Source organism: Caretta caretta, chromosome 3 (genome assembly GCF_965140235.1).
Source record: "Caretta caretta isolate rCarCar2 chromosome 3, rCarCar1.hap1, whole genome shotgun sequence".
Lineage (NCBI taxonomy): Eukaryota > Metazoa > Chordata > Testudines > Cheloniidae > Caretta > Caretta caretta.
In genome coordinates this window covers 195603639-195883672 of record NC_134208.1, presented here as the reverse complement: position 1 = coordinate 195883672, position 280034 = coordinate 195603639, and the positions used below count along the sequence as shown (strand labels likewise).

The window sequence follows — 280034 nt, the reverse complement described above, 5'->3', positions numbered from 1 at the left end:
CTATTCTAAACAGAATTTGTATATTAAGAAATCCCAGCAATCCATGTGAAGGGGGAACTGGCAAATAGTCTTGGGGCACAAATTAGCATTTGTTTAAAAAGAAATAAGTTTCTCTCAGATATGGTGGCCTGAAATTTGTACTGCACTGAATTATTCTACAGCTGGGGCCCAAAGCCAATGGGAATCTCTCCCTTGACTGGTGGGCTTTGGATCTGGCCTTATATGCTAAGGGGTACGTTGTGGATCAAGTGCACTTCCTGAGTAAATTAGCTGTGTGCTGGCAGTGGAGGGAAAGTAGCCCTTTCAAAGTGCGGAGCAACAGCAGACTGTAGACTCAGGGTTTCATTAGCCCCTGAGGCTGCTGCACCCTTATGTGTGAGACTGGGAGTGGGTGGCAGGGTTGGCTGGTAGATCTGCATAGGTATGGGTTCATCTTTCCTTTCCCCAGACCTGTCAAGACACAGAGAGCCCCTGCAGATCGCTAGTTCATAGATCTCATGAGCCCTCTCCCTATATCCACCGTCCTCGCACCAGTGCAGTGGAACTATAGTAGCTCTGCATTAAGGGCCCTCAGCACTTGAAGAGAGGGGAGCAAGAATTTCACTAGATGAAATCTGGCCATTTTATATCCATCTTGTGTGAGTGTAAACCACAGTGGTCTTCAGCATCTGTCACAAATGCTGTCCCTGAGAGCTGGATTTTGCATTTAGCTCTCTGATTTAACTGAAAGGTATATACAATTATATGTAGCCAGCCAGTTCCTGTGCATTGATTATTCCAGCAAAAGTACAGAATAAATTACACTTAAAGTTGTTCCTGATCAGTTTGTATTCTACAGCTGGGTGGAGTCTTGATGTTAAACCTCCCACTTTCAATCAATCCACACCCCATTTTTGTTCTCTTCAGGCACAGACGTGTTAGAAATGTGTATCTGTCTTAGCACACTGTTTGGAGAATGCCAATATCTTGGCACAGCAAAAACGTTGTACGAAGGCTGCCATCAGCACCCAACCGATACCACAGCACTGACTGTGATATAAGTGGCCGGAGGGGGAGGTTTTCAAAAAGTAGGAATGGGAATTCGACGTCTAACTTCCAATGATTCTCAATGATAGTTGGGTGTCTAACTCCCACTTCAGCCGTGGAAGATCTAGAGCAGTGGCTCTCAACCTTTCCAGACTACTGTACCCCTTTCAGGAGTCTGATCTGTGTTGCATACCCCAAGTTTCACCTCACTTAAAAATTCGGGCTCGGCTTTAGTCACATGTGGCAGGGCTCAGACTTCGGCTTTCTGCCCTGGGCCCCAGCAAGCCTAACGCTGGCCCTGGCGAACCCTATTAAAACAAACTCACCCACAGTTTGAGAACTACTGATCTAGTATATAGAGCAGTATAAACAAGTCTTTGTATGAAATTTTAGTTTTTACTGACTTCACTAGTGCTTTTCATGTCACCTGTCATAAAACTAGGCAAATATGTAGATGAGTGATGTATCCACTGGAAGATCTCTGCATACTCCCAGGGGTACATGTACCCCTGGTTGAGAACCACTGATCTAGAGAATTGATTATGTTATGCCACGTTTTGGTGGAGTGTATCTGAAGCCCATTCATGTGGAGGGATTTACACGCAGAAATACCATTAATGCAGCTACTTACTGCAAATACAGCGGCAGGTATTTTTTAAAGTATGAAATCTGTTCACTGCTCATCTAAGTCTGGCTCTGAAATTTCATGTATACATCTTCTGAAGGGTTATAAATTCTTTTCTTATGCAGGGATTTAGGTAAGAGGCAGTTCAATTCCCAGACAGGGCTTGTTGGCACAGGCAGGGAATGCTGCCACCCCAGACTCTGACGTGGAGGGTGTACCTCAATAAATGCCCCTGCAGCCACCTAAAGAGCTTGAGGAGGAGGTGCGTTGCAGCAACAATCCTTCTGGCCAGTTAAAGACCTGTGTTGATGTGACAAAAAGAATCCCCGTCCTTTCCCTGGGCTGACCAATGGTAATTTTGAAATATTTGACAGGTTTCAGAGGAACAGCCGTGTTAGTCTGTATTCGCAAAAAGAAAAGGAGTACTTGTGGCACCTTAGAGACTAACCAATTTATTTGAGCATGAGCTTTCGTGAGCTACAGCTCACTTCATCAGATGTTTACCGTGGAAACTGCAGCAGACTTTATATACACACAGAGAATATGAAACAATACCTCCTCCCACCCCACTGTCCTGCTGGTAATAGCTTATCTAAAGTGATCAACAGGTGGGCCATTTCCAGCACAAATCCAGGTTTTCTCACCCTCCACCCCCCACACAAATTCACTCTCCTGCTGGTGCTAGCCCATCACTTTGGATGGGCTAGCACCAGCAGGAGAGTGAATTTGTGTGGGGGGTGGAGGGTGAGAAAACCTGGATTTGTGCTGGAAATGGCCCACCTGTTGATCACTTTAGATAAGCTATTACCAGCAGGACAGTGGGGTGGGAGGAGGTATTGTTTCATATTCTCTGTGTGTATATAAAGTCTGCTGCAGTTTCCACGGTAAACATCTGATGAAGTGAGCTGTAGCTCACGAAAGCTCATGCTCAAATAAATTGGTTAGTCTCTAAGGTGCCACAAGTACTCCTTTAATTTTGAAATAGAGATTCAAGAGTGGAGCAGCAGTAAAGGTTTGGGACTTCTCAGGATTTTCAAAGTGGCATGAAGGAATTGGCTTGCCCAGGTAGAATGAAGGTTGGGTTAGTGAGAGAAAACTTTCCGTGAGGCTGAATAGTATCTCTTTTTGGTTGCAGCAATTCAAGTGGAGCAGAGAGGCCTTCAGTACTAGATTATAATGTCTCAGTGACATAGGTCCGTACCCTGCTTGGTTCCCTCCTCTTGTGCACAGTATCCAAAAGGCAGTGCAACAGAAGTGGTTCTGCTATACTGAAAGTGGGTGTGTGGGCCAAGATAGCCCCTGCTGGGTGATCCACACCCCCTGCATACCAGGGAAGGAATGTTTTGCAGGGTCCTGATCAGAGTTATTGTACAGGAGATTTCAGAGACATGCCCAGCAGCACTGTGACTGCACAGATCCATTGGCCAAAAGCCACTATGTATGGGGCACAACCAGTGCCCATAATATTAAAATCCATGAGGAGTTTAGTAGCAGCTGCAAAGCTACTGCATGGCTGACTTGTAGCCTGGGATAGTGGATTCTCTCTCTCTCTCTCCCCCTCCCCCTGAGAAACTTCCAATTTACTCAGCCTTTATGCATCATGAACCCTATTCAAAGCCCACAGATTGGAGCCCAGGAGGGTATTTGGCCCATAGTAAAAAAGGAGTTTTTTTAAAAAGCGAATAGGTCCAGTACTTACTAGAGATGAAAACAAGATCTTTGAATTAAAGAAACACAAAGATAGCATAGAGGATGATGCAGACGGGCCTCCTTTTACCTCCCAGCTCACGGAGTAAAAGTCACATGGGGCTGCACAGAGCAAACAATAGCCCAGCTATACGGATTTGGGTTTGCAGGGCTCATGCTGCGGTGCTAATAATAGCAATGCAGATATTCCCATTTGGACTGGAGCCTGGGCCTTAAGACCTACCCCCCTCACCAGATTTCAGAGCCAGAGTGGGAATGTCTATACTGCTATTATTAGCACCATAGTGCAAGCCCTGCGAGCCTAAGTCTGTAGACCTAGGCTCTGAGACTCACTGCTGTGTTGGGGGCGAGGGGGGGTTGATTTTTAGTAGTGTACACAAATGCACAGTCAGAGAAAGCCAACCCAGGAGTGACTATGTATTATTGTACTGAAAGGATCAACAGAAATGTGAGACTTTTCTTCATTCATCACCACTCAACTTCACATACTTTTCTTAGTGGTGACAGATAATCTGCACCAGAGATAAACCTGGATGAAAAATCCTGGCTCCAAAGAAGTTCAGTTCTGGATCTGGATCCTAACTTGGAGACACAGACCCATCTCTTTTCTACGCACATCATCTGAGGCACTTACTACTTCATTCAGACCTGAATATGTATATAATAGTGTTCACTTACATAGCACCTCTTACAGAAGAATCTCAAAACACTTTACAAACCCTTAATAAGATTCACAAAATATCATTTAATTTTTATTGTGTCATTTTACAGTCCGGAGAACTTAGGAATTAGGTTATATGTGGCTTTCACAGACATCAGTGACAGAGCTGGGAATAGATCTATCTAGCTACATTTTAGCACACCCATCACTATGATACCTGAGTGAACCTCTGAGTGCAGGCTCCAATCACCAGACAACACTGTTCATTATAATGATAACTATTTAGGGCCAGGTTCTTCCACCCTTATTCCTACTGAGTAGTAATATACTCTGCAAGTACTTCAGTTAAAATGAAAGAGACCATTTGTGGAGTAAAGCACTGCTCACAAGAAGAACAGAAGTGGCAGAAGTTGGCCCTCGGACAGTGTGGTCTCTATAGACTCAGTCTTAAAGTTCCGTAGTATTGAAATGCATATTTTATTATTAGAATTGTGCAAAAATCCTGGTATTTGGTGCAAACATTTTATCCTTTAATTCTGGACCATTTGGTGACCCCCAAAATTTTGTTTCTTGTCATGAAATTTCATGAAATGGCCTTTTCGCACATCAAAAGCATTTGAACAAAATTCAATTAGAATAAAAATATGTGGAACATTAAAAGAAAATATCACTTCAAAATTATGAAATATTTGTGTATTTCATACCTAAATTGAGCCAACTGGAACCTTATTTTTCATTCAAAAACGGCCCACAATGAAAAAAAATCCACAGAATTTCAAAGGCACTTTTTCTCCCTCCCCCCAGAATCCGACTGTTTTAGAAAAAAGAAATACACAATGATCAAACCTTGCAAACAGAAGGTTTGGCATTATGTTAAAAAGTGTTTGCATACCACTACTGAAGCACGTTTTAAAATGCAATATAAATAATACAGAATGAAAGGAAATCAGGCCCAAGAACAAGCAGTAGTTTGCTGCACCTGCCTTTCAGAAGATGTTGTGGCCAACACAGACACACATTCCCGTAGACAAAATGATTGGCTAGATCCTCAGCTGGTGCAAACTGGCATAGCTCCATTGATTTCAATGGAGGGACACCGATTTATACCAGTTGATGATCTGGTCTAATATGAGTTTGCTTAGGGACTCACAATAAAACTAATTACTTTATGCTGTTCACAAATGCTCTCAGGCAAAAAAGACTAACAGGAGTCTAATCAGCATATGCAAAGGGAAGCGTGTGAGAATTTTAATTCATTGTGCGAGTGAGGGTGTGATACTGCAGGATAAATGACAATGGGTTTCTTTAAGGCTGAAGCAAAAGGAAAATCAGCTACAATTACTATTGCTTTTTATGTTAACAGCTGTATTGATTAGTTTCATCCTGTATGTCACTGGTAACTAAGGAACATGACACATTATCTTTGGCTATTGTTAGAGGGTAGCAGAGACTGCAATATTTTTAGAAACAGATTCCCACAATGTAATTGTAGCAACTGGATGATCATGTACTCGCATATCAAAACATCAGTGGAAGAATTCCTGGGCAACACCACCAACAGTTCTCCTATTCGGAGGGGCACAGGATAGCTAAGAAGCTTGACAATTGGTGAGGACAGAGCTGTTACCTCTAAGTCTCCAGTTTGAAACTGCACCGATCCTGCACTGGCCAGTATGGAAGAGAAGTGGGAGCCAATGCGCCTTACTTGCCACAGTGAAGAGATGACCCATATGCAGTCTTGCCAGTCTGCTCTCACCGTTCCTCAGTTTGCACCGTAACACATTAGAAAGTACATCATGATGTTGGTGGAGAATATTGGCGGCCATGTGTTAGACTCCTTACACAGCTGGCCATCAAACTCTGGAAAGTTATAGTTATTAAGAGCAAACATAGATACTTGGGTACACTTGCAGGAGTAACAAGAGATACACGCTTGAGGCAACCAGCAGTCTATAGAGTGAGGAGTCAGACTGTCACTTGTATATCTTCCATTTCTACATCCTGGCATCTCCTTCAGCCACTGCATGGTCTTGCCACAGGTCAGTAGACTCAGCAGAAAACCATTACTCTCTGAAGTAAAGGAGATGATTATCTCCATCCATTTTAGGAACCTAGGATTTGCTATGTTGGATCCAATCAGTGGTCCAACTAATCGAATATCATTTCTGGCAGTGGCCACTACCAGCTGCTTCAGAGGATGGGGTAGATAGTGCTGAGACAGTTATGGGATAACCCGCCCCCAGGGAAAGTTTTCTCCTAATCCCCATTAATTAGAGGTTAGTTTCTGCCCTGAAGCATGCGGGTTTGTATCCTATTTAGAACTCCTGAGTTTTATATATTTACTGTTATAACTCTGGATATTCTTGTTTCATATAAAAGTCTAATTCACTTTGGAATCCTGCTTCACTTTCGGCACGATGATATCTTGTGGCAATGAAACTAATTTGCACTGTGTGAAAAAGTATTTTATTTTATCAGTTTTGAATTTGACCCCTTTCAGTTTTGCCGAATGCTTCTTTATACTTTATTAGAGGATAGGGTAAGTAGAAGATTAGAGGACAGGGTAAATAGAAGATCCCAATCTACTTTCTTTATACCAGTCTACATTTTGCATACCTTTATCACATGCTCTCTTATTCATCTCCTCTCTAAGGTAAACCATCCCAATCTTTTTGATCTCTCTTCATCTGAGATTTTCCATGCCCCCCAGCAGCACCCTTTTCCACACTTAGCAAAGGACAGGATGGACATGGTACTGAATGACTGCCTGCTATCCTAGTCAGCAGTCCTTCCAGGTCACAGCTGAGACACTATCCTGTTGATGTCCCCCTCAAACACTTACTGACTCTATTAGTATTATTATTTGCATTACTACCATAGTCCCAAGGAGCCCTAGTCATGGACAAGGCTCCCACTGTGCTACGCATTGTACAAACACAGAACAAAAAGATGGGCCTGCCAAAAAAGAGCTTCCAATCGAAAACGTCAGTGAATTTCATTCAGGCCCTGAATGCAATCTCATTCCTGTTCCGTTTTCACTTTTTTTCTTTAATGTGGTGGCTTTACTGGTTCTTTCTGCCTCTTACATCTTCCTCAGTCATTAAGGTTCTGCAGTCAGAACTTGGCTGACAATTCTATTTGAGTGAGGCAGAACAGATTCCAGCTCAGTCTTCCACACCTGTACTGGCTCTGTTATGCTAACAGTTTTGTCAGATAAGCAAGCAGCCGTGACCCAAACACACACAGGAAGCATGTATGCGGAGTCAGAAATTGCCATTTTTATACAGTCGCCTTTCTGCCACAATCACACTTCAGCTCCTTGCAAGGGAACCACACTTCACTAATCCACAAACCACAACACTCCCCGCAAAAATCAGTTTGATCTCATTTCCCAGCAAAGACTTAACGGCAGATTCATATTACTAGGACTCATCACTTGCACATAATATCTTAAAGCCAATTTACCAGGGGATATTATCATAAATAAGTTCAGCTACATTCAGTAAAATAAGTGAACAAAATACATTGTGTTTTTATGCCTATGTTCTCGTACTAATTTGAAAAATTCAGTCATTTGCAGTGGGTCTCCCATTCTTTACTGTGAGCTAGCAATAGCCTGAGATCCTTTGTAAAGTACTCTGAGACACATTGAGTATGGAAGCTCTTAACATAGACTCCTCTTCTATTTTGTTCTATTCCTGATGACCTATACACAGATATTGACTATCGTGTTATCACCGGAGTTATTTGAGAATCTATAGAAGGATGTGTGTGACATGAGACGCATATCCATCACAGCAAACATTTTTTAAAAAAGTTAAATAGTGTCGATGCAAACCACACAATGAGAGTTAACTGGCAGAAGAACAAAAAGTGTCTCTCAGACCAAGAAAGGTACATTTCAAGAGATTAAACATTGTCTAACACCGATCTGAGATATGAAAATGTAAGATGAAGACCCACCTATTGAGCCAAATCCTGATCACTTGCATAAAGCCCAAGGAAACTAACTGGGCCCAGGAAGTGTTTGGCCCCAATTTAGGACAATTTAAACAATGGTAGGCATGAGCTTAAGAGCTTTTCTGAATCAGGGCCTTTGTGGGAAAACAGGGAATGAAATCTCCACAGTTACTACTGCAGCCAATGGATTTTACTAGTGACTCCTGTGCTTGCCTTCTATGTACATGAGGGATTTTAAACAGTGGACCCTTGTAGTCATGGTACTGGATTCTACTGTCCTGCGTCTCCTCAGCTAGCTTTGACCTACCTCCACTCCTACTGTGTGAACTCTCCAAAGCCTGCTCCCCCATGTACAGTAAACCATTGTTACTTCCTCTCTACTGAGGCCAGATTTTTAGCCCACAATGCTGGAGTGGAGTGGCAAGATTTGGCCAATGGTTTTATTACTATTTTTTAAGTGGGGTTTGACTGACAGAGTATAGCACACAAAGTTCATTCCATTCCTGGGAGTGTTTGAAACTAAGACATATAATTCATGACTTTCATGAGAATGTGAAGCAGAGCGAAGTGAGCGCTGACAGCTCCTCACCTAGAGATTGCAACAGATGTTGAACACACGTCACATATGTTTACCTTTACCTGAGCTATTCATCCTATTCCTCAAGCATGTCCGAAGGGAAACTCTGGATACCTTCACAGGTGAGTTTCCATTTATGGTCATGGAGCCACTGGCTGTGATGTTTGGCAAATGGATATAAACAATGTGCCAACACTTCCTTCAGTGAGCAGGAACATATAACTAATGCATATAAACAAAATTATATGTGCATTTATTGGAAAAAGATAGCACAGTGACTCAAACATGTGTCAACAGCTTCCCAGGGTGAAGGCTTCAAAGAGCAACTCTGACTATTTAGTGCAGTAAAATCTGATGCTTAATCCACAAATGATCTGCTTCAGATTATACCAAGTGGATGCCTAAATTAGGGAGCAAAGTTGAGAATCTTGTTTTGAGTGACTCCTACTAGCCAAAACTTTGTGTCCAAGATTCACAAAAGAATAAAGCCAAGCATGCCATAACTAGTGGTGAATGTATGACTCTGAGATGCATCTCCTTAAATACCTAAGTAAAAAAGGAAAAGTGAAAATACACCACACTAAGGTAAGCAATAGAATCAGCTTTTGGCTGCCAAAGGCAAATGAGAATACATCACTCACATAATAAACAGACACTAATTATTTTGCTTCCACAGGGGACCACCTGTTCTGACAATACGGTGGCTCTGAATGGAAAAAAGCCCTGGAATTAACAGACGGACAACCTACCTGTGACAATATATACATAAAGTACCTCCTTTTCAATCTGACAGAGAGATGCAAAGACGTTTTACTAGAGTTACCATATTTCAAGTTCCCAAAGAGAAGACACTGCCAGTGGCAGCAGGAAGGGTAATTGGGAGTGGGGTAAAGTTGGGAGGTGCTGGAGGGAGTATTTGGGGGGCACTTGAGGGATGTGTGGGTACTGGGAGGGAGTATTGGGGGTGCTGAAGGGGTGTGTGTGTACTGGGAGGGGGTATTTGAGGGGTGCCAGGGGTGTATTGGAAAGGGATATTTGAGGGGTACTGGAAGGGCATATTGGGGATGCTGGAGGGGTGTGTGTGTACTGGGAGGCAGTATTTGGAGGTGCTGGTGTGTGTGTGTGTACTGGGAGGAGGTATTGGGGGTGCTGGAGGGGTGTACTAGGAGGTGATATTGGGGGGCTGGATGAGTGTGTGTACTGGGAGGTAGTATGTGGGGGGTGCTGGAGGGGTGTATGTGTACTGGGAGGGAGTATTGGGGAGTGCTGGAGAGGTGTATTGGAGGGGGCATTGGGGGTGCTGGAGGGGTGTGTGTTTACTGGGAGTGGGTATGTGGAGGTGCTGGAGTGGTGCGTGTGTTGTGGGAAGGGGTATTTGGCAGTGCTGGAGGGGACATTTGAGGGGTGCTGAAGGGGGTACATGAGGCCTCCAGTCACACTCAAGGTGGGGGGCAGTGTCACAGTGGCAGGGAGGCTGTTGCAGGCCAGGGACGCAGCACCAGCCCATCAGTCAGCACCTCTCTGCAGTCCTCTCCCACTTCCCAAGCTAGGAACCTAGGGCTTGGCCCTGTCACCCCTCCCGACTGGGCTCTGAGGCAGTGCAGGTGACCTGGCCAAGAGGCACTTGGCAGCTCCACTTACCTGGCGGGCCGAATTCAGCAGCTGCGGACGCAGGGGAGGGGCCAGTCGGGGTGTGGAGACTGCTCTTCCTGAGCTGCAATGTCTGCTCTGCAACAAAAAATCCTGGACATTTCCTCTTATTTCAGAAATCTGCCCAGACAGAGAGGCCATGTCGGGGGAAAACCCAGATGTATGGTAACCCTACCTTTTACACGTAAGGAATACAACCAACTCTATTAACTAGAATCTCCATATGATGTGGAAAGAACTTCAAGCATGTAGGGTTTATTTAAGAACTTCTGTTTTGTTGCTTTTTGGAGCAGAGGTCCCTAAGGAACTGATCCAACACCCATTGAAGTTAATGGGAATCTTTCCATTGACTTCAATGGGTGCTGAATCAGGTCTAAATTATTAAAAAGAGGTAGACCTCAGAAGGGTAAAGGGGAAATTTTCACCCCCAAATGTCTGGCTCATCTTTGTAAAGAAAGATAAAGCAGAATTGTATCTACAGAGACCAGGTATCTCACTTCAGACTGAGCTCAGACTGGAGAATTTTATAACCATACCTATTTCTAACTGACCACCATCTTTCTCCTGTCTCTGAAAGGAGGAAGAGAAAAACAGATCTCGGAATGCTAGATATTCTGGAAAGTGGGGAGAGTTGGTCCATGGCACCACTTGCAAGAACAGTAGATTGCATCCGATGAAGTGAGCTGTAGCTCACAAAAGCTTATGCTCAAATAAATTGGTTAGTCTCTAAGGTGCCACAAGTACTCCTTTTCTTTTTGCAAGAACAGTAGAGTTATCTCCTGGATGTCCCAGCTAAATTCCAATTGGGTAACTGAATTACAATCCTCTGTGCTAAATTCCCCGGCAGGTTAAATGTAATAAGACAAAGTCAAATACATCCCTCGCATAACTCCATTGATGTTGGTGGGTTTACTCTGGGGATGAATTTTGCCCACAGTCTTTCTTTTTTGTCCTTTGTTTCAGGTGCAGCATTTGTGGGTGCCGTTTAAAGCCTGCCACCTTTTCACTCAGAAGTGGCTTAACATCAGTGATGGGTGAAGTGATCACTGTATACAAATCTGTTTGTCTAACTCTTGGGAATATTTGGCTAAAAGTATAAATGTCAGTTACTGTTATTAGATGGACACCTCATGGGTGAATGTATGTGACAAACAACGTGCAGGTCACATTCTCATAATAATCAACCAGCAACAACCCAGACTGGCTCTGCCAGGAAGTGTGCAGATGATTCTCTTCTTACATAATACTGCAAAGTATTGGCAAGTTACTCAAAACACAACAGCCTCTCTACTAAAAACAAAAAGCAAAAAATCCACAGTGCCTCTGAAAAATAGAGGGAAAAGGAACATGGTTTCAGTGAAGAGTAACAGCTACTCCAACTGCTTACTCAGCCTTTAGTCTGAATGCATTACACTGAGTATATTTGCCACCACCCAGGGAAAAGCATTACTCAGCAGATCAGGACTGAAGGGGGGGGAGGAAGATAGCTCAGTGGTTTGAGCATTGGCCAGCTAAAGCTAGGGTTGTGAGCTCAATCCTTGAGGGGGCTATTTAGGGATCTGGGCCAAAAATTGCGGATTGGTCCTCCTTTGAGCAGGGGGTTGGACTAGATAACCTTCCAACCCTGATATTCTATGACTGCAGGCTTTTCATTTTCTTACAGCTGTGTTCTTTATATAGACACGTTAAGCCAAATCCAGGAAGTTCTGTTGTGTTCTTACTCAAGCAAATCTCCCACAGACTTCAATGAGAGCTTTGCTCAAGTAAACACTGAGCAAAGACTTCAGGTTAAAGGCTGTGAGAGTCACAAACACCAGTGAATACAGGTGTAATGATCAGCTAATAGGACTTGTTAAATTAAGGAACTTCAGATAGACACTACTTCCTGGTTCTATTCTTTCCAGGGCATATGCTGCCACGGTGATGATGGAGGGCAGGACAGAGCTTAGAAATTCAGTGCCTGATTCTCCCCCCCACTTCAACCCATTTCATACCACTGTAACTCCATCACTGCCAACAGAACTATTTTTGATTTATACTCGTATCTGTGAAAGAAAAATCAAGCCCGCAAATTCCTGGTTAGATTAGGTTTGGATTACACCTTCTAAAGGCACAAAAGTGCAGATGGTTGTTTTGACAGACAGTTTTATTCATACCAGGAGTGCATTTTAAAGAGAAAGCCCCCACTTTTAGGATGGATCAGGGAAGGGCTTGGTGTTGCCCCTTCTGAGTTGGAGAGATACATGGTCCCCTTTGGAGTAAAGTTATAAAGAAATTTTATATAAAAACAGCCAGTTAATTTTAAACCCTGTCACACAACAATCTGAACAACAGCTTGGAGATAGTATTTTCATACAGACAAAATTAGTCACAAAGTATGCTACACACTCCATATTTGGCTAAATGTATACACATATATCAGCATGTTTTGTGTGGGTGTGTACACACCCACACATCTCTGACATTTGAAATGTTTTGACTTTTAATTAATATGACAAGAGTGTATGTGAGGTGAGTTAGATGTTGTAACATAAGCATGATGGGTTGCTGAGTTCTTTGATCATGGAACAATATTTTGGTAATGGTCTCATTGGAGGCCTCTCTTCTGGCAGTCATCTCCTGGTTAAAAGAGTCACCTTCTCTGGTAGTCAAATGATAACAGGCAGTGATAAATGCACACTGCACCTGTGTGTGCTGGTGGTGATGTTCACTTCATAGGAACTGAAATGGTCACATTCAAGAACAATTTATCAGCCCAAAGAAACAGAAGTGCAGGAGTAAAACAGGATGCAAAAGCTCACACAAATGCAGTGCATTTTCTGTGGGTAGTGCTAGGCTGTCAGGACTACAGAGACTATCTGCTCCTTTCCAGATTACATACTCACTCTCCAACAGCATCACTATACGTGAGCTTCCCCAGCAACCTGCTACAAATTTCCATAGCACTTTGTAGAGCCCCATCTGTGCTAGGAGTGAGCTCTGGGTCTAACAGGTGGAACCTGCTTCCATCTAACTCTTCATATCAATCCTAAGAAAAGGGCAGAGCAGGCAGGAACCACACCAGCAAACTAGGCAGCTGCTAGAACTGGGAGGCCATAGGGGCTAGCAGCCCTGCAATGGAAATATTCTGGGGGTTGATCTATGTTTCCACCCTCCAATATTTTCTCTCTGCCCAGGATGGGTGTGAGATGAGAGAGCCTAGGTTCTGCTTCTCCTCCGGCCTGAGAGCCTGGAGGGAGGGGATGGGCAGGGAAGGGGCAGCTGGGTGGAGCGGCATCATTTGGGGCATGAAGAGAGGGTTTTCCCCCCTCCAGTGCAGGAGGAGCTGCCAGTTGCACAAAAGCAGCAGTGGGGGCAGGGAGTTGGGTGGGCAGCTGCTGTGGGTGCAGAAGTGGGGACACTATGCTGCCGCTGCCATCCTGACCAGGCCACTTCCTGAGCCTGCTGCATGTCTCCAAGACCAACTTGAGTGCCCGCCCTGCCACCTGCCGCCATCGCCCTGGGTGCTGCCTGAACTCCCTCAGTGCCACACCCCCAGCCCCAAACCTCAGCCCCCCCCCCCATTCAAGGTGAGCTTCTGCCACCTCTGGGGGAAAGCGTTTGGTTTTTTATTTTATTTTGAATGCTCCGCCTGTGAAACTGGCGGGGACGAAATGACAGCTTTACAATTCAATCACCCACTGTCAACCAGCCTGCCGCTCTCACTAATACCCAAAGAATAAACTCCTACTTGAGCTGGCTAACGGTGGCTAAGCAAAGTAGGCTGGGGCTCACTTGCAACAGCTTAGCATCCGTTAGCAAATTTAGCACTGAAGTTTGCCTAGGGTGGCAGATTGTCTTGAGCAGCATCTCAGAGCTGACCACCTCTCCCCAGTTAGGGATGTGACAGGCCTAGGTATGCCACAGCAATAAGGGCGTGAGCCTTCCTGCAGTTGAAACTTTCCCATAGATAAATATAAGCCTGGAGAATCTCTTCAGATTAGTTTATAGCCTGGTGATGGCTACCTCCAAGCAGTACAAAACAGAAAACACCCCACAAACACCTCAGAACCAGGGCGTTCTAATCCATGACCAGATGCTATGCAAAATAATTAAATAAAAACAATAGAAACTTTCCTGGTCCATCAAAGCTGAATTAAAAGTGCAATGGCAGCTGCCCGAAAAGAAAATACAGCTCCAAAACGAAGCACAAAGTGACTCTCTGGGTACGTCTATACTGCAGTTTGGGAACATGCTTCCCAGCTGGGGAAGACAGAGGTGCTAGTTCTACTCCAGCTGGTGCTCTAAAAATAGCTGTGTAGCCAGGTGTAGCTCCCTGCTTGCCTAGAAACCTGCCCCCACCCCCTGGGATCGGACTTGGGCAGCTAGCCTAAGCCCCTGCCTGTGCTACCCCAAGCTGCGCTGCGATTTTTAGCTTTCTAGCTTGAACAGACTTAGCACCTATTTGCCTACCGAATCAGGGAAGCCTGCTCCCAGCTGCAACGTAGACATACCCATTTGTAGCCTTTATTTTAAATTGAATTGGTAGTTTTGTGTTAAATGAGTGTGCCTAATGAGGGACTCCGGCTCCTGTGTTGCTACAGTTTTAAGATCAACGCGGTGAAAGATACCCCTAGCGATTCTCTTCGGTTAGAAGGCTTTGGGAACACATGAAGAACAAAGTAAGACAGTGACCACAAACATAGTCTGTATTATAAGTTTCACTAAAGCTAAGCAGATGATTAAGGCTACAATCACAAATCCCCAAGAGAGCCAATGCAATAGCCAATGCTGTAGTAGTATTCACATACCCAAAGATACCCTGGCATAGAGTCTGCTGGAACTCTCAACAGGTGGTCATCGATAGAGGGGTGATTCCTTCCTCACCCTATCCATACCAGGGAACCCTTTTTATCCTGTCTCATGACCCTATCATATGCATGAGGGTTCCAATCTGTATTTCCAGAACTCCATAAACTTTCAGATGGGCCCTGCTTCTTATAGGTTGTTCTCTTAATTCCCCTTATTCTCATTAGTATCTTATTAGTATTTACGTAAACATGTTCCCATGATAACCTGCAGTGAAAGCAGAAATGTCCATGATGCTACCATCAGGTGTCTTGCGGTCTCTACGGGTACACTCCGGCATATTTTCCCGAACATCACCTATTGGCACATTCTTTACAGTAATCTTGTAACTTTGCGGGTACAGGGTTATTCCTGGGTCACCTATGTATGTCAAGCCTCCTTAGGCCTGAGGCCTAGTATGGCTAAGCTGAAATTTTACAGGCCTTAGCCTGTAGACCTTGCATTACAGCCTTACTTTATTTACATATCTGATACACACTCATCACTTCTAAATACTTGTCAACCTTATACTCGTCCTCCCATGCTTATATCTACAACTTAACTCTATGCATCACACATTAATTACATATGAAATAATGTATGAGTTAACCACAACAATAGATAGCACAATTAAATGATAAAATGAACTAATTGGCTACACATTGTTGGTAGGTGACACTCTGCTTTCCAGTTACAGCAAAAGTGCAGCTTTGTCTGCCTTAATATGTATTGATCTGAGAGGATGAGCTCCCAAGGGGATTGCCGTGCTGTAAGCAAGCACTGCAGTGTGAACATTCAGCCGAGCCAGGAGATGTGTAAATGATGCAGGTGTCTCTGGCGTTCATCATATAAGGAATTTTATCCACATCTTAATGGTGAAATAACCACAAAATGGAAAAAAATCTCTTTAACATGCCTTTCTGGAGTGCTGCCTCTGAAGATGCTGATATGGAAAAAGACAAAAAGAGTTCACCCCTCTTTCAGCCATGGAGAGGATACAAGTATATTCCAAGTTGCCTGAGTGTAGGGACAATGGGTTAGAACAGGTCTGTGGTGCTTTTTCCTGAAGTGGTACAATACAGGGATCTCTAAAGGATTGATAACAAAAATATAATTTTATTTCAGTTCTAATTCAGGCCCCATCATCTCCTCTGCTAGGCAGTGCATATGGAATCAAATGAGTGTAATTTCTGCCAGACGTACCCCAAAAGGGCAGCTATTGAGGCATTATCTCCCTAGTCCTCAAGCCTCCAGAACCCCCCACCCACCCTGATGAACAGCTCTCAGTAGGAGTTCCTTCTAGTTTAGGGGGCATGTCTGCTTGGAGGGGTCATTATCCCCTGGGAAATCCATGCTATTTCCATCTGATTTCTTATCAGTGCTATTCTGAGAAGCATTCTTACCATGCAGGTAGCCCACAAATAACAACATGGTTCCTAAGTGAGCTGTGCTGTCAGGATAGGTTTTACCTGTGAATCTTGGGGATAACTGTGTGGGTGGAGGGCGAAGCATCTTGATTTTTCTGCAGGGGAACAAACTCCATTTGAAAGGATGAAGCACCGTGAACTTCACAAATTTTCACGAGTACATTCCCTCCTCCATGGGACTTTCTATGGGAAAAGACAATAGGGCCCTTCACTTTTAAATGGTTTTATGGATACAGTCATTCCAGCACTCCGAATATAAAATTGCAAATTGCACAATTATGCAAATAGCACCAATACAATTTACATATAAATTGCTCATCAGTAGCAATTAGTACTTCATTAAAGGCACAGAACTGTTGATTTGGACATTGACCAAGCAAACAATAAAGTCCATATTGCCAAAATATATAGTAGTTGTAAATAATTCCTTAAACACATATGAAGAAATAAATACAAAGCTACTCCTTGAAAAATGTATGTGTAACAAAATATGCAATACATAAGTGTATATTCTTCAGGGCTTTTGTCACCATGCCTGTGCCTTCATCGCATCTAAGAAATGTGCATATTGACAGATGAACCAATAGTGTGTTATTGTAATTATCAAACAGTACTGATTTTTTAAAATTAAATGGTTAATATAAATAAAACAAATTCTGGTCTCATGTAAATCCATTGACTTCAATAGAATTACACCAGGGATGGTGTCATGGAGCGGGGCTGCTCCCTAGCAACCCCTACTGGTCAAATGAGGCACTACAGGTGTTCCCTGCTTGAGTTTCATTGCCCAAGGTGGATCTCCTTGGTTCTCCACACATGCCAGTCTGTGCTGGAGATGTGGCTTAGCCCTCTAGCCAAGTCACAAACAAAACTTAACCTCCTCTAGGGTAGGAAAAGTCCAGCTAAAAGTCCTAACAAACAAAAAAGGTTATTCTTCCCTTTGAGGGCTTCTCTTCAGCTGTACCTCTGGGCCCTATTCCCAGGCCTTTTCTGTGGTACCTTTAAGAGTCTATATTTTGGGAATAGAGCACTCAGCCTCCAGGCTAGTTCTCCTGGAGTATTGTTCTCAGCCTCTGCTGGGCTCTGTTCCTTGCATCCTTCCCTGCTCCAGCACAGAGCACACAGTTCACAAGCTCAGGGCCTTCCACAGGAGCCTGCCTACTCCCTGTGGTGCCACTGGGGAAACTGATCTCTCTCAGCCCTTTCATAAAGCCCATCTGTCCGTTAAACTATCAACTGACCCTCCTTAGTCTCCTGCCCTCCTCAGAATGGGAAGCAGCTAATTAATTATGGCATGAGTGCAGCTGACTCTATTTCCCATTAAAGGGGTCAGTCACCCTGTGACAGCTGGATTTGGCTCATCGTTTTTGTGATGCATATGTTTCTAAAAAAAGTAGTCCCTTTTTAAGTTGTACGGGCTCTATTTTGGCTCTGTTATGGATCCAGAGCTTTGCTAGGAATGCTCAGCACTGCCTGAGTGGGGGTCCCTGGAGACTGGGGGCCAAATGAACAGCCTCATATAAGTCAAAAGAATGGCTCTGTGATGTGGCGGCTGCCCCTCACTGATATATAAGGGGTTAAAGCAATCCTTGAGAGGCTGTGCAGGAGGCAGCCAATAAGGAAAAGACTTGAAGTGCCAGCCAATTAGGGGAAGGCTTATTGGAGGAGCCAATCAGGTCCAGGATGGCCCATATAAGAGAGGTTGCTGAGCAAAACAGAGGCAGTCACTCCCTAGAGTTTGAGGGAGGAGGACTGGTTGCTTAGAGGGCTGGAGCACCATGGACAAAGCAGTGCTAGGCAGGGTCAGCAGAATATGAGGAAGCTCCAGACTGATGACTGCCAAACTAAGGCCCTGATACAAGAGCAGAGGAGGTGCAGGGGCTGTGGGGAAATAGCCTAGGGAAGGAGACAGTAGAGTTGAAGGAGGGGCAGTGTGTGGCTCCTGGCTATAGGGTTCCTGGGTTGGGGCCTGGAGTAGTGGATAGGCATGTGCTCCCCCTCTGCCTCCACTGGCCACTGAGGGAAGTGACCAGTGCATAGACTAGTCTGCTACTGAGATGAGTGTCTAGAACCTGGACTGCAGATTGCCACTGAGCCAAGTGGCTGGACTGAGGACTGTCAGTCCCCTGGAAGTGGGGAAAGAACCACATGGGGCACAGCTGGAGGGCTGTGGCCATAAGAGTATAATGTAGTCAAGGAAACAATGCAGATCCTGGATGCGGAGACAGGAGTGATGATGGGCAAGACACCACCTGAGGAGGGTGCACTGACAACCCTGAACTAATTCCCAGGACAGTCAGCAGGTGGTGCTGTGGTGGTGAGTCAAACACCCCCATTACACCCGGTGGAGAATGCGGGCAGACGGTCACCCCTGATAAAAGGGGAAGATAGAAGACTGTGGGGACTATTGCCTATTTGAGAGACTAAGGGATACCTAAGGTGGAGAATATATTGCGATATACCAAGGCCTTCTTTGCAGAGGATTCTGGGCCTTCCCAAACTGGACTCTGAAGGCGGTGCCCCTGTGGGAAGAGGTCGACAGGTCGCAAGGGCAGCTTCAGACTCTGCTACAGCAGGTGCTCACCACCCAGCAGAGACAGTGGGAGGTACAGCAGCACCTGCAAGCCTATATGGTGGGGTTAGCAAAACAGCAGCTGTGCCTGTTTAAGTTTCTGAGAAGGAGAGTCTGTGATAGTCACAGGGAGTGAGAGGAGAAGCCAAGCACCAGGACCAGGAGGCCAAGATAATGTTTTACCTGTGGGTGGCTAGCACACATTAAGAGGGAGTGCCCCGACCAGGATGGGGCATGGAGGCCCCACACGGAGAACAGGAAAATAAAAGAGCCCAAGAGAAACCCCCTTGTGAGGAGAACGGGGAGGCACTGGGTATGTTGGACCTGTGGGCACCAGGGACATGTGTGGAGGCAGTGCCCTCTGGATTGTAGGGGTAAGCCTAGCCCAGGGGAAGGGGCCAAGCAAAAGGAGAAGGACCATGAGAGGGCCATGGTCAAGGGGAAACAAGGGATGTGCATCCAGTGCCATGAGAAGGCCATATAAAAAGGCATTGCCCTCAGAAGAGAAGGGGGTGGATGTCTGAGTGCCAGGCTCAGTCAGAAAATGCTCAGAGTGAGGGGGCAATGAGGCCCAAGGCCCTGATAGATAGCCATCTCTCACACCCAGCAGGGGGAGGTAGGAAGTTGATGGGTAACATGAGTCAGGCAGAGAGGACCCAGAGAAACAGGAGAAGCCACATGGGAGTAGGGCAAGCTACAGTAGGGACCCAGACAGGAGAACCCACAAAGGAGCGGGACAGGCTATGCTGGTGACCCAGACCCTGGAAGGGGGAGACAGGGTGCTCTTCTTTGTGGAGAGCCTGAGGCAGGAGACAGATACCCTACAGGCCCAGCTGCAAGGGAAGCTAGGAAGACAGAAACTCCTTCTTACACCCCCCCAGGGGTGTGGTCTTTAACGGGGAGGGTGTGCGACGGGGCGACTGCCCCTCACTGGTATATAAAGGGTTAAAGCAACCCTGGGAAGGCTGCATAGGAGGCAGCCAATAAGGAAAAAGCTTGTAGTGCCAGCCAATTAGGGGAAGGCTTATTGGAGGAGCCAGTCAGGACCAGGCTGACCCATATAAGAAGGGGATGCTGAGCAACTCAGAGGCAGTCACTCCCTGGAGTTTGAGGAAGGAGGACTGGCTGCTTAGAGGGCTGGAGCACCATGGACAGAGCAGTGCTGAGCTGGGTCAGCAGAGTATGAGGAAGCTCCAGGCTGATGACTGCCAAACTAAGGCCCTCATACAAGGGCAGAGGAGGTGCAGGGGCTACTGGGAAGTGCTCCAGGGAAGGAGATGAGAGAGTTGGAGGAGGGGCAGTATGTGGCTCCTGGCTATAGGGTTCCTGGGTCAGGGCCTGGAGTAGTGGACAGGCGTGTGCTCCCCCTCTCCCTCCACTGGCCACTGAGGGAAGTGACCAGTGCATAGACTGCAGTCTGCCACTGAGACAAGTGGCTAGAACCTGGACTGCAGATTGCCAGAGGCAAGTGGCTGGACTGAGGACTGTCAGTCCCCTGGAAGTGGGGAAAGAAACAAGTGGGGCACAACTGGAGGGCTGTGCCCAGAAGAGGATGATGCAGTCTGGAGAGCGACGCAGGTCCTGGATGCAGAGACAGGAGTGATGACGGGTGACACACCACCTGAGAGCACATTGGCAACCCCAAGCTAATTCCCAGGATGGTCAGCAGGAGGTGCCATGGTAGTGAGTTGAATGCCCTGTCACAGGCTCCCAATTACAATGGTTGAGGATCTGGCCCATTGTGCCTCTCTAGAGAAGAGAGCAGGCGTAATGTTGCAGGGGTGCTGAGGTGAGCATGCTTAGCAGTGGTAGTTGCTACGTCAGTTCTACAGATATAGCCTGTGCTGGCCTTTAGTGCTGCTCTGCAGCTGCGAGTGAGTGTGCAAGGAGAGCGAGGGTTGTGCTCATACCCTAAAATTTCTCTCTAGGCTCTGGAACACTGCCATAGTCACTGGCTGACTTTTTGTTCCTCCCACCAAGCACGAGCAGCCAAGCCTCATGCAGCAACATGTGCTTTCACTTCCCTCTAGTACCCAGATAGAGTCCTACAACTTAATGCAATGTTTTTTTATGTTCACATACTGATTAGTTAAAACAGAATTTGCAAATGTTTGGAATGCTTGCTTCAGCTGTTTCTAGTCTTTTCTAGTTGCCCCAGCAGCAACTGATTCTGCCACTCCATGGGAATCTTTGTTTGATCCTGTACATTAAGTGTGGGAGAAGCTTTCAACTCCGGACTTCCCCCCACTGCTTCATCAGTCTCCGCCCCAGAACCTCTGTTCCAGTGTCCCTTTGATTGTCCTGCTGTTGTTCCTTGCTCCATCCTCTCCATTCAATCCTCTCCTCCTCCCACTGCTGCTCCATTCAACTCATTTCTTCCCAAGTCCTTCCTCTAACATTTGGGCCGTTCAAGCCCAATTCAGAACATGCTTCTTGAGGGTCTGATCTTGCTCCCATTTACTTGACCTAACTCAATATGTTCCCGTTACTGCCATTTCTAGGTTAGTATGCAGTGTTGTAGCTGTGTTGGTCCCAGGATATTAGCGAGAGAGAAGGAGTGAGGTAATATCTTTTCTTGGACCAACTCCTGTAGAGAGAGAGAAGCTTTGGAGCTTACACAGAGCTCTTCTTCAGGTCCAGGAAATGTATTCAGGTTTCTAAGTCAGGGCAGTGGCCTTTGCTAGGGATGTGACTCCCAAACAGCTGGAGTAGATGGCGTATTCCCAGATGATTTGTATTGATATTTACAAGGCTAAGTTACACAATGCTAACTGATGTATGGAGGGAATGTCCAGAAGCTCCTACATCAATATTAATATTGTGAATCAACATCAAAGCAGAGCATTTTAGGCTCCAAAGGCAGATTAGTGGTGTATACATTTTCAGAGCATAAAGTTCAGAAAATGAATGGAGGATGGTTCCAATGTTACTGTGTATTGTTGAAATTCAAATAAGCTTCTAAATAATTGAAATATCTGCATCTTAGACATTCACTTTTAGCCATTTCAGCTCTTCCATGTCTTCAGAATGCTCACAGCACATACAATTTTGACATCATTCCATACAGGGATGTGAAGACTGCTGACACTTTTCTCCATTGCCACAAAACTCTGGCAGAAGTCTCCTTCTGTGACAGGAGAATGCTCCTGAACTAAGGAAAATGTACATTTTCTAGATTTACTCAATGTAATGGTTGATCCCCTATTTCTGGGCATCCTGATGCCTTTATCTGATTGCTTGACACAGATAAACTAAAAGATCACTACAAAGCCCAGATGTATACACACTCCCCTCCATTTTTCACTGTGGAGAACAGCAATTTGAAGTAAATGACTCCACCAATAGGTAGGCATCCCACTGGACAAGGGAGTTTTCTCTAAGCATCTTGCTGTCATTAGGAGTTCTCCTGACAGCAGAAGAGGATGCCTGATTAGAACTGGGGCCAACCCTCTGTTTATACATATGCTATAACTTAGTATCTGTGTGTGTAATGGTTAGAAACTTATTACAAGTTATTGCTGCACATTGGCCTCTGTGCCATGAATCAGGTGTCTGGATAGGTTCATGTGGTGCCCAATCAGAAAAGGAATATGTGTCCCTCTTGTCAGTCTGAGACTGTGGATGGCTCATCATTGAGGGATGTAAGGGGTGACACAGCTCCTATAATTCCTCCACGTTTAGTTGCTCTGTCCTACATATCTACTATAAGCCCTAGTGCCAGGATAGATTGCTTCCAATAGGCTTTTTAGCAGTGATCTTTCTTCTCTGCATTTGGGTGTTGTACCATGCCATGTTGCTTCCTCATCGTCTGCTGATCTGTCTGTTCAGCAAGGAGGTATCTCTACCCTATTGACCATGTTTGTATTGGGAGACCTGATGGGATTACAACACAAGGTAATATGGCTGCTGACTAATTGTTTTATGTTTAAAAGAAAAATAAACCAGTTCAAAAACTCAGTATTAAATGGTTGCTGCACCTATGCAGAAAGGCTTCTTCACCTCCTAGAAATTAGACTATTAAAATGTTAATGAAGGTTAACAGGGTTTATATTACTATTCAAAACAGCTCAATTTGAAGGAGACCATTATAATACTTATCACTTAAACATGTTTAGTACTTTACATGTTTAGAGTTCCATACAAACCTTAACTGTGAGGTATTTAGGTATTATCCCCATTTTACAGATAAAGAAACCAGGGCATAAAGAAGGAGAATGACGTTGACATTTTTTGTTTTGTTTAATAAAAATAAGAAAAGTAAAACAGAACAACTGTCTTCCTACATTTTGAGTATTGCCAACCCCAAGTGTTCAAAAATCATCAGGGTTCTGAGCCTTTAGAGTATACTCAGTTAAATCTTCAAGCTTTTCTCTCCAATCCTGAGGGCTAGAAACATGCTTTTGTTTTCTTAATGAAAGCTGAGATTTCCACATAATCCCATCTCTCTAGGAGTTGGGACTTTAAGAAAAACAGCAAATTATGGTGAGACTAGGAGAAAATAGCAAGAGTTAGCAATATTGCGACAGGTTTAATTGTACATTTCTTGATAAACTGAACATCTAGTAATATGCATTTTGCATGTGATGCTTAATAGATTAAGTATGCACTGGGGCAAAATTTATCCATAGTGTAACTCCTCTGAAATCAACAACTACGACCACTTTTGTATGTGGAAAGGGAGAATGGGTCTCTTACTTTTTTGATCCTTTTGTGTTGGCTCCAAGATGGTTATTCCACTGGGCTGCTCCCTTGTGGCCAGCTTGAACTGATAGTTCAGTAGAGGCTCTGACAGATGATTACTATCAGAGGGGTAGCCGTGTTAGTCTGTATCCACAAAAACAAGGAGTCCAGTGGCACCTTAAAGACTAACAGATTTATTTGGGGATAAGCTTTCGTGAGTGTAAAAACTCCACTTCTTCAGATGTATGGAGTCCAGTGGATTTTTTTACCCACGAAAGCTTATGCCCAAATAAATCTGTTTGTCTTTAAGGTGCCATCGAACTCGTCATTGTTTTTGACAGCTGATTGGTATTCAGAAAGAAGCTCACAGAAACATTAATGCAACTATTTTCAGTTAACTTTCCCCCATCCTAGCAAAATCAATCTGAGCCAAAATAAGGAAGCCACAGGCCTCACAGCCCCCAATAATTTCTGGGATCCATATAAAATAATGTCAAGAACATAAATATCACTGGATATTTATGGGAAATGATTGTGACAGACTTTCAACTTGAGCAGCTGGTTTACATTTTGAAGGTTCTTTGTAATTAAAACTACTAGATTTACTTGCTTTCTAAGTGCCTGCTGAAATTAGCTGTGACATTTTTAAAGGATCCCCAAAACAAGGAGAACAAGGCTGGGTGACTCTGCAGACCCAAAGGGTCAGGTTGTCTGATTGGAGGCTGTGGTGTTGCAGAAAAAAACATTTTGACATTAGTGAAATGAAACAATTCAACATTACTGAAGCAAAACAATTAGATGGTTCTGAACAGAATTTTTTTGGAACTTTCATTCTGAGGAAAGTTTCAGCTTTTTGTTCCAATTCAGAACAAAATTTCCCACAGAACAAAAATTCTGGTTTTTGACCAGCCCTATTGGCAGCCTTAACAGAGAGGCCAATGAAGGGAGATAAAGAATGATCTATCCTTCAATTAGAGGTGGTTTCTTCAAGTCAGGGTTGGGACACATAGGTGGGGAGGTGAGGGGATGCTGTGCTGTATCTATTCTATAATAATGGAAGAGAGGACTTCAGTATCCAGGGCTGTCGAGCCATCATCTTTCATGAACACTAAATTCACACCAGAGGCTCCAAAGTGGGCATCAATTAAACTGCAGGATCTTTATAGAAAATTGCCATTTTATTAAGACTGACAAATGGTTGGGTTTTATGACAGATAGGCAGGTGAATCATGACAGTTTGTCCTTGCCATTTCCAGTTCCACTTTCACAGGCAGTGTCTGATAGGCAGATTTTATAGTTTCAGAGTTATTGGGGACAAACTTTCTAGGCCTCCAGATATCCAAATAACAACAGCTGCAAAAGATACCTTTGATTATGACTGGTAAAGAGATTAAAATCTCTCCTATCAGATTAGGATTTAAATACAATGATCCATGAATTCAAGACCTCCAGACTTCATTATTGTGTTTCTCTGCACCTAGGTATGAAAACACATACTTTAAAAAAGCTATAAACCTTTAACAACACAGCAATACATGTGCTTAACAATCCAGGTCACTGGCTGCATGTTACCATAGTCCTCCGCTGTCTTTCCTGGCTCTCCATGACATATCATGTCAAAAATCAAGCTTCCAATCCTCATCTTCAAAGCTTTGATGGGATTAGGCTAAATTACATGAGGAACCAGCTCACCCTCCATGCTCATGTGCTTCCACAATAGCTATATTCTACTGGAACAACTGAATTATTAGCCACCAAGCATTGTTCTCCTTGTTTTGGGGATCCTTTAAAAATGTCACAGCTAATTTCAGTTGGCACTTAGAAAGCAAGTAAATCTAGTAGTTTTAATTGCAAAGATAACCTCCAAAATGTAAACCAACTGCTAGAGTTGAAAGTCTGTCACAATCATTTCCCATAAATATCACTGGATAGTTATAATTATTATCCTCAAGAACAAAACTTGCATGTACAGGAATCAGAGCTTTCTCAGCAATGAGCCCACAAAATCTGGAATTCCACCCCAGAAGATATCAGGATGACCACAAAGTTCTGAAACTTTAGAGCAAACTGCACACTTTGTCTAGGTATCCTTCTAACACAAGGACCACACAACAAACAAACAAAAGTAAACAAAGTCCAGTCCCTGCTGGTCAGAGAGAAGAAAGACAGAGCAATATATCTTTATATATATATATGCTTTATAATTCTGGGAGGCACAGAGGTTCTGTCGGTGCCATAATATTTTCGCATTGCCAGAGCTGTGGCAAGCCCCTAGCAAGTCTCTAACATACTTTGAGTCCATTCACAACAGTGCTTACAACAGCATACAATAGATCAACCAGCTGTTGTGACTGTACGGGCTCTGAGTCAGGCTAAGCAATGTTGTATCCATCATCATGTCACTCTGACCTGTTACAAGGAGAGCGCAGACAGCCTGTGCTAGTGCAGCAGCTGCAATGGTGCAATGAGTCCTCCTAGTGCAATCCCACAATGCTCCTGTCCAGCTTTCAGTGACAGTTATGAGAGCACAGAGCACTAGTTTCATTACTCGTGAAGGTTCCCCCCCCACCGCTACATGCAGCGCCAAGAAGAGCGGAGGTGGTCTTTGGCTGGGCCTGATTCTGTCCTCTCCGCCCCTGCAGGGCACATCTAAACAGCCAATTACATTTTTATTTTCGAAATGGAAAAATGGTGTTCCCATTATTTTCTTTTCAAAAAATAAATCTTTATTGATGGAATCTCCCATTGAGTTTGAAGGATGAGCTACAGTCACTTCTTGTGCATCCTGAGCTGAGACCAAAGACCAATTTCATACCTACAGCCCTATCTGTGAGTGCCACAGGTGAAGACTATTTAGTAGGTGAACGTATACTGCTTTTAGCTTCATGCCTTACTTGTCTATCCTTGATTTGCAGCAATCTGCGAGCTTTCAAAATCTCTGTCCCAGGTGGCAGAGCTGCCTCCATCAGATCTTGTCATGGGATAAGAGCTCCCAGGTGTTGAGGTCAACAGTGAAAGATTAGAGGTTGAGATGGAGAGTGTCTTTGTAATGCTTTCTTGGTCTGTGGCTAAATGAGTTCCAGGCTGCAATTCTCCATAAAAGACAGTCTTAGGTATTCTACTGTCAGACATACAGATCACATGACCACACCATCTCAGCTGCGGTCTCACGATAAAAGCTTCAATACCTATGATGTTGCAGCACTCAAGGACCTCGACGTTTGGAACCAAATCTTGCCATTTAATTTTGATTATCCACCATTGTTACGAATTATACCTGTGAGGACACGCACACAACTAATGTGAATTATACCTGGTAGGACACACACACAAATGCTACGAATTACACCTGGTAGGACACGCACACAAATGCTGCGAATTATACCTGATAGGACACGCACAGTTCGAATCTAGGCTGAGGCACATAAACAAAGTCCACAACTGCAGAGTTCCCAAAAAACATTAAGTTTATTATGCTTGAGCGTGGTGCCCCCCTGCTAGCCAGGAGGGGACCCCAAATACAGATTATACAAAGGTTATATACTTTTTAGCAAAGCATGTTGCCCTCGTGCATCGGAAAGCTTAGCCAATAAACAAACCCTTTTCTTATCTACCACCTATCCCTGCTTGGTGCATTCCTCTTGCTAAACCAGTATGTTAATTACACAGCATGGTCCTAAAGCCATGCATCAGTAACTTTTATTGTCAGGATGGGAGGCCTCACATCAAAGGCCAGGAGATAGGGAGTTAGGGACTGACAAAAAAACAGATACTGGGAGTCAAGGCAGGCTGGAGACAAGGAGGAGGATTTTCACAGGAATGCAGTATCTAAGGAACACACCTCCTGGTGCATGATGTGCTTGTTTTTAGACAATGGTGGGCCCCAAACCAAAATGGAGTCACATGTGCTAACTTTTCCTTAACACCACAGACACTGTAGGTGGAATTGGATCAAGTGTTTTATGTGGCACTGATAAGTAGTCCAGGTATTGCAGTCATAGAGGAATGTGAAACAAATATATTCATAACTACTTTACACAACAGACTTTGCATTTTTTAAGAAAATATTTTTAACAGTATAACCCATTCTCCTTTTCTTTTAACCTTGGTATCAAAAAAGAAAGGAAAATAAAAGGTTAGAAAACAGTACAACACTCTAGGCCTGAATTTGAAAGTGAAGCACATGTGAAATAAATGTCTGTCCCTTACAATGGGCTTAATCGGGCAGCAGATGCACAAGCATCTCCTGGATACTGGAGACCCAAGACAGACAATACAAAAGGAACAATTAGGAAAACAACAATAAATATATGGGGGTTGCTGGTTGTGATCTTGCTGGAGTTAAACTGGTTTAAAATTAATATTAGAGAGAGAGGCACAGAATCACTAGTTGAACTTCCCAACCCACCCTCAAGACATCTTTAACTTAACAGCAGGTGGCTCTCTATTGACCATGCATTTCCTCTGTCCCCCTCCTCCTGCTGCACAGAATAGCCCCCCAATGAGAGCACTGCCATAGATGTGGCAGGGGAATTGGGGCAGCTGAGTTCTGGGTAAAGGAGTCTCCCAGAAGGACTTGCCCAGCTTCCATGTTCCCCTTTGGGACTCTTGTCTCTAGATTCTAAGGAGCTCACATGAGAGAAAGAAGCCATTATAGTATGAAAACAACAACGCTTTCACACACAACCACTAACTGTGTGGAAAAGTAAGGAACTATTTCCTTGCTTGGTTGAGCACCACATGCAGCAGTGCTCTTCAGAATACCTTTGTGCGCACCAGTGGGAGGGGGAACAGCCTGGGCAGCTATCCACCATCTCACCATGAAGAGTGGTGTCAGCAGGTAGACCCTGGGATGCATGCACATTTCCTCAACCAGGACAGAACCGGCTGCAAACAATCATCGGACTAAACCATTGGGACTAGCCACCAAACACCAAAGAATCAGAAGCAACATTATTTGTAGTAATTGTTACAATATAATTATAGTAAGTTGCATGTTATATTGCAATAACTAACAAGTTATAATACTTTAAATTCGTTTTAAATATCTCATATGGAATATATCATAAGCACTAGTTACAGTGCTGCCACTTATGCACTGAATGGTATTTTTTGCAGGTTGTTCTACTAAAATAGTGGGATAGGAACTGTGTTGGGGAACTTCAGAACAGGGAGTCCTGTGTGTGGATTCATGGCAGTAGTGCACCCAAAATAAGATGGCTAGCGTGAATACACTGCTTCATTACAATTTACACCTTTGACACTGTGACGGAATACATTCCTACTCACTATTGTAATGATCTTTGTACAAGGTATGCCTTGTAAGGTATCATTTGAAAACTCATAATTTGCTGGTCAGTGGAAACACGTTTTTGTGAAGTTACAAGATTCCCCTGTATGATGTTAAGAGTGCATGTTCAAAACTCACATAGCACCAAACTGGCCAAACGGGCCTGTCTTGAACAAAGGAATGTATGTTTGCCTTAATTTGCATTTAAGTTGTAAACACACTCAAGAAGACAAAGGAAAACAGCTGTTGGACTTTGCAGGAGGGGTCCTGACCTGAAGAGTTTGGTCAGTAACCTTGCTGAAAGCATGTGGTGAGAAATTTTGCTTGAATCAAATATAGTTTAAGTTAAGCACTAGAAAGCATTTTTTTTTATTTTTCTTGTAGCCATTTCTGACTTTTATGCCTCATTACTTGTACTCACTTAAAATCTCTCTTTGTAATCAATAAACTTGTTTCACTGTTTTACCTAATCCGGAATGTTTAAGTTAAAGTGTCTGAATAACTCTATTTAAGATAATTAGCTGGTATATTATTCCCTTAAAGGAATAATGGACTTAATATATTTGTACTGTCTAGGAGAGGGCAATACAGAACATACATTTCTGGGTGGAAATCTGGGACCAAGGTGGGTTGGAGTCACAATGCAGTATAACCAAGGCTGGTGATAGCCAGGGCCTAAATGGCAGGCTGCAGTTACACACAGATACTTAGAGTGTGGTTTTTATGGTAGAAGGCTGTTTGTGAGCAGTCCACATTGGAGCCTACAGCAGCAGGGCAGGGGTGACACAGGCTCCTCCCCACACTGGTTTGAATGGTATCCCGGTATGTCACAGTCATCCACCAGCTTCAAGCTGCAACAGTTCAGTTCTCTAGTCCAGAGAAGACTTAAAGTGTGAAATTCAGACTGTGTCTTTGCCACAAAAAATGTGTGTTTTTATATCAAGATAGTTATTGCGATGTAAGCTCCTAGTGAAAACAAGGCACAGATTGCGTTTACCTTGATGTAGGTAGTTGAGGTCAACCTTATACCCTCCACTTGGCCCTGGTCTACACTAGGACTTTAGGTCGAATTTAGCAGCGTTAAATCGATGTAAACCTGCACCTGTCCACACGATGAAGCCCTTTATTTCGACTTAAAGGGCTCTTAAAATCGATTTCCTTACTCCACCCCTGACAAGTGGATTAGCGCTTAAATCGGCCTTGCCGGGTCGAATTTGGGGTACTGTGGACACAATTCGACGGTATTGGCCTCTGGGAGCTATCCCAGAGTGCTCCATTGTGACTGCTCTGGACAGCACTCTCAACTCAGATGCACAATTGTCTGCCGTTACTCTGACGCAGGGAGGGGCGACTGACAACATGGCTTACAGGGTTGGCTTACAGGGAGTTAAAATCAATAAAGGGGGTGGCTTTACATCAAGGAGTATTTCAGGCAGGACTTCACGGAGGGTTCCAATAAGAAATGGTGCACTTAAGTTATTGTTCTTATTGGAACAAGCAGGTTGGTCTGGCCTCTGATTGATACATGGCTAGATTTACCTCGCTGCACCTTCTCTGTGAGTGACTGCAGTGTGACCTAGAGGAATGAGTCCCCTAGATGGGGGGCGGGGCAGGGGGTTGCAAATGAGTACAAAACAAATCTGGTCTATTTCTTGTTTTGATCCACTCCATCTATCTTTTACATCTTTGGCTGGCAGCAGACGGTGCAGAAGGACTGCATGCCATCCACAGCTCATCGCTGCTCGGCAGAAGATGGTACAAGAGGACTGCTAGCAATCCGTATCGCCTGCCTGCTCACCGTAAGATGGTTCAATAGGACTGACTGCAGGACTAAAGAGAATGACCTGATCAAGTCACTCCAAATTTAGTCCCTGCACCCATGTCTGCCCAGGCGCTCCTGATCGACCTCGCAGAGGTGACCAGGAGCACCTCGGACATGACGATGGCGGCTACCAGTCCTACTGTACCGTCTGCTGCCATAAGGCAATGGGTTGCTGCTGCTGTGTAGCAATGCAGTACCACATCTGCCAGCACCCAGGAGACATACGGTGATGGTGAGCTGAGCGGGCTCCATGCTTGCCGTGGTATGGCATCTGCACGGGTAACCCAGGAAAAAAGGCGCAAAACGGTTGTTTGCCCTTTCTTTCATGGAGGGAGGGAGGGAAGGGGGGCCTGACGACATGTACCCAGAACCACCCACAACAATGTTTTAGCCCCATCAGGCATTGGGATCTCAATCCAGAATTCCAATGGGCAGCGGAAACTGCGGGAACTGTGGGATAGCTACCCACAGTGCAACATTCCGGAAGTCGATGCTTGCCTCGGTACTGTGGAAGCAGTCTGCCGAGTTAATGCACTTAAATGCACTTAGAGCATTTTCTGTGGGGACACACACACTCGAATATATAAAACCGATTTCTAAAAAACCGACTTCTATAAATTCAACCTAATTTTGTAGTGTAGACATACCCTTGGATACCCCTGCTTGGAGTTTGTCAGGACTAGTTACCTCAAGGTAAAAATTACAGTGTTTTGTTTCCACTAGGATTTACATCAAGCTAGCTAACTTGAGAGAACTAGTTTCTACACCCAGCTACTGAGAGATTAAATGTCTTGAAAGTATAAGTGAAAAAACAACTTTTAAGAAAAAGATCTTTAAATCAAGATTAATGGAACAATGTTTTCATGACCCTCTTATGACTTACAATGCTCACCAGTAATACACTTTTTATAAAGGAAACTTTAGATGGTGAAAAGGCTTTCTATTGAAATTAGTGCTGTAACGTGTGGGTTCAGACTCTAGAAAGCTGGGCTCTCACAGAACAAATCTATAGTAGTTATCGCTGTCATAGAGTGAATCTCTTCATAGTGGAAAAAATTTGACCTCTTTCAGTCACAGAAGATATAAAAATACACATCTCACCACACATTCCCAGCTACCCATACATATTGTACATGAATACTGAGCTTCATCTTCACTTTCCGGGTTGAATGCTTATTTCTCATGTCTGATACTGCATTCCATTTTGATTGTTGTAAAGTGAATTTCCATACAAAACAACCAATCAATGCTGATTCATGGTTCTGATCATGTGAGCCGTGAAACACTACCAACTCCCATTGACTTGGAGACCCTCAGCACCTCATAGGCTCAGGCCCATATCTATGGAAGTCACAGTCATGGCATATTATTGATACACATAGTTCCTACAGTAAATTTAAAAGATTATTGGATTTTTTTTTTAGATTAGCACCTGTAGTTATACTAGCTAGAATAAGTTTCAGAGTAGCAGCCGTGTTAGTCTGCATTTGCAAAAAGAAAAGGAGGACTTGTGGCACCTTAGAGACTAACACATTTATTTGAGCATAAGCTTTCGTGAGCTACAGCTCACTTCATCGGATGCATTCATGAAGTGAGCTGTAGCTCACGAAAGCTCATGCTCAAATAAATGTGTTAGTCTCTAAGGTGCCACAAGTACTCCTTTTCTTTTTACTAGCTAGAATGAAATTATTATAAGAGCTATCAACACTTATGGCTGAGACCATAAACTGATCACAGCTGGAGTCAGAACTGAACCCTTCATGGTACACTGCTGGGCAGCTAGGTACATTATCGGGCCTTTAAGACTTTAATAGCCATTGCTAGATATGGGAAGAGATGGGCTGCTTGTCTGTTCACTTACAACCATTTGTATTTTCCTGTTCTTAAAAAGATTATTTACTTCCTTGTTTCCAAACCGAATAATCTAAGATATTTTACCCTGACCTTTTGTGGTGCGTTAAATTATCCTGCTTCCTGTTCTCCTCCTTCCCCCATTTCATTTTTTGCTTCCTTTCAGATCAACAGACGCTTTATACATGATTTTAGACAGCTATCTGAAAAAACTAAAATAACCACCAGGGGGCAAAATATAATAGCAATAAAACAGCAAATGAATCACATATTATTGGCTCCAGCGGCAATAATAACATTCCTAACCTAACTGAAACTGAGAATATAATTTATCATATTTTTACAATGATTTTATATTATTTATTAAATTTAGTAGATTAATTAGAATTACTTTTAAATTCATTTGATCATTTTTTATTCCACATATGGGCCCCAAACCTACAAAAAACGTATGCATATGCTTATTTTTAAGCATGTGAGTTCAATGGGATTATTTGCATACTTGAAGTTAACCACATGCTTAGGTCTTTCCAAGATCAGGGCCGTAATAGTCCAAATTCATCTTTTTTTATTATTATATTGCACAGCACCTACCACAGGAAAACTGTGGTAGGTGCTGTACAATATATAGTTAGTTCACTGAAGTCAGAAGAGTCACAGCAGGAAAGAACTGGGCTCCCATTATACATTACTTAGATTCAAGCTATGCATTTGAAATAACTTTCAGTACTTTAAACTTGGAGAATATTTACTAATACTATGTACAGATTTGCAATTTTAAAAAATCTGAATATATTAATTTTATTGCAATTTACATAGTGTAAATACTTACTGTTTTTTCATCAGTATTCTTTCATGTATTACCTCTTTGACTCATTTTCCAAGGGTTGTTCTCTCTCCATCTCTCTCTCTCAATAGAAGAAAATGGAAGATTTTAAAATAAAATAGCCTAGAATCCTCTGTCCCTGACTCTTTACCCTCCACAAAACACACTTCTCCACAGAAGTTTCAGTATTCCTTCTGAACAACAAATAAATAACATTGTAAAACTGAAACTCTGAACAAGAGTGGATTGCTCAACTAAACTACAGCGTGATCTACAGCATGATTACTGTAGTCACTCTTGTACTCCCAGCTGGGTGTTTGTACCCTTTCTCTTCTTCTTCTTAACCTCTGGACAGATCCTGAAAACCCTTGTGCATATTTTGTAATTTCACACTTCAATCTTCTCTCCTCTTCATCCAAATAGCACATTTGCACCCATTTATTCTTTGACACTGGCAGCTCCAGCAGATTCTGCTGCTTGTGAAGTGTGTGGTCCTAAATCCTGGTGTGAGCGCTATGTGCATAGACCTATGGGGATCCACCTGGACTGAGCTCTTTGCTCTAAGTATTGTGCCCTAAAGTCACAAAGGGTCAAAGTGGAAAGTGGAGTCCGAACTGCTGGATTCTTTCCTTGAATAGATTTAGAAACACAGGAATATAAGAACTGACATACCGGACCAGACCTGTAGCCAATCTAATCCAGGAACCTGTCTCTGACATTGGCCAAAATACTTTTCCCTGCATCTCCTAATTCTTGCACACTCCACCTGTGGTCTCACAAATTTATGGAATCTCCTCATGAACCTCCTCTTGGTGCTGGCCAAGATGGCCATGCATCACTCTCAGAGGAAGCTGGACAGGGGTTGTGGCTCTGGTAGATCAGGCGCCCGCTCATATCAAGGGCCCAGACCTCACTGAACACTTACAAATATATAACTGGAAACCAGTCCTGTTTACCTGTGTGTTAGCATTATCAAAATCAATATTAGATGTTAAGTCGATAAGAATGTGTTTTTATAAAATGCTTGTAGGATGCTGCATATATTTTTCTCACTCAACTATACACCATATTATAATGTCACAGCAGACATTTGCATTGTATATACTCCTGTCACTATGACCCATCTAACAATAAAAAAGCCTTGTGTAATGCAAATGATGGTCTCTTACAAGAAGATGTTAAATCCTGTTCATTAAACACACATGGGCCATCCTGTGAGATCAAGGACCAAAGACTTTAAGTGCATTCCTCCTCTCCCCCAGCCACTCCATGAAGAAGGGACCTGCATGGGACCTGTTGCTGTCCGCTTGGGTTCTGAGAGAAGCTATAAGTACAGACACAAGGAAGAATTCTTTATCTCTGGACTGTTTGGGTTCTAACATGTGTGACAGGGTCGGGCCAGATGGCTATAGGAGAGTAATTTTTTTTTTTTGCCTCTTTTCATTTGCTTTAATGCACCAATTCAGGCTGAGTTTCCACAAAAGGAAGCACCCCACTAACATAATATGCGATTCTACGAGAGAGAAGGGCAATGACGATGATCAGGAGTAGCACTCTCCAGAAGCCCAGATCCTCCACAAACTCTTGCCATGTTGTGCGGAAGCTGGAAAGAACCCCTGCACCTTGCTGCAGGTTCGGATTAAGGAGGGAATGGCTTTCCATTGCACTTTCACTTTCTGCAGTCTGCCTGGTTTCCATCTTAGAGTGAGCTCCTCTGTTAAATCCTTTCACCTCCTGCTCCTCCAAAGACTCCAGCAATCGAATTACATCCTTATTTACTCCTCTTCGTTTTGCCAGAACAAGTGGTGTTGTACCTTGGTGATTGCAAATATCAATTTGGAGTCCATTAGAGACTAGGAGCTGGATGGTATCCACATGCCCACACAGGTGAAGGGCTGTGTTACCTTGGTAATCAGTGGCCAGTAGATCAGCATCAAATTTGTGCAACAGCTGACAGATGTCTACATTTTCTCTGGCTGCAGCAAGGTTGAGACCAGTTCGGCCACGACTGTCACGAATGTTTGGGTCAAAACCACTCTCCAGCAGCCGCTTGGAATAGTTAAAATAGAAGGCAGATATATTAGCCCCTGGCTAAGTAGGTCCCTTTTCCCTGGGCAAGGTAACAGGGAAGATTCCAGAACAATCAGGAACCTTCTGGAGACAATTAAGACAGGCTGATTAGAAGACCTGCAGCCAATCAAGAAGCTGCTAGAATCAATTAAGGCAGGCTAATCAGGGCACCTGAGTTTTAAAAAGGAGTTCACTTCAGTTTGTGGTGTGTGTGTGAGGAGTTGGGAGCAAGAGGCAATAGGAGCTGAGAGTGAGAGCGTGGACTGTTGGAGGACTGAGGAGTATAAGCATTATCAGACACCAGGAGGAAGGTCCTATGGTGAGGATAAAGAAGGTGTTGGGAGGAGGCCATGGGGAAGTAGCCCAGGGAGTTGTAGGTGTCGCACAGCTGTTCCAGGAGGCACTCTAGACAGCTGCATTCCACAGGGCCCTGGGCTGGAACCCAGAGTAGAGGGCAGGCCCGGGTTCCCCCCAAATCCTCCCAACTCCTGGTCAGACACAGGAGGAGTCGAGCTGGACTGTGAATTCAGAAAAACGGCCAAGCTGAGGGCTGTTGTGAAGCTCCAAGGCAAGCAAATCCGCCAATAAGCGCAAGACCCACCAAGGTAGAGCAGGAACTTTGTCACACATGGTAAAATAACCAAACAAGACAGAGATTCCCCCAAGTTATTCTGGGTAGCCCTAAAAGACTTTTGGGAAACTGGCAGATTAATCTCTAGTACCTTTTGAACATATATCTGTAACTCACCTGTACATATATTTTTATCTGGTTTGACCTCTCAATAACTCTCATTCCTTTTTCTTAGTTAATGAACCTTTAGTTAGTTTACTATAAAATTGGCTTCCAGCATTGTCTTTTGTGAGACCTAAGATGGATATCAACCTGGTGAGTGACTGGTCTCTTGGGACTGGGTGCAATGTGAATATTTTGTGATTTTCAGTGTAAGTGACCATTTATTACATAGTCCATCCAGCTTGCCTGGGTGGCAAGATATACTGGCATGTCTAAAGGGACTGTCTGTGATTCCATTATAAGACTATTGTAGTACTTTGGGTGTTCACATTTGATTCTGAGTTGGTGAAATCTAACTATAGAACATACCACCAGTTTGGGGTGACTGTCCTGCTTTCAACAGTCTGTCCTGAGGTAGGCACTCACGGTCGTTAGCCACTGCAGACAGTGTGACAGGGGGTTACTTCTGTGAGTGTAGGGCCTATATAATTCTGGATGTTCTTGTTACTTGTATTCACGTCCAGTCCTTTTGTGACTCATGATAAGCTTTTGACCTCAATGGTATTTTGGGGCAATGAGTTCCACAGGCTAATCATGAGTTGTGTAAACATGTACTGTATCTTCTTTTATCAGTTTTGAATTTGCCACCTTCCAGTTTCATTGAGTGTCTCCCCTTGTCCTTGCGTTAGGAGACAAGTAGAACAGAAGATTCCAATCTACCTTCTCCATGCAATTTTTTATTTTGTATACTTTTATCGTGTATCCTCTTTTTCACCTCCTCTCTAAGGTAAGCAATCTCCATCTTTTCAGACTCTTTATAAGAGTCTTTCCATGTTCCTACTCAATCTTGTTGGTCCCATCTCTGAACCCTCTCCATTACAACTACATATAATTTTTTCGCAGGCGGCAGCATGGATCTGGGGAAAGAGAACCATAGTACAAACTTCTCCCCCATAACACACCTGGCCTTAAATATCACAATAGCAAGCCCATACCACAAGGTGTTAATTTTCTTTCATTTTTAATTCCTTGGGAGACCACACTTTCCTATTACTATGGCGGAGGCTGATAAGTGCCTAGAAAGGCAGAACAAGGGGCTGAGATTTGCTCTGTCTTTGCATGAGCTTGGGCAAGCCACCTGCTCTCTGTACCTCACTCCTGCCCCAGTGGGTGTGTTACAGCACGGGCGCTTAGAGTCACATGATTACCTGGGAATCTCAGATTTTATTTTTTTTAAAGATACAATGTCCCGTCCTCAGGGCTGGTGTCGACAAAAACTTGAAAAGGGGAACATAAAGGCTCAGCCACCCCAAAGCAAATAAAAATGTGTGTTTGTAAAAGCCTGGTGATTTTTAAGCTGATCTCCTGATTCCTTGAGGCCTGACTGGTGATTTTTTGAATGCATGGGGCTGCCAACAGAGGCGTGAGCCTCCTGCTCTGCGACAGGCCTAAGGGCAGGGCGATGGGCAGGGAGTGTGGAGTCAGTCACCGGCTGTGCTGGTCCCAAGGCTGTGCAGGGAAGGGGGCTGAGTGAGGGGCAATCCCCCCCTCCCCAGCTTCACTCCTCCCAGCTGCAGGCGCAGCCAGACTCCCCTAGGGTGGGGCTCTCCCTCTCTAGGACCCAGCCTGACGCGCGAGTTCCCTGTTGCCCGCTCAGGGAAAGGGCAAGGTGCCCTACTTCAGCATGGCCGCTCGGGCTTCCATATCGCTTCATAAAGCCCCGTCAAAGGCAAACGGGGCCGCTCGGCCCTAATCTAAGATGGCTCCTACCGCTACCATACGGAAAAAGGCCAGTTTGCCCGGGTCCAAGATGGCCGCTGAATCCCTACCCTTACCATAAGGCGACGTGAGATTTGCCCGGGTTTAAGATGGCCGCAGGGCGTCAGGCATCTCCCTGGAAGCCGCTAGGCTACAGGCTGGGGCTTCCGGGCGGCTCCAGCAAGCGGCCGGAAGTGGCGTGTCCGCGGTTGTTGGTCGCGTTGCATGCTGGGAGGAATGGACTAAGTGGGCGGTGGGGGCTGGGTCGGACCGAGGCGGGTTCTGTTGCTGCGGGCTTTGACATGGAGTCCCCCTGAGGGCGGCCGCCCCGGGAGGCCCCAGATAACACCCGCCTGGTCCCTGTGCGGAGCTACTCTGCGCCCGGCCATGCCAGGCCCAGCCGCCCCTGCCGGAGGCCGGAGGTAAGAGACGGGGCCGGGCCGCTGCGCTCGGGTGACAGCGGGGAGGCGGCCGGGTCAGGGCTGGAAGGTGAGACCCTGGCCTCCCCCGCCCCTGAGGAGAGCGTCCCGAGGGCAGGCGTTGACTCCGGAGACACGCGCCCCGCTCCCCCACTGTGCCCTCGCCCCACCCCACCCACAGACTGGGGGGCCCAGGCACTGCTGTGAGGCGACAGCCTGGGGGTGGGGGAAGAAACCCCCCATCTGGGATCGCTGGAGGGCCCCCCCCCCACCCACACACACACACACACACACACACACACACCGCCCTTGGAGGGCCCAGAGGCTGCTCCTGTGGCCCTGTGTCGTGTGTGGGTCGGGTTTCTCCTGGGACCCGTGCCAGGCTCTTACCTTCTGACCCAGCGGCTGGTGTGTGAGTGAGTCTGACCAGGGCCTGTAGGTTCCTCAATCGTTTCTTTCCCCACTTCTGTGCCTGGCTGTTAGTGGTGAAGATGGGGAAGGCGGTTTGAAGGGCTGTTTTTTATTTTAGATTTCTGTGCCCACCAAAAGGGTGAGGGGAACCTTCTGAATTTCACTCTGCTCCCACAGATGAGTTAAGGTTGCTGCAACACTGGGGTAGTGTAGTGGTAAGTGCTGTAGAAAATCTTAAGTGAATAAATTTGTTAGTCTCTAAGGTGCCACAAGTACTCCTTTTCTTAAGTGAAACAGATTCCCTCCCTTGACGGCTGTCCTTTGGGTCAGTAGATCGCCTTTATTAGAGACAACTGTCACATGGACACCTGATTTCTGTTTAGTTCTCACTGTACTCTAGTAAAGCCATACATCAACAAAACTCACTTGTTTGTCGGAGGTGTGTCTCTAACTAAAGGTCAGATAAAACTCTTCCACCTATCTTGGAAGATATTCCAAAGTGATTGCTTAAAATAGGGGTTTCCTGTTAGAAATGGGATTTTAGTGCATGTTCTGCTGTATTTAATTCCATTAAGAACTATGGTTGGAGGGTTGGTAGTGTTGTATATGATATGCTATTGGACATTTAAATTGTGCCATGTTGTTCACTGCCCAAACTTTTTTTTTGTCTTTGTATGACGAGGAGTGCTTGACACATTGTTTTAATAATAGTCCACAAACAAATTAAGTAGTACTAAAAGTAATGTTATGCTGTTGTTTTTCAAGCAGAGGAAGTCTGAAGTGTGCCAAAACAAAATTGTCAAAATGCTAGAATGGTTCTGCTTATTATTACATTTCAGCATATACCTGTTTTCAGGATCATACGTGGCTATCCAACGCACAAACAAAAATTGTTTTTTTATTAGAGATGGTGTCTAAAGAGTAAACACAGTAATGCTGTAGTTACTTCAAAGTGGTCACTGAGGACAAGTGATTGGCTGCTTGTTAATGGTGGCCCTGCCGGAATGTTTCACTCTAGGCAGTTTCAGTTTAATTCAGTGTATTGCAATATGCAGTTCCTGTTACAGTGAACTTCTGCTCATAAGTCATTCTGTAGGAAAAAAAAATCTTTAAAAGAGGGTCCCACTGTATTTACTAAGTAATTTGTTTCTCCTATGGTTTTAAATAGAGAACTATATTTCATTTGAGGTACTTTTTAGAAGTTGAGCTCATTGTAAAGTGGTCTTATTGAGTTCTGATTAAAAAATGCTATTGGACTTGTTCTGAGAGTTAATTATTTCCTTTTCATTTATTCAATAGCCATACTATTATGAAGTAGACTTTTGGAAAACTCAGCCTACTTAAGCATAGGAAAAAATGCTGGGTTATATGCTATGTGAGCGTATGTAGATGCACACAAACTTGCATTTAGGATGAATTGTTTTAAAAAGTCTTCTGTTTTAATTCCTCAGTATAACAACTCCTGTACTGGATACCAGAGATATAACTTAAAGAATACAGTATTAACAATTTTTGGGTGGGAAATGGGGAAGTCACGTTGCTTTTTGTTTTAAGCAGACCTCTTCCTCGTGTGGTTGAAAGTAAATAAAATTTAAATCACGTTAACTTTCATCCGCAGAAAAACATTAACTTAAGTAACTAAGCAAGGATACGCCCAAAACAACACATGTAAATTTCTTTGACTAACATTTAAAAAAAAAAATCCGTTTTTCTCTTTATGTTCAACCCACTCAAACTACACTGCTCAGCTGCTTCTGTAAATGAGGAGGTGCTTGAACAGTGTCTTGTTTTGAAGTGAACTTTTGTTTATAGTAGAGTTTCTTCTAGAAATATTTTTTTTCTCTAAATTAAAGGTTTGGGTTGGTGCTACAGGGAACAATTATGTATTGGCAAAGATATTTGCAAGGTGACCAAATAGGTCTTTCATTTCTATGATTCTAATATTTATTAAATGATTTGAATAATTTGTTTAAAACCTAAGAACCCTTTTCTGAATGAACAGAAGGAAGGTAATTGACTCCATTCACATTAGTGTTTTAGGAAGCAGGTAGCTGGGGAAGGAAATGTGAAACCTGAAGTTCATGTTTTCATTAGAAGACAATGGAAAACAGAGTGTGTTGTTTCAAGTCCTGGACTTACGCAAGTACTACGTTGTTCTTAATATACCAACTATATAGATAACATCATCTGATAAATGATGATTGATGTAAGTCTACTGTTGCTAAGCCAGTACAGCACAATACAGCCTGATGGGTTTTTTTTCTTCTTATCCGTTGAATACATGTTTTTGTCTGTTGAAGGAAATGTTTATTTGCTTTAAAGCTGGTGAGCTGTAGCAACAATAAAGCAGAGGCAGCAGTGACTCTTTTGCCTATTAGAGCAGTACTCCACCTACCAAACTTGGAGTGAACCTTACAAATGAGAGGTTTCAGAGTAGCAGCCGTGTTAGTCTGTATTCGCAGAAAGAAAAGGAGTACTTGTGGTACCTTATGGCACCATAGAGACTAACAAATTTATTTGAGCATAAGCTTTCATGAGCTACAGCTCACTTCATCGGATGCATCCGGTGAAGTGAGCTGTAGCTCACGAAAGCTTATGCTCAAATAAATTTGTTAGTCTCTAAGGTGCCACAAGTACTCCCTTTCTTTTTACAAATGAGAATTCACCTCTGGGCTGTTGTCATCTGCTTCTTGCTTTAGTGCATATTAAGCTTGAAGGGTTTGTTATATGTAGTTCAGAGGATATTGTTCTGAAATATATCTGTAAGAACAATTGTCCATGTAGAATCGGTCAATGTTACGCCTGACTCAGGAGACAGCTAATGGTGTCTGACATCATCAGGTGGTCCAGAGACACATACACAGAGCACATCAGGGGACATCGTCAGTACCAAGTCGAGTAATAGAGAAACGCCGGTCAGGGGAATAACCCACTTCCTTCCTTCGAACCAAGGAACGCACCCCACCCGTGTACTTACTCACTACACCAATACTGACTTGGACTCTAAATACATTCTATGGGTGGCATAATCGAGATCACTTATCCACTGACGTCTTAAAATCTCCCACACCCCAGTCTGGGTCTATGCTGGTTATGTACTATGTATATATCTTAAGAACTCCCCAGAGTTCAGTACCTTCCTTCTTAACTTGTGTAAATTTGATTTTAAACATTAACTTTAATAAAATTTTTATATCTGTAACAGTTGACCCATGGTAACATAGTTCTAATGGTGTGTAATCAGGTACCTAAAATTTATACTTAAATACTGAGTTTCATGCTGAAAAATATTGCTGACTTAGTTGAAAACTGTTCTAAAGTGAAACTTCAGAAGCAGTTAATGCTAAAATTTGTGAGTCATCTTGTAATATTTATGTATATTATGGATTAGTAGTTTGCTCTGTATGCAACAATACAGTGTGTATTTCTGCATATCTAGACCTTAAATTGATTCACAGTCAATGGCTGTAGATGGCTATATGAATGATAGAAATACTCATTCTCTGGTAGTGAAGTTTTAGAAGATACAGCAACTGAAACTTGGTTATAGATTATTAAGGAAAAGTATTGAATCTGATTTTGTTAAGGGGACACTGTCAATTCACATTGGGCCAAAAATTTACATTGTATATTTAAAAGTTTCCAAAATCTGCTAGGACTAGAAACATTAATTTAAGTGAAAATATTTTATTGTTTTAAGAAATTCCTCAGCCCAAACATAATGCTACTTCCTAAAAACTGTAAAATAAAATTTTAGTCCTATTTCATTGCCCAATATGAGTGAAATACAAAAAGTAAAATGGCAAAAATTAAATGTATTAACCATGAAACAATTTAAAATCTAATCTGATATTATTAGTAACCCAGGAAAGGACTTTTTTCTAACGTTTAAACAACTGAGTCTCTTGAGTTTCATTTTTATTTTCTTTTTACAACCTAGCACTTGCTAATGGAAGGCTTTGCAGAATATTTTAGAGCTTACTGAGACCACAGACAATTGATGTAAAATGTTTATAAAGGGATTCAAGAGAAAATGGTATTGATTATTTAAAAATGTTGTGTACATTATGTTTTGTAAATACAAGCAGAGATGAATACAGGTCATATTTTTAGACAAAATTAACATACTAGATCTAGAAAACAGCTATTCTCCTCAACTGTTCAGTGTGTCCCAGCACTTACGGTGTTCTGGAACTCCTGCTGCAGAAATCTTACTGTTGTGACAGGGATAGAATCGAAAACATTGATTTATTTTTCAGGGCTGTCAAAGGTAAAATCTTCTTGTGGATTTTACTGGTAAAATCCACAACACAGAAAAGAAAATTAGGCTTAGTAATTAAATTTAGAAACAAAATTAAGTTATTCCAGTTTGATCAGTAACACTCTTCCTAGGATGGGTTTTTTGGTAAGTAGGAGTGTTGGGAATAAGATGGTGATTTTCTCTCACTGTCCACTCCAATCACTTTAAACGAGGAGTGGGTTTATATACTGCATCTCTGATTTTTTTCATCATTTTTTCTTTCATTATTAGCACATCACCAGTGCATTGTCTAATGTTCTGAAATTATTTAGAGGATTAGAAGTAAATACTCAAGGCCATGGCTCTCCTCTCTATTCGTATTCTCAAATGCATCACTTTGGTAATGTTTGCTCTGCTATTGACCCAGGTGCAGTTGATCATTGCATGAATTGAAATTAGTGCTGGTTCAAGGCTATTTTAAGGGTCATGGGGGAAAAAATGGGGATTTAGCTTGATAGGCCAGTAATGAGAAGAGTTATAAGAGAGGAAGATGTCTTTCAGTAGAAAACAACACTTCGATGTCCTGAGGATCACAAATGTCATTGAGGTAGTTTTTGTTCCCATTTAAAAAAAAACAAACCCTGCAAAGGCAGGAATAAAATGCTGTTGAGGAAGGGGAGATAACAGAAGTTAGTGACTGAGTCCATTTCACTGCTGATGCTGGTTTTTTCACCTAAAGCACTTAAATATTTTAGTGATTGGTGCTAAAGAAATCTCTAACAGCACATTTTTAGATCTTTTATTTTCCAATCTACTTTCAGGTGTCTCAAATGATAGGCTTCCTTCACTTCCTCCGGGGAGAATCAAATATGTTACAATATTTTATTGTTGGAATGTCTTGCTAATCAGCTTCAATTTTTCACTTAACTTCTTCCAACTACTTTTAATTATACTTTTTTACCATCTTAAATAGTAATCTCCCTCCTTAATGTTTACACCTTTAAATATGTCTCCCCTTTAGCTCTTTTCTTTCCTTATTAGTCAATTCCTGGCATGCTATTTTTGTAGCTCTTCTACAGCCTACCTCTGAAATTGGATGCTCAGAACTGGGCACACTATTTTGAGTACAGTATTGTCTTAAGAGCTACATAGAAAAAGGAGGTACACCCTTGCTGCCTCTGTGTACATTTCCCAAAATTACATGGGTGTTTTTTCCTGCCATATCACATTATAAACTAGCTGTAGCTGTGTAGTTGACAAAGTCGGGCTGTCACAGGGCAGAGCCCGTTGCCCCTCTGGGCTCCCCATTCCCAGCCATGCTGCGTCCGCCCCACTCAAAGTCTAGCTGGTCCTTGGCTCCCAGTCCAGCTGCTGCCTGGGCTCCCCGCTCTGAGCTGGGCTGCACCTGCCTGGTTCCCCACAGGTGCTGCCTGGTGCCTTGGTACTGCTCTTGGTCCTGCCTGGAAGCTCCTGCTCCCCACTGCAGCTGGGCTTCCTTTAGGGAGCTGGGAGCTTTAGGGTAGTTGCTGAGCTCCCCACTGGCTACCTGGAGGCTGATGGCTCCCCACAGGGAGTCTAGTGGCTTCACAGAGGCTCCCAGGAGCCACCCGGATTTTAGGCACGGAGCTCGCAGCTGGGAGCCCAACTGTGGCAGGGAGCCAAGAGCCCCAGGAAGCAGTTGGGTTTCCGGCGGTGGGAAGCAGCATGTGGCGCTGAGAGCCCAGACTCTCAGCCCCACATACTGCCCCTCTTAAGTTGGTGGAAGAGCTCCTGGTGAGACATGCACCACCAACAAAAGGAGGGTAAAGTACAGCGTTCCCTCTAATTTTTTATGTCCATGTGCGGAATGAATTTTGTTATGTGCACCACTCTGGAGGTGATGTGTGACACATCACCTTCATATTGGTGCACATAACAAAATTCATGTGGTGGGAGTGAGGCCTAGAGGTTCGGAGTGTGGGAGGGAGCTCAGGGCTGGGGAAGAGGGTTGGGGTGCAGGGGGTGTGTGGGCTCTGGGGTGGGGCCAGGGATGAGGGGTTTGGGGTGCAGGCTGCCCTGGGGCTGCAGTGGGGAGAGAGGACCCCCCGGCCCCCTCTCACTGCAGCAGCTCGGGGCTGGGGGATAGGCTCTTTTCCCTGGCTGCGGCAGCTCCAGCAGGGCTGCGCTGGGCTGAGGGAGGGGCTCTTCTCCCAGGCAGTTGTGGCAGACCTGGGCCGGGCTGAGGAAGGGGCTCCTCTCCCACAGCTGCAGCAAGTACAGGACTGGTCCGTGCTGGGGCTTGGGGCTCAGGGCTGCAGTGGGGAGAGATGCCTCTCCCCGCTGCGACAGGTCAGTGCTAGGGGAGAGGCATCTCTCCCCACTGCAGCCCTGAGCCCCTGCGTGGGGCTTAATAGGCAACTGCACGGCCACACATCTTAAAGGGAACAGAGGGCTTGGCTACACTTGCGAATTACAGCGCAGTAAAGGAGCCCCGGGTGCACTAGCTCACTACCTGTCCACACTGGCAAGGCACATAGAGTGCTCTGACTCTGCGGCTACAGCGCTGCTGGTTCTCAACCTCAGCAAGTGGAATAACATTTGCTGCGCCCCCGCTGGAGCGCCGTAGTGCCAGTGTGAACTGTACTGCGCTCTGATCAGCTTTACTGATTGCTTTACTGCGCTCTGATCAGCCTCCGGAAATGTCCCATAATCCCCTTAAGTCAGTAGTTCTCAAACTAGGGCCGTCGCTTGTTCAGGAAAAGCCCCTGGTGGGCCGGGCCGGTTTGTTTACCTGCCGCATCTGCAGGTTTGGCCAGTCACAGTTCTCATTGGCCACTGTTCACTGCTCCAGGCCAATGGGGGCTGCAGGAAGATCGGCCAGCACATCCCTCGGCCCACGCTGCTTTTCCCAGCCCCCATTGGCTTGGAGCAGTAAACCGTGGCCAGTGGGAGCTGCGATCGGCTGAACCTGCGGACACGGCAGGTAAACAAACCAGCACGCCCTGCCAGGGGCTTTTCCTGAACAAGCGACAGCCCTAGTTTGAGAACCACTGCCTTAAGTCAAGTGGCCACTCTTGTCATTGTTTGGAATCCGCTGTAGGAATGCGGAAATGCCTGTTGAAAGCACCGTTTCTGACAGCCGGCTGCTTATCTCCTCCGAGACAAAGCAACCATTACTGTGGAATGCTGTGTGTGTGTGTGTGTGTGTGTGTGTGAGAGAGAGAGAGAAGAGGGGAAGGGTGGGGGAGGGGGGCCTGCTGCTGTCTGAACTTACAAGACAGCATGCTGACATGCTCTCAGCCCCCCAAAAGCCCACCTTCTCTCCCCCCACATACACACAACGCACTCCCTGTCACACTGCACCCCACCCCCCAATTTGAAAAGCACGGTGCAGCCACTTGCATGCTAGGATAGCTGCCTATAATGCACCGTTCCCAATGCCGCTGCGAGTGCTGCAAATATGGCCACGCCAGCACGCTTGAAGCTGTCAGTGTGGACAGACTGCAGCGCTTTCCCTACTGTGCTCTATGAATGCTGGTTTAACTCAAAACGCTCTACATCTGCAAGTCTAGCCATGCCCTTAGGTAGAGTGGACCTGAACCACCGCAGTAATTACTAACATTACTTAAAGTTGACCTAACATAGGTCAACTTAGTTTCTAGTATAGACATGCCCTTAGAAGTAGGTCTGTGGAAATTGAAGCTGATGTAACTTTGTTTTCCAGCCTGCCCAATGTGTATACTACGCCCACTTGCCTCCTACACATTGCCTATGAATTTGGCCCACGGTTTAAATATAAAGGAGCCTAAATTGGGGTAACTCTCAAACCAAGGAACAAGAAGTAACTAAGGGAACAGTATATGAATGTGTAAATTTAAAGCCGGGGGTGGTCTACTTTAATTTACACTTTCTTCGTTTCCAAGTAGTTGGTAGAACATGTAAATTAGATAAACTCCCACTCCCTTTATGCTCTCACAGTGTTAAGTGCTTCTAGAGTTGTTGGAGGTATCTAAGGATGTCTGACTTATACCATCTTAAAAACCACCTCTGAATTCAGCTCTTAGAGTTTGTGATTTATCTGAGGTTATGTCTACACTACACTCTGTCCACAAAATTTGTGTCACTCGGGTGTGAATATTCTACTCCCCGAGAGACAGAGTCGCTGGTAGAACTGAATTTGGAAATGGGACTTCCCAAATCCATGATTAGGGCTGGTCCCCACCACGGAAGATTGGAAGATCGACGCTGCTGCAATCAATGTAGTAGGGATCGATTTAGTGGGTCTAGTGAAGACCCGCTAAATTGATGGCAGAGCGCTCTCCGGTTGACCCTTGTACTCCAGCTCTCTGAGAAGAGTAAGGGAAGTCGACTGGAGAGCATCTGCTGTCGACTCAGTGCAGTGAAGACACCAGGGTTAGTTGACCTAAGCTACGTCGACTCCAGCTACATTATTCACGTAGCTGGAGTAGCGTAATTTAGGTTGACTTTACCCCGGTAGTGAAGACAAGCCCTTAGTCCACTGGACCACTCAAACCTGTCATCTGTCACTCTCTGGCCTCTTTCAGCATTATTGCTTTCCAGTTTTCACTCTTCCATTGAATATTTTTATTTCAGATTAAATTTCTTGAGATGTATATACTTTCGTAATTTTTATTTAGAAACTGATGAAACTAAGAGCTGGTATAACATAACTCACCTTGATCAAAATTAAATATTCAGAATTATTGCTCTAGTTTGCCTTTAAAATAAAATACAAATGTTCATTTGCATAGTGTTGTCAGTGGATCCTTTCAATAGCAGTAAGTTTGTCAGTAGTTCCAATGCCCTTATAATTGATAGTCATGGAAATATAAAGTTACAAGTTGAAAACTTGAAACCAGTTTGCAACAAGTCATGTAACAAGAAAGTAAGCTTGGCATAAAAATTCTTTTGAATGGTAGGTGAAAGACTGTAATGGACCTGCCTAAGAGATACGTTTGCAGGTTTTAATGGTCCTCATGGAAAATGAGCTCTTTGTACAGGTTCTCCAAACATATATTCTTGCACTTTATGCAGCAATAGTGGAGAACATGTATCTGTATAACATATATAGAGAAAGATAAATGAAGCAAAACATTATAGACTATACTGAATATGGCCCAAACCAATTTTATTTATAAAACTTAGAGGTGTGTTCAGCTCTGGGAGAAGCTATGTGACTTTCATCACTCAACACTGACCTCTGTGGATCAAAATAAGCTTTATGTAATTCAAATGGAAATACAGTCTTCTTTTAACACAACAGAAGCCATTGTGGGATCTCAAGTTGTTGAGAAGAGAGAACTAGGACTCCTCATCATAGTACACACAGTCTGGTCCTCTAAGGCTATGGCTACACTACAGAGCATACAGCGGCGTGGCTGTACCGATGCAGCTGTGCCACTGTAGCGCTCTTAGTGCAAATGCTGTAAGCAGATGGGAGAGAGCTCTCCTGTCGACTTAGTTCCTCCAGCCCCTGCTAGCAGCCTTAGCTATGTCAGTGGGAAAAGCTCTGTCTACACTGATGCTTAGGTCAATGTAATTTACGTCACTCATGGGGCTGCCTTGTTCACACATAACTTATACCAACACAAGCTATAGTGTGTACATAGGGAAGTCAGTTGCCTCTTTGTGTTGGAGACTGAGATAAGACTTAGAACAAAAGTGTATGCATGACGCTTGTGATCATAGAATATTATCAGGGTTGGAAGGGACCTCAGGAGGTCATCTAGTCCAAACCCCTGCTCAAAGCAGGACCAATCCCCAGTTTTTGCCCCAGATCCCTAAATGGCCCCCTCAAGGATTGAACTCACAACTGTGGGTTTAGCAGGCCAATGCTCAAACCACTGAGCTATCCTTGCCCCCTATATAATATAACCACTGCTTTTTATAACCATACAGATATGGAAAGGTCATGAATGATAGTTAATGTTTTTTTTTCAGTATGTGTCTGAACAGGCATTGGAAGTTAAAATTCACACTCTATAGGGGAGGATAGGAGTGTGACTGTTCAATCCAGTTTACTTACGGTAGCAATATTGGGCATGATCTTCCAATTTTTCTGCCTTTGAGTACAAAAAGAGAATTGGAGCTGCTCAGAAGGAGGATAACTATTGTTGAAGGTGCATTTTGTATTGAGAAGAAACTGATCCCTCTGATATATCTAAGTATCATTCTAAAAGTGAGTTTGTGAAAGTGTCCAAACAAACCGTTTAGAGGTGAACAGTCAAGGACACATTCCTTTACCTCACATTTAAAAAAAAAAAAATTAGCTCTACTGCCAGGTTAGTACAAACTTCAAACCATGGAAATAAATGCCTTCCTGACATCCTCTCACACACAGTGGCACTTTCTCCAAAAAAAAAAAACAAACAAACCATCCTTATTTTAAACCAATTGCAGATAAAGCTCTGTTCATAAATTCATGTTTCCAGAATTTTCAAATGATTGGATCTTGGAATAAGCTCTTCTAAACTTCTATTTCAGAGCCATCTTCTCTAAAGGGTAGGGTGGGATAATTTTATATATTTCTCTGAAGGAGTTAACCAAGGCGTGTGTGTGTGTGTGTGTGTGTCTAAATGGCTCTAATTGGATGGGCACAAACCCCACAGAAAGAAGGAAAACCTGTTTTGCCAGATTGTATAGGCAGTGGTTCTCAACCAGAGGTATGCGTACCCCTGGGGGTACACACAGAGGTCTTCCAGGCAGGACATCAACTCATCTAGATATTTGCCTAGTTTTACAACAGGCTACATAAAAAGCACTAGAGAAGTCAGTACAAGCTAAAATTGCATACAGACAATGATTTGTTTATACTGCTTTATATATTAAACTTTGAAATGTAAGTACAATATTTGTTCCAGTTGACTTATTTTATAATTATATGGTAAAAATGCTTGCTTTCTTTTTTAAAAAGTGTGCTGTGGTACTTTTGTATTTGTATGTCTGATTTTTGTAAGCAATTAGCTTTTAAGTGAGGTGAAACTTGAGAGTACCCAACACAGATCAGACCCCTGAAAGGGGTGCAGTAGTCTGGAAAGGTTGAGAGCCACTGGCCTAGAGTGTGACTCAGAAGATGTTTAAACTGAGAAAAGAATTCTCTGTCACAAAAGATAAACCCACAATTCTAGCTCTTAGACTCCATTTGAGATGTCAGACAAAAGCAGGGATTAACAACTAACGGAATTAATGAAGAAAGCTGTCATGCTGAAAAGCCACAGATTTTACAGAATGTTAATGTCTGAGTGCATGACAGTGGATTCACTTCAATAGTTTGTCTTGGGAGGGGGAAGCTCTCACAGTAAATCCTCCTCCCTTTTTTTTTTTTTTTTTTTTTAAAGATTCTGAATTTTTAAAAAAGAAATTTAGCCTGTGAGCTGAAAATTCTAATGCTTGTTTCCATTTCATAGTGAGAGTTGATAGAATTGCCATCTCTTAAACTGAAAAGTGTAATCAAATTCAATTTTTGCCATTTGAGTTAGCCAATCTTAGGAAAAAATGGCATGATTTTTTTCCACTGAATTTTTAACTTAATATACTTTGTCTTCAAATTCTTGAAAAAACTGATTTTATCCTTTTATGTACTGTGATGCACCTTTCCTATGCCCCTGTGAATTAGTATATATAGTGTGTGTGTGTGTGTGTATATATGCAGGTACCTCCGCCAGCTCCCCCAACTGTTCTCTTCTCCCCCTCCCTCCCCCCCACAGTATCCCCTTTTTGGGAATGTGAAATATGGTAACCCTAAGAAGAGCTCCATACATACATGGAGCTCTTCTTAGGGTTACCATATTTCACATTCCCAAAAAGAGGATACTGTGGGGGGGAGGGTGGGGGAGAAGTAGAGGAGGTACCTGCATCAAGGGTACTTACTGGAAGGTGGGGGGTAGTTTCACTCCCTGTCACTGTTGCAGGGTGGCTGGCATAAGCCCAAGATGCAGTGACAGCCATCCCTCAGTGCCTCCCTGCAAGACCCTCCCAAGGGCTGGGAGCTGGGGCCTGGGTAGGCAGGATCCGGCAGCTGTGGCTGCAGAGAATGGACCAATCAGAAAGTGGACCAGTCAGGGCTCTTTCTGAGCTCCAGAGTCCGCTCTGAAAAAATCTCAGACATTGCCTGTTTGAAAAATCCACCCAAACAGAAGCTCAATAAAGAGACAATATCCAGGAAAAACCAGACGTATGGTAATCCTAGCTCTTCTGTATTTGTTACAATTGAAACACATATGTGTGATTTTAACACATCAGAGCTTCCAAATAAGTCATATGATATACATGTATGTAGTTGAATATGCAGTTTATTTTTAAAAAGACAATTATTTTACATGGGGCTAGATTATAAAGTTAAATATACAAATGCTAAGGCGAGATGCCAACTGGCAAAGTTATGATTGCTGGGAGGCGCTGTAACTTGACATTTCACAAGTCTTGACCATTTAAAATCATTTGCAGGTCCTGTTGCAGGATCTAGGCTTTAAACAGTTCCATTGTGTTGCTGTGTACTAATTACTAAACAGTTGATCTGTTTTATTCCATTCTAGTGGTGGATTAAGTGATCCCTGTCTCGTTTTTAAAAAGCTTTGAGATAAACGCTATATATACACACAAAATCATCTTTGGTAGGGACATTGTCTAGAAATAAGAATTACGTTTCTTTTAAATTCATTGGTGTTTGCTGTTCATTTCTCACCTGAAATCCTAATCCTTAGTGTTTGACATCAGTTTTATTAGCTGTGGAGATAAATGTGGTTTTTGAAAGGGTTGAATTCATGTGATGTATAAGCAGCAGGAACAATGAATCTGATTTCATGCAAATCCCTGAATTTAAAAAAGCAAATTCTCCACATGTGGTGATAGTGCAAAATAGATACAGGCTGAATGTTTTCTAAACAAAAAGCTTTCAAGTTTAAGCAAGGCTTCTGACTAATTTTTTGAGGATTAATTTTGGTGCATCTTTCAATTAACATAGAAAATTTGAAATAGCAGTACAAGTGTTTTCACCTTCTTTTGCTACTGAAAATGTAGCTGTCTTGAACTCAGATCGTGTATAATAAATATATATAATAAGTATAATAAAATCAACTGTTTAGTAATTAGTACACAGCAACACAATGGAACTGTACAGTCAATGTTTAGTGAAATCTGAACTTCTTAGTCAATTTGGTGACATTTAAAAAAGTTTGCAGGAAAAATGTTAGCAAGACATTGGCCCATATCTTGTATAAACTACAATATTTCTCTAATTACCTTTCTCCCCCAGTCATTTATTTTCCCTCCCTTTGTTCATATCCATGTACCCCTGATGATGCAGATGGAACCCACTTCTCAGCCCTTTGCTGCTTCTCTGCCAATCAGATGGACCACTGAATTGTATAAGGTACTGTTTTCCTGGGACCTAAAAAGTACTACCTTTTACAGCTCTTTAAAAACTTGATGGCCTCTTGAATGAGAAGAGCAAACCAGACTTTTGTTTTATTACTGAACTAACATAGCTACCTACGCTTCACAATACACCACATGTTTGTTAGGGCTATCAATATCTATTCTAATGTATTTTATTAAATTTTTAAAATGTTTTCAAATTTTGTTCCATTCTCTTCCCCCCTCCCCCCCCCATTTCTTCTGCCCCACTTCCCTTTTCAGTTAGAGCTGAACATTTCTAATGCTTTGTTCAAAGACACAGTGATTTGGTCACCGACAACATTACAGAAGGTAGCATTGCTCTGGAGGTTATGTTCTGTTAAAGGTGAAATGTAAAGAAATAAGTTAGGAGTTTGTGTGTCCTTTTATTACTTCTTTCTGATTGAGAAACATGTATTTTGTTTTTCCTTTTAAAGAAATGTTTAAAGAATTGTCTGCTTGGATTTTTTTTTTTTTTTACTTGCAGAAAAATCAGGAATATCAAATCTAGCAAAAACAGGGAAAACAAGAGGTCAGAAGCCAAAAAGTAAACTTAAGGCTACAGAGTTATTTGTTTTTTAAAAACAGATTAAACTTTCTCTACCTTTTTAAGATCATTTTAGCTGCTACTACAGATTCACAACCAGAGGTGAAAAACTGTTTGTTTTTATGGTATAAAAAGCTAGTGGCTGTTTGTTAGTGGTAGATATTATCTAAATCAGTATTTTTCAATCCGTTTTCATCTAAATGACTGGAAGACTATCTTCACTGTTTGAATTCTTAATCTTTTAAGTCTCCCTTGAGTTCGAATAATCTTAAGGTAGAACAAAATTCAGGTCTGAAATTACACTTAAGGCTTTAATTTATTGGGGAGAAGGGTTATGAAGCCAGATAGCTATTCTTAAAAACAGTGTGCAGAAAATGCCATATTTTAAAATACTCGTAATTGTATTATTTACATTACATTGACTTTAAAAGGGACAAGAACTTAATGAATATCAGTTATTCTGTTTTTAAAGAAAAGTGTGAAACATATGACATCAAATGTTCTTTTATGGCTTTTTAGAAACTTGTCTTTACTAAAAACTGAATATTTAATAGAAATATTTTTGCGCCTTTCCTTCCAGTTTGAGTCCAGTGGTTAATTGGGCCAAGAGAGGGATGGCAGCCCTCGGATCACTCAGGCTTGATCTACATTACAGAGTTAGGTCAACGTAAGGCAGCTTATGTCAACCTACTTATGTCAGTGTACACACTACAGCCTTCCTCCCACCGATGTAAGTGCCCTACTACATCAACATAATAAGTCCACCTCCACAAGAGGCGTAGGCTTGTGTCGGTGTAGTTAGGGCAACACAGTATCTGTGTAGACACTGCATGTTATTTACATGGTCTGTTGGCTGTCATTTTTGTCATTCATCCATGCCGGAGCCGCGAAATTGAAAAGAAAGTGGTCTGTCACCCCAAGGTGGGTGGGGGGCTCCGTGTGAGCCAAGTTGTGCACAGTGGGCTCCCTGCTCTGAGCTGGGAGCGCACTCCAAACTCCCAGGGGAGCTGGGGAGCCAAGAATCCAGACAGCCGCCAGGCTTCCGGCACAGAGCTGCATGTAGAACTGCCAGCCCTGGCTCTCAGGCTCCCACACTGTCCCTCTTAAGTCAGTGGAAGTGCTCCTGGTGACAGAAAGAGGGCAGTGTAGACACGAACCTGTAATTATTGTGGTGGCTAAAAGTCAACCTATATAGGATTTAAGTTTGTAGTGTAGACATGCCTTCAGCAATTGTTCTCCTGTGTATTTAAAACCTTACTTAAAACAAAAGGCTTGTCTACACTACAGATTTAGGTTGACCTGCAGCCACTGCAGTAATTCAATCAGCTGTTGATGTCCACACTACCCTCCTTCTGCCCGTGGTGCATGTCCTCACCAGGAGCACTTGCACCGACTGAAGTGGGACATTGTGGGATACTGACAGCTGGGTGTGGGACACTGACAGCTGTGTGGGGCTCACAGCTGGAGCCCTCCATCCACCCCGGTGTGACAGCCTGAGCTGTGAACCCCACCTGGGGTTCAATTTCACATCAGGAAGCCTACCAGCAGTGGAAGTTAACATTCTTGTCAATTTCACAGCTCCAGCTGAGTGAGGGGCTGCAGAGGTCAGGCAGTGACAGCTGTGAAACTGATAAGAATGACAGCCAGTATAAGTAACAGTGTCTACAGGGACAATGCATCTCCCTAACTCCACCGACATTAACTCCACCTCCATGAGAGAGACAGTGCTTATGTTGATGTAGTAGACCACTTACTTTGGCAGAAGCAGCATTCTAGTGTAGACACTGACATAATTAGGTCGGTGTAAGTTACCTTAGGTTGACCCAACTGTAGCGTAGGCCAAACCTTTGTAAGTAGCTGAAGTAAGTGGCCTGCTACAGGAACATAACTACCAGCAGTGAAATTGTCAGTTTCATGGCTCCAGCTGTGAGCAGCAGGTTGCTGGGAGCAGGGACAGTCCTGAAATTGAGAAGCCTGCTGATAAGCTCCATGCTGTGAAATTGAGCTGGCTCCAGGCTCACAGCTCAGGCTGTCACCCTGAGGTGGGTGAGGGGCTCAAGCTGTGAGCGCTGCGCAACTGTCAGTGCCCCACAAGTGCTCCTGGTGAGGATGCGCACCACCGGCAGAAGGAGAGTAGTGTGGACACCAACAGCTGATTGAATTATTGCGGTGGCTGTAGGTTGACCTAAATAGTGTCAACTTAATTTTGTAATGGAGACAAGTGCTTTGTCTCTGAGGGTATTAGGGGAATGCATCCTATAGGTTTCCCTTTGGACAGTACATTCAATGATTCTTTAACTAATCAGAGGAGGTCATATTGATGAGAGAAGCTAACCCTCTCCTATCCATCCCCTACGCTGAGCGTGCTGTTTCTGCAGACTCTGACTTCCAGTTTCTACCTATTTAGAGAGGAAAGTTTGAAAAATCTAACTTTGTTTTCCACAGCATACTGACTTTCTTAAAAAACAAAAAAAAACCCGCCACCAATTTCTGTATAATAATGGTGTTTTTCCCCCCCAGCACCAATAGACTGAAAAATATCCTGCTGAGTGAGAAGATGTGAGTTTCTTCCTTTTAAGAAAGAGCCACCCCATATTGGGACCAGATAAATCAAATCCATATTGTGGATTTTCCTACAAAATATCATAAACATCAGCACTTCAACTATCTTCTATGCTCTAGCAGTTTTATTCCTGTTTTGCTAGTTGGGATAAAAATATATGAAAGGTGGTACAGTGGTACTTACATATCTAACTCTTTCCAGTTACAGATGTTCTAGCTTGATGGACTGACTTTACTATATTGTACTGTCAAGGGATTTAGCTGCTAACTGAAAATTCAGTGAGCAGAAAGCATGCAGTGATAAAACTCTGCTGGAATGCCATTGGACTGTTCCATAAAACTTGTTTCAATGACTTTCATAATATGCTTTCTTGACCTGATGATTATGCCTTTTTAGAAATAATTTTACTACACTCTGATTACCCAGAATGGCTTCAAAGAAGTGGAGAAATAAGTAGTAAACTAGCTTTTTAAAAACAGTTGTTTACTGTACTGAAAGCCTAAAGATTACTTGGATCTCCTGGGGCTAGGGAACTTCAGTTTCAAGATAACTGAAAGCGAGAATGTCAGCACAGTTTATGCCAATCTACATTACAATACCTAATTTAAAAAAAATGTTTTGCAGAACTGTTGGGGGTATTCCTTTTAAAGCTTAACGTAAATATTTTAAGAGTATTTTTACTTCAGTAAATCCTTGGACCCTTGAAACTGATGTTGTAAATGTTCTTTGCAGTTATGTCATTTTGGTAGTCATTTTAGGTGGTTTTTCAAGAAAGCATGGCATTACAGATCTGTCTGTGGATCGCTTGGACTAGAGTGGGAAGGAGACTATACAGTACTCATGGGAAGCATTGGGTTTAGTTTGCTGTTGCTCCAGTAACTTTTGTAACAAATGTTAAACCCTGCAATAATGTGATAGAAAATTACTACTGAGGTTTGCAATGTTGTGTCACATTTTTAGGGTAATTGCACCTGTATTTTCCCCTCGAGGGGACCTACTTAAAGATTTCTGACTCCCAGCCATCACCTCTAGTGCGTGGAGGCCTGCATCTCACTCCCTTTTAATTGAGGGTTTTAAGGCTGCACTGCTCCCTGACCTATACTCCGATATCTCCAGCAAACCACTCTCCCTAAGAGGCCAATGCCTGTGCTTTGCTTTCTCTCCGAGGGCTATGGCCAGTATATTGCTGGCAGTTACAAGTTGCCACGCACATTTATTCTTGAGGTAAAACATTATAGAGAAAGCATATAAAAAATAAAATAACCTACACGCATGCTCAACAGCTCATGAGAGGTCACCCCCAGCTCCAACATAGGGTTCTAATAGGCCTCAGTCCTTCAGACCCCACAACTGGGTTTTTCCTGTGGTTACCAAGTTCACATCATTCTTAAGATTGGGAACCAGAACCAAGCCAGGTCTCCAGTCTCCCGAAACGTGTAATCACCAGTTGATCACCCTCTCCTCATGTTGTAGCTTCAGAAAGCTGTTTTGTTTCTTTGTTTTTTGCATAACCAAAGTTATGGCATTACCCATTTCCCCCAGGAAATCCATTTAACACCTATTGGTCCAAAAGTCCTTTTTGGTCTGGCACATTTCAATATAGCCATTTTTGTACAGGAAATAAATATTATGGTGTATGTACAGCTCCAATACCTACGTTGAATGATGGTCATGATTTGTGAACAGTAAATGTTACACATTCATGAGTACTCCTATTTTGTAAAGTGTAAAGACTGCTTTGAAACTTGCATTCTAAAGGAAGAGCCCTGTCTCCCACCAAATTAAATGGCATATACAGCTCACCATGTGTAAATATAAATAAACTCAGTGGGAACTTGCAGCTGATGCAATATTGAAATTTTAAAAAACCATTTAAAGGGAAAGATTGAGATTTTCTTTCAAAATAACCGTTACTAAAGTAGTTTACAGTTTAAGTTTAAATGATAAACTTTATTTCTAAGGTATTTATAAAGCACCCAATCACCATAGTTCCTAGGCACTGAAAACACTAATATGTGGAGTATAAGACTTCTAAAAAATTGGACTCCTCTCCTTTCTGCAGTTTAGTGGCTTTCAGTTGAATATTTTAAAGATAATCCTAGCTTCTGTTTTTGTGGATAAACTTTGATGAAAAGGTTACTTTTGCATTAGGCTTTGATGGTACTTACAGCAGCAGTTCTCAACTAATGGATAGTGACCTGAAAATGAGTTGGACTAGTTGCTTAGTAAGTGGTGCACTCTGGCTGAGAACTATAAAATCCTATGGGCTGTAGAATCCAACAGAAGTCTGGATTTGAGGAGAAGGAACTCCAGGCTCCTACTCACTATCCAGTCAGCTCCTCTCTCCCTTTCCCCTACCAGTCCAAAGCTAGGATCCTGTGGAGCTATCTTTGTGAGGTGAGTGCCATGCAGGAGGGGAGAATTCCCCATTTTTTTGACGCACAACCCTTAAAATGGCTTAATATTTTCCCATAGTCCTCTACACACACACAAGATTGTGGGGTGTGATACGTCAAGTGTATTTTTGGACATCTTTTGAGTCACAGGCCAAGAGAAGTTAAGAACCACTGAAGCCCATTTTGACCACCTCTGTGGAGAGTTCCTTAGCTTGTCAAAACAAATGTGTTTCATGTCTTCGGGATTCTTTTTGGTGTGGAATCTTGATGTAATCCTCCAGCAGTTAACAAGAAGTCTTAACTGTGTGGCAGTTTTTGTGACGGTATATTAAAAAAACAAAAGAACGAGAAAGTTTCACTGATGGTATTTTTTTTTGGCCCCCTTTATAAAGTCCTACTCGGTCATCAAAGGTCTACATTTTGGCCATTCCTCTCAATAATTGGTTTGTTAAAGCTACATCAGACACTTCCTGTCTAGAGCACTGAGATAAATGTGATGCAATCTCTAGCACATTTTGTGAATACTTTATCTGATGACAGAATACAACTGTTTCCCTTTTCTAATGTTGCCCATGCACTGCTTATATCATTTTTTCTTTAAATGAAATGTGAAACAAAATATTACACACTAACAATCTCACTTTTTTACAGTATAACTGTAAAACTGCATAATAAATTGCAGTTTTTTATATGTCAGAAAAGTAATGATGTCTGTTTTTCCTCTGTAGATATAAATTAACCTTCTTCTAAAAGGAATTAAACAATGGAACCAGACATAATTCGGATGTACTCTTCTTCCCCTCCACCACTTGACAATGGCGCTGATGATGATGATGATGAATTTGGGGAATTTGGTGGATTCTCTGGTGTTGGCACTTCTGGCGTAGGTTTTGCTGATTTTGATGCACCAGACTACAGTAATTCAAAGGAGGAATTTATACCTACAAACCATTTTATGCCAATTCATGATTACTCTGACAATGGAGATAGCCGTGCAACTTTTAACTCTGTTAAAAATGGTAAAGTTAAAGACTGCACTGCAGAACTTCCTAAACCCGCTAAAGAACTCTCTGATATATCAACTAATACCAGCAAAGAAAAATGTAAATCTAGAACTTCAGGTACTTCCTTTGATGTAAATCTGGAAGATGTAAAGAGAATAGGGGAACAAAAAGAGAACATTGGGAAAGCAGAGGGCTTCTCCTCTGAAAGCATTAGAACTGATATGAAAGTTACAGGCCAGGACCAGCAAATAGACACTTGTAATGGTGAGAAACTCCCATGTCTAGAGATTCTAACAAATGGTTTTGCAGCACTGGATTCTGTAAATCCTCAGGGAATAGAAGATCTGGACAGCGTCAGTGACTCAAAGGGACTAAAAACTACTAGCACTCATAGCACTGAGTTAAGTTTAGACTCTTTGCCTAGCCCAGCTGAGGATTTTGCAGATTTTGCTGCATTCTCAAACAATGAAACAATCCATTTAGAAGAACCAGGACATAAAATATGCAAAGTTTTTAATGAAAGAGAAGCACTGAATGTACAGGAAAACCATATAATAAATAGAGTGGCTCAACAAAGTATTACAAAGGAAGTGTCTTCAGATAGAAACTATGAATATGAAGGAGAGACTTACACTGAAGATGAGCAGGCTTGCATTTCAGAAACCAGTTTAGTAGATGATGAAGTCGGTAGTAATTGTGAGCAAGACCCTACAGCACTGGAACGTAATGACTTCATCATTTGTAGCACACCTCAAACAACGGAAATTTCAATAGGCACTACTGAAAATGCAGAAAACACTGGAAGGCGAAAATATTGTGACATTGGGAACAGCAAAGAACTTGATTTTTCTAGGGCTAATGATTCTTCAGAAACAGAAAGTATCAACTTCACTAAAATTCAAAACCCCACCACTGATCCTGCAGAAGAAACTGATTTGGGTGATTCTGAAGATGTAAAGAATGGTGAAAGTAGCATTGAATTTCTGTCTTGTAGTGATACAAATGAAAATGATTTTTGCACAGTCAGTGGTGCATCTCCTGCTTTTATTAGCGATACTCAAGAGTCAGTGAATGATTTAAGTTTAGAAGAATCTTCTGAACAATCTGCACACTTCAGTGAGCCAAGTGCTGAATTTGGTGATTTTAGGGATATAAGTATTGTGTTAACTGTTGACAAACAAAGGTTAGGTCACTCTGAACTAAATCAGACATTAGAATATAGAGCTACCAATATGCTTTCTGACTTGGAAGTCCCACCTCTTGCTGAGTTGGAAAATGGAGAGAATAGTGAATTTGGAGAGTTTGATTCAGTGCCAAAACCTCAAGATGAGTGCAGTGCTATTCAGGACTCTGACGACTTTGCAGACTTTAGTTCAGCTGGTTGTAACGAAGCTGCAGAATGGAATGCTTTTGAAGATGAACAGAAAGAAAGCTGTTGTTGGGCTGCTTTTGGAGATGAACAAGCTGCTGAATCTCATTATAGAAAAGAGACATGGCAGTCACATAGGACAGATCCATCTCTTAGTATTGGCAGCCCAGTGACCCATCAGACTGACGGTGTTGCGTTGGCATCTTTAGAGGGAGCTGTCAGTCGGCAAGAATCAGCACCTTCAATTCAGGTAACTTTCTGTATTTTGTCCCTTTTTTGGATTTTTTTGAAATTGCTTTATAAGGCTTACATCACCCAAGTGTCCCTTTTTTTTAAAATAATCCATTGTGCATACAATTCTTTCCCAGTGCACGTTTTTGAATATATATAAAGCAGTAGCTTTTGTGTATTTCACAAAGAATACTTGTTACGAGAATTTTTATTTGGTTTTTGGAAAATGTATTCCTTCCACAGATGTATTCCTCTGACAGATGTAGAGCTCCTTTGAAGTTTCCATTATGGAGAGGCACTTAGAGACTCACCAATGTGTCATCTTTCAGCTGTTCCATAGATGGACTTACTGTTTTGGTATATAGAAACAGCTTCAGTGGTTTTCATTATCATTTGATGTACAGATGCAAAATAATACAATGGTGTTCTTTTTAAATCAATACTCCTTTTAAAAAATTGTTTTAAAGAGAGTAATTGAAAGCTGATAGGTCTCCTAGTCCCTGAAATGTAGTCTGTTAAAATAAGTGACTGATAAACTGATCACCAATCTTAATCTTTTTTTAAAAATCTTATAACATAAAGTGTTTTCCTAAGACTTTTACTTGTCACTTAGTTCCTGTTCGTGTTGTCCCCTCTGACTTCCTTGTCATGCACAGTCAATCTGTTACAAAATTGTTCCTGGTCTAGTAGTAAAATATGAAATTCTTTCCCTAATGCTTTAAATCTTAAGGTCACACTAATTAGAAAATTAAAGGGTCAATTGTTATGAAAACTCCTATGTAAAACACTAATTTGTGGGGGGATGGAGGTTAAACATTATGGCAAAGGTATTAATATTCAAGAGTGATTTATTTTGATCACTGCTATACCTAAGCAAGAATATGGGGATAGATGACTGTTCAAAAGATGCTGGTAACATTCATTGCATTTTTGCCTTATTGCTAATTGTGTAACTAAATACTAATTTCTAACTTACTAGCTGGGCTTTTTCTTCAGTCATCTGGTTCTCTTGCACCAGGGTAGATGTTTGAATGTAGTTGTACATTCTTGACTTCAGAACAACTGTACTGAGTTTAAAGCTCCCTTTGCTGAGCATGTGCAGTGTAGTTGTAGCTGTGTAGGTCTCAGGACATTAGAGAGACAAGGTGGGTGAGGTAATTTTTTTTTTTATTGCACCAACTTCTGTGGGCAAGAGAGAGAGAAGTTTTTGAGACAGAGTTCTTCTTCAGGTCTGGGAAAGGTACTCCGAGCATCACAGCTAATTGCAAGGTGGAGCAGACTGGTTATGCTAAAGAATTTGTTCCACCTTGCATTTAACTGTGATGCTAAGTATTTCCTTATCTAATTGATAGCATTCTGTATTTGTGTGCTCACTCGATGTGATTACTGTTTTAAATGCAGAAACTATACCAGTACTGTATAGTGGCATGGTTGAGATCCTTTCATGGAAGGAAAAAATGAGTTATTTATCAGTAGCTGGAGTCTTCCAAATGTTGACTTCACCAATCGTCCTTCACTCCTGTTTCTCTCTGGAATCAGGGAACAGGTAGCGAGGTTGCTGTGTCTTCTGAATGTAGTATTAGAGCCATAAACTGCATGAATCAAGGGATGTAGCACTGATCTATGCTAACTGCTTTAATGATTCTGGGGGTCAATTTTGATGTTGGCTTAACTACAAAAGTTGGCTCAAGTGAGGACTGTATACGGAGAGGAATTATAAGTAACCTAGTTTTGCCAGTAACATATAGATTATAAATTGAGGGCGTGGGAGAGTTTAATTTAATGTTGTTAGTGGTAACCTAGAGCAATGTTTTTGTAAACATAACTAGATCACAAAGGCACAACCAGGGTGTTTGAGGACAAAATGAAAATCTCTGCTCTGAACTTATTTGGTTCTGTCAGAAATTTAATTTCTGCAATATTAAACAGATCATCAGTGTCAAGTACTTGAACATATAATTAATTGTTGTTGGAATTTTTAATCAAGGCAGCCTCCCTTTAAAATAAATTGTCTAAAATTGCAGTTTCTGAGTGGGATCTTCCACACTTCTTGTTGCAAGTAGACTAAGAAGTTGCACAACTTCATCTGTACATTGCTGAAAACTGATATTTTGACAAATCCTTTTTAATGGGACATAAAAATAGTTTCTTCCCTCAAAACCAAAGGCTGATGGACAAACATTACATAAGCTGTTTAATATTTAAAACTTTCAAAGCATCCAGTAATGTCTCATTTTGACTGTGAAGATCCAATAACAGTTGTTGCAATATAGTCTAGGCCTCCTTTTTTAAGTATAAGGTCCTATTCTGATCAATATATAGGGTTAGACGTGATACTGCACATAAGCTTCTTGGGGCAGAGGCTGCCATCTTCCATGTCATGGATGCACTGAGCACGTTGACAGTGCTTAACAGTTAATCTAATTCACTGATTGCCACTCAACAAAACCAATAAATCATTTGTTCATAGCCTGCACCATACATCTCAACACTCAGGTATGTCCTATTTCTTTTTAAATTATGCAGAAAAATCCATTACCACGATGTCATAAATATAAAGGGAAGGGTAAATCCCTTTAAAATCCCTCCTGGCCAGAGGAAAAATCCTCTCACCTGTAAGGGGTTAAGAAGCTAGGATAACCTCATTGGTCATTTTGGTCAGGTGCCAGTGAGGAGACAAGATACTTTCAAAGCTGGAGGGAGGGAGAAAACAAATCTCTCTGTCTGTCTGTCTGTGTGATGCTTTTGCTGGGGACAGAACAGGAATGGAGTCTTAAAACTTAGTAAGTAATCTAGCTAGGTATGCGTTAGATTATGGTTTCTTTAAATGGCTGAGAAATTAGACTGTGCTGAATAGAATGGATATTTCTGTCTGTGTATCTTTTTGTAACTTAAGGTTTTGCCTAGAGGGATTCTCTATGTTTTGAATCTGATTACCCTGTAAGGTATTTACCATCCTGATTTTACAGAGGTGATTCTTTTTATTGTTACTTCTTTTTTTACTGTTTCTTCTATTAAAATTCTTCTTGTAAGACCTGAATGCTTTTTTCATTGTTCTTAAGATCCAAGGGTTTGGGTCTGTGGTCACCTATGCAAATTGGTGAGGATTTTTACCAAACCTTCCCCAGGAAGTAGGGTGCAAGGGTTGGGAGGATTTTTGAGGGAAAGACGTTTCCAAACAACACTTTCCTAATAAAATAAATCCAGATAAACGTTTGGTGGTGGCAGTGGAAGTCCAAGGGCAAAGGGTAAAATAGTTTGTACCTTGGGGAAGTTTTAGCCTAAGCTGGTAAAAGTAAGCTTCGGAAGTTTTCATGCAGGTCCCCACATCTGTATCCTAGAGTTCAGAGTGGGGAAGGAACCTTGACACACGAACATTTAAGATATTTAAGAACAATCCTCCCACTTCCCAGCACCTGTGAAAAATAATGCTAATAGTTTGGTAGGTTTCTATAGACACCTCCATAGACAAGTTCCGTATCCTGAAAATACCCTCAGTCTAGGGGCCAGGTCTTTCGAGCCTGTACACGGATAATTCCTCTGACTTCAGTGAAGTTATTCAGATGAGTAATGGCTCACAGAATCAGGCACAATATAGAAAGCAGAAAAACAAATGAGGAGGGATGGAATGCAATTTATTATAGGCAGAGCTGGCAGCAACACCTATAATTAAAGTTGGCTAACACTTTGTTACAAGGCCATGTAATCAGTTGCTTGTAATTTGCCAAACTTGAAACATTTGGGGAGATGGAAGAGGTATAAAAAGGGACAAGCTGGATGTTGTGTGTTGCGGGGGAGCCGGGGTGGGTGGGTGCAGGGAATGGGACAGAAGGGTCTCTATCCACTAGAGTACACTTCTCTCCAGAAACTTCAATAGAATCCAGGATTCCAAAATCAACACCTCTTTGCTGTCTAACAATTATCTGTGAAACCCACTCGCAAAATGTTTTATTTCCTGCCCATGACTGGTCCACATAGAGATTAACAGCTTACTACTGTCACTTGTGCCTCCACTAGTTCAGACCCCTCCTACTTGTGCTGTGGATCTAAAGGTGCCAGCCCCACAGATACCCCGTGGGAGGGTCACTGTGGTTTCACAGGATGGAATTTCTGTTTTACAGTTTGCTTTTTAAAAATTTAGGCAACGACATAGAAAAGATCTTAAGGGTACAAAGTTAAGCACTTAAACCTAGGCAATGCCAGAATGCAGGTTGCCTGCGCAACATTAATTCTGCTTCCTAGTGCATATAATGCTCTTTTCCCACCTCCTACCGCCACACAGGACCCCTGCCTCGTGCAGTGTACAGGATTGGCAGTGCTTGTGGAATGAATTAGGGTTGTGTAGTGAGAAAGGGGTCTGTAGGGCCCCTTCCTCATTTATTGCAGGAATTGGAAGGCAAGGGACTGCAGGAAGAGAGAGACTGTCTTGTGGTTAATACCGTTGGATGCCACTTTGGAAAACTAGCTTCTATCCCCTTCTTTGAGTTCCTGTGTGATCTGAGCAAGTCCCTTTAACGTCAAACTTAAATTTAACTTAAACTTTTCACAGGTGTTTGCTAATTGTGTGTTCATTTTCTGGATCCCCACTCTGACACACCTGGTGCCTGATTTGAAGAAGTTTTGTTTGTCACTGTCCCTAGGTAGGCTGCCCTTTTAGATCCTCTTCCAGTCCTCCTGAGTGCACCTCTTGCAAGTGGTAGGTCCATCCCTCCATATCTCTTTGGGCTGAGATGCCACAATCTAAACATTATCTGACTGGATCTTTGGGCCCCTCCTTGGGTGCCAGCTTTGTTACCTAGCAGATCCAATTGGGCTTGGACCCTGCCAGAATTGCCTTTCAGGAGTCTATGCAGTGATACAGAAGCAGCGTGTACAAAACAAAGTAGGAATTATTTGCCCAAACAATACACAGAATGTAAAGAAGTAGATTTAAAAATCAGAGACATAAACGCCTATTGTCTTACCTACACTTGGCATCTCTCCCCCCCTCCCCTCCCCCCCAAGTCCTAGGTAGACATGACTTAGCCTTGTTGTCCCTTGTTCTGTGGGCACCAAGTTACCAGGGCTGGATTAACCTTTTGTGGGCCCTCATGGGGGCAATGGAGCATGGCATGGGGAGGCCGGTCCCTGCAGTGAGGGTCTGGCCAGGGGCAGTGGGGCATGGCATGGCAGGGGCGGCCCTGCTCCACCCAGTGCAGTGCAAGGGCACTGGTTACAAACCAGCAGTCGCCAGATGCACACTGGCCCCCCCGGCTCTGTGGTACCAGCATGCCCCTTCCCCGTGGGGGCAGGCCCATGCCGCACTGCCCAGTGCTCCACTCATAAGCCCCCCTGCCCCCCTCCCCCCCAAATGCACAGTGCCCTGCACACCACCACCTCTACCCAGTGCCTGCCTGCCCGCAGCCCCATCACAACTGTCCAGCACCCCCACACCCTAGTGCCCCAACACACACAGACCTCACCCAGCACTCTCCAACATACCCCTCACAGCCCAGCACCCCAAAACAGACTCCACAGAGACCCACTCCCCAAGCCCTGCCCCCTGGCCGCACTCACCAGCCCTGCTGAGCCAGCGCAGAGCAGGGATCTCCCCTCCCAGTACAGTGCTATGGGGCAAGACAGCTGAAGCTCAGGAGCATAGCGCAGCCCCGGGACCCCACCCAGCCCTGCCTGCCTGGCACTGGTGCTTGTGGCAGAGGAGGCATTTCCTTCCAGGGGCTGTGGGGGGGCAGCCACCGACTTCCCCAGCCCGCTGCTTCTGCAGAGTACCAGGGAGAGGTGGGCTCCAACCCCGGGGAAAGTGGAAGTGGACAGTCAATCACTGGCCTGGAGCAGTAGTGGCTGAGGGCCCCTCTCCTCTGCCAGTGATGGGGGGGGCAGAGAGGAGCCCTTGGCTGGCTGGCCACTGAGAGGAGCAAGCAGTGGGCGGGGGGGGGGGGTGGAGGGGCAAGGAATCGGGTGCAGTCGGTGGGCGGGCCCAGGGGGAATAGAGAAGCCCTGGGCCTGCTGGCCAAGAGGAGTGAGTGGGGAGGTGGAGAGGAACCAGCGGCTCAGGTTGCAGTGCGAGTGGAGCAGGCCGGGCTGGGGGCCCCATTTAAGTGTGGGCCTGGTGCCACTGGCACCATTGTAAACCAGTACTGCACGTTACAGCTTGCTTACTGCAGACTCTGGCTCTCTATGTCAGCCTTGCTGCATGCTGACTCTCTCTCTCTCTCTTTCAGCTTCCCGCTGAGCTGATACTTCCTTTCTCCCTCTCTGCCAGGGCACTTTCTTTAACCCTTGAGAGTCTTTTGATCTCAGCCCTAGCTTTGGGAAGAGAAAAATATCTTTATCTGTATGGTTCCAGCAAGGTAGTTTCTTCCCTCAACTGAGGCCCAGCCATTGTTTTAGTTTTTTTTTAAGGCAGGTACCTGAAAGACTGCCTTATCTGTCATTGTTTTGCCCTTCATGGGTTCCTTAATAACCTCCCTTTACAGCAGAGGTGGGCAAACTTTTCGGCCCTATAGCCACATCTGGGTGGGGAATTGCATGCAAGGCCATGAATGTAGGGCTGGGGCAGGGGGTTGGAGTGTGGGAGTGGGTTCAGTGTGCAGAAAGGGGCTCGGGGCAGGGGATTGGGGTACAGGAGGGGATGGGGAGTGCGGGAGGGGGCTCAGGGCTGGGGGTTGGGGTGTAGGGTGCAGGAAGGGTTTGGGGTGCAGGCTCCGTCCCGGCGCCGCTTACCTGGAGCAGCTCCGGGGTGGCAGAGGTGTGCACCAGGGCCAGGGCAGGTTCCCTGCCTGCCTGCCCTGGCCCCATGCCACTACCGGAAGGCCAGCACCACATGGTTCCCTGTTCCCGGCCAATGGGAGCTGCGGTGGGAGGTACCCACAGGCGAGGGCAGCGTGCGGAGCCCTTGCCCCCCTTTCCCCAGGGGCCACAGGGACGTGGTGCCGGCCGCTTCCAGGAGCGGCGTGAGGCCCGCGGTGCCATGGGGGTGGCAATCCTGTGGGCCGGATCCAAAGCCCTTATGGGCCAGATCCGGCCCACGGGCTGTAGTTTGCCCACCCCTGCTTTACAGCTTTCTTTGGTTTAAACCTGTGCATTCAATCAGGAAATAATATTAAACTGAACAGGGAAACCATGTGATACAAAATATTCCTGAGAAATAACTCAGATATTGTCCCAGTTTGGGTAACTGAGCACTCATAATTGCAACTGAAGTTGATTCGAGTGGTTCTGTGTAACATAAAGTGCTATAAAATTTCCTAAGTACTCAGTAAAAATCAGGCCATAGGCATATTAAGTTGGACCCCCAAAATTAGTGGACACTTGTAACAATTTTGGGTATGACCTTGTGGTTCAGTTCTCCATCTGTAAAATGAGGATAATACCACCTAATTTCACAAAGGTTAATTTATAAAGATAAATTCATTAATATTTGTGAAGCTCTCAGGTGCTTTAAGTTTCCTAAAAATAGTCTGGGGGAAATGAGTAAATCTGAACTGAGTGCTGAATTTGAATGGTGTCCAGTAAATAAAACATGGGGATACAATGAAAGAAAAGGGACTGGAAATAAGGTATACATTTTTTTAATAGTGAGGTGGATTCTCCATCACTGGCCATTTTAAAATCAAAATGATGTTTTTTCTAAAAGACATGCTCTATATCAAATAAATTATTTTGAAGGAGTTCTATGGCCTGTGTTACACAGGAGGTCAGACTAGATGATTACAGTGGTCCTTTCTGGCCTTAGAATCAATGAATCTCTGAGGATAGAAAGAAATATTGAATAGCTGTCCATTCAGTGAGCACCATCAGTTCTATGCACTGAATGAAGTGGGGGTTTTATGGAGAAATCGTATGTAATCATGTAACTGAAGGCTGTATCACAACATACATGGGGATGAATTAAGGTTGCATTGGCACAGATTTAAGTTCAGATACATTGTAAGTTTCACAAGTTAAGCTGTAACCATACATAACAAGCTGTGCCTGTTACTACTGCTTATTGTTGTCAGCAGGGGTTTCTCATTGAAGCAAAGTTCTAAAGTCTGCTAGCAGTAAGTATATCAGCAAATGAGCCATTAAATGGCTTCTCTGAATGAAGGAAACTATACTTTAAAAATGAAAGTCAAGTAAGTAATTAAAAATGTTTTACTTTATAACACACACAGTTTGACTAGGAAGGACCTGGAAAAGAAGACAAAGTTGGATTTCAGAGTAGCAGCCGTGTTAGTCTGTATCCACAAAAAGAAAAGAAGGACTTGTGGCATCTTAGAGACTGACAAATTTATTTGAGCATAAGCTTTCGTGAGCTACAGCTCACTTCATCAGATGCATTCAGTGGAAAATACAGTGGGGAGATTTATATACACAGAGAACATGAAACAATGGGTGTTATCATACACACTGTAATGAGAGCGATCAGGTAAGGTGAGCTATTACCAGCAGGAGAGCGGGGCGGGGGAGGGGGGGGACCTTTTGTAGTGATAATTAAGGTGGGCCATTTCCAGCAGTTGACAAGAACGTCTGAGGAACAGCGGGGGGGGGAATAAACATGGGAAAATAGTTTTACTTTGTGTAATGACCCATCCACTCCCAGTCTTCATTCAAGCCTAAGTTAATTGTATCCAGTTTGCAAATTAATTCCAATTCAGCAGTCTCTTCTTGGAGTCTCTTTTTGAAGTTTTTTTTTAAGAATTGCCACTTTTAGGTCTGTAATCGAGTGACCAAAGAGATTGAAGTGTTTTCCAACTGGTTTTTGAATGTTATAATTCTTGACGTCTGATTTGTGTCCACTGATTCTTTTATGTAGAGACTGTCCAGTTTGGTCAATGTACATGGCAGAGGGGCATTGCTGGCACATGATGGCATACATCACATTAGTAAATGTGCAGGTGAACGAACCTCTGATAGTGTGGCTGATGTAATTAGGCCCTATAGTGGTGTCCCCTGAATAGATATGTGGACACAGTTGGCAACGGGCTTTGTTGCAAGGATAGGTTCCTGGGTCAGTGGTTCTGTTGTGTGGTTGCTGGTGAGTATTTGCTTCAGGTTGGGGGGCTGTCTGTAAGCCAGGACTGGCCTGTCTCCCAAGATCTGTGAGAGTGATGGGTCGTCCTTCAGGATAGGTTGTAGATCCTTGTTGATGCGTTGGAGAGGTTTTAGTTGGGGGCTGAAGGTGATGGCTAGTAGCTTTCTGTTATTTTCTTTGTTGGGCCTGTCCTGTGGTAGGTAACTTCTGGGTACTCTTCTGGCTCTGTCAGTCTGTTTCTTCACTTCAGCAGGTGGGTATTGTAGATGTAAGAATGCTTGATAGAGAACTTGTAGGTGTCAGAGGGGTTGGAGCAAATGCGGTTGTATTGTAGAGCTTGGCTGTAGACAATGGATCGTGTGGTGTGGTCAGGGTGAAAGCTGGAGGCATGTAGGTAGGCATAGCGGTCAGTAGGTTTCCGGTATAGGGTGGTGTTTATGTGACCATCGCTTATTAGCACCGTAGTGTCTAGGAAGTGGATTTCTTGTGTGGACTGGTCCAGGCTGAGGTTGATGGTGGGATGAAAATTGTTGAAATCATGGTGGAATTCCTCAAGGTCTCCTTTTCCATGGGTCCAGATGATGAAGATGTCATCAGTGTAGCGCAGGTAGAGTAGGGGCATTAGGGGACGAGAGCTGAGGAAGCGTTGTTCTAAGTCAGCCATAAAAATGTTGCATACTGTGGGGCCATGCGGGTACCCATAGCAGTGCCGCTGATTTGAAGGTATATATTGTCCCCAAATGTGCAGTAGTTATCTGTGAGGACAAAGTCACAAAGTTCAGCCACCAGGTTTGCCGTGACATTATCGGGGATACTGTTCCTGACGACTTGTTGTCCATCTTTGTGTGGAATGTTGGTGTAGAGGGCTTCTACATCCATAGTGGCTAGGATGGTGTTTTCAGGAAGATCACCGATGGATTGTAGTTTCCTCAGGAAGTCAGTGGTGTCTCGAAGATAGCTGGGAGTGTAGGGCCTGTGGAGGGAGTCTACATAGCCAGACAATCCTGCTGTCAGGGTGCCAATGCCTGAGATGATGGGGTGTCCAGGATTTCCAGGTTTATGGATCTTGGGTAGCAGATAGAATACCCCTGGTCGGGGTTCCAGGGGTGTGTCTGTGCGGATTTGTTCTTGTGCTTTTTCAGGGAGTTTCTTGAGCAAATGCTGTAGTTTCTTTTGGTAACCCTCAGTGGGGTCAGAGGGTAATGGCTTGTAGAAAGTGGTGTTGGAGAGCTGCCTAGCAGCCTCTTGTTCATATTCAGACCTATTCATGATGATGACAGCACCTCCTTTGTCAGCCTTTTTGATTATGATGTCAGAGTTGTTTCTGAGGCTGTGCATGGCATTGTGTTCTGCACGGCTGAGGTTATGGGGCAAGTGATGCTGCTTTTCCACAATTTCAGCCCGTGTACGTCGGCGGAAGCACTCTATGTAGAAGTCCAGTCTGTTGTTTCAACCTTCAGGAGGAGTCCACCCAGAATTTGGGTTTGTGACCTTTATGGTATCTTGTCTAGAAGAAGACTTGGAAAAGAGTATTCAAAAAGTTAGTAAACCTTACAACTAAGTAACAATAGTTTAGTCTTAATTATCCTGTTTTTTCCTGTCTGATGGTTGAAATGGTAACGTAACTTATTGGGAGGGAAAGTAAATTTTACTCAGTGTATTTTAAGAAAAAAAATTGTTTAAAGTTTATTTTTGTTCAATTAAGTTAAAATGTACGTAACTTAAACAGATGGAAGAGAAGTTTTGTTTGCTAAAGATTCAGTACCCTCTTCTATTAAGGAATAAGAGCTTACAATAAACATGCAAACCAGGAAAACAAGGCTTGACATTCCTGATGATTTGTTTTTGTTTTTTTTAAAAAGCAGGAAAAAAGGTTATCCATCCATCCTATTCCCTTTTGTGGGTAACTTTTTACTTAATTTTCAGTTTGCTCAGTAGTAAAAGCTTTTTAGTGTCACTTTAAAAATACCACTTATTAGAAAGAGGCATGGAATATTTTTTCTAAAAATACCTTATATTATTGAAAAAATTGTATAATTTATGTTTGTGATTTATACTAGCTATTTACTTTTTCAACCTTTTTCAACTGTTTTCACTTTCTGATTTGCATGTACCAGCTTAGTGTTGTGAACAGCAAATGCTCTCTTGGAATATTTAAAACAAACAACTCTTTGCTGAATCTTTTAAAGAATTCACAAAAACACCTTACATTTAGATTTGTCTTTTAAAATGTTTAAATATGGGAACAGAAAGGGAAAACTAGTTTTCTTGCCTGTAAGTTTGGCTTCTACCTGGATGGATATGTTGCTCTGTCATAACGAATGGAAATTTGTCTCTGAAGTGCTTCTGTGAAGACTCTGCTCCTTTCAGATGGAATCCACACCGAAGAGAAAGGGGTAAATTGTTAGAAGGTGTTTGAAAGGAAGTTTGTTTCTGGGGCAAAGAATCCTTTGAGCTTTTAGATAACAGGTTGCACCAGCTTAACTAAGGTGGTGTTTAAAAAAAAAAAATTAGTTAAATGTGTGTAGCACTGTGTGTGAACTATTGCATTAAACCAACTTTATGACCCTGTTAAATTGATGCAAGAGTGTCCAAATTAGGAGAGTTGCAACAGTTTTTAAATCCATTTCTAAACCTATTTAGTTAAGTCAGTGCAAAAACTGTATAGGCCAGTTCTTGAAAAGACTGTCTCAGAAAGCTACTCGCCCCTTTGGACACAAATATACATGGTCAGTTTAGCATAAATCCCAGCACCAGGAGCTTCCAATTTTATTTAACAAGAAAACTTCTGCTTTTTGGACAGAAATATTTGTGAATTAGGTCCACTGCTCTGGACAGATGTCTAACATTGGAGATACACTTTAACGTTCTTTACTTTAATCCAAATTTTCTCTTCCTTGGCTTCAGGCCATTGCTCCTTGGTCTTCCATCTTCTGAGACCAAATAATTCTCTTTCTTCATTTAACTTGTGAACTTGAAGTTATTATAAGATCATGTCCCCACAAACCCTTTTCTCGTCTAGATTTATAAATTTAGCTGCTTTATTCTCTTCATATGCTTTTGCCTATGCATCATTTTGTTGGTTTAATCTCCATAGTCAGACCTGAACGTGTAAGTCTTTCAAAAGATTTTTGTGCAGTTAAAGCTAAAACCTTGAATTGCAGTTATCTTTAAAATCCCTCTGTTGTTTGGATCTTTTACATAGGAGGGACTCTCCCTTCCACGCCTCTCCTTCTGTTATACCATGGCAACTGGGAAGCAGTCTTACACTTGCTATATTTGTACAACATGGAGCTTGTGGCAAGGTGCTCAGTGGAGGGCCCCCCTCCCACGCTCTTTACTTTCAAAGTAACATCTGCCAATGGAGACCAAATTTGTTGCCTTTCAGGGCAAGTTGCAAGGTCTCTCCATTCATTACCCAGGCTGTGAAGGGAAACGGAGGTGTTGAGGGGGAAGGTTTTTAATTTATTATCACTGAAACTCCAAGACTGTGGTTTTGGGATTAACTAGTATTCTGTTTTCTTTGGGCCAGTGTAGATTTATTATATAAAATGTTTTATTGATAGCCTATGGATGAGGTGCATTGTAAAAAGAGAAGAAATAGTGTACACCAGGCCCTTAGTTTTTTTAAGAAGATATCGTTAAGGGCCTAATCCTGTGCTCCTTGCTCATTTGAACAAGGGTATACAATTGTGTCCTGTGTTTGGAATTTGGCTACTACCAGTTCTTGCCTTCTAATTTTAAAATAAAAATGCTAACCATAAATTCTGTGGAAATTGGAGAGATGGCAACACTCAAATATAATGAGTGGCCACCTTCAGAAGCACTTGTACAATATGAACCAAAATCCCTCTAAAGAAACATTGATACTAATGCTTATCAAATAGTAGGTAGCACTTTAATAGCCTTTCCAAACAAGAAATGTTATAGAAGTACATTAAACTAATATATAAATACTTCATAGTTTAATAGAATAAAAAATCTACCCTATTGTGCGTGCATTATTGCAGCAAAATAGCCTTCAGTAAGAGGACCTTGAAACAATTGACCACATATATACCATATGCAGTTAATAGGCACAAAAGGCCTAAGTTATAATGCCCATGACCCTTAGAATAGATATAACTGCTTTGACCCATTTGAGGGGGCACTTATTAAAATTTCTTAATCCTGGAAACTAAACAAATTAATCTTTGATTCTTTTTCATTGCCTGGAATATCATAGTTATGGCTTAACTCTCTTAATTCTACTTGTTGATTTACAGGGCCAGCTCTAGGTCTTTTTGCTGCCCCAAGCAAAAAATTTGCCGTCCCAAGCTCCGAGAGCGCAACTACCCCGGGGGGGAGGAAGGGTGGCAGAATGCCGCCCCTGGAATCGTGCCACCCCAAGCACGTGCTTGCTTTGCTGGTGCCTAGAGCTGGTCCTGTTGATTTAAGAACCCCTCTTTTCTCCTCAAATTGTAATGGTGCATGTGTGCAGAACTTTCAGGATCCATAAATACATTTAGTGCCACAAAAAAAGTGCAAACAATTTGTTCTATTCAACAGATGTCATATTAAATTTTAGAGAGACAAGGTGGGTGAGGTGATATCTTTTATTATAACTTCTGTTGGTGAGAGAGTCAAGCTTTTGAGCTACACAGAGCTCGTGAGGACAAGCTTGTCTCTCTCACCAACAGAAGTTGGTCCAATAAAAGATATTACCTCATCCACCTTGTCTCTCTAATATCCTGGGACCAACACAATTACAACACTGCATATTAAATTTTAGGAAGCATACTTGCTGCCGTGTCCAAGCATTATAGATAATGTTTCATATTGAATAATTAGATTGTGATTTTTTTCATCTTTATAGTAAGTTATTGTATAACTAGATCATCCAGGAAGACCTGGTACTTGTACACAATGTGTGTATATATATATTCCACTATTTTTTTTCTCCAGTAAAGCATTTGGGTGGGATTTATGGAGCAAAAAGGAAGTAGTTCTAAAATAGCAACAGAATTTTGCAAAGTGTTTATTTTTTGGTAACTCCCTTTCCACCCAGGAGTTGCCAACACAGTGTCATATTTCCAATTAAATGAATAAGTGTAGTTGCTCCCTTTAGAGCTATTGCCATTGTTCCCTTGATATACTTGGGTTGCATGAGTCCAGGGAGCTGGAATTCTCCCCAGTTCAGATCTCCTGATTTTCTATGGAAACCTTCCTACTTTCCACAGTACATCACCTATAAATACTTGGAGATCCTTCTAAATGTTTTTGTAAGACTTAAATAGATAAAAGCATGTGCCAAGGATGTTTTGATTAAGTAGTTACTGCAGCCTTGGCACAATATTATGTCTTCCTCTCTCAAACTTTTATATCTGAATTTTTATGTGGGTGCTGGCAATAGCCTGAGATGAAGTTCTATTATTAAGGGCTCTTTGTATTGTATTCCTTCTCTTGCTGTCATCTGCACTGCCCTAAAATCAAACCACCAACTTAGACATTGACCTGGTTTTCTGAGTGGCAGTAGGTATTCACAGTGGCAGGCACTTTCCTTTTGTAGATGGCTTGTTACTTAAGCAAACCTATTCTTAGTCATTACACCATGGGATTTGAGTATATTTCCAAATCTTGACCTTTTCCAGGGAAACTTGATGGTGTGCTACTTTACCAATATGGCTGGACACCTCTGCTGCCTTCATAGTGAGCATTGCTGTGCATTTCTGATGGATTGTAGCATATATCTTAGGAATATTAAGTAAACGTCAGTAGTCTGTAAAAGATCATTGCAACTGATGTAGTTGCACACAGAGTATAATATTTACATTTGAAATAGATTGTTTCTTGTAAAAGCACTAACAGAAAAATTCTAAAAGGAAATAATTAGTAGTGCATTACATTATTTTTAAGCCTGTCCATCAAAAAAGGTTAAGGATAAACAATATGTATGGACATGTCTGCCTTGTTTAAATATTTGTGCCACTGAGGTGCTTCAAAGGGAGTGGAAGTCATTTGCAAGTCCCCTGCTGCAGATTCACTCAACATGGGAAAATCCCCAGTTTGAAGAAAACCCAGCTCTTGTACCTCCTTGCCTCTGCCCTTGGTGCAGAGGAGTGTGTCAGAAGCAGGAGAGTGGCTGGAGTACATTGTGCTCTGGCTATCCTCAGTTGGCATATAGTCCCTTGTGGACTTTAACCTGATGGTGCAAATTAGAGCAGCCTCCAAGCTGCTCTAACCTGTCCTTGGGGGAGAGTATCAGGGAGTAATAACTGGTTCTCATCTTGCGTTTTTATGTCCACTGCTCTGTGTAACTATGTGGTGGAGGGGAGCCATCCTTAGTAGGCACTCCCTGAAGCTTGGACCATAACTCAAGCTCCTCTTCTGCTCTCCCTGGGGCTCCCACAGCCAAACAGACTATCAGAAATGGAACAGCCAAATGCTAGTCTCTTCCCTGCTGTGCAATGCAGCAGTTGGACAGACAGGGAACGGCAGAGCAGCTGCAACATGGCAAGGGCCATGTTGGAAATGTAAATGAAATGGTAATAAGGATTACAAAACCTGAAGGGATAGTATTTTTTTTAAAAAGCACCACACCTGTCCTTTAAAAATACAAAAATTTGTCGTGGTTTAACAATTTTTTCTACACAAAAAGTTGACGCTGAAAGTGGCTATACATCAAATGCATAGAGTAAATTGGAATGTGTATTCTCTGATTTTTCAGTTGCAATAATCTTAGGTGTTTGTTATAATGGTGGTAGGTCAATATTCAGAGAAATGTGGGGTTTTGTTGTGTTTTGCCCCTCAATAGGCTTTTCACTGAAGGTAAAGCTGTCAGGCTCACTCACTCCAGCACCTTTTAAAGGATGGCCTAAAAATGTCCCAGCTTCTGTAGGAAGGCAAAAGATATGTTAGAGGAGGCACTCCACTGCCTCACTAGCCCACAGAAATCATCAGAAAACCTTTTGGTCAACTGTTAATGAGAAGAGAATGGAGTTACTGGGAGAAAGGCCAAGATGTAGAGCAGTGATATAGGTTAACTTTTTATAGAAGAGCTAAAAATAGAAAATTGGGCTAATGATTATATAAAAATACACTAAATAATCGGGGGGGGGGGAATAATATAGGCAAAGTTCATATTTTGAAATGATTGTGTGGAAAAATTCACGTTGCATCCCCTTCACCCCTCCATGATATTTATCTATTTAGATTGAAGCTCTTCAGCTAAATAGGGATCTCTTATTTGTAACATGCCTAGTGCACATTTGGATGCTACTCAAATCTCTAATAATGAATACTCTTTGCAAAGCACACAGTATTTGGAAGTATTATGGAAAGAGTAAGTGTTGCATAGCAGGTGCTCATATTTATACTATTAGCCTGTTAGACTATAAACTAAGCATGTTTGCCCCAGGTCAGTACTTTGATGGAGACCTGATAAATACCTAGATGATGTAGGAAATAGATCTATTCCCTGTGAATTGGTATTGAACCAGTCCCTTTTGTCAGGGGGAACGTTGCTGTTTCCAGCTCTGTATTTTAGAGGACATTCAAAACCAACATCTTGACCACTTGTGTTCAGTAAAGATCTGACGGTACTTACCATACGAATGAGGGGCATTAACGCGCACCCTAACTAAACATCACTTGGAATACTTGCTGCATATTTTTACTACCGATATTCACCTTGCAGTTTCAGCTAGCTATTGTAATAACTTCTTGTGTCAAACCTATCGCAGTGCTGCCAGTGGTGGGTATGTCACTTACCTACCCCTCAGTTGTGATTCTTAGAGTTGTAAAGAGCTTTGTGATCCTCTAACAAAAGTTGTTATGTAAAAGTGGATTATCATTTTATTTGAATGCTACTTTGAAACCTATGTATAGTTTCTCATTTGTCACACTCATCAGATTTTTTTCTTTATTTTTGGAACAAGCAGTTAAAGAAAACTTGAAATACGTTTCTTTGGTGTTTGTTTGTTTGTTAGACAACGTTGCTAAGCCGTTTGGAGCGAATGTTTGAAGTTTGCTTTCCTTCCATACCTGTTCTTGAAACAGAAGAAGAGATAATTTCCTTGAGCCTTTTTCTGGAAGCAAGCAACAAACAGATGAGAACAGGGGAGACTTCGGCAAACAGTGGGTAAGAAACACTAATATGGCAAACTTAAAGAAAATCAAGTGAATAAAGCTGCTTTTAGTAAGCCCAGGTCTTTACGCAGATTATAACTTAAAAACATGTAGTGATGTATGTCAAATTCTAATGTTTCTGTAAGTGTTTTTAGAAATTATAGGGTAAAAGTTAATCATTGTAGTTCAGTATGTCTGTTTCAGTGACCACATGTACTGGTAGTATTTCATGTAATTGGTGGTTTCTCCTCTACTTTTAAGTGATGTCTAAATGAGATAGTTAATTAGGATGTAGCTTATTACTTACACTTGTTACAAATTGCTGTATTAATTCATGCGTTGATGAAGTCTAAGTAGGCCCTGTTCTGTCTGCTGTGGGCAACATTTTCCAATTATAAGTCTGAATAATAATTGTTCTGAGAACACTATAGCAATTTTAGTTCCCCTGAGTACTAGTGTTTGGGCACAAGTTTAATTGGAATTTATAATGTCAGTCACATTAATAATTAGAATGTGTCTAAAGCTGCTGAGTCATATGATTCTTCCTGTTGATGATTTGATTTATCATGGGCTGTTTAGGGAACTTATGGAAGTGTGGACAGAGCTGCAGGATATCCATGATTCGTATGGATTGAGATATCAGTGGGGTGGCTCCCACAGCAACAAAAAGCTTTTATGCTCCTTGGGAATCGACACAAGAAATATTGTGAGTTTATCTATAAAACTTTTAACTGTTTCTTTAGGTGAGCTGTAGTAAATTTAGTTCTGCATGCCTATGTTTCTTTCTGAATGATCACCTCTTCATAGAAGACCTACATTAAAATGAGTTTTCGTGTCAGTATACTTTAGTACTACAGCTTCAAATTTACTACAGGCAAATTTATATTTCCAGTATAAACTTGTTAAAAGAAAATGAAAACCTTGTTTGGTTATAAATTCATATGGTCTATGCTCTGATATGAATCTCATAAATATAACCCTAATCCATTGACCCATATTTTAAAAGATATTAATTTTATTTATGATTAAGACAGAATGGGAGAACTGCTTAAGTCATCCATCTTTTTTTATCAGCTCTTTACAGGCAACAAGAAGCAGCCTGTTATTGTACCCATGTATGCAGCAGGACTGGTAAGTACCATAGTATGCTTCCCACAAAAACTGTGTATATTCCATAAAAGTATAATCAAATATATAAAGTGCCATTAAGCACCAAACAAGCTGAAAGAGATTTTTGTAGTGTGCTCAAACACTTGTTGGGCATCAATAGAGTTGTTAGGGAGAGAAGCTTGCAAAACATGTAAATAACTTGCTTTATTTGTTTAGTAAATTATGCTGAATGATCCAATCTCATTTTGGTGAGAAGAAAAGATTATAATGCAATATGTTAAGGTGTGTATAGGCTGAATAATGACTTTTAGCTTAATCCCATTTTAATATTTAGTGAAAATCCATGAGATTAGAATACAGCTTTTAAAATATTCAAGAAAAAACCTCAGTAAAGAAGTTTAAACTGGCAAGGTTAAATCCTCAGTTAGGAAATGGCAATGTGAACATAGGAATTGCCAAAGTGGATCAGAGCATAGGTCCATAAAGTCCAGTGTACTGTTTCTGACTGTAACTAGTACTAGATGCTGCTGAGGTAAATTCAAGAAAACCCATTGTAGACAATTATATTACTAAGCAAAGTTTCTTCCCCTATCCCCATCAAACATTATTCTTCTTGCTCATGTAACCATTACTCTGATCCCTAGTACATAAGTCTGAGTACATGATCACATGCTGTTTCTCAAATACAATATTTTTTCAACATTCTTAGATACATGTGTATCTTCTTGTATTGCTATGCACTATTCCATGTCTGCCAGTCAATGAAAGTCCTGTATGTACAAGATCTGCAGCGATTGAGTCAAGGGCTCCTATGAATTTCTGCCTCGTTCAAGGAACACATACAAAGTGGGCATCAGGCCATGTGTCCTTATAGGATGTGCTCCACGGACATCATAGACTGCCTTTGCTCTGAAAGTTGCTTTAAAAAAATAGCAACAGTACGTGAAGGAGGTTTTTCCCTTCAGTGTCCTTTGAAATCTAAAGTAAAGTTGTGTGATGATCTTATCCATTTTCATTTAAGAATTGCAGTAATTTCTCCATGTTGTCCTGTCTGGCATCTCATACACCTGGCAATATCTGTAATAAGACAAACATTGACAGACCAAGAATCATAATTTTTCTGATCAGAGTTTTAAAAGCTTTTTCTGTTTATGGGAATTTTATTTTTTTTAAATGTTGATATGTAGTCTCCTTATAGAAGAAATTACAACTGTCTGATACATATTATGCTTACTGTTACTTACCAGGAAACATTTTAATATAAAGATTCACAACAGTTCCTTCAGACTTGGATTTGTCAAGCCTATTTGTGCACTGCTTTGTACCAGGATATGCCTACTGTAGACTATAGAGGGAGTTTTAAATCTCTTATTAATGAGCAGTGGCTTATCTTGTGTATATTTAGGAGCGGGACCATCTATTGTACCGGTAAGGTGTGTACTTGGCCAATAATATGCACAGTATTAGTCACCCATCACAGCAGCTCATGCCTCATAGTAATCTTTATGAAATTCTTGTTGAAAATAACATCATAGAAGCCACTCTCCTAAATTTTATTTATATATAATATACATGCACACGTGTGCACATAAATGAGTTAGTTGCTAAATATAAATAAGCAGTATGCAGATGGACTTTTAATGCAAAATGACTTAGTACCTCCTCCTACCCCACAGCTTCAGATGTTCCCTCCATTCTGAAACTAAATCTAGTTTCTTTGCTGATCCAGTGAGTTTGGGTCCTGAACATTAATTTCCTAGAACCACTTGACCATTGGACAAGCTAATTTTGGTGGCTAACTTACACAATTTCAACGATATGTGGAACAAAACCATGGTTTAGACATGCTTCTGTGAGAACAGAAGTCTTTTGTATGTCTGAATGCAAATTATGCCTGTGACTACACCAATTTTTCTCACTTATGTGCAAAAGAGCTTGAGAGTTCAAAGCCTACTCAGATCATTGTGCTAGGCCTTGAGCACTTGATTCAGAATGAAAAGCACTGTTTCATTGACCTCTCTGAGATTTTAAAACGGATTTACATCCTTGGCAGTAGTAATAGCAAATCACACTGAAAATAAGGTATTGGAGACAAAATCATGTTACAAAATGACTCAATTCTTATAAATAACCAATTTGTTTTGGGTGGTTAAATGGAGTAAATACTACTATATTCCTTTCTCCTGTGCCACTTGATCCTTGTGATAGTCCACTTACAGCAGGGAGGGAAAATGTCATTTGATCATGGAACAATATCTTCTAACTTGTGTAATATTACTGATAGTAATAAGACTCAGTTAAAGGGTTTGGGTCTCCATCGTTTACTGTAAAATGGTCCCTATGATCCACTAAATAGAGCCGAATGAGGTCTTAAAACATTGAATATGAAAATAATCCTAGAAACAATGTTTGGGAGCCACCTATTTCAGAATATTACTATTTAGTACCATATTTTCTGTCTTTCAATGTCTGTGTAGTTCTTGGCATGTATGTACACATGACTCTTATTTTTTTAGGGTATGTTAGAGCCTACCAAGGAACCTCTGAAACCAATATCTGCTGCAGAAAAAATAGCTTCCATAGGACAGACTACCCCTGTATCACCAGAGATGAGCACATGTACATCTGATCAGTTCCAGGTAAAAAACTGGAAAGCAGGGTGCCTGATCTAGCTTTATAATACTACAGTTCTGGGTTCCAGGGCCAAAGGAATCTGAACATATAAAGGAGTTTTCTCTGCATCACAGAAAATCCCACCCTTGGATCCACCCCATGTGTGTCTGGAAGGAGTCCCGAAGCTGTCTCTGGCTGCCATCCACTAACAGGGAGACCTGCATTTGCTAAGAGCCCTGATGACCTCTAATGCCTCTAATGATTAGCTGCTTTCTAACAACTGACTGTGAATGAGCTGCTGTTGTGATTGTGAAGTGTGCCATAGCAGCTGGCCCTCTTCTGGCTAATGTTTTTCATTCAAAGTTCTCTCTGGGTTTCTTGTACTTTCCCTATCCTTAGTGCCCTTTTCTTTTTGTTTTCATATTTTCTTTATGGAGCAACTTTTACCTGTCTGACAGAAATTTCTTAAACTTTCTAAAGCATAGTTTTAAACATGTGCTTGTTGCACTGTTTTTCCTTTCTCTCTTTCCCTTTTTTTTATCTTACAGAATACATAGGAAGCAGATTGGCCAGTAAAAGAAATACCCTGAGTGTAGTCATAAAATGTCCATTACTGGCATGTGTGACTGTCTCCAACATCTGTCAGTGGAACATTCTGGAGCATCTGAGTCAGTGGGACATACTGAGGCATCTAAATCATGAACATGTCACCTCAGTTTTGCTCAGCACAGATTCAGAGAATGAGGTTCAATCCAAACATCCCTCAGAGTTCAGATCAAGTAAATTAAACCCCTCAGCTCCTTTGATCATGCATCAGGCCCGTGACTTCTGATTGAAAAAACATCTGTAATTCTAGTTCCAGTTGTTCTGGTGCTTAGTCAAGCCACTGGATCGAGCACTTCACGTCTTATTGATCTCCATTAGCTGCTTGTTCTACCTTGTTGACTTAGGAATAACACAGAACTATCATGTCCTGCTGGTGGTGAACGTATTTTTTGCTGTTGACTCCATTCAGAACAGTCAGTACCGTGGGTGCTCCAAGTGCATCTGTGTTTATGCTTATATCTAGTTATCTCTGTCTTTCTATTCAGCACCATCAGTATCGATACTGGCCAGATTTGACTCTTGTTTCAGCAATCAGTTCATCCCCCATCTAGGTTTGTTTGCAAGTCCTATGGCAAGACTCAGCACCTCCGTTCCCCACTCTCTTCTCCTTCCCTTGACTCCCCTCTTTAAAAAAAAAAAAAGTTGTCGTCTAGGGATCTATCTACATTCCTCCCCAGTTTGATCGAGTATCTTCTACTTTGTATTATGGACATCTGTTGACTACTTTGGTGGAGTCTGAAGTTGTTATCCTCATCTCAGCATTCAGGATAACTTTGTGCTTTCTTAGTTGCTTAAAGAAATACCTGGTGAAGTATGATCTTCAAGAATAGAGACCTGCTGTGAACTAGATCTTTAGAGAGAAAATTACCAGGTATTCTTTTTTGAAGGTATTTATCACAGCAGATCCACACATACACCTCTTCCCCATTGTGTTGGAGGTAAAATGTAATGACAGAATATATTTTATGCCTTTAGCTATTAGCTGGCATTCTGCTTTGATTAAACTCAATGAGATGAGCTCTTAAAAGGTCCTGTTAATTGCATGAAGGGCCACTAGAACTGCTAGTGATGACAGATGCACGCTGCCCTGCTATTGGCCACTGGCCAAAGACAGCTATGGAACCCCCTTCAGTACATGTGAATGATCCAAGAATGAGATCTAAGAACAAGAATTACAGGTAAGAAATTTCTTTGAGTAAGCGATGGTAGGGCACTGGATAATTAAATTCCATAAAGTGTAATAAAGTAGCTCTGAAGTACTGTTCTAGAAAGGAAGGCAGTATTTGAAAAAACAAAGCAAGAACTCTTATATAGTAAATTTTTTCCAGTGAATACTTTTGTTTATGATCTGATGTATGAATTGTACACAGTTGTATAGTAAGTCTTTTCTTCCAGTTTTCCAAAAGTCTTGTTTACAGTGCTGTTTGTGGCAACATTTAAAAGTTGCCATTATATTTGTATTGCCAGCTTGTTTTGCAACTTTAAGACAGCAAGAATTCTTTCTGTTCAGACTTAATCTCTTAAGCGGGTTATTTGTATGGGGACAAATGTTTAAATCTTAAACAGTATCTTTTGAATTAAAAAAGCTCCCACACAGTGAAACAGCAATAAACTATATTTATAGTGCTCTAGAATGTAATTGAAAAACTGTTCATTTGTTAAACCAGAAAGCTAAATATTGCACAATAAAACTAGGTTTTTCAATTTCCTCTTCCTCACTTCCTTAGCAAACCTAAGGATAATTCTCTGACAATTGCACCTACTCAGTTGTATCTTTAAACCCCAACCTACAGTCCTAATCTAAGGCTGAAAAAAGCCTACCCCTATAATCAGATTTCTCATACTTTTTGTTGGCACTTCTCATTAGAGTAAAAACATACTGTTGGGGAAAATGGGGCCCCAGCACAGACCTGTCAGGGCTATGGGAGAGGCGCCTATCCCATGGCCCGAGCCCTGGAGCTGCCGCAGCAGGGAGAGGTGTCCCTCCCCCGCAGCCCAGGTGCTGCTGCAGGGGGAGAGAGCTGGGGGGAGTCCTCTCTCACCGCCGTAGCGCCAGGGCAGCCTGCACCCCAAAGCCCACCCCCCGCCCCAGCCGGAGCTCTCATCTCCTCTCCCCCCCGCACCCTAACTCTCTGCCCCAGCCCAGAACCCCCTCCCACACTCTGAACCCCTTGGCCCCACCCTCACCACATGAATTTTGACTCATCACCTCTATATGGGTGCAAATAACAAAATTCATGTGGTGAGGGTGGGAAAAATTAGAGGGAACACTGGTCCTGAATCTAAATACTTTAACAGAGACTTCCAAACTGTTTCCAGGGTGATTGTGTGACTAAATGGGGTCTGGTAGGAAACCATTAATCCATGTTTTCACTTGTGATTAAAGCCTGGATTTGAGCTCATTTCTCTCAGTGGAAGAATGAGTTTCAGTCATGAGTATTTTTAGTGAAAGTCGTGGACAGGTCATGGGGCCGTGATTTTTTTTGTTTTTTGCCTGTTATCTATCCATGACTTTTACTAAAAATACTCATGATTAAATCATAGCCTTACTCATAATATACTGGGCATGACTGTCATAACTGTACCAGCTGCAGGTTCTGCATCGGCACCATTATTTTTCTTTGCCACTAATAGGAGTATTTTCAAATGCTAGTATTTTCACTGAGAGTGAATAAAAATGAGATGTGATTAAATCCTTAGACATCAGGTTGTGAGGGACTGCTTAAAGCATACTTATCAGTACTGTAAACATTGCAAAGGCATTAGGAAGAAAAGATTTCTCCAGGTAAAGCTTTTATGATAAGTAAATACAGAACTTCCATTCACTTCCTATTTTTTGGTTTCCAGTAATATTTTTCAAGAAGCTAGAGGCTTCTTAAAATTTACCTTTATTGTATGGAGCTGGTACTGACCCTCTACTTTGTGAAATTGCACAACCTTTCAACATTAAGTTGTTCCAACTTTAGAGAGCCCCCTTCTTACTGAAATAGTCAGAATGTGTCGTAAACTTTACTTGCAGGTTCTTATAGGTTAACTCCAGTAAGACATTCCATATTGATTACCAAAAGTTACAGCTGTTCCTCCTAACTCAAGTATAATGAAACAAACAAAATACAACGTACCAAACTTGCATAGTTCAGGCAGATCCTTCCCATTGTTTCTAAAAGCTAATTTCACTGGGGAGCAGAAATGTAACAAGCAAGGGCTACCTATACCAAGTATTTGTAATGCTGCTCCTGTGGATGTCCTCAGAATACAAACCATTTACAAGTTACACTACAAGTTGCCACTAGTTACCAGGAAGCTGACTATATCCTTCCTTTCCCCCCCTTACTTGTTCATACTATGTGATCTCTGCATCTTGCTTAACTTACTTAGGTGTGCAGAAGGATTGAACAAAAGGAAATGGAAAGCTAAGGATACTCTCCCAGGAGGAGACACATTTTCTATTTTGAGTCTTGCTCCTGGATTTTGTGCGTGTGTGTAAGTTCTGGCACCCCGTCTCTTTGTCGTCAGACAGAAAGTTTGGGACTTAGCTTCGCCTTTATTGGTCAGGATAATATATCACAGGGTCGTTGTAGGCAGTCTTTCCTTTTCAGGGTGTAGTATACTCCCCGGGTGTGCTGGGGGGAACCTCTGTCTAGAAAGGAAACATGGGTTCCTTCACGGTGAGTAACTTTCATTTTTGGATATAATCATGCCAAAGCATACAGAAGTGCAGAACATTCTCTTCATATTTAAAATAAAGAGCCACCTAAGCTAAACTGTGTGTTCACAACCTTTCATGCACAAAGACTGCACTGTGTCCAGTTGGAGTAGCAATTTCTTAAATTTTAACGCTGTATTAATGTTTTTGTTTTTGTCGCCAGAATTTAGTTAATTTAAGAAAAACCTGTTGGGGCTAGGGAGAGTATCTGATCTGTTTGATTCATAATTGAACCAGACTTTGAGGTAGACTTCAGATTTTTTTATAAGTGTATTTAGAAAATTTGCAGCTCACAACATCTGAAGGTAAAAATATTTGTCTTATGTTCAATTGTCCCCTTAATATTTAGGTGCAAAAAAATATTTGTGTGAAACATTTTACATTGTTATAACCTGAACTGACTATAAAATCTGATTTCTGACTTTTCAACTCTAGGAATCTCTACCACCTGTCCAGTTTGACTGGAGTAGCAGTGGCCTTACTAACCCTTTAGATGGTACGTCTCTCCGTAGAGCCTCTAGCACCAGAGCTAGAGTTAAGAAAGCTACAAAGTTCAGACAAACATCTCTCTGCTGATTTTTTTTTCTAATATATATTATTTCTTACTCTTAACTTTGGAAATTCAGGCTTTCTTTCTGGTTAGATCTGCCACAAATAAAGCAATCTATAATCTTAAAACACTAAGAACTAGGTAATATTTTATTTTCCTGCATTTATGCTGAACACACAGTGGCAAAATATTTTCATATTATAATGAAGATCTGAATAGTTTAGGATTTTGGATTGACATGTTTTACTTCTAAACATGTATTTTTCCCAATACACAATTATCTGTTTAGACTCCCTTATGAATGGCAAAATTAAGTGAATAGTGGCTACTTCAAAGCACAATTGTTTAACCAAAAACTGTTTGCAAAAGAGATTTCTTAACCTGGAAGTTTTCAGATTACAAGTATTTTATATATTAAAATGGAAAATGTATAACTTAATGTGTAATCACTTTTGCTTAAACTCAGAATCTAAAGATGTTAAATTATTAAAGAGGTAGCTACATACTTTAACAAACATAGTCGTCTACATAGTTAAAAATTCACGTAAAAGAATTTTATATAATTTTTTTAATGGGGAAGTGAGTTGTCACACTAACTGTGTACCTTAAATGTAAGCTGGAGGAGAAGGAAAAGTAACAAGTTTAATAAACTTGTTGGGTGGCAGGTTAGAAACCTGTAAAGAACATGAGGTTTCTGCTAGCAACAATTATTTCCTAATGCACGAGTTGCTAAAAAATGAGCTAAAATAAATTACATCTGTTACTACACCAGTGCTATCTAGTAGTGTTGTTCCCAGGATCTGTGGAAAGTAACAGCGTGGATATCAGTACCATGGTGATGAAGGAAAGCCTGGATGGGCCCTTTTGCTGTTGTCCGGTGTCTTATTACTTCAGTCAAATCATCCTGCTTTCTTTTAACAAGCAATTTCTTCAAAATGTATCCTGTTTGATTTCTGCTTCAGTGTTAAAGGGGAACAGTGTAACTTACCACTTCAGAAGCTGGATGTAATCATGGCATTCATTATGATGTATTTACATTGTTTTAAGCTGATATTGACAGTTCATAACATAAAACTAGCTAATACAACTTGTCCAGTTTTCAATCCTGTGCTTTAATTGGAGGGTCAGTTACATCTTCATGCTTGAAGAATGGTTTGTTTTCTTTGACATTTAAACCATTCTCCTCCTCCAACAGATTGGCCTAAGAATTGTTTCCCTTTAATTGGGCAGATCTCTCTTGCTGGTTCTACTCCATTTCTAGACTGAAATAAATCTATCTTTCTTTCTACTTACAAAGTTACTAGTGTTGAATTATTTGCTGCATTGTACATGAGAAAATGTACATTGAATTAAGTTGTTAACCTCTTTAGAAGTTACAAACTAATATTGTAAGCCTTGTTTTATGTCCATTTTTAAATTGTGTAATGAGTACTAATTATAACTTGCATGTTCAAGTGTGTGTCTTACCCCTTTTTACACACAAACCCCTCCCTTGGCTTACCTCCTATATGGCTGCCTACCAACATGGTCACTGAATTTCAAGCTAGTGGAGGTTCCACTCTTCTGAACCTTGATTTCTTTGGGCCCGTGGATGACAGTAGCTCTAGCAGCGCGACCACAATGCCAGGTCAGCGGAGCGTCAAACCCACAAACACGGTCTGAAACAGTTTACTAAAAGCATGAGCACTTCATTTGACTTTCCTATAAACAAGGATCTTCCATACTGTATTTCTCAAAAATGTCTTTCTAGTACCTTTTTTAAAATCTGTATGCGGTTCTCTGACATTTGTATTACGTGCTAAGTATTAAAAAGGTACTGTCAGCTCTCTACTAATGCACATTTAAGGCGTGAATGGGTCTTACATTCTTAAACATCAGATATGTAAAACTTTCCCACTGTTTCAAATGACAAATTTTGAAAGCTAGCTTGTCAGAATAATTCATGTAAAGCAGTTAGAACAAAATATAAATACTGTATAGTATAAAAAGGTGAGACACCTTCCCTCTTTTCAAACAAAAGACTATTGCAATACAGTTGATTATTGAAATTAATATAGGTATGTGTATATATAGTAACTTGCTGAATGTGTGAACTATATATTTAAGTATTGAGAGATTGGGCATAGCTAACACACGTGGCTATCTAAAAATTGTAATTTTGTTCTTTGACAGTTAGTACTAATGCCATGATAAAATAAGTGTTTTTAATATTCGTAGTTGAAAACAAGCAGTTCCATGTTTCTAGGACGCTGAAAGCTCAACAAATATTAGATCATTGACTATAAAAGAAAAGCAGTTTCAGCCATGCTTTATGGTTCATTCTCTTGATAAGGGACAAAAGTACGTGTCACTTTCTACTTTGAATAAAATGGGAAAACAATTGAATTCATATTTGTATCATGGTTACATTTTGTTTAATGTGGTTTTGACATGCTTTAAATATTTTTGTGAGCTTGTGAAAACCTATGTCTAGGATTTTAAGTTTTTTATGCTTGAAATTTATATTTAAATTCCTGCAAAATGCATTTATTTCTTCATTTTGTGACCATTGCTGTATTTCACTTTAAATTAAGGAACAACTTCCCTCTATTCTGAATTTTTTGGTTTTTAACTTTACTCTTAATTGCACTCAAATTCACTCCAACCCCCACTCCAGGAGCCAAATAATATAAGCGTTGTGCAGAGGTGTTGGAATAATGTGATGATGGGTTTGCCATAGAGGTGCTGGGAGCCAAAATAGAGAAATTTAGGGCATGCTTTGTCATTTGCATAATTCCTTCAGAGAGATTTTTATAATAGCTAAATTTAAATCCATCAATTAAATCCATAAATATCACCAGTAGATATTTTAGAAGATGAATGGTAATATACATTCTCATTATCCTGCTGTTGTGGACACTTGAAGTGATTACTACAGTGATGCTTTGGTGGCATTTTATTGCTTTTTGGGTTTTGGTTGGGTTTTTTTGTTTACAAATGTATCAAGCAACTGCAGGTATTACCACCTTCCCTGGTATGCTATATCGCCATTGTCTGCAGTATTTTCCTGACTTGTTTCTGGGAAAGTCATTTGTTTCCTAGCTTACAGCTCTGTGTATGTTTTGTGTTTAACTTTGTTTAGGAGCTGTATGTAGAATTTGGTTGGCTAACGTTTCTCAAATAATCTCATTAAGGTTTTGTAGTGCTGCCCACAACCATTCTCTGATCATTTAGAAGGAATATAGAAGATGCAAGTTTTTATTTTAAAAAAATCCATTTGACTTATTTTTGAGACAAGTAGCCAATTATTTGTTTAAAAAAACAAAATTGATGTCAGCAGTCGAAGATTACTTCAGCACTTTTTGGTGATTAAATATAGCCTAGACTCCCCTCAGTGTTGTCTCATCTGTATCCAAAATAACTTTATCGATAAAGTGAATGTTAACACTAAATTAAGGGGACTACCATGTCTAATTTATACATCTGTTATGCTGTATATACAGCACTTTTCTTCATTGTGCTATGCAAACACATAATTCAGTAGGAGCTACCAAGTAGCACAATCAATTGAGCAGTAACTGCAAAAATTGTACTGTGATGCAAGTGAATGCAATAATACTTGTTTTTTAGTTGATAAATGATATAACTTGTTAGTTGCAACCTTCTATATATGTCACAGAGCTGCATACCAAAGGGCTCGCTCTGATCACATTTTTAAAAAAAAATTGTAGCTTTACTATTTACACCTTAATGGGATCTCAAAAGCTTTTGCAAGTCACTCCCCCTACTAGAAGTGGACATTCAATGGAGTTGGGTGTTTTCTGATCATTTCTGAGTTCTGTAAACATCTGATACTGTTTAAAATGCATAGTATACTGGTCTCAAACTTGGCGCATTTTCCTATGTTGTATGTAAATCTGGCTAAGACCTCACTTTATGAGAATTTGGAAAAACAAGTACATGTTGACTAGTTTCTTTCTAGTGAACAAGTATCAAAGGCAAACACTTCCCTCCACCCCCCTCTTTGGTTTAACCAAGGGATTATCAGTTTCAATTACTTTGTCATCAGTTTAATTTATTAAGCACATCTCAAGACTGTTTAGTTTATTCCAGTGATTGATATGCCAGCCACTTCCTGGCCATTAATGACCCAGCAGTGAGGAGTTTATGCAAGATGCAATTGAGGGCAGTTAATCTCATCCACTTGCACCGAGGTTATGGCTGTTAGTTACAAAATGGAATTGGAGGAGTAACAGGCATAGCTGGGTTTTAACTGGTGAGGTTTTGAAGTTTGGTGAGTGTAGAGCATTTCTAAACCATGCCCAGACATTAGCTAATATCTAACATTGCAATCAGTTTATAACGGTTAATATTTTTAGATTGTTTATAGAGTTGTCAATTAATCACAGTTAACTCATGCGATTAACAAAAAAATTTAATCTCGATTAAAAACATTAATTTCAATTAATTGCACTTATAACAATAGAATACCAATTGAAATTTATTAGATATTTTTGGATATTTTTCAACATTTTCAATATTGATTTCAGTTGCAACACAGAATACAAAGTGCACAGTGCTCACTTTATATTATTTTTTTATTACAAATATATGCGCTGTAAAAATGATAAACAAAATAAATAGTATTTTTTCAGTTCACCTCATACAAGTACTGAAGTGCAATCTCTTTATTGTGAAAGAGAAACTTACAAATGCAGATTTTTTCTGGTTAGATAACTGCACTCAAAAACAAAACAGTGTAAAACTTTAGAGCCTGCACATCCACTCAGTCCTACTTCTTGTTCTGCCAATCGCTAAGACAAACAAGTTTGTTTACATTGACCAGAGATAATGCTGCCTGCTTCTTATTTACAATGTCACCTGAAAGTGAGAACAGGCATCCGCAGGGCACTTTTGTAACCAGCAAGGTATTTACATGCCAGATATGCTAAATATTCGTATGCCCCTTCATGCTTTGGCCACCATTGCAAAGGACATGCTTCCATGCTGATGATGCTCGTTAAAAAAATAATGCATCAATTAAATTTGTGACTGTACTCCTTGGGGGAGAATTGTATGTCTCCTGCTCTGTTTTACCCGCATTCTGCATATATTTCATGTTATAGCTGTTGCAGATGACAACCCAGCACATGTTCGTTTTAAGAATACTTTCACAGCAGATTTGACAAAACGCAAAGAAGGTATCGATGTGAGATTTCTAAATATAACTACAGCACTCGACACAAGGTTTAAGAATCTGAAGTGCCGTTCAAAATCTGAGAGAGACAAGGTGGGAGCATGCTTTTAGAAGTCTTTAAAAGAGCAACACTCCAATGCGGAAACTACAGAACCCAAACAAAAAATCAACCTTCTGCTGGTGGCATCTGACTCAGATGATGAAAATGAACATGCGTCAGTCCGCGCTGCTTTGGACCGTTATCAAGCAGAACCCATCATCAGCATGGAAGCATGTCCTCTGGAATGGTGGTTGAAGCATGAAGGGACATATGAATCTTTAGCGCATCTGGCACGTAAATATCTTGCATTGCCAGCTACAACGGTGCCATGCGAACGCCTATTCTCGCTTTCAGGTGACATTGTAAACAAGAAGCAGGCAGCATTATTTCCTGCAAATTGTAACCAGCCTTGTTTGTTGAGTGATTGGCTGACCAAGAAGTAGGACTGAGTGGATTGTAGGCTCTAAAGTTTAACACTGTTTTGTTTTTGAATGCAGGGTTTTTTGTACATAATTCTACATTTGTAAGTTCAACTTTCATGATAAAGAGATTGCACTACAGTACTTGTGTGAGGTGAATTGAAAAAAAAAATTTTTTTACAGTTCAAATATTTGTAATAAAAAATAAATGTAAAGTGAACACTGTTTTTGCCCAAATCTGTGCTGGGGTTTTTTGTATTTTGTTACTGCATTTCATAGAAGGCTTGTTTGTATTTTTATTCTTTGGGATTAATGGCTTGCTATTAGAATCTAAAATTCATTCAAGGGACAATGTCAAAACAGGTATGGCTTAAGATGATAAAAGATGAAAAATTAAGACTGAAGAATCCAGTTACTTCAATAATTGGTGCGCTGTAAACATGAGAGAGAGGAGAAAATACAATGGGTCAAGGATTTAGGTATAATTATAAATCTATGCTACTTTACAATTTGTACTGTAGACGCAGTGAAGTGGAGTTAAGAATGATTGATCTTCCTCACTTCCATCAATTTTCAGCCAAGCTCTTATTACTTAATATGGTTTCATGTGTTTTAATAATGTTTGTGCAATACACTACATAATATCTTATTTGAAGCCCACTGATTTATTGTCACTATGAAACATTCATTTTTAAAACTCGATTTTGTATTTTTTCTAATTCTAAATGGTAGCTAAGATGACATGTTCCAATCAATCACTTGTTAAATTATTTTTAATAAAAACTAGTTAAGTGAAAATGAATAAATGTTAAATATTACACCTATAAAAATGTTAGCTGTGCGAGATGCACTCTAATGGGCAAACCAGATCTTAATGTTGATTACCCACAGGCTGAGACCTTGTATGCCAAATGTAAGTCCACTTGTATATACATTTTTCTAGTGCAGTTGTAAGCCACTGAAAGGGGTTAAGGAGAGGTGTGGAAACATTGACAAGTTCTGTCATGTTCTCTTACAGTATTTTGTTGACATTTTTAAATTACTCAGATGTTTACAGAAAATGAAGCCTTTAGCATCTTGGTCTGACTAATTATGACGTATTTGCATCCCACCATCACTGATTATTATTTTATACTATAAGGTGTGGATCCAGAGTTGTATGAGTTGACAACTTCAAAACTGGAAACCTCCAATGCAAGCAGCAAAGTGACCGATGCATTCGCAAGGCTCATGTCCACAGTAGAGAAGGCAAGCACATCTACAAGGTAAATCATGGTGACCAGTCAAGAACTTTGAAAATTAAGGATTGGTCAGTGGCTGAGAAATGAGTGGCCGTGCCTTTAGATTCTAAGTCCTTGAATGACTCACATTTTATGTTAGTAAATACATTAATGAAGATTAGTCCACATCACAACATCATCACAGATTTCCCCCTATTTTGATGATGATGTAATCAAATCAGGAGACTCGTTAAAAAGAGTTAGTGTGTGCATATTAATTTTCTCTATCAGAATTTAATTATTTGTAAAGATACCAAGCAAGGCCGGACCAGAAAAGGAGAATCTCTCAGGAAAATCATTGGCTGCTAAAAATGAGAGGATAAAGTGAGTCCTGACAGAAAGTTAACTATAGCGCTTACTAGTTAGGTTTCACATTGATTTAGACAAGTCGGCTCTAACAGGTCATTGTGGGAGAAGCTCATTTTTGTTGTGCTTACTCTACTTAATCCACAATGTGGAGAGTTGTACTTGCTTTCTAGCTAGGGAAGTTGTCAAGCGAGAGAAGTGGGTGCAAGGGGACAAACTGCACATTAAAAACCAGCTTTATCTGTGGAACACTCCACAGCAACTGCCAAAAGCGGTGTATTTAGGAATAAGCATGTACTTCACGGTATGCATGTGCTTCATGGACATTGCTTTTTCTTTATGCACAACCTAAATCAGAACCTTTCAATTACATATGTATCCCTGAAGACTTGTGTATCACATTAGAGCAGAACAAGCAGTCCTTATTCATAAGAACTAGTTCACATTTTCATGGCTTATTCAGTGATTGTGTATCCTAGCGCTGTCCAGAGATATCCCATTGCTATCTAAAATTCAAATTAAACCAGTGGTTCTCAAACTATGAGGGGCCTTCCCAAGGGAGGCACAGGAATGGTCAAGGGACGCGTGAGCTGTATGCGGATGTGTGGGTTTTTTTGGTTTGTTTTTTTTTTGTTTTTTTAAGAGCTCAGTCTGTCAGCCCTGGATGGCTGGGGCTTATGCAGAAGGGCCGTGCACACTCAAGAGCTGGGATAAAGGGGACAGCCAAAGCCCCATCACCCCGGCTCAGGATCTCCTCACTGCCCCCAATCCCCTCACTGGGAGGAGGCTTGGACTTTCCCTCTACCCAATCCCTCACCAGGAGACAGCTCAGTCTCTCCTCTCCCTCCCACCCCAGTCCCTCACCAAGAGGCAGCCTGGGCTCCAGGTGGCAGCCCCAGGGGGGCAGCAGCAGTGCAGAAGTAAGGGTGGCAATGGGGTGCTAAGTCTGCTGTGAAAAGTGATGACCTATAACTTTTCACATTGCCACCTTACTTCTTGCTGCTTCTGGTGTTTGCTGCCTTCAGTGCTGGGCGTCCAGCCAGCTGCTGCTGCTCCACTCTGCCTTCAGAGCTGGGTGGTAGTGGTCTATGTACTTGGGGGGAAGCGTAAACGACCACAGACACAAAGGGGGACCCAATCAAGTAAGCTTGAGAAGCACTGTGTTAAACATATTAAGTTTAAAAAGGCAGTAACACATACTAAGTAAGCAACATTCTGAATAACTTTTTCTACTAATTTATATTATTTGCAAAGAAAAGAACTTTTATTCTGTGCTTCCACTTAATATGACATTTATTGTAGAATTATGCTATGATATGAATGGTATTGCAGTTTAATACTTTATGATGATTATGTTTAGACTAGGGTTTTTTAAACACCAAATGCTAGATGTTGAAAGCACTCGCTACAGAGTGTTTTTTCTGAGTCTGTGGAATATGTTTTTATTGTTTCCCCACAGTGTGAAAATACCAGAAGCTGATGTTCAAAAAGAACTTACAGCAGTGGTAGGCAACCTGCGGCCCGTCAGGATAATCCGCTGGCAGGCTGCCAGACAGTTTGTTTACATTTGCACGGCTGCCTACAGCTCCCAATAGCCGCAGTTCGCCGTTCCCAGCCAATGGGAGCTGCGGGAAGTAGCAGAGGCTGCAGGGATGTGCTGGCCGCCACTACTCGCAGCTCCCATTGGCCGGGAATGGCGAACCACAGCCACTGGGAGCTGCAGGCAGCTGTGCAAATGTAAACAAACTGTCTCGTGGATTACCCTGACGGGCCACAGGTTGCCCACCACTGACTTATAGTGACAGTGATCAGAGTAGCAGCCGTGTTAGTCTGTATCTGCAAAAAGAAAAGGAGTACTTGTGGCACCTTAGAGACTAACAAATTTATTTGAGCATAAACTCACGAAAGCTTATGCTCAAATAAATTTTTTAGTCTCTAAGGTGCCACAAGTCCTCCTTTTCTTTTACTGACAGTGATGAAATTTCAACTGCAAACCATTAGGGGGAGCCCTAAACCTCAGAGCTGTCTTGGTTTATCTGATTTCAGCTTCACTGTTTAACAGTACTATATATAGCAGGACTGAAAATCTAGCATCTTCTTGGAAATACAGTAACTTTTTTTGAAAATTTACCTCAAAACGGTCTGAAGGCACTGAACAGAAAAGTAAAATTTTTAGTCTTCACATGTAAGAGAACAATGCTCACTTCATTATAACTGTAGAGTGGTTTTACAAATATTTTAATAAAAGCAGCTGAAAACTCACAGAAAAGCTTGCAAACTCCAAGGTACATGTAGTGCTCAGAAATGTCTTTGTTTACTCTAGTAAGTCTCTCTCTCTAGATTTGTATTTGTTTGCCTGGCAGGCTTTTAAAAATGTCAGTTCAGTTTTTACAAAGTGGTAGAAAGTCTTTTATTCAAACGAATTGTCTGTCGGCATACTACATTGTAATATTTGATTGTGGGTTTTTGGGTTCTGCATCTAAAGTATGGTTGGAACTTTGCAAGCAAACAGGTCACCCCAAGTAGTAGCCTCCTGATTTTTAAGCATAGATAGAGACTAAAAAGGGACATCAGAGTGCAAAAAAATGGAGTAGCATGGCCGTGCAGTAGCTTTAATAATACCCACTTTGCTTTAGCATTATTTTGTAGATTGTTTCAAGTTTTTGAAGGGGGGGATTGATAATGTGGGAAAAGCAAGGAAACAAAGGTGGTGGAAGTAATTTTGGAGGCAAGAAGGTGAAGACGAGGACATGGGAGGATGTATATGAAAAGGATGAGGATAAAGATGAGGAAAAGTAGAGGTATATGAAGAGGCATAGGCAGAGGGGAATGAGGTAGGCCAGCTACAGGTAAGGGGTTGTGATTTAAATGGAAGTTAGTATCAAATCCAAATATTGATTATGGTGACATGAGGAGGTTATAACTTCTGGTCTGGTGTTTGGGGTTTTTTATGGCATGCCACAGAAGCTGCATGTGCTGATCCAACCAACATACGTTGCGAGTAACTTAGGGCTGCTGGAGTTTGATGCCCCAGATTGGTATATGTGGTGGAGAGTAAGGTGTGGGTTGGCAGGCCCTCCCTTTATCCTGTTCCCTGGCTCCTGGTGCTGGTGGCTATGAGAGGAAGCTTCAGGAGCTTGTGGAGGAAAAAAAAGGGACCTTAGATTGTGGTTAATCCTGAGTTCACGGATGAAGGCTGGTTTGGAACAGGTGGGACCTGAAGTTTCCCGTCTTAATTTAATTTTGCAACTGAAATTCAACTATTAAATCTGAATTTAATAATTAGCAGAGATCAGCTGCTAGTTTTTTTTAAAAAATTAATCCCATCCCCTCTGAAAAAGAAACATTCTGAATATCCTTTTTCTTCTGAAATTTGTTTGAACCCAAGATCTGTGGGGGAACAAGTGAGATGGGTAAACTGAAGGTTTAGAAACGTGTTGTGGAAATGTCAAGTGACTTCCTCAAGGCACCCTCATTTGTGTGAAATAGCACTATTTTCATCCACAGCCCAGTTGCTCACAATTATACAGTTACTTCCTCAAAAGGGGGGTGGGGGGAATTGACAAAATAGTTCCTTACGTATTGGTATATTAAACTTGAAGATAAACAAGCTAAAATGGAGAGTCCTACAGAAAAAGGACTTGGTAAAATATTCTGGGTTATTATTGGGTGCAGCCACTAATTATGTAGCTGGATTGCATCTAGCAGGCCTCCAAGCCTCCTTTCAGATGTTCCTGGTTTGGACTGAAAGATTTCTCTGTATGTTAATAATAGTACTCCTGCTATCTTACCCGGAGGCTAAAGTTACAATTATTTCTCACATAAAGTGAACAATCCCATGATGGTGCATCGGAACTTGCAAAAAAATTTAACATCTGAGTGTTGCAAGTAGGCAGGATATAATTTGTATCCCTTTACAGAAGTGGTCTTACCTCAATCAGTGGCTCTTTCTCCAGGACTGTCAAGTAATGGATTGATGCATTTCTCTTTCTCCTCTTAACAGGAAGCCTAAAAAGGAAGAACATCTTAGTGAAGAGGCTGCCAAGGTGATTTCTAGCCTTCCTGACTTAACTTTCATGCATGCCAAGGTGTTGATGTTCCCAGCCACATTAACACCTTCAACACGCTGCCAAGAAAAGGTAGACTAAGTGATGTGAATTGGACACTTTCTATTGATTTTTTTTTTTTCCCTCTGGGTCATAAAAAGCAATGTTGCTTTAATTAAAAACTTCAAGTTCAGATGATTTGTTGGTAAGCAGCACTAGAAAGGTATACATAGTAATGTATATTTATTTACATACTGGAATCTAAATTTATATTAGAAAAAAGTGTAAATAATTGGGGGTGAATCTTTTTGAAGATTTATTCTTTTTGTTGTGCTGGGATGTATACATTTCTGTCTTTGTGAAATACACTGGTGTCCTTCTTACAAAACTTTAAAAATTAAAAAAAAAAAAATCCAATCTTCACTCTCTGTGAAATCCCCTTTCAGTGTTTTCAGATTGTATCAAGTGTCTTATTTCTTTTCTGCATACATTAAAATATTTCATTTTAACTGAAAAAGTCTAAAAGGTCACATGGTTTTTTGTTTGGGGTTTTTTTGTGGGGGTTTTTCAACCATTTCTTTAAAACAGGCAGTTCCTTCTGTTTGATCAACCTAAATTTTTTTATTTGTTTTTTTCTCTCTTCAAACTTTAATAATATGGCTAAAACACTATATAGCCTTTTGAAAGGTATATTGTCAGTACCTTTTTGTGTTAAATTATGGATCACTGTCTACATTTAATCAGTTTGATTTGGAAAAGAAGGACCAAAACTATGAATGTCTTACAATGAGATTTACCTGTTACGGTTTTTGTTTGTTGTACCACTATTCCTGCGTTTGATTTTGCACAGTGTAAAATGACATAATCACAGATTGCTATGGTTTAGGCTGTATATACAGTAAAAACTGTGGGTTGTAAATGTTGGGGAAATTCCTATGGAAAAATAAAGCTACGTAGACGAACCTCTAACAAGGCTAATGTGCATGCCCAAGGCCTTTTGACATGTAAGTGTGTAAATTTCCTTTTAGCTTACACAAAATAAAATCATTTAAAAGATGTGTATAGTCTGAGATCTTTTTATGCAGAGTTTGTCACATATGCTTGCTTGTTTTTTACAACGCTAAGGGACAATTAAATATGCTGTACTAGGAGAGCATGCAATAAAACTCCCCTCTGGGCTGTACCAGGCCCACAGCACACTTTCTTGGGACCTACACAAGGAAAAGCGAGGCATGGTTTCATTGTGTCCAGCCTCTGAATTGAGTCAGTTATTTTCTTCTGGCAGAAACTTGCTCTCTGTTAGGGCTTTGTGGCATGAAACAAATTAGTGAGTCTGATTACAACATGACCTCTTCATAGTATATTGGCAATGCTGAACAGGTAGGGGAAGCCAACTATACCAGCCAACTTCCGAACAACAATTAAAAATGCTAGTGTCGTACTTCCTTAATTTCTGTGACACACAAACGTTCAATGTCATTGTCCTGTTGTAGCTCTTACAAGAATTATATCTTCGGTGGAGAGGTGAGAGAAGGGAGGTTGTCTGTTCCAGCCCCCATTGATTTCAATGGAATTGGATAGGGCTCAGTGAGCTAGCACATCCTTCAACTGAGAGATCCACCAGGGATGTTAACTGTCCACATCTAACATGTAATCTCAGGTCTTCACTTAGCTATTTATATACCAATATTAACTACCGATTCATCAGTGAATATTCAGCTCTGAGAAATCTCCAACAAATGTGCCTCTTCTTCCTGTGCCTCATTGTCCAACTGTCTGAAATTTTGGTCATAACCGTATAAATTCATTCTGCTGTCGTTGGCCAATAGCAAAATCCTGGAATACATCTTCACAAAATTCAGCCTGTTAAATCTAAATCAGCGGTTCTCAAACTGTGGGTCAAGATCCCAAAGTGGATCGCAATCATGTTATAATTGGGTCGCCAGGGCTGGCGTTAGACTTTCTGGTGCCCGGGGCTTAAGCCGATGCCTGAGGGTGGCAGGACTCAGATTACATGCTCCCCCGCCCAGGGCTGAAGCCCTTTGGCTTTGCCCCACCACCACCACCACCACCACCAAGGGTGGCGAGGCTCAGGCTTTGGCTTGGCCCCCCTCCTCCTCACCCAGGGAGGTGGGGCTTGGGCTTTGGCCCCCAGCGACCCTCCTGGGCTCCTCCTGGGCTCCGGTAGTAACTTTTATTGTCAGAAGGGGGTCACGGTGCAATAAAGTTTGAGAATCGCTGATCTAAATGTTCCTATTTTGTAAAGTGTTCCAAAAAAATTCACCTGAGTTCTACCCCTTGTAATGTGGAAGTTCCAGTTAGTTGGTGATGGCCACTCAAGGCTTAATTATTAGCCGCACAGCTGCAGTAAAATAAGTTTGCAAAGCCTAAACTTCTCCTCTGCTCTCTGACTAGTGCTCCAGTGCATAGTATCATCAGGTAAAGCGACATCCCCGCGTAGCTGAAAGGATTGATGTGAAAGCCATCTGCTTTATTGCCTGAAAAACCTCTTTAAATTGTTTCTTCCAAATAATCTTCATTGCAGCATTGTCTTATATATACACTTCATCTCAGTACTAGATTTTGATTCATTCTGAGGTTTAAGTTGTTGTTTTTGCAACATTTACTTAATATAACATTCAGTTCTAACAGTGGACTGCTGTATTGAAAATCAGTGCATTTGTTTTTATAACTACAAATGTGTCCATTAGAGCCAGACTAGTGTGATATAGTTGGAGTAGAGAGCTAGAGCTATTGTCTGAGGAGAATATGTTTGGGAGCTGACTCATGATCCTAGGCTGAGGGCTAGTGGACTAAGCTGTTAGAGAGAGGTGGGGGTGGGAATGCCAGCTGCAAGTTGATCTTCAGTCTTCTCACAATTGCCTCCAGTGGCAGCTGCCCGTTTTGTCTTCCAAGCTCAAAGTGCAGGACTGGTGGCCCTGGCAGAAAGAGGGGGAGGGAGACAATGGGGGAAGGGAATGTCTGTTGTAACTGATGCTTTAATCCTGGACTTCATGTAAAACCTGCTTGCTAGTTGGTTTTTGCACGAAATTTTACATTGCTGAAATGTATAAAATGCCTATCTAAATTTATCGATTTAAGTGGTCAGTATCTGAGATGTTTGTTGCTTGCTTTAAAAACAAGCCACAAAAACAAAACCACATTTCCCCTTCATATTAATCCTTTCTTTCTTTCTTTGCAATTATCTTGCCTCTGGCTAGTAGAGTGGACAGTGTTCCCTGCAGCTGTCCTTTTTACTGTGTACAGGTCTATAGATTTTTCTCAGAAGATTGCTTTATGTTTTATGTAGCTACTTTCATCGAGAAGACCTGCACACAAACAGCTGTTTACCCATTTTGGGTCTACTGAGATGAACAGCATATTCTCTCTAATTGAAATCTTGCCTGTAATTTCAGTTGGATGGTGGCCACTTGTATCTTCTCAAAAACATTGTTAGGTAATGTTTCAGGGGCATGTAAATGTGGACCACGTTCACTCGAGAGCCTGCTTGGTTTTGATAGTTGAAGTGCTTGTGTGCATACCCAACTGAAACTGCAAGGATGTGTTTGTTGGAAATCCATTGTCTGAATTGGAGTTTGGCCATAAACCCAAATCTAATACACCTACTCTGAAAAGTGCCACAGGTTCTTCAGTGATACTAAAAGAGCTGAACTTTCATTTGGGTAAGACACAGGAGGACAACATGCCCTGTAGCACATTGTAGTTCAGTACTGATTCATAGGGAACAGTGCCACCTTCTGCATTCCTGACCCAGACTTCCCACAACACCTAAGGTTTTACTGAAAAAACAATTATAACTTACCTCGATCAGCTTCGAGTTCACAAAAGGAAAGTTCACAAATACCTTCAAGTGAATCTGTCAACACCTTATTTAATTATGCAGCAACTCATGTTTAGGATTTTAGGGGGTTTCAAGTGGTGCAAAGGATATTATTGGGGGTGGGCGGATGAGTGTAAAGCAGATCAAGCCAAGCCACACGTCAGATGTTGGTCTAGTTGCTCACTTGTCTTAAACAGAACCCCTTTTGCCTGATTCTGTCCCTTTTGTGTCTTTGGAGGTTGTCTCTTTTTATTTACATTGCAGAATACTGTCAAGGTACAAGATAGTTGCAAAAACAGTTCACCTCATGTAAATCACACACAACTTCCAGATACATACTGCACAGTGATAATTGTGTGGAGCCCTGAGGGTGTCTCGCCTAGAGAAGCAGAGATGCTTCTTTGGTTTCACTAATTGCTGGGGGAGCATTTCCTTTATGCAAAGATGACTACTTTTTTAAAAAGGTCTGAAGTTATATTTTGAAGCTTGTTTTTCCTCTTCCTTTCAGGAACTGCAGTTCTTGTATATGAAAATACTTCTCAACTGCTTGATAATCCAGTATCACATATTTTGTCAGTGTCCGATTCTGATCTCAGTTCTACTACAGTCCCTCGCTGAAGCGAATGGAGTTACTTGGGGCTTACACTGGTATAAATTCAATGCAGATCTGTCCCAGTGTGTTTATTAATATTGGTGTCTTAGCTTTCCTGGTTACTAATAATCAGCAATCTAAAACCTTTCACCACGGGAGTTTTGCCTGTTTGCTTGGAAATTCTGTCAAGCCTGCCAAATATTCTCAATATTTAAGTTTACAGAACAAACAAAGCCAAAAACAAATTTCTTTATCAGCTGGGGCTGACTATCTCTGGCAGATGTCAGTAAAGCTATGGAGCACCAGCAGTTATTCCATCTGCAACACAGTTAACCTGTGAGTACTGGTCTCTTCACCAGCAGCTACTGTCCATAAACCCCTCTGCATTTACAATTGCCAATATAAGTAAAAATATACACTTGTTCCATTCAGCCATCTAACACGTTTTCTGTAAGATTATGCTCTTTTTCTACTCCCCTTTTTTAGTCAAAATTAGACACGCTGTTATGTCCTTCTGTGTGAAATTCTAAGGCCTTCTCTTGGCTTTCCCACCGCCCCCCCAAATTTTCCACCAGTCCAGCTCTCGTGGTTGGATGTTGTGTAGATGGTCCTTGGTTGTGATAGGATCATTTCAACAGACACCCGCTGAACGGGGGATGGGGGGTGCATGTTCTGTAAGACCGTGTTTCTCAGCCAGGGTCCAGGGCCGCAAGCCAGTGACAAGGGATCCGCCAAGCAAGGCTAGTGTTAGACTTGCTGGGGCCCAGAGCAGAAAGCTAAAGCTCCAGCATGTGGGCTGAAGCCTGTGGCCCTGAGCCCTTCTACCTGGAGCTGAAGCCAAAGCCTGAGCAACTTAGCTTTGTGGGGCCCTGGCACTTGCCTTGCTTGCTACCCCCTTGCGCCGGCCCTGGCTTTCGTATGCAGAAAATCAGTTGTGGCAGTAATGGACCGTGGAATTTTTATAACATGTTTGTGGGAGGGAGCTCAAAGAAAAAGGGTGAGAACCCCTGCTGTAAGAAATGAGTAGTCTTAAATTAAGATTACCAACACCTGTCATCAGGTATAAACATCTTGGAACAAAAATATGGACCTCCTATGCATAAAGGCTTTGTTTCATCTTGGAAAAAACCAAACAACCTATAAAGGGAAAGTGTCAAAAAAAAAAAAAAAACAACACTTGAGCGTTCTTTCACAAACATCAATGGCAAGATCAAGCCTGTTCAAAGAATAAGATTTCCCTGCAGACTCTCATTACCCGTCTGTGCTTTACAGCTATGCTCAAACGGCAAAGTCCCTACCCAACAGTTTGATGTGCCTCAGGAATAAGTGAACCTCCTTCCCACTAGTGGGGAGTAGGCAAAGGAAGAACCGTTTTAATCCATGTACAGCTCTGAGCTGTGTGATGTGACTCTCTAACATGTTTTTAAAACACTCCAAACTTTAAAGCTATGTTGGGTCAGGGGGTTCTGAGAGCAGCAGCTCTCATGAGGGAGGAAGGGGTGATCTGCTGCTATGGTGACGAAGGCTAGATAAGTACCTGGCTAGGGGGAAACTGGTAAGTAAAAGAACCAACAGCCTCTGAAGCAGTGGTGGGGCTAGGTGTCTGACAGTCCTCTTCAGTGCTATCGGTGAGGTTTCCGTAGGTGCCTAATGAACTTCTTATATGCCCATTGATTTTAATGGGAATTGAGTGTCCAAATGAGGTAGCTTTGGAAATCGCAGTCCACAGATGTGTAGGCCATTTGGAATGCTTCCGTTACCTCTGAAGTCGTGTTCCCAGAAGACATGAAATCAAGGACAAGTTTGGCTTTTTTGGTTGGGAGTGTAGACTGAACTTCTTCTGTTGGCTTCTCTAAAAGTCTTACAAATATAAATACTCAGCTTTGGTCCAATGCCCATGTTGGAGCTGATTTGGGGTAAATGTTTAGAGTTTTCTGAGTTTCTTCAACATATGAATGCAAGGCTGGAAATGGCTAGGTAGAGATCTTTAGTGGCTACAATGTCATCAGAACCCAAGGGGAGGAATTATGGGAGTAAGCATAAAATCAAGTCTTACACATCAGTTAAGTGGATTGATAAAGAAAGCTAAACATTCAAGTAACTGAAAATAAAGTCAAGGAAAAGGCTAAGTGTGGAATGGAGATGCTGTGGGGGAGAGACCTTGTACTTGGGAAAACAAATGTGAAAAGTGGAGCAGATTAAACTGGAGGGAAACACAAAAACAAGAATAAGCAGGCACTGAATGTCCCCTAGCAGAATGTTACAAGCAAACTACGGGCAGAGCTGGCAGGCGCCACCTAAAGTTAAGGTTGCCCTACACTTTCCATTACAAGACCCTGTTTGTAGTTTGCCAACTTTAACTGTTTGGACTGAAGTTTCCTATGCTGGATGTGTCTCCGACTGAAATTTTTTGAAAAATGTAATCAAAAGTGGTTAATTGTTTCCAGGAATGAGGTTAGGGGAAAATGTTTTGCCCATGGTTTTGGGGGCTTTTTAAATGTACACCCAGGTCATTGAGATGCTCTAGGGCCTCCACTGCTTCAAAGCATGACTTGAAATTTGCCTGGGTGGGGTCACCCTGGAGTCAGGGATGTGCCTTTTTGTCATCTCAATAGAAAGCCACCACATTTGCCCAAGTTGTACGTGTTTGAAAAATCTGTCTGCATGTGCTCAGTAGAGACTTGTTAGCATTTGTCAGCTAAATTCTCTGAAGAGTCTTAGCATGCGCCAGACCGGGGCTGAGGAGGACTTTCCCTGCAATTGCTGCTCCTGGCTGGCACAGGCTGCTGTGACACTGGCAACAGGAACTCACAGCAGAGAGACTCTCTCCTGGGCTCTGTGCCTGCCTTGCTGGGCTCAGGCAGGGTCGAGGAGGGGAAAACAGCCTGCTTTGAATGCAGAGGAGTGAAAATGGGAGGGAGGAACAAGAGGCAAATAGAGGCACCGAGGGCTGCGGGAGCTAAAGGGTGGTGGGGAGCAGAGGAAGCGAGAACTCCGGAGTACAAGTAGTGGGGGTGGGAGGATCTGGATAGGAGGGCAGGGGGTAGGGGGACGGGAGCTGGATGGGAGCAGAAGGGCTAGAACCACTAGAGCACGCTCCCCTCCAGAGCCCTCCTCTCCTGTCAGTAAAGAGATGTGAAACCCACTGGAAAAGGAGTCCACACAGATAATAACCATATAAAGCCTAATACGGCTACCCGTTACTCCACTGGCTAAAGTAGCAGACGTCTGAGCTGCGAATCTAAAGGACGGAACTCCACTGATGAGCTAAGCTGGGGTTAATATGTTTCTACATGATAGAATCTTTTTGTTCCCATTTCCTTATTTGAAAATCGCATTTAAAAATGTGAAGTTTGGAAGTCAAGCAATCAGAAGCTGGAAATGCCAGAATTAAGACTGCCTGCGCAATGTTAATTTGATCCCCTTGTGCAAATGCATTATAATACAGTTTTTAATGACATGATCACATACCATTTTTTTCCTACAGGACTCCTGTCTCATTCAGTGCACAGGATGGACTGTGCTTTGGGAATGATTCAAGGTTGTGTTGCGAAGGAGACTGTAGCACACCTGCTTTGTTAGTTGCAGAAGTGTTGGAAGGTGTGTAGTGAATGTGGCAGGGGGAAGGGGGAGCAGGAAGAGAAAGGATGGTCTCCTGGTTAAGGCAGTTGAATGCTACCCTAGAGAACCGGATTCTATCCCTACCTCTACCACATCCTGTGTGATGGTGGGCTGGTCACTCGAACCAAACTCTTCACAGGTGGCCTGTGTGTTCCTTTGTTGAGTGCCCAGCATGAGACACCTGGGACAGACTTGAAGACGCGCTTAGCACTCACGGAGTCATTGGGAGCTGTGTTTATGGACTGCAAAGTACTCTTTCCACTGAATGCATCCGATAAAGTGAGCTATAGCTCACGAAAGCTTATGCTCAAATAAATTTGTTAGTCTCTAAGGTGCCACAAGTCCTCCTTTTCTTCTTGAAAATCAGAAGTTGAGCGCCCAAAATTAGTGGACACTTTCGGCCTTAATCTTGCATCTCGGTTCTCCAGCTGCAAAATGGGGGCCAACACCCCTATGAAGTAAGATGGTATTGTGAAGATGAGTTCATTCGTGTTTATGAAGCTCTAAGACAGTCTGGTGATATCACCTAAGAAATGCGTAGGAGGAAATAATTCTGTATGCAGTACAGGGTTTGGACGGCATGTGTTAAGTAAGATCTAGGACCAAATATTGAATGTGGAAGATTAAAAAATACAGAATAACAGTGCGATCATGTAATTAAATTGTATCATCATGTATACACATGAGGGGGCTGAATTATGGTTGTACAGGCAACCTTGTTTCTGGCATTTCCTAACTTGAGTGCTTGCCTTAATGTTCTTTTCAATGTAGTTTTGGGCATGTAATATAGTTTATATGATCCTGTGGTTTCAAATGAATTCTAACCCACTTTACAAAGCAAAACCGAGGAATCAAAATTTCACTGTCAATTAGCTTTCACAGTAGATATCATCTGGAGCTCTCTGTTCTGATTCTTCCCTCAACCCTGCACCTTCATCATCAGCATTATTGAATAAGGAGAATATATGTACAAACCATGTTAGCCTTGTCTGCTCAGTTACAACCAGGGTAAGGAACACATTTATGACATGGATGTGTTCTAAACATGCTATAACATAGTTTGGATTTGCCTGTGTCTTTTAACCATGCTATCGCCCTTATGGTTATAACATGGTTTGGTCTGGTCCTTCAAGCAAAATCAAAGCATATTATAGCATGGTCAAACCCACCCTCGATGAAAGTGGGTTCTCTACCATAGTTGTAATTGTAGTCTGGATGTTATCAAAGTGCTAGGATTTTTAAATCATGAAGGAGGAGTGGGAATGCAGTGTGGAAGGGCAGATTTCAGTGCAGTTTAGCAGGTATGCTGAATGGTGTGTTGTCTGTGCCTTTGTCTCAGCTTGTCCAGTGAAATGTGACCAATTCACTCTTAAATCGCTAAGGGACAAAATGCTGGCTCAGTGTTTGCTTCTCTCAGACACTGAGAACTGCAGTCAGCCCTGTTACCGAGGCCAGGTGTGGCTTTCAAGACAGCTTTAATCTTCTAAATGGCAGGATGCAAGCAGCCAGTGCTGAAACTCCCCTGAGCCGTAAGCTCTTTAGACTAGTAATTGGAAGGTATTACACAATTGGTGAAAAGCAGGCTCATTTGGTTGCACCTGACTCTTTATAACTGAGCTCCAGTTGCTCAGGTGGCTGGTACCTGGGAAGAGTTGTGTTGTATTTAAGTCCCACACATAGACAAAAGTTTCACAATGCATCAGGCACCCAAATGCTTCCATACAATCACACTGAGTGCCCTTCATTGTGGCACAAACCCAAGTGAAACAGGGAGCCTGCAATGAATGCTGGACTTTTCTTAAGCAAGGCAACCCCCTTTCTGAGCCACTGCAGGCAGAGCTATCTGCAGAAGACCTAGCCAACTAATGTTCTCTTGGCCTAATAAACAGTCCTTCCTAATCTAGGAGGACAGGAATACGAATGGGCTGGAGACTGCTTTGCCCCCCTATCTGGCTGGTGAAGCCTGCACATGTCAGTACTTCCTGCTTTTAGGGACCTCCATTTTCTTTCTCCCCTCCTAAAGATCATAAGTTATTTGCAGTCCCCACCACTACCACCCAGGGCTGGCCTCAGCACCATGGAGACCGCGGCCACAGGTCCCTCGGCCATAGCGACAGCAGACTGATTTCTGGCTGCGGGGCATAGGGTTGCTCCCATGGCTGCTCACGACACTAGTGTTGTCACAAAGCTCCCACCCAATTGACTCCTCTGTGGCCCACTCAGTGGTATGAGTAGAAGTCTGATGCTGGGCTGTCTGTGTTCTGGGTTTGTACAGTGCCTAGCACAATGGGGTCCTGGTCCATGACCGGGGCTCCTAGGTACTTCAGTAATACAAGTAATAACAGGACTGAAAGCAAGGGGCCTCATGCATTATAACTGTAGCACTGCCTTCAGCTGAGCCCCTTAATCTTCTGCCTGAGTGTCCCCCTGAGACGTGGTGCTGTGATGAAGGTTTGTAAAGCTCTAAAATTCACCAGAATGTCCCTGTACCCTGTAATGGCCCAATCTTAGTTCAGGAATCATCCCTTGTAAACGCTGGCAGCTGTGTAATGGACGCAAGCGGCTGGACTCTGCTGCTCTCATAGGAGAAGGCTGGGTTATACGCCTAACACCCACTCTTTGATATAAAGTGAGTTAGTGTGGTTAGCCACACAGAACCCTCTCCCCGAGCCCTCCCCACACCCTCGGCCCAGCCCTGTGATCATGGTTGACAGGCGTTTAGAGGAGGGAAGCTGGGGGGGACTGTTTGAGCCCCATTCAAAACTGCAAAGGCTGGTTCTGTGTATTTCCAAGGCGATCACTGGACACAGTTTGGCTCTTAGGCAGCATTGATTCTAAGTATGAACACAAACATGTGGCTGTTGTGGAACCAGAATGGAAACAAGAGTTTCTTTTCTTTAAACTCACCCAGAAAAACCTTATTTCAGATGTTTTGTCCATATCCAAGGGACTGATATGACTTGTCCCTGTTTGTGTGAGACAGTTCTATTTCCAGATAGTTTGTGAGGCTCCAATATTTTAGTATGTGAAATTATTGTGCATTACTGAGCACTAAATTCTCCTGTTGCTCAGTTAACCCTGAAGTAAGTCAAAAGTCTACACGGACCTGGTGGTCTAACTGCCAGTGCCATCACGCAGCTGTCAGGAATATTGTAAGTTAATAAACTTTCCTTGTGACTGGCTCTGACAGTGGCAAAGTGAGCAGTTGCCTAGCTGCTTTCGTGCACTTAAGTGTTCAGCTTTCCCTCCTTTTCTCTGGTTTTCTCCGTCTCCACCCATCTGGAGTCTGCTCTGGCAACCGTCCTCCTCCCTTGGCTGAGGAGGAGGGAAAGGGGTGGAGAGGGAGGACCCAAACAGCTGTTCCTTTAGGCACCAAATCAATGACGCTCCTTAGCGAGCTGGCAGTGTGAGTTCACACATTAGGAAGGCTGCCCTTTCATGCAGGGAGACTGCATGAGCCAGTTCTTCCGCAGCTCAGGGAAGAAGGGGTAGGGAGTTCAGCCTTTTCCAACATGGACCATCAGGCTGGCACAGGTTTCGTATGTTTCCATTATGGGATGATACAGACTTGAACAGTACAGTGAAGGACTATGCTGGCACTTAGGAAGAGCTCTGGTTCTATTATTTCTCTGCACACTACTGAAGTTTTGCAGTTTGCATGTTAAATTCCCTTTGTGTATTAAAGCCACTCTGCTGAGAATGGGATTATTTATGAGTATGAGATCTTGATATTCCTGTTTAGAAGAGCCAAATTCTGCTCGTTTAAGCCTGTGTAACTACAGAGTGATTCTACTCAAGCCCAACTGGGCCAGATCCTCGGCTGGTGTCAGCTGCTGATTTACCCCAGCTGAGGATCTGGCCCAATAGATTTGCGCTGGTGGAACTAAGAGCAGAATCTGGTTTTGCATTGTCAGATTTTAATCCTACAGTTTTCTCTGCTCCTTGTGAGAGCTCCAGATAGTGTGAATGATTGGTATTTATAAATGCTAGTACAGTGTAATATGTTAGTTGAACAGACATACCATGGTCATGATCCAAAAAGCAAATGCCACTGACAGAGCAATACACAAATCTAAAAGGATAAAGGAGAACATCACTCTTCCCTCCAGTACTGAAGTAGGATAATAGGGGCCTGATTTTTCAGAAGTGCTGAGCACCCAAAACCCCAGTGGAAGTCAATGAGAGCAGTGGATTCTCATCATCTGTCTAAACTGAGGCCCCAGGAGTTGGGCTTTAGTTCAGGACTGTTGCTCCAGGCATGGCACCACAAAGCTATGTTGGAGAGGTCTGTTTCCCTAAGCATTTTTGTTCAAAGTGGCAGAGACGCATCTTGAAAGCTATGGGTGGGGATTATTACAGTTGAAATCTCATTAGTAACTAACATGTCTTGTGTACAGAATTCCACATCCCCTTCACTGACTTCTTGCCCTGCAGGATTTGATTGGCAGGCCTCAGAATTGATTCTTGCCTTTTAAGTGTGAACAGAAGGTCTGTGTTGGTTTACAGGTGATACAGGCAGGAGGCCGGATTATTGCCTTACAGGGGAAAATGGGGATTTCAGCCGGAGTACTGAAGGTACAACAGCTGGAAACCTTCCTCCTCAATGAATATAGCTAATGCCCACAGCCCTGGTGAAGACCTGAAATACCGGAATGTTACCTGCTTTGCAGCCAGCCTGCTACTTAGCAGCAGAAAGGGGGGTTGCTGAAAAGCAGCGGCTGAGAAGCAGCATCTGTTTCTTCTTAAGTGGTTCAGGGGATGAATGCTCATCTGCCATCTGTTGGACTTGGACTGCTGCTATTGGGAAGTGGCCTCCCACACCAAAGCCGACCTTTGGGACCCGAGGGACCCGCCTGAAGATCAGGTACCATTACTGATAGCAGCGGCACATGGAAACAAAAGTAATAGCAGAGACTCCAGCCAGTAGGGGGCAGAAGCAGCCAGAGCAGGGAGCTCTGGACATTGAGCTCTTCCTCTGTCCTGTGCCGATGGGTGGTTGCTTCAACCCTCTCCTTCTTCCCCTGCCCCCTCCCAACCCCAAAAAAGCATGGAACTAGCATGAGAATTGCTGTCATCACATAGGACAGTCTGTGTTCTACCCCATCCCTTACGCTGTCTATCTTGCCCATTTACATGGTAAGCTCTTCGGGGCAGCAGCCATCTGCTTCTCTGTGTTTGTACAGCGCCTAGCACAGTAGGTTTGTCCCTTGGCACTACTGTAATAAACAGCATTAAGAATGGTGAAAAATAATGGAACTACTAACTACATTAGCCTATTGCCACACCAAGGTGTCAGCAATGTAATGTTTCCCTAATTGAAACATACGCCATCTAGTCTCAGTTCTGTGCAGTCACTACACTTCAGGGCAGTGACTCTCTCTTACTATGTGCCTACAGTGCCTAGCGTAATGCGCCCCTCACCCCCCAACACCAGCCTGCCTGAGGAGGCCTCTAGGTGCTACTGTAATACAACTAATTAATAATAATGCCCTTCATTCCAGCTGTGAAACCCTAAGGCTTTCATGCACTGGTGTAATTGGGAGAAAAATTATTTGCAGACCCTGAGGTTGCAGAGACATTCCAGTAGCAGAGTGTGGGGGTCTCCTGTTAACAATTTTGCAAGAGTTACACAATAACCCATTCCACGCCCCCAGGGCTGGGTTAGTTCTGCAGTGTGACATCGGTAAAACATAGGGCAAATGGCCAGTAGAGTGCACTTAAGTGAGATTCTCTTAGCCCCTGCCAGGAATATGGCTAGTACCCCTGAAATAGTAATGTTAGGACAGTGCAAAGGAGTCCAGAGAAAACTAACCTTGATTTAATGCAGCAGGAGTGGCTGCTTGGTCACTGGTCCCCGTTTTCTATCTGTGCTGCTTATTTCCTCTGAGTGCAAGACTTTACATTTATTTGTACCCAATCTCCGCTATTTGCCTGCAGCCCCTGCTACTCTAATCTCTCCAGGTCACTCTGCGGTTTGTGTGTTTGCTCCCCCTCTGTTGTTTGCTACCATCAGCACATTGGATCATGGTTGAATTTACATCCAAGAAACACTTGACAAAAAAGAGGCTTGATAATAGACTCCTGTTTCTTTGCAGCAAGCAAAACAGGCTGAGGCAGACAAGGGAGCTGTGGCAGGAATAGAGGGGAGCTGGGCTCTAGTTTCAGGCTTTCAGCTAGCTCTGCTTCCCTCCTCTGATAGGAGCAACGCTGCAGCCTGGTGCTGCTGGATACTCACCATAACTGTTTGTTAAAAGATTGAGAGAGCTGCCACTGATACAACAGGGAATCCAGGCTAGAAGGAAAATAAAGCTGGCATCATTCCTTTCCTCTGAAACCAGCAAGTGCCTAGAAAGTAGGGAGGCGCAAAAACGCCACATGCTAACCACCACTGAGGAAGAAAAAGTCTCTGCTCATGGGGGAAGAACTGCTGGTATTGTAGCACCAAAAGCACAATTTATAGCCTATCCCCCGCCCCCGCCCCCCCCCCCAGGAGAGTTGAACCAAACTTCATAGTGGCAATAAAAGAGTCTAATCCAACCAGTGAACTCTCTGCACACGTGACAAGGTGTGCGCCTCCTAATTCCCTCCACACACCTCAAAAGGTGGCTGAGAAGTGCCCCAATGGTTTCAGTAGTAAAATACCCAACATGGTGTCAGGATAGCTGCATATTTAATCATCTCCACTTCTGACAGGCATTTCAGACTGTCCTTTTTCATATCTAGGGAATTTGCTGCTGAGAACTGCTTTGTATTGTCATAGACAAAACAATAAATATTTTTGTCCGGTCAAGATTAAATGCGGTGGGGTAGAAGAAGCCCATCTGTATCAGCTCCCAGAGTTAACAAAAAGCCACCATGCCTGTCATCTGATTGTCCTCCTTAGGGCTTGAGTAGCACGTGCAAGATGGGCCAGCATTGTGCCCCTCTCTTTGCGATGCAAAGAGGGTTTTGTGCACCCATGAACCAACTCGACTCTTATTCCTCTACGGGGAAACAAAAACAAATTCCATCAGAGCCCTACGTTGGTTCTTGTAGGATTCACCCCTTGGTGTGCAGTGGAGGTTATGTCTGGAGGAATAGGAAATCCAGGGCCTTATCCATCCAAAAATATCTGCAGCCTTCTAGGCTCAGCCAGTCCTGGAAGGCTGCACAGGCTGGCTCTGTCGTGGCTCGGTCTATCCAGGGGAAAGGTTAGCTTGCTGAAGGGCGCATCGAAGCTCAGTTGACAGGAGCTGTGGAGCTGCTCCAGGGAGGAGAGCTCACGTAAATGCTCTCCACGGCTGCCTTGGTAGGGACCCTCTTCCCTTTTCCTCCACTGAAGCAACACAGCCAGCAAAGCCTCATAGCCCTGGAATAGGGCCCAGGCACAACTCAGAGAGGAACACTAGGTTCTGGGCCAGTTTATGCTCCCACTGTGAGCTCTGAGCTGTCCTGGGAGGTGGAGTGCTTTCTAACATTGAAAATACAACCCCCACACCCATCCTTCAGCCTAGAATGGCTGAATCCATGGGGCCTGATTATTTCCGCTTTCTGGATTAGGAAACAGAGGGAGGCCTGGCCTGAAATCCTAGATTTGAATCTCGTATCTCTGTAATCGGCCTAATCAAACCCCTCAAAAATCTTCAGGCACTCTGGGAATGGCAGTGGTGCCAGCATGCATCATTTTACTGTGACTTTCCTCAGATCTGGTGTTTTGCTTGAGCACCAGCTCCAGGAGTCCTGTGATTACAGGAGAAGCTCAGCCATTCATTTTTTAAGAAAAGCACATTTCTGGCCCCTGTCATTTGTACTCCAAATACGAGGGTTTAACACCTGCCTCTGAACTCCCCCATGGGCACTGTGCTCAGATTTCTCCCATCCCAGAGAGCAGTTGCTGCTCTGAACTTGGGTTTGAAACTGTATCTCTAGAGACCTGCCTGGCAGCTCCACAGCCGGTTTCCTAGGATTACCCCTGAGAAATGCTGGGGCAGAGAAGCCATGCATCTCTGGGAGGAGCTCTGTCCAGCCCTACCCACCCCTGCCAGCTGGGCTCCTTCCCACCCTGCCTGGCTGTCTGTCCTGCATTCTTGGCATGCCCTGCGCCCACTCCTGCTGCGTCCTGCCCTTCCCACTTCCCTCAGGCCAGGAAGCCGAGTGTGCGAGGGCGTCAGCGCACGCTAGCAGCAGCAGAGGCCAAGGGTGGAGAAGAGCTGGCGCAGGTCCAGCCACTTGAAGGGAGCAAGGGTGGCCTCACAAGCGAGCTGAGGAGGGAGTGTGAGGCTGTCCAGCTGCTGGGGGTGGATCTTCTGTTTCTCTCAGGGGGACAGCTAAGGGAGGGGAGGTTAGAAGAGACGAGGAGCAGGGGGAGAGAGTGGATTTGGCTGGGGGACAGAACTGGTAGCAGAGTCTCCCTGGCTCCAATCTCTCACAATAGAGCCCTCTGTTCAGTCTGTGTCCCAAGGGTGAAAAAACAGAGCTCTCCATACAGTAGCTTTGGAAATCCCGAGCCTCCCTCAGGCAGGCCAGCGCTGCACTGCATTGCCTGTGTCCTCACTGCCTCCACAGCACGGGGTACAGTCTCCCCAAGTGTCAGCAAAATGTCTCCGGCCCCTAGCCAGAGGGGAAGGCTTCGTGGGCTAAGCACTGCCTACTGGTGCCAGCTCTTGTGATTTTTTTAGTGTTTTTTCTTAAAACCTCAACAGCTGGACTCATGCTCCTGCATAAGAATCCCAGCTTTCATTTTGAAAAAGAAGTTTCTAGTCCTCATGGTTGCAGAAAAAGTGCCCCAAAAGCACCCCGAAGGTTCAGCAACCAGCAGGCACCAGGAAAAGAACCCAGCGATTTATTTTGTAAAAATCTCGTGGCTTTTTCAGCCAACTTCATGATTCGGAGGGTGGGAAAAGGGGCTCATCATTTCTGAGCATTTGAGGCTGGGAACACTGTACAGGGATTGATAAAAACTGGATTGCTTGGAAGCAGGGAGCCAAATCCTGAAATATCCTTTCTTCCCTTGGAGGTAGAGCGTTTCAGTGCCATGCTGTTTACTGTGTGGGCGAGACCACAGAAACTGAGGTCCTGTCTGTTCTGATTAGAAAGGAAAGATTCCCTGGCAGCTCAGAGCACAGGTTTCCCCTAATGTCCTTGGCCAACATTCCCTGCTGCCTGACGGTTGTAAAGCTTGCTGTGTGTGCCAATTTACCCCTCCCTGCTGCCCTTCACCCCAGAGGTGGTTGCATTTCATGATGATGCTTGTAAAGTGCTTTGGGATTAAAGGTGCTATATTATACATGTAAAATAAATATTCGTTAGCGGTGTTAAAATGAATCTATCCTCTGTTGTTAAGTGAATGGCGAGAAATCCACCGGGGCCATTGCACGTTGCTTCAGAGACTGGCCTCGAAAGACAGCGTTCACAGCAATGTATTGAGATTTAGAAAATCCCTAGCCTGTTTCTTCCATCTTCCTACTTTATTTCCACTCAAACATTACCTGCCTCAGGCTGAAGATTTGATATGGCTCCCTCTGCATCTGGTCTGTGCTATTGTCTGTATGGGGTACCAGCCTAAGACAGCAGTCTGTACACATGCTGTTACTCAGTAGCTGATTGTTTCACCCTCCCTAAGGGCAGCCCTGAGATCTGTGGGAGCCATGAGCCATCCCCCTCAACCTGCCAGCTCACGGACATCGAACTAATGCTCCTTGACTGCAGAGTCAATAAATAAATAAATCCATCTTTCACAAGTCATTTGACGGTGAACTGTAAAGTAACTTCCCCTCCCCCTATACATTGTTGCTTCCTTTTCTTGTGCGGTAGAAAGCTGGCTGGTCACTGTTTTAAAAGACTGAGGGTGGGCGCCGCAACTGCAGCTCCCATTGGCTGAGGTTCCTGGGCAATGGGAGCTACGGAGCTGGCGCTTGGGGCGGGGGAAAAAACTTCCTGGACGTGCCTGTGTATCTCTTCTCTCTCTCTGTCTTTCGCCCCCTGAATGTCTCTCCTTGTTTTCAGCTGTCCTGGGCCTTGACCTGCCTGGTCCATAGGTAAATACAATGACGGCTGAGCAATCATTTAAAAAAGGACTTGGAGATGAAATCCCCCTGCGGTATGGCAGTGAGTCCACTCAGGCCAAGGTAATTCAAGGAAATTTGGAAAATTAGAGATTAAAAATCATATTCTCTTTATGGGAGTAGTAAGACTCCTCACTAATTCTTGGTTTACATGGAAAAAAACTGAAACATTGACTCACAATAGAAGTTACTGTACCTTAATCGCCTGGTTCCTTTCTCGCCTTGCTAATAAGAAATAAGGCTAATTTAATGTTTACAAAGTCCCAAATCTGTGGCTACACAATTCAGAGGCTTAATAAGATTCTCCTGCCAAGCCAAGAAGAGCTTAGTGGTTTTCAGCTTGTTTTCTCTTTGTGTGTTCAAGACACTCTTGCAGTGACCAAGGCAATTGTGCTAGAAAAGCCTGTATTCCATCAGGCTTAGCCAGTGCCTCTGAGTAAGTGATTTTATTATATATATATGTCTCTCTCTGTATAAAAACTCAGCACTGTGCTCACATACAAACTTCAGAGCACCCCAGTGACCATGCAGATGTTGCAGCTGCTCCTACCACCACATTTATATGGTGGCAAATTGTTAATGGGGTGTCTCTCGGGGTTCTATGAGAGAGTTCATGATATCAGTAGGTGCCTGTTGTTTGTCCTCTATGTTAACACAGAGGCAACATAGATCCCTGGGGACGATGTATTTCAGGCATCCTATTCTGGAGTTATGTGACAACTATTTTGCTAGATGATACACAACTTCTGTGGCGAGGGTACATGTTAAGCCTTGGGGTTTGTCCACAGGTGGGAATGGCATCATGTTAGAATATGTGTTAACTGACATGATGTTAAACTTGATTTGTTCCCTTAGTGTGGACAAGGCTAGTTGGGTTTAAACACCTGTTAGCTGGGCATGGCGAGGTGTTTGCTGTCCATGGTTATTAGTTGACAGTCCTCACCCACAAAGTTAACCACATCCAACTACCACATTTAACCACATGACTTGTCCCTGCCTATACTGGGTGCTAAGGCATGTTTATAGCATGTTCGTTACAATATGTTGTTTGACACATTTGTCAACAGCCTGCATGTCTCTGGCATAGAAATGATCATAACAATGTGGGGGGATTTCTGAAACCAAAGGGCCAAATTCTCTTTTCACTTACAGCTGATAGTTAACACCAGATTTACCCCAGGGTAACTGAGAAGAAGAAATTGATGCAAACTGTCCACAGTCATTCCTGGGTGTGTTTTGCTTGCCTGGTACAGGTAGCAAGTTGTACATGGGCGAGAGTAAACCTAGCAAAGAGCCATGTTACTGGGGGTTGAAATCTTGTTGCTGCAACACAGAGGAAGAGACTCAGCATTGAAAGGAGTACAGCAAGTCTGAGAGCATGACTTCACCAGGCTTAACGTGCTGTGTTCCCCCTCCCGTCAGCAGCTTACCAGCCAGGCGGAGTGGAACTCTACCCTGGAACACTCAGCTAGAGCACAGAATTAAAGACGGGGTTTGTCTCAGCCCAGATGTAAGTAGCAACACCACCCCACGCACCCCGAGTCACAATGCGTGTGCAGCGCCACGCTGGGATTTGTGAAGTTAATGGGTGGGGCAAGGCAGGCGTGCTCCAAGCCAGTGTGCACTGCAATCATTTACCTCAGTAGCAGGGGCCTGATTCACACCAGTAGAGGTAGGACTCAAGCCTGGGTTAGGGGGGATTCCCTGTGCTGTGTGTATGCAGCAGCCTTCTGACCCCATTTATATTGCAGCCTGGCCTGGGTGTGATTAAAGATTAACTACACTGCGGGCTGGTGATTTTCAGCACCTTTTCCATCTCCCTGTTCGTTGTATGGGCCGATCCTGGGATCAAACTGAGTACCTCCTGCCGGGGGCTGAGTATTCTCCGCTTCCAGCAACTGAGAGCAGAGAACCCAGCATCTCACAGGCTCAGCCCTAAGTCTGTGCTGGGGTAACCCTGTCTTCTGCCTTTGTGCTCCTATTTCATCACCCCGTCCCCAACCCAAAGAAGTCTCACCTCCACGGCTCCTGTTCCCGCCCCTCTCTCTTCCCTGTACGCACCCCCCCCAGTGGGCCGCTGGCCCCATGTTCCTGCCTTCCTGCATGGAGCGGCTCTGGGTTCCATCCTGGTTCTTTTCCATCTGGTCCCCTGACACCAATTCCTGCCCTGAGGGGGTGGCTGGGAGGCAGCAGGGGGTGAGAATAGGAGTTTTGGCAGGGGAACCAGGTGGGGATTGCTGCATCCTAGAGCCCAGCCTTGGTCCCACTTCCAAGTGCTAAGCACAGCCCCCGCCCCTCCAGTGGTCACGTAACCCTTCTGGGAAGTAGTGAGGCCCTGTGTGCCTGCCCCTGGGGTGTACCACTGGAGCTGGTTGAATAATTCATAGCAAATGGTTCACTAGACAGATTTCCCCTCTTGCTCTGTCCAGAAGCTGTTTGCAATATTCATAAAGGTGTTGGTTGTCATTAGGTATTGTTTACATCCCTGTAGCACCCACAAGCCCAGGCACGGTCCACTCAGTCAAGTAGTCATTTGAATAATCATGTTAATTTCTGCAAATAATTCTTGGTCTCTTCAGTGTCCATGAGCTGTTAAATTGGGGCTATTCAATATCCCTAATCTGAGGCGGGGTGGGCAAACTTTTTGGCCTGAGGGCCACATCGGGTTTCTGAAATTTTATGGAGAGCTGGTTAGGGGAGGCAGTGCCTCCCCAAACAGCCAGGCAAGGCCCGGCCCCAGGCCTCTATCAGACCCCCCTACTTCTCACCCCAGGATGGCCCCCCCCAGGACTTCTGCCTCATCTACCCCCCCTGTTCCCTGTCCCCTGACAGCCCCCCCCCCCCCCGGGACCCCTGCCCCATCCACCCCTCCTTGTCCCCTGACCACCCCCGGGTCCCCTGCCCCTGACTGCCCCCCCTCCAGGATCCCTGCCCCATCCAACCACTCTTTCTCCCTGACTGCCCCCCGCCATCCCATCCAACCCCCACTCTCCTTCCTGACTGCCCCCCCGACCCCTGCCCCCATTTAACCCCACTGTTCCCCTCCCTCTGACCACCCCGACCCCATCCACACCCCTGCCCCCTGACCACACGCCCCCCCCGAACTCCCCTGCCCTCTATCCAACCCTCCCTGCCCCCTTACCGCGCTGCCTGGAGCACGGGTGGCTGGCGGCGCTATAGCCGTGCTGCCCAGAGCACCGGGCCAGGCCGCCACGCCGCCGCACAGCACGGAGCACCGGGTCAGGCCGCCGCACAGCACGGAGCACCGGGCCAGGCCGCCGCACAGCACGGAGCACCGGGCCAGGCCGCCACGCCACCGCACAGCACGGAGCACCGGGCCAGGCCCCCACGCCGCCGCACAGCACGGAGCACCGGGTCAGGCCCCCACGCCGCCGCACAGCACGGAGCACCGGGTCAGGCCCCCACGCCGCCGCACAGCACGGTGCACCGGGTCAGGCCCCCACGCCGCCGCACAGCACGGAGCACCGGGTCAGGCCCCCACGCCGCCGCACAGCCCGGAGCACCGGGCCAGGCCGCCGCACAGCCCAGAGCACCGGGCCAGGCCGCCGCACAGCCCGGAGCACCGGGCCAGGCCGCCGCACAGCCCGGAGCACCGGGCCAGGCCGCCGCACAGCCCAGAGCACCAGGCCAGGCCGCCACGCCGCCACACAGCACGGAGCACCGGGTCAGGCCGCCGCACAGCACGGAGCACGGGGCCAGGCCGCCGCACAGCACGGATCACCGGGCCAGGCCGCCGCACAGCACAGTGCACCGGGCCAGGCCGCCGCACAGCACAGTGCACCGGGTCAGGCCGCCGCACAGCACGGAGCGCCAGGCCGCCACGCCGCCGCACAGCACGGAGCACCGGGTCAGGCCACCACACAGCACGGAGCACCGGGCCAGGCCGCCACACAGCACGGAGCACCGGGCCAGGCCGCCACACAGCACGGAGCACCGGGCCAGGCCGCCACGCCGCCGCACAGCACGGAGCACCGGGTCAGGCCGCCGCACAGCACGGAGCACCGGGCCAGGCCGCCACACAGCACGGAGCCCCGGGCCAGGCCGCCGCACAGCACGGAGCCCCGGGCCAGGCCGCCGCACAGCACGGAGCCCCGGGCCAGGCCGCCGCACAGCACGGAGCCCCGAGCCAGACCGCCGCACAGCACGGAGCCCCGGGCCAGGCCGCCACACAGCACGGAGCCCCGGGCCAGGCCGCCACACAGCACGGAGCACCGGGCCAGGCCGCCACGCCACCGCACAGCACGGTGCACCGGGTCAGGCCGCCGCACAGCACGGAGCACGGGGCCAGGCCGCCACGCCACCGCACAGCACGGAGCACCGGGTCAGGCCACCGCACAGCACGGAGCACCGGGTCAGGCCGCCGCACAGCACGGAGCACCGGGTCAGGCCCCCACGCCGCCGCACAGCACGGAGCACCGGGTCAGGCCCCCACGCCGCCGCACAGCACGGTGCACCGGGTCAGGCCGCCGCACAGCACGGTGCACCGGGTCAGGCCGCCGCACAGCACGGAGCACCGGGCCAGGCCGCCACGCCGCCGCACAGCACGGAGCACCGGATCAGTCCGCCACACAGCACGGAGCACCGGGTCAGTCCGCCACACAGCACGGAGCCCCGGGCCAGGCCGCCGCACAGCACGGAGCCCCGGGCCAGGCCGCCGCACAGCACGGATCCCCGGGCCAGGCCGCCGCACAGCACGGATCCCCGGGCCAGGCCGCCGCACAGCACGGAGCCCCGGGCCAGGCCGCCGCACAGCACGGAGCCCCAGGCCAGGCCGCCGCACAGCACGGAGCCCCGGGCCAGGCCGCCGCACAGCACGGAGCACCGGGTCAGGCCGCCGCACAGCACGGAGCACCGGGCCAGGCCCCCACGCCGCCGCACAGCACGGAGCACCGGGTCAGGCCGCCACGCCACCGCACAGCACGGAGCACCGGGCCAGGCCCCCACGCCGCCGCACAGCACGGAGCACCGGGTCAGGCCCCCACGCCGCCGCACAGCACGGTGCACCGGGTCAGGCCCCCACGCCGCCGCACAGCACGGTGCACCGGGTCAGGCCCCCACGCCGCCGCACAGCCCGGAGCACCGGGCCAGGCCCCCACGCCGCCGCACAGCCCGGAGCACCGGGCCAGGCCGCCGCACAGCCCAGAGCACCGGGCCAGGCCGCCGCACAGCCCGGAGCACCGGGCCAGGCCGCCGCACAGCCCAGAGCACCGGGCCAGGCCGCCACGCCGCCACACAGCACGGAGCACCGGGTCAGGCCGCCGCACAGCACGGAGCACGGGGCCAGGCCGCCGCACAGCACGGATCACCGGGCCAGGCCGCCGCACAGCACGGATCACCGGGCCAGGCCGCCGCACAGCACAGTGCACCGGGCCAGGCCGCCGCACAGCACAGTGCACCGGGTCAGGCCGCCGCACAGCACGGAGCGCCAGGCCGCCACGCCGCCGCACAGCACGGAGCACCGGGTCAGGCCACCACACAGCACGGAGCACCGGGCCAGGCCGCCACACAGCACGGAGCACCGGGCCAGGCCGCCACGCCGCCGCACAGCACGGAGCACCGGGTCAGGCCGCCGCACAGCACGGAGCCCCGGGCCAGGCCGCCGCACAGCACGGAGCCCCGGGCCAGGCCGCCGCACAGCACGGAGCCCCGGGCCAGGCCGCCGCACAGCACGGAGCCCCGGGCCAGGCCGCCGCACAGCACGGAGCCCCGGGCCAGGCCGCCGCACAGCACGGAGCCCCGAGCCAGGCCGCCGCACAGCACGGAGCCCCGGGCCAGGCCGCCACACAGCACGGAGCCCCGGGCCAGGCCGCCACACAGCACGGAGCACCGGGCCAGGCCGCCACGCCACCGCACAGCACGGTGCACCGGGTCAGGCCGCCGCACAGCACGGAGCACGGGGCCAGGCCGCCACGCCACCGCACAGCACGGAGCACCGGGTCAGGCCACCGCACAGCACGGAGCACCGGGTCAGGCCGCCGCACAGCACGGAGCACCGGGTCAGGCCCCCACGCCGCCGCACAGCACGGAGCACCGGGTCAGGCCCCCACGCCGCCGCACAGCACGGTGCACCGGGTCAGGCCGCCGCACAGCACAGTGCACCGGGTCAGGCCGCCGCACAGCACGGAGCACCGGGCCAGGCCGCCACGCCGCCGCACAGCACGGAGCACCGGATCAGTCCGCCACACAGCACGGAGCACCGGGTCAGTCCGCCACACAGCACGGAGCCCCGGGCCAGGCCGCCGCACAGCACGGAGCCCCGGGCCAGGCCGCCGCACAGCACGGATCCCCGGGCCAGGCCGCCGCACAGCACGGATCCCCGGGCCAGGCCGCCGCACAGCACGGATCCCCGGGCCAGGCCGCCGCACAGCACGGAGCCCCGGGCCAGGCCGCCGCACAGCACGGAGCCCCGGGCCAGGCCGCCGCACAGCACGGAGCACCGGGTCAGGCCGCCGCACAGCACGGAGCACCGGGCCAGGCCCCCACGCCGCCGCACAGCACGGAGCACCGGGTCAGGCCCCCACGCCGCCGCACAGCACGGAGCACCGGGCCAGGCCGCCACGCCGCCGCACAGCACGGAGCACCGGGTCAGGCCGCCACACAGCACGGAGCACCGGGCCAGGCCGCCACGCCGCCGCACAGCACGGAGCACCGGGTCAGGCCCCCACGCCGCCGCACAGCACGGTGCACCGGGTCAGGCCCCCACGCCGCCGCACAGCACGGAGCACCGGGTCAGGCCCCCACGCCGCCGCACAGCACGGAGCACCGGGTCAGGCCCCCACGCCGCCGCACAGCACAGTGCACCGGGTCAGGCCGCCGCACAGCCCGGAGCACAGGGTCAGGCCGCCGCACAGCCCAGAGCACCGGGCCAGGCCGCCGCACAGCCCGGAGCACCGGGCCAGGCCGCCGCACAGCCCGGAGCACCGGGCCAGGCCGCCGCACAGCCCAGAGCACCGGGCCAGGCCGCCACGCCGCCACACAGCACGGAGCACCGGGTCAGGCCGCCGCACAGCACGGAGCACGGGGCCAGGCCGCCGCACAGCACGGATCACCGGGCCAGGCCGCCGCACAGCACAGTGCACCGGGCCAGGCCGCCGCACAGCACAGTGCACCGGGTCAGGCCGCCGCACAGCACGGAGCACCGGGCCAGGCCGCCACGCCGCCGCACAGCACGGAGCACCGGGTCAGGCCACCACACAGCACGGAGCACCGGGTCAGGCCACCACACAGCACGGAGCACCGGGCCAGGCCGCCACACAGCACGGAGCACCGGGCCAGGCCGCCACGCCGCCGCACAGCACGGAGCACCGGGTCAGGCCGCCGCACAGCACGGAGCACCGGGCCAGTCCGCCACACAGCACGGAGCCCCGGGCCAGGCCGCCACACAGCACGGAGCCCCGGGCCAGGCCGCCGCACAGCACGGAGCCCCGGGCCAGGCCGCCGCACAGCACGGAGCCCCGAGCCAGGCCGCCGCACAGCACGGAGCCCCGGGCCAGGCCGCCACACAGCACGGAGCCCCGGGCCAGGCCGCCACACAGCACGGAGCACCGGGCCAGGCCGCCACGCCACCGCACAGCACGGTGCACCGGGTCAGGCCGCCGCACAGCACGGAGCACGGGGCCAGGCCGCCACGCCACCGCACAGCACGGAGCACCGGGTCAGGCCGCCGCACAGCACGGAGCACCGGGTCAGGCCCCCACGCCACCGCACAGCACGGAGCACCGGGTCAGGCCCCCACGCCGCCGCACAGCACGGAGCACCGGATCAGTCCGCCACACAGCACGGAGCACCGGGTCAGGCCGCCGCACAGCACGGAGCCCCGGGCCAGGCCGCCGCACAGCACGGAGCCCCGGGCCAGACCGCCGCACAGCACGGATCCCCGGGCCAGGCCGCCGCACAGCACGGAGCCCCGGGCCAGGCCGCCGCACAGCACGGAGCACCGGGTCAGGCCGCCGCACAGCACGGAGCACCGGGCCAGGCCCCCACGCCGCCGCACAGCACGGAGCACCGGGTCAGGCCCCCACGCCGCCGCACAGCACGGAGCACCGGGCCAGGCCGCCACGCCGCCACACAGCACGGAGCACCGGGTCAGGCCGCCACACAGCACGGAGCACCGGGCCAGGCCGCCACGCCGCCGCACAGCACGGTGCACCGGGTCAGGCCCCCACGCCGCCGCACAGCACGGAGCACCGGGTCAGGCCCCCACGCCGCCGCACAGCACGGAGCACCGGGTCAGGCCCCCACGCCGCCGCACAGCACGGAGCACCGGGTCAGGCCCCCACGCCGCCGCACAGCACAGTGCACCGGGTCAGGCCGCCGCACAGCCCGGAGCACAGGGTCAGGCCGCCGCACAGCCCGGAGCCCCGGGCCAGGCCGCCGCACAGCACGGAGCCCCGGGCCAGGCCGCCACACAGCACGGAGCCCCGGGCCAGGCCGCCGCACAGCACGGTGCACCGGGTCAGGCCGCCGCACAGCACGGAGCACGGGGCCAGGCCGCCACGCCACCGCACAGCACGGAGCACCGGGTCAGGCCGCCGCACAGCACGGAGCACCGGGTCAGGCCCCCACGCCGCCGCACAGCACGGAGCACCGGGTCAGGCCCCCACGCCGCCGCACAGCACGGAGCACCGGATCAGTCCGCCACACAGCACGGAGCACCGGGTCAGGCCGCCGCACAGCACGGAGCCCCGGGCCAGGCCGCCGCACAGCACGGAGCCCCGGGCCAGGCCGCCGCACAGCACGGAGCCCCGGGCCAGACCGCCGCACAGCACGGATCCCCGGGCCAGGCCGCCGCACAGCACGGAGCCCCGGGCCAGGCCGCCGCACAGCACGGAGCACCGGGTCAGGCCGCCGCACAGCACGGAGCACCGGGCCAGGCCCCCACGCCGCCGCACAGCACGGAGCACCGGGTTAGGCCCCCACGCCGCCGCACAGCACGGAGCACCGGGCCAGGCCGCCACGCCGCCGCACAGCACGGTGCACCGGGTCAGGCCGCCGCACAGCACAGTGCACCGGGTCAGGCCGCCGCACAGCACGGAGCACCGGGCCAGGCCGCCACGCCGCCGCACAGCACGGAGCACCGGATCAGTCCGCCACACAGCACGGAGCACCGGGTCAGTCCGCCACACAGCACGGAGCCCCGGGCCAGGCCGCCGCACAGCACGGAGCCCCGGGCCAGGCCGCCGCACAGCACGGAGCCCCGGGCCAGGCCGCCGCACAGCACGGATCCCCGGGCCAGGCCGCCGCACAGCACGGATCCCCGGGCCAGGCCGCCGCACAGCACAGTGCACCGGGTCAGGCCGCCACGCCGCCGCACAGCACGGTGCACCGGGTCAGGCCGCCGCACAGCACAGTGCACCGGGTCAGGCCGCCGCACAGCACGGAGCACCGGGCCAGGCCGCCACGCCGCCGCACAGCACGGAGCACCGGATCAGTCCGCCACACAGCACGGAGCACCGGGTCAGTCCGCCACACAGCACGGAGCCCCGGGCCAGGCCGCCGCACAGCACGGAGCCCCGGGCCAGGCCGCCGCACAGCACGGATCCCCGGGCCAGGCCGCCGCACAGCACGGATCCCCGGGCCAGGCCGCCGCACAGCACGGATCCCCGGGCCAGGCCGCCGCACAGCACGGAGCCCCAGGCCAGGCCGCCGCACAGCACGGAGCCCCGGGCCAGGCCGCCGCACAGCACGGAGCACCGGGTCAGGCCGCCGCACAGCACGGAGCACCGGGCCAGGCCCCCACGCCGCCGCACAGCACGGAGCACCGGGTCAGGCCGCCACGCCACCGCACAGCACGGAGCACCGGGCCAGGCCCCCACGCCGCCGCACAGCACGGAGCACCGGGTCAGGCCCCCACGCCGCCGCACAGCACGGTGCACCGGGTCAGGCCCCCACGCCGCCGCACAGCACGGTGCACCGGGTCAGGCCCCCACGCCGCCGCACAGCACGGAGCACCGGGTCAGGCCCCCACGCCGCCGCACAGCCCGGAGCACCGGGCCAGGCCGCCGCACAGCCCAGAGCACCGGGCCAGGCCGCCGCACAGCCCGGAGCACCGGGCCAGGCCGCCGCACAGCCCGGAGCACCGGGCCAGGCCGCCGCACAGCCCAGAGCACCGGGCCAGGCCGCCACGCCGCCACACAGCACGGAGCACCGGGTCAGGCCGCCGCACAGCACGGAGCACGGGGCCAGGCCGCCGCACAGCACGGATCACCGGGCCAGGCCGCCGCACAGCACAGTGCACCGGGCCAGGCCGCCGCACAGCACAGTGCACCGGGTCAGGCCGCCGCACAGCACGGAGCGCCAGGCCGCCACGCCGCCGCACAGCACGGAGCACCGGGCCAGGCCACCACACAGCACGGAGCACCGGGCCAGGCCGCCACGCCGCCGCACAGCACGGAGCACCGGGTCAGGCCGCCGCACAGCACGGAGCCCCGGGCCAGGCCGCCGCACAGCACGGAGCCCCGGGCCAGGCCGCCGCACAGCACGGAGCCCCGGGCCAGGCCGCCGCACAGCACGGAGCCCCGGGCCAGGCCGCCGCACAGCACGGAGCCCCGAGCCAGGCCGCCGCACAGCACGGAGCCCCGGGCCAGGCCGCCGCACACCACGGAGCCCCGGGCCAGGCCGCCACACAGCACGGAGCACCGGGCCAGGCCGCCACGCCACCGCACAGCACGGTGCACCGGGTCAGGCCGCCGCACAGCACGGAGCACGGGGCCAGGCCGCCACGCCACCGCACAGCACGGAGCACCGGGTCAGGCCACCGCACAGCACGGAGCACCGGGTCAGGCCGCCGCACAGCACGGAGCACCGGGTCAGGCCCCCACGCCGCCGCACAGCACGGAGCACCGGGTCAGGCCCCCACGCCGCCGCACAGCACGGTGCACCGGGTCAGGCCGCCGCACAGCACAGTGCACCGGGTCAGGCCGCCGCACAGCACGGAGCACCGGGCCAGGCCGCCACGCCGCCGCACAGCACGGAGCACCGGATCAGTCCGCCACACAGCACGGAGCACCGGGTCAGTCCGCCACACAGCACGGAGCACCGGGTCAGGCCGCCGCACAGCACGGAGCCCCGGGCCAGGCCGCCGCACAGCACGTAGCCCCGGGCCAGGCCGCCGCACAGCACGGAGCCCCGGGCCAGACCGCCGCACAGCACGGATCCCCGGGCCAGGCCGCCGCACAGCACGGAGCCCCGGGCCAGGCCGCCGCACAGCACGGAACACCGGGTCAGGCCGCCGCACAGCACGGAGCACCGGGCCAGGCCCCCACGCCGCCGCACAGCACGGAGCACCGGGTTAGGCCCCCACGCCGCCGCACAGCACGGAGCACCGGGCCAGGCCGCCACGCCGCCGCACAGCACGGTGCACCGGGTCAGGCCGCCGCACAGCACAGTGCACCGGGTCAGGCCGCCGCACAGCACGGAGCACCGGGCCAGGCCGCCACGCCGCCGCACAGCACGGAGCACCGGATCAGTCCGCCACACAGCACGGAGCACCGGGTCAGTCCGCCACACAGCACGGAGCCCCGGGCCAGGCCGCCGCACAGCACGGAGCCCCGGGCCAGGCCGCCGCACAGCACGGATCCCCGGGCCAGGCCGCCGCACAGCACGGATCCCCGGGCCAGGCCGCCGCACAGCACGGATCCCCGGGCCAGGCCGCCGCACAGCACGGAGCCCCGGGCCAGGCCGCCGCACAGCACGGAGCCCCGGGCCAGGCCGCCGCACAGCACGGAGCACCGGGTCAGGCCGCCGCACAGCACGGAGCACCGGGCCAGGCCCCCACGCCGCCGCACAGCACGGAGCACCGGGTCAGGCCGCCACGCCACCGCACAGCACGGAGCACCGGGCCAGGCCCCCACGCCGCCGCACAGCACGGAGCACCGGGTCAGGCCCCCACGCCGCCGCACAGCACGGTGCACCGGGTCAGGCCCCCACGCCGCCGCACAGCACGGTGCACCGGGTCAGGCCCCCACGCCGCCGCACAGCACGGAGCACCGGGTCAGGCCCCCACGCCGCCGCACAGCCCGGAGCACCGGGCCAGGCCGCCGCACAGCCCAGAGCACCGGGCCAGGCCGCCGCACAGCCCGGAGCACCGGGCCAGGCCGCCGCACAGCCCGGAGCACCGGGCCAGGCCGCCGCACAGCCCAGAGCACCGGGCCAGGCCGCCACGCCGCCACACAGCACGGAGCACCGGGTCAGGCCGCCGCACAGCACGGAGCACGGGGCCAGGCCGCCGCACAGCACGGATCACCGGGCCAGGCCGCCGCACAGCACAGTGCACCGGGCCAGGCCGCCGCACAGCACAGTGCACCGGGTCAGGCCGCCGCACAGCACGGAGCGCCAGGCCGCCACGCCGCCGCACAGCACGGAGCACCGGGTCAGGCCACCACACAGCACGGAGCACCGGGCCAGGCCGCCACACAGCACGGAGCACCGGGCCAGGCCGCCACGCCGCCGCACAGCACGGAGCACCGGGTCAGGCCGCCGCACAGCACGGAGCACCGGGCCAGGCCGCCACACAGCACGGAGCCCCGGGCCAGGCCGCCGCACAGCACGGAGCCCCGGGCCAGGCCGCCGCACAGCACGGAGCCCCGGGCCAGGCCGCCGCACAGCACGGAGCCCCGGGCCAGGCCGCCGCACAGCACGGAGCCCCGGGCCAGGCCGCCGCACAGCACGGAGCCCCGGGCCAGGCCGCCGCACAGCACGGAGCCCCGGGCCAGGCCGCCGCACAGCACGGAGCCCCGAGCCAGGCCGCCGCACAGCACGGAGCCCCGGGCCAGGCCGCCACACAGCACGGAGCCCCGGGCCAGGCCGCCACACAGCACGGAGCACCGGGCCAGGCCGCCACGCCACCGCACAGCACGGTGCACCGGGTCAGGCCGCCGCACAGCACGGAGCACGGGGCCAGGCCGCCACGCCACCGCACAGCACGGAGCACCGGGTCAGGCCACCGCACAGCACGGAGCACCGGGTCAGGCCGCCGCACAGCACGGAGCACCGGGTCAGGCCCCCACGCCGCCGCACAGCACGGAGCACCGGGTCAGGCCCCCACGCCGCCGCACAGCACGGTGCACCGGGTCAGGCCGCCGCACAGCACAGTGCACCGGGTCAGGCCGCCGCACAGCACGGAGCACCGGGCCAGGCCGCCACGCCGCCGCACAGCACGGAGCACCGGATCAGTCCGCCACACAGCACGGAGCACCGGGTCAGTCCGCCACACAGCACGGAGCCCCGGGCCAGGCCGCCGCACAGCACGGAGCCCCGGGCCAGGCCGCCGCACAGCACGGATCCCCGGGCCAGGCCGCCGCACAGCACGGATCCCCGGGCCAGGCCGCCGCACAGCACGGATCCCCGGGCCAGGCCGCCGCACAGCACGGAGCCCCAGGCCAGGCCGCCGCACAGCACGGAGCCCCGGGCCAGGCCGCCGCAGAGCACGGAGCACCGGGTCAGGCCGCCGCACAGCACGGAGCACCGGGCCAGGCCCCCACGCCGCCGCACAGCACGGAGCACCGGGTCAGGCCCCCATGCCGCCGCACAGCACGGAGCACCGGGCCAGGCCGCCACGCCGCCGCACAGCACGGAGCACCGGGTCAGGCCGCCACACAGCACGGAGCACCGGGCCAGGCCGCCACGCCGCCGCACAGCACGGAGCACCGGGTCAGGCCCCCACGCCGCCGCACAGCACGGTGCACCGGGTCAGGCCCCCACGCCGCCGCACAGCACGGAGCACCGGGTCAGGCCCCCACGCCGCCGCACAGCACGGAGCACCGGGTCAGGCCCCCACGCCGCCGCACAGCACAGTGCACCGGGTCAGGCCGCCGCACAGCCCGGAGCACAGGGTCAGGCCGCCGCACAGCCCAGAGCACCGGGCCAGGCCGCCGCACAGCCCGGAGCACCGGGCCAGGCCGCCGCACAGCCCGGAGCACCGGGCCAGGCCGCCGCACAGCCCAGAGCACCGGGCCAGGCCGCCACGCCGCCACACAGCACGGAGCACCGGGTCAGGCCGCCGCACAGCACGGAGCACGGGGCCAGGCCGCCGCACAGCACGGATCACCGGGCCAGGCCGCCGCACAGCACAGTGCACCGGGCCAGGCCGCCGCACAGCACAGTGCACCGGGTCAGGCCGCCGCACAGCACGGAGCACCGGGCCAGGCCGCCACGCCGCCGCACAGCACGGAGCACCGGGTCAGGCCACCACACAGCACGGAGCACCGGGTCAGGCCACCACACAGCACGGAGCACCGGGCCAGGCCGCCACACAGCACGGAGCACCGGGCCAGGCCGCCACGCCGCCGCACAGCACGGAGCACCGGGTCAGGCCGCCACACAGCACGGAGCACCGGGCCAGTCCGCCACACAGCACGGAGCCCCGGGCCAGGCCGCCACACAGCACGGAGCCCCGGGCCAGGCCGCCGCACAGCACGGAGCCCCGGGCCAGGCCGCCGCACAGCACGGAGCCCCGAGCCAGGCCGCCGCACAGCACGGAGCCCCGGGCCAGGCCGCCACACAGCACGGAGCACCGGGCCAGGCCGCCACGCCACCGCACAGCACGGTGCACCGGGTCAGGCCGCCGCACAGCACGGAGCACGGGGCCAGGCCGCCACGCCACCGCACAGCACGGAGCACCGGGTCAGGCCGCCGCACAGCACGGAGCACCGGGTCAGGCCCCCACGCCGCCGCACAGCACGGAGCACCGGGTCAGGCCCCCACGCCGCCGCACAGCACGGAGCACCGGATCAGTCCGCCGCACAGCACGGAGCCCCGGGCCAGGCCGCCGCACAGCACGGAGCCCCGGGCCAGGCCGCCGCACAGCACGGAGCCCCGGGCCAGACCGCCGCACAGCACGGATCCCCGGGCCAGGCCGCCGCACAGCACGGAGCCCCGGGCCAGGCCGCCGCACAGCACGGAGCACCGGGTCAGGCCGCCGCACAGCACGGAGCACCGGGTCAGGCCCCCACGCCGCCGCACAGCACGGAGCACCGGGTCAGGCCCCCACGCCGCCGCACAGCACGGAGCACCGGGCCAGGCCGCCACGCCGCCACACAGCACGGAGCACCGGGTCAGGCCGCCACACAGCACGGAGCACCGGGCCAGGCCGCCACGCCGCCGCACAGCACGGAGCACCGGGTCAGGCCCCCACGCCGCCGCACAGCACGGTGCACCGGGTCAGGCCCCCACGCCGCCGCACAGCACGGAGCACCGGGTCAGGCCCCCACGCCGCCGCACAGCACGGAGCACCGGGTCAGGCCCCCACGCCGCCGCACAGCACGGAGCACCGGGTCAGGCCCCCACGCCGCCGCACAGCACAGTGCACCGGGTCAGGCCGCCGCACAGCCCGGAGCACAGGGTCAGGCCGCCGCACAGCCCGGAGCCCCGGGCCAGGCCGCCGCACAGCACGGAGCCCCGAGCCAGGCCGCCGCACAGCACGGAGCCCCGGGCCAGGCCGCCACACAGCACGGAGCCCCGGGCCAGGCCACCACACAGCACGGAGCACCGGGCCAGGCCGCCACGCCACCGCACAGCACGGTGCACCGGGTCAGGCCGCCGCACAGCACGGAGCACGGGGCCAGGCCGCCACGCCACCGCACAGCACGGAGCACCGGGTCAGGCCGCCGCACAGCACGGAGCACCGGGTCAGGCCCCCACGCCGCCGCACAGCACGGAGCACCGGGTCAGGCCCCCACGCCGCCGCACAGCACGGAGCACCGGATCAGTCCGCCACACAGCACGGAGCACCGGGTCAGGCCGCCGCACAGCACGGAGCCCCGGGCCAGGCCGCCGCACAGCACGGAGCCCCGGGCCAGGCCGCCGCACAGCACGGAGCCCCGGGCCAGACCGCCGCACAGCACGGATCCCCGGGCCAGGCCGCCGCACAGCACGGAGCCCCGGGCCAGGCCGCCGCACAGCACGGAGCACCGGGTCAGGCCGCCGCACAGCACGGAGCACCGGGCCAGGCCCCCACGCCGCCGCACAGCACGGAGCACCGGGTTAGGCCCCCACGCCGCCGCACAGCACGGAGCACCGGGCCAGGCCGCCACGCCGCCGCACAGCACGGAGCACCGGGTCAGGCCGCCGCACAGCACGGAGCACCGGGCCAGGCCGCCACGCCGCCGCACAGCACGGAGCACCGGGTCAGGCCCCCACGCCGCCGCACAGCACGGAGCACCGGGTCAGGCCACCACACAGCACGGAGCACCGGGCCAGGCCCCCACGCCGCCGCACAGCACGGAGCACCGGGTCAGGCCCCCACGCCGCCGGACAGCACGGAGCACCGGGTCAGGCCCCCACGCCGCCGCACAGCACAGTGCACCGGGTCAGGCCGCCGCACAGCCCGGAGCACAGGGTCAGGCCGCCGCACAGCCCGGAGCACCGGGCCAGGCCGCCACGCCGCCACACAGCACCGGGTCAGGCCGCCACGCCCCCGCACAGCACGGAGCACCGGGTCAGGCCGCCACACAGCACGGAGCACCGGGTCAGGCCGCCGCACAGCCCGGAGCACCGGGCCAGGCCGCCACGCCGCCACACAGCACCGGGTCAGGCCGCCACGCCACCGCACAGCACGGTGCACCGGGTCAGGCCGCCGCACAGCACGGAGTACCGGGCCAGGCCCCCACGCCGCCGCACAGCACGGTGCACCGGGTCAGGCCGCCGCACAGCCCGGAGCACAGGGTCAGGCCGCCGCACAGCCCGGAGCACCGGGCCAGGCCGCCACGCCGCCACACAGCACCGGGTCAGGCCGCCACGCCCCCGCACAGCACGGAGCACCGGGTCAGGCCGCCACACAGCACGGAGCACCGGGTCAGGCCGCCGCACAGCCCGGAGCACCGGGCCAGGCCGCCACGCCGCCACACAGCACCGGGTCAGGCCGCCACGCCACCGCACAGCACGGTGCACCGGGTCAGGCCGCCGCACAGCACGGAGTACCGGGCCAGGCCCCCACGCCGCCGCACAGCACGGTGCACCGGGTCAGGCCGCCGCACAGCACGGAGCACTGGGTCAGGCCCCCACGCCGCCGCACAGCACGGAGCACCGGGTCAGGCCCCCACGCCGCCGCACAGCACGGAGCACCGGATCAGTCCGCCACACAGCACGGAGCACCGGGTCAGGCCGCCGCACAGCACGGAGCCCCGGGCCAGGCCGCCGCACAGCACGGAGCCCCGGGCCAGACCGCCGCACAGCACGGATCCCCGGGCCAGGCCGCCGCACAGCACGGAGCCCCGGGCCAGGCCGCCGCACAGCACGGAGCACCGGGTCAGGCCCCCACGCCGCCGCACAGCACGGAGCACCGGGTCAGGCCCCCACGCCGCCGCACAGCACGGAGCACCGGGCCAGGCCGCCACGCCGCCACACAGCACGGAGCACCGGGTCAGGCCGCCACACAGCACGGAGCACCGGGCCAGGCCGCCACGCCGCCGCACAGCACGGAGCACCGGGTCAGGCCCCCACGCCGCCGCACAGCACGGTGCACCGGGTCAGGCCCCCACGCCGCCGCACAGCACGGAGCACCGGGTCAGGCCCCCACGCCGCCGCACAGCACGGAGCACCGGGTCAGGCCCCCACGCCGCCGCACAGCACGGAGCACCGGGTCAGGCCCCCACGCCGCCGCACAGCACAGTGCACCGGGTCAGGCCGCCGCACAGCCCGGAGCACAGGGTCAGGCCGCCGCACAGCCCGGAGCCCCGGGCCAGGCCGCCGCACAGCACGGAGCCCCGAGCCAGGCCGCCGCACAGCACGGAGCCCCGGGCCAGGCCGCCACACAGCACGGAGCCCCGGGCCAGGCCGCCACACAGCACGGAGCACCGGGCCAGGCCGCCACGCCACCGCACAGCACGGTGCACCGGGTCAGGCCGCCGCACAGCACGGAGCACGGGGCCAGGCCGCCACGCCGCCACACAGCACGGAGCACCGGGTCAGGCCGCCACACAGCACGGAGCACCGGGCCAGGCCGCCACGCCGCCGCACAGCACGGAGCACCGGGTCAGGCCCCCACGCCGCCGCACAGCACGGTGCACCGGGTCAGGCCCCCACGCCGCCGCACAGCACGGAGCACCGGGTCAGGCCCCCACGCCGCCGCACAGCACGGAGCACCGGGTCAGGCCCCCACGCCGCCGCACAGCACGGAGCACCGGGTCAGGCCCCCACGCCGCCGCACAGCACAGTGCACCGGGTCAGGCCGCCGCACAGCCCGGAGCACAGGGTCAGGCCGCCGCACAGCCCGGAGCCCCGGGCCAGGCCGCCGCACAGCACGGAGCCCCGAGCCAGGCCGCCGCACAGCACGGAGCCCCGGGCCAGGCCGCCACACAGCACGGAGCCCCGGGCCAGGCCGCCACACAGCACGGAGCACCGGGCCAGGCCGCCACGCCACCGCACAGCACGGTGCACCGGGTCAGGCCGCCGCACAGCACGGAGCACGGGGCCAGGCCGCCACGCCACCGCACAGCACGGAGCACCGGGTCAGGCCGCCGCACAGCACGGAGCACCGGGTCAGGCCCCCACGCCGCCGCACAGCACGGAGCACCGGGTCAGGCCCCCACGCCGCCGCACAGCACGGAGCACCGGATCAGTCCGCCATACAGCACGGAGCACCGGGTCAGGCCGCCGCACAGCACGGAGCCCCGGGCCAGGCCGCCGCACAGCACGGAGCCCCGGGCCAGGCCGCCGCACAGCACGGAGCCCCGGGCCAGACCGCCGCACAGCACGGATCCCCGGGCCAGGCCGCCGCACAGCACGGATCCCCGGGCCAGGCCGCCGCACAGCACGGAGCCCCGGGCCAGGCCGCCGCACAGCACGGAGCACCGGGTCAGGCCGCCGCACAGCACGGAGCACCGGGCCAGGCCCCCACGCCGCCGCACAGCACGGAGCACCGGGTTAGGCCCCCACGCCGCCGCACAGCACGGAGCACCGGGTTAGGCCCCCACGCCGCCGCACAGCACGGAGCACCGGGCCAGGCCGCCACGCCGCCGCACAGCACGGAGCACCGGGTCAGGCCGCCGCACAGCACGGAGCACCGGGCCAGGCCGCCACGCCGCCGCACAGCACGGAGCACCGGGTCAGGCCCCCACGCCGCCGCACAGCACGGAGCACCGGGTCAGGCCACCACACAGCACGGAGCACCGGGCCAGGCCCCCACGCCGCCGCACAGCACGGAGCACCGGGTCAGGCCCCCACGCCGCCGGACAGCACGGAGCACCGGGTCAGGCCCCCACGCCGCCGCACAGCACAGTGCACCGGGTCAGGCCGCCGCACAGCCCGGAGCACAGGGTCAGGCCGCCGCACAGCCCGGAGCACCGGGCCAGGCCGCCACGCCGCCACACAGCACCGGGTCAGGCCGCCACGCCCCCGCACAGTACGGAGCACCGGGTCAGGCCGCCACACAGCACGGAGCACCGGGTCAGGCCGCCGCACAGCCCGGAGCACCGGGCCAGGCCGCCACGCCGCCACACAGCACCGGGTCAGGCCGCCACGCCACCGCACAGCACGGTGCACCGGGTCAGGCCGCCGCACAGCACGGAGTACCGGGCCAGGCCCCCACGCCGCCGCACAGCACGGTGCACCGGGTCAGGCCGCCGCACAGCCCGGAGCACAGGGTCAGGCCGCCGCACAGCCCGGAGCACCGGGCCAGGCCGCCACGCCGCCACACAGCACCGGGTCAGGCCGCCACGCCCCCGCACAGCACGGAGCACCGGGTCAGGCCGCCACACAGCACGGAGCACCGGGTCAGGCCGCCGCACAGCCCGGAGCACCGGGCCAGGCCGCCACGCCGCCACACAGCACCGGGTCAGGCCGCCACGCCACCGCACAGCACGGTGCACCGGGTCAGGCCGCCGCACAGCACGGAGTACCGGGCCAGGCCCCCACGCCGCCGCACAGCACGGTGCACCGGGTCAGGCCGCCACGCCGCCGCACAGCACGGAGCACCGGGTCAGGCCGCCACGCCGCCGCACAGCACGGAGCACCGGGTCAGGCCGCCACACAGCACGGAGCACCGGGTCAGGCCGCCACACAGCACGGAGCACCGGGTCAGGCCGCCACACAGCACGGAGCACCGGGTCAGGCCGCCGCACAGCACAGTGCACCGGGTCAGGCCGCCGCACAGCACGGAGCACCGGGCCAGGCCCCCACGCCGCCGCACAGCACGGAGCACCGGGCCAGGCCCCCACACCGCCGCACAGCACGGAGCACCGGGCCAGGCCCCCACGCCGCCGCACAGCACGGAGCACCGGGCCAGGCCCCCACGCCGCCGCACAGCACGGTGCACCGGGTCAGGCCGCGGCTCTGCCCAGCAAGCGCTCGTCGCCCCGCCGCCCCAGAGCCTTGCGCCAGTGGTGCAGTGAGCTGAGGCTATGGGGGAGGGTGGACAGCAGGGGAAGGGCTGGGGGGCGAGCTTCCCGGGCCAGGAGCTCAGGGGCCAGGCAGGAGGGTCCTGCAGGCCAGATGTGGCCCGTGGGCCATAGTTTGCCCACCTTTGATCTGAGAAGTGCTGGTTACTTTTGGATCAGTCCCATGGTATTGGAGAACTGGGCTGTAGACAGCAACGTGAAATTCAACAATGACAAATGTAAGGCACTACACTTAGGGACGAAATATCTAACGCACAAATACAGAATGGGGGGGAAATGGCTTGGCAGCAGCACTGCTGAGAAGATCTGGGCGTTGTGGTGGATCACAGCCTCAGCATGAGTCAGCAATGGGGTGCTGTTGCAAAAAATACAAATGCAATGTCAGGTTGCATTAACAGAGGCATAGCATGCGAGTCATGGGAGGTGATAGCAGAGCGGTACTAGGTGCTGGTTAGGCCTCAGCTGGAGCACTGTGTCCAGTTTTGGTCACCAATATATAGAAAGGATGTAAAGAAACCGGAAAGGATCCAGAGGTGAGCGACAAAGATGATCAAAGGGATGGAATGCAAGTCATATGAGCAAAGGCTGAAGGAACTAGGTATGTTTAGTTTGGAAAAGAGGAGCTAAAGGGGGGAATGATAGCAGTCTTCGGATACTTGAAAGGCTGCCATAAAAAAAGATGGAGAAAAGTTGTTCTCTCTTGCCAAGAGGGCAGGACAAGAGGCCATAGGTTCAAACTACAGCACAGCAGATTTAGATTAAATCTCAGGAAAAACTGCCTAACTGTAAGAACAGCAGGACAATGAAACAGACACCTCGGGAGGTTGTAGGGTTGGACTAGATGACCCTTGCAGGCCCTTCTAGCCCTATGATTGTTTCTGGCCTTTGAAGGGTTGAATGTAACTCTTCAGATCAGGTTTCTGGTGCAAAGAGTCATGTTGGCGAGATCAACACAGCTTTCCAGGAATGGTCACGAACATTTGCTGACAATTCTTTGTTTCTGTGACCATTCCTGCCAATCAGCGCGATCATTTGGGTGTTAGTGAAAAGTAAAAGGGGTGCGAACACAACCGCATTGAATTCAGGTGTTGCACAGTAGCAGCTATTCCTGGGGGGTCATTTTGACACAATCACCCAGCTTTCCTTAGACCACTGTGAGGCACCTGCCTGACTTGGCAGATATACAGGCACTAGGCTCATGGATGGACTGGATTTAGCTGCCCCTCCTCATGTCAGTTTGGCTTCAAGCAGTGATCTCCCTTTCCCCTTTATCTCCCTTTCCCCATCCCATTTTTGCCTTGCATTCCCTCAATTTGTCTAGCTCACAGACTAAGGGGGAATGAACTCCCCCCCCACACACATACACACACGCCCCTCCAGCTGTGCAGGTGTAATCAGTGGAATTGCGTGCATGTATCTGAGCGCCAAACACGGCCCATAGACATTGGAAGTAGGAAGGACCTACAGTCCTGGAGTCTTAAACTTGCACCTGTCCTGCCCAGGTCACAGGACCGCAGTGTTACTGGCCATGCAGGGTGGGAATCCCTTGCAGAACAGGTGGACAGTTAAAGTTCCAGGATTAGGTCATCTAGTTTCTCTGCTGCCCAGGCAGGATTATTCCCCAGCACTCTGACAAGTTCATCTTTAAATGGTTCAGGCCATGCTGCTGGTTCCAGCTCCATAGTGCCCCATTCTGAGGGGTACAGGGCAAATTCTGCCCTCACTTTTAGCCAGTGTAATGGCACTGACTTTGTGGAGTCTGGGGGGGAGGAGGGGCCAAGAGGGCAGAATTAGGAGCAAAGAGCTGCTCATTTTTTAACCCTTGAAGTCTATGTCTATAGAAACTATAAGGCAGGGGTTCTCCTTCTTATTTCTGTTTCAGGGGGGCTGTGACTGAAGCCTCAAGCAGCGGCGCCCCCCCACCCTCCCCGCCACTGCGGGGTTAAAGCCTCCAGGGCCAGGGACTTGACTTCTGTTTTCGGGGCAGAGCCCAGAGGGACTCAGGCCAGCTCCACACAGCAGGACCTGGGGAGGAAGCGCCACCTCCACGCCCTGACTCACCTCAGCAGGCCAGCGAGACTGTCTGGGTTGTGTAGGGGTGCAACCAAAAATTATAACTCGGGGGGGAAGTGTGGCTCAAAAAGTTTGAAAACCACTCAGGGTGCAAACAAGGGGTAGCTCAGGGTGCAGGCAGGGTGGTAGCTAGGGGCTGTGTGCGGGGAAGGCCCCCACCTGCAATTGCTGCTCCCTGAGGGCTCTCTGAGCCCCAGAGCCGGATTCCCCTACCTGTGTGGCTCTTACCAGCCATGCAAGCAGTCAAAGGGAGCTGGGGAGCAGCTGCAACCTCGGGCACCAGCAGCAGGAGGAGATGGGGGGATGCTACCATTTCCCGCTTCATGGCCCCAGCCAGAGCAGTAGCAGCTGCCCAACCACTGCCCGGCTCCAACTTCTGGCCTCTGACTTGGCCTGGGGCTGGGGCCTCAGGAGAGGGAGGAGCTGGGGAAGAGAAGGAGGTGTCTGTGTTGTGGGGGAGGGGGATGGAGCTTCCCCTGGGACTGCCCCTTCTGGGTAAGGCAGTGTAGTTTGGATTGCAATGCTCCTATGCCCCCTAACTCCGCTCATGGGCTCGGGGCTTTAGTCCCATGGGAGATGGTAGGACTCAGGGTTTCATCCCCTTGGCTTCCGGCTTCAGCCCACCCAGGGGGCACCAGGGCTTCAGTCACAGGCCCTGCAGCCCCCCCCTGAAATGACTTGTGGCCAGGGGGCTGCGGACCTCCAGTTAAGAACCGTTGCTTTAAGGTGTAGGGTCACATTCAGTTTTGTACGTACACTGGTAGAAGAGATGCCTTAAATCCTGGCCTTAAAAGAGTACAGTGGTGGAATATGTTCCCTTGCACTCACAAGCAGACAAACCAAGGGTGAAAATTTAACCTGCAAGTTCTTCAGTCTCAGTTAAAATAACTGGAAATGGTCCCCAGATGCTGCGTTCAGATCTGGATGGGGACTCCCCCAAAGTCCATCAGGAATGTCTGGCTCTGGGCCTGAGGATTTGGGCCTGTAATGAAAAATAAGCTATGTTAGTTGTAGGCCAGCAGCTTCCTGAAGTTTTCCAGAACATTAGACTTCACATAAATGAACTTCAGCAGGGTTCCCTGATAAACAGAGTAGGTTGTGGAGGGGTGGGATGTGTGCGTGAGAGAGAGAGATGCAAACCGACGTGGGGTACATCTACACTGCACCGAGTCTCAGCACCCAGGTAAATTGACTTGGGCTCATGGGGCTAAAAATTGCACCATAGCCCTTTGGGGCTCAGGCTGGTTAATGTGGAAAACCACAATACAAACCAATGAGATTCCAGCTGATGAAAAGGCAGCAGTTTCCCAATTATTCCATTTTCTCCATCTCCTCATACACCAGCCCAGACAAGTGATTTATTTCCGCCTACAAGCAGGTAGAGACAGGAGAAGAACGAGATTCGGACAAAAAAGAGCTCGCTGGCTACCTCAGCTCTGCTGGAGAGTTTCCAAGCAAGGGAACTAAACTGACATCGAGCTGCCTAGGACTGTTCTTGCCTCCTCTGAGTGGGAGGCGGAGGAGAAACAAGCTCAACAGGTATGAGATTACCCTGCTCCAAAATCTTACTGTAGCCGCCTAGACAAGTAGGACGACCAAAGCAACAGCCACCTTTCGCTCCCTAGAAAGGAGACAGGCGCCTATGCCCGACAATGCACTGCAGACCCTGCAGCAGCAGCATCACCAACTCCGGCGACTTTTCGAAAGCCTCACAACATTTGGGGTCTTTCTTAAAGCCCCAGCGCGTGGAGTCAGCTGATTTCACGAGGCTTTCAGTTAAAAATAAATAAACTTGGTCACTTGCCCTCATGGTTCTGGAGAAAAGGTGATCCTAAGGACTCAGTAACCTCCCCCACCCCCCTTTATTATTTTTAACATCTACTGATTGTGAAGCCGGTCGGATGATTTCGGGAATACCTGAGGCATGATTTCGCGATAGGAAGGCAGCGTCAGAGTGAGTGGCTGTATTCAGCCAGTAGTGATGGCAGCAAGTGTGGTGACAGGCCCCACGAGCCACTCACTGCACGTACCCATCAGGACAAAGCCTTTGCTTTCTCCAGCCTGGGTGCTGTCACTGGCCTAAGCCTCTCAGGCCTCAGGGGGCCTCGCACCAAAGCAGACTAACTCGTTCCCCCTGACTCAGTCTCGGCTGTATGACCCCACTCCTTGATGTCCCCAGGCAGTGTACATGGCCTGCTTTCCTAAGGGGGTAGAGACCTCTGGGACATAACCAGAGCCCTTCTGCCATCTAGCATGGGAAGCCCCTTCTCCTTGTGCATCCCATGGCCGAGGATGCAGGAAGGTGGGGACACAGCGGGGGTCTCGCCTGGGGCAGAGAGTAAGGAACAGCGGAGGAGCCACGTATTGCAACTCACCTCTTCCCTGCCCTGTTTGCCAGCGTGTGAGTACGGCATTAACCGGTCCCACCTGCAGTCGCCCCAGGGGACGCCCTCTCAGGCTGGGGAGGCCGCTAATCAAACTCAGGGCAGAGTTAACTCCAGGCTGGAGTCTAGAAGTGGCCCCACTAGAAAAGAGAGAGAGGAATAAAATAACAAATTAAATCTAATTAAACATTGTAAAATTGAAATGAACCTATCTGGCTCCGTAGGCCTAACCCTCAGCAAGTGCCTAACTGCAGCCACGCACCGTGCCCAGCGTCCATCCCTCCCAAGCCAGTCACAGTTGGCAGCAGTAATTCCTCCGGGAACTGAAATTGGGGGGCGGGGGTTGGTGTTTGAATTTACAGGGGCTGGAGGGATGGAAAACAACTGAAGAGGCAACACTGCATGTGACTAGTTGATTACTTGGGTGGGAATGGGGGGTGTTCAAGGGGGCGGGGCGGTAGGGAAATCCCTAGTGGGTAGGCTGCCAGGGCAACCAAGCGGGCTAGGAATTCATTGGAGGAGGGGTGGTAAAAGGACGCTGTGGTAGGAAAGATGGAGGACTATTTCCCTGATAAATATTGAGGGACACGCTTCCCGCTGCTCCAGCAGGCAAACGGAAGCGATTACGGGAAAGAGACAACCCCCCCCACACACACACACGCACACCCTTTCTTGTGGGGTGAACCTAGGCTCCAGTCTGGTCTTTAACTCCAGGGATAACATGTGCGAAAGGCTTTGTCCTGACAGGTGTGTGCAGACAGCGTGTCTTGTCTACATGACTTTGGTTATAGCTACACTGGAGAAAATAAAAACAAGGCAGCGAGTCTCTGCTCTGGGTTTGTCTGCACTGCAGTTAGACACCCGGAGCTGGCCTGTGCCAGCTGACTCCGGCCTAAGGGGCTGTTTAATTGCAGGGTAGAGGTTCCATGAGTTCTGGGACCCTCACAGGGTCCTAGAGCCTGGGTGCCAGCCCGAGCCCTGACGTCTACATAGCAATTAGTCAGCAGGCCTGGGCCAGCTGGGGTTTGTGCCTGCAGGGTAGCCAGACCCTCAGAGCCCAGGTCAACTGATTTGGGCTCACCCTATGAGGCTAAAAGTAGCAGTGTAGGTGTTCCCACTTGGGAAGGAGCCCAGGCTTTGAAACCCAGCAACGTGGCTGTGTGTGTGTCGGGGGGGGGGGGGGGGGGGGGAAGGGGGCGCAGAGCCTGGGCACCAGCCTGAGCGGGCATGGCTACATTGCTATTTTTAGCCCCGTAACATGAGTCCCACAAGCCCGAATCGGTGGACCCAGGCTATAAGCCTTGTTTTTTTTCCCAGTGTAGATGGCCCCATATTGCCCCAAGCGCCACTGAACGGTAACAGTCCTTAGGCCTGGTCTACACACAGTGTAACTATTTCAGTTAGAGGGGATGTTGTTTACGGATATAGTTACACTGCTATAAGCCTCATCATGTGACTCCAGTGCCTTAAACTGGGATGGCTTAATCCCATTAAGGAAGCGGGCCTAAGCTATGCTGCTTTATGATGCCTTTATACCAACAGAACTGCAGCGTCGTACCCGTATAACTGGCCTCGTAGCGCTAAAGTGGTGCAGACGTTCGTGTGTCGCCAAGGCCTAGGGCTCCTAAGTGACTTGGGCACTTTGAAACTGTTACCCGAGCCCTTAGACCGCAGGAGCTGGGCCAGGTTGACGAACACATGCCAGCGTCACACCTTTGAAGCCTAGCCCAGCAAGGCCTTTGTGGTAGTGAGATGGGCACAGGAGCCCAGTGCTCTGATGTGAGGATGCGGGACACTGTTTTGCTGGTGCTGTTGCAATATGGGGGGTGAGAGGGAGGGTCACCGGGGGCCTTGGTGCACACACTATTCCAGTGCAGGCTCCCAGACAGAGTTTTTGGGTACAGTTTTGGAACAGACAGGAAATTGCACCTGCTCGTTGAACATTTTCTGGGGGAGCGCGTTCTCTCCCAGAACCCTCTTGTCTCTGCTGGTTCCTGCTTGCTTTTGCCTGGCTCCCAGCACAAGGAGAACAGAGGGTGAAGAAATGGCCAAAAAAAAAAAAAGTGACTGTTTTAGTTTGGGGGTGTGTGTGCAATCTACCAGGGATGATGGATTCTTTCTAAAAAGGGGGGTGGGGGCATGAGGCCCTGCCCCCTCCATGGCCCCACCCCTGCCCCTCCTCTTCCCCCCCAAGTTCCCATCCCCCAGCCAAGCCAGAAGCTGGAGCCAGGCTGCAGAGCCTGGGCTCCTCCACCTACCTAGGGTGGGGAGGGCTTGAGAGCAGATCCCAACCCATCTCGCCCCTCCCCAGGCCTCCCACCCAGGGCAGGTGGAGGGTCCATGGCTCCCCACAGCTGCTCAGGCACCCGGGCCACTCTGACCTGAGCCAGGCTCCAGCTTCTGACCTGGCTGGGGAGTGGGGCCTGAGGGGGAAGAGGCCTGGCCTCAGGTTGGGCCAATGGCGAAAAGTGGACAGACCCTAGCGCTCCTCCCACTCTTTCAGATGAGCCCACCCCTTTACCCTTCAGTCCTACATTAACATTGGAGCCACCCCGCCCACTGCCCCTTCTCTACACCAACTCGGCCTTTCAGCTTCACAGAAACTGGCTGGATCCAGTGTCTGATCAGAAGCACCGGCAGGCTCCAGCAGTAATTATGTCCGGTTGCCCCAGGCCTAGGGAGTTGTTGTGATGCCTGTACTATGCTGCTGCTGGAAGGTTAGGGGAGGGGGAAAGGAGAAATGGCGTCTCTGGTATGAACAGGGAGGACACCAGACACTCCTTGAACATAAAGTGATAGCCTGACTCATTGCCTGGATGGTTGGCAGCAGATGGCCACATGAGCAAGGGGGACACGGACTTTGGGAAGGGAAAAGGTGCACTTAGATTGTAGTTGCTCTCTTGATTTTTTTGGGGGGGCAGGGGTGTATATTTAAACTCTTGCAACTCCTCAATAGAGTGACTAATACACCTGCATGACTGCCCCATCCTTCCAGAGTGATCTAGGAGTCCAACTCAAATACCATGAGCCTGAGTCTGATCCCATCTACACTGATGTAATTCCACGGCCCTCCATGGTTCTGTACCTAATTAAACATGGAGTGAGGTCAGAATCGCCTTTGTCTGTACATATAACAGAGCACCCCTCATTTCCCTCACTTGGGATCTATAGTACTAAACAGCACAAGCATCTATTGTTTGAGCTAAAAGAAAAACTCTGTTATCTAGCAGCTGTAGTAGACCCTTCTCCTCCTACATGGACCAGCCATTAAAGGGAGACACAGATCACTCTGCCAGTATAGGGAAAAAATCAGAAAAGCCCTTATCTTATTGAATTGGAAAGATGAGCAGCTTTTAAAAAAGGGACAAATCCCATCCCCACCACCAATCTAGGCAGGCTAGGAACTGCATTCTACCAACAGCTTGAGATTTACCCAGAATCTATACCCTGTTCTGCAAAAGTAGCGAGCTATGGGAATAAATGGCCAAGATGTTTTAAAAATTAAATGTCAACCAAACTAGTAAAAACACAAAATCCCCAATCCCTTTACTAATCGTCTCCAGTTAGGTAATTAGGCTAATGATTCCTAAATATTTGATTAGGAATATTAGATTCCTTACGCACAAGAGTGAGTGTACAGTGCAGATGGGTGTGCTAGGGAGAGCGAGCACAAATTCACTCTGGTAAGATTCTGGTAAGGTATCTAAGAGTTTGGGAAGATGGTTTGCTTTATCATTGCACAGTTACATTCCACCCTTATTTAAATGGCTTCTCGTCTTAACAGAAATAGGAAAGCAAATTCCCCCCTGCTACATCATCACCAGCCTGTCCTTAAGCCTCCCACTCGTCTCATTGGCCTCAGTATTTTTTGTGCCCTGTATTCCTGCAGCCACTTGTTACTATTGCCGAGCAACAGACCTTAGCAGCAGCTGGTCTGCAGCAGGGTCGCAAGCGTTCTAAATGCAGTGCCCTGCCATTGCTGGCTGTGATTCCGATGACATGAGCCAGTTCACTGCAGTGGAGACGGTGTCTGTGGCATGTTAAGACAGGAAAGCTCACTGCTTTCCTGAAGTTTCGAATCCCCAACTCAAGCTGCATCGCCAGTGTCTGAACCTATGGCCCTGCCTGAATTTGTAAGAGACCACCACCTCTGTGAATACACGAGGCCATACGTAACCAGGATATGATATGATTCAACTCCTCTGTACCTGGCCACAGCAAAACCCAGTCCTGATGTAGATTCTGCTCAGGAAGACTCATTATTGCTTAAAACTGCTCGAGCAAAGACAAGCCCTTGCCTTCTCCACTCCTGCTATTCTGGGAAGTAAATACCACTCACCAAGAGCTGGGGTTTTCAGGACAAATTTTTTGGTGGCCTCAAGAGTGCGGCCACCAACTCTTTCCGGTGGCCGTGCTCACACTTTTTCCTAAAACACTTAATTAGCTTTAGGAAAAACAAATAAATATGCACATAGATATCATTGTAGTTCCTTTATTGCTAGCTAGTAAGTCTGTTGTGAAAAGTGATACTTTTATGTTTGTTAATATCACTTTTCACAGCAGACTTACTCAGCCCAGGCAAGCCTAGGGACAAATGAAGCCCTGGATAGGGAGGTTGGGGGAGGCAGCTGAAGCCAGGGGTGATTGGGGGGGGGGCGAAGGAGAGTGGAGGAGGCAGTGGAGCCCCGCGAACTGAGTGTTCTGCCCTGTCACCCCACAGCTGAAGCCCAAAACCTGGGCCCCACCACCCCTGGGAAAGTGCAGAACTCACCTGCTGCCTGCTCCTCTAGCGTTGTGCCCCAGGTAACTCCAGGGGGGTGCAGGGCTCAACCCCTGCTGGCAGCCCCAGCAAGCAACACCAACATCCAGGAGCAACAAGGAGGGAGAGAGGTCGCTACTCCCCCCTCACCCGCATCACAGCCCAGGAGGCTGTGGCCAACAAGAAGAGTCCCTGGTGGCCGCATTTGAGAAATGCTGACCTAAAGGGATGAGAGGGTGACATCTGAAATTCAGCAGTGGATTATATAGCAAATGGTTCCAGCTGGCTTTTAATGTCCTAACTTAAAGTGCCTTCCGTCTCTTAAAACGGGACGGATTCTGTTCTCAGCTGCACCAGCTGAAATCCAGGGAAACTCCACAGAAGGCCCCAGGGTTACTCAGGCTCGCCCCAGTGCCAGTGAGAGCAGGGTTGTTCCCTCCTCTCTGTAAACTGACAGCCCCACCAGTCAAATGCAGCTACTGATTCTACATCTAACACTTGGTGATTAATACCACAGAACATAAAGCCAGGACCACACTGCTCCCACACTAAACTCAGGGCTGGTCCACCTTGCCGACAGCCAAACCATTCGGAGGGGGCTCCGAGGGCAGAATCTTCTTGGAGGACATTCTCTTATTGTTGTCGGGGTGCAGGGTCTGCTCTCCTGGGGAATGAGCCACCCCCGCCACCCTGCACAGGCAACTAATGGGAGTCAAGATCGATCCCTGTGGAGGCCTTGTGCTCCCTCATGCCCCTCGGCCAGTGTGGCTCCAATCGAGCTATGCTACCAGCAACTGCCACTGGCCATGGTTGCTCTGAGAAGCTCTCTTACAAGGAAACTCCTACCATGGAGGGGGCTCCATAGGCAACGCAGGTCAAAGCTGTATTTACCTTTCCCGGGCAATCTCCACAGAGGAGCTAGGGGGTAGAGTGCGTGTGTCTCGCACAACTGGTCCCATTCAACCCTATGTGAGGCCACCTGTCCCCAACCCAGCTACCCCTAACTTCCATGGAGTACCCTAATGGGTCAATAAGTCCTTCCTCGGTCAATAAGTCTCCCAAGTCCTGTCTGGATTCCCATTTAACACAATGTTTTGGTCATGAAAAAAAAAAAAACGGGGACAAGAGTTTTGTATCTTTTAATTGTTTATTGTATAATATAAAACTACAAAAGTAAGACTGCTCATTTCCATGTACATTTGTCCAACTGTTTTGATTACAGCCCATACCTACATGTGAATACAGTAATCTGGTTTCAGATGTATATGTCTGTAATATTGCATAGAAAAGGCACAGCGCTAAGGTCTGTGGGGGGAAAAAAAAATACAGCCTTCTTTTTGACAATAACAAGCCCTGTTCAACCACCATGCACTGAACATGTCACACTATATACACCTTTTCCAGAATCTCTGCCTTTACAGATTCTAGCATGGATTACATTGTTAACCCTCGAAAAAGGTTTTGTTTTTTTAAAAAGGATTCCAGAATTTGCATTAGGCCTATTTTCTGAAAGGGGGGGGGGGGAGCTTAAAATGAGCTAATTTCTGAGAAACATTCAGACTCATTAATGTATGTACTGAAAGCAACTTTCACAAGAGCAGGATGCTGAAATCTGTTCAAAATTAAATAAATGTTTACACCTCTTTGGAGTGAATTAAACCATTTCTCAGGAAGGAACTATTACAATTTGCTCATTTAGTTTTTGAAGAAAGTGTCTCGATCATCTTATTTTGTAGCTTACTGCAAGGAACATGACTAAATAGATGCCTTTAATTTTTAATACTTTACTGCTCCTCAAAGTTTCTTTTAAAAGGAATCTCTCCTTGCTTTGCATACAGATATGTACAGTCCACTCAGACTCTGAGCAGGGACTGTTATTGGGGCCCAATCCTATATTGCTAGCAAAATTCCCACTAAGAACTACGCGAATTACTTATGAGCAAGGACTGCCTGATCAGGCCCAGTAAGCAATAGTAAAATCAAAACCCATGCAAAAAAACATGGTGCACTTGGAAAGTGCATTTACAACTTTTTGTCCGTGTCTTACCATTTTGCACAAATGCAGTGTCAGTTCTTTGCACTTCCTGGAGCAAGGGCACCACCCTGCAAACTCTTGCTCGCTCGTATAGCCCCACAGACTTCACAGGGACTCCTTGCATGAGTAAAGATTTAGGGCAAGTCTACGCTACAGCGCTCTATCGGCGCAGCTGCACCAATGCAGCTGTAGTGCGTCTGGTGAAGACGTGCTTTGCTGACGGAAGAGTGCTCTCCCATCGGCACCTCGGTGAGACACCAAAGCTCCGTCAGCAGGAGAGTGTCTCCCGCCGATATAGTGCTGGTGTGGACAGAGCGAAACTTGCGCTGCGGGGCGGGAAGCAGGGGCTTTTTCACACCCCTGAGTGACACAGGTTAGGTTGACTTAAGTGGTAGTGTAGACCTGCCCTTACTCATGCATTTACAAGATCACGCCCTAAAGGAACAGCGATAGTATGCTGACCTTGCTGCTGCGTCTACTCAAGACTCCATCCGACTTTAAAGGGTGCAAGAGCAAGCCCCTTTAAAGGAACTGACACATTACAAGCCCGATTTTTATGAGTAATTTTGAGTATTAAAATCTCCCTCATCCATCCTTTTTGCATATTTCAAACAACCAGACCCATACTGGAAAGGGGGCGGGGGGGATTAATGTGAACCGTGCATATCCCGAATAGAACCCAATGCATTTTCTCTGAATCAGGCTCCCATCCCCTTTTCATACAGATTTACATTCCTACAAGAGAATACATTCCTACCATACATTCTGTACATGTTACAATCCAGATGTTGTTAGCTTCACAATAAAATAAATATATTTACAATGAAAAAAAAAGGAATAAATAACTTATGAAAAAATCACTTCAAATCCAAAGCTCTTTTGTTCTGCTCCCATCTTGTCACTTCATTGCACATCATTGTCAATATCCATCACCTGGGTATTCATCTTTTATAAAGAATTCTTATCCTGACTGTTATACTCTGACCTTTGCAAGAAGGCCATGCTATAGAAAGAAAGTTACTGCCAAAGTAGAAGATTCCAACAAGCATTTCAATCTATAGAATTAAAGGTTACAGTTCAAAATAAGAATTACTGACCTTCTGCCTAATTTTATAAATCAGGTGTTTTGCTCTTTGTGTATCTCCTGCCAATTTCCTTTAAGTACTCTGTTATTAAGGATTTCCCTACTTTATTACCAAGAATACACAGATTTCTTTTGAGTGGTAAAGTAGATTTTGAGATCTTGTCTCCTGTTCTGCAAATACAAAGAGACTTCAAACAACCATTTTTAAACAGCAGTTCACTGCTCTGAAAATGGCATTTATTTGAACTGTTGCCTAACATATGGTGCTTGTCTAAAAACACAATTAACTAATCCAAAGAAAGGGCAGTTGTTAAGAACCGATTTACAATAACTTAGAACAACGATAATCAACTGCTTACCATGTTATTGTTCTGAACAATCAACATTATTGCATGGCTTTAGGGTTTTGTATACAGATTGATGCACCTTGTTGTAGCCAGGGTTTCTTGGGTGCTCCAGTTACAAAAGTTGCGGAGTCTGTGGCAGGACTGTTCTCTCACAAGGAATGGAAGCTGCTGAATGAACAGCCGCCAAACATTACTGGATGCAAAACAGAGCAACCCTTCCCTAGCTGGCCCTGCGCCAGCAATTCAAAATGGTCCCTAATTCTACAGTTGGTTGATGCCATTCTGTTTGAAGTCATAAAATACTAGTATTGTAAGCGAACTATTGCGATTATATCAACATCTTGTGTCACTTAGTAATTCTCTTTAAAATATACTAAAACTGGCTGATTAATTAGGATCTAGAAGCATTTCCTAATTGTATGATGCATTGCATTTAGAGTAGCAGTTCCTTCATTGCAAAATCTATTTGCTTTGTGTTGTGTGTGTGCATTATATATATTTACTAGTAAATATATATGGCCTGTTTAAAGTGCCAATTTATAAAGCTGCCTTTTTAAAGGCAGACAAGACCCAATTTTATCCATGACAAGAAGTGAGCAGAATTGACTGAATATTGCCAAATGACATAAAAACATAATTTAAAATTTCTTAAATAAATATAAAAGTTATTCCTAAAGAAGCCATAGGCATGTCAACAATATAGGTTGTAACCTGCACTCATCAGCTAAAGTACCATTGAAAAATTAAAATGCCATAGCAATTTCAGCAACAGGCATGATACATTGCAAACGGTTTTTTAAATTAAATGTACACCACAATGAATACAGAAATGCTACTGGTGCAGTAATGAGAAGACTTCTCAGGTGTTACAGGGGAGGGAAACATGCATAGAAAGCTGTGTCTGTATATTCATTGTAAAACAGGTCTATAAAGTGTAAAGCAGGTAACAAGAAACGAACCCTAGAGGAGATGCCAAGTGATGTAACACAACTGGCTCCAGTTTCAACAGCAATGGATACGAAGATAAGTCCATCCAGTGCAGATAAGAGATGAGCTTCACTGCAGTAATACTGAAGTTGCATTTTTCAGCACTCATTAACACAGTGAGGGAGAAAGAATGCTCCAAGAAAGGGCAAGTGGAATCTTGAACACAAATTAACTGGAACAAATACCACGTATGCCTTCTTTAAGAAAAATTACAAAGAGATGTATTGTTTGTAAATGGCGTGTATATTCCCATTAAAATCATTCGCAGTAACTTCAGCTAAGGAAATGCTGACTTGCTAAAATGGTAACACATTTCAAGTAACAAAGACAATTGGCTGTTCCAAATTTAGGGGAAAAAAACCCAAAAACTTTGCTTAAAAATAAAAAAAAAGATTATACATTTGCTTGACATACTGGCTTCAGGATCAGGTTTTCAGTAGCCTTGATCTCACAAGAGAACACTTAGAATGAAATTTCACAATTATCTCCTGCCAACTGTTTAACATAGGTCTTGGAGTAGACATGGCTCTAAGGTTTTACAAATCACAGTAGTGCACAGGTGGCTACAGCAGCGAGTAAATATTTGTGAAACTCTTGTGAAACAGCCCCAGCCCTTTCTTAAAGCACTGTTTGCATTCAGGGAGACCCAACTGCAGATTTATTTGATCCGTTTTTCTCTTTGCACCATACACATATAAAACATTACAACTCTGTATAAAAGTACAAGTGGTTCTTGTACATCAATTATGCAGGAACTATGTGAGCAAATCCTATCAAAATAGCTATTTTTTGTGTGTATAAACAGCATTTTTTTTTTTTAGAAAAAACAATATAATAAACTGCAGAATCTGTACAAAAATATAAAATAAATTTGGGCAGCAGTTTCTGAACAGCCATGTAAATGCAACACTTAAAGAAGACTAGTTAATGCCTCCAAAGGGCTGAATTGCTAAGTCAACCTATACAGGGCTAAAATGCCAAAAAGGTACTGAGATTATCTAAATAATAAATTTTTTACCTCTTGCAATAAAACTTATAGAAAAAATAGACAAATATGCACATGCAAATTTACAGCTTTCCCCAACATAATCCTTGTGCTTAGCTTTTACAATTCAATTTGTTTGTCGTAAGATCATAGTAATATTGTCTACAATATGCATTCTTTCCTATACCAGGGTATTAGGTCTTCCTTGAGGAACCACTTTAAAAAAATACATTGAAAGTGGTCATACATGGATGAAGGCACTCCAACTCTGCTTGAAGCAAAAACTAGTGTGATCCTTTTCTTTTAAAAAAGGCAAGCAAGGACGCATGCACAGTGCTGTGAATTTGGAGGGGCGGGGAGGGAGGGAAGGGTTGTGAAAATACTACCAAGTGTATATACTGGTACATAAAAAGTCGTTATACTTTAAGACCCAACAAGCACCTCCATTATGTGATCCAGTTCTGTGAGGTCCATTTTGAAAGGCTGATTTGGGGTTACTGGCTGACTGCTGTAGGGGGCGAGAGTTTTTAGGAGATCATCTGCTGAGACAGGAGCCATTTTTGAGGCAGCTCCTGTAGCGGATGTGCAAGGGTCAAAATCATACATAGATGTGTCAATGTCAGCAAACAGAATATCATCCAAGGTCAAGTCTGTAAGGAAACCTGTGGAAGTTGTTATCTCAAAATTGCCAGGTAAAGAGTCCATGAGTTTTGATTCACTTGTTCTGCTCTCTTGGACTCCCTCAGACTTTTGAACATTAGACTCACTGGAGTTATCTTTAGAGTCATCTGTTGTTGCTGCTGCTTCTGTTGCTACTACGACTGCCTCGGTAGAGGTAGGTGCTGGACAGAGCTCCTCAATTTCGTCCAAGGCCGAGGAGAAACTGTCTTTTACCGGTTGGACAGCTGGAGGTGGTAGTTTTGTAGGACCATCATGTTGGACAGTCTGGGAAGTGCAAAAAGTGTCATCCTCAAGCAGAGAGGCTGGGGTGAGGCAAGACTCCAATGGTGTAGTGATTACTAGGTCAGTGGGGTGAACTGGCTGAGAGGCAAGATGACTGAACGCAGGCTGAGCCTCTCGAAAGCTGTCACCCAGAGGGTCAGTAGGCTGTGAAGTGGTGATGAACACAGGCCTCAAGCTACCTTCTTGTTTGAGTTCCTCCTGGATTCGCCTCAGCATGTTGTTAATTAAAACTGTCTTTTGCAAGCTTGGCTCTGTTAATGGCCTGTGGTTATAAAGTTTCATAAGGGAAATGTTGAAGATAGTCTGGCGCTGTAAGGTGTAAGACACCTTAGATGGACCGTCAGTAGGAGACACCACTTTGCCTTCCAGCCCATCTTCATGCTCGTCAAACTTCCGCTTTCCTCCTTTTCCCAACATATATCTGAAAAAGAGGGGGGAAACCATTACAATAAATCATTAAAAATATTTATATCTTACAGCAAAACACTGTCTTTATGCTTCACACCAACAGCTCAGTGTCCAACAGTTTCTACCTACCCTCAGCAGATGTTCTACATATCAGTGACACAGATGGGTTTGAATCAGATCCCACTCATACTGGTTTCCCACTAGAGTAACTTCATTGACTTCAATGGAGTTACTCCTGATTTACACTGGTGCAATGGAGAGAACAGAATTAGGCACAGATAGCTTTTGCTCCGACTAGACCTACCTTAGTACAATGCTACGGCTGATAATTTAAACAAACCTAAGTCAGTAAATCCAAAGTATGGTTACAGCAGCAACTGTAACCCAGCCCTCTGCACACCTGTAGCATTTACACTGTGCACTGTACAAGGATGCAACTAATGCACGCTGTTAGGTGCATTAGTTGCATCCTTCTCATGCCAATATGGGCACACAGGGCAGAAACTAGGCTCTTCCATTCCTCTCTAGCATTTGCTGCTGCTTCCATCCACTCTGCGGCGTTGAGACTGAGTGTCCTGCCCTCCTCCCTGCTAGGTGTATGCCTTCAAATATAGCTCTACTGCGGGCATTAATCATTCCCTGAGTTTTGAATTTACATTACCAATCATAACACTGCATTTAACTTAGGGGCTTTTATACTGAATTTCCCTTTTTATTTTAAATTTAAAAAATTCCCAGAAATTATACACAGAGATCGCAGAGCCTACTCTCTGGCATTCCGGATATATGTATACCCCAACTTGCTGTTTTACTCAAATGATTAAAATGAACTCTAGACCAGGAAATGCTCGTCTCACCTCTCCAAAGCACATACATGACAAATGAGGGAAAAAATCCTTTCAAGTCATTTAGACCATCCTCCTGCCAATGCAGGATTGTTCTCTCCTGTGTATTCTCCCGTTTAACATAAAGTTAACGGCTACAGCCACAACTTTCAAAAAGTGACTAGTAATTTGGGGCACCCAAAGTTCAGAGTGCCCAAATTTAGACCCCTTAAAGGGGCCTGATGTCCAGAATGTGCTGAGCACGCACCCTGCAGAAATCTGGCACCCTATAATCAAAACACACACACAAAAAATCACTGATCCTGGTCTATTAGAGTATTTGTTTCTAGGCACTTCAATGTCCCAAACCGAGGCAGTCACAAATGCACAGCTAAGCTGGTCACCCTATTAACACTTAGCACTAAGATCATAATGGTCTGACAGCCTACCCTGCCACCACCTGCTCTTTGGCTCTCCCTGCATATTTGCAATCACTGTGGATCTTAGACCCTGACTTTTAAAGGTATTCAGCGTTTCTCTGCTCAAGGTTGCAAGGCCTAGGCCCAGATTCGCAAAGGTACTGAGGTAAAACCAGTGACAGCTAGGCACTAAATACCTTTGAGAATCCTGGCCTAAGTGGTTCACATGGCTAAGTCCCATTTTCATTTTATGCTCCTATGTGCCTAAAATCACATCTGGAACTGGGACTCAGCCATCTAAGTCACTTAAGCATTGCAACCCAGAGAAGCAATGCCTTTACAAATCTGAGAACTTTCCATTTTAATTTACTTAAGGGAAGGAGCTTCCATCATTTTGTTCGGGGCACTATTTAGGCTGAACAACAGGAAACGTTTCCTAACAGTGTTGTCAAAAGTTTCGTTTCACTCATTTTTCACCTTGTTTATTTGAAGAAACATCATCTGCCTTTTTCCAGTTAGATTTTGCACGTGGAACATCCACACGCATCTGATGCGCATATCTGGCTAATCACACTGAATCAACAGGGAAATGACACACTACTGCACATGCACAATGTGTCTTATTTTTAAATGCCTAATCAAAGCACGTTCATCACTGAGGCCTACATACATGTCAAGTTGGAAGCTTAAAAATTTCTTTTGAGGTATCAGAGGACAACATTTTTTAAAAGTGTCAGCATGCACACACTTTCCTAACGCAAAGATAAATTTAAAAAAGGACGATCAGACGTTTGTCCAACTTTCCTAGGAACATAAACTGCCTTTGAGCTAAGCAAAGCAGCATGGTGCTTTTCCAATCACAGATGTTTTATCAGAAAGTTAGAGAGCACCTGAAAAGAGAGACCTAGAAAGTGTTGCCCATATCTAACCAGAGCACCATAATTGTGACCATATTATTGTCAGCAGCATTCACTGGGTGGGAAAATATCGTATTTGAGATGCATAGTAATCAGCTCAACAAACCAATTCTACCATCATCGTAACAGGTGCACCTTATGCTACACACTTGGGTGTACAAACAGTACTCTGGGGCGGAACTCAACTACTTCTCAACCACATGGCTCTTCCAATAGTTCTGGAAGCACACAGAGGTTTTGTTTTGCTTGGGGTGTTTTCTGAATCTCAATTATTACTCAGGAAAATGGATTTCAAAGCCTGATGTAGAAATATATTTTCTGCTGCGGATGGCCTCCAGATAGTCTTTCAATGCTTGTGAGAGTTCAGTCTTGGGATTTTTCCCCCGATAATTAGGCTGCATGGAATGAATATATTGTACAAGAAGTTTTATTGGACGTAATCTAAACAGTTGAGAAGAGAGGCCATCAATACATCTCCCTTACCTGCACCACAAGCTCCATCAACCCCATCTGAGGAAAATCCTGCAGAAGGGAGAAACTCTACGCTGCTCTCACTGCATCAACCCACTGTGGGGGCTGGGGATATCGCAAGTTCACACAGGGGGTAAAGGGTATATAGGTCCCTAGCAAGCCCACATGTGCACAAAAGCCTCCCCCCTTTGCATTGTTCACTTGGCTCCCGCATGCCAGAGTGGCAATCTTCACACTCAGGAGTTATGCTACCGCTGGCTCCCTGCCCGCCCTTTCCTCTTACTGGGGCAAGGGGGTAAAGCAGAAAGCAAGGAGCAGAGAACTCGCATGCTTTTACCTGGCAACAACACAGAGATTAGTGAGAGTGCCTTGAAACAGGCCTAAGGAGTGAGAGCATGGAGTCAGGCGTGTGGCACTGCAGAGAGGCACACCTGGAATGCTGCACCTACGTTTACTGCAATGAAGAAACGAACCATAGAGCTGCTGTCCCCTCACCAGCCTGGCACCTCATTCCCCCAAGCCCATGGAACTCCCAAAGTGCAGGGTTCACCTGGAGGGCTATGCAGGGGACTGGAGGTAGGCTGGTGGGGCAGTGCTTCCTTGGTGTTGCTTCCCTTGCTCTAACGACTCTGGAGCCATTTTGACGGGCGTTTTCTCCTGTCATCCCCTCCCCATTGGACAGCAGTGGAGAGGAGGTGGCCTAGGAAGATTCTCATTTAATCAAGACCATCTCTGCTCAGGCTCACCCCTTTCTCTTTTTTATTTAGTAACATGTACGAGGGGAGGAGGATCATAGTCCCCCTGGTAAAGCACAGAGTGGCAGATGAGATCAGCTCCAGATGCAGAGGGAAATTACAACAGAAATATAAGTAGACTTGAACCCCAAGCCTGACTCTTACACAATCCTTTCTGTGTTGCCATAAAGGTCTAAAGCAGTGGCTCCCAAACTTCTCACGGTCACGCCCCCCTTACTCCTGTCCACATCTCGGGGCCAGGAGCGGGGCAGTGTGGTTGAAGCAGAGAGCTGCCTGAGTCCATACATGCGGAATCGGGTGGGACTGTTCTTGGGATTGCACTCATGCTCCAGTGGCCGCTCTATTTGTCCTGTGCTAGCTCGAGCAGAGCTAGTGTGTGTAGGTCTACACAAGCTGGGCATTTTGTCTTCCAGGTGCTATGCAGACAGACCCTACCTAGGAATAAAAAAGAACCGTGGCCTGGCTGTGGCTGGCCCAGATCAACTGACTCAGGCTCAGCTCAGGGTCCCGGGCTCAGAGCTCAGGCTCCAGCCTGAACCAGAATTTCTACACTGTAATTTTCTAGCTCCTGTGAACCCGAGTCAGCTGACCCAGGCTCTGGGACTCAGTGCCCCAGGGCTTTTATTGTAGCATAGATATATCTTAAGAGACAACTTCTGCGGTCCTTATTCAAGCAGAATTCCCAGTTCACCTGATGTGAGTTTGGCCTGAGGAAGGACTGCACCGCATGTACCCACTGGTTTAACTGTTGTGCAGCTTTCATTTGAATTGGTTTAAGATCTTTAACCTTTCTTCTCAGCCCCAAGCTTTGCTTTTAAAATTGCTCCTAAAACAAAAGCCTTTGCAGAGTGGAGGGGAAGAGGCAGGGTAAAAGAAGCATCAGGGAAATACTGACACATTCTGAAGTTTGTCTAACACTGAATCTAAAACAAGCGTGGGGAAAGTCAATCTTTATGGTTAAAAATAAATCCAAACTCCAGATCTCTTTCTGGAGTTATATGCAATTTAAAAAAAAAAAAAGGGGGGGGGGAGAACCAAACAAACCCAAGAAAAGCTGTGGAACCTGTTGGCACCAATCCAAGTTTCTTGGCTAGCTACCAAGAATCCTTAAGCCTGGAATCTCGGGTGAACGAAAACTCTGAAATGTAGCATTACCCCATGGAAGTCTGTGTTTTCTCTCATCCCTAGTGCCAATTTCACAGAATGCTCAGCCTCTTTTCTTTTTAAAAGTTCTGCACGCTTCCTTTCACTTCAAATGTGTGTGCCAAGAGCAGAATCGCGAGGCTGGCAGACATGGGATACATCAGAGTAAGTGTTCGGAGCCCAGCAGCTTTAGAAGCTTTGTGCTAGGATGAGCACTGGTAGGCTTACAAGCAGAAAAGGGCTCCATTATAAGAAGACCTAGCAACAGAATATAACGGCTGCCATACTGGGCCAGGCCAAAGGTCCATCTGGCCCAGTATCCTGTCTTCTGACAGTGGCCAATGCCAGGTGTCCCAGAGGGAATGAACAGAACAGGTAATCATCAAGTGATCCATCCCATCACCCATTCCCAGCTTGTGGCAGACAAAGGCTAGGGAGGGACGCCATCCCTGCCCATCCTGACTAATAGCCATTGATGGACCTATCCTCCATGAACTTATCTGATATTTCTTCTCCAACCTTGTATTTAAAGCAGAGCTTTTTAATGGTGTAGGGACTGCTGGAGAAGTTTTAAAGCTTGTCAGTCCCTGGAAACTAGAAAATATTCACTGTACAAAGCAAACCCTTCCTCCCTCCCATCAAGAGGAAAGCAGGCAAGGCAGTTTGGGTGGCTAACACAGCCTTCCCATGCTAAGTTTTTTAAATGAGCTGGTTTCTCCACTGGGCACCAAAGAGCGCGGTACCTGAAGTAAGCTCCTAAAGTGACACACACACACACACTCTCTCTCTCTCTCTAACTTCTCTATATTGTTTTCCAGGAAGCTTAGAAATGACTGAAGTCTTCCTGTACACGACTGTCTAGCTTTCACGTATCATTCAACCTTTATGTAGCTCAGAGTGCTGTTAGTGTCCTTTTAAAAGACAGAACGTATCAAGTAACTCAACTTCACCTACTAACTTTACAGTATTTTCACACTCCAGAAATCCCCTATCAAATGGGTCTAAAACTTTCAATCTTCAGAAGTAGCTATTTCTAGCCTACACAAGGAGATTTTCATTTCACTAACTAGGGGCCTAGAATGACTAGCATTGGAACATAAGCTTTTTAAAATATTTTATTCCAGACCACAAATGGGAATTGTTTTGAAAAATTTCCATTAATTACTTGTTCATTCTGCATGACTCCCCCCCCCCCCACCAATGATCTTGTGTCATTGAAAACATTAGAAAAACATTAGAAAACATTTCAATTTTGCACATATTGACTTGTTAAAGTATCAAGTGATTTAAAATAAAAGATACTGAGGTAATATGCACCACATAAGAAACATTCCAACTTTCAGAGTAACAGCCGTGTTAGTCTGTATTCGCAAAAAGAAAAGGAGTACTTGTAGCACCTTAGAGACTAACCAATTTATTTGAGCATGAGCTTTCGTGAGCTACAGCTCACTTCATCAGATGTATACCGTGGAAACTGCAGCAGACTTTATATACACACAGAGATCATGAAACAATACCTCCTCCCACCCCACTGTCCTGCTGGTAATAGCTTATCTAAAGTGATCATCAGGTGGGCCATTTCCAGCACAAATCCAGGTTTTCTCTCCAACTTGACTCCACCGGTCTTGGTGAAGAGCCCACTCCTACACTCCCAAGTCAAAACTCCTGTTGAGGAGCTGAGAAAGCCAACTTACAGGTCTGGCTAGGCAAAGAGTAAAAATTAGTGTAAAATTAAATATATTCACACCCTCCACATCTAGGAAGTCACAATAAGTCTGAGGGTACGTCTACATTACCCGCTGGATAGTGATCATCTATCGGGGATCGATTTATCACATCTAGTGTAGACGCGATAAAATCGATCCCCGATCACTCTGCTGTCAACTCCTGTACTCCACCGCAGCAAGAGGCGGAGTCAACGGGGAACGGCAGCAGTCGACCCTGCGCCGTGAGGATGCGAGGTAAGTCGACCTAAGATACATCGACTTCAGCTACGCTATTCTCATAGCTGAAGTTGCATATCTTAGCTCGACTCCCCCCCCTCCCCCAGTGCAGACCAGGCCTGAGCCAGACAATTATAGAAGGCAGGGACAAACAATCTGACAAAATGCAGTGCTGTCATGGACCATTTGGTATTCTCAGAACGGCAGTGCCCAGTAAGAACTCCAAAGTATATTACATCTGTTAGGAGCTGGTCTACAATGACCTCAGGACCTCTTCCTGGCTACACAGGTTCCTTTTCCTTGGTATTTGTATCCCATTTCTAGTGATGCCTTGCAACATATTTCTGTATTTGTGTTTATGTGCTATTCACGTCAAGCCCAAAGATGACTGACTGTATGTTATGGCCATGTGTTTTAAGGTTGATGTGGTCATGGGCATGAACTACTTTTAAAGGGAGACAATGTAGAACTGATTCAGCCATTCAAAAGAAAAAGAAAAGTTGCTTTGAGATTTTTCCAGAGATATTAGCCACAAAGTAAGCTTCGCCAGCTCCAGCTTTTGGATGACCCAGTCCAGAAAAGTATCTAAGATCCATTCATTCTGTTGCAGAAAGTCTGAACTTGCTTTTTTGTCCTCTGCACTTTAGGATGATTACATACACTCTAGTAGAAGATGAACTTTACAAGAGTAAAGTTCGTGTCATTTAGCACAGTGGCTTTGGTTTTGTTTTTAATTAAAAAAACAAGTGATGTTATTGAAAAACATCTTTTGCCCTTTGTGAAGAAACTGGTTTTGGTTTTGTTTCACTGAAGAGAAACAGCCCGAAGATGGTGGTTCTCTAGATCCAACAGCAAAATGATTAGTAAGTGTGGGGAAGCTTGTAACATTTCTGGTCCTAATTACTGATATGAGTCCTTCATTTTCTCGAGAACACAGATCCATACACATCTTTGAAGACATATTTGCCAATCCTGGTCACAAGGGTATTCTTTGCTATTGCTGGGCTGAATCCTGAAGTCTTTACTAATTGGGAATTTTTTGCCTAAATAAGAACTGCAGCACTGGAGCCATAAAAAGTAAAATGAAAAAGAAAATGGTTTGCTCACCTTCTACCTAGCCCAAGGGTGGGCAAACTTCTTGGGCCGAGGGCCACATCTCGGTGGGGAAATTGTATCCAGGGCTGGGGTAGGGCGTTGGGGTGCAGGAGGCGTTCTTAGGGCAGGGAGTTGGGGTGCACAGGGTGCAGGCAGAGGGCTTAGGGCAGGGAGTTGGGGAGCGGGATGCAGGAGGGGTTTGGGCTCCAGCCCGGCGCCACTTACCTAAAGCGGCTCCGGGGTGGCAGCAGCGTGCACCGGGGCCAGGGCAGGCTCCCTGCATGCCGGCCCTGGTCCCACACTGCACCACTCTGGGAAGCGGCTTGAACCAGGTTCCTGTGCGAACGCCAGTTCCCAGCCAATGGGAGCTGCGGGGGGCAGTGCCCGGAGGCAAGGACAATGCACAGAGCCCTCTGCCCCCCGCCCCTGCGGGCCGCAGGGACGTGGTGCCGGCTGCTTCTTGGAGTGGAGTGGGGCCCGCGGCGCCACATGGGACAGTCCTGTGGGCCGGATCCAAAACCCTGAGGGGCTGGACCCGGCCCACGGGCCGTAGTTTGCCCACCCCGACCTAGACAATACAGGCTTGTTCCCTACTGTATATTCTCCAAGGTTTTGTCCAGTTTAATTTTAAATGTCTCCCATTCACAGTGGTTTTTCTTGGAAAGCTATTCCAGAACGCAAAAGCCCTCATTGCTAATAAAAAGGTTATTTTAAAAAGCAGTTGAACACCTCAAGAAATATACCCTACAGAATCCACAGAACCGGAGGCGGATCTTTAAGAAGCCATATCCCCCATCCTTTCGCTTGCCCTGTCACCTTGGGAGTTCTCAATGCTGAATGGCTTAAGACTCACTCTCAAAGCTAACACTGAGTGGCTTTTTAAAAGGCACTCGCATAAGTCTCAACAATTCACAGGCAGTGTTTTGTCCTCATGGGTCCAAAGTTTGAAGGAAAGAGAAAACCAGGAGGAGCTGGTGTGTGCAGGGTGGCTTAAAGCAGACCTGGCAGCGTCTACTTCCTGACTGAAATCCTGTGTAGCTGAAACCACAGCACTTACATAAAAATTAAAAGAGGAGAAAAATGGATTATTTCACTTTCTTTTCTCTCAGAAAAGAACTAAAGCCGAAATCCTGCAGGGTGGAAAGGGAATTTGGGGAAATTTTCTCTGTTTAACTCTGAGTATGCAGCTTTTCAAGCCTCAGTGGTGATCGCGCTGAGATTTTAAGTTTTTGAGGCACTTTCTGCGCTGCCTCTGTAACATGGAATATTATTTCTCTTCCCAACTTCAAATCTCGGAGGGACAAATTCTGGTGAAACTGAAGTCAGTGAGTGTTTTGTTACAGACTTCAATGGAAGCAGGGTTTGGCATGCAATGCCACAGGACCACGAGTAAAGGGTATTTTGGGTCTATTGGGTAGTTTAACTGGCAACAGCATGGGCCAGAGCCTCTTATCCAGCCGATCTGTGTTTGGCACAAGAACAAGAGTGGGCAACTTTAAGCCTTTTTGATATTCCCAGATCCTAGGGCTGGTCAGGGCAGCCAGAGGGACAAGCTTAAATTATACCCAGCCACCTATGGGTTCAAGAGGCCATTTGGGTGGTGAGCAGCAAGCAGAGCAAAAGCACACCTATCCATATACCTTTCCCCTCAAGTGAATCCCTCACAGAGCCAGACCTGCCAGCTTTGTGTTGCCCAAGCAAGGCCCAAGATCTGGCCCCTAAATTCCTGGCAAGGATGTCACTGGTTGTGCCGGCCTATGACCACCACTGGCCAGAGGAAGGAGTTAGAAGATTAAATCTATCCATTTAGATGGAAGCCCTCCAACCTCCTAAAGGAGCAGTGGACCCCTTCTCCCACAATCACTTGTTAAAGCTAGCAAGGAAGGGTAATTACCAAGGGTAAAAAGCAGTTACTCGGCTCTGGCTGGAGAAAGCTAACAAATCTAGCATCCATTTCTCATTTCACTTTGTATTTGTTAAAAATCCATACTTACTGGGTTTTAGCTCAAGGAATTGGAAGAACAAATTATGTTGATTTAAAAACAAAACAAAAACACCCACAGTCCTTAAAAATTACACTTCCTTAAAGATTTTGTTTGCTTGGTACAAAGGCAAATCCTGGCATAGCAATGTCACACTAGGTAGCTAGTACAGTACGTACTGCATGGCAATGCACAACTAGATTTGATATGCTGCAGCTGGCTCCGAATTTGTACATTAACTGTTTTTGCAAGACTTCTTAGTGTCTGATTCTGATCTCACTGATGCAGGCTGCACACCAGTGTGATTCAGCTTACTCCAAAGGAGTTTTACTCCAGATTTACACTACTGTAGGCAAGAATCAGGTCCTAGGTCTTGATATTATGGGCACATGACGGGTGGGAGAAGCCAGAAGAGATGGAAGGCTATATGGAAAGGGACAATATTGGGGTTGCTCTCCTCTCTGACTTTTAATAGTTAGGATTTCCCATTTACAGTGTGTTTTTTCTAATACCAAGTTGTTAGTTCTAGGTCAGTTCTGACCTAAGTTCCCTGTAAGCTGCGTGACTGTGCAGCAAGCTATCAAGGGCCATGCAGGCGGGAAGAGGCGTCTCTCCCCCGGCCCCGGGCTGCTGCGGTGAGAGAGGGCTGGGGGGAGTCCTCTCTAGCCACCGCAGCTCTGGGGCAGCTTTCACCCCAAACCCCTCATCCCCGGCCCCACCCCAGAGCCCACACACTGCCAGCTGGAGCCCTCCTCTCCCCCCACACACCAACCCTTTGCCCCAGCCCTGAGCCCCCTACTGCACCCTAAGCCTCTCATCCCTGGCCCCACCCCAGAACCTGCACCCTCAGCTGGATCCCTCACCCCCTGCATTCCCTTTGACTTTTTTAAGGAGTAAAAATATTTGTTTTAATAAGCATTCACAAAACTCTCTCCATTGAATATAAAAAGTTTCAGCGCTGCACTCTCAGAGAGCACAGGGCATCACTCACATTCACCAGCCTTCTCTGCACAGTGCTAGCAATACCCGTAAATGCCAGGTGGTTTTGGTGTGTATTCTGTATGAAACTACTCTCCCCATTTGCTTTTGTGGGGGGCATTAAAGCAAGTTTTAAACCTCAGTTGTAGAGGCTAGTACAAATGCACCCCATACACGTCAACTCAAGCCAGAATTTTCAGAGGTGCCAGTCATGCACAACCATAGACGGCCGTGGTGTGTGTTTAGTTCTTCCGAAAATCTGGCTGGTTTTACACAGATACTGAAGTGGAAGCACTGACACCTGGTAAATTTAATAATAATGCTTAAACAAAAGAAAACAAAAAACCCACAGGGGAAATTTTTAGTAGCGATCATAAGTAGGCTTTAGTGCAGTGTATTGAAAGTTATGGAAGTCGTAATGATAGGATGCCAGAGGAAGTTTAGAATCTCAGTATAGGAACATATGAAGTCCTGCAGTTATCGCTGGAGTTCTACTTTGCACTTCCAGGAGTTCTGAGGTCCCTGCAGTGACATCCATGTTAATTGGAAAGTAAGGTGAAGCCTTCCCTAACAAATAAGCAATGCAATTATAAAGCAAGTCAACAGTGTAAAGCCAGCTAACGTGTTCCAGCGATATTTTGAAACTGTAATCCGATACTACTGTTTCCATCCTCGTGCCTTGCCTGCACTCCCTTGTTGCATACTGTACTATTTGAGGCCCAGAGGGCAAGGCAAGCTCTTGCTGTTTATTAACGATCAGACACTGCATTTCGACCGAGATCTGTATGCACACCACCCGCAATACTTTCTCGATAGTTTCTTAAACTTGCAGATTATTGAAACCCTACCAGAAGGTTAACCTTTTTGGAACAACTAAAGCAAGCAACCCCTCCTCCTCCTGCCCGCAACTCTCTCATTTTAAATCTCCAACAGTTTTTACTGTGCTAAAAAAGGCAAAGCCACTCTAAGCAAGTCTCTACTCTTGCAGTCTGCTAAGTTTTGCAGGAAGCATATGCTTCTATTAAATTAGAAACAGTTTCTAATGCTGTCAGTTTGCTAAGTGTAACCTTTTCTCTTGGAAGAAGAGAAGCTGGTTTAATGTTTTTGACAAACTGCACTCAGCAAACAAAACTATGTCAGATGACGCTGGAACAGGCTCCAATAAATATCATTTAAAATAAATTAGGGCCTCATTAAATAATCATTTGAAAGAGGAACAGGTTTTGTATGTTAATAAGAGCGTTTTAATATTAAGAAATTGTATTAAGTTTTATTGCCCTAATACAAGTTGAAGTCAAATTTACCCTCCTTTGCTTGTTAAGCCATTAAAAATTACACTGAAAGAATTAGGAGGTGATCAAAAGTACACAGGTGCTGTATATGGAAGGAAGACTAGGCACTTTAAAAATGGCCACCTGAATAGAAATTACGAGCAAATAACACAGGCAGTATAAAGGCACAGATGAATGAAACAGAAAAAGGATCTTCTTTCTGATACAAAGGAGAACAAGCGATGTGTTTTTAGAATAAAGTATTAATGTTTAAAAAACCCAACCAACCAAACAGTGCTTACTGTCTGGCGGGGAGCTGTCTTTAAAGCAGCAACGAACTGTTTTGAGACAATACACATTATTTTTATGCCAGCGCCTCCAGCTAGCCAAAAGGTCAGTTCTGACATATTCTACCTTGTGTAGAACTTCTCTTTTGCCTCCTTGAAACAGTGAACAAGGGCATCAGTCAAGTGTGAATGTGATCACGAGACTCAAGCCTTCTCCCTTTTGGGAGTTTCATGCAAAAATTTGCTACCATTGCTAACTGGCTCAGCTCCACCAGTGGGAGCGCTAGCATGGAACCTATGATCACTGGCACAATTTAGGCCTACTCGGGGCAGAAGTAGATAACACTATTAAATACACTGGCAGCCCATTTACACCATTGCTACCACTGGCGTTAGCGAGGGGGAAATATTTGCAAAACACAGACATAGCCTTATTCCGGGGCACCTCTTTGTCCACTATCCTCGTTACTCTTTTTGCCGGAATAGCTGCGCATACTGCAAACCAATGAAGGCAAAAACAGGGTTCCTACATGGAATCTGCAATGCCGCCTTGGAGCGCTGGGAAAAAAAAAAGAGCACATTCTCCCCCGCAGAACAGGAGCGTCAACCCTGCAAGGATTCGTCTCAGCCAACATGAAGAGCGAGACTGAGGTTACTCCGAAACTCGGATCTCCACGTGGCAGGGCTAAGGAAGTTGTCAGGTCTGCCAAGCATGAATCAAGTTATATTATGCTGTATACACATGGTTCAAACTCCTTTCAAATGGTGCAGTGAATTGTGCTGCCACTGTACAGTAACAGCAACCTCTCAAGCACCATGGTTTGGATCCCTGCACTTCTTCTGTGGGAGAGAATAAGAAATGCATTAACTGAATAGTATCCAAGACTAATCAAGCTACATGGACTGTGCAGAATAATCCACATCTTATTAAAAAAACAGGCTATGCTTTTTGTTATGTGAAGATATGCCATGGGGCCTATTCAAAGTTACCTCTGGGGGCTGAAGTCAGGTACGAAGTCTCCACATTTTAGATTCTCTGAGCATGTCTCCCATTAATGGGCTCTCTTGTCCAGTAGTCAGCAACGCTATAGGCCACAGTCCTGCAAGGAGAACCACATGGGCAGGCCCTTGAATGGAACCGCACTAAAACCCACGGGGCTCTGTGCAGCATCATACACTTCTACTTGGAGAACCAGGGTCCCAGTTTCTTAAAGCTGGGAAGCCTCAGCAGTTAAGATGACTGGGCACTGCTTTAGGGCCAAATCCAGTTGATTGTTCTCCATTCCCACTGACTTCAGAGCCTTCAGGAATCCATGTGCTGAAGAGCCTACCAGGAAGGAGCAGCTTAATTGTAAATTAAATCCAAAACCAGGTGAAAGGCCTACTACACTAACAAAATACATTTTCCTGTCACAGTTAACATTTGTCAACTGTGATCACAGTATGCTACTGCACACAGAGGATAAGGGTGATGCTGAAATATTTAATATTTATTTATCCCTCCCTCCCTCCTCCCTTGTGATTTTGTTAATGTGCTCAACAAGGGGGTTATGCTGTGCTGTGTCATGTTCAGCTGGTTAAACAAGACATCTTTATTGGCATGTACATGTCATGGTCTGGTTGATGTACTTAGTGTATTTAAAGATCCAAAGTCTTCAGTCTATTCTCCCCTGGATGCATGCAATTCCTGTAAAGGTTAATGGGAGTTATGTGTGCATCAAAGGGAGACTAGACCCCTTTGTGTATAATGGAAGGTAGTTTTTCTCATGTATTTATAATTACTTGGATGGAGTCCTTGCTTTCATAGAGTCTTTTCATAGAGTCTTTTCCCCAAAGATACCTTGTTTTTCCCCTCACATTGTAGACTCTTAATAAAACACACTGGGAACTCCCCCCTTAAAACAGAAGATGAAGCGTTTGCCAAAATGCACATTATAGCTTTGAAAATGGAGTATTGCGTAAGTTACCACAGTCAAACTGAAAAGAAGCAACTTGACTTTTCTTTTTCTGTTAAGAAAAAAAGTGTGGCATAAAATGCAAACTACATCTCACCAATGGGAAATCATCTTAGCTTCTGTCTTGTAAGTTTCATATGTCAACCAGTTTCTTGCCACTGAAAGTAAAAAACCATGAACAGACTACAACAGGAAGTGTTTCCATGATGCTGTTCTCAAAGCAACTGTTCTTATGTGCTTTGGAGTAGTTTTCAACATTTTTTGCTTTAATAAGCGAAGCACAGATTGCTTTAAACAAACAGACAGGTCACAACAATCCTCAAGATCATTAGTTTTACATACGTCATCTAATCAGAGGTAATTGTTATTTTTGTGCCAGGTCCTGCAAACTGAGGGCTTCAAATGTTCTGATACTTGTAATAATATGCAGATTCTTTATTAAAAAATCTTACTAATATGTAGAAAGGAGCATAAAACATTTTAATTTATTTTAATGGGAGGAGTAGCTATTATCCTGCCTCTACCACACATGTGAACACATGCAGAAAAAATGGTCCCGAAGATCAGATGTGAAAGTTTGCCAAGACAGCATTAAATGAGGTTAGAAAAGTGGACAACTGTTGGCCTTTCAATCTAGTGCACTAAAGCTTGCATTTGTTGAAATACAGCGTGTGTTTTCATGTTTCCTGAAGTAGAATTCTGAAAGCTGATAAAGGGAACTTTGGCTAGCATTGAACTATAATGAACTTATGGCAACGGCAAGTAAGAGGCAGAGAGATTTAATTTTCATGGTATCTGGTTGATTCCACAGTCAGAATAACTAAAAAGACACACAAAAATAGTAGAATTATGAATATTAACCCACTTGAGCTGCATAATGTCCAGTAATTAAAGTGCTAATATCCTCAATCCTCAGGAAAAAATTGTCATGCTAGACCTACAAGGTTTTATCCAATTATCCTACTTTGGAACACTTCTATTTTATGGCACACTTTAGGATCAATTCCATATTTAAAAGCCTGGCTAATGCAGGTCAGTTAGCCTGGAATACTGTAATTTAAACACTGATACTGTGTGTGCATTTGGGGGATGGGAAGCTGGCCCACATTTCACAGAAAAGTAATGTTAGAAGAACAGAATAAAAAGAAAAGAGAAAGCGTTCTAAGTTGCATTTCCCCTTTAAGCCAGACACAAATTATACACCATAGCCAAAGTTCCCCATTACATTAGTTTTCTTTCAGAGTTACAATGACTAGAAAAAAAAACAAAACCCAACACAGCAACTGTGTATTGTGCATGTCTTTTTGCACTCACATTTGGGGCAACACACCAGATAACCAAGGCTTAAGTTTAAAAATACAAAAAGGTATAATATTCCATTCTGTACATTTGCAATATTTTGTGCAATGAGGGTGTGTGTAATCTTAGAAAAACCAATTTCCCAAATATACGGGGGTTGGAGAGTAACAGAGGCGATGTATCTGATCGCAGGAGGGTAACAGAAGCAAAATTACTGGGCCCATGGGAAGGTGGGGTACTAAAGTAGCTCTGCTCAAAGCCCTTCTGACGGTCAGTGATATAAGTTACTGCTCTTGGTGAGAGGAAAGGCAAGGGGATAAGGGTTGATTTGCAGCAAACCACACTAGAGTTAATGCTTAAATACTGCAGATTGTTACACACACACACCCCTCAATGCAATAAGGAAACAAAGTTACCACTATTGAAAACACTCAGGTGGATTTCATGCATACCAAAGTCTCCTTTTTATGATGAATTAAAGAAACTTACTCTAATAAAAGAAAAATGTATCTTTTAAAATAATATACAAATATTATATATTTTAAAGAAACAAATATTTTTCCAGGGGGAGGGGCTACCCCTTAGCACCTGTGAAAAATATGAGTGCATGAGAACACAGGAAGATGCTGCCATACTTATGAATTATATTTAAGAACTTCATTTTTGCAGCTACCTACAGTTAAGACAAAGCTGCCTCTAGGCATTTAAAACTAGTCAGACCTGCTGCAGCAGCTGCACAGTCTGCTTCGAATATGCCCTCCACACTCCTTCCAACCCCCACCCCTACATATCCGCATAGTTTACCGCCAATCATGGGCGTTTCTTTCTATAGTGTAGTTCACTCAACCATCTTATTGCCTCCTCTGGAAGGGAAAGAGTGTTTCAAAAAGACCAGTGTGAAATGCTAAGAAAAAGTTGGATATTAGCAAATCGTAGATACAAATCACATTTCAGTGGAAAGTCTGTTTGGATCCTACAGCATGATTGTTTTGCCATGGATTGAAAATCATGGCTCAAAGAAAAATGTTTTGCTTGTTACAGATAATCCTGTCAGGTATTAAATCTGAGGAAATGAAATCCTTCACTTAAATACTGTAGTGACTGAACACGTGTCAAACAGAAGGAAGGGTCTAAACCTACCCAATTCAAAATTCCTTTGATCAAATCAGTACAATTTTGTGTCACTCTGTTTTTTAAACAGCAGTTTTTAAAGATTCCTATCATGCATTTGTATCTGCTTCATATAATTTTTATATATGTAGTAACACTTCTCTTATGCTGTTCTTTTCTTAACAGGAAACACAGGAAATGGAACCAAATCCGGCTCATTCACTGATGTGTAAGTAAGACAAGTAGGATCTGGCTCCCACTGATTACACAGAATGGGACATATGACACTTAAAGTAATGTAAAAACTGAACTCCAAAGCCCAATACTAGAGACCATTCCAGCTTTTCCAAAAGGGACAACGGGGCTGTAATGGGACTGAGGTTCTGGCTCAAAGACTTCAATAGAGTTACTCCAGTGTAACAGAGAGCAGAATCTAGCCATGTAATTTACCTACCTACACGCACATATTATTTATATTGGGGTAGTGCCCAGGAACCCCAGTCATTGCCCTGGACCCCCTTGTGGCAGGCACTATACAAATACAGAACAAAATGACCACCCCACCACAAAATGCTTACAATCTAAAGGCTGTACGGTCACTTTGAATTTGGCTTCCCTGGACTTTTCAGTGACACTGCAATCTGAATGTTGCGGTAACAGTTTGTTTTCCGTTTACATTACATATTATCTTTTGCTGACTGCACTGGTAATACTGAAAAAAACAAAACAAAAAAAAAGGAATACCTCAGTTGTGGCAAACATTAAAGTTTACTTCATTTACGGCAGATAAAAAATTATAGGAGAAGCAGGCCCTTCTGTTCAGAAGCAGCTACACTCCTCCTGACTGATCAGTGTACTTGTAAAATAATTATTGGTAGAAATGTGTCAATTGCATCTATTTAAAAAAAAACACCCCACACCAACACACCTACCATTCATTCTTAGATTTGCAGATTCCACTTTTTATAAACTAATAATTAGTGGGAGGCTCAGCTACACTAAGTATTTGCACCTATTACCAGCTGCCTTCCCTTTAAACTGGACCTTGCTCTCTTTTCTTTTAGTGCATTCATGATCTTTGGACTCAGCAATCAGAGTCTGCTGTTTCTGGCACAGATTGATTGGGGGCGGAGGGGGGAGGGTGCAAGAAACTGTTGCCACTGAAGCGGTCTCCTTCTGTGCGAGGCTTACAAACATGAACTAACTCACAAGGAAGTATACCTGCATTAAACAGAACTTATAAAAGTAAGTGGGTCTTCAGACGATTGTCTATACTTTTGAAGGGATGCATTCTCTTTTGTGAAAAGCTACACTTTAGTATGTGTTACCTAAACGCAAAAATGGTCCTCACAACTCTGGATTACCCTGCCTTACTTCAGCACTCCTAGTCAGGGACTATGGCAAAGCATTATACATCAGTGTGAAATATAAAACATTCTAAATTGGTTTCCAGATCAATGATTCTCAGGAAAAAAAAGGCTCATTAATTGTTAGCAAAAGTAGTTCAACTAGATACTACTAAGATCTGCTGTATCCAATAGAGGTGAAACTTCACTTAAAGAAAATGTCAACCTACATTATAAAGTTTGAATTTTCATGCTGACTGTTTTTAGTACATTGTGCCCAGTTGTGTGATGTCTTTTAAGAAGTCATTTTCAGTACTTGGGTCTTCTCCATTATTTGTATTACTTCCACCAAAAGCATTGTGAAAAACTCATCTTATCTTTTGGGTAAATCATGCTAAGACTAGCAGATGTCTAAGGAACACAGTTACACTTCACAATAAATCAGCATATACGCCTGTTTAATTCTGTATATTGTAATTGTTTTAAATAAAGACAAACCTACATATGTTTAGGCTAAGAAGTTTCTTTTGTTTTTTAAACAACTTCAGAGTGAATAAAAATCAGCTTGACATGAAAATCAAAAGGAGTACTTCAAGAAGCACAAGGAATAGCTTCATTCTCTAAAGAGCGTAATTCTGCTTCTACTGAAGACAATTGGAGGTTTTGCTATTGACTTACATAGAAGTAGAATCAGGCTCTAAAGTAGGAAACTGCAGCTGTTATGTTAGATGCTGCAATACTTGCTTGGACAATGGAAGTGTTCCCTAGGATACATGCTCTAATGTACCTGTCTGGCACCACAAGTTACTAATCCTCCTTCCATCTCTAATAAAGGGAGTGACAGTATTAATACTAGCCCATAAAGGTAAATTAGGTTCAGAAGACACCAAGCTTGTTTTATTATGCATGAAAAAAGTAATCACTTTTACTGTGAGCAGGAAGAGCTACTTTTAATTAGCCTACCTAATCAACTGCTTAGTTTATAAAGCAATATATGTATGTTAAGCAGCAAGTTATAAGAAAACTCAATTAGTTATGCAATTACTTTACCATGTGAAAATCCTGATGACACTGGATCAGAAAGCTAGGTAAGGTTCACACAACCCTTGTGTACAATTTCTATACCCTCTATACACTTCATCTGGATGTAGAGAGTTTTATGCAGGTAAATCTCTGCACGCTGAAAAGACAAACTATGAACCTGATTCTTCTGTCACTTTAACCCATGTAAAATCAGAAGTGGCTCCATTTACTTAACTGGAGTTACACTCATGTAAAATTGGTATGATGGGAGAATCAGGCCTCTGCATTGTGAGGATTACAGGTACTCTGCTGGAGCGGAATACAACATCCACTGAAGTCAGTGAGAGTCTGTCCATTGATTTCAGTACACAATAGATAGGCCCTGGGTGACGGGTGCTTGACTGTTGCTTTGGACTCCTCGGCACAGCAACTCATATCACTTTCTGTGTCACAACTTTGTAAAGGCACTAACCTCCACCTGGGAAGGAACTGAAACTGGCAGTTTCATTTTGCACCATCAGCTGATCAGAACTGGAGTCCAAACTGTAATCAATCACTCCTGGCTCCTCCATAACTGCATATGAACAATTTGGTACTTCGTATCAAAAATCTCCTTGCATTTTATAATACAAACCTCACAAAATACAAGAACTACAGCATGTAATATGCACTACAAATGAATGCCTTTTCCTTGAAAGACTCATGTTTCTAGAAAAACCAGTGAGTGACACACAAGTGGTGCTAAAATCTCAGGATACCCCAACAGCCAGGAATCTACTTTTACAAATCCCAAAACACTCATGCAAATAAAGCAGAAGTCACTTTAAAGCCAATGGGCACTGCAAGAGAATAAAATAATTCTTGCTTTGAATAAAATGTTTCCAACATTCCCTAAATCTGTGTATTCCTTGGTGTGTTGATATTACCTCTAAAACGTGCCTGAATCTTGTTCTCTAACCCCCCTCCTCCCCCCGCATGTTTTTTCTTCTGCTGGCATTGCTTTTATCAAGGAAAAACGTAAATATACTGCTGCTCGATGAAAAGACACAATAACCCCCTGTCCTGATGCCACACAGACACCAAGCATGGAATAATCCAGCTGTTCTGTAACCTATCTGGGACAAGCAGAGCCTCCACCAGGGTAAGTCATTTCAGCTCCAACACATCTAAGGTCTTCTAGATTCAGAACCCTCCCCCAAGCCCTTTAGTTTGCCCTGCAAAGATACACACTTCCAGTGGGACTCCCAAGTCTTGTTTGCCAGGGTCTGAAAGCAATGGGGGGAGGGAGGGAGGAAAGGTGGGGGGCAGACTGCAAGATGCAGCTTCCACTGCACCTTGTCTCTTGCCGGTGTCCAGAGCTCTCCGGCCCATAGGGAAAGTTATTACAGCAGAGACTGTTTCTGCAAGTTGGAGGTAAACACGGCTCTGGGAACACTAGCGCGCAGCGCTACCAGAGCGCTGCCCAACAACCCCCGCTTGAGAAAGTACGTACGCATTTAAACCACACACACACACACTCTGCACATTTGGAGACAGTCCTTTTAACAGGATCCTCTTTTCTGCTCATCCCGCTCAGAGCCCAGCCGCCTCCGGAGGGGGGAGAGCCCAGCTCCCGAGGGTTACAAATAATGCAAAAAGCACCGGACTCATGGCTAACCCCCCCCCCCCCACACACACACACACCCCCGACTTCTTGCAGTTTTTGTCTTTGGGGCTAACCAAGGGAAATCGCTTGTTTGTAGACACAACACCAGTGTCATTGTGTTATTGCGTATCGACACACACACACAAACACACGCTTTTCTCACCAGCACCTGCAGTCCCAGCCGCCCCTAGCCCCCGGCAGCTGGACAGCAAAGACCCCCACCCCCCGGCCGCGCAATGAGTTGAACTTACCACATGCAGTTCCACCTGAGAACTGGAGCATCAGGGTCTGCACGCGCCTCGGCTACACCCGCTCCATATGTCGCCGGCTGGCGGGGACTGGGGGCGGCACGGAGGGAGGGAGGGAGGGAGGCGGGGGCAGCTGGAGGATTTAAGCCGCGGCTGTCTCCGCGCCGCCGCCGCCGCGCTCACGAAGCATTATACAATGGAGGAGGGAGGCAGGCCGGCCGGCCGGGGGGCGGAGAGCAGCCCGCGCGCCCCGCACTTGCCCTGCACAGAGCGTGACGCGAGGAGCGAGAGAGGCTGGGGCGAGCCCCTTGCCCTCGGGCTCACGGCGAAGCTCCGCCCCGGTGCTACTCTCTGCCCCCGCCCGCCCCCGCTACGGGGCTGGGGAGGCGGCGGCGCCTCCCCGAGCCGGGCGGAGCTGCGCTCCCCGGGGTCGCCGCCTGCGCGTGCCGCTGTCCCGGGGGGGGGGGCACCTGCCGGGGTGTGGGCGGCTTCTCCCGGCGGGGGGGAAGCAGCGGCCCCCCGGGCGGGGACAAAAGGCGGAGATGGGGGGGGGGGGGCCTGGCGCGCAGCCGGCCAGCGGAGCGCAGCGCAGCCACAACTATGACAAGCATCCGAGCTCTCCGGCAGCTTGGGACCGGTCCGCAAGTCGGGCGGGAGCAGCAGGCGGCTCCGCCGGAGGGACAGCAGCCGGGGGCCTGCCCCCGCAGCTCGCAGGGCGGGCGCTGGCCGGCCTCGCTCACCGGCATGTGCGAAAAGAGGCGGGGCCCATTGGTCGCCGAAGTCGGGCTGCACTTCCCCCGGGTTCCCCACGCAGCAGCTGGAAACCCCTCCCAGCCCCGGAGACAGCGAGGCGCTCCCCCGGGGAGGTGAACCAGGAGAAATCCCAGCGAGTTGCCCCGCTGAATCCGGGATGCACCACAGGAAAAAAAAAAACAACAACAAAAAACCACAAGCAGGGCAGAGCAGGGGGCTTGTAAGCGACCTTCTGCTTGTGGAAATGTTCTTTGCAACCTCAGAGGTCTCTAGAAACGTGTCAGCAATGTCCTGATAATACCCCCCCCCCAGTCAAAGCCTTCATGGAGCCTGGCTGTGGGCTGCAAAAGGAAGCACTGGCCTAGCCCAGTCGTCCTCAACTTTTCTGGACTACTGTATGCCGCTTAGGAGGCTGATTTGTATTGTATACCACCCTCCCCTCCCCCCAGTTTCATCTCACTTAAACTACTTGCTTACAAAATCAGACATCAAAATACAAAAAAGTGTCACAGCAAATTACACTGAAAAACTGCGTGTCTCATTTTTACCACATAATTATAAAATAAACCAAGTGAGATAAATAGTGTATTTCTAGTTCTGCATATAGTAAGCGTATAGAGCACTATAAACAAGTCAGCATCTGTATGAAATTTTAGTTTGTACGGACTTTGCTAGTGCTTTTTATGTAGCCTGTTGTAAAATTAGGCAAATATCTAAATGAGTTGATGTACTCCCAGAAGACTTCTGCGCCTCCCCAGGGGTACCCTATTGAGAACCACTGGCCTAGACCCTTATCTTTTCTCTTTCAGAGTTAAGAACGTGTCTTGGTTTTTCAAAGTTTTGTATTGTAGCTTCTAAAACTACAAACAGAAAAACATGGTACACGCATCCCCCTCTATGAACAGAAAAATAGTGATAATATTAACTAACGTTACTACCCCTTGATCAGTGCACTGTACAAACACCAACTAATGAAGTCCTGTGCAGTTAATTATGTATTACAGAGAAATTAAATCATATGAACAAAACACAGCAACTCAATGGCAGTGCTTGGATTATTATTAAATTCTTAGTTCACAAACTTCCTCTCAGTGTTACAGTGCCCACCCTTCAACACCTCACCTTTCCAAAAAAGGTTACGTAGTTTGAAAAAACAAACAAACTAATAGAGACTTAATTAAATTAGCAGAGAAAACTGTGCACACTTGTTCTCTCTCATCTTGGAAATATTTTTTTTTTAACCTGGGAAATATTTTTCTGTTGTAAAAAAAAAAAAAAAATCACAACAGTGATTTTTCTCCCCTCTATAGAATCCTAGATTCTAAATTCGGCTTTACAGATATATGCCCATGCACAATATTAGGCCAAATGGGTGTGTTCAAATGCGTAAAGACTTGTGGGGGGGGGGAGCTTTGAACCATGTGTTATCTGAAAAGAAAGACTGTTATAAGTTACCTAAATGATTATGTTTTACAATGTATTTCTAGACACTATTATAAAAGGCAATACAAACACCTTAACATTTTGGCTGCAACCCCAAAAGCATCTCAGATCATTTTGGTCCACTAAACCAGTACTTTGGGACAATAAAGCTTGAAGACCTAACATAAAGGAGATTATCAGTCTTTAATATCAAGACAAGTTTAGGTATTATGTTCAAAATGTTCTGTAATGATTTGCAATCAATCCATTTTATGGTCTTGTTGCAATTTTCAACCAGAGCACTGAGGAAAAAAAAGCATACTTTTGAAAAAAGTTGAATTTAACTGGAAGCTGCATGCACATAAAATCCACAAAGTCAAAACATTTTAAAATGAAAATTACCAAAACAATAAGAAACCACTGATGATTTTACAAATTTTTAAATTATAATTTAAAAAGACAGGTAATTTATATTTTAAGTTTCTAGTCTTTTAGATGGTACTCCTCTTCACATGGCTATGGCATACACCATTACAAAAATATTAGACCTGAAGCATTGGTGCTTGTCCATTTCCACCAGAGCTGTGTATTTTGGAGGCCTCCTCATATCTTAGTGTTCTTTCCCATTCCTCCCTCACAATCAGCCTCTCATTTTGAGGAAAGCAAATGAAATAATACCTATGATCTCCTGTTGGGATACAAAGGTAGCACTCAACCAGATTTGCAAAGCAATTCATGAACCATTTATTGAATTTTGATAAGTGGCTCATGAATTGATCGGAAGCAGGCAAAAATTAATAGTAGTCTTTCTGATGGCTGGATATTATCCAGCAGATAAGATAACCTTCTGTCTGCCTGAAGGAAGCAAATCTTTTCTTGAAGGCAAAAAAAAAGTAACTTAATGTTATTGCTGAACTGAACTGTGATATAGCAAAGACTTCGGCAGGTTTCAGCATTCTCATAAGCCACTGAAGATTTTTATGTATATTTTAAAATAATTTTCACATGCTACATCTACTAAATTTTATGGCCAGATTTTGCTCTCGGTTGCGTCAGTGAACATCCTGAGTAACCCTTTGATTTCAGTGGATTTACACCAGAGAAAGTATGAGCAGATTTGGCCTACAATAATTGTTAGATTTAACATTTCAAACAGTATTATGAATAGACTTTCTCCAATATCTTTCATAAAACGTCAAGGCACATACTGGGTGCTACAACAGCTACTAATTCACTAGGTGATTAACTCCTCTATAAATGGGGAGGCCAGATTCTGATATGTGTTAGGCCTAGTGTCATTTTGGAGTAATTCCACTGAGCCCAAATCTTCTCTTAGTTAGACCAGTGGAAATCTGGAGTGATTCCATTACTTTCAACAGAGTTACTCCAGATTTACACTGGTGTAATTAAGAGTAGAATCTGGCGCCGAGTGTGTTGCCTATATGATACATTCAGACCACAGAGGCTGTTGTACCTTGGAATTCAAAAGTTTACAATTAACTTACAGCGTCTGCATGCCAGTGAGTTTGCTACTACAAACATTTGCTAAAGAAGCAGTTGAGTTTGGTTCTGATATCTAAGGGTCCAGTCTTGCGGTTATATATTGCATGGCATGGGGCCAGAGTCTGTTTCATATCACTTTTAAACTGGTATAATGCTACTGACTTCAATGGAGTTGCTCCCAATGTACACCAGTCTGAAGAAAAATCAGATCCCTTCTGCTTATTACAGTGAGTGACCCCACTGAACTTTTCTTGATGAGTGGTTTTTTGGTCATGTTGTAACACAATTGTTGCATCCAGTGGGAATTTAGTACACCCTGCATCTGTGCCCAAGAGTCCCCCAACTGAGTGTAGTCACACATGCTATGTAGCCTAGGGGCTTCAGCACAACTGAGGGCTTGTTTACGCTACCGCATGGGGTCAATCTAAAATACGCAACTTCAGCTACGTGAATAGCTGAATAGTCGACATACTTAGATCTACTTACCGCGGTGTCTTAACTGCGGTGTGTTGACAGGAGACTCTCTCCCGTCGACTCCGCTTGTGCTCCTCGTTCTGGTGGAGTACCGGAGTCGACGGGAGAGCGCTCAGCGGGCCATTTATCGTGTCTATACTAGAGACACAATAAATTGACCCCCGCTGGATCAATTGCTGCCCACCGATCCAGTGGATAGTGTAGACAAGCCTTTAGGCTCCACTATGTCAGGTCAATACGTCACTGCCAGTGTGCGCAAAGGTTACACTACGTTTATCAGATTAGCCTACCATTGGCTGTCCCACACTGTGAATGTGGCTTCTCTGTAACAAAACTCCACTGCCCCAAGATCACCAAACTGACCAGATCCCGCTATTATGGCTCTACCGTGAACTCCACCTTAGAACCCTTTCCGTCCCTCTGAAGTACGTTGCTTAAGGGACGACACTACATTCCTGCACCTCACTCAGAGGGGAGCCATGCAGCATAACCACTCTGGATGTCAGCCCCTTGGTTCTGAACCACGCTAACAACACAGGCTCAACCTGGTTTTGGCACCTGTAATACTTTCCTTTCAGGAGCGTGTGACAGTCTAAGTTTGCAGTGACACAGAGAGACACTGTGTCTTCAGAACAAAGCCTTCTTTATTCCTCAAAACATATAGAGCAAAGGGGAAAAACAATAAGAGGCCCACACACGGGTCTTAAGTTATACCTTCGACTGTCCTTGCCAATTGCTGCAAGTTTCCCTCAGCCCAGTTAACTTTGTCTCTAGCAGGGAGAAGCAGCCTATCCTACTGCAGCAAGCTCCCCGTCTCTGTGAGTCAGTCAGCGGTCAGCTTTCACCGACATTCTCTGGGTAGCCTTCGGCCACTCACTCAACCCCTCTTTCCAAGGCTGAGCCTAAAATCAAATGGGATCCTAAACCTCAAAGATGCTGGAAGGAGCCAGCCACTCTAGTCTGGATGGAGCCGGCTGGGGTATTCCCCAACTGATAGCTCCCCCACCCCCCATTGTTTCCTCAAAGAGCTTTTTATCTTTGTCATTGTTTCATTTCCTGTGGATTGGTTTCCCCCTTTACAGCCTCCTTTGATTTAACTCCTGCCATTCAAGCAGGTTGATATCAAATAGATAATCTAAGGGGTAAATGAGATTTGTGAAAAACACTACACAGAACTCCCTCATTCTCCACAACACCTACAAGAGGTTCGCCTAGATCAGGGGTGGGCAAACTACGGCCTACGGGCCGCATCTGGCCCACCAGCCATTTTAATCCGGCCCTCAAGCTCCCTGTGGAGAGCAGACTCTGGGGCTTGCCCTGCTCCGGCACTCCAGCCGAGGAGCAGGATCGGGAGCCGCTCTGCACAGCTCCTGGAAAAATCAGCATGTCCTCCCTCTGCCTCCTACGCATAGGGGCAGCCAGGGGGTTCTGCTCCACAGCTGTCCCCGCCCCAAGCACCGCCCCCACAGCTCCCATTGGCCAGGAACTGCAGTGGGAGCTGCAGGGGTGGCACCTGCGGACAGGGCAGCACGCAGGAGTGCCGCCTGGCTGTGCCTCTGTGTAGTTCCTGGAGAGGGAACATGCCACTGCTTCTGGGAGCTGCTTGAGGTAAGCGCTGCCCAGAGCATGAACCCTTGAGCCACCCCCACATGCTCCAACTCCCTGCCCCAACCCTGATCCCCTCCCGCCCTCCGAACCCCTTGGTCCCAGCCCGGAGCACCCTCCCACACCCTGAACTCCTCATTTCTGGTCCCACCACGGAGCCCGCACCCCCAGCCAGAGCCTGCACCCCAATCCCAATTTTGTGAGTATTCATAGCCCACCATACTATTTCTAAAGCCAGATGTGGCCCACGGGCCAAAAAGTTTGCCCACCCCTGGCCTAGATCACGTTGGTTAGCGTAGAAACAGCTGGGGACTGAGCCAGGTGTTGCTGAACAGGGAAATAAGTCAATGGAGGCTTCTAGATTATGAAGGAATTCTGGAAATTTGACCATAATCCTCCTGGGCTTGCACAAGTGCTCCCAGAGGGCAGCTAATAATCACCCACAGCGCACCACAGTTTGGAATGGTGTGAGCAATGGTTTTCCCAGAAGGCATTGCTGCTAACCTGACTGAATGAGACCTAGTCTGGATGCAGGGCATAAGAACAAGTCTACTAAAACATGAACACGAATACCACATGAGGATAGCCTGCATTGTGTTTACTACAACTGAGTCCAAGCATAGCCTCACGCTGTTGCTTTGATTGGTAAAAACATCCACAGGATAGGGGGCTCTTTTACACTTCCAAATATTTGATATTGAAGTATTAGCATAATGTTACCATTAAAAGGCTCACCTTTGAACTCCTTACTTAGGCAAAACTCACCGGAGTAAGGATTGCTGCAGCAAGCCTGTCACTGGTATCCTTACTCAGAATCCAGGTATTATGGTGTTTATAGCTGCAGATTTTTGGTTCTTCTTGAAGTAATTCATTAGACTATTATTAACTGATCGATAACATTTGATGCGTGCTGTTTAGGAAACAACAGCATTATTGAGGCTGCAATATTAACTTGAACATCAACATCTTTCACTTTTTCAAAAAGAATCAATAAAAAAAGTTTATTACATTTCTAGTGTGATCCTCTACCTATTTTAAAAATGTATTGGATACTAGTATTTTGGGAGATTTCATCAGGTAATTCTAGTTATAAGGCTAGTCGTTAACAGCATTCTCGCTGAATGATTTTGTAGTGAACTGAATTCAAACAGTATTTGGTGCTATAAGGAATCTTTTCCCCCTCAGTTCTCAATTTTTGGACAAGATTGAAAACACAAGTTATGTTTTTTAAGACACTTTTTTAAAGAAATGGAAAAATAGCAATACAGGAGTCGTCCTTAGATGGGTCAATGTAAAACAAAGGAATACACCTCTAAATAAAAATACAGAAATGGTGGGAAAACACCAGAGGAAGCAATCAGTCTGTGGGCCAAATTAACCATAAAGAGATTGAACTCCATGAAAGCCAGCAGAGTTGGGCCACTAATTCTAGTTCCGAGCATGCCCCGATGCGTGAATAGTACTGCTGATTACAGACACTGTTGGGCTAACACACTGTAAGTAAAAAAGGCAACCACACTCAGTTTTGTTGATGCATTATTCACTTCTGGTTCATAATCAAAATTAGACTAAACTTCAATAACTTAGTGAACAGCAAGCTCTGCAGATGCAAAAAAAAAAAATGTGTAGTAAGAATGCTTGTAATAAAGTCATTTCCACAGTGATGTAATACAGAGACACATTTACTAGTGTAGATGCACCCAACACAGATCCTTAACATATTAAAACACAGTTTGGTTCTTTCTACACAGGCAAGGCCACACATATTATAACATATTTGGGTCATTATCATGAAATAGGGCTTGAATACCATAAATTTTTTAGCATGAATAGGACCAGATAGGTAATCACAAGCAGGATTTGGCTAGCATGGCTCACAGAGGGAAATGCTCTGGCTCACATTTATTGATAGCAGTGACTGTTGCTTGTGCAATTTCAGTCATAATAAGGATAAAGCCTAGATGCTGCTATGGATTGAAAAACTCATTTAAACCCATACTGTCAGAGTTCCAACATGCTCTTGTTTATATTTGCTACGAACATGCTTGTGCCGAAGAATAAATTTCAGTCTAGTTTACATGTAAACATGCATATGCATGTACACATCAAAATGGATGAGTATATTTCTACCTACTTTGGCTTATAAAAAAAACACGAATGGTACATCAAGCTAAGCTTTCATAGCATTTCTGAAGTTTGGCACCCCATTAAAAACTTTAGGAAACATCACAGGGAGTACAGATTCAAGGAGGTGCCAACTGACTGATACTTAGGCATTTTATTAATAACCCAAATGTGTAATGATATAACCTGCCTCCCACCACCACAAAAAAAGTGCAAAAAGAAAAAGAAAAAACTGTATCATGCAAACATGGGAGGGTCTGATCAAACAGTGAATGATCTACACGAGTGGTTCTCAATATTTTTGGGCTCAGGACCCACCTGTAAATGTTTATGGCCTCTTGCAACCCAGTAAATAGTCTGGGGTGAGGTTATGGTAGGATCCTGCCCACCCTGGGGGAGGGAGGGGGGTTGGGTGCTGCCCAGCGCTCACCCCACAGGGGCAGCTCCTGTGCTGTGGGGCTGGCTGAGCTTGGCTCGGCTCTCCACTCTGGGTGTTGCAACCTCTAGAGTTGCACAGCGCTGCTTAAATTTGGCCCCGCCCCTTTGACTAGACCAAATTTGTGTGAGGGGAATTGTGACCTGGCTCATGGGGTTGCCATGCTACTCACTCAGATTTAGCCTACCTGGAACTCCCATCCTCATGATGGCTGGGCAGAACCGGAGTGCCACTGGGACCCCAGGGGTTGCAATGCTCGGAGTAGGGAGGCAAGCCCAGCTAGCCCCGTGGGACAGGAGTTGTCACAAGACCCTTTGAAACATTCTATCGACCCAATTTTGGGTCCCCAACCCACAGGTTGAAAAACCCTGCTCTACACAGCTTCCCCTTACAAAAACAAAACAAAAAAAACCAGAAGTTGAATCTGCACCACCAAATTTAGAGGAAAAAGTGTCTGACAGCAACTAGCACGAGAACATCAGATGTAGCATAAACTCCCACTGCTGTTCTGTTCCGTTACAAACAACTACACGGCAGACGGAGCCTAAACTCATTGAACCAATGCATTAAATTACATTTTTAAGTGTTTCACTTTCCCTCCCTTTTTAAAAAAAAAAAAAAAAGTACAATCTTTGAAAGCCATATAAGCAAACAAAGCATCATGTCCGATTCTTTACTGACTACAACTACAGTAATGACTCACTTGGCCTCATTAGATTTAGCTGTGTTAGTGAGAAGAAGAGTCAGCAAAATCCAGTACTGTATATGCAGGTAAATAGCTACTAGTCTGTGGAAGGGACATTTGCACACCCAGCACCACCTGAAATCATCATTGTAATGGTCACTAACACATTACTGTCTAAATAATTAAATAAAAAGGACTACATATATAATAAAATTCATATATTTCCCTTTTCATAATTTCTAATTCTTTCCCACTTCAAGCACAAAGTGAACAAGAGGGCAGTTCTCCATCTGTAGGACAACAACAGGAGAATGGAAGACTGAAGGCTCTACAAATCACTATTTCTAATTTAGAGGTAAAATGTAATAGCCTTGTGGACAGACTCAAGAATCAATGTCCATCACAAGCAGTAGAGACTCCGAAACTTAACACAAAGGGCCATGTACTCCCACTCTTTCCACCTGTGCTAGCAGAGGGAAGCTAAAGCCACCAGAATCTGGTAGGGGGTGTGGAAGTGGGGAGAGGCAGCTGTGCTCCGTTTATCCCCACCCCGCTGCTGTCATAGCCTGTGACTAGGGATTCAGAGGAAGGAAAGGGGATATTACTGAGGCAGGATGGCATGGAGCTGGGGAAGCAGCTGCTGTATGCAGCATGCTCCTCCCTGAGCCTGGTGGTGTTCTCTGAGTGAGCTGAAAGCTATACAGCCTTCAAGTAGCATTAACTCCCGCTTCTGCGCTTTCTAACCACATGGGAGCAGGGAAAGGAGAGGCAATACAGGACATTGGTGTGGGGAGGGAGCCAATGACAAGGCAGAGCCATTATGCCAGACGAAAGGAGTCAGCCCAGAAAACACGAAGGAGTCACAACCCTGCTACCTGCCAGTATGCAGCCTGGCTAGGCTCGGTGGGGCTTCCCAGCTGCGCTCCTGGGAAAGGAGAATGGGAAGGAAATTCCATTAGGCAAACCAGAGTTTCCCCCCCGGCTTTTCCTTCTACTATGGATATTTCAGCGCAAAGAGGAGGCCAGGCTCAGAGATCTTCTCTCTTTCATGAACAGATGAATTGTATTTGGTGGAATAACTTTATAAGCCAGTTTCTGTCTAAGCACATTTCTTAATGCAAACACAGGAATTGCCATAAGGCCCATAGTCCATCTAGTCCAACAGCCAATCCTTGACAGTGGCCAGCATCAGATGCTTCACTGTAAAGTGCTAAAATCCCTGTAATGAACAATTATAGAATAACATGCCTGCAGGGGAAGTTTCTTCTAACACCCTGTCAGTTAGTGGTTGGTTTCTGTGCTGAAGCATGACTGACTATATCCTTTTATTAACCTATCTAATGTAACAGTGGATGTTCTAAATCATTCATAGAAGTATCTCATCATTTCTTGAGTACTGCTAAAACTGTGGCAATGAGTTCCACATGCAGATTTCCCCACATGGCTCTGGATTTTAAAAGGATTTCTGTTAGCCTTTAGTTTAAATATTTGTTGATGTTCTCTTCTGCAAACTCCCTTTACTCTAACGTTTAGCCAAGGTCACAGTGATAACAGTAGAAGCAAAGCACATCTTCAAGTACACCCTCCCCCGCCCCCCGGTCAGTGCTCAGAAACGTCCCACATGCCAGTAGCTCCCCCAGACGGAAACTCTCTCTCACCTGATATGTTGAGATTCAAGAAGTGCAAGTACTGTATTCCTAACATAATTAATTATGTGTCAATCAAAAAGGCTGTCTCCTAAAAATGGCAGGCACTACTTGCTGGCCCCTTAACGTTCCAGACAGCTTATTTATAATTTAAAAGGGAAACCTAGGGTTTTGTTTTCTTTTAAAAACACATTTGCTTTTAAATAATATTGTTTCCCCCGTGATGTTCAGGTGAACACCTCTAAAACTCCAACACATTTTTCTTGCTTTTTGTTAGCAGTCTCTTCTGGAGGGAGAAAAAAACGCATTTGTTGTCTTGAACTTTGGGAATGTGAGTTGTCTCCCACTTTACTGAGTGAATCTTCACCCTAAGTAAATTGAAACAGGGAGACCTTTTTGAAATAAGCCTTAAAAAGTTTTAATCACACAATTTCTTGCTAGCTTGCAGTCATTCAGTAGCTAGGTGGTTCTAAATAAAGAATTCTAGTCAACAACAGGAAATAACTCCCACAGAAAAAAGGGCAGAATACAAACTCTCACCAACTCTTGTACACAGCTCACAACAGCCTTTTGTTTCATGCACAGTACGTCTAAAATCTTTACTTTTCAGAACATGTTCTTACTAAAAAAGTTTCCTGAACAAGGTTTTCAAAATGGACTTGTTCTCAGTCAGAGACATTTTACAAGTGCCTGACTTTCAGAAAGTGTGGGGCACCTGCTGTCTGAAAATCAGAACACCACAAGTCACCAGCCAATTTTAACAGTTTAGGTCTTTAACATCTAATTGAGAAATAGATCATTCTAGATATTGGCCTGACCCTGGAAACACTCTTAGTTGCTTGCTTCTTCACCAAGCTATGTTCCCTTCAATGAGACTACATGTTACCAGGATCTGGCCCTTCAAGTAGCACAAGAAACAATACAAATCTGAGTCTACATATTCTGGGGGGGAAAGGAAACATTCATACTGATTCTTTTTACAGCACATTTCTGTAATTCAGATTAACCAGTCCAGATTGATCAACTACTCTGGCCTTCATTCTACAAATTAGACAGATTGACAGGAGGGGAAGATTTTCACACTGACAACTTCTCGAGGTTCCCCATTCTGTCGAGCCTCCAGTTCGATGTTTCTGTAGAAAAATGCAGAGAAGAGCTATCCCATCTACATGAGTCAGTTGAAATGGAAGAATTCTGGAAAGGTGACTGAAGGCTTCCCTACACGAGCATTTAATTCATGGCAAGCTGGGGTCTACACTGCACTAGCCCACTACCTTTCAGCATAGACCCTATTGACATGCACTTACAGTTCCTTTGTGTGCTTTGATTTAGTCCCACTTTGAAATGTGACTAAATCCAAGTGCATTAAGAAACTGTTAGTGTGCAGCAACAGGGTCCACAAGGACCTTCAGCGCAGAGTAGATTTACACTCCAGTTTGCCACAAACTAAATGTTCATGTACACAAGCCCTAACTCAAAGAAGTCCAGCTCAGCCTAGCCCAATTATGGAACAGAAATAGTTCTCTACATTGCTATGTGGAAGACCTGGTTTGTTGTTTCCAAAGCTGGCTGGGGCTGGATTTGTGGTAGATCCAGTGCTCAGTCTCTTCAGGAAGGACTCCAGAAAGGGAGTGCCTTGTGTTGCCCCACAGTAACAAGCAGCATTAATGGGCTCTGGAAGGAACCCAATCTTGCAGAAGTCTTCAGCCAGAAGGATGACCAGGATGCAAACCCTAAAAATATGCTGGGGTACAGAACGGGAGCAAAATGAGGAAGGACTCTCAGGGCTCCAATATAATGAAATAAGAAAATCCAACTTACAAGTAGGAAATTTCCCTTCCTGTGCACACTGATGGGGTGAGAAAACGAAGAGGAATATACGTAGCAAAAGTTAGCACTAACTTTAATGAGAGTAACGACAACTCTACAGCCAAAATCCCGCACTAGCAGAGGTACTGACATCTAGCCAACTGCATCTAGAAAATTTATACAAATCATACGCATTCAGAAATAACTAACTCCATATTCACATAACAAAGCCATTAAGGAGACCTGGGTCAATAATCTGTATTTTTCAAAGTCCTTCAATTTTCATTTACTTACTCTGTTCCTGTTAACATCCTGGCTGCAAAATGTACTAGGATTTGGGGTAGTGGGGTTTGAGTACACATCCCTGTGCTCTTAGTTAGTGGAAGTTTCCTGTTCCCAGCCTCAAAAAAGAAGGTACAATCTTCTCTGTCAGGAGGAGATTTTAAACTAAAATTTCCTTTCAGAAAAATAAGGCTCTTTACCTAAAAGGTGGATTATCATGCTGTCACAAGATGGACTGGGTCCTTTAAGAAGGAACTGCTCCTGCCCACCTGTGCCACATTAACAGCTTTGGTGTGGCCTGTGATAACAGTAGAAGCAAGGCACATCTTCAAGTACACCCTACCCCACCCCCCGGTCAGTGCTCAGAAACGTCCCACATGCCGGTAGCTCCCCCAGAAGGAAACTCTCTCTCACCTGATATATTGAGATTCAAGAAGTGCAAGTACTGTATTCCTAACATAAGTAGTTATGGTGTCAATCAAAAAGGCTGTCTCCTAAAAATGGCAGGCACTACTTGCTGGCCCCTTAACGTTCCAGACAGCTTATTTATAATTTAAAAGGGAAACCTAGGGTTTTGTTTTCTTTTAAAAACACATTTGCTTTTAAATAATATTGTTTTAAAGGACCGGGGTCCTATAAGAGCGGAAGGAAGCTACAGTGAAAGGGAGAGGAAGCTGTGGCAAAGAGCAGGAGGCTCCTGCAAGTGACCCTGACTGGGAGAAGGGCTTGAGCCTGGAAGCCAGAGCCAGACAGCTGAAGAAGGCTGAGGGCCAGAACAGTAGAGGGTTTTGACTGTTCACTTCTCAAAGCTGGAGAGCAATGGGCACCAGGAGGTTGTTAGATCCTTTCCTGGAGAAGAAAGGATTCCAGGTGGGAATACTGGGGAGTTTTTGCTGAGAAGAGGAGGGACAGACTCCAGCTAGAAGTCCTTAAACAGCGGGCTGGGACTGAAGAAGAGCCCCAGGACTGGCAGAGCTGAACAGGCGTTTCATTGATGGACTATATTTTGGAACTTAGAGGACACTTGGAATTATTTTATGTATTTGTTATGGACTTAGGACCCAAATCTACCACCTTTACTCAAGTACAGTAGTACTTTGCTCCATAAAAAAAAACAAACCATTTGATTTCTCACCAAATGGCAGAATCAAGTCAAAAGATTAAGGACCCAATCCTGCAATGTAATCCTCACTGATGAAACAGTACCATTTACTTCACTGGGTCTACTCGTGGGAATAAGGATTACTTAGGTGAGTGAAGGTTACAGCATCGGTCCCCATGTATAACCATGCATACTGTGAGACATACAAATATATGGATGATTGACCCACTTGTCCCCCCAGAGCAATTGTGCCAACATGTAGATAGTTTTAAAATGCATATTATTTACTAGCTATCATATGTTTAGGCATCTTTAGGACATTGTTACAATTTGTAAATATTGTACGTATTTAGAAACCACGTTTTAGGGTTATATATCTCAAGCATTTTTACTTCAAAATGCCAGTGCGATTATACCACATTTTAACTTAATCCCAAAACAAATTTGTTTTTAGAACTCAAAGCCTGGTTTGAGTCATACAACTGCGAGAAGTCAGTCTGAATTGGTAAGCTCACTTTTCTTCCCCCACCCCCCCGCCTTCTTTAAAAATTTACAGAAAGGTCAAACCAATTTTATTTTGTAAACAGAAATTGGCTCTTAGGCTGAAAATTCTGTATGTAGAGATTTAGCCTGGGATGAAATTTGTGGCTGTGTTACGAACTCTGAAAAAAGGTGTACAAAGTGTTGATACCATGGTCTTTGCAACTATCGAGAAGCCGTGGTGGTCACTGCTGTAGTGATCGGACCTGACTTTAGCACTTTCAAAAGGAAGAAAAGCTAAACAAATAAGTATCCAGCAGCAAATGCACAAAGTTTATAAGCTCTCAGCTGTTGGCTGAAATACTATAAACTATTTCAGTTGATTATCTGACTTTTGAACAAGTACTATACTTCAGTGATATTTCAGCCCACATACACTGACACACACAATGTCTAAAACTGCCATGATTCATCTTCAGTTCTAGTCATGCTCACAAGTGATGTGGCGTCCTACAGTATCTGCGTAATTTAGCTTCATTTTCCTCAGCCCCCACCGTGCATTAAGTGAAGCTCCAACAAAACACAGTCATCCACCTCCGACTCATCCTCCTACCTGCTTGGAGGATGCATACAGCAGGATACTGATGAATTAAAAAAAAAAAACAGGATGACAAAGAGAGAGAGAGATGTTAGAAAGCTTTCTAACATCTTACGGGAGTCAAAAATAATAAGGATAATAATTGAAATAGTCACTGTATTGTGTAGAATTATTGTAGCAACTGCACTTATCTTAATTATTACACATTTCATATTTTTGTGACCTTGTCTTTCAGGGACTGTTCGTATTAGAAAAGATTTCTCTTTCTTTTTTAAGTCACAATCCAAGTTTCATGAAGGCAGCCACAACATCAGCTGCTTCCCACAATAACCTTGTAGTGACCACAAGCTTTCCTACTCTGCCCTGGTCAGACTGCTCTGACTAGGCACAAAAGTTAGTACAACCTCCCTACCAGTGCAATTGTAGACCTCTTGTCTCCATGGCATCCAACGGCTACCAGCCATTATGAATTACGTGTGGTGGTTTTGTGATCCAGCTTACAGATCACTGAAGGCTGAGCGAAACTCCACTCATTGGAGACATTAGGCCGAGTTTGAACAGAAATGAAAGACAAGCTCTTTATTTGACAAACCTCATTATCTCACAGACATTCAAAATACACCCCAGTCACAGAAATACATTACAATGTCGTTCTAAAATTAAAGAGCAGTGATGTTTCAGCATGTAAATGGTGCGTGATTTAGAAAATGTTTACATCCCTTTGCTAACATTTCCAACCCTTTTCTTGTAACTAGATGGAGGGAACACACACTCATTTTTATTTATTTGTTTACAACTGAAAAATAAAAAAAAAATAAAAAGGTCAGTCGTGTTTCTTTCAGCAGCAGCAGGAGACCAGACACAGTGAGTCACCTTACCTCCCTTAACGTTGCTCTAGAGGGGCTGCGTGACTTCTCTCCCACCCCCAGATGTTATGAAATTGGGAAGAAGGGAAATTAGCATCAGAAGATAGGAGGAGAGAGACAGTTGTGAAATACTATGATGTTAGGAGCCATGGAAGTAGCTAGGTAAAATCTAGAGTAGAAAAGAGCAACAACAAACTAGGAGAATGGATAAGTTCCTCCGTTTACAGGGTCACTGTGTCTGCCCGTCTGTCACCATCACCCACAAAACCAGCCAGCTAGCCAGTGTCATATTGCTGATTCCCCATTCATGATCCTAGCCGACTCAACACCAGCAGGCCAGATCAGAGATTAAGTTCCCTACCTGCCCATGGGCCCTCCCTTGCTCACTGAACTGTCATTCAGCTCTGCCTGCCTGGCTTGCCAGCCGGCTTTCTGCTACATCCCTAGCTGTTGCCGGGCATGTGTGATTGACAGGCGTGAGTGCAATGCCTGCTGGGGTGTACAAGCTGGCTGACATGTCAAGACCCAGTGGATGAAGCTCAAGACAAACTGAGTTATCCACAGCCTGCAAAGTTGCACCCTAGTGGTGTGACTGGCCCAGAAGTTAGCACTTTCTCATCAAGCAAGTTCAGTTCAAATCAAACCGTGAATCAGTCAGAGGGACGATAGCAGTCTGGCTGCCTTCCCTCCCTGCCTGCTTTTACCAAAGCCCCGTAAGTGGTGAAAGCCACTCTGGATTTTATTTTCTTAAGGTACATTTTGTTATACTGCATTGGCCAATGCCAAATCATTCCCACTGGGTTTTAACTCTCCCTCATTCCACCAAAGAACCTGCTTTCTGCAGGGCTCACCCAGCTTTAGCTCTTAGGCAGTCTGAGAAATACACTGCATTTTCTTGTGTTCATTTGTTCCTACCTCCTCCTTTCCTAGTGCTCACAAATCCCCACAAACAAGTGAAAGAGTTGCCAGAGCTTGAGGAGTGAGTGGTCACGGTCAGGAAGCTACCGGGATGTGTGTTAGCTATACAGTAGAACCTCAGAGTTATGAGCACCAGAGTTACGAACTGACCAGTCAACTGCACACCTCATCTGGAACAGGAAGTACACAACTGGGCAGCAGCAGAGAACAAAACAAAATGCAAATACAGTACAGTACTGTGTCAAATGTAAACTAACAACAAAATAAAGGGAAAGCAGCATTTTTCTTCTACATAGTAAAGTTTCAAAGATGTATTAAGTCAATGTTTAGCTGTAAACTTTTGAAAGAACCACCATAATGTTTTATTCAGAGTTATGAACAACCTCCATTCCCGAGGTGTTCGTAACTCTGAGGTTCTGCTGTACATGAGGGCTGGAGGAAAACCAAGTCATGAGTTGGGAGGGTGCTGACTGCAGTCCCACATGGCTGTTTGACGTGACATTAACACCTAAAGGCCCCAAGACAACTGGGACTTGTGTTAAGGCACAGTACAGACAGGATATGTCTAAATTGTAATCCAAAGTGTGAACACAGCACGGATAGGTATAGCCATACCAGCATGGCTACAAATGGCAGCAAAGATCCACTGGTACGGGTTGTACAGGCAAGCTGGGGACACCAGGTATGCGCTCCTGTTGCTAGCCAGTGCCAATGCCCATCCCATCACTATTTTAAGACGTACTCGTACAGGGTTGTCTACCTGTTTCTTCAGTCACACCTCTGGTTGCAATGTAGACCTACTCTAAGAGACAGAGATTACAAACTAAACAGAAAAGACAAAGGCTAGGAGAAAGGAAGGAAGGACTAACCCCATTGTACAGATGGGGAACTGAGGCAAAGAGAAATTAAGTGACTGAAGAACATAAGAACGGCCATACTGTGTCAGACCAAAGATCCATCAAGCCCAATATCCTGTCCTCTGACAGTGGCCAATGGCAGGTGCCCCAAAGGGAATGAACAGACAGGTTATCATGAAGTTATCCATGCCCTGTCACCCAATCCCAGCTAGGATTGGGACACCAAACAGAGGCTAGGGACACCATTTTTACCCATCCTGGCTAATAGCCATTGATGGACCTATCTTCCATGAATCAATCTAGCTCCCTTTTGAACCCCATTACAGTACTGGCCTTCACAACACCCTCTGGCAAGGAGTTCCAGAGGTTGACAGTGCATTGCATGAAAAAAACACTTTCTTGTGTTTGTTTTAAACCTGCTGCCTATTAATTACATTTGGTGACCCCTTGTGTTAGGAGAAGGAGTAAATAAACACTTCCTTATTTACTTTCTCCACACCAGTCATGATTTTATAGACTGCTATAATATCCCGCCTTAGGTTGTCTCTTTTTCAAGCTGAAAAGTCCCAGTCTCCTTAATCTCTCCTCATATGGCAGCCGTTCCACACCCCGAATAATTTTTGTTGCCCTTTTCTGAACCTTTTCCAATTCCAATATATCCTTTTTGGAGATGGGGCGACCACATCGGCACGCAGTATTCAAGACGGACTAGGATGCACTCTCAACGTGTCTCCAATTGGGCCTCCCGCCCCAAGCCTCAGAGAACGTAGTTGCTCATTATTTCAGCTCTTCCTGTCCAAAGGTAGGGAAGCTGTTGGTCTCCCATGTGGCCATGCATTAGGTTGTCAGCCCAGACTGTTTTAGTTAATTTACTCAAGAAGGTAAGGGGCAGACCTCCTCGTGCAAAGGTTTACACTGTGATCTGAGAAATAGCACTCGTAATTCTATACAGTGGTGGGAAAATCCACCGGGGAAATCATGTTAATTCATGGGGATTTTCCCTTCTCCCCTCCAGCAAGTGTTAGAGCCAAAAAATTCAGAATGAGCCTCTGTTAAATATCTCCTGGTTAGGCTAACAAAATGGGTCAGCGTCGGTGAGCCCACTGTCTCCCTAATAATGGGGTTTACAGTTCTCAGCTTCTCTGAAACATGAGAAAAGATGCTTCAGGGCTTAGCTAAAGATGGCAGGTTCATCAGCTTGTGCCCACAAGAAGAGCCGAAGCAGAGGAAAAAAAAACAAACAAACCTGTTTCGTCACTATCATCGTTTCTTCTCAGTAGAGATATAACAACCCCACCTCCAAACTTTGCACTGTATCTTGACCATGGTCTAACCAAGCCGCGAAAGACTTTTCACATGACAAAACCACCAAAAATCAGTTCAGTCATTTGTGCGACAGAGAACACACGTGCAGTTTCAAACCCATTCACAAAAAACTGTTGCCACGCTAACTTTCAGCAAAGATTTTTTTAAAAACGAGTAACGCCAAAGCTCTGAGAACCAAACGCTACAAACATTGCACCACAATGGAGTCCATTCTTCTCCCCATGCACGTGCATAACCCATTAACATGAATGGGAGTTGAGCTTGAACAGAGAACATTGTAGCCTAGTGTTTTATAGTTCTGAGCTGTGCATGCTTTTTTCCCCTCCCAGATTCGGCCAAGGAGAGCCAAGCTCCCAGAGTGCTGATCTGCCGCTTTCAATATGGATTCTGATTAGCCAATTCACTCCTGGCTATTTTGAAAGATTTTGGTAATTATTCTTCCTCAACTGATATACATCCCTAGTGGATTAGGTCACAACACACTTGTGTACAAACTGATGTAACAGAGATATCTTTAACCAGCTAAATAAAGGCATACATTCTCAATACAGAAAGCAACTTAACTGGACTCATACATGGAGACTAAGGGCTACTTATTGAAGCAGTCTAGATACAGAAGTGTAACATCCACAAAAAAAAGAACGTTAGAACTTTGAAAGAGAAACTATGCACAGCCATCTGTATGTTAATTAAAAAAAGCTGCACTGTCATACACTTTTGGTTAATTTTGTTTGCTAGTTGTGTAGATCACAACAGTTCCCAAATAGTTACAGTTATACAACAACCGTCTCCGGGAGGCAAAAAGGTGATTCAGTCTATGGGATGGAAAGGAGTTGAAAAGGGTAATTTCTCCTGCACATAAAAGAAAGCAGAGCCCTTGTCCGCTCAAGTCAGGCCTATTTGCTTTAGTCATTAGAAATGTACAAAAGTTATTTTTACACACACGGCTAAGAATTGCAGCATAGATGGCTGATTTAGTGCCGATGACTCTAAGCTTCTGAACCCTGGGGTCATGCCACCTACCATGGCCTGCGTTCTGCTAGAATTTCTAGAGTTATTTGCTTCTTAAACCACCCCCCCCCCAAAAAAAAACAAAACTAAACTAAAAAACCCGAACACACACAACCACTCTATGACGACCTGACTTCAGAAAATGCCCTTTTTACTTCCCATCTTTAAAACAAGATTTGCTTTACGGACTATGGCCCTGATCCTGCAAACATGTATTTAACATAAGCATGTGAGTAGTACAACTGAAGTCAAGCATTTGCAGGACTGGAGCCTATTCTTCGTGTTGCATTAAAGAATATATTATAGAGTTATGAATATAATAATAAAAAAGCTAACATGAGGTTTGACTGTGACACAGAATTCCACCCCCTCCACACCCCCCAAGCTGACAGAAAAACATTTACAATTTAAAAAATATTCTGTATATGATAAGGACTTGGCTAGATCAAGCTCCATTAACAGCTTTAGACCATGTTGATCTTAAAGCCTGGAAACAGACTGGTGTCATTTAATCTCCTAGATTAAAATCACTTAGCGAATATTGTATTGTTTTACTGTCCTTGCTGTCATTTCAGCATTCAGGGGCCTCACTGGAGTTCTTCTGCTGGGTAGTTTACAAGCTAATGAAACCTAGCACAGGAACAGCTGCCTGAATGTATGTCAAACTGCATCTGGCACCCATCTATCTTCCAGCCATCTAAATTCACCTCTGAAATCATACAAAAGCAGCCGCAGAGCTCCCTGCAGCCACTCCAACACACCAGTCTTTGTCTCATCAAGCCTGTTAAGCAATTTAGTTTTTAATTTGCCTTGTATTTTATAGTGGCAGCTTTTCAAAGGAAGGGGAGAAGTTAAAAAAAAAAAAAAAAAAAGAGTATGTGTATAGAAAAGAAAGCCTTAAAAAAAGTACTGTCAAGCTCTGACTATCATTAAACCAGTTTTGGCTGAAACTGTATGTTTAGGGGTTTTCCAATGGAGACACTCTGGTGCCTGCAACACCCAGACAGGGAGGGGAGACTGCTATACAATTCTTGAATTGTTGTCACGGCTATTAAATATGCCGTAGTACAAATACCCACCAGGGCTGAAGGTTTTCAGTGCATTGGCTCTGGAGAGGTATAAAAAAATACTGGTATTAACTAGCAGATAATTTACAGTTACAAACACTGAACAGAAGATTAAGTCAGTGTTGGAAAACGGTTATTAAATCCCCCTTATCCCTCACAATTATTTTGCTTACGTATCTTGTAAGTTAAAAACATTTGACATTTATCTTTAGTGTTCAATTGACTGAATTGCCCTTAGAATTTGGGGAACTACTTTCTGTCCTCCGAGAGCACACACTCACGCATGCACACCCAGAGCCTTGCAGCTTTATGGCTTGCTACACTTGGGTAAAGATGTCTGCGGCACTGACGCAGAGAAGCCACAAGCTGCTGACTAAAACAGGCAAATGAAAAACAAAGTGAGTGAGTGAAAATGAAACTTCTCGTTTCTCCCAATAATAGGGTGTATTTTTCACTTGTGACACAAGCACAATTAAGGGTAATGCTTGCAAAAGCTGCTCAATAGACAAAGTCAGGTTCAGCAGCCATACAAGTGTCACTGCACGGCCTTCGTCAGTGCACACTGACAGGCAGGCCCACCTCTAGAAGGAAAAGGCCTGGCCCTAGTGTCTGAACACAAACTCTGGACTGGAGCCAGGAACTCCCCAAGTTCTAATCACCATTCCCTCTAAGCTATGTGCGTGTGTACACAGATCCTAAACCCCGCGCACGTGGCGAAACCCCGCACTCACAATTTGCACAGAAGAAATTTTTTGCGCATACAGCCTGTCAAAAATTAGAGGGAACATTGGTTCTAATCCTGGCTCTGTCTTTCACCCTGAACATGGGCATGTCACTTAGGAACGAATTTTCAAAGCAGCTTGCATGTGCATGCAACGGGGCTTGTAGACGCATGCTCTTCCGCACACATTGGGGGCATCAGTTTTCAAAGATTTATGTGGGCATCTAGACAGACTGAAAAACTGGACAGCCATTGTGTGCAGCCCACCCCTGGGTTGGCAGAGATTGCAGCTGCATGCACAACAGCAGGATCTTGAAACGGGGGTGTGTGTGCCTCATCCAGCTCACATGCCTGCTTCTCCTCCCTGGGGGCATCGGCAGCTCAGATTGTCATTGTACCACAGGGCCACCAGTAGATGAAGCACCAGGCTGGTTTGACCAGATGCAAACTGAATGTTACAAGCTGTGGAATGAGCAGGAGATGAACTGGATGAATGGGCCAGTCTCCTTAATACACATCTTTCTCAGACTTTGATATTTTCCCAAGAAAAAGATCCTCCTTCCTTGACTGGACCTAGAGCCAGCACAGAGCTGCTCAAGTACAGTTTGAATCATTTGCAGTCAATGTCTGAGGGCTGGGGGAGAGGGACACTAGGACAAACTAAGACTACTTTTGCATATAGTCCTCCTCCTATCTATCCATGAATATTTTTTATATTGTGATCACCACCACCGTACCTGAACTGCTTTGGCAGGTCCATGCTCTGCACATTTCCAGGAACCCCCTTTGAAAATTCTATGCATGCCCCTTTCTTCCTTGCATCCCAGATTAAGTATCCAAGGACTTGCATCCATGCAAGTGTTTGAAAATTTGGCACTTCATCACTCAGCCTCACTTCCTCTCCATCTGCAACATGAGGATGCTAATATGTGCTTACCAACCTCAGAGGGGTGTATGGATTAAATCTTGTAAGGCAACTTTGAAGATGAAAAGCGCTATTTCAGTGCTAAGTATTATTCCTTTGGTCTCCATGCCATCCAATCCTATGGCTTCCCAGATGGGATATGCAACAAGGAGGCCTGTTGAGATGGTGGTCTTGTTGGTATGGAGAACTGTCCACTAGGAAATGGCCTGAGATCAACAACTCATTTTACATAGTTCAATGGGGTGCATCTAAACCAGTCAGCCTAGAGACAGAAAACACCTGATCCAGCCAGCGGAGCTAGAGTATACTGAATTTTTACAGGGTTCTTCCCTCCCCCATTTATAAATGCGATAATGTCAGAAGTTGAGAGTATTCTCATATGCTGAAGTCACTGCTTTGAGGTGAGGCGCTCTTGTGGAATGTTGTTGTATTCTGCTGCACGTCACACAAACAGTTGGCATACATGATGGTCATCCACAGAAGGGGTTTGGGGGTCATCGTTTGATTTGTATCCATGCTGGAAATGTCAATTTCATGTTGCCTCTGTCCTCAAAAAAGTTTTTTATTATAATTTAGCATCATTGGTATGCTAAGTCCTGCACTGGCAAGTCATCAAAGTCTCAGTCCTAAGGAACGTACAATCTAGAAATACAATGTGCTGGTGAAGGGTGAAGACTGAATGGTGACAAGAAGCGAAGTGACGTGGGAACCCTTTTAACTAGAGTAGAACCTCAGAATTACGAACGTCTCGGGAATGGAGGTTGTTCGTAACTCTGAAATGTTTGTAGCTCTGAACAAAACATTACGGTTGTTCTTTCGAAAGTTTACAACTGAACATTGACGTAATACAGCTTTGAAACTTTACCATGCAGGAAAAAAAATGCTGCTTTCTCTTTATTTTTTTAGTACTTTATGTTTAATACAGTACTGTACTGTTTTGTTTTGTTTTTGTTTTTGTTTTTTGGGGGGGGGGGCTCTGCTGCTGCCTGATTGAGTACTTCCAGTTCCAAATAAGGTGTGTGGTTGACAGGTCAGTTCGTAACTCTGAGGTTCTACTCTACAAGATTTTACTAGGCCTCATGGAAGAATTATGTTTGCAGAAGGAAGGAGGAGGAGAACAAGAGGGAAGAGTAGCAGACTAGGGCTACAAAGTGAGAGTACTAAGCACAAGGACCCAAGTGGAAGACGACACACTGATGTGAGGGAAGGAAATGAAGGAGTTCTGCAGCTTGGATTGAGTGAAAAGAGATAAGAGAGGTTTAGGGGTCAGAAGCTAAACTGTGTAGGCCTTAACAGTAAAAACAAGGAACTTAAATTCAGTTTGGATGCATGGGTTTTATAGAACAGGATGCTATATTTATGACACTGTACACTGTTACTACTAAACATGTCAAAACCCACATGAAAGAAAATTCCCTTAATTGAGGGTTACGTGTGTGAAAATCCACAAAAGTCCAGGGAGGGAAGCTACTAGTGATCTCAATCTCAAAAGACTTAGAGCTCAGTTTTGGATGATTGTTGTAATGATATCCTTATGGAGGTCCTCCCGCACCAGGCTCCATGCCCACTCCTTTCCCTTCCCCTCCCCCACAAAAAAAGTGGCAATAAAGCACTGAGAACCTTCAAACATGCTGAACACCTCCCTACCAATCTGGAGTGGCGAATGGGACCGGAGCAGATCACATGCAAAGGAAGCACCCATCTCTCTCGGCTACAGAGCGCCATCGTAATTCCACCCAGAATGTGGTTTCATGACCAGCACGGGAAATTGGTAGGGGGGTTATCTAACACAGGTACAATTTATCCTCTACTGATATATTGCCTTCTGGCAAGTAAATTTATTCCTTAAATGTATCTCTCCCCAAATGACCATTAATTTGGAGAAGCCATGATCAGCATTGTTAAGGACTGTCTCAGGTCATATTTATTTATTAACTGAATAGATATGATCCTGCAATCCCAATTTTGACAATTGAGTATGATGGCAAATGTATTGCCCACAAAGGTTCATCCCTTTAACAGATAGAGGATTATTTAAACAAATACCCTATTTCACATGATGTGCACCACAAAATGAGCTTCCTGACAACTGAAAACTGGGACCCTTTGACAGGTAATTTTCAGCATCCTGTATAAGATTTTATTTGGCATGGATTGATGCATCCTTGATCTCCTTACTTCTTGTTGCTAATTTTACATGACTTAGAGTGACTTTCACTGCCAGAGGTATGGAGCTAGGCACTAGCATCCTGAATGTTTACAGGATATTATAATACACCCTCATGCAAAGACCCAGTACCCAGCTAGGCATCTCCACAAAAGATCTAGAGGGCAGGGAAAGAAATATTCTCTCCACGGCCACCCTGCAGAGAATACTTCAACCCAATAACTTTGAAGGAGCTTTCCTTGGCCTCAGTGCATCATCATGGGAGAGGACCTGTGCAGCAGAAGATTCCGTAGGCCTGTCTCTTCCTTGATTCCTATGAAGTCATTGCTCTAGGTGGCTGTGCAGGGAATTCCTGGGCAGCTGTATCTTTGCACCTTGCAGTAGGTCACCTGTCCTGACCCACTGCTCTGTGCCGCTGTGCAGGGGATCCCCTTCAGAGCTGTGATGCAATAAGCATGTAGTGCCTGCGTGGCCCACAAATCCAGTTCCTTCAACTCTCCCTTGCCTTAATGGTTCAGATTCCATGAGACTGCTAAGGAGGCGGGTGCTGGATGTGTCCCTTGAGGCATAATTTGGAAGGGTATTACCGTTTAAACAAAAAGTATTTTTAATGGAAAATCCAGAAGACTTTTAATTTAATGGAGTTGTTCTTGTGATGGGTGTTTGTTAGATGAACCTTACTGTAGGGAAAGAGTTCTCCAAACAGGCCAGCCAAGAACTTACACATCTGGTTATCTATAAATCAGGGCTCGAAAGAAAGTGAATGTGGTCCCAGGGTGGTGCATTTCAGTTCAAGCCACTGCTGAAACAAGCCATGCAGGTAAACAACTAAGAAACCCCATTAACAGTCAACAGGGTCACATATATGATGTTAAAGCGCAGAAACAAACTACAACAAAGTCCATTTATTTATGCAGAAGGGACGAGCGAGCTATCAGCATGCACTTTACAGACAAACAGGAGGCACGCAGGGTGACCAGATGTCCCGTTTTTATAGGGAGAGTTCCGTTTTTGGAGACTTTTTCTTATATAGGCGCCTATTACCCCCCATCCCCATCCTGTTTTTTCACAGTTGCTATCTGGTCACCCTAACTAAACACCTGTGGCAAAGAGCTTACATCCTTAGCAGTTTATAAAAAGAGGGAGGTAATGCAAGGGGCAGCAAGTGACTGAGCCGTAAGGTTATTCTGACATTTTGCAAGACAGTGATTATTCATGATCTGTTTTGCTAACATTTCCTTGTGGAGGGGACAAGGATTTACAGGCCTCGTATTTCACAGAGGACTTGTTCTGAGTTAAGGGTGGAGGCCCCTTTGGAGGGGAAGATTCCGATCACAGGGAAGATGGTGCAGAGATGCGAGGGACATAATAAAGCATCTACTTGTCCAGCTTGGGCATGACAAAGATAGCAAACAAAATACCAAGAGCACAGAGCCGGGCTGGGGCTAAACTGTGCAGCCTGAAGGTAAGAATATGCTGCTTAAAACGGGTGGAGAAGGCACTCCAAGACAGCGAAAGGATTTGAAGAGGGGCTAGACCTGACTAGAACAGCAGGGAGCAGACATGATTTTTGCAGCAGCACTTTGGATGGATTAAAGGGGGCCGAGGTGACAGCCTGGGAGGCCAGGGATGGGGAAGATCACAGTAGTGCAAGCAAACTACGATCGGGTTTGGACGACGGTGTTAGCAGAGAGAACGGAGCGGAACGAAGAGAGTTTGGAAATGGTCTGGAGAAGATACAGCAGGATTCAGCAACAGCATCGATGGGCGGGAGGGAGTCAAAAAACAACACTGAAGTTGCAAGCCTTTTTTCACAGCGTTAATTCAGCTAAGAAACACTGAATCAAATGGGTCTGAACAATGGACTATTCATTGGGTGGGGGGGGGGTGTTGTTCCCCTCAACCAAGTAAACTATTGTCCAGAGATTTTAAATATTTTTTTTTAATTGCAGAGGGTGAATCACTGCCTGATAATTTTGTTCAGAACTGCTGCCCTTACACCCAGTCACAGCACTGTGTGTTCATTACAGGTTTCTGGTGACCATAGGGTAATCACTATCTGTGTGAGTAAATAACCATGACTAAAAAGTGACACCCCCACCCCTGGCATGTGGAAGCGTAGTCAGAGTGATGCACAAAAGGCTGCTAAATTTTAAAATGCAGTTCTACCCTGGAAATTGACTGTGTTTAAATAAATTAAAAAATAAAATAAAGGCACCCTCTTACTCAACAGATGCTTCCTCTGTGGGTCTCATCATCGCTGATCACTTCAACAGCAGGCTTTTTGCTACCACTGCCTTTGACATTGCAGCTCTAGGAGAATGAGCCGGACTCTGTGTTCTAACTTGTCCATCACCAACAGGTGTTCAGGAAGTTCTATTCAGAGGTTGCTTTCACTGACAGCCATGCAACCCCACTGAAGAGACTGACTGGAACAGAGGGCAGAATTCGGCCTGCAGAATCTTTCTTTCTGATGTCAAGAGCTGGACAGACCCTAGCGTGGCTTTCAGAGCCCATGATGAGGATGTTGGGCTGGCTATTAGAAAAATACATCATTGTGCCTAGAAAGTATGGTGGCTGGCTCTCTCTGAATACTTAAGGTAGGCTTTCTGCTTGCAAAATGAGCACCCTTGGTATGGAATTCAAAGAGGAACAAGGAACCCCACAGTGACATTTCTACCTTGCAGGTGGGAACCACACTAGTTAGGGGCAAACCTCAGAAGGCTCCGTGCAGATAAACACCTAAGGTCAAACCAGAACATTTAGCCACCACGCTGTCACATCCACAATCACATGGCCTCAGGGGGTGCTCTAAGATGGATGTGTCTCAGCCACAATCCTCCCATGAGCAGCCAGCCCAGCATACTGGGGAACATGATATCCTGCTTATCCATTCACCACCACCCCAGCCCCTGTGCGTGGCCTCCATGCCTTTGGGGCTAGTATGGGGATGCGGCCCCACCTCCTCTAGGTTCCCAGGAGCATAGGGAGGGACCAGTCCTTGTGCTCTGCAATTGCGAGAGGCATTTGCATCATCCGTACAAGGGGGGAGGAAGGCAAGGCTGCTTGTCCTTCCCTTCCCTGCGCACGCATACACACACACACACACGCACAAGGACCTGTCAGTCTGGCCAACCTGTATTCAGAGATTAATAAGGCCAGAAGGCACCATTATGATCTTCTGTGCTGACCTCCTGCATGACACAGGCCACAGAACCTCACAGTTTGTACATCAAGCCCATAACTTGTTTGTGCTATGGCATATCTGTTAGAAAGCAATCCAAGTCTCAATATCACTCTCCCTGAAAGCTTCATGTCTGCAGAACTGTAGTGGAAATCACCTGGGCAAGGGGCTGGCTCAAAGTTTTTAGTATTTCTTGCTTCTGCGGAAGTCAGAAATACCATAAGAAGAGCCTCTCTAGTTGGTATTTCATCACTACTACTTCCACCAGGAACCAGGAGTTACTTCTATGCATTGCTAAAATGATCCTTTTAAGCAAGTTTCAGAGTAACAGCCGTGTTAGTCTGTATTCGCAAAAAGAAAAGGAGTACTTGTGGCACCTTAGAGACTAACCAATTTATTTGAGCATGAGCTTTCGTGAGCTACAGCTCACTTCATCAGATGCATACTGTGGAAACTGCAGCAGACTTTATATACACACAGAGAATATGAAACAATACCTCCTCCCACCCCACTGTCCTGCTGGTAATAGCTTATCTAAAGTGATCATCAGGTGGGCCATTTCCAGCACAAATCCAGGTTTTCTCACCCTCCACACAAATTCACTCTCCTGCTGGTGCTAGCCCATCCAAAGTGACAACTCTTTACATAATCAAGTCGGGCTATTTCCTGCATAAATCCAGGTTTTCTCACATCCCCCCCACCCCAAGTTTAAATCCAAGTTAAACCAGAACATCTGGGGGGGGGAGGTAGGAAAAAACAAGAGGAAACAGGCTACCTTGCATAATGACTTAGCCACTCCCAGTCTCTATTTAATTTATATTAATTAATAATATTAATATAAAGTAATATTAATTTACTATTAATTTAGGCTTAAATAGAGACTGGGAGTGGCTAAGTCATTATGCAAGGTAGCCTGTTTCCTCTTGTTTTTTCCTACCCCCCCCCCCCGATGTTCTGGTTTAACTTGGATTTAAACTTGGAGAGTGGTCAGTTTAGATGAGCTATTACCAGCAGGAGAGTGAGTTTGTGTGTGTATGGGGGTGGGGGGGATGTGAGAAAACCTGGATTTATGCAGGAAATAGCCCGACTTGATTATGTAAAGAGTTGTCACTTTGGATGGGCTAGCACCAGCAGGAGAGTGAATTTGTGTGGGGGGGTGGAGGGTGAGAAAACCTGGATTTGTGCTGGAAATGGCCCACCTGATGATCACTTTAGATAAGCTAATACCAGCAGGACAGTGGGGTGGGAGGAGGTATTGTTTCATATTCTCTGTGTGTATATAAAGTCTGCTGCAGTTTCCACGGTATACATCTGATGAAGTGAGCTGTAGCTCACGAAAGCTCATGCTCAAATAAATTGGTTAGTCTCTAAGGTGCCACAAGTACTCCTTTTCCTTTTAAGCAAGCCAACCAAACTTCAGACTGTTTAGCTGAAGCTTTGCAGGAGAAAGCTCAGCTCTGTTCTTTTTTTAAAATCCAAACAGCTCTATCCAAGAAGAGTCTTGGGAACACTGGAAATGACAGAACACCACTTCTTACATTTTGTCTTTCACACAGAAATGCTGTGGGCTTCATTTAGCTCTGGAATACACTGCCAGCACAGGGGCCCATCAGAGGAATGTCAGCCTGATTTGGGAGGGGAGGGAACGGGGGGGGGGAGATTATGCACTATTAAATGCAACTTGTACAAATGTAGTCTGTGCATATTATATATTGCACGTACAGTTTGCACACAAAGAACATACCTGTTACTCAGGAGAGATGTGAAGGCAGATGAAGTGATAGTATATAAAACTGTCCAAATCATCTAGGTTACTATTTTCATATACACATTATATATAATTTTATATGGTTTCATATTTAGGGTTAATGTAGTTTACAGAATTTCTTAATACACCAGTCAGACATTGTGAATGACTATGGTTTCGGGACTGACATATTGGAAGTGTCAACTAAGCGCCAAGAAATATACCATTAAAAACACCACTTCAACTCTTCAAAAATTCCCTGGGTAACTGGTTGTGCCTGGAGTCACCCTTTGTGGTCCCTGGCCATGAGTCCCATGGCTTTCCAGGTCCCGCTAACATTGATCTGAGCTTTCATTATAAGCGGGGCGGGGGGCTTCTACCTCTTTTCATTGTGAAAAGAGCCTTCAAAATGTGAATGGAAGGCTAGGGCTGAAAGGACAACAAAACAACTAGCCCCCCCCCAAGTCATTCATAGTCCCAATCACATGGATAATGGTCCATTTAAAATCAGAGAGTTAAATTTGGGTCCCCACCATCCTCTCCCCAAAAGAGCCATCTCACTGGATTACCAAAATAGCTAGGAGTGACCCCAGCTGTGCAGAGAATGCCTGCTTGCAATACTTAGGCTATGCAAAATACACAAAGGCAGATAACTACACTTCCCAGGGCTGCTCTCCTCACAGCCTTGCCAGTATGCCTGCACCACAGATTTTCTTCTGTCACCTACCCACACCGAGGACTTCTCCAATTCCCTCCATCAAAAGGTGCAGAGGGAGAACGATTCACAGGCTGGCTTGCAGAGCCTGGCCTGCCCTTCAGAAGCACTACAATCCCCCCCAAAAGCTACTGCTCCCTTCTCCCTCCATGCAGCCACCAACATACAGAAGAGAAGGAATAATGCAGGGGACAGGAGGGATAGGGTCAGGGAAGAGAACTACTGGTGGAGGAAAGACCAAGAGAAGGCATAGAGGAGATATGAAGGTGAAGTAAGACAGGTGGCTGAGGGGAGAAGACTGGTGGGTGGAATGAAAGAGAAAAAAAAAAACACACTGAAGTTAAGAATTAGAGGGAGGACATGGCCAATTCAGAAAATAAAAAGGGGGTAGGGGAGACTATTTTATAGACAGAAGAAACCATCAAACATTTTAAAAGGATGAAGTTAGCTTGAGGAAATACACTTACCTTGAAAATGATTACAAGAAAGATATACCAATAGAGAGAGACAAGTGGAGGATAGGAAGAGGATGGGAAAATAAGGAGGGAACAAACACAGAATCAGAGTTATTTTTGCCTTCACTCACACAGGTGCAACTCTCCTTAAAGTTCATGTTTAAGTGAGACAGGATTTGGGCCCCATATTTGACAGTCCCAGCAGACTAGGATTAGTGTCCCCCTCCCCCCCAAAAAAAGAATATTTTAAGAATGCCTCTGACAAACCCTCCATCACAAGCAAGGACATGCAGTATCTAGACTATGCTCACCGAGTTTAAAATCAGATTACCAGACTCAAGGTACCAATCCACCCACATTTTCACACATGATCAGTTCAAATTATTTCAGCTGAACATTTTTATTTATCAAAGACATTTTTACTTGTCGGTTAAACATTGTAGTAACAAAATTTCTAAAAAGCATTGCACTGTCCCCTGCGAAACAAAAATAAGGTTCCCCAGTTCACGTACCGGTACTGCGCTTTGCCTCCAAACTCCATGAAAGTCTGGCATGTACTTCCCTTTCAGACATCATACTTCTCAAGGACAGACTTATAGAAAAGATGCACTATTTCCCTTACATCATATGTACATGGACTGAGGGGCAGACGAAAATGGCTGTGTGAATGTCCTGTGTGCTGATGAAGCTGCGAGCAAATGTCTTCGCTCTTTCTGTTGTAATATGATACCTGGCTTTCGTGATCATTCCAGCTCTTGAATTAGGAATGGAAAATGTGAAAGCTCTTTCACAGCAAAGGTTTAGGGACAAAAATCTCCATGCTACTTTCTTACATTTGCTTTACGATGGACTTTAACACCTGTGATAGGTACATGCGTGTGCACACATGCACACGCGCACACACACACACACACACAGAGATCTGTGTGCAAAGGCCACCAACCACTAAACCTCTCTCTTATTCTGTGGTTCTAGTAATGCCTAAGTTTCCCTGAATTTATTTCAAGTGCCATATTTTTAAAGGTGGTCTCCCCAGCTTTGCTGTTGCAAGTTGCAATTTTGTGAATGCAAAAAAAGCATTTAAACAAATAGCTACAACTAGCTAGTTAATGTTGCAAATCAGAGAGTTAGATATCTAACTGCCAATAGCTGCTTCTGCAAAAACTGTTCCTGTAGTTGACTGCAAGAGTAAAATGAGAGGCTGAGTTGAGATCCCTACAAAAATGTTGTTCTACATTTAAAAAAATAAATAAATAAAAAATCCCTTCAGTACATGCGTGCAAGCGAATCAAGGCATCTTCATGCACATTTGCTTCTTTATGTACCCTCTCATAGAACTGGAAACTTTAATTCCCTAATAAAGTATATGTTTTGTAAGGATTTACAGTCACTATACTTTGCAATATAAATCTAAATGCTTGGCTTCCACAGACAGTTGTGCATTGGTGAAAGATACTGTGTAGTCGCCTGCTCCAAAGGAGAAACTTTCTTGCTGAGTGTTGTGTTAAAGTGATTTCAGTTAAACAATTATACAAGTTGCCAAGCATTATTGTAACATGCTGCAAGGCTTTTGATGGCAACATGATTTAATAGTTTGGGGCGGGGGGCACAGCCCCACAATCCTGCTGAATCCATCATAATAATTCTTGATGTCAGATTACCTTTTTCTAAAGTAATAGCAGCAAAAGTATCTTTTTTCCCCTCTGTTCTGATAGAGCCTTCCCATTTAGGCTCAAGGTCTATAGGAAAACAGGAAAATGGTTCAATATGGGTCAAGAAAACTTGGTAGTTCTTGAGATTAGCATACTGATCGCTTCCTCCTAGAGACAGAGGTTTACGTTTAGCTCAGGAGGCAAATTTCTGCATGCCACACAGGGAAGGAAAAGTAAATTATCAAATGATCATTGGCTAATGATGCACTAAAAGCCACAACTAGTTAATACAGCATCAAGTCAGTCATCTGAAGCCATCAAAAGATGCAAGCAGATTAAATTACAGAAGCAGGGCCAAATTCAGAGGAAGACAAAGATGGTATAATTTCACCTTCTTCCACAAAAGTTTAAGAGCATTCATTTTTCTGTCTGCAGCGTTGTTGTTATAACCATGTTGATCCCAGAATATCAAAGAGCAGGTAGATGTGGTCATCTCTTTTATTGGACCAATTTCTGTTCAGGAAAGAGACAAGCTTTTGAGCTACTCAGAGCTCTTCTTCAGGTCTGGCAGATCTCTTCATTTTTCTGAACAGCTGAGAGATTTCTAAAACTACAGCTACTGTGCATATGGAATTTAGTGAAACCATCATGGATCATCATAAATGTTTACATTTGTCAGTGTGGTGGGAAATAGGAGTTCATTATGGAAATTAATAATGAAAAATAAAAGCCTTCCCTCTGACCTAAACATTAGGGCAAGGGTATCCTAGCCTGCTGGGTCCCAAACTGTGGTTTGTGGAGCGTTGGCTGGTCACATGTTGCTAGCTTTCTATCTCATTTCCAGCAGCTTCTACAGATGCCAAGACTCTTCATTGCAAAGAAGAGCTGGCAGACTAGTAAAAGCAGCTAGAGGAAAAAGGAGGAGGAGGAAGCAGACTGGCTGTCTCCAATAGGAGCACCGGAGGGCAGAACTGCACTGCCCTCAGGCACCACTAGCATGACTGGAGCGGCTAACCACCGGTAAAGGAATAATAACCGGGGAGAAAGGAATGAGGTAGCAAGATATTTTGTCTTGGGGAGAAGGGGTAGAAGAGGGCCAGGTCACTGGGCAGCATCTTGAGAGAGAAGAAGAAGAATGGAGCCAAAGAGAGGAGAAAAGTGTGGTCAAGTAACAGAGAAGCATGTGCAAGAAAGAAGGGAAAGAATCACAGAGTAGATGGGAGGAGAGGAGAAGAGATGAGTAGACACAGTGTGAGCAACTTCTTTTTCCCCAGATGGGACTGACCAAAATAAAGATGCTAAAATGCTAAAATGTAGACACACTTTCCTAATATTACTTTGCTATGTAGACAGTTGTTGTAGTTGAGATGGTTCACAAGACAAATCTCTTTATTCAGATATGGTCCAAACCATAAAAAACAAAACAAAACAAAAAAACCAACCCTCATCCCAGTCTCCTAGTGCTAAAGAGTTACACGTTATGCTGTGTCTATCTTCACTGTAGTGCCATGGTAGCAGTTCTGCAGGTAACACAGAAGCAGTCCTATTGCTTCCAGCATGACTTCCCAAATACTCTCACCCCCTGCCTGTGGCCAGGAAAGAGACTTGCCCTGCAGTGTCATTTGCACCTATATCCTAAACTTTACCTGCATCCGTAGCCAGACATCTAAATCTTTGATACCACAGTGCTGGTTTCTGCAAAGCTCTGCTCCTCTAAACGCTGAAGGTTTTTGAACATGGATATATGAACTAAGATTTGCTATTACATAGATTTATAAAAGGCGATTGTCTAGACCCATTTTACATGATTTAGATAAAGAGACATTTTCCGCATTCCAGGGAACATATACTCCTTTTCCTTCTGTATTTATTGGGCCAACCTCTGTGAAATGGGGGAACAGCCAGAAGGCCAATCATGGAAAATTCTTTTACAGGCCTGGACAAATATAGCCAGAATCAGGCTCAGACAGGTCTCTGGTGAATGCCAGCTGCTGAGAACACGCTGGACCCAGTTTCTGTGAGCTCTCCTACTGGGACAAAACAAAGCAGACAGATCCCTGCTGAGCACAGGTGCCATGGTGGCAGCATACACGAAGAGGCCATCTTTGAGAGAGCCAGATTCTAGACCACGCACAGCTTTACACACCATAATAACTGGTCCCTTGAATTTTTCCCAGACATAGATTGGCAGCCAAAGTAAAGTATGGAGGACAGGTGTAAGATGCTCCGGCCAACATGCCCTCTTCCCAAGGTGGGCAGCTGTGTTCTACAATAGCAGCTCTTCTGGGACAGGCCCAGACAGAGTGCCCTGCCTCTCTTCAGAAAGAGAGGCAAGACAGCATTTGACAGAAAATGTTGCAAAATGTTGGCAGGCCAAAAGATGAAGAGGGGCATGTCCTGGGTCACTAGAGAGCGGGAATCCAATAGAAGTGACTGTGATTCCCTTTGATAACAGGTAGGCAGATAAATCATCTGGGAGTGCACTCAGTGACCCTGCAAATTTCTCAAAAATTTCTCCTCTGTCAACACGCTTCACCTCTCTCTTACCTGGGCGGTGCCAAAGCCCACTAGATTTCACGCAAGTCACCATCTCCATCAGACACTCCACTTAGGTAGGTGCCTTAGGCAGACACTAAGTGAGCAGGGAAAAGCTCAAACTGGGCCTGATGGGATGGGGACAGAAAGAGGAACGTTGTCAGTATATCGATAACACCTCAGCATGTTCACACATACACATCAGCAAGAGAGCAAGACCAAACCCTTCAGGACTCCAAACAAAGTATCCTCATGGCACAGGATGGTAAAAATGTCCCATGCTGCAATTACATTTCCTTTAATGCATGGCCTCTACATACCCCTCTCCTGCTTCATCTGTCACAGTTCATTAGAAACTCACAGTGACCTGCTAGGATGATTCAGGGAGAGGGGCCCTTTTGGGCCTAGAGGATGATTGTGGACAATGGATTCATAGTGTCCCACTAGGAAACACCCTGGTCTAGAGGCAGCATGTCCTAAACTCACTAGGACCCATCAGTCTTCAAGAGCAGACCATCTTGAGAGGCCCTCTGCAGGGTCAGAAGGCTGGAAAGGCTTTTAGCTTGGGCTGGAAGAGATGGTGCTCAGATCACGCAAGTTCCTTATACCCCCAGCATCATACTGTAAAAATCAGGTCCAGAGCGTATCCACTTCCACAATTAGAATCAACAGTCACACGGGATGACCTCAAGAGTGACATGAAAGTCATGTTTCCACGGCATGCATCCGATGAAGTGAGCTGTAGCTCACGAAAGCTTATGCTCAAATAAATTGGTTAGTCTCTAAGGTGCCACAAGTCCTCCTTTTCTTTTTGCGAATACAGACTAACACGGCTGCTACTCTGAAACATGAAAGTCATGAGATGCCAGGTCACTGAGCTAAATATATTGTCTGCACAAAGCCCCCCAGGACAACCAGTCTTGGTGACACCAGTACAAGCACCAGTCTGCCAGCTTAAATAGGAAGCCTGTAAGGGACAGGGGTATGCACCAATAAGATGCCCAGCAGATTGTCACAGGAGTTGCACTTAAACAACAACTTCGATCTTGGTATGAGGCATTTTCTACATGTAGGGCCAGATGGAAAAAGCAATAGAAAATGGATGGTGCTGTGAAGGAGATGGTTTACTTGTAGTTCATCTGCAGAACTACCTTTAAAACAATATGAATGTATTTTATCAGGCCATTTATGCCAGGATATTTAGAATTGCTGCTGGGGACTGGAATCTTGTAGACACATCAGACTAACAAAATGCTTGTTTTTATAAAAACACCGTTGTATCAAGGTTATATTGTTTGAAAACAGTTCAAAACATGCAGTTTCAAATCACAGTTTATTTGTAAAATGTGTATATCAAAAGAAAAAAACCCAGAGCTTTGGAATTTTCATAGATCTACGCAACACGAACACAATGGTCAGCAGGATTTACTGCATTCGGAAGAATACTTGGAAGCACTGGGTGGGGTGCCCCAACATATGCTGACCACTGCTACTGAGGGATGTAAAATAAAAGTGAGGCCAGGAAATGGGTGGGGAGGGGCAAATAGTGAATGACATGGCCATGGTCAGGAAATGCGCTTGGCAAGAGGGGTGGAAAACAGAGCTTTACAGGAGTAAAACAACCACCACAAAACAGAAGGAGGAGGAGGAGAATTGCCAGCTATGGAGAATTGGGAATGGTGCCATTTGACGGCACATAATGACCAGCAGTTGCTTGGTGCTGGTTAAGGCCTGGTATCATGTGATCTGTGCTCAGATAAAAGGGAGTAAAGGAAAAGAAAGACTAAAAGACACATTTATACTAAGGTAATAAAACAGTTAAAATTAGGAAGTTGGAGCAAACACCTCTGCCAACAGCAGTACATTGGAAACAATGGATTTCTATAGAGGGTTAGTTTTGCAGTAAAGGCAGCCACCAGCAAACTGTATTCTAACAAGCAAGTTAGCTACAAAACTGTCCCTTTACAAGGCAGAGCTGAAGTAATACATCATCCTAAAAAAGGGGAAAGTATCTTCTGAGAAGGGAATAAAGTAAGAGATCAGAGTGCAGAGCACTGTACCATTTTGACACCAACAGATGGCTCAGTAAGTCCCAAGAACACCATCAAAATCATCCTGCTGCATCTGAATGCCACGTCCAGTGAAAGCAAGTAGACAGCCTGTGCAGGAGTTATGCCCTCTTAAATGAGAGAGTGCCTAAGTAATGTAGGTCAGAAACTGGAGCAACAACAGGGAAAAAGAACAGTAAGAGAGTCACTTGAAGGGATGCTCTTGAGTGTATTTTCTAGTTCCCAAGATAAGGAGTTATCGAATGACAAACACTGTTTAGAAATCCAGTGGGATCTCCAAGATGCAAGCATAACCAAACTATCCCCCTCATACTCACTCCTGGTGTCTTCTTATAGGATGTGGTTCTTTACAAATACATGATGAGAAAATCTCTGCCCCAAAGAACCTACAATCTAAACAGAAACGACAAAGGGTTGGAGAATGGGAATATTATTAATGGGGAATTGAGGCTGAAAAATTAAGTCACTTGCTCAAGCTCACACAGCAAGTGTGTGTGACAGATCTGGGAACTGAACTCAGGTCTCCAGAGCCCCAGTCTAGTAGTGCCTTTAGTACAAGACCATTCTTTCGCTCCTTATTGTCTCAATCAATTAGACTTCAAATTCTTCACGGCAGGAATCAATCCTTTTATTTATTCTGTGAGGTGCCTAACATTGTTGGGTGATGTAAAAATTAACATTTTCCCTTAAAAAACACTCATCTTACTTGGAAGGTAGGAAAACGTGCTGTCCTATTATTTAGGGCAGCAGAAAGAAGAACATCAGGCATACATAGTACAGAAAAGAGTAAGAGCAAGTACACAGTCTCATGGAGGCTAACTGAAAGCTCCTTGAGACATTACAAATCAGTGATATTTGCACAGCATTTTGTAAATATAAAACAAATAATAAGCATTAAATATTAGGGATTCATCTTAAATCAAGCCTAAGAATGTCTTAATCTGAAGGAATATTTCTGGTGCTGAGCATTTAGAAACTGAGGATTTTGCACATTAGTTTTTGCAAAACACAGTACAAAATCCGGTTTCAGAGTAACAGCCGTGTTAGTCTGTATTCGCAAAAAGAAAAGGAGTACTTGTGGCACCTTAGAGACTAACCAATTTATTTGAGCATGAGCTTTCGTGATGCATCCGATGAAGTGAGCTGTAGCTCACGAAAGCTTATGCTCAAATAAATTGGTTAGTCTCTAAGGTGCCACAAGTACTCCTGTTCTTTTCACAGTACAAAATGAATCATGAAGCTGGTTATTAGTGGAGTTAGTGGACCAACCATGTCAAAGGTTAGCTCATAGATGGGCAAGGCTAGAAGTGTTCATAAGGCTGGAGCTTTATAAACCAATGTGGTTCTTCACAGAGGGATCTTTTTGCCTAAGTGTAAATTAACCATTAACCATTTAAAATTACAGACAACATCCTTTGTGCACATATTCTGAGCACTCCATAATTGAAAGGTCAGTAAAACTTAACAAATGTTGTCCATTTGAAATACAATACTTTTAGGAGAATTGTTTTGACTTAGCCAGCTTTTTGGAACACAACATTTGACCTAACTTTGTGCAGCACACCAACAAAAGTAGATGTTTACAGCACACAGATAATATACATTTTTATATATTGTGGTTTGACAATCTTATTCAACATGTGTCTGATTTAACATGCTTATCTGATTTTCCAACTACTAAGAAAAAGAAAATACTTTGACAAGGATTAGCACTACGCAAATATTTTGTGATTACAATTTTTCAAAAGTTTGTTTAAATTGGCTCCTGAGGCACAGTAAGAGAGCCCTTCACAACGCAGTTTGGAGAGGACTGTAGTTTAAGAGTACTAGAGGATGTATTTGCTCTCCGGGCTCACAGGAATCCCATTTCACCCCCTCTAACTTCTATGAGTTGATCAGCACAGAGACAATGAATTTTACCTTCCCGGATGGTGCACAGAAAATTATGATGAGTGCTGTAGGTTAACACTCCTCAGCATACTCAGTTTCTGCCATCTGAAACCAAACAGAGTACTCACTACCTATAACTAGAGTCACCGGTTTATTTCAATGTTGCTTGCAAGTTATTTTTATAGGGACTTAATTATTTTTCTCTGGGTCTTGGCACTGCCAACTAATTATCCTGAGTAAAACCCTTGAGCGATGGCAGACTTGCAGTCATGCACCTGTATCTGTGATTAGGCGAAGGAGAATTGGACACCACTCACCCACCCTGACAGTGACACACACACACACACACACTCCCTCCTCCCCCCCCCCCCCCCCCTCCAGGCCTTGAGAAAGTTCTTGGATGAAATCCTGGCTGCACTGACTAGCAGTTGACTTCAGCCCATCCCCTCAATCCCATCCCCTTTACAGTTTCTTCAAAGATCATAAGATTAATATCATCTTATTAAGGTAAAGCTCCTATTTCAAAGGCTGGTGGTCACAAGAGCTGCACTAAACTCAGCAGCTTCAGACCACCTGAGTTTTGCTTTAATTTGCAAGTTTGAGTGAACCCAAAGCTGAACATGAAGCTTCCGAGTTTTGCCTGGTTTTGGTTCAAAACTAGAAACAGACACTGCATTTAACAAGTCCCAAGTTCACTCGAATTACTGCCAAAGATCACCAGGCCTTGTAATGAAAGCCAAAGCCCAGAAAGTTTTGTCCAGTTTCAGGTTTTGTAACAGAAATTTCCCTCTGCATTAGTCATTGCTTGTTTACCTTACATGTTGGGTGTGTGTGTGTGTGTGTGTGTGTGTGTGTGTGTGTGTGTGTGTGTGTGTGTGTGTGTGTAGTGTAAAGCATGTGTATTTCAAGTGGGAACCTATATCTCAAGTTCATATCACTACAAATATTCCTGTGCCCAAACAATTTCTAAACAAACAAAAAGAACAAAAATTGTGTCCTCATTTATATTCAAATCAAGGGCACTGCCTGGTTATAACCAAGGACAGAATTTGATCCACCGTGCAAAAGTTAAGTCAACTACAAAAATGGAAAGTGAACTAGCCCTCAGGGACTGGATGGCTCAAGGGACCCAAATGCAGTATAGAGCACCAGGTCACCTGTTTGAATCCAACCCAGATGGAAACCAAATCCCAGTTGCTGGCTTTCCCTAAGGATATTCAAAGTTAATTTTTGCCCCAGAGAATGTCTCAGAACTCACGTCTACAGCTGGCACTAACGGAGAACCTGGCTAGCAGCATACAATCAGAACAGCCAAAGTATGGATGGATTTGGAGACTAAGCAACTCTTATCCTCAGAGATAGTATACCTCAGCCTTAAGTTGAAGTGTCTGGCAGGACATGTTGGGGCAGCTCACATGGATGCTGCCTGGGCCACACCTGTTCTGTGGGTAAGCAGAGGACTTCAGTCTCCAAAACCCTTGGTTAATCTGGCTCCTTTCACGCTCACTTAAAACCAGGCATTATCAAAATAAATGTTTTATTGATAATAGATGAAAAAGGAAGGACTGAAAGGATTTGGCTGTAGCATTTATTAAGAGTGCATCCATGTATAACCTCTCTCACTCATTGATATAATCAACATCAGTCCTTACATTTTTACGGCTTACAGCCATACCTTGGGCTGTGATCTCCTCAGTTCTTGCAAGCTGAGCAGGGTGAGGTTGGGTCAATACATGAAAAAGAGAGAGACCTTCAGAGAAAAATCCAAGTGTTGCAGGAAATGGAGTAGGTAGGGATTCAATCATAGCACTCTTCTTCCCTCTGACTCAGTATTATTGAGCCAATGAGTATTTTTAAGATGAGATATTGAAAACCATGTCCTGACCACCTGAATATTAAAGATCTAGCAGTACTTTTTGCAAGAAAAAGCTCAGGTGTCCTGACCCTCTCTCAGTGTAGGTAACCGGTTTACTTAACTTCCCCATACACTTTCAAATAGCTACAATAAACTTCTCCACTTCCTGTCCTAAACTCTTATATGTTGCTGTACCATTAAACAGCTGCTGCATTCCACCCTAATGTGGATGCTTTTCATTAGCAAGTGAAATGATTTCTGTATGTGTATATGAATAGCTTGCAAAGTGCATTAGGATCCTTCATGATACACGATTCATTATAAATGTGTAATATTAGTTACTTTTGTTAGAATTGCAAACGCGACTGATTTCCGCATCTATGACCGACAAACAAATGCATTTAAACTAGATAAATAAAGTGCACAAGATACAGTTTTTTCCAGCTGTAATTCATTCAAAAGTTCTAAAACTTTATGTAAAAGCTAATGAGTTCATTTATGAGAGTTCCACGTGTCAGCTATCAAAATGATCGCTGTTACATTATGTCATCTGACAGTTCCTGCACTCCCTGCAAATTCGTCTTGATTTGAGATGGCACAAACTCTTGCAGGTACATTTTCCAAGGAATTATGTGGGATTCTAGCTGCACAACTCCCTTTGGAGCCAATGAGAGTCAGATAGCTAAAATCCCAAACAACTCTTTTGAAAATTTACCCCATGGAGCCATAGTCACAAAGCTTTAATAATGGGACTTTGTCAGGGAGATAGCTTTAAACAGTTACAGAAACTGTGAAAGAAAAATGTACAATAGCAATAACAGCAACTTGCTTTCTAATCTTTGTACTTTCAGCGACTTAAAGGTGTTTGGAGTTACTCCGAAATGTCTTCAATGTGACTATGTCTGGCATTCTACCCCAGGGAGAAAAGGGCACTCGCATAAAGTCTCAGCTTCTCCTTCATTAATATTTCCTGCAGATAAAGTTCAGATTTTTGTTATCCATGAATTTTTCAATTAAATGTTTTCAATTCCTCAGTCCATTGGGTTGCTTTTAATTAGACCTTGTGCCTGTGTCAGAAATTCTGGAGTTTAGTCTTCCATTGATCATGTAGTCTATCAGAAAATGTATCCTCCTAAAACATACATACAAAAATATAGGAGAGAGGGGGAAAAACCAAACCCAGCCCAGTTCTCTCCTACCAGAGCCATTCTGCATCACTGTCACACACATATGCTGTATGTATTTAGAAGAAAGATACAACAGGATTACGTACAGGGGTAATTTTGGTGAAATGTGGGGGGAAAGGAGAGATTAATATTCTAGTACAATTTAAGAAAAAGATGCCACCTCTTTTTAAGATGGAAAAAAAACATCTTAAAAAAAAAAGGCAAGTAACTTCACATCAGAAGAACATACACATCAACACTTCAAGCTAAAAAAGCTACAGATCCAAAGCAGAATGCTCTATGGCTATTCCCTGCACCCCCGTGTACCAGATGTACCATATAGTAATTGTCTAGGCAGCAAGATCACTACTTATTTTGGAGTTAAACTAACAAGCTTGGGCTAAATTCTGCCCTCAGATCCACACAAGCTTCTCCTGTTGACTTCAGTTGTACAACATGAAAGTGACCTTGTCCCACATCTGACTTAAGATTTTTTTCTTCATCTTTCTTTTCTTTTCTTTTTTTTAAAGAAACAGAAAAATAAAATAAATACACCTCAGGGTGCAAATGAAAAGCTGCAACTTTGTGCCAAAACATAGTTGAGACAGACACTTTAACTTGCCTGGAAAGGACACAGTCCACTTGAAATCTAGCCAAGTGGGGGAGGGGAGGAAGAGTTTACAAATTACTTTCAGCTCTATACCTGCTCCCATTGTCCCCTGCCAATTTTTGTGGTTTTACAATCACAATATTTCTATTTAAAAAAAAAAATTCTCTACCACTTGCCATGTGAAAGAGAGACACACACAAACAAGAAAACAGAACAGAGCAAAGGGTGGAACTAACTAGCTGCCACCAAAGCGTTATCGAAATTCTCAAAGTCAACAAGCTGAGAAAAGAAAAGGTTTTCCCTCTGATCTCTTTCAGTTACAGTAATTTTGGATATTACTTGTATCAAAAGTAGATAAAATATTTTTGGGCAAATGTGCGATTTAAAAAAAAACAAAAACAAAAACACTTGATCTCTTTCAAGCTAAAAAGATGTGCTGGGGGCCCAAAGAACCACCCTTCACCTAAAACAACAAAATAACCCCCCCCCCCCCCCATTCTGGAGAGGGTGTGTTATCACAGAAGCAGTTCTGTTGCTTTCTGCTGAAGTGTTTGGTTGGTGAAACCACACCCTCTGTTTGGCGCACTTCATATGCTGCTCCTCGCTCCCTCAGCAGGGCCCTGTGTTTGAGACGAGTACAGCAGAAAGGAAGTAAAAAGCTTTGGCCAGCAGCTGTTACTGCCGCTTACTCTCAGTCACTCACAGAAAGGGAAAGAAAAATGGTGAAGAGGCAGCAACTTGTTTTCTTTGTTGAGTCCTCCCCCCCCCCCAATCTATTATTCATTCAAATCGCCCTTGTTGTCACACTTTCCTGTTTTTAAGACATGGGTTCAAAGTCCTGCCTCAATATTGCTTCGAAGAAAAAAAAAATTGTCCATTTTAAATCAGCGTGATCATTTTTACAACAGAAATAAGTGAATCTTCAGGGGAGGAGACAAGAGTTTCAACTGAGCACTGTGAGATTTTGAACAGTAATGTTAACACTAGTCATAAAATCAGCCACCCATTTGCTCAATCACACAGACGTTAAGGGCCCGCACGATGTACCTAGCTGTCAAATTATTCAAATTCCTATTTGTGCTGCACAGGTCCATAAAACGCTGTTTCCTTCTGCTCTTGAATTTCCCCACCCTCCGGTTTGCCTTCCTGACTTCTTCCTCCCAGTCTGACTTCTGTGGCTTCCCCGCCAAGGGAGATCAGTAGATTTCCTGTGCCTGCCACTGCCCTTAAAAGGGCAGATCTGGAGGCGAGCAAGAGGGAGATCCTTTCCAGATTAAAAGACAGCATCAAGGTCAAGAATGATTACCTGGCTGCACAGACCTTCTCTTGGAGCTGGGATAGGGTACTTCATGGAGCCTTACTGTCAGGGCTAAGGTGGGAAGTGGGGTGACAGCATGGAGAAAATTCCTATCTACTTACTGCTCTGCAGCAGGGGAGACTCTGTGGCCCACTGGAAAAACGGAGTGGGGGAGGGTAGAAGGAGGCCATGATATTTATAGGGACGGTGGGATACTTGCAGGAAGGCTTAGTTGCTCTACATAGCAGCTGCCTTCCTCAGTTCTGCAGCTCTCAGCTGCATAGGGGTAGGGTTCTTCTCCAGTGAAGGCCAACACCAGAGGGAAGATGACTGTGTGGTCGGTGACGGGGCTAGGGCAGCAGAGGCAGGCAGCAGCAGGAAGGTTTGTAGCACTTCTAGGGCCAGGAGACCGCTTGCAAATGTAGGTGTCTTCCTTGCAGATTTCTTTAACCTCACCAGCCCTGCCTGGCCCTCCTTCTATCCTCATAGCCTTGCACGAAAGAAAAAAAAAAAAGCCACCCCTCCACCCACAGCAAAAGCTAATGTAAACTACCCTCAGCTGCACCGCACTCACTTGAGCCAGTGCCTGGAGCAGCAGCTCTCAGAATAGAACCCTGAGGACACCTGAACTCCAATGGCAAGAGCCCCACTCCCCGTGTCTGTTATGACCTGTGATGCTGTCACCCTGTTCTTCTTCTCTTTCTACGTCTAGCCTTCCTCCTGCCAGCTCACTGTGACAAGCAGCATAAGGTGCCTCAGTGGGGTGGACCTGGAGACCTACTCTTCATCTTTGTGAGCCTCTCCCTCCTCACACTGTTCATGCTCAAGGGAGCAGAAAAGGACACACGCACCCCTATCCAAGTAGGCTGCTGGGGTAGCAAGGGCCCACATGAAAGTAGACAGTCAGAATCCCAGGCAGAGGAAGAATTCCCAGGCCTAGCAGCAAGGGAATGGAAGAGCAGAGAGCCAAATGCCAGCCAGCTAGCCACCACCACCTCTCCCCCAAAGTGATCATGGCAGAGATTCACTCAACAACTGCCCGCGACAACAGAGGGTGAATTCTAGTAAGAATTTACGGTCCATTGCTGACCTGAACAAACTTCAGAATTTAAGTCCTTCTCATTTCCATGAAGTCAGATCAAGGAATGTTTCAGTAATGAACCCTCCCCACCTCACAAACCTCTGGCTTGCATATTTACTAATTTGCTTCATGCTCAAGGGTCTGAAGAGAAGCCATCTTTGCAATTGTTCATCGCTATTTTGATCACTGTGGAAATTCAGTAAGATATCAGGGCAGTCTCATGCAGCATTGCCAGCTCTTGCAGTTTGATTGCCATTCTTGCAATACCGGATGTTTGTCTTAAAGCCCCACCTCCTGGAGTCAAGTGATCATAAGAGACTCAAACTTCACTTCATCTTTAACAACATTAATTTCTAGCCCTTATGGTTGTGGAGAAAAGCTTGAAAATTGGTACCCTAAAGCTCAAACACCAGAAGGCAAATAAAAATCTTTTTTTTAAATGAATGGTTCCAGGATTTTTAAATTATTCTCATGATTTCTGGAGGCCTGATCCATGACTTTTTAATCACTGGAGCTGGCATTACATGACAAATGCCTAAGCTACATGACAAATAGGAGCATAGAAGTGTAGGACTGGAATGGACCTCAGTAGGTCATCTAGTCCAGTCCCCTGCACTCAGGGCAGGACTATGTAATAACTAGACCATTCCTGACCAGTGTTTGTCTAATCTGTCCTTAAAAACGCCAATAAGAGCTTCTACAACCTCCTTCGGTAATGTGTACCAGTGCTGAACTACCCTGACAGTTAGGAAGTTTTTCTAATGTCCAGCTTAAGTCTCCTTTGCTGCAATTTAAGCCCATTGCATCTTGTCCTATCCTCGGAGGTTAATTAGATCAATTTTTCACCCTCCTCCTTGTAACAATCTTTTCTGAACTTGCAAACTTATCATGTTCACCCTCCCCTCACCATCTTCTCTTCTCCAGACTAAACAAACCCAATTCTTCTTCAATCTTTCCTCATAGATCATGGTTTCTAGACCTTTAATAATTTTTGTTGTTCTCTGGTGGACTTTCTCCAACTTGTCCACATCTTTCCTGAAAAGCAAATAGACACTGAAAACAGATAAAGCAATCTGACACACTTTTTAAAAGAATTATCTTGGTAAAACAGAAGGTTATAGAAAAAAGTCATAATCAACTAACATTACTCTGTAACTCTGCTGGGCAAGTTTGGGACCATTGCCACATAAGCTGGGTCTAATGTGCTGCATGATATAAGAGGGGATGCCTATAAGCAATGAACCCTAGTCACAAAAACAGGGCAAACTGCCATCCTTACCTGGGGGAACCACATATAGAGGGGGTAAGAGAACCCAGAGTGGGGCCAGCAGTGCAGCCATCTCAAGAGCCATCTTGCAGTTGCAGAGCAGGAAGTCTTGGCAAAACAGGCTGCAACACACAGCTTACTGTTCCTTGGAACAGGACTGGTTTGTAAGTGTCCAGCTCGGGATTACCACTGACAGCGTGTGCATTAAGCACAGCCCATATCTCCACTAAATTGCACTGTGTGACCAGCATGTTAGGTGGTGTGACAGGGTCGGGCTAGATGGCTACAGGAGAGTAATAGAAAGCAGATATATTAGCCCCAGGATAAGTAGGTCCCTTTTCCCTGGGCAAGGTAACAGGGAAGGTTCCAGAACAATCAAGAACCTTCTGGAGACTGGTTTGAGCATTGGCCTGCTAAACCCAGGGTTGTGAGTTCAATCCTTGAGGGGGCTATTTAGGGATCAGGGGTAAAAATTGGGATTGGTCCTGCTTTGAGCAGGGGGTTGGACTAGATGACCTCCTAAGGTCCCTTCCAACCGTGATATTCTGTGAACACCTGCAGCCAATCAAGAAGCTGCTAGAATCAATTAAGGCAGGCTAATCAGGGCACCTGGGTTTTAAAAAGGAGCTCACTTCAGTTTGTGGTGTGCGTGTGAGGCGCTGGGAGCAAGAGGCACTGGGAGCGGAGAGTGAGAACGCAGACTTGGAGGACTGAGGTGTACAAGCATCATCAGACACCAGGAGGAAGGTCCTATGGTGAGGATAAAGAAGGTGTTGGGAGGAGGCCATGGGGAAGTAGCCCAGGGAGTTGTAGCTGTCACACAGCTGTTCCAGGAGGCACTCTAGACAGCTGCATTCCACAGGGCCCTGGGCTGGAACCCAGAGTAGAGGGCAGGCCCGGGTTCCCCCCAAATCCTCCCAACTCCTGGTCAGACACAGGAGTCGACCTGGACTGTGGGTTCAGAAAAACGGCCAAGCTGAGGGCTGCCATGAAGCTCCAAGGCGAGCAAATCCGCGAATAAGCGCAAGTCCCATCAAGGTAGAGCAGGAACTTTGTCATAGTGGGCAAGATGATAAAGCAGGATAGCACCCTGGCATTTACACATGGGAATAGGGAGAAGAGGAGAACCACCCTAATGGTTCTTTCTTCCGACCTTTGCAGAACAGACAGCAGGATCTGGTTTGTAGTGAGGCCACGCCTGAGAACTGAAATGCCTTTGTCGCTAGCTGATATTGGAAATTGACACATGCTGCAGAAGGCCAGCACAAGGCCCGCTATGCCACTTATGCCTCACATGGAAACTCTGGGTGAAATCCTGGCCCCACAGAAGTCAGTTGCAAGACACCCATCCATTTCAATGGAGTCAGGATTTCACCCTCTGTGGGCATAAGTACAAAAACTGTGCCAGACCTCGGGAGAACGAAGCCACACAGCAGAGACTGGGATTACACAATATAGTAATATGCCACCAGATCAGTAAGAGACAAATGACAGTGGACGCAGGGCACTGAACCTCAAGCACAGCGTGTAACCGCCCAGGATGTATCCTACCCTCTTTGAACTGAGGTCAGAGGGGGATGTCTTTTTCTTACACTTTGGCAACACTTCTGTAAATTTCTCATGCCCACAAAGTCTCACTGAGCTGTGCTGTGTTCGACACTCCAAGTGAGAGATCACCTGCGCATCCCTTACATGAGCAGAAAGGAGCTACATACTGACCCTGAATAGATTGGTGCACAAACCTGCTCCAAGATAGAGGCTTCAGGATCCACGTTTACATGGATCCAGCGGCCCCCAGCTGGTGCAGAGGAGTGTGTAGCAAATCAGTTCACTTGCTCTGGTTTGAGAGGGGTGAATTTCACCCCGCAACCCCTCTACACTCCACCTGCAAAGAGTCCAAATATTTGGGCTTCAGGCGGGTGGATGAATTTTACCCAAGTGGATTACATGTGAGCATTCTTAACTTAACTGGGTTATCTTTCACTTACAGGCCTGTTACAACATAAGGGTTATTTGAAGGCTTCAATTGTTTGGTCTTATCTAAATAATCTGAGGCTTACATATAAATCAAGAAGGACCAGATCCTACTACCACATGCCAAAAGCCTTGCATGGGTGCTGAGTACTTTCTACCCACACTGATTTCAAGGAATAGTCTGGCTAACAGTAGGCTAGGGCTCTTCCAGGTTTAAGAGATACACTATTGTGCCTCCTTTCTGAGACCGAAACAATCCCTGGTTTACATTCTTTCTATAAAATGTGTGGGAAATACCCTATGATTGTTTTCATCCTATACCAAATAGTTTCTTTAGGAAGTGATCTATGACACTGTGCACTGATGGTTGTAAAAACACCTAACCAAAAATGGCCCCCTTCTCTTCTCTCCTCTTCCCTCCCTTCCCCCTCAAATAAAGCCAGATTGTATTACTAACCCCATTCATGTATACCCTTAAAAAGAGATTTCAACATTTTTTTAATTCAGAAAACTGAAAGGTTTACTGTTGTTCTCATTCCCCTCTGGGATTTTAACAGATTCTGCAAACTCTCACTGCAGAATTGACAAGGAATACGTACTTTTTAGCTGTCTCCATTGCAGCACAAGGAATAATGCAGACATGAAGCTCTTTTATACAAGACAAATATTTTAACATGTTACTGAGAGTCCTTTTCTGGCTCGTATTTTAATCATGAAAAATTGTTTTTAGCAGTTTGTCAACTTTTTGCTATAATATTCTGATTTTCTGTCAAACGGTACCGCGATTTTTCATGTTAGTTAGAAGCTTAACATGTCAGGTTCAGTTCCCTGAATTATATCTAGACTAAATAAAACCCCAAAACCACTAAGAATTAAAACTATAATGAAAAATTTCAGAGTAGCAGTCGTGTTAGTCTGTATCTGCAAAAACAGGGAGGACTTGTGGCATCGTAGAGACTAACAAATAGAGCATAAGCTTTCGTGGGCTACAGCTCACTTCACCGATGCATAGAATGGAACACATAGTAAGAAGATTATATATATATATATATAGATAGATAGATAGATAGATATAGATATACACACATATACAAACACACACACACACACACAGAGAAGGTGGAAGTTGCCATACAAACTGTAAGAGGCTAATTAATTAAGATGAGCTCTTATCAGCAGGAGAAAAAAAGAACTTTTGTAGTGATAATCAAGATGGCCCATTTAGACAGTTGACAAGGTATGAGGATACTTAACATGGGGAAATAGATTCAATATGTGTAATGACCCAGCCACTCCCAGTCTCTATTCAAATCCAAGTTAATGGTATCTAGTTTGCATATTAATTCAAGCTCAGCAGTTTCTCATTGGAGGACTAGATACAATTAATTTGGATTTGAATAGAGACTGGGAGTGGCTGGTTCATTACACATATTGAATCCTTTTCCCCATGTTAAGTATCCTCACACCTTCTTGTCAACTGTCTAAATGGGCCATATTGATTGTCACTACAAAAGTTTTTTTCCTCCTGCTGATAATAGCTCATCTTAATTAGCCTCTTACAGTTTGTATGGCAACTTCCACCTTCTCTGTATGTATATATCTTCTTCCTATATGTTCCATCCTATGCATCCGATGAAGTGGGCCGTAGCCCACGAAAGCTTATGCTCTAATAAATTTGTTAGTCTTTAAGGTGCCACAAGTACCCATGTTTTTTTTTTAAATGAATAAGTGTTGAATTCAACACAATGGGAAAGTCAAATTTAATCATCTGCTTGATTGCAGCACAATTAAAGTACCATATAACAGGCAATCTCCAGTACAATCATATCAACTCGACAAAGCAGTAAATATTTTAGAGCATGAATTGACAGAAAGGACTACTACATACAATGAGATCAGACTCAAAATACTCTTATACAGCACTTAAAATCACCTCTCTGCTGCATGCAAAGTTATCAGGAATTGCTCTCCGATTTCTGTCATTAACCAATCTTTCCCCCCCCCCCCAACTCCTCTAAAGTCTAGCCAGAGATTATCAAAGCCAACGACAGGCTTTCAACAGCTTAGCCAGTTGAAAATCTCTCAAGTTGTACTGCTATCACCACTGCACGAGCTGACGTCAGACTGTTGTTTACAGGAGATGGGATACTGCCAATTTCCACTGAGCTGAAGACAGCAGTGCCCGGCCTCTTTTGGCTGTGCACAAAAAAGAACAAACTCCTTTTGTGTGTTGGTGCACGGGGGAGAGAAAGAATGAGAGCGTGCGTACATGTATGTGAGTGCATGCAGGCAAAAGGCTACTTATTCTTCACTCGGACACCAAAAAAGCCAAAACAAATACACAATCTTCTCTAGGACAGCAAAACCTCAGAGTCAGACTGCAAATAAAAACCTGGTTCTGTTTTTATCACAGTACATATCATACTGCATATGAAAACCATAGTTGCAAAGACAACGGAGAGCAAGGAATTTTGGAGTTCTCCCTACCGCCCCTGTAAATACTCCCAAAATCTAAAATGTTTGCCCACCAATAAAAGGATTAAGATGAAAATGTGAATACACAGAATGTCAAAACTTTGCACTGAGTGACCAAGCATTGCAGGAACCATTTAAAATTTCAGAGTAGCTACAGTTCCTTCCTCTTCTAAGGCCAGGAAATCCCCTTGTCAGTGCTAACATACATGAATAGAATCCACCAGAGGAAGATATTTTGTCAAATTTACTGCCAGTAGAGAAAAAAAAAGAATAGCGCCTGACTTAACATTTTTCTTCTCATTTATGGTATTTCCTGGAACCCAGCACACTTAAATGTAGGTGTGTTTTCGGGGCAAGGTGGGAGGGTGAGCGGTGGGAAATTAGGGGCTGGAGGTGCGGAAGAGGGACAATTTCAAGTTGAGTGAAAGTTAGCTGAAGAAAGACTGATTAATCCTGCTTTTTAAAAACAAACAAAAAAAACCACTACCACCACCACCGACAGATAGGCAGAGCCGTATCAGTTTGCAAGTGCCATACCATAGCTTCTGCCTGTAGGAAAGTTTCAGTTACGTTTTAATCGTGGAAAAAGAAAGTGCATGTATTTGTACCTAAAGTAAAGCTTCTAGGATTGGAAGGTGACCTACGAGACTGCATTTCTGTTCTCAGCCCCTGTGGCTCGAGGCTACAATGCAAGAAGCTAAAATATCTGACTTCAGCATAGAGTTGGCAGAAAGCATGTTGACAGACTTCCCAGAGGCGGCAACACGTTGCAGATTTCCTTTACAGGAGTCTACTCTGCCTCACAACCCAAAAGATGGCCTTTTTCAAATACTCCAGGCAAACTGGACAGGATAGCAATTCTGCGATCTGTCTGGGATTCTGCTGCACCTCAACACTAATTAGGAATAAGCGCGAAACATCTCCCTTTGTAAGCTGACAAAAAGGGCATTTCACCAGCACAAGAGCTACCTCTCCAACAATACCATTTGGACAAAATTCTCATTTCTGGGTCTTGAGCTTCTTAGTACAAGCCAGGTGCCTCTCCCTTAGGTTTTTGATCCCTAAGGATAATGGTAGTTGTGTACTACCATGGACAAAGTCAGTCAGAACTTGCTTGAGCAGTCTGTAAAAGAAGCTGTGTAATGTGTATGTTACACAAAAAGGACTGTATTGGTAAGAGACTGGACCCATTGATAATACATAGTCAGGGCTTGACGTGGTGTGACTGAACGGATATATCAAAGAGGACCAATGAAATGAGTCCATCATGAATTGCGGGCCGTAATCCATTATTAGCTCATTGAATCCCATGGTGAACAGGTACAATACACAATATGTTATTGCATTGTTACTCAATGTGTTGTCTGTGCCAATCTTGGACCAGGGCTGACTAGAAATTTCATGCAGCGCTTTTGCATCCTGCTTCCTGTATTTGTTACAGATTTCAAAAACTTATCTTCAGTGGCAGCATGAGTGCCTGGCCACAACATGACATCCCAGCCTCTGTTCTTGCATTTTTCTGTACTCAGATTGTGATTTGCATTTATGACCTCTTGCTGTGGTATTTATGACATAACATCCTTTACATAGAAATTCCATATCCCAGTAAGTTTTTATGCTTGAAAATACCTGGGCTTGACTCACTTTTTGTTTCTTATTTGAGCTTATCGAATTTTGTTACTGAATTGGACAGTTCTTGAGCTGCACTTATTTCAAATTCCACTTCCTACCGTTCTTCGCTTTCATTATTTCTAGACATCCAACCACATGACCTTACATTTACTCCGATCTTAGGCTCCTGGTTAATCTCAAAATATTTCAGTACAGATGCTTCTGTAACATTTTTTTTTTAATTCCATGAAGTTTTTCATTTTTCCAGTCATACTATTGCCATTCTGTACTGTCCTCAAGTTGTGCGGTCACACTTAATTGTAACAAATTAGTAATCAATTTACTTAGTGATAACATGCCCATGAATCTCTATGTTAGGCCTCCTTGTTTTGTGGTCTTTCCACTAGTAGAAGTGCTTCAATTTTTACTTGGGTCTGGTCAAACTCCTTTGGGGGGTTGTGTTCTCCCCAAATCAAGAAAGCATCAACAATTACCTTTCCTCAATGCAGATTAGAAGATGCGAGACATGGAGTTTTCATCCAGAAATGAATATACTTTGGCTTTTAAAGTCTAGACATGGTTTCCTCATCTACTTTCATGGGCTAGAGCAGGAGTTCTCAATCTTTTTCTTTCTGAGCCCCCTCCTCCTGACATGCTATGAAAGCCTCCACAGCCCACCTGTGCCACAACTGGTTTTCTGCATATCCAGTAGATTAATAACCAGGGCTGGCGTTAGGGGGTAACAAGCAGGGCAACTGCCTGTGGCCCCACACCACAGGATGCCTGCAAAGCTGAGTTGCTCGAGCTTTGGCTTCAGCCCCACATGGCTTGGGATTTCTGCCCTGAGCCCCGGGGAGTCTTAACGTGGGCCCTGCTCTCTGGTATATTTTCGTAGACCCCCTGAAACCTGATTACGGCCCCCCAGGGGGCCCCAGACCTCTAGTTGAGAACTGCTAGGCTAGAGCTCTAGAGTTTGATGGCCTTATTAAGACTTTTTGGATAGGTACACATATATTTAAACTTTTTTTTTTCCAGCGACCACACTGTTAATTCAGCTTGCTGTCTGTATTCAAGCAATAATTAACTATTGTTTGGTCATTTTCATCTTTTGCTTCATCTCTCACATGGTGCATGTATCTTGGTGATCTACCGAGATCTCTCATATATGTTGTATTATATCCTTAATTCATCTCAGTCCATTAAACACCTCATCATGTTCTTTAAGAGCCCCATTTGACCATCCGTATTTGTAGACTGTTCTTCAACTCCACATACGACACTGTCTGTTCCACTTTTCAAGCTTTACTGAGTGGTATCTGCCCTTATTCAGGCATGCCAGCGTGGCTTTGCCACATGGGCTCATTTCCCAGCTATATGAAACTAGCTTAGTTTATTTTAACATTAGGCAGTCACTAATGTTTCTGTATATATTTGCGGTGATTTCTTTGCACTCAGCTCCAGTATCTATTTTGAAATTCATTTTTTGTTCATTTATTTCCATGGTCACACTCCACTCTGTTGTAGAGCCTTCCTTGGTCATTTTAATTAAGTGACTCAACAAAGACCACTGTTTCTGCATCATCATTTGATTTTTGTCCTTCAGCAGTATGTTCATGAAAATCATTTGGTTTTATACTTTGAAATTTGTGCTGACGTGAAGTGCTTTTGCAAAATGGTAGTATACTTTATGTACACATTGTGCTGGACCCCTTGGCTTTATATTGCAATTACCTCTGCATTTGTTACTAGCAAATCTGGGTCTGCCATTTTTGTTTACAAATGTATTCGGTCTTTATGGCTCCATATTTTTTTTAGTTAGCTACACTTCAGTTCTTCCACTGCTTATTAACAGTTTCATTGAGGGAAAAGTGCAGTTTTCCCCAATCCTGCAAATACTCACTGCTCTTTGCAAAGTCAAGGCTGTTGCTCACAATACCTTTTTCATCTTATCAGTTATACCACAAATCATTTGGTTTCCAATTAGTCCATCTGCTAACAGTTCAAAAATCTCATGATTTAGCTTTACGTAAGTATGGAGTACTATGATAAATGGGAGCCAGCATAAAGAAGGTGTACCTTTCCCAAGTGATATTCCTGCATTGGTCAAAGGATTAAATGACGTATTTTAATGACTTTCTAGCAGTTTTCAGTTCTCCCCATGCTTCCATTGGAATCAGCTACAGATCTCAATTGCTGCATTGTCAGAGTCAGAACCAAAATGCCCTCCCCAATTTCTCTGCAATGCCACTGGTTTTGAGAAAGGTTTGGAAGTACTGCAACCACTTCCTCCAGTTCTTTGCCAGGCTCCCTTCCAGGCCAAGGGATTCAGGTGGCTTCATGTGCTCAATTTTTGTCAAGTATCTGGTTTACTTCCAGTACCATTTAATGGACGTCTGACCATACAGGAGTGCAAGGAAGAGACTGAACTTTGTTTCTTGACATGGGTCAGAGCTACAAAAAAATACCGCTTGTCACGACAGGGGACAGTATCCACAAGCCACACCTCCAGCTTTCAACTGGGTTCAGGTATACTTTTCTGGTGCATCCCTTCCTGCCTTCCAGTCGGGTCCATTCCTCATATTTACTTTTCAGGAGTGAGCAGCCTTCTGGCCTCCAGTCAGTCGGGAAGCACCGAGAGAGCTCCAGTCTCTGCTCTCCAAAGACGCTGGAGAAAACTGAACCATGCTTGGATCTTTGTCAGTGCCTTGGTACTTTGATGAAAATCCCTGCCCCCCCTTAGCTCCCCAAGATCCCTCCTGGCAAATAGAGCCACTGGGCCAATGCCACCAGGTGAATGAGGAAAAGGATCTCTTCTAGGCACTTTTTGATCCTTTTAGACATGAGGGCCCCAGCTCACCCTGAATCTCAGGGACTTCAGTCAACACCCAGTCAAGGAAAATTCAAGGGATTGGGGTGCTTGTCAATGGAAGGTTGAGTCCCCCCGCTGGGAGGGATAGCTCAGTGGTTTGAGCATTGGCCTGCTAAGCCCAGGGTTGTGAGTTCAATCCTTGAGGGGGCCATTTAGGGATCTGGGGCAAAAATTGGGGATTGGTCCTGCTTTGAGCAGGGGGTTGGACTAGATGACCTCCTGAGGTCCCTTCCAACTCTGATATTCTATGAATATGCAACATCCTACCTATTAAACAAGATGCTGTGAGGTGAGTGGGCTAGCAGGCAAAGGAGATACTAGGAGGGGCTGCTGACAGAGGAGTCCTCCCCTTCTAAACTGAGGGGCAGCACACTTGGCAGGATTTTGACTGTTTAACTCTCCAGGGCTGAGGGAGAGTGCAGCGATTCTAAAGCCTCAGCTGCTTCAGTCTTAGTGATAAGAGGCCCAGAAGGAGCTGGCAAAGGGCTGTAACTCTCCTTTGCTGTCTTTTTTCCAGGATGTCATTGAAGCTTTTGTTGACGAGGCTCAGGTGTACTGAACAATAGTAGTGGAGCCGGTTGCAACTTTGCTGATTGGTGGCAGACTAGAAACTGGCTCTCAGGGGAGAGAAACTAGTCAAGCCAGTCCCAGAACACCATCATTCCTACTGGTTCATTGTGCCTGAGTGACAAGCCAGAGAGACTGGAAATTAAATTAGTCTGAATTAATGGGTATGTTGAGTGAACCAGAGATATTCCAAAGATATGGACCAGGTTTTTACTTAGGCTGCATCTGTAACTGCAGTAGGGACCATGACGGTAGGGACCATGTAACTGCAGTATGGACCTTAGCCTTACCTCGGCAATTGTGCCTAGGGGTGAATTGCTCCCATCCTCTCCCTAAACCAGCTGCCATGGAGCTGCAGGGAAGTGAATGCTGGGAGACATTACTGTAGTCCCAGCCATTGTGGGGTGGGGCACATACCATACCCCCCAATCCACCAGAAACCAGCTCATTCTTCCAACTCCTACAGATCCGTGCAGAAAGGACAATCCCCCTCTACTGATAAGCTATTACCAGCAGGAGAGTGGGGTGGGGGGAGAGAAAACCTTTTGTAGTGGTAAACACCCATTTTTTCATGGTTTGTGTGTATAAAAAGATCTTCTGTACTTTCCACAGTATGCATCCGATGAAGTGAGCTGTAGCTCACGAAAGCTCACGCTCAAATAAATTGGTTAGTCTCTAAGGTGCCACAAGTCCTCCTTTCCTTTTTGTGAATACAGACTAACACGGCTGTTACTCTGAAACCTCTGCTGAATGGACACCAACTTCCATGACTCCACACAGTGAGAAGAATAGGCATTCCAGCTGTCACTCCCAGCCTTTGCAGCAACTGACAGAACGGTGTGTGTGGTGGGTCCCTACTCTCCAGTCCTAGAAACTATTGCTCCTGTTGCTTGGTCTGCTCTTTAGCTGGTATTGTTCTCAGGAGGAGAAAGGGAGCAGGGCCTGGGGAGAATCAGGTGACTCATGTTAAAATCAAAATGTAAAACAAATTAAAAAAAACAAACTTAATTTTATATTGAATTTTTCATATTGACTAGGGAGTCTCTCCCACATGCTCAATTGCATATTATCCCCCAGTACCATGAGAGCCTCTACAAATGGAGACTTTCCAGCAGAACTATCACAGATGGGCAGATAGAGGCTACAAATAGTAAACCCCGGGTACTAGCTCTGAGAGCTAGGATCATGACAGTACAACTGTAGTTGCTTCCTTGAATTTGCTGTTTTTAGCATCACAGTGAATTCCAAAAATAAACACTTGGTCCATATATAGCACTGCTCATCTTCAAAGTGTTTTACAGACACCAGCAAAATCAGCCCTCTCAACAACTCTGAAGTGGGCAGGTATCACTCACATTCTACAGATAGGGAAATTTGGGGAGAGGGAGAAAGTGATTGGGTTCTGGTTACAGAAGTCAGCATTTGAGAACAAGCTTTTGAACCCCAAAGATCCTAGCTCTCCACCCCCAGCCTGTTATCTGTTTTTTCACGGTTACTATAAAGTACGATTTCCAGTTAAAAAAATCAACAACAATATTTGTGCTTATGTGTTAAACAAGATGAATAGGGAAGCAAATGAATAGAACTGAGGGGGAGATACTCAACTTCTGCCTTGTAGGACTATGGTTTGAACTCCACTGTCATGCAGTCCTTAGCAAACATCTACCTAAAAGCAATATATAGCAAATATTGACTTTTTAAATGGAAAATTGCTAGCAGATGTCACTCTTATCAAATGTTGACTTTCAACAGCAACTACTGCATCTTTGTCAGTTGTTCAATAAAGGTATCACATTAGATACCTTGCTGACTTTTTCCTCAAGGACCAGGCTGCATGCACGGCCATACATATCATGTACGAAGACCATGCATAAGTATCACATCACCAAGTACCAAAAGGACGAAGAGAATCTACTGCAGACATGTAGTTCAGACAGACACTGCTGGGAGTTTTAGCATCCCTCCCCACATTGAATTCACTCTCACTAAAACTCACTGCAACCTAACTGCATGTGAAAAATCTCTGCTTAGGAATTCCAGCTCTTACAATTAAGGTTACAGACAAAATGTCCTTTTCTCCCCTTTAATGAAATTACTATTTATTTCAAAACTATGAGGAGTACTTATTTCATTATGGTATCCCGTGACAACTCATCATTCACTGAACTTCACTTTGTGATCTATGAGAAACTACAGCCCATGCTCAGACAGTTCTATTTAAACTAGCCCCGGCAGTTGAAACAAAATCATTCCAACAGCAGTACTGAATTATGGAGAGGACCATTCAAAATCTGAAGACATAATATTCTTCAGTATTCACAGAGCTTAATATCTTCAAACAGAAATTACTTAAGCTGATGTATCACATTATTACGGAGCCAAAGTTCCTCCAAAAAGGAGAAAAATGTAATAGAGAATAAGAGACTGTCGGGGCCAGCATACTGAGAGATAGAGCCTTACAGCCACAGGTGAGAGCAGAGATCAGTTCCTGTCCCTTTCTCCAAGCCAGCAAGACTAGGAGTGCTACAGAGGAAATACACTTTGTCCTCCTGTTTAAAATAGGAAGTGCCTCCTCTCATTTGACAGTGCTTCTTCCAGCATCAATGAGCAAAGAACATTGCCCAAGCCCTCTTGGCTAAAAGGATGGTAGCTGTGATACAAAGTTTTAAAGTTGGAAGGGATGTAAAAATGCAGGGAGATAACATGTACTCCATAAAAGACCCCCTGGGCCTTTTTCCTCCCATGCCACTGGGAACAATGTCATACAAGACAAAAGGCCTGATCAGGAAATATGTGGAACACTTGTAACACCTCTCAGGCTCTGCATTCTGTAAGTATTAGTGGGACAAGTTTGGGACTTAAATTGCTCAAACTGGGGCTGGTGAGAGGCTAGGAGCCCAATCTGATATGCATAGGAGTCCTCTAGAAAATGAAAAGCACTACCATTGGCCTAGGCAGCTCTCCAACAGCTTCAGATGATTCCAGATGCAATATATTAAAAATATAAAAGGAGATTAGGCTTTTCAGTGTCAGAGGCCAGAGTGGAAATACCCCAATTCTGACTCAAGCTGGTAGATGCTGAGCATGCTGTATATGAGAAATATGCCACTGTAATATATGCAATGCTTCTTGGTGCATCTGGGGCCCCTATACGTTGTATGTTGACCTTTTGCACAGGAAACAACTGCGTGGAAACTGTGTAAAATGAAGTATGTGTCACAATCCAGCACTGCAAGCCACATGCACAACACGAGGGACGCAAGATTGCCATCCTTGGTCTCCTATATTCCTAGCCCACCAGAGCACACAGCTGCTGGGAGTTAGCCTTAAAGAAAGCCACTTTGCACTTCATGCCTCATGCTTATCGCTGCCCAGCCACGAACCAGAGTCAAGACACTTAACTATTTCCAACTCTGGATGGTGTTATGTCCTTCCTTTCTGTTAATATACATCAGGAAAGAGATATAATGGCCATACCTCATACATAATTAAGAAAGATGGCAGTGGTACTGCGTAATATCTATATAGCATCCACCCCACCCGAGATAAGGAAGTCTGTATCATGTATACGCCATTAAAATGGAGGAGAGATGAAAGCAGCCACTTGTGATATAGTACAAGAAAAGTCCTCCATTATGAAGACTTAGACACTCAGCATTAATGCCCCTGTGCATTTTGCTGTGGGCCCATCACAGCAAGTGGCTTTCACCTACAAAAACTCTGTGCCCAAACTACATGCTGCTGTTACAGAAGGGCTTCAGGGTGAGAAAGATGCTGTTTAGAGTTTCCCCTCATTTGCTATATAAGGCCCTCGTATTGGCTCTCATAGTCCAAGTATCTGAGTGGCTTGCAATATTGAGTGTATTTATCGTCACAACTCTCTGAGGTAGAGAAGCACTATCATCTCCATATTACAGATGGGGAACTGAGGCAGAGAGAGACTAAGTGACTTGCCAAGGGCTGCACAGGAAGTCTGTGGCAGAGCAGGAATTGAATCTGTCTCCCCCACAGCCCAGGTTAGTACTCTAACCGCTGGGCCATACTTCCATTATGTGCTTACAAGTCATCTTTGCTTGGTCCATGAACACCTTTTGTTCCCTCTGTGCCTAAAAGTCAAGAGGACAATTTGGCTGCAGATACTGTTACCCACACATCTGTCTCCTTATTGGTTATTAACAGCTTAGAAATAATAAGAGAAAACCAAAAATACAACCATCGTGCATAAGCACTAAAACACGTGAACAAAACCTCTCTCTATTACATACTTTAGAGTGTTATGTAAAGAGAAACACAAACAAAATATCTCCACTTACTATGTGATCATGCACTGTCTACAAGTCTGCATGGGGAGGTGGAGCCACTAACAGAGTAACAATCTAAGCTGCTTTTTAGTAAGTGGCTTAAGAAATATCTTGTGATTAAAGCAGAGGACTGATCATCAAAAGGTCTTGCTTCTATTACTTCTTCTGACACAGATTTCCAGCGGGAGGGGAGGAATCTCTGTGCCTCAGTTGCCTCACCTATAAAACAGGGATAAAACTCTCTTTCTATCTGACAGGGCGCTTGCAAGTTTAAGTTAACTGGACCAGATCCTCAGCCCCGTCAAATAGCTGAAGCAGAGCAAACATACTCAGCGCTGACTTAAGTGGCCAGGTGAGGATTCTTCTTGTGTAGCAGAATCCTCTAGGCGCAGGGATCCAGGATAGACAGCACTACACTACCCCCTCACAGCCTCCAGCATAGGGGCATTCTGAGGTCAGCCACAGGCAGCAAGGGCCCATTCCTGTCTGAGAAGCATTCAGATACGACAGCAACTGGTCAGTAGAATTTCAGATCCTACATGAAGATTTTTTTCCTCCTAAGAACTTTCATACTTCTCTGTGCTGAAAAGGACAATTCCAGGGCCTCATTAACATCCCAACTGTGAGAACACCAAAAATGCAAGCACAGGATTGATAAGCAAGCATTATTTGTAACTAACCCCCCCTTATGATATATTGAGCTTCCACAGGTTAAACAAGCTGAGATGTTTCAACCAGGCTGGACTCCTCCATCAGAGCCTGCAATCTGATGTCAACGGGTCTTGTACTCCCTAGTCACTTAGTTACCTAAGACTGAGCTGAGAAGCCTAACTGTAGGTTGTTTGTGAACATTTTGACCCATGTGCATAAAAAAGTTTCACAATAACTTTAACATATTGACAATCTAAACAACTTTTCATGGTTTACACCAAAGCAATTTTTTTTTGAAGTGACAGATTTTATGACATGAGGAGAAGCCAACTTAATAAAAACCCCATTTTAGCCCTTTGAAATCAATGGGAGCATTCATGTGAGTGAAACTTATGTACCTGCTTATGTGTTCACAGGATAACGCCTCCCTTTTCAATCATTTTGATTTTTGCTTACAGCAATTTTGTAAAATTGAAATACGATGCCCAATGAGTAGCGGCACTTAAAAACATTTAAAATTTACAATTAAATTGTAATCCAACATTGTAATAGCGTAAATTTTCAAATTAGTTTTCATGAAGCCTCAACCCGATTTAAATCGATTATTAAAAAAAAAAATCAAGTGATTTAAGTCAATGATCAAAATCATCTTTAATTAATCACTCCACCTTGCTGTGCTCAGGGCATTCAGTGCTATTATGGTCTTACTTTATTATGCGCAGAATGCTGAGCATTAGAAATTATCTGAAGTCCTCCACCACACAATGGCACTGCCAATGACCTACCCTACTTCTCATCTCCCCACCCATCCCAGGATGTTTCCACTGCTCCCCTGCAAATTCAGCTCCCGGAGTTCTCACCTCTTCCATCGTACTGTCAAATAAAGAAAAAATGGTTTATTACCATTGCTCCCAGGCCACTTCTTTGGCCACCAATGAGGCATCACAGATAAAAGTGTGCCACACGCAACCACACTGTTTGTGTGTCCCCAGGACCGACTCTGCATGCAGATGTCTCGTGAATGAGCACATTGCACAAGCATTATGTTTCCAGTGACAAGAAGGATGGGAAAATTGCCAGCCACTTGCTGTAACCTGTTTGTAATGCCACTTACTGGCTAATTTGAGGAAGTATGTTAGATACCTTCTTAGAAAAAGCTCTGCATTTCATCCTTCCAGATGGAGGAAGAATGAGAGAGAAAGAATCTCTCCCCTCTCTTTCTCTCTCTCACGCACATGGAATAGAATTACAGCTGAAGAGTTTTTATTCTAAAATTATTATAAGAACATATATAAGAATGGCCATACTGGGTCAGACCAAAGGTCCATCTGGCCCCGTATTCTGTCTTCCAACAGTGGCCAGTGCCAGATGCCCCAAAGGGAATGAATAGAACAGGTAATCGTCAAGTGATCCATCCCCCATCGTCCATTCCCAGCTTCTGGCAAACAGAGACACCATCCCTGCCCATCCTGGCTAATAAGTTCATGGAGGATAGGTCCATCAATGGTTATCTAGTTCTTTTTTGAACCCTGTTATAGTCTTGACCTTCACAACATCCTCTGGCAAGGAGTTCCACAGGTTGACTGTGCGTTATGTGAAAAAATACTTCCTTTTGTTTGTTTTAGATTTGATTATTGATTATTTGTACTACCCTAGCACCCAGAGGCCTCCGAGCACTGCTTGAAACATAAACAAATGAGACAGCCCCGTCCCCAGTGTCCTTACAATCCAAGTCCCTGGTTTCAGGTACTTACAACTTTCAGAGAAGTTACTCTTTGCACTGAAGTTTCTCATGGTTGTTCTCAACCCAAAGGTAATGGGAACTCAACATGGCATGCACTCAGTTAATGTTTTTTTACTCCTGTTAGAACGCTTAGGAAATTAGATGCAAAAGAAATAAAATAAAAAAATCCCTACACAAACTCAACATTATATAGTTGAGAGTTTAAATGAAAAAGAGCCAGAAAATTCAAGCATACAATAGCTGCTAACATAATAAATCCAACCACACTGCAGCTTGTATATACATTGTAACTCAACTCCCCTTTTTGAATCCTTCCATTGGCTTCCTATCCGATTATATCAAACTCAAATTTAAGTTTCTGGTGAACATTCTCAAAGCTCTGTCCCTCCCTTCTTATCCTTCCTGTCAAACATTGCCTCCCCCCACCCCTTCCCAACCTTCTTCACCAATTTTGTCAGATTTTCACAAAGTCATCTGTGCCACACACCTCCTTTCATGCAGCCCCCTACGCATGGTTTGACCTCCCTGAGGTCACCTGCAAGGCACCTAACCCTGCCCACATTTACATCTCTCTTAAAAGCCCCAGCTCTGGCATGCTGCCCATAGTAAATCTTGTTGATTTCTATGTAAATTGCCTATTGTTATTCTCCTTCCCCTGACCTTTGGCTTTAGATTGGGAGCTTCTTGGAGCACGAACTGTCACCAAGTGCCTGGCACACAGTGGGCACCATTGCACATAAATAATAGCAACACACATAAGGATATATATTAAGATAACGAAATACTGGTCCCATCTTTGACCCAAAAAATGAGCACAGTAGTAGCTCCTGGAGATGATGGTGGGGGACCTGCACCCTATGCTCATCCAGCAACTGGGGAAGTGTTCAAATTTGCCTTCTCCCCGCCATGTTACCTATCTCTGAAATGAACCATTGCCCCCTTTTCATTATAATAATTTCTAATCAGTTTTGTGGCATGGCAAAAATCCAGCATAACCATTAAAAAAACACACATGGAAACCACACACACACACGAATCTAGCCTCTTCATTTAAAATAAATAACTCATGTATGTAATGCAGATACACAGTCTCAGGGGGATCTGGGCCAGATGAATAGCCCCTCGACTCTCCAGCACTTACCTGATGCTGATTTTTCATAAGGGGTGCTACTATCTCACTCCCCTTTTCCTCTGGAAAGAGGAAATGTCACTGTCCTCTCACACAAGTCAAGGAAAAGGGAGCAGCAGGGAAACCTTCATTCCTCTCCCTTGGAGGCAGCGGGATGTCACTGCAGGGCCAGAGAGAATGTATGCTGCCCAATCCCTTGGGAGCTTTCTCTGTCCCATCCCTTCTCCTCCCATGAGCCTGGGAAAGCAGTAGAAGATCTTCCCAGCTCCTCCACTTCAGAACATGAGTCCAATTGGTGCATGGGGGGGGGGGGGGACTATCAGAGGAGAAAAGCATCAGAGCTACTGGTTAGAGTTCTTAATATCCATGTGAACTGGAACACAGGACTTGCTACAGACTTCCCAGTACCTGAAGGGACCCGTTTGCCTGAGTAAGAGCAGTAAGGATTTATACTACATTCATAACTGGGGCAGATAGTAAGAGCAGGAAGCAAGCACTCTCAGGCAAAAGCAGGACCCTCTGAGGCCAGGACTCTCAGGCAAAGCCAAGGAGAGTCCTACACCCAGAAAAAGAGAGGGAAGGAGAAATCAACAAGCACTTAAAGAAGAGCAGCTGTCAGAGCTTGAATTGCAGGTGATGAGAGAATATGGGTGCATGCAGGTGAATGAATCACCCAACATGTGTGTATGCCCTGGACAAAGGGGATATGTTGATCATGATGGGAATAAATCATCAATACACACATGACAATTAACGAGTATGGATGCAAAAAAGGACAAGCTAACAAATGCTCTGGAAACTAACTTTTGAATTTTCTGCACCGTGTACTTACATCCCTAGCAGGGTCGTTTTGTGTGGGTAACCACTTATGCTTAGACAACTATGATGCCTCCCCTACAGAATAATAAAATGTATGAAGTAATGAAGTTTAATCCATATGTTACAGTCCAAGAAATCCAATATTTGCCCTGAGCAAGAGGGCAGTTCATCTAATTTTTAATTAACTACTGGAGAAAAAAAAAAATCTGTGATTTAGGAGAGTGGATTTTCTAAATTAGGGATGCCACATGTGCCATTATGTCAAGCCCCTCAATCTAACACTTTGAAAGATAAGAAGCACCTTTTCCTGGGAACAAACTAAAATATTTGAGAGTGAGGAAAATTTTAAAATTTAGAAGTTTAAGCAAACATAATTTTATCAAAAAGAAAAAGGAGTACTTGTGGCACCTTAGAGACAAACAAATTTATCTGAGCGTAAGCTTTCGTGAGCTACAGCTCACTTCATCGGATGTAGCTCACGAAAGCTTATGCTCAAATAAATTGGTTAGTCTCTAAGGTGCCACAAGTACTCCTTTTCTTTTTGCGAATACAGACTAACACGGCTGCTACTCTGAAACCTATAATTTTATCAGTTTCAAAGTTTAAAAAATTTTGCTTGGGAGAGAGGAAAGGGGACTACTGCTACTTTATGTTTTTTCTGACATTGCAAGTCAATTTCCAGCATGCTTTCAGTACTGATCTAACTGTCTGTACATCAGCTTCCTGCTTTTACTCTGCCAGAGTAGTCATAGCAAGATGACCCTGGCTAGCAGTAGCCTTAGATACATCAAGTCTATTTAGAAACAGTATTTTCAAATAGGTTACTCATCATGGTGAAAAGCACTGCTCACCTTTCAAAATTTTAGACTACTGGGCCCAGCACAATAGCTGATGTAGTCCTTTAAGAACTAATAAGAAAAGATGTACCTTTTACCTCTATAGTATTCCTGAGTTGCATTTGTGCAGCATGTAAATTACAACATAAATGCACCAAATATTGCCTTTTTCCTGTCTACATTCATTTTTAAAAATATATATTTTGGTGCCTAACCTGAACGTACATGTATTCTTCTGGTACGTGAAGCCAGTGGGCTTTACTGTGATTTCACATACTCCTGTATAAGTCAGGAGACATTCCACTGAAATCAGTGATGCTGCACCAGTGTAAATGGTATCAGAAGAAAAACGTTTATGACTACAGAACAGTCTCAAAATGCACTCTGAAAAGCCACTCAGTGTATTTAAGAGGGAAAAGAGCAAACGGATGAGGCACACAAAAAATAGAAAGCAGAAAGAGGTGAAAAGATGGGAAGTGGGTGATCTACTGGACAGGGTACTGGAGTGGGGCTCTGGACCCATCTTCTATTCCTGGCTAACCTCCTGACCTGCTTTGTGCCACCTTGGGCAAGTCATTACACCTCACTTTGCCTCTGTTTCCCCTCCCACCCTTTGTTTATCTTGGCTGTTCAAGCTGTAGGCTGTTTGGAGCAGGGACTGCTACTATGTTTTTGTATAGTGCCTAGCAAAACGTGACCCCGATCCTGACTTTGGCACCTAAGTGTTAATGTAACTCAATAATTGAGAATACTAATAATGGTACTAAGAGGTAAAAGGAGAAAGGAAGAGGAAAGAAACAAAAGAGATCACGAGGAGTGAGAGAAGAGAAAACAAGGGAGGAAACAGAGGAAATGGAAGAGTTATGAGACAAAAGAAGAGAAGTATAAGGAGGAGTAAACACAGGGGTAAATATGCATATCGTCTATTTTATTTCAAGAAAAATACAATGCATATTCCTTACCACAGTGTTAGTGCTTTATTTTCCCCAAAGTTTATAGTATATATAGGAAAATGCAATAAATTAACATTTTAATTTTGACAAGAAAAATTCCAAGTTCACAAGAAATTTGATGTCAGAATTAATGCTCTTTAACCTCACTGTTAATGGCCGAATGGTTTACAAGACAGAAACAATGGTGTAATTACGATTTCCTCTCCACTTAGAAGCTCCACATTTTATGTGACTTTATGAAAAGTAACATCATCATTATTTCTTGAGATTCTGGCTTTACATTATTGAATCTAAAGAAGTTTGTTCCAGCCCAAGTTAGGATTTCTTTATCCCTGTTTTTCACTTCTGTGTTCTTACAACTTTCCTTGAACTGATTCCCACAGCTGTGCCAAAGAAAAATAGTGAAGGCCACAGGGTCATAATAAGTTTCCTTAACTACAAGCAGTATTTTGGAGAATCAGGAACCTATTTGTAAAATGTGCTAACTCTGACTCCCATGGTCCTTTGGGAACAAAACCTGACCAGAAGACAAAATACAGCTTGTAAAATGCAGATGAACGCTAAAAGCCCCACTCTGACCCTCACTGGCTCTGTTTAATAATTGATCAGCATTTTATTGTTTGCTTGTTAAAGATTACAAACATTTTTTCAGTTTCATCATAGAAAGGATTTTGGCTGGGGTGGAGAAAAGGGGAACACCACTGATTTTGTGTGTTTCAGTGCAGTGAAAAATGCAGGTCCACAGGAACCACTAGAACAGACTGGGGTGTGGCTCACTCCAATCTGCATTGCCTCTGAAATGTCAACATGAACCATATTATTAATTTTCCAAGTTGGTGACCTTTACTGTTGCATGCATCATGAATCTGGCATTTTGAACAGTTTCTGTTCATACAAGAACAAGCTTTGTAAGCCCCAACATACCAAAACTCAGTACTTGCACTCCTCACACGTGTCATGAAGTAGGTTCTTCATAAAGCTGCTGACTTGGAGTTTGTTATACGTGGATTCTAGAGCAGTTAAGAATTACAATACAGATCACTAAGGCAGGCAAGTTTCCTCACAAGAAAAGATGTAGAGTACCTTATCTTGCTTGAATAAATGTTTTGGAGTATCTGGTTAAGGGTCATAACACTCAGGATATTTTAAACAAGTTTTCTTATTTTAATAAAGTAATTTTCATTTCAGTTGCAAAACACAAAGTCCCAACATTAAGGGTTAACAGCTCCCTTTTACTGTCCCATGATATTTCATACAGATCACCAATATTTAATGTTCCATACATGCTACAGAGGAAGGCTGTCAGTTTGTCACTTCTTTCTCCCCAAGTACTTAATTTGATTGATGGTCTAGTTACTTGTTTTGCTAATACCAGAACAGGTGGACCTTTGAGGCAAGGAGAGGCTAACCAACATTACAGACTCTACAGAGAGCAATACCAACTCTCTCCACCCCACCCTCTAAAATAGTTAAGGTCACAATTTCTCTTTCAAATTTACTTTGTTGTTCATCACATCCTGGTATATTGGAACCTTCATACATACTTCAAAGCATGAGTATGGAACCATGAGCTGGAAGTGAAGGAATATACAGCATTTAGGCAATAGGAACCAGTGTCATGCCAGCATGTCATCTGAAAAATAAGTGACCCTCATTCTTGATTCTGCTGACAGACACACTGAATTCACTTACAGGCCAGCATTTTAGTGTGATTTCTGGAAGGCAATCTAATAAATAAAGATTTAAAAAAACAAAAGCAAAAAACATTTATTATCTTTACATGTATGGTCTAAACTGAAGAGAATGCCTTTCTAATTTAACTATATCGCAAGCCAATGTGAAATGCTAACAAGAAATAGCATCTTTTTTCTTTTAACATGGATCTACAATTAGAAGAAAAATGGGCATTTTATTGATTTTCATAAAATCATCTCCATGGCTTAACAGACTCACTAGATTGCTAAATGGTAATTTTCTAATACTATGGAATCTTTCCATTTAATTATATAACTTCCACTTGTTGGAGCCCAGGGTACTGGTTTTAGCTTTCCAGAGGACTACTACACTGATGGTCTTGCACAAAAGACAAATATCTAATACAAACTGCAAACAAATTATTGCTTATTTGGTATGGAAAGTCAAAGGAAAACTGGGAATCGTTTTCCAATGTCTTACAGTATGTTTACACACCAACACCTTCGAATGTTGACAGTGTAAAATAATTCCAATTTAAATTCTCCCTCCACCATGGTATTTCTCCTGTGATATATTATGAATATAAAAATAGAACACAAATATCCCTGCAATTATGATTTCTATTGAGACTCTAACATGAATCACTTTCAGCTCTCAAGTATTTCATAGGGGCAATTCAAAGTCAGATTTAAAGATTTCTATTAATTTCACTATAGTTAATCTGAAGGAATTAATTCAAATATCATTACTGTACTTCCTCTATATAAAAGATTATTAGACTAATCATTTCTTCTACGAGCACTTTTGTTTAGAAAAGTTAGGGCGCAAAACGAATATCACCCTTCAAGCTGATGTGGAGGTTTTTAGAGACAACAAAGCAAATATTAAAAAAAAAAAGAAGAAGAAGAAGAAGAATTAAGCACAAAGTTGCCTGTTCCATCAGTTTGTTTTGCCAAAGCTAGCACGTTACTAGCTGCCAAATTCGGTTTTCCTTAAGCAGGCAAAAAATTCTCACATACTTAAATGGAAATTTTATTCAAATAAGGACTGCAGATTTTTACTCAATAATCCTGTCGATCTTGAAAGAACATGGTGAAACTCTAAAGTCTACATGCTCTCTTCACAAAGTCCCTACACTTACTTCCTATTTTGTATCCTTGGTTCACGATGCCTCATTATTTCAGATCAAATTGTGTGACTAAGCAGTGCTGCCAAATAAAAATTTCATGTAATGTTTGAGCTGAAAGTGGTATTTGCTTTTGTTTCCCAGGCAGATACTATTTTGTAACTAATAGCTGTAGTTCCTCCAGCATCCTGAAATGTATGCATTCTTGTTTAACAAACAGACAAGATGACAGTATCAATACAGAGTGGGAGAGCCTCTAAAAACAATCTAGTTTGCATAATTAACATTAATTACAACATTGCAATCAGTGACACAAAAGCGTAGCAATGAATACAGTCATAAAAGGAAGTGAAAACATGAAACAAACATGAAATAATTGTCTGTCATCCTGATCGTGTCCAATACAAGTTTCAGGAGATTTATTAAAAAGTACATGTAATGCATCAAGGCAGGACACAACACCACTTCGCTAGACAGGTTTTCTTCTTAACAGTCTGTTTAGCACTGATCTTTCTGCTAAGACAGAAGTAAGTCAGACGAGTAGCGTTGTGAACGCTTCCTACAACATCAACTGCTCTCAGAAAGACTATTGAACTGCTTCTGCTCCCATTGAAATCAACAAAATTCTTCATGTCATATTGTAAAAAAGCATCTCTAACACTGCATTCCCAACTTGCCTCCCGCAAGACCTTCAGTATTCAAACTTCCCTCCAGCACAGAATTTCATTACAAAACACTGAATTTCACAACAATCTTATTCTACCTTCCACAGCATCAAGAGAAATACCCAGAATACTTACTTGCTTGCTTATTTCATTTGTAGCATAGGGATAATCTCAAACAGTTATTTCTGGTGTAATCATTTAATAGAATAACTTCGCGCTTTGTTCTCAGAAAATTTTGCCATGACCCCAAGAAATATAATATATTCTTATTTCAAAGAATAAAATTAAGTATTAAGGGCCTGATCCTGTCACCCTTACTCACACTGATTGGTACTTTAGCATGTGAGTAGTCACACCAGGATTAAAGGGACTACTCGCATAGTAAAATACCACTTAGTGTGAGTAACAGGAGCAGAACTGCCTCTGATGAGAGCTGGAATCACAGTTTGTCAAGTAAGTATTTGGAGGCTTTTTGAAAATATTGGATTCTAATCTCTTCCCATACAGATGTAAATGAAGAGTAACTCCATTAAAATTATTGGAGGTACACTAGTATAAAACTGGTTTCAGAGAGGTGAAACAGGCCTATGTATAGGGCCCCACCAAATTCACAGCCATGAAAAACGCATCATGGACCGTGAAATCTGGGCTCCTGCCATGAAATCTGGTCTGTTGGGTACTTTTACCCTATATTACACAGATTTCATGGGGGAGACCAGCATTTCTCAGATTGGGGGTCCTGGCCCAAAAGGGAGTGGGGGGGGGGGTCACAAGGTTATTTTAGGGAGGTTGCGGTATTGCCACCCTTATTTCTGCGCTGCCGTCAGGGCTGGGCGACCGGAGAGCGGCAGCTGTTGGCCGGGCACCCAGCTCTGAAGGCAGCACCGCCGCCAGCAGCAGCGCAGAAGTAAGGGTAGCTGTACCACGACCCCCCCGCTACAATAACCTTGTGACCACCCCACAACGCCTTCTTGGATCAGGACCCCTACAATTACAACACCTTGAAATTTCACTTTTAAATAGCTGAAACCATGAAATTTACAATTTTTAAAATCCTATGACCATGAAATTGATCAAAATGGGCCCTGAATTTGGTAGGGCCTTACCCATGTAATATTGACTCAACAGACCATATCTAAAAGGACCCCATGAGAGCAACTGTAACAGGTATTTTAAAAAGCTTCACACACATTGGTCACATTCATACTTGCTGTAAGTACACAGGGTCTGACAATGTTATAAAAGCAATGATTTTGGCTCATAATTTTTTTTTTTTATTGTGCATATCAATTAACAAAAAGTAGTTACCACTTATGAATAGTGGTCACGTTCTGAATTTAGTATCTCAGCCATCATCCCAAGGTTTTTCCTTTTCCAATGTCATGGTGACAATATATGAATTTCTCACCTCTCCAATTTGATTGCTCTGGACAATCACTGAAATCTCTGGGTTTCATTTCAGTAGTCACTGGCTAAGAAATCATAGCTATCTTGATTTCTTCTCATTTACAAATATATATATTTTAAAGGACTGTTGAAACTTGGTATACAAGATCTTAGTCTGGCACCAATTTATTTATTTTAACAAAGTTTAGCAGAAATTTCTAGTGACTGTTTTTAGCCACGAGTTAAAGACAAAATTGTAGTGTTGTAATAAAAGGAGCGTAAACATCCAAACACCGCAATTCAAAAGTAATTTATTTACCTGATTTGAATGTTGTAAGTTATTAGTCTGCTATTTAAAATATTTTATATATAGATAAAAGTACTGTATACTTTTATACATAGTATACATAGGTAAAGTACTGAGGCTTGGAAAGTATCTTCTGGAGATACACTGTAAGTACTTGTTGGGGTTGAGACTTAGTTTTTCATTTTAGCACCTTTGGATATTATGGTTACACAAAAGACAAATTAATGCTCCAGTCTCATTTTTTAATTATATATTAAACGATCAACACAAACAAATTCCAGGTCAAACTATTTTACACTAATATTTTGAATCTGAGTTTAGTCCACCACAAGGACATTCAAACTGAAGACTTAAAATCCAATTGGATACACTCATTTTCCTGTGATTCAGTTATAAGACTCATACATTCCGTATGTGTTGAAATATCTAGACAGATCAGAGTGTGCCAAGGATGCAGTGCTAGAACAAATGAATTTCCTTGTTTGTTGTGGGTTCAAACACTTTACAACTACTTAATGGTTTCGTTTTAATAAAAAGGACATACACACAGCACAAAATTTCAAAGAGTTGAGCTGCAGTATGATTTGGACAGTAAGTTGTCTACTGCTCCCTCAAAATACATGTCAATATGAATTACTTTCAGAAGTTAGTAGATATATTCCATAGAATTTTTTCTAGTCTCAAAAAGAAATATTTTTATTTCAAAACAATGATTGTATCTATCGCCATTTGATGTGGATTTGCACTGATCACAGGTACTTTATAAAAATACAAAAAATCAAAATCTAGACAGACAAGAGGGGAGAAAGGAAGAAGGAGTAAAATAAGATGAGAGGGGGAAAAGTATGATCTTTGATCCATGTCAGAGTTAACTTTAAAGAAATCAATTCAACTTTTAAACAGTTTGCAACAGATAAGTGACCCATCCAGCAAGTAGCAGTAGTAAAGGATAATGATCACATACCCTCTCGCCCACCCCCATTTTCTTTTTAATTCTACATATTTATTGAATAAGCAAACAGCACATGCCAAGACACAACCCAAACCCCATATAAGACTTTTTCTCATTAAAAGAGTGTACCACACAAAAATGTTAAGTCAGAAAGGCCATGTCTTGTACTCACCCTTTCCAGAAGAACTCAACAAATCTAGGCTCCAAGACAAGGGGGAAAGAGAGGAATAAAAATAAAGGGGAAAGGGAAGAGAGGAAGAAGAACAACCACAGAGGAACAGGACAGGGAGACAGACCGTAATAAATAGGAGCCCAGGTGCTGGAGTGGCTTTGCTCTATCCCATCACTTTGCAGCAGCCCCGGGCAGGAGGAGACTAGCTGGGGGGGAAGTTGGTGCTGCAGCTGGCGGGGAGGATGTGACACTGTAGCAAGTCCAGCCAGCCAGCCATGTATCAGAGGGGGAAGCGGCGGCAGCCCATGCACGGGGGCTGGGGCAGCGCCGGGAGCAGCACCGCCTGCCCGCACACGGCATTTAATGGGATTGATGGGTTGTGCAGTGACTCACAGACTTTAGTTAGTCACAGGAGGGGGAAGAGCCCCGCCCACACTGCTCCAGGGAGCCTATGGCCAGGCCAGCCAGGCTGAGTAGCAGGGCTGCCAGCCAGTGCCCTTGCAGCTCTCACCCAAGGCTGGTGGGGGGCCCTTCGCCCAATGAGTCTTCTGAGGACACTGCTGCGAAGGGAGAGCGGGAGGAGGGGAGCCCTGTGGGGACGGAGCCTCTCCTGGTCTGGCAGCCTGGCCAATCCGCTGTGGACATCAGTTTGATGGGCATGGCACAGCCGGCCAATCAGAGGTAAGAGGGAGGCAGAGGAGGCGGCATCGTCCCCCTTTTCCTCCCCCGTCTAAATTGGTCACGCAAAGAGGGGGGAGGCTGGGAGCCTGACAGGGAGGGAGCGGGACAGATAGGTGGGGGCGTGGGCTGCACTGGGGGCGGCGAAGCCTGCTGCAGGCGCAGGGGGAGGGGAGCCCTGCCTGGAGCCTGCAGCACGCGTTGGGGGGGAGAGCCCTGTGGGAGCCTAGGGGAGGGGAAGCCCTGTTTTGGGGGAGCCTGCAGCACGCGCTGGGGGGTGGTGGGGAGCCTTGCCCTGGGAGAGCCTGCAGGGGGGGAAGCTGTCCCTAGGGGAGCCCTGTTTTGGAGGAGGGGAGGAAGCTGTCCCTGGGGGAGCCTGCAGTGGCGGGGGGGGGGGGGAAGCTATCCCTGGTGGAGCCCTGTTTTGGGGGAGGGGGAGCTGTCCCTGGGGGAGCCTGCAGTGGCGGGGGGGGGGAAGCTGTCCCTGGGGGAGCCTGCAGCGGGCGGGGAGGGGAAGCTGTCCCTGGGGGAGCCCTGTTTTGGGGGAGGGGGAGCTGTCCCTGGGGGAGCCTGCAGTGGCGGGGGGGGGGGAAGCTGTCCCTGGGGGAGCCTGCAGCGGGCGGGAAGGGGGAGGAAGTTGTCCCTAGGGGAGCCCTGTTTTGGGGGATGGGGAGCTGTCCCTGGGGGAGCCTGCAGTGGCGGTGAGGGGGGGGGGAAGCTGTCCCTGGGGGAGCCTGCAGCGGGCGGGGAGGGGGAGGAAGCTGTCTCTGGGGGAGCCTGCAGCGGGGGTGGGGGGAAGCTGTCCCTAGGGGAGCCCTGTTTGGGGGAGCTGTTCCTGGGGGAGCCTGCGGGGGGAGCTGTCCCCGAGGGCGGGGCAGGACCTGGAGGGGGCAGGCTCTTGCACCGAGGGGAGCAGAAGCTGGGGAAAGCGGAGGCGGGGCCGCCCCTTGGTGCAGGCGGGAGACCTGAGCATGGGCAGGGCTTTGAGTTGTGCCCGGGCTGAGCCCCGGCACCGCTGGGCTTGGCAGTCCCCAGCCCCGGCACCTGTTTCTTCATTACACGTTAGGCCCGGCGGAGGAGGGAGCGGGCCCGGGGGACGCTCTCCGGGGCTGCCTCTGACAGCCAGCCAGCCCATTAGCCGGCGCGGGGGCTGCCCGGCAGGGCCGGGGTGGAAGCGGCTGGCGCCCAGGAGGGCGGTGCCTGTGGGCTCGGGCAGAGGGGGGCGGACGCTGGCGGGGGCCGGGCTCGCTGCTCCCGCACGGGCCCCTGTGCTTTCGGGGCGGGGCTCGCTCGCTGCGGCTGAGCAGCCAGCTGTGGGCCTGCTGCAAGTTGCGATGGGATTTCCAAGCGGAGGGTGGGGAGGGCTTGTTACCGCCACAGCCCCTGCCGGGAGTCAGGTTCCCTGTGCTCGGGCAGGCCCATCCCAGCCAGGTTTGCAAGGAGTGCATTTCCCTTTGTTCAGGGTGATGTTATAGGTATCCCCGCTCGGTGCCCAGGATGTTTTCTCAAGTTTGAGTTGACTTTTTAAAAACTAGGACATTTAAAAACACTCACATGTTCCTTAGTTACAGAAAATTGACCATTGGGGTGGTGGAGATACAAAACAGAGTCGGTGATAAAAATCATAATTGCATTACAAGTATTTAGTTTCTTGGCTTGTGGATTGCCAGGCAAAACTAACAACTAAAGAGAACATCACTTGTGGATAAGTGCAACACACATTATCTTTCCAGACTAAATTTCCATTATTAATAATGGACATTTTTTGTTTCTGGTGTTTAGGGAACGTAAGAAATTGACACTTAGTACTATTTGCCAATTAATTCGGATCTTGCTAAGCAGGCCTCATTACAACCAACAAAACCAGATATTTAAGGCTGAGCATTCATACACACATACAGCAACCCTAAAATTCTGCAATGTTTTAAGGGTTAATTTTTACAGCAAGAGCATAAAATAATTGTCAACCATAGGTATGGGGGGATGTTTGTTTTGTTTTTTAAGCAAGGGTACCAAAAGAGCAACCATCTCAGCCTTCTGCAAAACTGCAAAAAACATACCTGTTCGAAAGATGACTTGAGAGAGAGAATTGCATTGTGCCCTTTTTGCATCATGATAAAAGGCCTGAAAAAAACATTAAATTATTTATTCTGCTTGTTTTTACCTTAGAAATATCAGGAATGACTAGACTCCTCTTCTTTGCTTTTGCGATGGATCAATGAACTAGAGTGGAAGCTTTCATATCTCTCCACTGAAAGAGTAGGAATGTTGAATCACAAAGATCTTTTCTCCAAAATGCTTTGGTCTCTCTTGGTGTTTGTGGTGATGTCATCTTTCTAGTTCTCCAGTCATCCATTGTGTCTTCAAGGAAATACGGGTTAGGCAAGACCTGAATTTCTAGTATGAGAGAGCAAGCTGAATAAAGCCATTTGGTCCAAAATAGACATACTTTTTTTAGCTTTGCAGAAAGGCATATACTTTCGTTGAAGGGCTCCTGGCAAGTCGGAGCAATCCTCGCTATGCTTACACATGTGCCTAGGGCTACCCTGATTGCACAAGCAAATTTTAGGAACGAGGCTGTCATTTTAGTAGTATCGTCATTTTATTTTAAAACTTAACTATGGAGACTTCTGACTCCTTCATCACTGCACATTTTCTGAGCCGCTCCCCCAAACCTCTGTTGCCGTGCTTTAAACCTGATTGGTGGTAGTAGTGTCTACCACAGAATCCACTGTTGGTTGTAGAGTGGTAGCCTACCACTGATAGTTTGTATCAGCAAAAAGGACAAGGATTACGTCTGGCACTTGCTAGTTTCTAAGGTGCCTCAAATAAATTGGTTAGTCTCGAAGGTGCCACAAGTCCTCCTCATTCTTTTTACTGTTGGGTGTGGAATTCTAGAAGCAATGGCTTTTCTTGGTTCCTTGGCCATTGTCAGTAATCATGTCAGAGTTTAACCTCTTCCAGTACCTTTATGTATAGTATGTGTAGACCGGGGGGGGGGGGGGGGGGGGGAGTCACATTCATTGGTTGGAAGGTGGAATTCCAGTTTTAGTTGTGCTCAGTGTGCTGTGGGTGCATACATTTAAGACTTCATACTCCACTCAATCCATAGTAGAATGCCCACTAGTATCAGTGAACGGTTTGCAGACGTCAGTGGTAGAATATATAACAACTTCTAGTATTACCATTATTTAGTATTTGGCCAATACCTGATTGTCACGCTCACATTAACTTGTAACACTACACCTGGGGAGGATTGAACCTGAGATCTCTGAATCAAAAAAACCCCCTCATCTGCCTCTACTGCTTGAACTAAAGGATAAGATGTAGGTAGCTCAAAGGCAGTAGCAGATTCAAACTTCTGTACATGGGCTAGCAACTAGAAGGGGATAAAGAACACTATGTTAACATACATTATACCTATTTGTGTCTCCCTCTTTCATCCCTCTGCATTTCCTGCTTTATGGCAACTCCTAATTTCCACCAGTGTGTGAGCTTCCCTCCTCCCATTTCCACATTCTATTCTCTAAAACGATCAGCAATACAAAAGTTATGTTGACATTCATGAGTTAAACTCACTTTATATTGTGCCGCTGCAATGAGATTAATTGGGGGTACAAGGGAGTTCACATTTGTCTGCAGACCCAGGAAAACAGTACTGCTTTAGCTACACTCAGTTCACAGGCATGAAAGCTAAAAGCTTTCTCCCAACCTGGGTAGACAGACACATGCTAGCTCTGCTTGAGCTAGAATGCTAAAACTAGCAGTGTGGGTGTCACAGCATGAGTTAGCCACCCAAGTACAAGCCAGTCTGACCCCCTGGGTCTGTGCTTGGGTGGCTAGCCCATCCCACACTGTTCACAACACTGCTACTTTTAGGTTTTGTCTACACTGCCAATTGAACGACAAAACCTTCCCCTCCACCCCCCAAAAAGACAAAAGTTTTGCCACACGAGTGTCTGTGTGAATGCCTGCGTTGTTGGCAGGAGCACTCTCCTGTCGAAAACGTGAACCCCACTCATAGGAGGTGGAAGTATTTTTGTCTGCAAAAGTGCTGACAAACAGCATTTACACTGCCTGACATTTAGCGACACGGCTGTGTTGCTAAAAGCTGTGTAGTGTAGACAAAGCCTTAGTGAGCAGAGCCAACATGTCTGTCTACCTGGCCTGGGATGCATGCTCCCAGCTGCAGTGTAGACATACCTTTAGAGTGAATTCCAGACTCCCATTGACTTTAATGGAGTCAGGGTTTCAACCTTTTTAAAAAAAAAAAAAATAGTCTTAGATTCTGCACAGTCTGCATGTTGTCATGTAGAGCGGACCAGATTTGGCCGATGGGACATGTTAGACACCTCTGGTGTGGGTAGACGGATACTGCATAGACTAGTGAACTATACCTAAAAACAGAACCGCAAGACCCTGCCCAAGAAGAGGTAGCATCCAGTTACACAATGATATTTTTCTCCCTATGTACCGAAGGTATTAAAGTATGTTTGCCTGCTCTTCATAAGAGGACACTAGCATTTTGAACTCATAATTTTGATTTCTTCTACAGCCCAGTTTTGCAGTCCTTTTGTATGTAGACTGCTATTGATATCAATGGGAGTTTTATGTAGCAAAGTGCTGCAAGATTGGTTGTCAGTATAGGAAGGCAACTGATACCAGTATTTGAAGTGACATTATGTGGCATTTTGGACGCTGTACATTGTAAATTTACAGTCCAAACGTTAGAACATAAAGCAGAGTTTTCCCAAAAGCTCTAAAGTGGTAACCTCATGTTTGCTTTCTTAACCCTGCACGTCCATCAACTTTTCTGAAAGTCACAGTTCACCTTTAACTCCATTTAATGTAAAACCAAAATAGTTAAAGCTGTATTCTTTATCAATACCCATACTATATGTTCCAAGTTTGGGGATACATGCGGAGAATGTTTGAAGGCTCCCTACAATGGTTGACTAGTATTTTGAGTGAAATGTTGTAAAGTCCCATTGAAACAAGCTGGGTTTTTTTGTAATATATTTCCATTCCTTTTGTTCTATATCTGAAATATGTAACAACTACGCTGTAAATGGTACTATGGAAAATACTACTTCAGTTCATACTGGATTGTGGTCCAGAAGGGACTAAATCGAAACACTGGATCAAAACCATCCCATTATTATCTAGTTTCATCTTATTTTATGTATCTCAAATTTTGCTTTTCTTTTAAGGACTGTTTTCACATTAAAATGTGGACGTCTGAAGACACATTTTACTTGGAATGGGCCCATTTTCACTCAAACACAAGCCAATTTACACTGGATAGGAAGTTCATTTTTAAACTAAAAATTGGGACACGTGGCAGTTTCTGAATCATAAGAAAATGCCACCATTTAGATTTTCAAGGACTTTTGCTTGGCATTATGAATATTTTGAACACCAACTGTCAGGCACTGGGAACTTCGTCAATATTTTTATGACTCTCCATGCTCAAAGACTTCTGGGTGCTGCTGAAAAACATGTCTTAAAACCATAGGCAAAATGTCTAGCAAATCAAGTTGGTGATAAAATAAATCAACCCCTCACCCAACAAGTCCCTTCACTCAACAGTTGGGAGATTCCACTCACCCACCTTCACACCTCTTATAGAATCATAGAACTGGAAGGGACCTCAAGAGGTCATCTAGTCCAGTCCCCTGCACTCAAGGCAGGACTACATATTATCTAGACCATCCCTGAGAGGTGTCGGTCCAACCTCCTCTTAAAAATCTCCAATGATGGAGATTCCACAACCTCCCTAGGCAGTTTATTCAAGTGCTTAACCAAAGAACAAAAGTGTGTGTGTGTGCGCTTGGGGGGTGGGGGAGAACAAAAGTCAGTCGTATGAGGCCACTGATCACACCCAGCTACCACAATGGGACATAGTGGGTATATCCACACTACAGCTGGGAGATGAGAGTCCCAGCACAGATAGACTCACCTGAGCTCTGGCTGAGCTAACGCATTAAAAAACCAAACAAACCCAGCATGGACATTGCTGCACGGGCAGCAGTTTGAGCTAGTCACCACAGTCCAAGCCCACCAAACCGCTGGGTCCAAGCTTGGGCACCTAGCCCAAACCACCGCCGGTGCTGCAACATCCTCACTAGCATACTAACTCAAGCTGAGCTAGCACAAGTCTGTCTACCCACACAGAATCACCCCTCCCAGCTACCGTGTAGACACATCCAGTTGACAGATCTTCCCTCAAACTGGCGCCATACACGGTTGGCGAGCCCTTGAGGCACAGTTGTTGGATAACAAGTGGCTAATGCAGTTCACTAATGTGGGCCTCATCATGCTGCCGCATTCTGTACGGCAGTAATCTACAACTGGGTATCAATGCAGGCCCTAGTAAAGCACATATATACACATCTCACTGTTGCCAACTCTGGCAATTTTATTGCAAGTCTCACCATACTTGGTATTTTTTCTTAAGGCTCAGCTCCTTCAGTAAAGTGATTACAAAAGAATCTCAGCTTTCATTTAAAAAAAAAAAAAAGTCTCTTACCCTCATTGCAGAGAAAAACTTGAAAACCTGATCCCAGTGTACCTAACCAATGCAAAGCCTTTTGCAGACACTCTTATTTTGATTTAATAATGGCCTTTTTTTTTTTTTAAAGGATTAGCTTAAATTTATAGGGAACTGGCTTAAGCTAAACAGAAATAAGCCTCTCAAAGCCAAAATAAGTGTCCACACAGAGGTTTGCACTAGTTTAACTAAATCAGTTTAAAAAACAATTTAAGTTAAATTGGTGAAACTTCCCTGTGTAGACAAGGCCTAACTGTGCAGAGGTAGTTGTTATTTCTAGCTTACAGGTCCAATAACTCACGGTCCATAATTTAGATGTGGTGTAGAACTTTGGAAGAGGGTTGCATGTCTCAGTTTTGGCCCCAGCTCACCCCCATCTTTTTTGCTCCAGTGTTTCTCCTTTTATTGCTTTTGTAGCAGTGACAAATGGGATAGAGGCAGTGGGCAAAGAAAAATGCCGCTTTCAGTTCGGGTACTTTGTAAAGACATCACTGTGACACTATACCCCATATTCTCCCTAGAGATATTGTTATTATATGACTATGGCATAACTAAGATGTGATCTACACAAGATGGGTCATGTGAGGTCTCATTGGAAAGGTTATGATTTACTGAATATGATTATCCTGTTTGTAGGCATGTAGCATTTCTGTATCAGAAGTTAGGAGTATTGATTATATAACAATTACAAGTGGGTTTACACCTGAGGAACGCCCACCTGTCAGAATGCAATTAACCTGGATGGGCCATTAGGGAGAACAATAGGAATTTGAAGATGCTAATCTCCCACCTTCCTTAGAAACTTCCTGGGATGCTGCAAACAACCTTTGACTCATGGTTGCTGTGATACTGCAGGGTCATGTCATCATGTCACCTGGTACTGGACTCCATCTTGGACTACTAGTATATTTTCACTAATAGGGAATGGGAATCAAACTGGGAAACAGAGAATTCCTGCCATATGTAAATCCTATTTAAGGCAGGGAAGTGAGTTAATCAGGGTTCATTCTTCACTGAAAACTCACTCAGGATGACTACTGGAAACATCTAAGAAATAAAGACAAAAAGCCAGGTGGGGAGAAGAGCTGAGCTCAGGCTGGAAAAGGTGTCTGGCCTATGAAAGAAATGCCTAAAACAACATTTAGGATGAGAAATTACTACTTGCAACCAGTTTCTTTTGTGTCTAAAGCTTACATTACGGTTTCTGTTTTATCTGTTAGGTAATCTGCTTTGATCTCTTTGCTATCCCTTATAATCACTTACAATCTACCCTTTGTAGTTAATAAACTTGTTTTTGTTTATTCTAAAACCAGTTTGTGGAATTCCTAACGGGGGGGGGGGGAAGCTTTGCATATCTTCCTCCACATCGAGGGAGGGGGTGAATTTCATTAATTTATGCTGTACAGTTCTCTGTGCAGTGCAAGACAATACAATTTTGGGTTTACACTCCAGAGGGGGTGTGCACTTGAGTGCTGGGCAAATCCTCAGCTGAGCCTTCCCATGCAGAGCTGATATCAGTGTCTGTCTTTCTGCAGCTGGGTGTGTCCTTACCTGTGTGTGTGCTGGAGGAGGCTTAAGGGCCTGCCTCAGCAGGGCAGAGTAAGGGAGCCCACACTGGTGGAACAGGTGGGCTCAGTGGTACCCCAGTATATCAGGTGGCACCCTGGAGTGGGAGGTAACTCATCACAATCACTACTCTAATGCACAGCTTTATTATACTCTGAAATCTAGCGCAGTCAGACTATTGTCACAAATATATACTACTCCATAATGGGTTTGACTCTGCTCTCTCTCTCACTGCTGTAACTCAGGAGTAACTCCACTGAAGTCTCTAAAGTTATACTAATGTTAAAAGACTAAGAGATCAGAATCTGGCAGCAAGGGCCCAATTTTCCATATCCTTGTATTTCAGTGCATTCACACCTGTGCAAAGTGCATATAAAATACTACCACGTCTGAATTCTTCACTCACGCCAGTGGTAGCATTTTACACCCACTTCTCACAGGTGTTAAGTGACTACACAAGATGCAAGATAGTAGAATCAGGCCCTGAGCAACATGGATTTCAGTTAGAGCTGTGGGAGATTAGGATCCTGCTGGGTGCTGAGTTCTTTGAAAATCTGGCCTCAATTATGGGTATTAAGCACTTAAAAATCTGGCCTTAAGTAATTACATTTCTAACTATGTGGAGGCAGTCAGTAACCTCCTGATTTCTATGCACATCCATTAGTTACATAAACACTTCCACCTACAAACACTCTTTCCCCCAGGGAAAATCCCCAAGTTTTTGTTTTGTTAAAAGAAATAACTTACTAACAAAATTATTTCTTTTGACGGTATAACTGCAACAGTTGTAACTGGTACACCCAAAGCTCTCAGGCTGGCCTTTGTACTGCATTATAGGTTTCTGCAAATCACAATGGCTTAGCTATAAGCTGAGCACTGAGGGAATACCTCTAAACATTTTCTGCACATATTTGCTCAGATCAAATACACTGAATCCACTTCAGTTGTGTTTTCACTCACTTTTAGAAAATATTATAGTAAATGAGAGTAGCAACAGGAATGTTTATGGAAACAATTTTAAACCAATTTTAAAGAGTATTCAGAGAATGCAAATTTTTCATCTCAGAAACACAAGTATTTATACTGGAAACTTTGATTGGAGGTTATATTCATCCAAACAAGGAACAAAAGCAATATTATCTGATCTTTGTGTTCAAACTCCACACCTCTCTACTTATCCACACTTGTCTGTTTGTGTGTCACACCCCACCTCCCTCATCTGCTCTGCCAATGGTGCCAGCTTCAACACTTTGTTTGTTCACTTCTCCCACAGCATTTCTACACCTTTTGCATTGATCTCTGCCTAGAGCTTCCTCCAGTGCAGGATCCAGCCCAACTCAGGAACTTCTGCATAGAACTTACAGCAGTCCTGCAGAGATCGCAAAACAGAATGCGGGCCCTGGAACATAAGATTATGATCCTCTGCATTCAAATTCCTCTTGAAGGCCTCCTTGCACCATGACACCTATCAACACAGTCTGGTTACAGCAGGGTTATAGACCCTTGGCGATAACCTGAATATAACAAAAGAAACCACAACATTGTGTTCCCAAGGTGTGGGCAATTACCACTTTACTTATATTCTCTTTTCTCTGGTTTCCAGACTACAGGCTATTTGGGGCAGAGATTGTGCTGTTTGGAACAACAACAACTAACCAACACAACTCATATCTTAGACCCTGTATGCTCACAACAGCTTTTGAATGATCTACAGGCCAAAAATTAGTTACAGACAATACTTGACCAAAAACAAAAAACAAAAAAAACCAAAACCAAATAGCAAAAATTCAAGCAAATTATAACCTGCTCCTAGACAAATAAGCAGGCTAAATTCATGGAATAAGTTACTACTATGAAAGATTTGCTGAGTTCAGGATTTTATAACAGAAAAGCCATCAGACATCCAACTACAGATGCTGCTACCGATTACCTACACATTGGAATAACAAGAAGTGGGATATAAATGAAAGGAATGGTGTTAGGAATACATTCGTCTGGGTGAAACAACTTTCTATCTTAATTATGCTATGGAAAGGTCAAATCAGGATCCATGTTGATGGATGGAAAATTTGCTTTTATAAACAAATCTCTCCCAAACACAAGACCTGAGAAATGAAAATGATTTTTTCCTTCAGAGATCTTGGGCTCCAAATCTGATTTTAAAACAGTCTTATGAAGATGTCATGAAATTTTACTAGTCCAGCCCCAAATCTACTCAGTTAAGTTTCCAGTCCTGCACTGAGAACCACAGGAGTGCCCCCATGGTTCTCAGTGCAGGAGTAGGGCTCCCTCTAGGACTCTCATACAAGCATGTGACTCAGTCTCTGTGTTTAGGCTGTATTGGGCGTGGTGAGGAGTCCCAGCACCCCTGGATGAGCACTGGTCTGCTCTGAGAATGCCTCCTCAGCTCACCATTTGTGCTGGGGAAGCAGTGTCTGCTACACTTCCCTTTAAGTGTTGCAGCATTGTCCCCCACAGTGTGGGCAGCCAGCCAGATTTTTCCTCTCCCCCCAACTTTCAGCCAACTTACTCTTTGGGGAGCAACTCAGAAGCATCTCCTGTACTCCCTTAAACTCAGAGACTATGATTCTGGGAGGCCTTTAGAGAGCTGCGTAACAGCAGGGAGAAATTCCTTACTTGTTCCCCATTCCATGCCGCCCGTACAGACTCGCCAGAATCCAGCCCATAGCACAGCTCAATGATAAGAGAAAAGGGAAAACATAACAGGAAAACTTACCAGCTGGAAGGATGAGGAGGGGAGAGAGAAGCAACAGCCAGGTGCCAAATAGCCTCTTTAGGACTACAGCTGCTTGTCTATACTAAATTTAAATTTAAATGAAAGTTTCCTATTAAAAGGTGATCCTGCATTTAGAAGTTTAAAAAAGATGACCAGGGAGTTGAAAAGAGTGGTGCTTGTAGGGAAAAGGGCAAAGATAGAGAGACAACTCCAGGATGGAACCGGACACTTGAAATAGCTATGTCTTTTTGTTTGCAATGTTGTTGTAGCCGTGTTGGTTCCAGGATATTAGAGAGACAAGGTGGGTGAGGTCATAGCTTTCATTGGACCATCTTTTATTGGTGAAAGAAACAAACTTTTGAGCTTAACAGAGCTCTTCTTCAGGTTTGGGAAAGGTACTCTGTGTTAGCTTGAAGGCTTGTCTCTCTCACCAACAAAAGTTGGTTCAATAAAAGATATGACCTCACACACATTGTCTCTCTAATGTTTTTTCTGATATTATGTGTCTAATAAGCACAGAGATGTAAGTTTGACATCAACCCCTTACTGTTTAATATACTACCTGCACATTACACATGCTCATTCTTTCTCAGGTGGGGCAGAAGCAAACATTATTATTTATTTGTATTACAGTAGTGCTTAGAGATCCCACCAAGATTGGGGCATAGTTGTGCAAGGCATTGTATACACATATAGCGAGAGACAGCCCATGCCCTGAAAAGTTTACAATCTTAATAGATAGGACAAAGAGTGAGAGGGGAAAAGAGGTACAGAGAGGAGAAATGATTTACCTAAGGTCATACTGCAGGCCAATGGCTGAGCAAAGAATAGAACTCACACTTCCTAAAACCCAGTGTGGTGCCCTATCCTCTAGACCACGTTATCTCTCCAGGGGGTAAAAGTGGCATGATGAATAAGTTGTCTCAGGTAGACTCATGGCTAATATACCAAAAAAGCTGGAAATGCAAACTTCTTTAATTTTGGGTTGAGGAACCAGACAGAGTTGTCCCTACCACCTTTATTATAAATCAGGGTCACCTGCCCATGTACATATTTCCTACTATTAGAAATTATTCCTATGGCAAATATCTTGAAAACCTTTTGTTAATACATAGGACACATACAAATATAGAAGCCCTTGAATCAACTCAGTTTTTCACCTTACTGGTTTAATAACATGATCCAATGGCTGGAAATTGAAGCTAGACAAATTCACAATGGAAATAAGGCAAATATTTAACCGTGAAGATAATTAACCATTGGAACAATTTACCAAGGGTAATGGTGGATTCTTCATCACTGACCATTTTTAAATCAAGTTTGGATGTTTTTCTATAAGATCTGCTAAAGGAATTATTTTTGGGGAAGTCCTATGACCAGTGTTATACAGGAGGTCAGACCGGATCAGCGGCCAGCACATCCTTCTGCCTGCATCACTTCCTGCAGCCCCCCTTGGCCTGGAGTGGCGAACCGCAGCCAGTGGGAGCTGCGATTGGCTGAACCTGCGGACACCGCAGGTAAAAAAACCGTCCGGCCCGCCAGCGGCTTTCCCTGACGGACCACGCACCAAAAGTTGCCGATCCCTGAACTAGATTAACATAGTGGTCCCTCCTGGCTTGGACTCTGTCAGCCTAATTGTACATTTTTATTTCTCCATTTTTTGTGGATAATATTAATTGTTTTCCTTTAATACTCATCTTGTACTTTAAATCAAAACTGTTTTACATTGCACACAGAGGCTCCCCATCAGGATCAGACCCATTACGCTGGGTGCTGTAAAACAAATGTCTACACAGTTCCTGCCCCATAGACTTTTCAGTCTAAAGCTTTGATTGTGGAAGTGGCTCTGTATAAATGAACCCCTGCACTTTCATGGAACCCATGGGACTCTGCACAGCTACAGCGATCTGCCTGAGCAAAAGCCAGCTACAGGGCAGGTGACATACGAAGGGTCTAGGGAAAAGAGAAACCATCACATAAGGCAATTTAATCGACACATTTGTGTCTATAAAAATAAATGATAATAAATAGATAAAGTAAGCTCAGAGTGTTGGAGCCGAAACGAGTCTTGAGAGGGGATCTGAAGGCCAAGAGGATAATGACTTTATTGATCAATTCAGAGAGGACGCTCAATGCATAACGGGTACAGATTTGTTTGGGAAGCTGATAAATGAGACTGGCATCTCTGGCAGAATTAAAGAGGTGGAGCGTGGGGCCAACATGATCTGAGACAAGAGCAGACCAGTAGGAAAAGAGAGAGCTGTGGAGGACCAGAGCTTGAACCTGATAGAGAGGAAGGCGTGAGCCACTGGCGGGCGTCAAAGAGGATTCATTTAAAAAGGTTCTGCCAAACCTTAAATGAAAACAGAATGGTTTCCATTATTTCTTAAAATGCCAATAAAGCCTGGTGTATTTAACCACAGCTAGCAACCCAAACAGCACTGCGCTGGAAAATTAAACTGAGGAGAAAAGGAAAACCATCCAGTCTGTTTTTATTCTCCAAGGAGAGGGAACTGGAGAAAAAACAAACACATATTGACAAGTCAATGTGTTTAACCAGTTCTTTCAGGTTAAACCTGCCGTGTGCTCAGGAGCAGAGGGGCAGAACTCTTGCTGTATGGGGGAATGTTACACTTGGGAAACTGCTTTATTTACAGCATTTCTTTTTTCCTTCTGTGCTGAGCCAGAGCCAGCCAGAGAGCTTCTGGGGAGTGTCTATAAATAGAAGGTGAAGTGTACTAATACCAATAGGGTGCGTCATCATGTCCCTCCCTGAGACTCACTCCCTGCAGCAGCCCTGGCCACAGCAGGAGCAGAAGAACTGGTAGCTGCAGCAGCACCTAGGCAGAGGGTCCTTTCCTGCTGCTCTGCAGGACACAGGCTGCTGCTAGCTGCCTTTTGTGTCCTCTTTACCAAGAGCCCTCTGCCTGGAGCTGGGAGAGTGCAGGAGGGAGGAGGAGGCGGAGAAGGGGGAAGGAGGTTGTCCATTGACTGCTGCAGTCAATCGCAGGAAAGAATGAGTGACCCATTGTATGAGCCTGAATTACATTGCCTGCCTGTCACAAAATGCCATGCTACGTACATGCCAGTGGCATGTCGCTGCCTGAGAAATTCACCTGAATCTGCCTGGGTGCCCATGTCACTCACCACGGCTGGGATTGGCTGGAAGTTGGGAGAATGATTTGAAGTCCTCCTGAGCAGTTTGCTCCCCCAGCATTGTGTGTCAGAGGAGGTGGCAGCTCTGCAATGTTATCATCCTGGGTGTCAGTGACCTTGGGCTGTCTCCACTGCAGTTCAACCACCATTATCAATGGTTGGCGGCCACCCTCCAGAGCCTTGTCTACCCCTGGGGTGTTTCTAGCCCAGGGGTTCTCAAACGTCATTGCACCATAACCGCCTTCTGACAACAAAAACTACTATGTGACCCCAGCAGGGAGGACTGAAGCCTGAGCCTGCCCGAGCCCCACAACCCCAGGTGGGGAGGCTAAAGCTGAAACCCCAAGGGCTTCAGCCACAGGCGGGGAGCCTGTAACCTGAGCCCCGCCACCCCGGGCATTGGGGCTTGGGCCCTAGCGATCCCATTAAAACAGGGTTGCAACCCACTCTGGGGTCCCAACCCAGCGTTTGAGAACCAGTGTTCTAGCCAAAGTCTCCCGGTGTTGCTAACATCAAGTGCAGCTGGGCTGGAGGGTGCCCTGGAATAGATAATGCTCCTGTAGTCACTGGCATTTTTAACACAATGTTTTCTAACCCTTCACAGAGCTGGTCTGAATGACAGACTTTAAAAACCTCAGTGCAGGCAGGAGCCTAGGGCTCCTTCTATTAGCACCACTGATAAAGCTACACGGGGGTCAGCACTGGTGGAACATTTATGCAAAAAACCCTAGTACAGGCAACACGCCTATCTGAAGTTAGGGGAGACTTTTCTCCCCTTTTAAAATTAGTATCCCATTGTTTTCCTTTTTTCATCTTCCTGCTACAGTAGAAGCTATTCTGCCATTCATGCTTCTGTCTCATTAGTGAAGACGTCTGGTTCTTTTAAAGTTGTTTATTTTTATGTCTGACCCTTGTAAATCTTTTTCACTCCCTGGGCTTCACTTGTTATTTTTAAGCTGGTCTCTGTCTCACAGCTACTTTTTTCACCTATTTTAACTCTTGCTTCTCTACCCCACGTGTTTTAGGCCCCATACTGCAAACACTTATGCCCAGTGTTTCTGCTGTGTATACTAGCTTCCATATAGCACTTTTCATCAGTAGATCTCAAAGTGCTTTGCAAAGGAGGTAGATATCATTATTACTATGTCTTTGCTTTTCTGTCTTAAGTGTCTTTCTTTTTTCCCTTTCTTGGTGTGATGCAGTTTCATTTGCAAGTTGCTTCTCTTGCTCCTTTGCTTTTTTTTTTTGTAAATTAGCATATATTTGGATGTATATTTCAACTGACATGGGTAATGTGATATCATTATAAGATGCTTTTTCCACTGACTTACAAATGTTATGAAAAAGAAAACGTTTTTTAGATCAAAAGTGGTACATTTATCTTCTTCAAAGAAGAATTTTTGTTTTTAAAATATTGTAAAAGGTGCGCAAGCGAATTTGGCCGAAAGAAGCACAATAGGTTTGTAGCAATTTCTAATTTGTATTTGTTTACCTGTAACAAAAATGGGCTATTAAAAAGAGAGGGAAATTCTGCTTTCATCAATAGAGATAAGACCCATTGTTATCTGGGAGCGGCATGGTTATAGTGCAGGAAAGTTTGTAGCATGGCATTTTTTCTCCTCCTAATGTAAGTGAACGTAGTGTTACAAGGTGGTGAAAGCGGCCATGTGGACAGCATAGGCACCACCTGTGCCAGCTTCCCCCAACCACCCTGCAAACATGCCTCAAGCCTGCTCTGAAAGAGTGAAAGGATAGTTCAGTTGGCTTGAAAGCTGCCAACAAAGGAACCGATTGTCGTGGGTGGTGTTAGCACTGTGGACACCTGTGCTCTACAAACCAGACGGAGGCCATTAAGTCATTTAACAGAGGCCACCCAACAGCTGCTGAGTTATGACTTTTAGTTAATACTAACCTGCCTTGGATTTGAACTGGAAACCCAGAAGTACAAAGCCATTACTAGTCACCTCCTAGACCAGCTGTAGCCTGCGCTGGTGCTTTCTGTACGTTTTTAGCAACATTGTTTTAGCATAGCCGAGGAATGGATTTCTAAAAAGTAACTAGTGTGCAGATAATCCACTGTTCAAAAAGGGCTAGGCTGTGACAAGTAAGGACACCCCCCAGCCTCTTGCCTGCCCTGAATAAGGGGTAGCTACTGCGTTCAGAGGTCACAGAGGCTACTACCAAGTTGCTTTCCCCCAGGGGTAAAAAGTAGGAAGACAGGTGTGCGCACACCTACACCCACACTCCTACCTACCTTCCAGTGGAACTAACTGGTTGCCCAGAGCACGGTATGCCACAGCCTTTTAAGGGGTGTAGAAAATTACTTCTCCCATGCAGCTAGGAAGGTCTGGGAGGCCCTGTGCCTTTCAGAAGCACAAGGCCTCCCAGTACTCCCCCTGAGGGACTGGGCTTCTGCATGGGATCTTACACTGAGCTGTCACAATTTTAGCCCTTAATGGTAAATGAACAGAAGCGAGTCACTGCCATTAAGATCATTGTACCACAGGAATACTGTAGAATCAAGATTTCCCAGAGAGCTGAATTATATTAGTTCCCCAGTAATGTAGGTGGACTTTCCAGATGTTCATCAGTTCTATGCTGCTGTAGGATTTACTCCTGAACAATGAACAGGTAGCCACGAACACACTGAAATAGTGGTTTAGCTATGGCTAAATACTGCCCATGTTTATTATCAGAAGTACAGATACCGGAACCTTGCACAAAGAGATTTGAGAAATAGCTGAGTGTATTTGGCCATTTGCAGAGATCATTGACATTTTGTACTTAAACACATGGATCTTTGGAAGGTCAGAAAGTGGGACAGATTCTGATCTCTGTTACCCCAGTGTAAATTTAAAGGCTTGCAGTGAAATGGGTTTATACAAGCACAAGGAAGAGTCTGGCCCAGTAAACACTTTTCTTTATTTCCACTCAAAAGGGGCCAGGGGTCTTAAAACTGGTAAATAAAACATTAGCTACAGGCTGACATTAAGTTTCTGATTAAAACAGCTTTTCACAACAAAGTATAAGCATGTCCATTGGAAATAGCCAGGGCCCAGGAGACAACCTGCCTGGAGCACAGAGAGGCAGGGTTCCTGTTACTTGTGCCCCCATTAAGCACAGTTTACATCCCTCTACTCATCTGGCCATCTCCACTGGACAGTGCTTATGGGTGGCAAAGCCATGCCCCCCCCCCATACCTCCAGTTCACCCTTCCCCATCCCTCTGTCCCTAGAATGCCAGGCTCTGAGCAGCCTTTCCATGGGCTGCAGCAAGGTGGGAGGAAAGCTCCTTACACTGTCCCTTCCTGCTGCACACTCATGGGAGGCCAGGCAGAACCTGACCCAAAGAGATATTCATAGCATGAGCTAACTCTCAACAGGAGCAAGACAAGGAACTTGTGGGTAAGGCACTGGACTGGATTCAGGAGGTCTGGCATTAGCATTTTTCTACCACGTAGGTAACACTTACCTGCCATCATGGCAGGAACTGGGATATGGCTCCCAAACCCTGTGGCTCTGCAAGAAGCCAGTGCTCGCCTCCTCAGCTAGATGCACAACAGGACTAAGGTGTTACAATGCCTAACTTAAGTGCCCTGCTGCTCAGTGTAATCCTCAGCCCTGAGTTAGGTACCCAGGCTCCTGCTACAATGCATGGGGGGAGTTGGGGAGCTAAGAATGGGATTCATAGAAGTCAGCAAGCTGAGGAGAGGGGCAGAGCCTAAGCCCCACCTCTCAAAGGTACTTAGGCACCTAACTCCGTGCTGGAGGGAGGCACCTATCTCTGCTCGGGAGTCAGAGCTGTGAGTTAGGTGCCTGAGCCAGGTGAGTCTTTTCTCACAAAAAAGCACAGAGAGGGATGCCCACTCCAGTGTAGCTAACAGCCCAGTAGCTAAGGCATTCACCCAGGATGCAGAAGACCTGTTTGCAGGTCGGCTCTGAGAATACTTACAGGATCAGAGTCTGCAAGCAAGGTAGGTGGGGGTACACCTAGTTTGTTAAATCCCAGCAGGATGTAAGTGTGATCAAGGTCACCGAGCACTCACTGGCATCAGACTCTGCCACTTGTAGAAACTGATTTTACCAGCAGAAATGTGGGTACCTAGGAGATTTGAGCACCTACTGGATTTGAGCACCTACTTGCAGCATCTGAATGGAGGGTTTTGGGGGGAGAGGGGTTCCTTGTCATACTTGCAAGCTAGGGGGCTCTGTTTTGGAAGTGTGCAATCAGAGTTAGTCTGGAAAGGGCCAACTTAAAGCAAGGAGGGGTGAGCTGTGCCTCTCTGCCTTATTGAGCAGTCTGTTTCCTCTCTCTCTGGTTTTGGGTTCTTGAGTGTATTTCTTTATGAATTCTAAGTATAGTAGTGTTATGCTGCAAGCTTCTGCAAGAGTATTCATGCTTTAACTTCTGTGTGTGTATAATTACAAACCCTCTTCCCAAGTATAGATCCCTAAAGCCAAGGAGAAGGTCTGGGGAAAAAAGCTGCCAAGAAGATGGCTAATTCCCATTTCTACATGAGGAGGTGGAGCTCTGCATATGGAGGGTGACACCTTGTGTAGGCATAGTCTGGCCCTGTAAGATGAAAAGGTCTGCCCTCTGCCTCAAACAGGCATAGTATTCCAGGAGGGCTGTAAATGAACAAAAAGATGTAGCTTTTTAAAGACAAATGGAATTTTGCTTGGATATTTTAAGCAACCTTGTACATGGGGACAGTATTATTGTTCTCAAAATATTCTGTCACAGGGAGGACACTGGCTGCTGGTTACTTCTGGCAGCAGGCAGCGCTTCACCCCTACTCCCACCCACCAACCATGCTGATGGAAAACCATTATGCTGCCCTGGCAAGGAGCGATGAGGAATCACCTCCAAAGGTGGAGGAGGAGAAGTCATGTACCCCCAAGGCTGGGAGGATCACAGCCACCACTCCTAGGAGGAAACATAGGGAAGTGGTGGTTGGTGACTCGCTTCTGAGGAGGACGGAGGCACCGATTGGTCAGCTTGACGTGGCGTCCTGCGAAGTATGTTGCCCGCCAGGTGCCCGTATCCGAGACATTATGGAGGGATTATCGAGGATCATCTGGGCCTCTGACTATTACCCCATGCCACTCATCCATGACGGCACTAATGATAGTGCAAGCTATGACCCTGAGCAGATCAGAAGTGACTACAGGGCTCTGGGAGTAAGGGTGAAGGAGCTAGGGGCGAAGCTGATATTCTCTTCGATCCTTCCGGTCAAGGGTATGGGCCCAGGCAGAGACAGATGCATCCTGGAGGTGAATGACTGTGAGAATGGTGTCACCAGGAGTGCTTCAGCTTCCTGGACCATGGGATGCTGCTCCAGGAAGAAGGACTGCAAAACAGAGATGAGGTCCACCTATCATGGAAGGGGAAGAGCAGATTTGGATACAGACTGGCTAACCTAGTGAGGAGGGCTTTAAAGTAGGTTCTATGGTGGCAGGAGACAAAAGCCCACAGGCAAGTCAAAAACATGGAGATCTGGGAGAAGGGTCAGAATCTGGGGGGAGCATGGGCCATTATAGCAGGGATAAGGGACAGACAAGAGAGAACATAGGGAGGAAATCAAATCAGTATCTTAGATGTCTGTATACTAATGTGAAAAGTATGGGACATAAGCAGGAAGAACTAGAAATGCTAGTTAAACACAACTATGACATAGCTGGCATCACAGAGACCTGGCAGGATAATACATGACTGGAATATTGGTATAGAAGTGTAAAGCTTGCTCCGGAAGGACCGGCAGGCAAAAAAAGGGAGGAACTGTTGCCGTATGTATCAAAACAGTATACAACTGGACTGAGGTTAAGATGGAAATAGGAGACAGACTTGTTGAAAATCTCTGAGTAAGGATAAAAGGGGTAAAAAACAAGGATGAGGTCAAGGTAGGGGTCTACTACAGACCACTTAACCAGAAGGAAGAGGTGGATGAGGCTTTTTATAAATAACTAACAAAATAATTCAGAGCACAGGACTTGGGGATGATGGGGGACTTCAACTACCCAGACCTCTATTGGGAAAATAATACAGCAGGGCACAGATTATCCAACAAGTTCTTGGAATGTATTGGAGACAATTTGTTATTTTAGAAGGTGGAGAAAAGGGGAGAGGCTGTTCTAGATTTGATTTTGAATAGGGAAGAACTGGTTGAGAATTTGAAAGTGGAAGGCAACCTGGGTGAAAATGATCATGAAATGGTAGAGTTCATGATTCTAAGGTATGGTAGGAGGGAAAATAGCACAGTAAATTAAATGGATTTCAAGAAGGCAGACTTTAGCAAACTCGGGGATTTGGTAGGTAAGATACCTTAGGAAGTAAGTCTAATGGGAAAAACAGTTCAAGAGAGTTGGCAGTTTTTCAAAGAGACATTCTGAAGGGCACAAGAGCAAACTATCCCACTATGTAGGAAAGATAGCAAGTACGGCAAGAGACCACTCTGGCTTAACCAGGAGATCTTCAAGGGTCTGAAACTGAAAAAAGAATCCTACAAAAAGTGAAAACTAGGTCAAATTACAAAGGAATTGAAACAAACCACAAATATGTAGGGACAAAATTAGAAAGGCCAAGGCAAAAAATGAGATTAAACTAACTATAGACATAAAGGGTAACAATAAAGCATTCTACAAATACATTAGAAGCAAGAGGAAGATCAAGGCCAGGGTAGGCCCATTATTCGAGAGGGGGAGGGGAGAGAGAAGGAGGACAACAACAGAAAATGTGGAAACAGCAAAAGTGCTAAATGACTTTTTTGTTTCAGTTTTCACCAAAAAGTTTAGTAGCAATTGGACATCTAACTTAATGAATTCCAGTGAAAATGAGGTAGGATCAGAGGCTAAAATAGGGAAAGAACAAGTTAAAAATTACTTAAACAAGTTAGATGTTTTCAAGTCACCAGGGCCTGATGAAATGCATCCTAGAATACTCAAGGAGCTGTCTGGGAGATATCTGAGCCATTAGCGACTATCTTCGAAAAGTCGAAGAATGGTGAGATTCCAGAGGACTGGAAAAGCGGAAATATAATGCCAATCTATAAAACAGGGAATAAGGACAACCTGGGAAATTACAGACCAGTCAGTTTAACTTCAGAACAAATAATTAAGCAATCAATTTGCAGACACCTAGAAGATAGTAAGGTGATAAGTAACAATCAGCATGGATTTGTCAAGAACAAATCATGTCAAACTAACCTAATAGCTTTCTTTGACAGGGTAACAAGTCTTGTGGGGGGGGGGGGGAAGCGGTAGATGTGGTATATCTTGACTTAAAAAAGCTTTTGATACTTTTTTGCATGACCGTCTCATAAACAAACTAGGGAAATGCTAGATGGAGCTACTATAAGGTGGGTGCATAAATTGGTTGGAAAACCATTCCCAGGGAGTAGTTATCAGTGGTTCACAGTCATGCTGGAAGGGCAAAACAAGTGGGGTCCCGCTGGGATAAGTTCTGGGTCACGTTCTGTTCAATATCTTTATCAATGACTTAGATAATGGCACAGAGAGTACATTTATAAAGTTTGCAAACAATATCAACGTGGGAAGGGTTGCAAGTGCTTTGGATGATATGATTAAAATTCAAAAGGATCTGGACAAACTGCAGAAATGGTCTGAAGAAAATAGGATGAAATTCTATAAGGACAAATGCAAAGTACTCCACTTAGGAAGGAACAATCAGTTGCCTACATACAAAATGGGAAATGACTGCTTAGGAAGGAGTACTGTGGAAAGGGATCTGGGGGTCCTTGAGGATCACAAGCTAAATATGAGTTAACCGTGCAACACTGTTGCACCAAAAAAAAGAAAAAGAAAAAAAAAGCAAACATACTTCTGGGATGTATTAGCAGGAGTGTTGTAATACATGAGAAGTAATTTTTCCGCTCTATTCCACCTTGATGAGGCTTCAGCTGGGGTATTGTGTCCAGTTCTGGGTGCCACAGTTCAGGAAAGAGGTGGACAAATTGGAGAAAGTCCAAAGAAGAGCAACAAAAATGATTAAAAGTCTGGAAAATATGACCTATGAGGGAAGATTGACAAAATTGGGTTTGTGCAGTCTGGAGAAGAGAAAACTGAGAGGGGACATGGTAACAGTTTTCAAGTACAATAAAGATTGTTACAAGGAGCAGGGAGAAAAATTGTTCTCCTTAACCTCTGAGGATAGGACGAGAAGCAATGGGCTTAAATTGCAAAAAGGGAGATTTAGGTTGGACATTAGGAAAAAACTTCCTAACTGTCAGGGTGGTTAAGTACTGGAATAAATTGCTTAGGGAGGTTGTGGAATCTCTGTCATTGTCTAACCTGCTCTTAAAAATCTCCAAGCACCTGTCAGGGAGGGTCTAGATCAGTGGTTCTCAAACTGGGGTCCACAGACCCTTGGGGGTCCACGAAGGTACTCCAGGGGGTCCCTGAGTCATGTCCGGAGCCATCAGCCCTGCTGATCAACTCCTCCCCCTCCCTCCCAGTGCCTCCTGTACGCTGCGGAACAGCTGGGAGGCACTGGGAAGGAGTGGGAAGTAGCAGGGACAGGGCGTGTTCAGGGGAGGGGGCGAGAAGAGGCGGGGAAGAGGACGGGCAGGGGTGGGAAGTGGTGAGGTGGGGTGGGGCTGGGGCCTTGGGGGAAAGGTTGGAGTGGGGGCGTGGCCTGGGGCTGAGTTGGGGTTCAGCACTTCCAGGGAAAATTAGAAGCCGGCTAGGTGGTCCGCAAAAATTTTTAAATCAAAATGTGTGTCCTCAGATTGTTAAAGTTTGAGAATTGCTGGTCTAGATAATACTTAGCCCTGCCTTGAGAACAGGGGACTGGACTAGAAGGCCTCTCAAGGTCCTTTCCAGTCCTACAATTCTGTGATTGATTCTATGATTCCTAGTAACTGCTTCAGAAATTGCATCATAGGCTCATACAATTAGTTTTATATGGAGTGAGAAGATATTTAGGTAAATCACAAAAGAGAAGGTTAAGGAGTGACTTGATCAAAGTCTACAAGTACCTCCATGGGGAACAAATATTTGATAATGGGCCCTTCAGTCTAGCAGAGAAAGGAATAATATGATCCAATGGCTGGAAGTTGAAGCTGGACAAATTCAGACTGGAAAGAAGGTGCAAATTTTTAACAGTGAGGGCAATTAACCATTGAAACAATTTACCAAAGGTCAAGGTGGATTCTCTATCACTGGCAATTTTAAAATCAAGATTTGATGTTTTTTTCTAAAAGATCCTGTTCTAGGAATTATTTTTTGGAAGCTATGGACTGTGTTATACAGGCTGTCAGACTTGATGATCACAATGGTCCCTTCTGGCCTTTGGACTCTATAATCTTGTGTTTCTATGGCTAACTCAATACTTCTGTAACTTCAGACAACACTGCTATTGTAGATATTGACTACATTGCTCATGTGATATCTACCTATCTAGTTAGCTGCAGAAGATCAGCTAATGAAATGATTTGTTCTGGTTTTTAATTCAGAAGATTTATTTTGCAGCACACTTGTTATATGTTTATTTTAGCTGTTATCACAAAGCAATAGGCCACTGGAACACAATAGCTTCTAGTACCATTCGACAGGAGTTATTCACTGCCACTGCTCTATGATAACAACCAAAACAAACATCTTGAACCTGATCCTCCCCTGCCTTGCACCTGGCAGAGTCATTTAAACCTGGGCAAAGTGGGTGTAACGTGCTATCGAATCAGAATTCTCCACTCACTTAGCCCAGGTATAAATGGTTACATCAAGGTGTAGGGCTGTAAAGAATCAAGACCCTTATACATACAGCTCCTGAACGAGATAAGAGAAACATGCATTGGCTATTTCACTGCCTTAATTGTGTTCTGACTGCTTAAGTAGCTAACTACTTCTGATCACACTGCTTTTCTGGAAACCATGGACTTGTTTTTTCTCTCAGTTACAGAGGTGCTGCATCTGTGTAACTCCATTGACTTAATGGAGTTACTTATGACCTACAGTGGTGTAAGCATGGTGAGAATCAAGCCCCAAATCTTTATTTTCAGAATACATTAAAGAATTGTACGTGGGAATTATTTTAGCTCATAGAGGTGATTTCCTACCACACCACCCTGAGGATCTGGTCCATTATTTTAAATTGTTATCTATGGACAAAGGTCCACATCACAAAACCACCACCACAACTGGTACTGATTGGCATGTTAGGTGGCAGACATCAAAGAGAGGACAAGGATGAAATGTGCTTCGAGAGGGACCGAACAGCCCTCTTGCCCCTTTGTCACTCCTGGACAGGACCAAAGGTATGAGCGGTGGAACACGAGTAAGGCTGCCAGTTTGGAGAAGCTTACCCACTCCGCTAACATGCTGAGCACGGAGAGTCCATGTACGCAAACAATCCTGAAGTTCAGCCATTGCTTTTTCTCTGTTCTCATCTCCTTTTGAGAGAATGTTGGTAACTCCAAAACAGGGGAAGTTGAGATTTTGCATGCACCTTTTAAAATACTTAGGGAAAGGCTTCAAAGATGAAGAGAATGTCTATCAGATCAAAGCTCACCCACAGTTGGGATTTTTCTACCTAGCACCTACACATAGCATTGTCATCGGTCCCCGGATATTAGAGAGACACGGTTAATCCGCTTTTTAAAAAATAAACAGCGTTTCACCCTATACTTATCCAGTTCTAAACTCTGGAGCATATTCCCAAGGGTTGAAGCTCAGGCATTGTGAAAAGTGCCAACAGGTGTGTTGTTTTTCCAATAATCCCTACTGCCATCAGCACTCCTTACCGTGGTTTTTAAAGTAAGAGTTATTTAATCACTTCATTTGCTCATCACATGCATGACATTTCTTTAGCACTTTGCCGGCTACATGAATTGTACATAAATTCAGGAAATTGATGCTTTCGTCTGCACTGGAGATTCCAGACACCTCCATAAGTGCACTGACACAAAACCGTGTGCGGAAGAGTCCGCTCACTGCAGGTGACCCCTCCCCTGCCCTCCCCCCCTTGGGGCTAGGTGTGGTGTAACGGCTCCCCTCCTCCTCTGGCCCAGCAGTGATCTGCCACTTTCTATGACTTGGCCATCCACCCAGATCACTTTTAGGTCTGCCTTTTTCAGGTAAACTCAAGGCCAACACACCAGTGATCTGGCAGCACCACACCAGAGGTTTGGCCCAACTTCAGGCTTCTGGGCCTGCTGGCCCTTGGCTCCAGGGTCTTCATGTCCCTGCCCTAGGTGGGCTGGTAGGGGAGCCCAGGCCTGCCCACTATTTGGGTTCCAGCCAAAGGATTATGTATGAAGCATATGAGGTCTATTTGTTCAGACACTGCTGTATCCCTGGGCTGCTTCCTACCATGGCCTGCAGGTAGGTCTTTCTGACGGTCTCTTCCAAGGAGGACTCTTCTGCAGGTCCCAGTACAAAGGGGATCTAAATTAGTTCAGGAACAAAAAGGTTCTGCACCAGGCCTACCAGCCCTGGGCTCTGACCTGTAGGAGTCTCTAGTTAGGCTCTATCTCCAGCCAGGCTTCCCTCCACAGGGCTAGTACACACAAGGTCTCCCTCTTCCAGTCAGTCACAACTGAGCTGGGATTTTTCTCTTTTATTGCCTCCCTTCAGGTGTAACAGGCTGCGCCTGATTGGGCCCAGATGCTCTCGTTAGCCCTTCTTGGTCTGTGTGGGGTCTGTATATCCCAGCCAGGGCCGGCTCCAGCATAAAAAAAACCAACAACTTGCTGCCCAACAGGGAGGCGGAGTGATGGTGCGGCCGCCGAATTCCCGCCGGCGACCGAAGAAGAGTCGCGTCCTCACCGCCGAATTGCCGCCGAGCACGAAACGCGCTGTGACGGAGTGGCCGCCAAATTCCTGCCACCGCCAAGGGCGGATTGCCGCCCCAGAGCCCGACATCCTGCCGCCCCTTTACATTTGCTGCCCCAGGCACCTGCCTGGTTCGCTGGTGTCTGGAGCCGGCCCTGACCCCAGCACAGCCTAGTGGAGACAGACAAAGCCTTACCTCTGCTTGAAACAGCAAACTGTAGCTTAGCCTGTCCAAACTAGGGATCCGCACTGTTGTAGCTACATGAGGGGCTAATTTCAAGCACTGGTAAGGCCTAGGTAGGCCTGAAAGCTGCAGTTAGCCTTGGCATAGATAGGTGCTTATAGTAAGACACACACCCTGGAGCACCCTCTGCAGCAGGCCATGGCACAACAGGTACACCTGTCTCCATTTCCCTTTTACCTGCCTGTAGAAAGGAATATAGTTTCACAGCATCCAGTACAAAGCCTGCCTCTGGGCACAATTTATTCATATACACTAGTGCAGGAGTTCCCCCAACACCCTTGTAATAAAACCATTCTCCAGTTACCACCGTAAACATAACATGTCTAGGGGTTTTCCACTCCCCGGCCGGGGACATCACTTCTAGGTCACCTATCAGAACTCTGCTTCCAATTCCTTTTGCCCCTGTTCCAGGGACCCCCTCACCAGGCCTCCACCAGTCCCATGACTCCTCTACCACAGCCCTCCCTACCTGAGAGTCCAAACCCAGTGAACATCCCTCCAGGGCCAATCCCTTGTTCTGGCCTCTTCCTGCACCCCTCTGCTCAGATCTTCGACTAAAGGGCTCCCCTTCCTGTGATGTCCCTAGGCCTCTCTGCCTGCCAGGCACCACCCTCCAACAATGACTCTGTTGCTTCTGGTATCAGCTTCCCCAGACCAAGCTGGATCTTCCCCTTTTCCTAGGAGCCTCTGTCCGAGCCTTCTGCTCCTCAGAGGTCCGTGCCAACCAAGAACTCTTTAGGAGCCCTCACCAGAACTCAGCTCTTTCTCCTGGGTCCCCTGTAGCTATCTCCCAAGCACCCCCGGCCAGCACTCCATTGGTCCTCTCCTCCTCAGGCAGCTTTACCCACCCTTCCAGGGTGCGATTCTCCTAATCACCTCCCCTTTGGGATCCAGCTGCCCTCTTTTAATCAGGAGTGAGTTGACCAGCCACAGCTGCACTGGCCTCTTCCCTCTGAAAGGGCCAGTGTCACCATGCGACAGGGCCCCAAATAGGATGAATATTAGCTCTGCTCCTACCCGAGGGCTCAGGTTGCCGTACAATAAAGATCAAACACCAGATACACCAGAAGGAAAGCTAAATAATATTCCAGCCTCTTACAGGACAAAGACATACAAACAAATGAGGGCCAACACTAATAATAATAATTTGAAAATGAAAAGTTTCCAGCTGCTGGGCAAAAGTAAGGACAGACAAACTGCGATGTATGTGAAGGGGAGCATGGTTCAGCCCTGAGGAGCCTCCTCTACAAAGGGACGGTTGTCTCTTTATCCTAGACATGATGCTGGAGCGGAGGCCAGCATTTTCCATGTATAGGCCCCTAAATAAGTGGCCTGCTTTTTCAGAGCACCAGCAGCTCCGATTAAAGTCAGTGGGTTTTCTGAGTGCTCAGGACCTCTCAAAATCAGGCTACCATTTTGAGTATTCAAATATGGATTTGGGTGCCTGATTTCAGGCAGCCTGGTTTGACATTTTTGTCTGGAATCCCTGAAAAAAGGAGGTATCAAAGTTCAGAGACCAGCGTGGCCAAGGCTGTCACAGCACTGCCCTGTTTCCTTTTAGCCAGCCGAGCATTATTTTGAACACTGGCATCCCCTATAGTTTATGGGGCGGGAGCCATTTGTGTTCTCAGTTGTTGCTTTTTTATAAAAAGAGGGAGGCAAATGAAGATGTAAACTTCATTACTCATAATACAGAGTAAATTACGGCCCCCCATTGTTTACAGTAAATATCCCGCTCATGTCAGAAATAAATCAATTTCCCTCTGAGCTCTGTTTTATCCCCCTCAGCAGTACTGCATTGATCACAAACTGTAGGAGGCTGTAATTTCCGTGGCTTTACAATATTTGCCTCGGAACAACACAAGCAATGTTCAGCTTTTCAGGAATTTTCTTTTTCTACAAAAGGAATTTATGGGGTGTACTCTGTATTTCACAATGAAAAGAGTATATTTGGTTGGATATTTGCAATGGACATTGTAGTTACGATGCAGGAGGCGCTTTTAGTCATATCCCCTATTTTCAGGAATTAAAATGACCCACTGGGTTGAAATTTCTTACAGGTGTTGTGAGCTCAAAGGTGGATTTTTCTGCATGGAAAGTTTGGCACAATTCCATTGGGATATTGTGGTGAGTGGATTATTCTAAGCATGAAACAAGTCCAGTTCCGTGGAATCTCTCAGAAATTCTTTTTCCATAGGGATAAATCCAAACCACTTTCCTTTTGACAAGTGACCTCAGGCACGTGTCTAGTTCTTAAGGTAGATCACTGACTTTGCAAAGGTGGGTTGAGAAATGACATTATAAAGCAGTGGATGGCACATTGCATATGGGCAGGGCAGCATTTTCCTAAGACAGAGACTGTGCCAGTTAGAGGGTGCACCCAGGACCAGAATCCCTCCCTGCTCCCCACTGTTTGTGAGAACACTAAAAAGGGGTATACGTCCCTCCGTGTGACAGCTGCCCAGCTCTGTGGGCTGGCATGTAGATGGGGTGAAGCTATGGCTCTGTTATTCCCTACCTATTCCTTCCCCCCTCAAGAGATCATGCTACCTGCACTCCCCAAGTGGACAGACGGTGTAAGAGAAGAGACTCCTTGCACCCTTCCCACTCTCTGCTCACTTGTGCAGTGCCCAGGCCAGAATCTGGCCCTTACTGATTTAAATCCAGACTGAGGGCCAGATTCTCACCCCAGAAGATGAGTAGCACTTACTCACAAGAGCAGTCCTGTGTGTGTGTGTGCTACTCACCATGATTAAGGCTTGCAAATCAGACTGGTAACCAGGTTGCCACAAGGGGTTGCCAGGTAACCAGGTTGCCAACCCCTTGTGGTAACCAGGTTGCCAACCCCTTGTGGCCCTTCCAGGTACAACTCACCCAGCTGCAGGTCTGCACTGGTGTGTCTGTCCTAACAAGGTCCAGCATAGGGGTGCTTTGGGCCTCCAGCCAAACCCCCTTCAGTCCCACCTCTCTCAGGACATTAGGTAATGAGCAATGAAAACAAACATAACTCCAAACCAGAGTCTTCCCACGAACCATCGGTGAGGCCCTGCACTTCTCTTCAGGGCTTGTCTCCCAAACAGTCTGTGCTTCCATCAACTCCCTTGATCTGATCATCTTTTCCAGGAGGGCTGATTCGGCTGGCCAGTGATCTCTCTCTCAGGGCTCTAACCAGGTTTCCCTCCCACTGAGGGACACAGACGTCTGTCGTCCTTCCTGGTGAGCCCTGAACTGGGCTAAGCCCACTCCACATCTGGCTGTGGCCGCAGGTGTAGCTTCGCAGGGCCAGCTGGGTCCACAGGCTTTTCCTAACCTTTTCATGCCAGTGGAGAGCCTGACAACCTCCTTAACCCCTCGTTGCCGGTGTGGGGTCTCTTTGCCCCACCACAAGGCCTGTGAGTCAAATCCTGAGGTGCTGCTCTCATTATAACTGCTGTGAGCCCAGGGTAACGCCACTGATTTCAAGGGAATTATTCCGAATTTACCCAGAAATAAGAGATCGGAATCAGGACCTCAGTTTTCACACAAACCTTACTTGAGCAAACTCCCACTGATATCAAGAGGGATTAGCCAAAGTAAAGAGTGAGTAGAAGCTGTCTACGGTCCTCAGGATTTGTTCCACCCTGAAATAAAAACGTCACAGTTGATTCCAAGGATTGCACTTCCATATACATGCGCAAAAGAGATCAGATTATCTGGTCTGCCTGAGCAGCACTTTGGATAACACTGGGGGATAGGGGCCAAGGTGAAAGATGATCTGTTTTATACTCCAGGAGCCATTCCAATAGCTGGAGTTCAGCCAGACACAGAGATGTTCCTGTTTACCTCCTTTCTCCTGGTCAGGCCCCTGCATTGGTGGAAAGTGCAGAGGAGGAGCCTACACACCTGGCAAAGCCTCAGGGGTCAGCGTTGGCTGTGTTTAAATCTGCTGTTCTCTAGCATACCCTGTTTGACTTACACTGGTGTACAACTGGAGTAACATAGCAGAGAATCAGGGCCTAGACATACTAAAGAGAGTATATTTTATTTGCTTAATGCATGTTCTCCATCTACGAAATGGGAACCTCCTTTATAAAGCACTTTGCAATCTGCTGCTGAAAAGTGCTGTGTAAGAGCTGGGAATTACTATTTACTATGATCAATCAGCATCAAAGTGCTGGGCAATAAACCAATACTACTCACGACAAAGAAAAAGGAAGATACACCTGACCCATGTAGCTCACCAGTGGAACAAATGGGACTGGCGCAAGTGCAAAACCAGTAGCCCTCGGGCGAACCTCCGCACCAGAAGAAAGGGGAGATCTCCCCAGCGAGGACAAAGACAAGGGGGAAGCAAATGCAAAGGAAAAGAGAGAACACAATGGGAGCGGGAGGGTTCCGAAATATGGCCAGAGGTAAGGCAGCTGAAATACATGGGCCTTACACTGTGCCCCTCTTTTGTGAATGCAGAGGACCCTGGAAACAGTTGCAGCAAGGCATTTCCATTGGGCAGGGAAGAGGAAGGAGATGAGATTTGGAGATACAGACATCTATGCCCCCTATTCACTTTGGAGTACTGCTCCACAGGGGTTCCTTACATGGGGGTGCCGGAAGGATTGTGAGATCAGACTAGGGGAGGAGCAGAAGCAGGGTTGCTGGATCTGGAGTTTTCAGCCATTCTGTTGTGGAGAAGCTCTTCCACTCCAGGGCCTGAGTCTTCCAAGCTCCATGGATCCCCATGCACACAGCTTGGTTGCTCAGGATTTGAATTTGGGCCCAAATGCAGCCAAGGAGAGACTCCAGTGAATCTACTTTAAGAGAATTCCACAATCAAGGATCTTGGGCAGAGAAAGCTTTGTCCTGGGGTAGTCAAGTATTGATTGTTCCTAGGTTCTGAGAACCATGCTGCCCTGGCAAATTATAACTTCTGGGTAGAGGTGTAATACAAGAAGCAGACATTCAAATGATTTAAAATGATACCTTCACCCCCATTCAGCAACTATAATTTGGTGACTCTGAACATGTGTTCAAAAGACACCATCAGGTCAAATTTGGCCCACAGTCTTAGGTAATATAAAGGCTTAGGTTACCAAATCTAAGCTCACCAGAAATCTTTCCATGATATTTTTACATTTCAATTGTAAACATCCCCCAGGAGTATTTGCAACCCACACATTGCAGCACTGTACAAAGCATGAGTAGCTAAAAGTGAAATGGACCATGAAATGACACAAATAAAAGTGAAACCGACTAGTCTATTTTTGAGTTCAAAAATGCAAAAACCAAACAGAATAAATGAAGAAAAGTAAATTAGGCTTTTAAAAGGCTTTGTTGTAATGAATATTATTACTTAATTCTTTGTATTAGGGGAGGGTCTAGACACCCCAGTGAGGGTCCCATTGTGCTAGATGCTGTACAGACAAGTAACACAGACAGTTCCTGTTTCAGACAGCATTAGTCTGGGTGTCAGACAAGTTGGTAAAACAGACAAATGGAGTGGTGGGTGGCAGGGGGCGGGGAGGATGAGGTAACCAAAAGAAGAGACTTTAGGTTAGTATCTTTCTGCTAATCATCTGAGGTGTTATTAGTTCCCCAGGTAAGGATATTTGTTTTTATAAAACTATACGATTTTTAATCAAACAGAAACCCTTTAAAGTAACAATCATATAGAAATGAAAATGCTGTATGTGCACAAGAAGACCATAAGAACAGCCATACTGGGTCACACCAAAGATCCATCTAGACCAGTACCCTCTCTTCTGACAGTGGCCAATGCCAGGTGCTTCAGAGGGAATGAACAGAACAGGTAATCATAGAATATCAGGGTTGGAAGGGACCTCAGGAGGTCATCTAGTCCAACCCCCTACTCAAAGCAGGACCAACCCCCAATTTTTGCCCCAGATCCCAAATGGCCCCCTCAAGGATTGAGCTCACAACCCTGGATTTAGCAGGCCAATGCTCAAACCACTGAGCTATCCCTCCCGTCCTTGTCACCCATTGCCAGCTTCTGGCAAAATGAGTATTGAATTACCTAACTTTTTTCTTTGATCTTAAGTAGCTTTTTGCTTTTAATATGCACTCCTTAAATATTTCTGATTCACTGCAAACTAGGCAAGCATTAGCACTAAACTTTTAAGGGCCTGCTCAATAGTTGAGCTACACAAACGGTACGTGCAAAACCTTGTAATTCTGGGAGTGCACCCAAACAGCTGCATGTACACTTACCAGTTAAGGTATGCAAATATGTGTGGATACATACAAATGCAGGGAGTGTGTTTCTACAACAGGGACAGGCCAAGATGCATTGTGCATTGCTCACTGGGGCCCCAATTCCTCAAAGGCCAGATTTTCAAATTTATTTAGGGGCCTGAAGTTACAGAGAGAGACACTTAGGGTATGTCTTCACTACCCACCGGATCGGCAGGTACGCCTGTACTCCACCTCGGCAGGAGGAGTAAGCGGAGTCGACGGGGGAGCCGCCGCGGTCGACTCGCCGCCATGAGGACGGCCAGGTAAGTCAAACTAAGATACTTCGACTTCAGCTACGCGAATAGTGTAGCTGAAGTTGCGTATCTTAGTTTGAACCCCCACCCCAGTGTAGCCCAGGCCTTAGTGGGATTTTCTAAAGAGCCTAAAGAGCAAGTTCGGGTCTTAAGTTTCCTTGATTTCAATGGGAGTTAGGGGCCTCACCTACTTAGGTGCTTTTGAAAACTCCACCACGCACCTATCTGCCTCTTCAGGTGCCCTTGAAATACCTTGAAAATTTGCCTCCCAAGCATTGAAGCATGTGCTTACATCCCACTGACTTCACTGGAACTTGAGCCCATGCTTAAATGCTTTGCTGAGCTGGAGCGTTTATGTGAGCCTTTGAAATGTTTTCTCTAAAGAAAAACTTTGATCTTCTACAGATGTTTGTGCTATTTCATACTGACCTGGCCTTGCTGTGAAAGTAAGAAACAATAATAATTTATTATATTATTAATTATTATTATTGAAGCACTTGGAGCGATCCCTCAGGGTATGAATGAGCAGCTCAAGAACACATTAGGAGTGCAAGACATCATGATCAGTGACCTCCAGGAGACAGCGCTCTTACGCACTGCCAGACTTTTAAGGAAAGTCAAAGAAGAACAAGCAACTCTGAGCACCAAAAGTGCAAGAATTCTGCAGAGGATTGAACAAAACTCCTGCCTACCCAAACGTACAGAGTCGGTTCATGGTCAGGATTTATTGGTGACTCATAGGGATAAATTTTAGACAGTAGCCTTCCCCTTTTTATACTTACACATCTTGTATATTGTGAAAGCTATTGTTTTTTTTTTTTAAAAAAATCCCAATAAGTAAACCCGTCCCCATGATGTATTACTGAGGGATAATAACAATAGTAATATGTGCTTCTATTATTAGTTTTGAAATGTGAAACAGATCAGATAAATCTGGTAGATTTGCCTCTGACCTATCTGGAGTCAGTGGCCCAATTCTCAAGTCTGTATGAGCTATGTTTTGTGCAAGACCCAAAGAGAGGATCCAAGCCAAAAGAAGCTTTCTATTAGAGCCTTGCAATCTGGCCCAAACCCATAATAATTGGGTTGGAGTTGGGTCAGGTCTGAAAACAATCCGATGTTCTCTGGCTAGGTCATCTCTGATCACGGAGGATTGGCGCTGCAGCAGCCTTGCTGTGCTTTGTACCGCTAGGCTGACCAGATAGCAAATGTGAAAAATCGGGCCGGGGGTGGGCGCCTATATAAGACTAAGCCCCAAATATCTGGACCGTCCCGATAAAATCAGGACATCCGGTCACCCTATGTACTGCGGACAGTGCTGACAAATTGTAGCACTTCTCACTCCGCATCACGCTCAGGCGTCTGGAGATGGATCGCGGTCATGGAGAGCGAAAGCCCTCCCAGGCCAAGCCCCAAGGACAAAGCGGAGGTGCTGACACAGGTTCGGGGGGAGTTTCGGGTTTGGGTTGGGACAGTGCTGAAAGTGGCTCGATGCTGTCAGATCGGGTTT

At 45.7% G+C, this 280034-nt stretch overlaps 2 protein-coding genes, 1 long non-coding RNA gene and 1 pseudogene across 12 annotated transcripts; 2 read left to right on the top strand and 2 right to left on the bottom strand.

Annotated features, from left to right (window-relative positions):
• Positions 1 to 8775: 8775 nt before the first annotated feature.
• Positions 8776 to 11321, top strand: LOC142071649 (uncharacterized). Its single transcript, XR_012667863.1, has 3 exons — positions 8776 to 9428; positions 10323 to 10390; positions 11170 to 11321. It is a non-coding gene; the product is annotated as an uncharacterized LOC142071649 (long non-coding RNA).
• Positions 11322 to 34760: 23439 nt separating this feature from the next.
• On the bottom strand, positions 34761 to 36364 carry LOC125633425 (ankyrin repeat domain-containing protein 46 pseudogene; annotated as a pseudogene).
• A 1917-nt stretch (positions 36365 to 38281) lies between these two features.
• On the top strand, positions 38282 to 98665 carry AFTPH (aftiphilin). Of its 6 annotated transcripts, XM_048842674.2 has the most exons (11): positions 38282 to 38484; positions 52437 to 52502; positions 58760 to 60654; positions 77619 to 77770; positions 78337 to 78463; positions 78832 to 78888; positions 81384 to 81506; positions 86228 to 86288; positions 87886 to 87969; positions 93119 to 93242; positions 97567 to 98665. In XM_048842674.2, the coding sequence occupies exons 3-11, from the start codon at positions 58795 to 58797 to the stop codon at positions 97709 to 97711; spliced, it is 2733 nt and encodes a 910-aa protein (XP_048698631.2). In that variant the 5' UTR covers positions 38282 to 38484; positions 52437 to 52502; positions 58760 to 58794; the 3' UTR covers positions 97712 to 98665. The 6 variants fall into 6 exon arrangements, 5 of the variants coding, with proteins under 5 accessions (XP_048698631.2, XP_048698632.2, XP_048698633.2 ...); XM_048842675.2 differs by lacking the exon at positions 52437 to 52502; XM_048842676.2 differs by lacking the exon at positions 87886 to 87969.
• A 47739-nt stretch (positions 98666 to 146404) lies between these two features.
• Positions 146405 to 245742, bottom strand: SERTAD2 (SERTA domain containing 2). Of its 5 annotated transcripts, XM_048842699.2 has the most exons (3): positions 245329 to 245742; positions 165161 to 165270; positions 146405 to 152098 (listed from the first exon to the last, which is right to left on the bottom strand). In XM_048842699.2, the coding sequence occupies exon 3, from the start codon at positions 152092 to 152094 to the stop codon at positions 151138 to 151140; it is 957 nt and encodes a 318-aa protein (XP_048698656.1). In that variant the 5' UTR covers positions 152095 to 152098; positions 165161 to 165270; positions 245329 to 245742; the 3' UTR covers positions 146405 to 151137. The 5 variants fall into 5 exon arrangements, with proteins under 5 accessions (XP_048698656.1, XP_048698654.1, XP_048698653.1 ...); XM_048842697.2 differs by lacking the exon at positions 165161 to 165270 and having other exon boundaries at positions 245329 to 245741; XM_048842696.2 differs by lacking the exons at positions 165161 to 165270; positions 245329 to 245742 and adding an exon at positions 204187 to 204343.
• Between the last annotated feature and the right edge of the window lie 34292 nt (positions 245743 to 280034).

Coding starts and splice junctions, on each gene's coding strand:
- AFTPH (XM_048842675.2), top strand. CDS start 58,795: ATGGAACCAGACATAATTCGGATGTACTCTTCTTCCCCTCCACCACTT. Junction 60,655..77,618: donor AATCAGCACCTTCAATTCAG/GTAACTTTCTGT, acceptor TTTGTTTGTTAG/ACAACGTTGCTAAGCCGTTT. Junction 81,507..86,227: donor GTACATCTGATCAGTTCCAG/GTAAAAAACTGG, acceptor TTTCAACTCTAG/GAATCTCTACCACCTGTCCA.
- SERTAD2 (XM_048842696.2), bottom strand. CDS start 204,215: ATGGAGTTTGGAGGCAAAGCGCAGTACCG. Junction 152,099..204,186: donor GGAGGCAAAGCGCAGTACCG/GTACGTGAACTG, acceptor CCTCTTTTTCAG/ATATATGTTGGGAAAAGGAG.